Source organism: Ruditapes philippinarum, unplaced genomic scaffold (assembly GCF_026571515.1).
Source record: "Ruditapes philippinarum isolate M1 unplaced genomic scaffold, ASM2657151v2 ctg129_1_1_1_1, whole genome shotgun sequence".
Classification (NCBI taxonomy): Eukaryota; Metazoa; Mollusca; class Bivalvia; order Venerida; family Veneridae; genus Ruditapes; species Ruditapes philippinarum.
In genome coordinates, this window is record NW_026854747.1 from 1 (window position 1) to 267,865 (window position 267,865).

At 31.9% G+C, this 267,865-nt stretch overlaps 9 protein-coding genes across 13 annotated transcripts; 6 read left to right on the plus strand and 3 right to left on the minus strand.

Annotated features, from left to right (window-relative positions):
• Nucleotides 1-2,194: 2,194 nt before the first annotated feature.
• LOC132740912 (uncharacterized) lies at nucleotides 2,195-7,018 on the minus strand. Its single transcript, XM_060728973.1, has 6 exons — nucleotides 6,862-7,018; nucleotides 6,135-6,185; nucleotides 5,583-5,642; nucleotides 4,958-5,147; nucleotides 4,013-4,143; nucleotides 2,195-2,836 (listed from the first exon to the last, which is right to left on the minus strand). The coding sequence occupies exons 1-6, from the start codon at nucleotides 6,893-6,895 to the stop codon at nucleotides 2,709-2,711; spliced, it is 594 nt and encodes a 197-aa protein (XP_060584956.1). The 5' UTR covers nucleotides 6,896-7,018; the 3' UTR covers nucleotides 2,195-2,708.
• Nucleotides 7,019-14,556: 7,538 nt separating this feature from the next.
• LOC132740920 (mucin-2-like) lies at nucleotides 14,557-33,109 on the plus strand. Of its 3 annotated transcripts, none has more exons than XM_060728983.1 (7): nucleotides 14,557-14,729; nucleotides 29,477-29,524; nucleotides 30,374-30,436; nucleotides 30,584-30,776; nucleotides 31,432-31,611; nucleotides 32,280-32,392; nucleotides 32,510-33,109. In XM_060728983.1, exons 1-7 carry the CDS (start codon nucleotides 14,702-14,704, stop codon nucleotides 32,917-32,919), a joined length of 1,035 nt encoding a protein of 344 aa, XP_060584966.1. In that variant the 5' UTR covers nucleotides 14,557-14,701; the 3' UTR covers nucleotides 32,920-33,109. The 3 variants fall into 3 exon arrangements, with proteins under 3 accessions (XP_060584966.1, XP_060584967.1, XP_060584965.1); XM_060728984.1 differs by lacking the exons at nucleotides 29,477-29,524; nucleotides 30,374-30,436; nucleotides 30,584-30,776 and adding exons at nucleotides 17,562-17,609; nucleotides 17,936-17,999; nucleotides 18,402-18,594 and having other exon boundaries at nucleotides 14,576-14,729; XM_060728982.1 differs by lacking the exon at nucleotides 14,557-14,729 and adding an exon at nucleotides 24,420-24,623.
• A 3,039-nt stretch (nucleotides 33,110-36,148) lies between these two features.
• On the plus strand, nucleotides 36,149-84,043 carry LOC132740914 (uncharacterized). Of its 2 annotated transcripts, XM_060728975.1 has the most exons (8): nucleotides 36,149-36,253; nucleotides 36,711-36,758; nucleotides 80,580-80,630; nucleotides 81,154-81,213; nucleotides 82,118-82,310; nucleotides 82,531-82,752; nucleotides 83,352-83,473; nucleotides 83,600-84,043. In XM_060728975.1, the coding sequence occupies exons 1-8, from the start codon at nucleotides 36,229-36,231 to the stop codon at nucleotides 83,740-83,742; spliced, it is 864 nt and encodes a 287-aa protein (XP_060584958.1). In that variant the 5' UTR covers nucleotides 36,149-36,228; the 3' UTR covers nucleotides 83,743-84,043. The 2 variants fall into 2 exon arrangements, with proteins under 2 accessions (XP_060584958.1, XP_060584959.1); XM_060728976.1 differs by lacking the exons at nucleotides 36,149-36,253; nucleotides 36,711-36,758 and adding an exon at nucleotides 78,308-78,510.
• On the minus strand, nucleotides 40,972-71,860 carry LOC132740913 (uncharacterized). The gene is made up of 6 exons (XM_060728974.1): nucleotides 71,740-71,860; nucleotides 59,315-59,379; nucleotides 54,815-55,447; nucleotides 54,297-54,455; nucleotides 53,582-54,068; nucleotides 40,972-47,989 (listed from the first exon to the last, which is right to left on the minus strand). Exons 3-6 carry the CDS (start codon nucleotides 55,379-55,381, stop codon nucleotides 45,372-45,374), a joined length of 3,831 nt encoding a protein of 1,276 aa, XP_060584957.1. The 5' UTR covers nucleotides 55,382-55,447; nucleotides 59,315-59,379; nucleotides 71,740-71,860; the 3' UTR covers nucleotides 40,972-45,371.
• Nucleotides 84,044-89,870: 5,827 nt separating the features above from the next.
• On the plus strand, nucleotides 89,871-94,092 carry LOC132740915 (L-xylulose reductase-like). Its single transcript, XM_060728977.1, has 8 exons — nucleotides 89,871-90,339; nucleotides 91,056-91,131; nucleotides 91,555-91,652; nucleotides 91,908-92,062; nucleotides 92,504-92,546; nucleotides 92,867-93,031; nucleotides 93,210-93,327; nucleotides 93,912-94,092. The coding sequence occupies exons 1-8, from the start codon at nucleotides 90,241-90,243 to the stop codon at nucleotides 94,019-94,021; spliced, it is 864 nt and encodes a 287-aa protein (XP_060584960.1). The 5' UTR covers nucleotides 89,871-90,240; the 3' UTR covers nucleotides 94,022-94,092.
• A 2,462-nt stretch (nucleotides 94,093-96,554) lies between these two features.
• LOC132740917 (xanthine dehydrogenase/oxidase-like) lies at nucleotides 96,555-157,574 on the minus strand. Its single transcript, XM_060728979.1, is given in 33 exon segments — nucleotides 96,555-100,358; nucleotides 100,947-101,114; nucleotides 101,482-101,649; nucleotides 102,267-102,353; nucleotides 103,091-103,205; nucleotides 103,792-103,919; nucleotides 123,271-123,399; nucleotides 124,579-124,674; nucleotides 125,908-125,989; nucleotides 127,315-127,460; nucleotides 128,011-128,202; nucleotides 128,629-128,715; nucleotides 129,425-129,512; nucleotides 130,300-130,433; nucleotides 131,540-131,761; nucleotides 132,581-132,700; nucleotides 133,041-133,222; nucleotides 134,188-134,395; nucleotides 134,744-134,906; nucleotides 136,371-136,555; nucleotides 137,320-137,432; nucleotides 137,758-137,851; nucleotides 138,355-138,428; nucleotides 138,735-138,905; nucleotides 139,503-139,644; nucleotides 140,270-140,350; nucleotides 141,764-141,835; nucleotides 143,129-143,190; nucleotides 143,729-143,855; nucleotides 147,568-147,676; nucleotides 150,518-150,614; nucleotides 154,263-154,320; nucleotides 157,326-157,574. Coding segments are annotated over 33 exon segments (4,002 nt in total). The 5' UTR covers nucleotides 157,377-157,574; the 3' UTR covers nucleotides 96,555-100,307.
• A 154-nt stretch (nucleotides 157,575-157,728) lies between these two features.
• LOC132740916 (zinc transporter 6-like) lies at nucleotides 157,729-176,007 on the plus strand. Its single transcript, XM_060728978.1, has 13 exons — nucleotides 157,729-157,888; nucleotides 160,420-160,460; nucleotides 161,467-161,553; nucleotides 161,960-162,044; nucleotides 163,837-163,879; nucleotides 164,943-165,008; nucleotides 165,434-165,514; nucleotides 166,692-166,727; nucleotides 170,342-170,485; nucleotides 171,463-171,582; nucleotides 172,517-172,619; nucleotides 174,183-174,299; nucleotides 175,301-176,007. Exons 1-13 carry the CDS (start codon nucleotides 157,825-157,827, stop codon nucleotides 175,700-175,702), a joined length of 1,389 nt encoding a protein of 462 aa, XP_060584961.1. The 5' UTR covers nucleotides 157,729-157,824; the 3' UTR covers nucleotides 175,703-176,007.
• Nucleotides 176,008-194,058: 18,051 nt separating this feature from the next.
• LOC132740918 (protein giant-like) lies at nucleotides 194,059-219,301 on the plus strand. Of its 2 annotated transcripts, none has more exons than XM_060728981.1 (2): nucleotides 194,059-194,223; nucleotides 212,236-219,301. In XM_060728981.1, exon 2 carries the CDS (start codon nucleotides 212,273-212,275, stop codon nucleotides 213,515-213,517), a length of 1,245 nt encoding a protein of 414 aa, XP_060584964.1. In that variant the 5' UTR covers nucleotides 194,059-194,223; nucleotides 212,236-212,272; the 3' UTR covers nucleotides 213,518-219,301. The 2 variants fall into 2 exon arrangements, with proteins under 2 accessions (XP_060584964.1, XP_060584963.1); XM_060728980.1 differs by lacking the exon at nucleotides 194,059-194,223 and adding an exon at nucleotides 210,101-210,293.
• An 11,529-nt stretch (nucleotides 219,302-230,830) lies between these two features.
• Nucleotides 230,831-237,501, plus strand: LOC132740921 (uncharacterized). The gene is made up of 2 exons (XM_060728986.1): nucleotides 230,831-230,922; nucleotides 234,412-237,501. The coding sequence occupies exon 2, from the start codon at nucleotides 234,413-234,415 to the stop codon at nucleotides 236,561-236,563; it is 2,151 nt and encodes a 716-aa protein (XP_060584969.1). The 5' UTR covers nucleotides 230,831-230,922; nucleotide 234,412; the 3' UTR covers nucleotides 236,564-237,501.
• Nucleotides 237,502-267,865: the final 30,364 nt, after the last annotated feature.

Consider the following 267,865-nt stretch of genomic DNA (forward strand, 5'->3'; position numbering starts at 1 on the left):
AAGATTAAATGATGATGATGATGGTGATAATTTACTCATTTGCTGTGTTTCAGCACGTAACCTTGTCGCCAAAGGTAACTTTTATTGTTTGTAAAATATGTAAATAACAAATATACGAATTTATCCGCAGCTAGATAGTCTATGACAGCTGATAAAATATATTTAACAACAAATATCCATTTAGAATTATGGATCCTGAAATAATATTAATATTGTGTTATGAAAAATAAATATCGCTTTGGTCATGATAATATATTGTCCTCCTTTTAACTTAAGAATGACTATGCGTAATCATTTGGAAAGAAATTAATGCTTCTAGTTCCAGTTGTATATTAGAATATAAAAATATATAAAATATGAAAAACAACGAAAATTACCGACGTGTTTTATCTTAAAACGAAGTGCATTTCTTTTGTATCAACTGAAGCGGTTATATGCTAGCCTGTCGCCGTAAATGACAAAACTTCTTCAAATTATTATCATTTAAAAGGTATGAATTTAGATTAGGTTTTACAAAAGCATATTCAGCCAAGGTGAATTGATGTTTGAAATTTTTTTATAAATCATGTTACACACGTTTGTTTGATAACGATTATCATTATCATTATTACTATTATTGTTATTATTATTTATTATTCTTATAATTATAATTATTATTATTATTATTATTATTATTATTATTATTATTATTATCCCTTTGTTTGTACAGCTTCAATTTAAGTATTGTCAATTTGAAAAAAAAATCATACAAAAAGGACAACATCCTTTTATAATGCACGATTAAATACAATCTGTAAAGAGAGACTTCCTGAAAGTATTATAAAATAAGAGGTATAGATATTATTAGTTTATTATACGTGATACTTACAATTAAACCCAAGTGTTTAAGTCCGGTGGCCGATAATTAATTCAAAATAAGATCATACTGGTCTTGTGTGCATGATTTATGAGGTTAGGATTGATCAGGTGATAAACGTTAAAACTCTGTCGATGTGTGTTGAGGCCTCAACAGACGGTAGGATTTTGAAGTACAACACCAATTAAAACTAAGATGTACAGACAAATCTTAATGTGTGAAGGCTACTATTTCTTGATTTCGGAAACCTTATGTCTAGATGTAAGGGATAGGACATGTTCTATTTTGAAAATCTTGTCGTACCGATTTTTATAGACCTCCCACAATGATAAGTAACAGATAACCAAATTATCTCCTGATAATGGGTGTAATGAATGAAATTCCAGAACAGTTAGGGCTAAAAGGTAAACATAGTAGTAAGATGGGGTAAAAATGATGTTGAAAAACTCTGATGGGGTAAAAATGATGTTGAAAAACTCTTCAGGAGACCCAAAGTTGTGTTATGTTCGAATCCCAAATTATTCCGAAAATGATTATGCCACAGTATTGAATTGTTCTCTAATTAGGGGAGGGGAGGTAGTTTGTAGGCGGCCAGATAGCTTAGTCAGCAGAGCCGCAGTACGGTATTCCGAGGGTCCCAGGTTTAAGTCTCGGTTAGGCTTCACATTAAAAAAAAATATATATTTTTTTTTAAATGGAGGTGTTTCAATCATTACTCATGGCGAAAAAGTATTTAGTGAGTAAAAGTATGTAAAGGATCAATGTAATTGGCGTCCTTTTTAGGGGAAACCTCAGATTCTTACTGTGTAGAATTACCGTCTGAATGCAAGTGTTGTATAGCTTTGAAAATTGTACATCTTATCTCTAATTAGTGCTGTACAACTAAATCCTATCGTCTGTTGAGGCCTTTAGGTACAACTCATCAATGTACATCTACGAGTTAATTTTGATCTTTCAAGGTCATTGCATCAACTTTATTTGTTGTCATTACAAGTACCAGTGTCTGTCCTGTGATATCATGATGCAGAAATTATAGAAGATGTTGAGGATATTACTAAAAATAATGCAAAGTCAGCATCCTTCAATTGAAAAAAAAAATGGATGAAAGCGGTCATAGATAGTAAAATGCCATATAGTATTTCTATTTTTAATAAGGAAAATACAACTATGCGCAGGCAATTTAAACATTTTTACATTTAAAGTGGAAAATCATGTTTAAAATCTCTGTTCTGCTTTTCGCTGGAATTGCATTTACCACTGCCGTTCATGATTGGTAAGAACTGAGTGAAATTCTAGAAAGGGGAAATAACTCTCTAGAAATTAAAACAAATCGCAAACTAGGTTTATTGTGTCTATTTATTTGAAAGAATGAACAATGCAACATATTACACCTTTAGCACCTTCTTACGTGGTTTCCTGACGGAACAGAAAAATATATCATTACAGAGAAAATACGGAGGTTCCAGTCTGTAACACTCTTTGATTTACCGTTCTCATTTTTAGGCATTCATTAATGTTTCAATATTCTTAATCACTATCAATACCATACAAAATATAGGGATGTTAAGACTTAGTGGTTATGACCTAAACATCTCAGTAAAAATCCTGACCTATCTATAATTTATTAAAAAGTCAAACTTTGAGGGCTGTGATACTGTTTTCGTTTTATCTACTTTTTTACAATTGATTTTATTATCACAGTGTCTTTCAATATCCAATGTACAGAATGAGTTACAATTATGTGTTCAATTCAACCACTATCCTATGTTTAACATGTTGTTTTAGTAGAAAGAACATTGACTTTAGTTGTAGTGTTAAACATGAGAAAAACATTGCCACTCTCTTGTTATATTCACTTTGTTACAATAAAAGCAATGTTTTGTGGTCGTCCGTTTGTACGTCCGAAAACAGTTGTGGATTGCACCGGTGTATGGACTGGATTACTATGTACCATAACAATTCTGCTAGGCTGAGTATTAGCTGAAACAGAAACCGTGTTATGGTGAAAATAACAAAAGTCGGTCTAGGTAACATATATTTTAATAACATTTTTTTAAATTTTTCATAATAGGATTTAATGTAAAGCTTGATTATTCTAGCGAATAACCTATAATAGTTTTTGTTCATAAATTTATTTGAAATTCAAGCTGTTTCACTTCACTTATAAAATATGTTTTTTACAAAATGTATCAACAATAAAATTAAACTGGTGTCTTAATATTATTGTCGATTCTCGAAAGATTGGTATCATAAAATGTCTCTGTTATTTAAAATAGAGAGAATTAAAGAATCCCTTAAGAAAGCCCAACAAGACAATATTGAAAATGTTGCCGGCTCGGTTTGATTGAGCCTGTTTATGGACGGTACTGAAAAGTGCAAGTTACCGTCCACGCCCCCTAGCACCGGCTTAAGCAGAATTCACGTTTAATCATGGTAATGGTGATTTTTTTGAATTTAGAAACATTTTAATTCACATGAATTTATTACTAAACAGGATAAAATGTTCCATGACAAATTATTATTATACTATTTTAAAAACGGTTCTATCCGTTTAGAAATGACATCGTGCATCCACCATCTCTTTTAAGGTAATTCGCTATCATTTTTATTTTTTACAAGCATTTCGTAAGGTTTCTTTTAAGAATTAAACAATTATTTTTGCAGCAAATACATGTATATTGCTTTATACACTTTAATGAATATTATAAAACCACCAGCTTGCAATTACTACTACTACTACTACTACTAATGTCCATGAACAGACTCAATGTTCCAACCACTTGCCCCTCACCGCTGTTGGTTCGAATCCTGACAGGGACTTTGGATTCTTTCATGTGAAAAAGCTATCCAGCTAGCTTACGGAACGTCGGTGGTTCTACTCAGGTGCCCGTTCGTGCCTGCAATAATGCACGGAAGGGCACCTGAGGTCTTCCTCCACCAGTAAAACTGGAACGTCGCGATATGACCTATACTGTGTCGATGTGACGTAAAACCTAATCAAAACAAAAACAAACAGACTCAATGCACCATTTTCAATTTCGTCCATTTTGGCGATCTTTATGAATTCTGTTTTTCTCTTTTCTATTTCTATATACTAGGTATACATGAATTTTGTTTGTCTCTATATGATGCTTATCAAGTACAAGTTAAACCAACCTCTGATTCGTGCACGTCTTCGCTTCCATATGAAAACAGCGACAGGAAATGCCACACACACCGCTATGATGAGTAGAATATACCACCAGCTGATGTTCACATTTGTGTGTTTGTATGTTTGTTCGTTCTGTCTGGTTTTGTAAAATTTATACATTATAACGTCAATGTATATAAACATATATATATAGTTATTGTTTTAATTGAATTGTATTATTCTTGCTACTCCAAGTGAAAATAACGAATGAATTGTACAAAAGTCATATCGAATTGAGTAAATCGATTGCAGAAATGAGCAACACGTAAGCAAAGGACTAATATATTTTTAGTGAGTTAGTTTGGTGCATACGGCTGTTAAGACTGAGTCTGCAGCATTTTTATTTTTGCCATTTTTAGCGTTATTTAGGGATTACGTTTTTCTCATTATATTTTAAACCTCATGCGAATATTTCCGGGAAAGTCTTTGTAAGTTTAAAATAAGTTTTGAGAATGACGACCTGTCTAACGTATTGAAGCGACTTTTAGCTTTCTTTGATATATATAAGAATAAGTACAAAAATACATAAAAAAACTCATTTGTTTTTGATTTTCGGTATACATAAGACATCAAAAATTCTACTGTGTCATAAGTTACTAAAAGGATACGGGTTAATGTGATGCATGCAGTTTTTTATGAGGTAATTTTGTGTTCCCTTCACGAAATGTTAACTCCTTAATGGGAAATTCTGTCACATTTATTTTCTTTCATTCAGTTTTATACAACAGTCGTATGTATTAAATTGCCTTCAATTTTACATGTTAGTCCGTTTACTTTACGTGTTTACATCTGAATTGTCCGCCATTTCGTTTAAAACCAATACATGCGCTTCAATTTGATTGATGCATAAAGATCAATTAAGTATAGTTTTGATCATGCTCATATATAAATTATCATAATATGATACTTACTCTTGAATAACACAAGCACCATTTTTGCAGACTTTTTCAGGTGAACAACACACGTCTCCAGTACAACATGTACGTGCGTTGTCACAATATTCTGAACCGCTGCAACAGTCTGCCCCATATGGCATACATTTTTTACCGCAACACTCCTGTCCTTTTTTACAGTAATGTACATACATGCTTCCCCATAAAGCTTGAAAAAACAAAACAAATGAAATGGTCATATGACCCAGTAATTCAGCATGAAACTAAACTTTTCTATACATAAAAAACTGAAGACGTGTTGTTTAATATTTTCATTTTGTTTTGCTAATACTTCCTCAAAGAAAATATGAAAATGTTCTACTTAATATTCTCCTATATGCTCAAATAATCATTCTGATTTTTCATAGGTCCAGATATGCACGTTCTAATTGGTAAATATCAAATAGGCCAGATAATAGAATATAATTTCAAGTTGTATGCTGCATGTTAACGATTTCTATTCATTTCACAACAAATCGCAAACCTATCTACTTTGATTGCGGAACAGAGGTGAATGTTGATTCTGAGGATTTTATTATAAAACTAATTCTGATTTGGCATATGTGGGTTGGTATTCAAAACTAAAGGAAAAATCTCTACGTACTGCATTTAACTAGTTCTGATCGTTCGTAACACATCCCGTCATTTCCGCAGATCTGTGTGACTAAAACAAAACATCAACAAAACTATATTAACAGTGCTCCTGCTACTGTTACATGTACTGGACTACTGGTACAATAAATCATTGTGATTATATAAAATTTAAATGACAATAAACTAGGTAAAAATAAAGGAATGGGGAACAGTTAAGTAATATATGTAAATTTTATATTTAAAGACGCTTTTCTTTGAGAACACGTAAACATATTAATAATTTTAAAACAGTCTTCGGGATCATTGACTCCAGTACTTTTTAAGTGTTGAGAATTGACTACTGCTCAAGCCGGTGCTAGGGATTTTGCACTTTTTCATTATCACTCACGTACAGCTTCAATTCTTATATAATATTGCTGCTTTTTATGTTTCCAATCGATCACTTTTTTCCAGATTTTATGTGAATTATTTTCATTATTTATAACTATGGATGAGCATTATAAATCATCGTGACAAGTTAGCAATAAAAGGTAAGAATACAGCGTGAATGAGGAATACTTACATGTACATGTCTCATTGCAGACGCCGGCAGCTTCTACTGTAGACAACAACGCTAAAAAGGGTGAGATAAAATAAAATCTACTTATTCTGTTCTTACAGATTATTTGAACAAATAACTTATATCCAGGAAATGTGGCCTATATTTACAGGATAAAACGTTCACAATCAAACACAGTTTATAAAAACGTATCTCCCTTTAATAAGCTGAATCAGTTGATATGATAAATAACAAAGTATGAAATACATGTATATAAGAGTTCTTATCATTGAAACGTTTTATTGTAAATATCATTACTAAATGAAATTTATGAATATATGATTTATTATATGAAATTACAATGTTCCTATGTTACAAAGATTTATTTATTCGTGACGATAATTTGATCTCATTGATCAAACCCGTCCGCAATGAAATGAATTTTAGAACGATTAAAATGAATCATTTAAAATATATAAACATTTAACAATAAGTCAGATAACTAAAATAACATTTGTATAATTTTGTTTCTTGTTATGTTATTAGACAGATTTCAATTTTTATAAAATTTATGAAAATACTATGATATTGCATACTCCTTTGGTTTTGAATATGTACAAATTTAAAATAAAAACAAAAACGAACATTCTTTTTGCTTTGTTCGGATGAATTGCATGATCGAATTATTTAATGAATATAGTATAATTAAGATATCATTAAAAACCAGTAAAGCGAAAAATGTTGAGCTTACCTGTACAAATAAACGATATAAACAATATTTTCATTATATGAATTTTTAGAGATATTATTATGATTTTCTCTCCAAGTATTGCTGAATGATTAAACAATAATTTATAAATCGTAGTTTTTCCTTTTTAAGAATGTATTGTGACGTAATGTATTGACAGGATGTAAACATAACTAACATGCATCACGCAATTCCTCATCAAGATAACATGTTTATAATTAACGAATGTCATTACGACCATTGCCGGTGACTATTGTTCAAAATTATTAAGTAATGCTTTGATATTATTATTGTTAGTTATAGGCCATATAATATGACCAATATATGGAAATAAAAATATTCTAATTATGAGATAAATCGGCAGTAATCATGGTTTCATAACATGTAATGCTTTAGCTTGCCTAGTCAAAGTTATTTGGTCAAGGAAATTTTAGCAATTTGAAATAAAGTTATCATATGCAGCAAAACAGAAATACAAACAACACCGATACATTACAAACGGACACACTTCTTGACAATAAGCGACAAAATTTATCATTTATAGATAGTATCAGTGTACGTTTTACGTGATATTTACACTAGAATTCAAGTGTTTATGTGCGGTGGCCGACTATTTGTTATGGTCCAGTGCATAATATTATAGGTTGATAATGAACTTAATTACTACCTACCACACGATAAGTCATCAAAATTTATTGATAAACAATTAAAAACATTAACTTCCCGAAGAAGACATGCATTCGTTAAAACATCAACTGAATTACTTATATAGTTAAAAAACTGCTCTGAAGTAAACGAAAATTTGACTTGCGTGCCTATCGGGAGATTAGGGAATGACCCAGTTATAGGAATTATTTTCTAATACAGGGAAAAGCTTGATAGATTATTTGCTAATATAATACGAGTTATTTCCCTTTGTATATGATTTTATACTACATAATTTGTTTACTTTTAACATGTACATGTACAGCTTGATTTTATCTTAATAATTAATGTATTGGTATTGATGTATTGAAATGTCACAATAAAGATAGTGATAAGATAAATAATAATAAAGAATTGATTGAGAATGTAATTATGAACATTAATATGATTGTGAATAGTGTTATTAGAAATAATGTGGAATTAGATATAAGTATACGGAACATATCATATGTGTTATAATCAATATCATTCAGTATTTTTATGAGTCAAAACATGCCAGAAACAATACAAGTAATAGAACAAAAGATATAAAAACTCCTGGTTTAATTAAAAATGTGATGACACTAGAAGAAAGTTCAAACGTGCAAATAAAATTATTGTAAAAAAAGATCGAATTAAAATATAAAAATACTTGTTTACAACAAACTTATTTATAGAATTTAAACGAGAGATAGAAAATGTCATTTTAGCTGGCATACAGCCGCAAATGTTTTGGAAAGATAAAAATCAAATAAATAAATCTAGCAAAAAAAGAATTGTCATCGGAAGATTTTTTGAGCATTGTACAAACTTGTTTTCAAATGATGAGATATCTTTAAAATAATTTCGTTAAGGAATATTTTGATGATAATGATATATTTACAACAACGTTGAAGAACTTGACATTGATTTCACAGTAGATAATATGACAAAGGCTATTTCTTCCCTTAAGAGTGATAAAAGTGCTGGTATAGATAAACTTATTCCAGAGATATTCAATAAATATAAAACAGTTTAGCACCAATAATATGTTTATTGTTTAATCATATAATTACAAATTTAGTGAATATCCCGAATCGTGTTGTAGTGGTACATGTATTATTGTACCAGTGCCCAAGAAGTTTAGAATAATAACAGGGCTATCAACCTTACTGTTATATATTTTCTATACTTTTCTTTTACAATTAGGTAAATGGGCCGAAAGAAGTGAAATATTGAACGCTTTCCAGTATGTGCTAAGGGAAGATTAACATATACATATTATTGATACCATTCTTGTTTTAATTTCATTTTTTATAAAATAATTAAAGATGCAAAAAATAGGTACATGCATCTTTTATGATTTCATTTTTAATATGTTAAATAAAAATGGCATATGGCTTAATTTTTTTTAACCAGGTGTATCATATAAATTTATAACAATGTTACAAAGTAAGTAATAAATCTTTATTCTTGTATTAGAGCAATTGGTTGCTTGTCAGATAATTTCGAGAGTTAACAAGGGACAGCTACTGTCACCTCTGATATTAATTTTCTTTATAAATGATATGCATGAAAATACAAAAAAATATTTTTGATACATTTTCAATATATGATATACACATATTTTTGCTGTTGTTTGCGGACAATACAGTTTTATTTTCTTATACTTAGGAAAGTTAACAATCTGGATATATATTGTACTAAATAGGGTACTGTGGTGAATAAAGATAAAATGATTGTAAATGTTTTTAAATCTGGACATAGAAATAAAATTGAGGAAGTTTATTACAATAATGTGCTACTTAACTTTAATTAATTAAGTCATTCATCTATCTTAGCGTTACATGATTGTCTTCTGGGAATTATTAACGAGCCAAAAAGGCTTTTCGAGTTAAACGTTTGAAGCAGTGTAACACCGCACTTTGGGGTCAAACGCACTTTGGGGTCAAAATCGAGAAATTGACCCCAAAGTGCGTTAATATGCTACATATCAACGCACTTTGGGGTCCAGAGGTCTAAAGGTATCATCTGAGTTCTGCTTAAATACTGAGTACTCACTTATTTTCGATCTGCGACATTGAAATATTTGAGGTAGGATTCAAGATGGAGGTCAATACTAAATGTTGCTTAAGTGATAAAAGTTTTATTAATTTTACCACTTGAAATATTTAAAAAGTGTGTTCATGTAAAAAAATTACGGTGGCATAAAAGTGGCATTAGCATTTTTATTCAGTTTTGCATACATATTTTTTTTTAGTTTTGCATTCATATTCGTACATATTTTATTTTTGTTTTTCGTAAATATTTTAGCCAATCAAAACAGCCTTCACATCTTATAACAGCCTATAGTTAAGTATAAAACTAGCACAGTGGTTTTGGTCACATTTCGGCCCATTTTTGGAATCGGCCCAGTCGTTTTCGGCCGGGCAAGTCTGGTTTCGGCCGACCCTTTTGGGCCCATTTTTTTTAAATTATATGTATTTTATATAATTTTTTCATTATAATATACTATTATATAAGTGTCTATTTGATAAGGGCTGTTGATTGGTGATCAGTTATTATCCCATGAATATGCACCACTCAAACACCTTGTGTCAAATGTTAACCACATCCAGACCATATGCAGAACCTTTCATTGGGTTACTGCGGACTATATATAGATATTGTTATTATTTTTATGATGCCTCCAAAAATGAAAATGTTGGTATTTGCAAATGGCATTTAAAATGGGGTACTGTAATTTGCAGAAGGTGAAGTGTTTGATAATGGTGTTTTATAAATGGCGTAATTATTCAAACTTCTACAATGCAAATGGCGTCATGTAAAAATATGTACGAAAAAAAAATAAAACATGTACAAAAAAACTAAAATAAAATATGTATGCAAAACAAAAAAGTATGTATTCAAACCTAAAAAAAATGTACGACAAACAAAAAACAAAACAACAAAAACTATGTACGAAAAACAAAAAAAAAGTATTAAAAAAATGCAAATGTTACTTTTATGACACCGTTCAAAATACTTTTGTACATAAATTATGTATTCCTAAAATTAAAAGATGCTGCGAAAAATATCCCGTTCTGTCAGTCATTTACTTGATAATTTTTGGTGCCATAATGAGCTCCATTTTAAATATGTTGGAATGAAATAAAATGCTGTTTGCATTTTTTTCCGAAGAACTATAAATATACTCTATTGCAATGTTCTGGTGAAACATCAAGTTTTTCGATCGGACTATATATAGTGATTTTTACAAATACATTATTAAGCTTATCAACAAACTAAAGGGTTTTGTAACAACTGTTCGCTAGAGGTTTTTTTATGGGAAATCTTACATATTCTAAAGAAAGAGCAAAGTTAACATGAATTTTATAATGTTAAAAAAAATGGTATCAGAGAAATGTAAGATGCTTGTAATCTGAATAAAGGAACGATAAATGTGAAATTATTTGCCATAAAAGTAGTCGAAACAATGTAACAAAAAGCAAAAGATGAAAAAGATGGTCCAGGTAATTGCCCAATATGTATTTTTGGATAATATAGAAGAACATCAAAATAAAAAAAAAAACTTTTAAGAAAAACAAATCAAAGCAAAATGGACGTTTAAAATATTATTTTTTTAACCCTTAAGGGCGGGGGATCGATAACCCACAATCCCCTCTTTACCCTCAGTGAGAATTTTACATTATTCTGAAGCTCCGCTCTTAATGTGCGACTACTTAAATAGTTATTTTGGTACTGTCTGTACGGACTACTACTTAAAGCCGCATCTACACCTAGTCAAGTTTCTTATATGTCACATTTAGCTAAATGAATGGCTCTTTCAACATATTATCAGGCAAATTTTTTACTGAAATGTCTAACTAAGATAACCCATAATTTATAACTTTGTCTATGCTAAGACTATCATACACTTAACAAATCTTATAAGTGTGCACCTTTTATGTCCTTGTAACTTTTTCGTTTATCAATAATATATTTTGACAAAATTTTGTGTTCTGACTATTGGCTGCATTTCCACACATTTCATGTGCTCAAGCATGTCAATTTTAATTATGAGATGCATTCAACCGGTACCATGAACGAACGATATTTACACAATGCACGAACAAATTGTGAGAATGGGTGGAATAAGATTGCACATGATATCTCGGATACGATAGAGATCGGCATATCAGAAAAACACCACATGGGCAGATTATCTATACAACATCGTGGCATAACCCTAAGATTGGTCAACGTTGGTGTGCACCAAACAGAGGTTGGTAACATTATGTATTTCTTTAAATAATTATTTTAATTCCTTTGCATTGTAAAAGCCGAAAAACATTTAAATAAGACGAACATAAATGCATATTTTTATTTAGTAATTAATTGTCTGTATCATTTGTAGGTTGCGCCTGGCATGAGTGTACACCAAACTACCTAAGAAGGCTAGTCATTAAGTACAGCAACTTCTTTGGTAACCTTCCTCACCAACCCCAAAATTATCTACAACGGTATGTTAGATCGATGTGACGACGCTGCCAGGCTGTAATAGTCAGGGTGGGCACACACAGTATAAAGGACATCATATTGCAACATCGACTTTCGACACGCATTCACTTTTTAAAAAAAAATAATCTTAAATTTGTATCTTGAATGAAAAGTACTTAATAAAAATGATAACATGTCTCTTTTTTGTATTTATTGAAAATTTTAGCATGATCGGGAAAATATTGATACACCTATGAAACCATTTATACATGCACACTTATAAGATTTGTTAAGTGTATTTCTATAAAACGTGTAAATAAAAATTGGGAAAATAATGCATTTAGCTAAAAACAATGGAGTTAATGAAAGGTGTACATTCTTTTAAAATAAATGGACAATTTGAAAAAAAAATATTTTAAGCTTAATAATTGATACAAATTCTTCATTTGGTGAAAGTTCTTCACTTACTAATCAAAAACATTTAAATTCCTATTGATTTTATTATAATTCAGGGCACATGCTATGCGTCTATTTAATACCTTGATTTTTTGTTTACCATTGGTTTTGACTACAATACATTATTTAAAACATAATGAACATTAATTTTCTATGACCCCAAAGTGCGGTCGTTTGCCTGATTTTAAAAAATGTATATGTACCTGTCTAACGCACTTTGGGGTCGAAATTGGACCCCAAAGTGCGTAACGCACTCTGGGGTCGGACCCCAAAGTACGTAACGCACTTTGGGGTCGGACCCCAAAGTGCGTTTGACCCCAAAGTGCGGTGTTACAAAGCAGTGTACTCTGTTAATTCTTTATTTGATTCAATTGTCTTGCATATTACAAAAAAGATTTGAATTGTAGATAGTATGGTTTTATCGGATCACAGAAATAGTTTTTCATAAGGCGCCAGGCATCGAAAAGTTTATTTAATTTTAAAGCAAGTTCCTTGTGTACGCCGGCAGACTAAAACATCAGCAGTTCTTAGTGAATTTAGACGATTTCCTTCTTTCGGTCTGCAAAAAAAAATCTGAATTTGGTATAGAATTATGAAATCCCGAAACTTTCTAAAAATTTATGTTTTTATAAGATACAAATGTTAATTTATTAAATAGCTAGTAAAAATGTTTAAAACATGTTGTCACTGTGTATAATGATAATGGGACAACTGTGTATAGGGGCGTCCTGGCCGAGGTGGTCCCCCCATCCCCTCCGGGGACTTTAGATTATGTCATGTGAGGAAGCAAACCAGCTAGCTGACTGAATGTTAATGTGTGGACTTAGGTGTCTGCTCGTGCCTGAAACAATGCAGGAAGTCTTTCTCCAGCAGTAAAGCTGGAAAGTCGCCAAATGACTTCTACTGGTTTGATGCGATGTAAAACCCAACCAATAGAGCAACACCAGTAATTCTGCTTGTAAATATTTTACAAAGAATATATGATCAGCAACTGCATCAATGTGCTAAACTTAGTACTTCCTCTTAACTTAAAATCTATAGTTTGTTTACTTCATATTGAATTCATGCAACAGAGATTAATAACATAAAATATCGTCAAATGTTATCAAGATTTAGATGCTATTCGCACAAATTGGCTACAGGAGAGGGTAGACATAGGAATTGAAAGAAACAAGGGTTTATTCACAAATTGAAGCTGAATATAATTTTTCATTAGTATGTCCATCATATAATAGCATGATTACATACCTAGATATTACTGCTCATGCCTTTATTAAATAATTTAGTATAATTATTAATAGAATATTCAAGCAGATATTTACTGTTAACATAATAAAATTTGTATTTTCAGCGATGCATCCAAGAGTTGAAGCTACTAAACACATGCTTTTGCCAATAAGATGTTTGACTTGACTTGTCTTTTGTTGTTGTTTTAGCTTTAAGTTGTCGGGCATCTGTTCTTCGATTTTGTATTTTTGTATTCATGTTTGATGTTTAGCTTCAGACTGATAGGTTCTGATTTTCTCATTGAAAAATATTTTGCAAGTTAATCAACAATTATAGCGATTATAACAATTTGAAACGGGTTCTGTTTCAGATACCAAGCGTTATTTTCATAGCATTGTATGGACAAATACTTTGAATGAGTTTGAAAATTGTGTCCTTTCAAGATCATTATAATTGCAGGTTTAAATTTTGTCATCGAACAATATTTACTAAATATGAATCATTTGAAAACTGTGCCACACGAGCGAGATACACTTGTCTAATATATCATATAGAATATAATTATAAAAACTGTATGAGATTTTGTCCCAATTTTTACATTTGTATTTCACTGAATGAGCTCTAAATACCGATCGTTTGTTCATCTATGTTAAACTTTAACCTCCCAGTATTTACTTCTACCCTTTTCATGCTAATAATGAAAAACATTTCGTATCTATTCCATATTATAAACAGTTTTCAAATAAGAGCTAAAATATTCTGCTCTTTTAAAATTGTAAACATGTTTTGTGTCCGTTATTTAGGTTACACTTTTTTAAGTCACGTCCCTACAACTATCTAAAGTTACCTATTGCTACTATAACCTTCGCATTGTAACATAGTAAAAGAAGCGTTTAACAGGGTAGACGACCTTTATGCTCGATACACATGTTATAAAAATTAGATGGTTTTCCATTGCATACATATTTAAAGGATTATCTATATATCAGTACATAAAAAAATAAAAGGAAAAAAAATCATGATTGTTACTACACTTTTTCTAATATGTAAGTTATTTTAAATTATCTTTTATTTTTATTTTTTACACAATACCAGAAAGAAAATAAAATGCGAAAATATCTTTTTTTGATGTTATGACTAAGAATGGAGTAATTCATGTTTTATTTTTGTGTTGATATTCTTTTTCAATTTTCGTACAAAAATATCATACATAATCATTTGTTATTTTGTTAAATGCTAACATCAAATATTTTTGCATAATATGTAATTAAAAATTTTGATAAAGATATAATGCTTAATGAGTGAATAATATGAATGAAACGTTTAGATATTGATTGCATGAATGTGATGTTAAATACTTGATTAGCATATGTACGATGCTACTTGACTGACCAACATCAATATGCTATTGAATGATTTACGAACATATACATGCTACTGAATCATTGACTAAAATATATACGCTATTGCGCATGACTGACGAACATATTAATATGATGTTAAATGATTGACTTACATTAAAATAATGTTAAATTGTTCCCTAAAATGAAATTAAAGCTAAATGATTGACTTACATAAATATGATGTTTAACAAATGATTAACATATATATGATGCTAATTCATTGACTTACAATTAACGTCCTCAAGTTAACATTTAGTGCTTTGATGAAAAATCTACCGCTTCCTCTGAAAAATTCGACATGTTGTTTCTTTACGTATATTTACTTATATCTATGTATATATACGTATATTTGAGTTATGTTCCTGATCAAAGAGATGATAATGAAGACGTTAACACGTTACACAATAATAACACAATAGAGAAAATAAGAATCTAACACAGCAAATTTGAAAATGTTGCAGGCTCGGTTTGATTGAGTCTGTTCATGGACGGTACTGTCAAATGCAAACTACCGTCCATGCCCCCTGGCACCGGCTTAAGCAGAATTCAGCATTTAACATGAACTGGTACAATTTTGAATTTTGAAACATCCGCAGATGTGTTCATATGGCGGTTATGATGGCACTTTCAATGTGACACGTAAGTGCCATATCATGAAAAGCGGCATATGGTCCCCAAGTAAAAAAATGCGTGTGCCCTAAACGAGAAAACAATGGGCGGAACTAAATAAAAAGGAATTTTAAAAAGGGATCAGAGGTTATGAAGCCTGCATATCACAGACAAGACGTCAAAAGACAAATTTGAAAAAGCAGGTCACATATCCTAAGGGTGATTAAACGGTACTCAAGTGAGAAATACTGGAACCACCCAATAAGAAAATAGCCAAATAGAAAGAATTAAATTACCACAAGCACAACAATTATGTCGTGCTGAACGATCTTTAAGGATCGGAAATATAACATCACTGATTGAATGTACGGGGCGACTTATTAAAACTATTATTTCTCTTCAAACAGCATATACTTCTGGAGTAATTAAATAAGCATATAATATCTTTCTGTTTTGTATTCCTAATAGTTAATCAAACTACGAGAACTTTCCCAAAAAAACTTCAGATTTTTGACTTTTTACTTTATTCACGAATTAGCTAGTTAACAGAAGGTCGATGGATATGGCAATGTGCCTGCTAATACCTTACGTAATATCCTAAGATGCGTTTAAATTGTTCTTTGACCCTTAAAGTAGAAAAGCCGGCATGTGATTTAAATGTTAATGTGGCTTAGAGCTACTGATGAAATTACATTAATAATAATTTCATTATTGTTGTGTGATTGAAACTTGTTCTTGACAATCAGTGTCTTATGACAGTGAACCATGTTCGTGTTGTTATTGTTGACCTTGAAATAGTTTGTTTAATGAACTATAAATATCTAAAGTAAAATAATTATATGGATTTATGGTAGTATTGAACGTCCATGTACAGGGATTGTTTGGTCAAGCCACACTAGAATCAAATCATGTTTTCTGATATAATTTATGAATGAAGCGATGTAGGTTATGATCAATATAAATTACAACAACTTGTTTCAAAACTAAGCTTAAATACGTATGTATAAACTGAAACTTAATCGGAGTTTTGAAAACAGGTTGTTTATGAGGTGTCAGTTCAAATTGATTGAATGCTACGATCCAAGCTATCCCATGCTCCATTTATCGGATAATGTTAAGCAGGGTAGTGTGAAGGTATCAAGTTTAACTCAAACGTGACTTTTTATGTGCAATGACCTTTTTCGTTTCAGCAACAACATTTCAGTTATGCGTAAATGAAAGTATTTTCATATGTACATTTTCTTCTTTGTCTTGCGCACATCAAAAATGAGACGCCAAGTTCAGAAAGATTGATTAACATGGAATTTATCTTGATGTAAAAGATATGTAAATAGTATAGACTAGTTCATTTGGTGCTTGTGGCAATATTATAGAAGATTTGAATTCATGAAGCAATGTCCAAGCAACTACAAAAGTAGTAAATGAAATTCTTCTACGAGATAAAATGATAAGCATGTAATGTAGATGTTATACGGGAGATTGCTGGTGGAGGAAGACCCCAGGTGTCTCACAAGCGGTCACCCGAGTAGAACCACCGACGTTCCGTAAGCTAGCATACATTGAACAAAAAGTCCACAAAAAACAACACTTTTTTTTATTCCATTTTACATGTTAACACCATTTACTAGAACAATTTTATACGATTCATTATCTTGCATAAAAACAGATCACGCAGGAGGAGAAAAAAAACACACCAGAAAATGTGTATTAACCCTTTATTATTGAAACAATGACTTTAGAATGGAAACATGACAAGTTTCCTTGTGTCTCCTTAAATTATGTCATAGTTTTTATCATAAAGTGCCAACAAAGATTTTGTATAGTTAAAATTAAATATTTCATTTTAATTTTATGTATTTATTGTAGTATTTCTGACGACAGTTGCGGCTGATGAGTGTGGAGATAGATGTACATGTAAGTATCTTTACTTACTAATTCGTGCCAACTATTTCTAAAACAAGAGCGCATGATGTAACAGTCCACATTTGTATTGTACAGTTGAAAACAGATTGAATAATTCAGTCAATTTATCTTACACGTCTTTTTGCTTGATTTTAAGAACCTATTATAATAGATAGTGAAACAAAGTCATATTAGTTTGGATTATCAAATTAAAGCTTTCAAGATAATTTATCTTACGTAATTTGTCTACAACATCTACATGTATATGACTTTGACAGGGACGGTTTGTGTATCAAACATCTGACATTTGTTGTAGGATATTTTTTTATTTATTTCAGCATCTCAAGTATGTGGTGAAGATGATGGGATATGTTACGAATAAATCAGATCTTATTACATGCAGTAAGTAAAACTTGTCATTTTGATATATATATATATATATATATATATATATATATATATATATATATATATATATATATATATATAATTGTCGAACACCTGTAATTGGAGGTAACTTGCATCATGAACAGGCTCATTCAAACTTATCCTGCAACATTTTCAGTTTTGTCATGTGTGCGTTCGTTACAGATTCTATATTTTTCTCTATTTCTTCAGATGGGGCAAACACATTTTTTGTTAAATCATTTCTTAAGAATAGAATTAAAAACGTGTTAGATAGAACATAGCGCTAAATATGAAATAATTTGTTATAATTATGTTGTGTATGGTTTCAAAAGTCATTTCAGAATGTTTTTTAGTTATAATTTTTAAAACATTTTCATTCTGTAAATTTTCGCACAGGATCGTTTACATCAATATTTACCTATTACTACTGCAAGAAGGACCAAGCATGTTGTAGTGATGGCTGTATGCCCGCCGGAAGCGTTTGTTGTTATAACAGTTATTGTACAAGTAATCATACATGTTGTTCATTTGTCGGCTGCTGTCCATCTGGAACATTCTGTAGTGGATTTAAATGTATTTCCGACATCTTGTAAGTGGCTTTCTTTTACATGATTGACAACTCAGAATTTCTTACTTAAATTGTTATTTTGAAAGTAATCATACAAGTTGTTCATACAACGAAGCCAGTTTCGTACTTGTTTAAAACGTTGAATTGACAGATTTTTAGCATGTCTGCCATTGTTCTTTTACGTAGTAATTTTTTACGTTCGTCTTTCACGTGATAATTTTGTTACATCCGAAGTAATTTTACATTTACTTACATTAAAACCTGTTTCATCAAAGGCTTGCTATACAGCGATTTCCTGCACTTATAAAATAATACTTAGAATATGATCGCAAAACATGCATCTGCTAGAGCTTTGATTATGTTTTCTGTTTTGTAGGAATTGCTCAAAGTAAAGATTTTGTTTGTTATACAATACTTACTCTTTGTAACAAACATTTGACGTGTATTGAAATGCAATGCTATTATTAGCCAAATAAAGATTATTTTATGTTGTGTGAAAATGAACATTAAAGTTACTTGCGTAGGCGATTTGCTTGGTATAATTGCACATTATCTCGTTTTAAAGACAGTATTTTGATACCTATAGTTATAATAAATAATAATAAAATTACACAAAAATTAACATTATATATCTTCAGTTCAACACAGAAACCTTCAACGGCTACACCTCAGCCAACACCACCAATAAGAACTACTTCAAGACCGAGAACTACCTCAAAACCAAGGACTACATTAAAACCAACACAATTCTGGACGACTTCAAAGCCAATAACACGTTATCCTACAAGACGACCAAATAGTGACACCAAAACAACATCATCAGCTAGGTTTGTAAAATCAAACTTTTTTTACTATACATATACTCATTACACCATGTGTAAAGCTTTGTGTTGTAAACGTATTATAAAGCAATATTCTTCATTTTAAATTCTGCGGATTACGACATTTATTCTTTTGTTTCCAAACATGTACAGTATTACAGAATTGATATATACATATATTGCTTTGTCTAATTATACTGCGCGAAGTGAGGTTTTATTAAAAAGCTAGATATCTCTTAAATTGCAAAACATATCGTGATTAAGAGAATCATTTCAGATTTAGAGTCATTGGTTCAAAGGCATTATTTACATACACTACTTAATCAACGAGTAGATTGTCTGCATTAATCACTTGCCTTTATTGTGTATGTGATATAAGTTGGTTTGTTGGTAATCGCTATAAAGATCGTGTGGCAACGGCTTTTCATTCTTTACTAGCCGAGGAAAATCGCTGAATTCCGTCCTTAAATGTTGGTGAAAAAGCTGGAGTTTATTTTAAGTTGGCATAAAAACAAATGCTGGGCCTGGCAGCATGTACAATAGAGGTGGTCAGTTAAATTACATAAGTTATTGTGATTTAGATTACTATATTAATTTCACAACAGAAAATTTATGATCTTCATTTACAAAAACGAAATTAGGATCTCTTATGTTTTCTTTACAAAGCGACCTGAATAGAACTAAAGCAATAAATGTATTTTTATGCTACAAAGTGTTTATATTGCTAATTAAAAGTTGACAGGTCAGCAATTATGTGTTTTCCTTTTTTTCCATTTAAGTACCAGCACGATACAAATTGCATCAATTGTGGGCAGTGTGGTTTTTGTGCTTGTCGTCGGTGTTGTTATTGCATGCCTTATCCGAAGAAGTCAACATAACAAATCAAACGGTAAGTCGAATAATTCAAAGTTCACCACGTCGAATAGAATATTGCAAATCTAGAGTTTTCTTTTTGTTTTCTTACAAATATTTTTTACTTCTTTATATGGTTTTTATTATTTACAGTGCAATCTCCGACTGGTAGAAATGCAATGGTAGTGAACGCCCCTGCCCAAAATGTATAAAAGTCAGTGGAAAAAAGGGGCAATTACGTGTTTCCAGTACAGAAAAAAGACTACCACAAAAACCTAAGTGGCTTAATTGCAAAAACCGGTTTTTTACCAAACCATGGCACAAAATACCGAAAAAGCAAAGACAAGAAGATGCAATTATTTTCGTTGTAGACGAACACAATACTCAGATTTAGATAGAGTCGTTCGTTGATTTGTGAACTGTGATACAATTTGTTAACCAAATGGACAGTGTTGTTATCAATCGCAATTCTTATGTAACTTAACGCCTATATTTGGTTGGTTTTACAACCTTTTACAAACTTCCATTCGCTTTCATCATAGTGTTAACCTGCAAATAAATGAGCAGATATAAGTGTGTAGATCTAGGCTGCATTTATATTTTAAATATATCATATTCGGCTTACATTATACCTTTTGTCAAGTTTTTCTATTGCCTAGTGCGTATGGCTGCTGACTCTGAGTCAATCTTGGATCGCAAGGTTCTTGTGAGTTTATTCATATCAGTATTTAATTTAATATTTATTCTAGCTCACTGAGGTATCCGCTCGTGTCTTAAATAATAAACTGTTTCTTTATTGTTGTTGTTTTGTTGTCGTTTTTTTTACTCAAATTTTAATACATGTGTATGTCATATCTCGGCGATCGATCCACCTTACTGACTTTCCTGGAGAACTTACTCGTAAATACAAATTCTTTGCAAGAGACTGACTTCTAATCCCGCGTTGTTTCTGAATACGCAATGAGATACAAATGACCACTAGACTTATTGTCTGAGATCAATTGTCACTTAAAAATAACGACTCACTTCAGTAGCGAACAATAAACCTTTAGATTACTTTTTTCGATACTCACCCTGTTGACAAAAACTCATTTGATATGAGACAGACTGTAAAAGGAACTTTATTTATACTGTTATGTTAATTTGCTTCGGCTCAAATTAAGTTAATCTAAAACCTTTCCAACAATTTCCACAAATTTTATAAAATAAAAAACGTGTCTTTTCTCACGTGTTTCTTAATTAGGGCATTTTTTTATAAATGTAGAGATATTAATATTGACATGAATACATTCATTAAATATTGACAGTGAAATATTCAATATAAAATATGTTAATTGCACATAAAGCCTCAGATATGATTTTTGTTTTCTATCTGTAGAAAGGGCAAATATGTATTTAATAGGGATAGAGCGTTTGAGATGTTTATCACTTAAAATAAAAAAAACACGCTAATCTGATTAATGCGGCAAAATGTGTGTGTTGAATTCCATGCAAATACTGTGCTTATCTCTAAAATGCAAAACAAAGAATAAATGACTCAGCTATTTGACCAATGACAAACTTTTGAGAACATATTACAAGACACCAAAAATAAACAGTCTTTGATATAAAATGCTTTTTGAGACCAAATGGGCCTTTAAGAAGGGAAGACATATTTTCAGGCTACAATAAAATAAATTTCTGTTATTATCGATTTTTTTTCAATTTTGAAACTTGATTGTTAAATAAGTGTCTACACTGATGTGATAAATTGATTTAATTTTCATTACGGGTAAAGTTGTACGAACGGATCAAAACACTATTGCCTTTGATGTTAAGGCTAAAGTATTTATAAATGAAGATCTTAATATATTTTGTGTTTCGTTAAGATCGACACGCACCTTGGTAAACTATTCAACCACATTTTGTGTGTTTTACTATTAACTATTGTACATGTTATATTCCAGATGATTTGCTATATTTCGAGGTTAATGGTTCTGAAGTATAAAGTTTCTTATTTATGGATAAATATCATATAGCAATGTTGTAAATTGACTTTTATCTCGCGAGTAATTGTCTGCCAGCATTCTAGTAAACATACTTTTATTTAAGTTGAAAAGGTATCATTTGCTTAGTAAAGCTACAAGCTAGATAATTATAATTCCATTCCAAAGATGCTGTTTTATAATTATCATGATATCAATTCAAGGATTTTTGCCATCGGTAAATATATTCCATACCAAGTTAAAATAATGTAATTTTTCAAAGAACATGGTATCATTTATAACGATTAGTATCTGTACTGGCACCGGTCAAGAAATTATATCATAATGTATATATTGTTGTAATAGGCCGGTAGCCAATATCAATAAATAAATTGTCATTGTCAGTTTTGAAATATACCTTTTATGTGAATGACTACGTGAAAAAAAAATCGGATAAATATTGTTATACGTATTAGATATGATCGTACCATTGAAACAGGTTAACCGCAATACAATATTATAATACATTAAAATACCACATAATATGTTTCACGTATCTGAGTATACCATTTATAATAACAAAAACCAATGGAATATCAATGAGATTAATTATGTGCGAACATAATACTTATGTTATGCTGTAATAAAAATACTTATTTTGTCGGAAGTCAATGTAAAATGCAATCTCATTAAAATCATATCCTAACTGTCGCTTCACTACCCTAAGTTCGTAGCAAAGAGTAACGGATCTGATTTTAATGAGATTGAGGTAAAATGTTAATCTACCAATATAAATAAGTTGAGGTTGTTCATATTATAACAAAAGAACAAAAACAAGAAAGGACAGCTTTAACACATAGGACAACACGACAACAACAATAAACTATCCTTATCTTTTATTTTTATATGCTGGGTGCTTTGTGGATTCATGTTGTCGGGATGCATTAGCGTCACAAGGTTGATCAGTTTTTACCCTACATTGATAGATATTGTACAAATAAATCAACAGTACTTGCAAAAGTAATTTGAAATGACATCGGTTTGAAATACCAAGCGCTTAATTCATTAAGGACTTTTTTGGGAGTTTTCACATATGGACATATAGGAAAAAAATAAAGCTGTTCTATCGAATTTCTGTTGATAGAAATTGATAATAGAAACAATTTAAGCGAGAAAATAATTGAGGGGGGTCACCATTCTCACTTCTGAATTATCTGCCCTTGAATCAGAATAATTTACTTATTTGAGGTCATTTCAAGGGCAGATAACTTATACGTATGTCTATAAAATCTTGTTGTTACTTCTGGATTATGTTACTCTTTTTATGGTTAATCACAACACATAATTAATTACAGGTTATTCCATATCTTATTTCTGTTATTTTTTCAATTTGAATAAAGGGTCTTGAAATTATTTCAAAATGGCCATTTTTAAGAAAAAAAGTCACAGGTTTAGAAAAGAAGGGGAAAAAAGCCAATCCACTCTTTATTCTATATTAAAATTTTAGACATTGTCTCAAACAGAAGTAAACTATAAAATAAGCAAAATTAGGTATTGTTTACCTTCATTGTGAATTATCTGCCCTTGATTTAATTAAAAACGTTCAATTCAGGGGCAGATAACTCAATAACAAGGACGGTAACCCCCAATTTCTTATCGCTTAAATTGTTTCTGTTATCATATTCTTACAACATGCCAAGTTTTAAGAAATTTTATTGAACAGTTTTAATTGTGTCTATATGCCTATATGAAAACTCCAGAAAACGTTTTTTTTTATTAAACTGACCAATACATAGCATCAGAGTGTTAAATAATTGTAATTTATATTGATCTATCTTGATTTATCCAACTGCAATTGTTGTCACTGAACAACTGAACATTCAGATTGGGTTAAACTGAACCACTCACGCAAGATAAACCGGTCTAGTGTAATACACTATGTATAAGATTTTATCATTATAACATTTATATTTCACCAACTGATCTCTAATCACCAATCTATGTTACATTCTAACCTCTCTTAATCACTTTACTCATTTTTTTTGTTCATTCTAGCGTAACAGCGTTACGTGCATATTATTTAATAAAAGTACAAGTTAAGGCTCATTATATTTTTTGAAATTGTAAACATGATTTGTGTCCGTTATGTAGGTTACACTTTAAGTCACGTTCCCAACATTAACTTTAAAAGTTAGCTATTGCTAAATTACCTTCGACATAAACAAATAAGATTGCAAAAGAGGACTTAAACTGAAAAGGGATTGCCAATGATATAAATATCTAAATGGTTTTCCATCAGCGTATATATATTTAAAGGATAATATCAAAAGAAATTATTATAATAATATATGAGTTAAGGGACTAAACATGAAAGGAAAAATAATCACGATGATTACGGCAGTTGTTCTAATATGTAAGATATTTTTAATCATTTTTTTATATAATTCTAGAATACAAAACATATTTCATTGTGTAATTTATTAACGATGTGACTAGGAATTTATTTTTGCTGTGTTTTAACTCTTTTTTTCTAATTTCCTTTACAAAACTTCCTTTCTGTTTAAATATTGTGTTTTATTATTTTGTAATAAATGCTAACATAACTATAATGGTAAAAGATAACTCTTTTTTATCAGTGACATTATGCCCATCCATGGGTAGATATTGAGTGAACAGGTGAAAGTCAAAATAAGTTGACATTTTCTCATAATTGATTAACTTCACATGAACGATAAACAACTAACTAGCCCCTGTGAAATGTGTATAATTATCCGTCGCAATGTATCTGTAACTTTCCATTTATAGAAAAGGTGGGGCAGTCTTTTTTTATATATTTAGGTAGATTTATTTTTTACCCAAATATCATGTGTTGGTCAATCACCATTATAACGACCAGTTTATAGAAATATATAGTCAATTAAAGTCAATTTGACAATGAAAAAATGAGCATAATGTCACTTTAATTTTTTTTTTATTTTGGGGGTAGGGTGGGGGTGTGATGGAGTTGTCGGCAGTATGTTGTTGCTGTTGTTGTTGTTGTTTGGAGGGGGATGAGCGGGGTGGATGTTGCTTTTTTCATTTTTGAAAAAAAATATGAGTTATTATCAATTTTTATAACAAATCTTGTAAACATTTTTTCCAATACTTTTACATAATAAAAACGTTCGTACTTAAGTTACACAAGAAAATATGTGTCTTTGTGTGCGCTCGCATGAATAAATGGCTCAAAATTATATATTATCACATAAACCGCGGCGCAGGAGTGTAATAAAGCCATTTATTACATGCTTTTTGGTGGTTTATAGAAATATATCAGTGATATAAAACTGGTAATTTCACTGTTTGAAACAGTGAAATTACCACTTTGATAATTTCACTGTTTTGAATTTAAGCCCCTTACGTTGTTTCAGTGAAATACCAGCGTGCACAGTACTGGTTACCAACTTAATGGCATGACGTCGTAAATGACGTCACGTTGTACTATTATTTGGCGCGTTTTTCATTCAGTATTAGGTTTAATGTCTTTTAAAACGTTTCAATGCATATAATAAAAAGAAAATTTGTTTAGTTTAGTGTAAGACCGAAATATATTTCACCTTGTGAACACCAAAAGTTCATATTTCACTCGTGACTGCGCCACTCGTGAAATATACCTTTTGGTGCTCACTCGGTGAAATATATTCCGATCTTACACTGAACTAAACAAATTTATTACATGCTTTTCGGTGGTTTATAGAAATATATCAGTGATATAAAATTGGTAATTTCACTGTTTGAAACAGTGAAATTACCACTTTGATAATTTCACCGTTTTGAATTTAAGCCCCTTACGTTGTTTCAGTGAAATACCAGCGTGCACAGTACTGGGTAACAACTTAATGATGTGACGTCGTAAATGACGTCACGTTGTATTATTACTTGGCGCGCTTTTCATTCAGTATAAGGTTTAATGTCTTTTTAAAACGTTTCTTTGCATGTAATAAAAAGAAAATTTGTTTAGTTTAGTGTAAGATCGAAATATATTTCACCTTGTGAACACCAAAAGTTCATATTTCACTCGTGGCTGCGCCACTCGTGAAATATACCTTTTGGTGCCCACTCGGTGAAATATATTCCGATCTTACACTGAACTGTACAAATATCCTCTATATCCTCTATTTAATAAAAACGATATTACACTACAGTAGTGTAATAACACTTTGACGTGACGACATTTGCGCTATATAGAAACATAACGTTAAAGCGCGCTAATGTTAGCGTTACACTATCGGCGCGTCATTGAAAAGTTACTCATTTTAGTACTTAACTGTTCTTATTTTATATATGTGATAAATAGAATATTATATTCGTGTAGATTTAATACTAAATGTATTGAACTCGTCGAATAAAACAATATTATGCTCGTCAGAGGCTCGCATAATATGATTTTATTCAACTCGTTCAATAAATTTAGTATTAAACTACACTCATTCAATATCCTCTATTTATTAAAATTCTTGAAATTGCTAAAATTCAAACGTTTTTGTTCGTTTAAAACATAAGAAATTCGTAGTGCAGAGATACTTAAAAACTGTAAACTATATCGTATTATTTACTATACAGCGTGAGGTCCTTCACACGTCGATAAATTCAACTTGTTTATGAAATATTTTCCCTACTTCATGTATAATTGCACATTGTAATTTTTCAAGATGTTTACCTGTGTTTGAGTGCATGACGCATTGAATGCATACTTGTCGATTATATTGTAAACAAGTCTTTAATACCAAAACATCGAGTTCAGTCGTAACTCACGTATTCAATTTTTATGTTCATTATTTTCAAATTTTGTACTTTAAACTCTAATGAATTTACCATAAACATACTCATTCACGTAATGTTGTAATTCTATTTTCTGATCATATTATTATTTTTATTATGACATTGAATTTATTATTATTATTATTACTATTATTATTATTATTATTATTATTATTATTATTATTATTATTATTATTATTATTATTATTATTATTATTATTATTATTATTATTATCATTATTATTATTATTATTATTATTATAGTATAAATTTTGAATGATCTATACGTTCTTGTTTATAATTCATTAATTTGACGACTCTTTACTCGATGATTTAAAAAAAAGAGTGTCGTAATGTAGTAGAAATTAAAGTTTACCCACGTACGCACGGCACGTTGATAATAAAAGTTGCAATTACTTGTTTACAACACAAACTTCAATCTATAGAAATATTCTTTGATAGGAATTTTGAAAAAAAAAAGTTGTTTATTTAGTATCAGTATAAGTATAGAATTGTTTGGCAATATTGACCTGAGACACATTACTCTTGGGAAGATTTTTCGTTAGTTTCCATTTATAATTCACGCATAAGGTTTAATGATACTTTAATTCTTTATTCAGTTAACAAAAACAACCCGGTGGCATAGTAAATTGTAACCACGTAGTTTTAAGTTCGAATTTTTTTTCATTATTATGATTTTCTTTGTATATTTCATAACCATATTTGTTTCTTTATCAAAATAATATACCACGAGTTGATAAATTATGCATTTAATTTATACCGGATTTTATTTTTTAATTTGATAATTTTGATAAATATCATTATACTTTCTCAGCTTATTCCAATATGTAAAATCGTACAATGGGTGATTCGCATAAAAACATAATAGTCAAGTTCAGCAAAATATTATAAAGAATTATTATAGAATATAAAATCATTATAATGATTCAAACCTACAACCTTTAATTTCAAACTTAAAGTCTTTCAACTTTTTACTAAGGCTAGTATATAAATTGTTTTGCTGGTAATATTAAAAATCCGTGTGGTTCATTTCGCAATCCGGTAAGTACCGATAAAAGGTCATTGAATATTCAAATGTCTCAGGTCAATATTGCGAAAGATTCAATGAACAATTTCAAGGACAATGTTATCAGGGTTATACATAAACCTGACTTTATGCGTGTAATGGCAACCTGTTTACGTTTTACAGTGATGCGTAGATTAATTTATCTATATTTGAATTTCAATTTTGTTTGGTTTAAAAGTGTACATATCCGTAGACTAAAATAAATCTTTAACGTTTTTATTTAAAACCGAATTTATAGTATTGTTTAAGAAACAACATAAGTTTAAATGTAGTAATTTAGCACTAAACCCGAAATATTATATAGAATAATTTAATCTTTAAACGAGTCATTAAACTAGAATTACCCATAAGTATATTTATCTACAAGTAAATACAAAATACAGTCATATAAAAACATAAAGATCGGGAAGGGTTGTTGTACCCATATTTTTTAGTTTTGTACATATTATACAAATATGGACTTTTTAGCTGGTGAATATGATGTGATATGTACTGAAAAAATTAATATTGACCGAGGCGATAGCCGAGGTCAATATTAATTTTTCAGTACATATCACATCATATTCACCAGCTAAAAAGTACATATGAGCCGCGCCATGACAAAACCAACATAGTGCGTTTGCGACCAGCATGGATCCAGACCAGCCTGCGCATCCGCGCAGTCTAATTAGGAGCCATGCTGTTCGCTTACAAACCCCATTACAAGTAGTGAAACTGATAGCGAACAACATGGATCCTGATCCGACTGCGCGGATGCGCAGGCTGGTCTGGGTCCATGCTGGTCGCAAACCCATTATGTTGGTTTTGTCACGGCGCGGCTCATATCTATTTTATTATATAATTTATAAATATCTTTTATATGGCTTATTAAATCTGACATTGCCTAAGTCGGAAGCTTGTCTTATTTTTCCATAAAATATCTTTTTAATGAGCGCATTAGCAAGCTTATTCTTATAGTGTTCTTTAAAATGTAAAGACGGTTACTAAAATACATTAATTTGACTCTTATTTAAGAGTCATCCATTTTTTTATCAGAATAATATATAACAACAAACTTGGCGTGACATCACGTCATAGTCTCGTGTCTTTCAGGGAATTTCCAGAAAATCTTTTTTTAGGAAAAAAACAGTGAATATACTCTGATATTGACCTGTTATTTTTTACATAAAGTTGCTTGTTAGCCAATCAGGTAAAGGCATTTCAAAGCTATTTATAGATTATATAATAAATATTTTTATCCTACTTTCTTTTTATAGTAGCTTTTCACTGGAATAAACTAATTAACATTTGAGATATTATTCCAAAGATGTATGCAAAGATATGGTACATTGTATATCTAAAATCACATATTTCATTTTAATTTTATGTATTTATTGTAGTATTTCTGACGACAGTTGGGGCTGATGAGTGTGGAGATAGATGTACATGTAAGTTATTTTGCAAAATTCTCTATTTGATGCTAAATATCATATTCCAGTTGTATATTGTTCAATGTATATTGGAATCGAACTTCGTGCCCGCACTAAATCATTGCTTTTGAAACTTGACTCAACAAATTGTCTGATGCATTAACCTTAATGTTTTCTATACTTTAAAGTTGGAAACAGCATCAATAAATCAGTCATTTAGTCTTTCATGTCATATTGTTTTAGACATTATTCATCTACTGTTTTACTTCATTGTTTTAAAAACAGGTACACATGAATAAAATATTACAGAAAACAGTAACAATTATTACATTTTGTCGTATATTCTAATGTTTTCTGAAGTCTTTGTTTTTATTTCTCTTTTTTTAAACCTGATTTTTATAAATATTTTGTTAAACATATGAGCCGTGTCACGACAAAACCAACATAATGGGTTTGCGACCAGCATGGATCCAGCGCAGGCTGGTCTGGATCCATGCTGGTCGCAAACGTAATATGTTGGTTTTGTCGTGACACGGCTCAAATATCTTTCCGGCTTCTATGGATAACCACCCCAAAAACTGCCAATTTCTCGGCAAGTGACCGACTACTAAATTCCGTTTATTTTATTTATTCTTTGATTTATTAATCAGCGAAGAGAGATTAATGACCAGTAGAATGAATGTCCGAGATTAAATTGCCACGGAGATACTCATGGGCACCTATATTTGCGCTTATTCTGAAACAAAATCATGAAAATTTGGATTTTTTACCAATGTTCTTACAATATTTGTCTACAACTAATATGTATTAATTCACATAGCAGAGTTGTTATAAGATATTTATATAACCATAATTGATTTATTTCAGCATCGCAAGTTTGTGGTGAAGATGATGGAATATGTTACGATAAATCAGAGCTTATAACATGCAGTGAGTACAATTTATAAATTATTAATAATAAAAATTGCCAAACACTAATCATTTTAAATGTAAAAATTACTCAGTTGTACGATTTGAAATGCCATTTGAGTAAGTCTTTAAAGTAATAAGTAACTTAACAATTTCATTTTTTCACAGCTTTGTTTACATCAATATTTACCTCTTACTACTGCAAGAAGGACCAAGCATGTTGCAGTGATGGCTGTATGCCCGCCGGAAGCGTTTGTTGTTATAACAGTTATTGTGCAAGTAATCATACATGTTGTTCATTTGTCGGCTGCTGTCCTTCTGGAACATTCTGTAGTGGCTTTAAATGTATTTCCGACATCTTGTAAGTGGCTTTCTTTTTAACTCGAAATTCCTTAGTTTGATTGTTCAATAACTTTACAATGATCATAAATGTCTATAATTACATGTATTATATCATAATTTTCAATGAAATAAATCCCGTTATATTTCTTTCTTTATTTATGTGTAATATAAGAATGGCCATTTAAACGATGGTTTTGCAGGTTTTTGACGTTCTCTGCTTTTTATAAAAACAGCCAATTATTATACACTTACAAATATTTTAACAAGATATATTAAGATGGCAACACGCTAACTTTATAACAATGTCATGGGCTTGTAAAGTTTATATGATTTGTTGTTAGTGTGCTTTTTTAATTTGTCTCTTAAGTTAAAGGTAATGTTAAAATTATGCTTTAAATGGTATCTAACTAAAATATGGATATCATCTTAGTCAAATTTAACTATTCTTCAATGTTTGAACATAAAATAACATCACGCATTCACATCATTATTTCATTTGAGAAACTTGACATACAAACGGGTAGGGCCAATAGTTATAAAAATATGATAGGAGGCTATTTCCCTTAACCACTTCGATTGCTAAACTATATTGAATTCAATTTGAAAGCGAAAACAAAAATCATACATTTTAAATTAAAACACAATTAATGCCTTTATTTAATTTTCATTTGCAGTTCAACGCAGAAACCTTCAACGGCTTCACTTCGAACAACTTCATTTAGGACTACTTTAAAACCGTGGACTACTTTTAACCCATGGACTACTTCAAAACCAGACTACCCAACGACTTATAAGCCAGTAACATTCTACCCTACAAGACGATCCTATATTAACACAATAAAACCATCGGCAATGTGAGTAAAACATCCTTTTAAAAATGTATGTTATTATACATTATATTGTATAAAGTAAGATACGGTTTAAATGATTTACTCTTCAACTAAGCATTTATTCCTGCATTGAGAGAAACATTTCAGATCAGAATAATTTGGTACAAACCTAAGTAAAACAATTTAAAAACCGATTTGATTGTTTGCATAAGCCACATGATATTGCTATATTGGTCATTTGATTAATTGGTTGGTTTTAAGTAACAACGACACTAAAGATGACACGTGGTGACTTCCATGTTTTCCTATTAGACAGATTACACAATAAAAAGCCGTGTTTTTGTTACCTAACCATCATCATTTCTAAGCTTATATTGGTCGATCAGAAAGACGTTGATTCTCTTCAAGGGACTTGCTATTCTTAGCCAGATTTTGGATCATTTTTCACAATTATAATGATTATTTTGGAAATAAGCAAATGATCTGAAATTCTGCACACATGTTATTTGACTAGACATACATCGAAATAGATATATTGATCTCGAAAACGTATTCCCAGGTCTGCCATGTCAATTAAAATACCCAGTGTAGTGCCTTTAAAGATATATACATATGAAGTGATAACAACTTTTTGACATCAAGTGCTTTCATTTTTACTAAAGTGTGTGATATCAAAACTATGTGTTTTTCAGTGCGTTAAAACCCTGGCAATATGCATCGATTGTATCAAGTGTGCTTGTTGCGATAGTTGTGACGATTACTGTTGTATGCCTCATACGGAGAAGTCACCGTAACAGATCAAACGGTAACTTAAATATTTTAATATTTATCAAATCGATTCAATATTTCGAATTTAAATTGTTGACTTTATTATTTCTAAAAGAGTTTTTTTGTTACTTTATACTGTATGTTTTATTTACAGTGCAAGCTCAGCCTGGAATGATATTGACTGCCCCTGCAGTTTATGGACAGGCTGCAATAAACAATGGGACAAGCTATGGTGTTCCATCAGCATATACAAATAGTCCTCCCAATTGGACAAGCTATGGTGTTCCACCAGCATATACAAATACATCTCCCAATGGGACAAGCCATGGTGTTCCACCAGCATATACAAATAGTCCTCCCATTGGGACAAGCCATGGTGCTCCGGCAGCATATACAAATACACCTCTCAATGGAACAAGCCATGGTGCTCCACAAGCATTTACAAATACACCTCCACAACAGCTTAATACCCCTAACATCGCAACAAAGCCAGTTGAAACTAAACCGGTTGCAACACCATCGACACAAGTCAACACCAAAACAAAACAAGTATTTTCATTGTAACCAGACATGCACTCCGGTTATTCATGATTACGAAGAACCAAGTAATAATGCGTAATTAGGAGCTTCAAAGAAATTGTTGCAGAGACATGTCACATGTGCAATCGTGATAAATTAGCTGATCAGAGTGAAAACGATTATAATCCTTGTGTCAAAAATATAGGATGAAAATAAACACACATATATAAGTATATTAAGTGGTAAGAGTCCTTTCATACCGATTGGTATATATATGGCATACCTATCCGGCCAACAACCAACTCACTCAGATACACATTGGTGTATAAAATAATACATGACAGAGCATCTGGATTTCCGTGCTACAGATAAAAATATGCGTATGAGCATGAGATGTTGTACTTTCTAAAATCTATCTTAAACAGACTCAATTTAAACAAGACTTCTGTTTTAAGTGGTGTGTGTGTGTGTGTGTGTGTGTGCGCGTGTGTGCGTGCGTGTTGTTCAGTGTCTTTGATACGAAACAGTCGATATAACATATCATACCTTTCAAAAAAGAAAAATGTTTCGGCTTCTTTATATTGCCAAAATTATATTTTCATAATCCTTTTAAACATATCAATGAAGAAATGCGTTTATTCTCGAATTTTCTTTATTTGGAATAATCGTTTTAATACATTTACTACTACTCACATTCATATTTTAAATAAAACATTTTCTAAGAATAAGTTTCATTGTCAAAGTGCCACCAAAAAATTCTTTAAACATTTCGTTATAAAATTTTGATTTTTCTGTATGGAAAGACCCACTTTCAATAAATTTGTACCATTATTCTTCTATTTATACCCATGGTAACTATTAACTATCCGTGATTTAGCACATTCAATGTGATGTTAGTTTATGTTACACAAAATGTCAAATAATATTTTCAATTTTAAGACAGTGTGCTGCACTTTTTCATTCATGTCACTCATGGACAGAATCAAACCAAGTCTGCAATTATCATGTATTTTTCTTGTGATTAATGCTTCCGACGGATCACATTTTATCCAGATTTTGAAATTATATTTTTATGGTCAATATATTAATGCTGTAATTGTATTTACATTAGTTTTAATAAGTTCTGACAAGTGTAACTGAACCTTTTATATTTATTTTTGTTGACCTGTTATACAGATGTCATTTTGTTATATGATATTCAACATATTAAATATGTTAATATTTTACAATGTTCATTTATATGTTATTCCATGTTGTTTATTATGAATAGTTATTTTTTATAAATAAAACCATATTTTACAATATAAATGTGTTATTTGACCACACAGCCCGTTTACGACAAACTAGAGAAGAGTGCAGTTGAGAGACTGTGTTAGTATCAGATAAAAAAAAGTCATTTTTATACCAACACAGTATAGGTACTAACTTTACTGGTGAAGGAATACCTCAGGTGCTCCTTCGTACATGATAACAAGTATGAACGGGTTCATAAGTAGAACAGCCGACGTTCCTCAACCTAGCTGGATAGCTTCCTTACATGAAAGACTTTAAAATCCCTTTCTGGTCCTAACATTGCGGGGAGGGGCAATTGTTTGATAGTCAATGACCTTAACTACTCCGTCACGGACGCCCCTAGGATTAGAACTAAGGTTAGACATAATGTCTTTGCTTAGTTCACCATTACAATAGGTATCTCTAGATAAAGAACGCATAGAATGGCAAAATTGAAATGTTGCATGCTTGGTGTGATTGAACTGTTTTACTCTGTTTTGTTGTTACATCAAGTTACCACTATCGTGTAGGAAGCCGAGTCTGCAATATTTCCAATTTTGCCATTTTGTGCGTTCTTAAGGGATTCTGTTTTTTTTTCTAGTTTAACCTTTGGTGTTTGCTACTATTCAACTAACACAATATTTTATTGTGAATCCTTCACAACCACAATTTATGCTATCTTAAATATCCGTAATAATTTGAAGAAAAAGTCAAACATCATAAATGCAAGTTAAATAAATAAAGCCATAAATGATACAGATGTGACACGATGTACTGAAATTAAAATGAAAATGTATGGAACTGAAATCAATAGACTTTACGTGTATGTCACGTCAATAATAGTAAAACACTTGCAAGTTAAGTAAAATAACTGCATAACATGTATATATCGGTGTTCAGCGTTAGCAAATATTCACTTACTGTAATGTTTAAATGCATTTCTTCATTTCCGACCCAATATTTTTGATTTACGTCCCTTTAAAAGGCACCTGTTTAGGTTCATATTTGAATAATGATTTCTTATTTGTAATTATTAATCATCGCCTCCTTCGCCCTTCCCCAGTTTTTATTTTTGTTGGACGACCCACAGGAACTTTTACTTTGGTTTGGGTGCCTGGATTATGTGGATAAAAATCGTACATACAACAGTGGGGTGCATCCATAACCACTCTAAAACGGAGATCCAATTGACTTTTTTCAGTTGTAAAAACATTGAACCATACCTTAATTTCTCTCATAAAAAATCGAACAAATAAAGCTTCGTAAATTTTCTTTTGAATTTTCTTTCAACATTGACTTCAATAATAACTTGCTTGGAAGAATTATAATGTTTTAGATGAATGACTGACGTATGTGATACTACCATGCTGTAACCTTGGATGAACAACGTCACATTTGGTGTAAATGAGGTCGAGGGAATCATTTCAGTTTAATAATTAATCTAATTATAATATACTGTGATGTAAATAACTTATATTGCCAATTTGAATAGGATTTTATCAATGTGAATGAGCAAGCAGAAAACATGCTTTTAGAGATATCGTTTTCATCTAAACGCTTGTAACTCCAATCGAGCATTATGTCATCAGTTGGGCGCTTAATATCAACAATGATTTCGTGACTTTTTAACCAGTCCGGTATAAAATTATGCGATTATCCAAAATTATTGTGATTTTGTCATTAACACTTGTGTTTTACTATTTCACTGTTCTCGCTATAATTCAATTTTATCTGAAACTTTAACATATTTGTCTCTTTCAGCACGACAACATTTCATAGTTACAACATTATTTTCAGTACAAAACCATAATAGCTCTTTTTCTGCTATTTACTAGACATTGTAAACATGTTTTTGTCTGCTATTTGGGTTACTCAAATAATTTATGTCCTCAAACCATACCACGAAATCAATATAACCTTCAACATGAACAATCGTTAAACAGGGTAGCCGAACTTCATGCTTAATGCGCACGCTCTGAATAGCAGGAAGGTTTTCAGCCAGTCATATTTAAATATAAATGTTGTAGGCATTAAAGTGAAGATAAGTTATGTGACGATAAAATAAGAGTGGGATTAAACATAATGGTTACTTTATTTCTTCTAATAAGTAAGATTTTCTTTTATAATAGAATAACAATTAAAACTAATGTTTAAAAAATTAATGGGAGCCTGATCTGAAACTATTATTTTCAAATAAATTTTTATTGTTATTTTTTTACTTACAGTCTTATGGGCATTTAAAACTCTTAAAGGAGCTCCACTGAGGTCACAAATCCTATAGATTTCAAATTTTAAAATGTAAATATCTGTGTAAAAATAATAAAGAAATTACACAAAAGTTGACCAGACAATCGATTTTTGCACGATTCTAGCCCTCTTTGAATTAAAATTAAAAGCGTTGAAACATTTTTTTTATTTTCTGGACATTTTGCACATTGAAGATAATTATTTTGAGAAAACAAAATTAGGGAATGGTTTGAAAATTTGGTAACTTAAAATATATACGTTATACACAAAGAAATGTTTTTTTTTATAAAAGTTATGCCGTGTATGTTTTATTCTAGCATTATTGACCCAAGTTGGAGCAGACGTGTGCGGAAATAGATGTACTTGTGAGTTACTTTGATGTTTTACCTTAGCTGCTATTTTAAGAGACTTTGACTTTTATCTTATAGCTGCATGTCTTCTTTAATCAATTTCTGTTATCTTTGGTCTTTATCTTTACTTTATAAATTGTCAACACAAATTAAAGATTGAATGTGATTAATTCTTGTAGATATTTTCTTGTATTCGCTCAGCTAGGTAATCATATATAAGATGTAATTGCCTATATTTTATGGATTGTGCATGAATCTGTGATTTTTTTAAATAATCTGCAATGTAAAATCGTAAACAATTTCATGTATATTTCACATTTCAGCATCTCAAATATGCGGTGATGATGGCAAGTGCTACGAGAGTTCGGAATGTATTAAATGTTGTAAGTTTATATTGTCATCTTCACGTACAGTACCTTTACCTACCCCTACCCTACCCTACCCTACCCCTACCTACCCTACCCTACCTACCGCTCTCTCTCTCTCTCCTACCCTACCCTACCTACTACCGCTCTCTCTCTCCCCTACCCTACCCTACCCTACCCTACCCTACCTACCTCTCTCTCTCTCTCTTCTTTTGTCTCTCTCTCTCTTCTCCTCTCTTCTCTCTCTCTCTCTCTCTCTCTCTCTCTCTCTCTCTCTCTCTCTGTCTGTCTGTCTGTCTGTCTGTCCGTCCGTCCGTCACAAAACTTGTCCGGACTACTCCTCATAAACTATTGGTGCAATTTCATCCAAACTTTACAGGAATGATCAGTACCAAATCTAGTTGTGCATATTGTCAGAGTTATGGCCCTTTAATAATTTTTAATTTTAAAGTTTGTCCGGACTACTTCTCTTATACCACTAATGCAATTTCAATGAAACTTTACAGGATTGATCTGTAGCTCAAGTCCTTGCGCATAGTGCACGGGTTTTCCGGTTGAATGATTTTTGGCTGAGTTATGGCCCTTTGATAAAAAGGTGTTTTTTTCTGTGTGTTGCCAGATACACAAAAGCTTGTCCGGACTACTCCTCATAAACTACTGGTGCAATTTCATCCAAACTTTACAGGAATAATCAGTACCAAATCTAGTTGTGCATATTGTCAGCATTTTTCGGTTCAATGATTTTTGTCAGAGTTATGGCCCTTTAATAATTTTTTATTTTTAAAGTTTGTCCGGACTACTTCTCTTATACCACTAATGCAATTTCAATGAAACTTTACAGGATTGATCTGTAGCTCAAGTCCTTGCGCATATTGCACGAGTTTTCCGGTTGAATGATTTTTGGTTGAGTTTTGACTCTTTAATAAAAAGGTGTATTTTTCTGTGTGTTGCCATATACGCAAAAGCTTGTCCGGACTACTCCTCATTAACTACTGGTGCAATTTTATCAAAACTTTACAGGAATGATCAGTACCAAGTCTAGTTGTGCACTGTCCGTCTGTCTGTCCGTCTGTCACAAAATTTGTCCCAACATGAAATTGGCCATCATAAGGCGACACATGTGATCACTGATTGCTCTTGTTCTTGTTTAAGAGCTTTTAAGATCTCCTCTCTGTCGGAATCAAGTAAAAACTCTGCTGCATCTTCTTGCACATCTTGCATTAAATATTCATGCATTTCATCTACTTCTTGATTGTTCTTAAGCTCTTGGTGGGTATTTATGTCCCGTAAATTTGCTTTTACATTCTGATCATTATCTTGTGGAGACTGTAAATTATCGAAAAAAGTAGACAGATCCAATTCTTGTGTTGATGTTTCAGTTCTCGAACTATCGATTACTGTGGCTTCTATGATCTGCAACAGATCGTCTTGAATATTTTCTGCAACATCTGGGGCAAATGCGTCTAGTACAGGAGAAACAGTTAATGAAATGTCTTCCGAATTTTCTCATTTTGGTTTATTTTAGCTTTTGTTTTCAGTTTCTGTTCCTTTTTCATATATTTGTCCGTTGTGTATAATTGTGTGGCAATTTCTGGCACGGAAGAGATCAATTGAGATGAAGTTTCCATTTCTATCTAGCTTTATTTCACAGACACTTTTCTCAACGACATCTACAAACGTTTCAGCCTTTACGCAATTTGACGTCAGAATTATATTTAAAATTTCTTTTTAATCAGTTGATCATTCCTCTTTCATTATGTCTTCCTGCAATTAAAGTAATGTTAATGGTATATCTGTTTACGACCGAACAGCTATCTTTGATCACTGTCCATCATAAGATAAAGCAGGAATGTATACTCCGATTCTAACAATCGTAAAGGACCTTGTCAATAATTTCCCTCAATGTGAATGAAGTCAAACTGTAGCCTTTTAATGCATACGCCAAAGGAATTTCATACTGCCTTTCCCTTTCGTGTATTCTGTCCGTCTAAAATATGATAAACAAGATCAATCAGGAAAGGCGGCGTTCAAAGAACGCAACCTCCATACGACCCAGCAACAAGAATCCGCGTCAAGGAGCCCAGGCGGACCCCAAACAAAAAAAAAGGACAGGGCACAAGACAGAGCTCGGACAGGTTAATCACTAAATGATAAATAAATTGTAACTGATCAGGAATTCAAAGAAACCAAATAAATGATTGAAATGATTGAATAATAGGCACACAAAGTCAAAGGGCACAGGGGAAGGGGACAGGAGACCGGAGGAAAGGGGTGGTTAATCAAAATAGTATAAAACTAGGGGTATAGGGGGGAAGATACTAACCGTCGACGAGAAAACAACAAGGGACAAAAGCAAAAGTGTCACCTAAACAGTATGAAACAACATAGACATAAATCTGAGGAACACAGAGGGGCGCCGCCTTGGAACGGTCAGAAGTCTGAAATCAAAAACACTAGAATTTCACTCGCTAAATGTCTCTGTATGTCATTAGCTTCTTTAAGCATTTCTTTTGCCTCATGTAAATAAGTCATAATCCCCGATGGTGACGGGTTCTTTTTATTCTGATTGTCAGCTGGATTATGTTTATTTCTTCCAAATATCAAATTCATTGTTACTTTGTTCAGCATGTTGACAACATTTGGTCACTTCCACTGATGGAATTTCGGCAATAAACTTTAATTTTCATTGCGAAAGGTTTTCATCTTTTCATTCAAAGTTTTATTTCCCGGAGGCCGTCTTGTCATAATGGAAGGGTTAGGTACTTGTTTGGTGCCTTCTGGGTGTCCGGCTTGGGTGTGTCCGGGGATGGCGTCCTGTGAACGTTGCCTTTGACTTGTTGATCTTTATTCTTGTTATTTAATCATCCCCATATAATGTCTTGATTGATTCGGTCGTTAATTTTTGTCCACAATATTTCGTCAAAAGGCGCTTCGAAAATTGTAGAACTCTCAGAACTGTAGCAAACAAACAAAAGCAGATTTACCTTTAAGACCTACATTTCTATTAGGACTTGTGATACATAATACCAGGGCATTTTATAGTACAAAGGCAACGTATACACTTTTCCTGGATATGGACATTTGATTTCAACTGCATATTATATATCTACGTCATCCTTTCCACGAATACTGCCATCTGGGCTGACCACAATGATTATTTTACTATAATATTATTTATATATATTTATTATATTGTGTCAGACGATTTCACATCCTTCGTCAACAACGAAATTAGTGCCAGGTAGATAAACGGGCAAGAATTTAAATGTCAAAGCCGCAACAGCATTGATTTCATTATCTGTTCCGTATTGCATCCTTTCAATGGCTTCTTTTGTAGGCTGTGGTTTTTCAGTTCCGTTGATAACTTGTTCAAAATGTTGCATTTGACCCTTTAATTAAACCACTGAGTCCAATAGCACAATGACAAGTGCTGTCAGTAACACGAGCTGCTTTTCTTATCATATGCCAAGGTTCAGAACGTTGTTTAACTGTTGACGTTTCAATGTTATGTGAGGACATATCACCAGTTTCAGGACCTGTTAGACAAATATAGTTTCCCTGTGTAGAAAGGTCACAATAAGAATCCTGCATGTATATGTATACAGTTCTGACTTCCTGGCCTACTCCTATTGTTTCTCCAAAATAGTTTATCAACTGCATAACTTTATTAATTGATATGTTTACGTGATATATGTAGGTTTTGATAGCACTTACTGCATAAGAGTACTTTGTTTTGAGTCTTTCGTTGATGCATGCTTCATTTAATTTTTCTAAAGTTACAACTTCGTTTTGTTTTTCACTTCTCAGCTCTTTAACTGTTTCATTCATAATTATCAATATATTATTTCTCTTTTCAGCCACTTCGTTTCTGTTGAATTCAGGTGCTTCGGCAATACTGTCAATACCTTTCTGATCGAGTTTTTCAATGATTGTTGTAAAATCACCAACCTTTTTAACATCGCTGTCTAACTTTTCTTCTCTCTCTTCAAGGCTAGGTGGGCTTTTAAGAAAAATCTAATGTTATCGTTGAATCTGTTTGAACAGAAAATGTTTTTTCAAATACGTCTAATTGCATTTCAACAAAATATGCGCTAAGATCATCAGCAGTCGTTTCAACAATGTTTAAATTTGGACAATCATGGATGCTTTTTGTTGGTGTATAAGTTCGAGCACACTTGCCAAATGGAGAGGATTCAGGAATTCTTGAAACTTCTACTGATTTCGTTTTCTCCATGGGAATTATAAACTTTTTTAAGATTTTCGTTCACATACATTAGTTATTAAACCAACATATCATTTTGTTTGGTTTACATGCAATGTCAATGCCATTGTAACCTTTAAAATGGGCCAACTGTTCAGGAATTGTGTTTTTAATAGAAACAAAACTTGTAGTTTGCTCCCAGGCAACGGTACAGTTTTTTTCAAGTCCTCATAAGCAACCGGACAGTGAGGAAACATCAACAGTTGCTAATTCGTAGTCAAGACGTTTACAAATAAAATTGTTTATTTTTCTGGTAGAACATAATTTTCGATAGAATCAAAAAGATTTGTTCAAATATTAGGTTTAAAGCTTTGAAATCGTCGTTTGATGCAAACAATTTTGCTTTTTTTCGGGAAATCTGAGTGAGAAACCGCATTTTGTCTGAAAATATATGTTTTAACATTAGAATATTGATTATGAATAATTTAGTTTATGTCAGTACCATACATATAAGTAAAACAACTCAATGATTTATTTATTTTGACCAGTTTTACCTTTTTCTGCGTTTTACGGTAAACATATTGATTGCAAGCTGAAGTCATTGTGGACGATGGAGTGTAAGCTGTGTTATCGATTATTTAGAGTTTCCTCATTTCTGAAAAAAGCCCTTCTAATGGCAAAGTTTTAGTTCAGAAAAATGTCCATAACTCATAAACCACACGATAAATTTGGTTTAAATTTTGCATATAGGTGACATTTATGCAAAATACTATCTTATGTTGTCAATTTTACAGTTCCTTATAGTGCCCATCAGGGGTATGCTACCTTAAAGCTACAAGCCTCCAGATGAGTCAAAATACTTCAATCAAATCAAACTTGAGAAAAATGTACTAAGATATTCGGAAAAGTAAAAAATTACAAGAATCAAGTTATATTTTACATATTATGTGCGATTAATGACTGATTTTTCAGTATTTACAACTATATTTCTACTGCGTTACTAACGCAGTAAAGGCTATAATTATATGCATATTTTAACCACGTTTTGGTAAATTACGTGGATTTTAAGTGCCATTTATTACGTGTAAATTACTTCCTTTTGGTTACTTCACCATATTTTTCATTCAAATGCATTTTCAAAATTTTCATGAAACTAGCATGAATCAGGAGGCGTGCTGCTTTGACAACTAAAAAATACAAAATAAAATTATCAAATGAACATAATAAAATCCATAAACAGTCAAACAATGACTAATTTTTTGTATAAATTCCCTAACATTAATGGAACAATCGTTTGATCCGTTCATAAGTAAGTTATACAGGTTTGATTACTCCAATCTATAAATAGAATAATACTGTAACTTTCACTATTAAAATATTCTACCACGACCGGCACTTTCCCTATTGAACATTGAAGAACCGAAAGTGTGTGTTATTATGCAATAAAATCCCTGTTTGACGTTCTATACTTAGACGGGTGACGTAATCATTATATATATGACATAACCAATAAAAATGTGACGCGCTGAAAATAACTACGAAAAAATCAAGCACAATTTAGGTAAATATCAGGATATATAGATAGATAGTTTATTCATATAAGACGTGTACAAAATGCACATGGTCACAAAATACATACATTCAAATATAATTAAACATCACGTTATCATCAAAGTTAACATTATTTAGTTGCAAAGTGTCATACAATGATACAACTACATCTTTAGACTGTATTAACAAAACAAGGAGAATAAAAAGAAATAAAGTAATACTACTAACAAGATAACATTTTTATAATTATGTCTGAAGATTTTGTTGGTTTAATTCCCTGCGTTTAAATGTTTGTGCTATAAAATTTCCAAAATTTAACAAGACTTTTTTCTTTTTAGAACTTAATATATCAGGTATGGCAGCATTTATTTGTTAATGTGTTAGAATCGAAATAATATATTCAAATCAATGATTTTTTCGCTTGATAAAATCACTGTTTGTCGTTCGGATGCGCATCATTATATCACTCGGGCTACGCCCTTGTGATATTATTCCGAACTCCAAACAGTGATTTTATTGAGCGATAAAATCACTGTTTTTGATAATTCAAATTATTTCTTAAGTAAACTTATCTTAATTTTAATATTAAATTTCAAAAAGTTAATTATTTAAGTAAGTAAATTGTCTGAAAAAGGTGATACATGATTTATCTCTAAATCTATAAATAGAATATCCCTGAAAGTATAGTCCTAACAAAATAGGTCCCTAAAATGTGTTCAAAACTCAATACTGGTAACATAGAATGCAGTATTGTAAAGATACATAACATTTATACTTTGAATAATAAAGACACAAAGATCAAAATAAGATATTTATTAGTTATTAATTAAGATAAATGAACAATGACACAACCTTAAATTGCAAAAAAATGACATACGATATATAATGCAGCATAGTCATATGAACTGATTCCTAATTTTGCCACATGCGTAAATAGACTATTGTAACAGGACTAGTGATTGTGTCACTAGAAACAAAGAACACAAGACCAATAAGTACTGGTTTGGGACTACATGTACATGCGGCTGTTTTTTCCTCCCTCCCATAAGATAGTTTTCAATTCTTTAAGGCAACAATAGTAAAGCAGTTTTATTGATGTTTTCCGTTCGTATTATGTTTTCTTTTCATTTGATGCTAAAATAACATCTCACATACACTAACACACACGATCAAACATTTATCCATTTCAGTTGATAAATTATATATAAAAGCAATTGCGCAAGTTCGGAAGTAGCACGATGACGTCATTTAAACTGACATGGTTGGCGTTTGGAGAATGATTAATCGAGCATCACTGTAAACACAATACAATCCAGTTTGACACGTAAGTTAAATATATATATAAGCATACAAAACATTAAATGATCTAAATAAACTACTGAAAACAGTCTTACAGTAATCAATACATTTAATCTCAATACACATACAATTTAAAAAAAAAACAGTATCCATTCGAGTTTAGACACAATCACTGAAAACTGGTGTCTGTCTCTTGGAAAACATCAGATACCATTTTCTCTAGAATGAAATACTCCATAGCATTGAAATATTACCTTGTACAAAGTATTCAGCTGAGTTCATAAATTCATATGAATGAAATTCTAATTCACAAATACAAATATATGAACTAACAATTACACACAGAAAGAACAAATCTTTTCTAGAAAAATGTGAAATACTATTTTTACAAGAAATACTTTCCCCAAGGTATTAGATTTTACCTTGTAAAGAAAGATAGCTAAAGATATGCTTTATATTAATGCTTGTTTAGCGTGTAAATACACCATTTAACACTCATAAAATTCAGTGTTATGTGTAGCAGTGTGTAATTCACAATACGCCACTAAAATTATTTAATAAAACTCATTCCAATGCATTCCGAAATATCAACTTTCTAATATATACATTACATAATTATATAAACTACCATTTGTCTATACATCTATTTATATTATATAGGGATGGGGTTTTTGATAAAAACAAAGTGGAGTTTTTGATAATCTATGATAATATTTCAAATTCCTGTGCTGTAATCGATTCTTTAAAAATAAGAGAAATGTTAACGACTACTAATATTACCACCAAATAAATAAAGCATTATTCCAAATGTTTCAACACAATCTGTTTCTTTTCATTGTTCATAATATATTTTACGAGTTGTGCCAAACTGTGAACCCAATGGCCTACATCAACCGCAGGAATATTTCTCAATGAGTGATTGTTGTTATAATATAAAGGTGTAGTCGTATTACATAATAAATTTTGGATTACATGCACTGTTCCATAGAATAATAATTATTTGTTAAATTGAACAACAAAATCGTTGAATTATTGATTCAATACGTAGTTCCATTTATTTTGACGTTTCATAGTATTGTCTAATGTCTACTAGTATTTCAATATAAAAAAGATGCCTATTTTATATGTTACTTTGCTCATGATAAACTAAATAAACGGTTTCTAAAATTCGCCCAAGCCAGAACCTTAGTAACGTTACTCTGTACTTATTTCTTATTTCAAGTTGGTATTTGTTTTAAACTCAAACACGTACTCTCCAGACTGAATGGTGTCATCAATGGTCACCATAATTTTGTCCGAGTCTTTTGCAGACGCTTTTAACTTTTCAAATTCTGTTTCTGGTGTGATATCACAACCTCTCATCTCTACTGTAACTGAATGTGGAAGATCGCTTACAACAGTAATGAGATCATGCAACGCTGTACAAGACATTGTCATATACCATAAAATAACATTTTCAATATTACTCATTTGACATGACAGTTCAATTGATCTTTCACCTAGATTGATTCCATGTAATCTCAGATCTTTCACATGATGTAACAGTGGTAATGTTTGAAGCATTGTTTCTATGTCATCGGAAGATTCTAAATCGCCACACTCAAGTGTTTGCAGTTTACAGGCTGCTGGGAGGCGCCTGAGATACGATTTAAGAACATCAGGCTTGAATAATTCACCTACAGTACATTCTTCTAATAAAGATACATTAATGTTTAATTGTGACACAGGTATGTCGTGCAATCCTAAACATCTTAGGTGTGAATGTCCAGAAATGTCAAAGTTGAACCCCATACATGAAGTATCATGATCACTGCAGTATAAACTGAGCAGTTTTATATCCATCATAGATATTTTATCGGTTAGGAAATCAAACATGGCCGCCATTTCCGAGTGGCACATTATGAAACAGCTTAAATGTAAACACTGCAGGTGTTGCAATTCTATCAGATGTCCATTCAGATCAGAAGACAGCGGACAACGTTTTTCAACAAAGTCATTATTTTCCCATTTACATGACATCACAGTTAAACATTTCAATGGCTTCAATAATAACCTGATCATTTCCCGTTCTTTAATTTCTCCGTTATAGTATATTTTTTCTATTTTTGGAAGGTCAGAGAGTGCAAACAATTTGATAAGTTTCCGTGTACTACATATACCTTCGTTTTCAATATTAATAGATTTTATGTTTTCTTTATTTTGAAGAATCAAATGTTGTAAATGACAGAAGTAGTTTTCGTCATGACATTTTTCATTTATAAAGACATCTTGTAAACATATTTTGAGATCCTTGTTTTTCTGACATTCTTTGGCAGCTGCCATAAACATATCTTGTATGTCTTTTAATTCGTCAGCATATCTGTAATCATAATCTGTCATTGTTCTGTATTTGCCTGTTTTCTCATCGTAGTCGACCACATGCATCAAAACGCTTGAAATTTTAGACATTAATTTAGGGTTCATCTTACTAATAAAGATAAACACCTTTGACATGTCTAGAATGTTTTGTATGCAGGTGCACTCTTTCAAGATTTTTTGAACATCACTTGTATTTTGAAAACTAACGTACATTGCTAAAAAGAATTCTTGTACTGTTTTATGTGAAAATGAGATTTTAGAACTTTCCCTCACTAGCGTTTTTACTTTACTTTCTGTAATAATTCCCGAACGAAGGCAAAAGTTAAGATCTTCTTGTTTAAGGTAGTTTTTCGCAACATGTTTATCAAATACCAGTTTGCTTTCTCTATTATCACTGATCAAAGTATGGAAAGCTAGTTTTCCCAGTATCATTAAAAGCGTGTAATATTTACAGCAATGATTATGTTTTCTAAAACATTTGGGAATGTAGCTTTGATACGTTTTAGAAGATAGATGCAGCTCCCCATGTATCTTTTCTGTTCTATAAAGAAGGAGCTGAATAATGCTTGCATATAGATCAACCACAGAATTTCCTATTGGAATATCCTCAACCCATAAACATATCAGATAGAGTAAAAGAAGGGGGGTGGATTCCACATCTTCAAGGTCATGTTCACTAATTTCTTCTTCAAAACTGCAGACTTGGTTTTTCAGTTCATCCTCTTCAAGGCTGCCTTTCAATATATGCATTGCGTTAAGTTTAAACTGTAATGCACTCTCTATGTTGAGTTGAACTAGCTCTACTATTCTATCTATTTGACTTGTCTTTATATTTGAATCTGCAAGCTTCCAAGGCCTGGTTGTTGTTAAGATTATACACTTGTCTCGTGCAAATCGATGAGGAATAGCTTTTGGATGTCTACTACAATCATTTACTGGATGAGTCCATTCATCCAGTCCATCTAATATAACTAGACATTTTTCATTGCGAAAAAGATCTTTTAGAAAATCCTTCGGTAATGATGATGAACACGGAAGATTTTTTATTATTTGCTGTTCGATCATGTCGTCAACATGACATACTTTAACTGAATCTCTTAAAAGCACCAGGAATAAAAAATCAAAGCCAGATAAAGCCTTTAACTCTTCTTCTTTAAAACAACTGTAGTTTTCATCTTTTTTATTCGCTTGGCACCATGTTATGGTAAGATATTTAGCAAACGCAGTTTTCCCAAACCCAGCGGTCGCTGATAGATATATTTCCTTTGGAACTTTTCTTTCCGATGTGAACAGATCATGTAACGATTCAACTCTAGTTGTTTCTTTCTTTCCGCCTACTACAATTTTCTGTATCTCTATTTCGGGCATGACATAAAATCCAGCTAGTTGGGTAATAAAATCATCTGTGACTGGTGAAAGAGAAACTGTACTCTGATTGGTGTTGTACCATAAAATTAGATCGTCCTTAAGTTCTGAAATTTAGATGGATGTAACAAACAATCAAACTTTCCATTGTCAACTTATCTAACTAATAATGGCCCTAGATTGTTTATATGTCTAAATAGTCTACAAATGACAATAATGAATAATATGTTGACGATTTTGAAGTAATAATAAAAAGTAAGCAACATGTTAGAATCTAGACAATTGATATCAAATATAATAGAGAATAGATAATTTAACATGTGAATATGTCCAAACTTTCAAAGCTGTAGCTCAAAGTTTACAAAGGAGGTTACTGTGTCAAAATCTAGGTCACCTAGTTCTTAACTTGATAGACATGGAACATTTATAGTTCGCTCATATGACAAAACGTAGGTCATAAGTTCAAAATCAAGGTCAGCTGACATCAGAAGTAATCAATTCAAACTGAAACTTTGTACATGGTCTAAATTTCATAGTTTTACATCAAAAACTAGGTCACGGGTTTGTATAAATCAAGGTCAGCTGATATAAAAGTTAAATCCGTCATCTTATATTTTGCATATTGTCAATATTTCACAGCTGTATATAAAAAGTAGGTCCCTAGATCCGCAACTAGGTCAAATGATAGCGATTTCAATTACTAATTTTAAATGCACATCTACTCCAAAACTGGGAGAGACCGGACAATAAACGTGTGGTAATATTCGCCGGTCACTAGTAAATCCCGGTCAAAATAGACCGGGAGAGACCGGGAATTACCGATAGGAGTGATAAATAGAAATATCTATAAATAGATTTTCGGAATATTTAGGTCATCAACTGATTATTCTAGGATACATGTACAACAATAACATACCATGATAACCCACTGTGTACTACAAAATGATAAATAAAAAAAACCCGAAGAGCGCGATTTATTGACAGAAAAGGTTATTTCATTTGAAAATGTTGGCATTGCGAAATTCTCCAGTTCGCTATTCATTGTAACATATCGCGACATTTCATTGTTAATTAATAATCAAGCACCCTCATACCGATCGGAATGAACGGCTTTTATTATGACCGTCTTAAAGGCTCGAGAAGTTGCTGTCGCCCTTTCACAAAATCTGATTTCATTCCATCAGGGCGCGGCTCGACGCGCTTCGGCGAGGACGCCAATTATAGCTTCGAGTTTGTCTAAAGGTCATGACCACTAGGAAGAGAGATGTCTAATTTCAGAGAATCTTATGAAATAATTTTAGGTCATGACCTCTAGTAAGGGTGAGGTTTATCTTTCTGGGATTTTATGAAATGATCTGAGCGTATTATAAGGACATTATGATTCACACCATGTTTATTATTATGTCTCCCCATTTTTTTTTTTAGGCATATTATTTTTGCCTTCGCCGTCTGTCTGTCCGTCCGTCTGTCCGTCCGCATTAAACTTTTCCGGCCGTCACAGGTCAAACTACTGTTGGGTTTTCAGGAGTGATCAGTGCCATACCTAGTTGTACATATCGCCGGCACGTTTCGCTTCGCTGCATAAAATAGACGTCAGAGCTAAAAATAGAGAAATATTGTCAAGGCAACACAAAAATGTCTAGAAAATCTTAAAATTCAGGCGTCAGAATTGAATATTTTGCGATTGTTCCTGGCTGGCGAACAACTACTTTAGTTCTGGTAACAATTTTGTGCAGTGAAGCAGTACATGCCGGCAATATGAACAACTAGGAATGGTACTGAACACTCCTGTACAGTTTTCGTGGAAATGCCACAAGCAGTTTGACTTGAGAAAACTGGAAAAGTTTTGTCTATATATAGCTCTGGCGGCAATTTTGTGAAGCGAAGCGGACAATGCCGGCCGTATGCACAACTAGGATGGTACTATTCACTCCCGTGAAGTTTCATTGAAATTCAACCGGCAGTTATAATCTGTGAAAGCCTGACAATATTTTTCTACATATTGCTCTGGTGGCCATTTTTTGCAAGGAAGTGGAACGTGCTGGGGATATGTACAACTAAATATAGTACTGATCACAACTTTGAAGTTTGGTTGAAACTCTACAAGTAGTTTGACCTGTGAAAGCCGGGCAAGTTTTGTTCTATTTTTATCTGTGGCGGCCATTTCGGGCAACGATGAAGAACATGCCGGCGATATGCACAACTAGAGATGGTACTGATCACTCCTGTGCAGTTATGTTGAAATCCCACTAGTAGTTTTACCTGTGAAAGCTATACAATATTTTTTTATCTTAGCTCTCACGAAACCGAACTTGTCGGTGAATGCACAACTTGGGATATTACTGACACTCCTGTGAAGTTTTGTTGGACTCCCACCGGTAGTTTTACCTGTGAAAGTCGGACAAGATTTTTTTCTATTTTTAGGTCTGGCGGCTATTTTGTGCAGCGAAGCGAAACATGTCGGTGATGTGCATAACTAAGGTTATCCCTGATCACTCCTGGAAAGTTTGGTTGAAATCCCACCAGTAGTTGAACCTGTGAGTGCCAGACAATATTTCTCTATTTTTAGCTCTGACGTCCATTTTATGCAGCGAAGCGAAACGTGCCGGCGATATGTACAACTAGGTATGGCACTGATCACTCCTGAAAACCCAACAGTAGTTTGACCTGTGACGGCCGGAAAAGTTTAATGCGGACGGACAGACGGACGGACAGACAGACGGCGAAGGCAAAAATAATATGCCTAAAAAAAAAATTGGGGAGACATAATAATAAACATGGTGTGAATCATAATGTCCTTATAATACGCTCAGATCATTTCATAAAATCCCAGAAAGATAAACCTCACCCTTACTAGAGGTCATGACCTAAAATTATTTCATAAGATTCTCTGAAATTAGACATCTCTCTTCCTAGTGGTCATGACCTTTAGACAAACTCGAAGCTATAATTGGCGTCCTCGCCGAAGCGCGTCGAGCCGCGCCCTGATGGAATGAAATCAGATTTTGTGAAAGGGCGACAGCAACTTCTCGAGCCTTTTAGACGGTCATAATAAAAGCCGTTCATTCCGATCGGTATGAGGGTGCTTGATTATTAATTAACAATGAAATGTCGCGATATGTTACAATGAATAGCGAACTGGAGAATTTCGCAATGCCAACATTTTCAAATGAAATAACATTTTCTGTCAATAAATCGCGCTCTTCGGGTTTTTTTTATTTATCATTTTGTAGTACACAGTGGGTTATCATGGTATGTTATTGTTGTACATGTATCCTAGAATAATCAGTTGATGACCTAAATATTCCGAAAATCTATTTATAGATATATCTATTTATCACTCCTATCGGTAATTCCCGGTCTCTCCCGGTCTATTTTGACCGGGATTTACTAGTGACCGGCGAATAGTACCACACGTTTATTGTCCGGTCTCTCCCGGTTTTTGAGTAGATGTTTGATATCGTTACAATAAAAAATACCAACAACAACAACAATAGCATGTTTCATTTTATCTATATGAGATAAAAACAATAAATATGTACAATGGTACATTTTATGGTATTAATATGACATTATCAACTTTGAAACATATTATTTAATTTGTTATCCGTGTTTAGTAAAGATGCCGAGGAATTATTCAAAGTTACAAATTAAATTTTATGAATTATTCAATTGATTGACAATTTAAAAAATGATAAAGAAAAATACAAATGTACATGTACATGGTTTAAGAATAAACAATATTATATATTGAAAGATAAACCATAATTTACTGACTTTTTCCAGTTAAGTTTTGACTTATAATCGTCGGTCAATATGACAATTGAAGTCTTAAAATTTAATTTACAATTTTAATAAAAAAAAGAGTAGTACGCTCGTTAACATAAAAACTCAGTATTAAAATAGCACATAAAACACAAAAAAGAAAAGAAAACAATATTCATAAAATTTGTATTTTTTTTATTAAAATTAATAGATATTACAATTATTGTATAATAAACAATTATGCTCAACATGATCAACATGGTAATACAACCAGTGTCATATTTTTACTGAGTGTGAACAGATACCTTAATAGGGGGTCTTGGGTCTTCGCTAATAGCGATAACACAATAAGGGACAATTACAAAGGTGTGGTACGTGTTGATCATGCGTTACACATATGGATTATGAATGATTGTATACATGTATATCCGTTGCTATTAAAAACCACGATCATAAAGAAATAACAGGTAATATTCTAATCTCTAGCATGCCAATCAAAGTTCATAATGAACAATGTCTTTCGTCCGCTCATTCATAAGTGATATACATTTCTGGTAGTTTATAAGAATATCTTGTCATCATATGTCTACTAGTTCATCTTCACTTGCTGCATTTCTTGCTTGGACGCCCTTTGATGCTTTGCATCAATGCTTTTCTTGTATTTTTTTTTGTTTCAGAAAAATATAGCATAACATGTTTACATTTATACAAGTCATTCCAATATCAGTTGTTTCCCTTTCATTATTTAACTTTGATTTGAAGAAAAGCAGATATGCCAATTTTGACACCACAGCTAAAATCTGGATAATCTTAAAAGAGGTTTACTAGACAACTTTGGTCATTAAACAAAGTTTCATCATAAATATCTTATTTATAGCCATTGTAGATGTTTTATAGCTTTACTTTATAAATATAAAGAAAACACATTACCTCCGGGCGGAGTAATTTTGACAACAGGGCTATAATTTGATCAATCTTGGTAGAAGTCCTGCAGACAATGCCTTATGCAAAATATCTATACTCTAGGTCTTGAAAATAATGGATAAAGGAGCTATATATTTCTTTTTGGTATTATGAGTTATTGAAGTAAAAATATCTGTTTAAGAGATATTAAAAAAGAAACTCATTCAAATTAGGAATAAGCAGTTTTTTTTTGGTCTCGTATCGTTTAAGATAAAAACTTACATTAGCTGGTTTAGAAAAATCATTTGATTTAAACTTTTAAAATGGTGTTTGTTTGTTTCTTTGTTTGTTTGTTTGTTTCAGTTTACGCCTTTACCCAACAGTATTTCAGTTATAGGCAGGTAGTTTCCTAACCATCGTTCCCGGAGAGTTATACCAGTACTAGACTACCTTCCTCCGCGCTAAACTACCAAATTATCTCCCGGGGATCGAGCCTAAGCCATCGACTCTAACCCCTCGACCACGGAGGCGATCTATTAAAATGGTGTACTTGAGTACTTGAGCTTTTTAATACCTATAATTCCATAACAACATACTTTTAATACTGAAGTGTTGTGAAAATACATGTAAAGGGTTTGATTCACATGGGATTAAATAATTACAATCTCTTATTCAGATCGTGTTTTTTTTCACATATTATTGAATTGGTTAAGACCTGTTCATTATTCAATGAATAAATGGAATTTAAAATTCCCGAAGTTTTAGCAAAATATCAGTCTTGGTTGAATTAAATGATACTGGTTTATAATAAAATATATTTGATATTCTATCAAAATTCGTTTGAGCCAGGTGGTGATTTTCCCACTGATAGTGAATAAAGTTTTAAAATTATGAAATAAACATTGCCACTACGTGAATTTTAAATGATGTTGTACGAGGAAAGGCATTATATATCAATTACGAACTAATTTGCTATGTTCTGTTTTGTCATGTAATCATATTTACAATATATTTAATGTAAAATTACTTACTCCGTTTAGCATCGATGTATTGTTCTTCGTTCTCGTTTGTACTCATCGACACAAGGCTTTTCTGTAAAGTCTGTCCTAAATTGATTAGGGCTGTTCTTTCCTCATTCCCCTGACCCTTAATAACATCGACTTTCTTGTCCCACTCCTCCTTCATTTTTTTAGTATGAATTTCTACAGCTCCTTCTATGTCCTTTTTCTTTTCGTTTAGAACTGTTATTGTATTGTTTCTTTCATTTTCTATTGTCTGGAGTCCGCTTTCAGTTACGCTTTTAATAGTTTTTACAGAATATTCTATCTGCGTCACTCCCTCAGAAGTTTTTGACTCTAGAGATAACAGATCTTCTTGTCTTCTTTTTATCATGTCTAGTTTAATTTTTTCATATTCCTCATTTATTGCAGTCTTCGTGTTATCCTGAACTGCTTTTGCCACATCGTCAAGTGCTTTTTTGACATCGTCTTTACAAATGATTAAAGTGTCATTTGCTAGCTGGAAATATAAAAAATGCATGCATATTAATCAATAGACAAATAATGCACTATCAATGAATTTTAAAGATCCATAATATTGTTCATCACACAGCTTTACACATTTGTAGATTAAAAGATGTATGGACATTTTAGTCACAATTAAATGATATAACACTAGGTTCTAACCCAACAATAATTTACGTAAAATTGATAACTGTAAAGGGTGATATTTAAAAACTGTAATTACCTCTGTAAGTTTCTTTTTGGCAGATTGCGCATGTACATCTGTAGCTAAATGTATAGGATCAGAAAGTAGCTGTTGTAATACTTTGAAGTATTTTTGAAGATCTGTATCCTCTACTTCTAATTTAGACGAATGCCTAACATGCCTTCCAATAACCTTTGCCTAATGAATTTAAAAACAGTTAACGATTAATACTTATAAGTTTGAAATGAGATAATTTGCTTAATTTAGTTCGTAGTTCACAGATTTAGAAATCAAAATTGATCATCGCCAATCTCTGAACAGACAATAAGAATCAAAAATTTATAAAGTTTGTTTTTGAGTCTTTTTCTTTAAGAAAATGCATGAAATAATCTCAATAATTAAATATTAGATTTTACTACGTTGTGCTGAAATAAAGTTTCCATATTATAGCATGATTCTAATTTTACTATGTGCTTAAAACCTATTTATGTTATAACAATGCTATGTCTGATTAATTGACATACATTTTTCTTAAATTGTATTCAAATATTGTTTACCTGCTCAAATATATTGGTATTGTTATTGAGGTTTTCATGTACTCTGACCTGAAAGTCTTTGAAGTTGATGATAACGCTAATGATTCCATTGAAATCAGTTTCTGTAAAAGAAATTTTATCTGCATATCCATCTGGTGGCATGAAGCATTTAGCTACCTCCCAGGAACTACTGCACCACTGTGAAGCATCGGTGTTTTTATATGACGGGCCGTAGAACCTGTGCGCACATTGAATTTTAGTTTTGAAATCGTGACATATCTGATTTGGACATCCAGCAGGATTAAACTTTGTTGCAGCATTTCTATGATAACTGCATTTTCCACGCCCAACATTACATATCTTATTTGTAGGACACTTTACAACATTTTCCGTGCAACAACTGGAGCATAGAGTCCCACTCTGTAGTCTATTATTGTAGCAGATATCATCTAAGCATTTCAATTGAAATTGTTTAATTTCATTACATATAAAAGGTTCAATGCCTTCTTTAGTAAATAGTACAGCTAACTGAGCTTTAACCCAGTTATTATATTTCTTCTCTACGATTTTAGCGCTATATGAAGCCATTGCCAAATTATCTTTGGCTTTTTCAGACAACGAGCATTGTTGTGTTTTGCACTCTCTGCGCCAAACCTGAAAATAAGTGTAATATATTAAATGCGAGGATGATAAAGTCAAAGATGTTGTGGGTTGGTTTTTTTTTTGCTCTTTAAAAAAAAACAACATAATTTTACATTCTTATATATATATATATATATATAAATAAAACAAAAAAACACAGTCCATGAGTTAACTTATTTAATTATTTGCCAACCGGTTTCTCTTATGATCATCAGGGCAAATGTGTAAATAAGTTAACTCATGGACTGTGTTTTTTGTTTTATTTATATGTGACTTTTTTCCGGCACTTGTTTTCATTTTTGTATATATATATATATATATATATATATATATATATATATATATATATATATATATATATATATATATATATATATATATATATATATTGATTAATCTTTAAGACAAATTTATTACCAAGTTATTATCTGCAAATTTGTATATTTCATTTTAGAAATACTTTCAATTTTGCTTCCTTTAGACCTTTTCTTTGTATATTTAAAAATGAATAAGTCTTTTATCAGATGAAAACAATAAAATAATTTACGAATGCAAATTTTTTTTTTTTATGTATTTATATTGTACTTCCGACTAAAATTCCTAATTATTTTACTTGAAATGACCATACTTAAAGCTACAGTCTCACTAACATCCAGACAGAGACCTGGTAGACGTCCGTGGTGATCTGGAAGATGACGAGGGAGCTATGGTTGATCCCGGTAGAGCATCGGCAAAGCCCGGTTCATTTCAGAAGAATCAAGACAATTTGCGATTATTTCACTTGTTAATATTAAAACTCTTCCCAATTACCTTTTATCCAGTCTTGCATGAATTTTTTTTAGAAAATCATCATGAATTACTGTTCTAGAACAATGGATATAGTATTAAATAAAAATTATGTATCAATGTAATCATGTTCGCGCATTTTCAATCCATCGGGGTTCTACCGGGACTCTGCCTTGATCGTCCTGGGCTCTGCAGGGGCTCTGCCTGGTCTTCCGGGGCTCTTAAGGCGTCATCCAAGAACGACCGTGGAAGCATCGGCATGAACCGTAGCTTCATGTTGGCTATGTCTGGATGGTCCGGGGCGCATCCCTGGTGGTTAGTTGGGAATTACTGCCGGGGTATGTGTGACCGCAACAATAATTTCACTCCGTATCGTCCCGGATCATCCCAGTAACTTACAGGGGTTGTCCTGGGCTCTGTCGGGAGTAAGGGAGACTGCAGCTTAACCTAAACCCCTTGTATCAATATAGGTTCTAGAATATCAGATTTGTTCATTGTTTGATTTTGTGCACTTTACCCTTGGAAAATATACCAAACATGTCCAATATCAAGATACTCTAACACTTTAGTTATATATGTACCTGCTTTTATTCAAATGTTATGAAATAAAAGTAATCAAATCATTGGAACACCGAATAAAACGTGCATGCATGGAGACTTCATTCCCATTTAGTCCATTTTATATGTGATATAAAAAGCTAGTATAAAGAGGATATTTGTTTGTTTGTGTGTAAGATGATATTTTATTTCATCGAGTTAGATTGACCACGAGTGAGAATACTGTTTTTAAATTTCACGAGATGAAATAAATTTGCATCTTACACAACAAACAAACAATTTTTTATTATTTATTGCTTAGAAACAAGTTTAAATGAAATTTCCTTAATATCAACTTTAATATTAAAATCTGTTTTCACCATGGGTAGCTTCAGTAAGTCGAATTTCTCATAAAATACAAAAAGTTTTGGGCTGAAAATAAGTTCGACAATCAACGTTAAATGGCGATGATGTTATTCATTTTATTCAAATACATTTGTAATATGAATTATCGCTTGTTTTATTAATAACAACAAAAACTTCTAGTAAGAGGAAAAGTAAAACCATCAATCCTAATTTCTGTTACTTACGGCGAATTTATATTTGACCAAGCTCTGTGAAATGTAAGCGGCCGCTATTTTTGAAAGTTGTGTTTATCATGGGAGGAAAATAATTGTGTTTGTTCAGAGGGATATCATTTATTTGAGGATTGTAACAGACAATAAATAAGTGTTTACAGATGTGTAAACATTTAAAAGAGCTGTTAGAAAATTGGAAGACATGGAATTTTCGAATGGCTGCCTTACGAACACTGAGTTGTTTACTTATTCTTCGGGCTGATGACTGACAGTGCTTTTCAAGTTATTAGGCAGTTATTGCTTTAAGGATACTTAAATATGCCCAAATGCCATTAAGAGCTGTTTTGCATGTGGAAGGAATTGTATTTTCAGTTCATAAAAACGAAACAAAAATTTAAGAGAGGATATTTAGTGATTGGTAATTTGAAAACAAAAATAGTAAAAAGTAAGTTTTCTTCTTTAAATTACCTTTTGAAATTCCAGTTATTTATCGATTTAAGCTTTATCAATTTAAGCGTAAAGCATCCTTCAAAATATGTAAACCATGTTATTTGGAAAAACATTGATCACTTAGTTTATATAGACTTACACATGAAATTATTTTAAGTCTTCTTGTATGAAACTGCATTTAAGATGTAACACTACCTCTACAAACGTAATATAAGTCATGGCCCTAATGGTCAAAAACAGTCCTAGAGTCACATCGTTTTCCATAGACTAATATAGAAAACGTTTCTTTAAAATATTTTCCTTATATACAATGCACATAGCTTAAATATTTAGCATGAAACAATACAGTTTGATACTGTACAAAATTATTTTAAATGATTAAAGGATTAAAATTTGCCCCGCCATGGGGTCTCTATTTTATATAAAACTACATTCAAGTTCTCATGTGTGAAATTAATGCCGAGAGCTTAGCTTTGTAAAGCTTTGTAGACAATATATCATTCCACTGACTTGAATTTAGGAAATATTCTCAGTTGGATTACTAGCAAGTAATTGCTATGTTAGCACTATATTTTTAGGTATTTCATTTTATATCCATTTATACAGAAACAACGAAACACAGATCAGATCACAAAACAATACAAATTGCCAGAAAATGAAGTACACGAAAGGAATTTTTTGACAACTCTAAAATAAACATTCAACCAAACATATTAACTTCACGGCATAATATTAACATAAAAAACTAATTAAACCAAAACAACCAATATTTTCAAGTATCTTTAGAAACAAACCATCATCTATGATAGTATTGACAAGACAAAATCACCCAATACAACTCCACAAATAACAAAATATATGTAACCAAACAAATATAACTTCACAACCAAATATAATTCAACAACAACTTAATCGACCAACTAACCTAAATCAATTAAGATCACCACAATTTAGTTTAAAATGCCATTGTAAATGATCAGTGAGCTGTATAAATAAAAATAAATTAACATGCTGCCATAGGGTCGTATTCAGAATCGATACTTTCACTCACATTCACTGAGTAAATTCCATATAATTCTGAACGGTCAAGACAGTCCTCTAGGTTTTAATAAAGATGTTTTAAGATTATGAAGTCAATGTCGAGTAAACTACGGTAAGATGAGAATTTTTGAGATGATGAAGGGGCTACATTCAGGTATTCTTAATAAAATCATACTGAATACATATTGATATTGCATAAACATTTAAAGGGATACTCAGGCAAATAAATGACAAAAATATCAAAATTTTATTTCATGCTTTTTAGTGGATTACTGATTTATCTGTGAAATTATATTTGATAATTTACAGTGTAAGTTATCAATTTAATATAAATGATAAAACTATTTTTTTTAAAGTTTTCCCCATGTGGTACCTCAATTATAATGTTGCTGATAATTCTAGAATTGTCAGGGCTGTTTAGAGAAACGCAAAGCTAAACTTGATAAATAACTTGAATGTCAAAGTAATAAAAAAAAAGAAAACTTACTTCAATTTATTCTAATTACCAATCACCAAATATCGTCTGTAAATTTTTTGCTTCATTTTGAAAGTCTGAAAAATACAATAAATTCATATCATTTTCGGCATATTTAAGTAGCCTACGAGCAATAACTGTCTAATAAAATATGAAAACATGATAAGCAATAGCAGCTGTCAGCCCAAAAAATAAGTAAACAACTCAGTGTTCTTAAGGCAGCCATTCAACTCCAATTTCCTAGCCGCTTTTGAATGTTTAAGCATCTGTCAACACCACAGATCCTGCTCCCAACGTGGTACGCCCCTGTAAACACTATCAAAACTTTTTGAATATTTAAACACGAATCTTAACTTCATTGAGACTTGATGGTATACGGTATTTTTTCATATATGTAAAAATTGTTTGAAACCAGTTTTATCGTTGTAACGGATGTCCCTTTCGTGTTAAAATATTAAGGTGATTCCGCTTTGTCAGCCATGTTTGTTTTCACTAAAGTCTGTCCAAAGTGAAAGTAGGCCAAAATTCATATAACAATAAAGCTCTATATGTAAAATGATGAACCATTTGAAAGTACACTTCCAGGTTTATATTTTAAGGACAATTATAAACAAAAATAAAAATGATAACAATAAGAATATTTACCTTGAATGTGCTACATTTCTGAAGACCAAAAACATTCTGTTGCAAAGTTTTAAGCACATTTCATGAATGGAAAAATCCTTTTTAAAGTCTGTTTTAGTGCCTACAAAAGCTAGTTTTTGCAGCAAATACAAAATTCTTTCAAAACTTAACTCCAAATAAATCCTTATCTCATGTCCTTCACATGGCCTCCATTATTTTTGTAAAAAAGTAGTGCAAGAAAACAATAATCATTTATAGCCTTATGAACTACAATTAAAATGAAAACACAATCAAACTTTAAAATCTAACCTTTTTATGTGTAACAGTGAAGTGTGTCTGTTTGTCATGTACACAAGAAATAGGTAAATTATGTTTATTTTCATGGTACTACTTTTTACACATGTCATGGTGGCCATGTTTTTTCAAGGTCAGATAAACTACTTTCCTAAGATTTATGGTTTTTTTAAAGTTTTTTTTGCATTTTCTGCAAAAAATAGCTTTTGTAGGCACTAAAACAGACTTTAAAACGGATTTTGCCATTCATGAAATGTGCATAAAAATTTGCAACAGAATGTTTTTGGTCTTCAGAAATTTAGCCCATTCAAGGTAAATTTTCTTATTGTTTCATTTTTATTTTTGTTTAAAATAGTCTTTAAAACATAAAACTGGAAGTGTACTTGCAAATGGCTAATCATATAACAATTTGAGCTATTTTGTTATAAGAATTTTGGCCTACTTTCACTTTGGACAGACTTTGTGAAAACAAACATGGCTGACAAAGCGGAATCACCTTAAAATAGTTTATAGAGTGTTTACAGGGCGTATCACGTTGGGGCAGGATTTGACCCCCAAGCATCGGTGGTCAACACCTATTTATTGTCTGTAACAATCCTCAAATAAGTTTTCTTTCTTCTAAAAATATGTATGACTAACAAATCCAAATGATATCCCTCTGAATCAAACACAATTATTTTCCTCCCGTGAAATGCACAACTTTTAAAAATGGTGGCAGCTTACATTTCACCAATCGCAACTTTTCGGCCCTTTCCGTAAGTCTTCGCACACAATAGTATGAATACACAGAACGGATACGGTATTCCGGCCTAACCTACACTAAGAAACTAGACATGTAATTAATGCTGGGAGTTGTTGACAAGTTTATCTCAAATATATCTAGTAAATTACCACCTAAAATAAGATAATTCATAGACACAAAAGCAAACAATACATTATTTGTATTGTTATTATTATGGCTGTAGAAACCGAAAGTACAAAATGCCAGCCTGTTGACGTCGCATTGTGCATCATTGGGCATATTTAAATCAAAACTGGTTTTCAGAAAAATTTTCAGTCATAATTGTACCGAAACATAATAAATTTTCTTTTGGATGTCAAATATATACATTCGTTTCACATTGTCGAAGATAACACTCTCTGTTTATGTTTACATCTAAAACCACGTGGTAGAACTACTTGCAATCCATATCGTTTTCGAGGTTATTAAAGTTAATAGCCAAGGACGTTCCGATTGACATTTCACAAAGCCAGGTCTAATATAATATAAATTCGCAGTAAGTAACGGAAATAAGGTTGGATGGTGTGACTTTTTCTTCTACTAGAATTGTTTGTTTTTATTATTGAAACAACGGATCATTCATATTTTTTTTTAATAAAATGAATAATATAACCGCAATTCAACGTTGATTGTCGAACTTATTTTCAGCACAAAAAAAGACTTATCGTATTTTATGAGAAATTCGAATTATAGAGGTTACCAGTGGGGAAAAAAGATTTTAATATTTAAGTTAATATTAAGAAAATTTCGTTTTAAATTGTTTTAAGCATAAAATAAAAAGAAAATTTATTTGTTTGTTGTCTAAGATGTAATTTTATTTCATTTTGTGAGCTTTAAAAATAGAATGCTCATTCGTGGCCCACTCGATAAAATAAAATTTCGAGTAACTAAATCGTGGCCGCGAGTAACTATGTCGTGGCCACGAGTTACTAAGTCATGGACACGAGATAATTAAGTCGAGCACACAAAATAAATATCAAATCAGATAACACTATCTATATTAATTTCATAATTAACTAGACATGTGCTAAAGTACAAGGATGCCATTTATACAAGTTATTGATTGGTCAATAACGTTTAAATTTAGCATAATTGTGACCCTTAATTTTGATCCAATCCTAAAAAATATTAGGTGTTATCTACTGGTTGTGAACAATGATCTTTCTATGTTATATAAACCATGGTTTATTCCTTTTAAACCATACATCAGACAAGGATTTTACATGAAGTGCCATGTTTACCTTGACCTTTGACCTCAAACATCCTTATAGGCTATCTATTGCCACATATATATATCGAATTCGTCCATAGTCGACTCCTATTTTTCATAGTACTTCATAGAACCGCATAGTGACGAAATAAAGTGAATGATAATGAGGCCAAATAAAGGTTGACACTAAATATGTTAGTATTTATCCGTGCTGTTCTACAGAAATGAGAAATATTCTCCTGACGCTATCGCTCCCGTCTAAGTAGAACAGCACGGATGAACACTAACGTATACATAGTAATATTACATGCATTTTGTTCATGTCAAATTAAAAGAATGGTTTCTTTCAATACTGAAAGTAGAACACACTCTAGAATGAAAAAATGGGATGAATTACAAAAAGACCAAATTCAGGATTTTTTTATAATTTATAATATTTACAACACATGGCTTGTTTTCAATTATTTACTGCAAAACTCTTTTTTCTTCCTTTTTTCACTTATACTATATCAATATCGTATTGATTCACACATGTTAACCAAGTTATACCCGCCCGTCAGTTCAAGGACAAATCTTATATCTTTAGATAACCATAAACAAACAATTGCTATCTCGAAATGTCAATGTCATATTTGCACATTAATCGCTGCATATCACCGTTTCCCTCAAAATTAAACAAAGACGTTATCAATACTAAACTCTGACTGATAATGGTTTGGGGTACACAAAGCCTTACCATAAACATTTTCATCTATTTTCGAGTTACAGATATGAAAATTCTATATTTACAAAAAAAATGTGGCCAATATCTTTAAGGCATTGTAAGAATAAAATAGTAATTAATCAATGTGTACGTTATGGTGAACAGTTTGAACAGTTTATTGAAATGCTGGGCCCCTTAGAGGCATCCGCCACATGTACAATTATATACATATAATATGAAATATCATAAAAAAAGTTTCACAAAATATACTAATGTGCTACCTGGCAAATATAAATCAAAAACGAAAGTGTTACATTATGAAAATAAGTTTAGTTATCAGTTACTTACATGCTGTTATGATATTTACAGAATACTGCAAGTTTTAACAATATACTCCTATCTGTGCTATTCATTGATTGAATTAACATTAGTACTATACTCTCCAGTAATACATTTGTTTCTATCAGTATTAAAGAATTGACAATTAAAAGTAATGATATTCATCACCAAGAGAGCTAGTATTGCATAAGTTACACACTCTTAATTACTCTTGGTATATTACAAAGTCTACCAGACTCAACAGGCAATTTATGGTTCATACATCTAAAGGGCAATAGTATCAATTTGGCAAAGCTAAATTAGATGGTAAAATATCTAAAAACATTTCAAATCTGAACTCACTTTTGTACTTTCTATGATTCAGACATTTACTGCATTCTGACATTTCACTATGCCAATTTTGAATGAACTGATCTTTCAGTCTATTTTCTTAACAGTGGAAGAGAAGTGGCAACATAATTAATCCAAAAATTTGATAAACCCAGTGAATCTAGTAATTTACAAACACTATTCACCCATGGGAGTTTCAACACATTTCTGCAATACAAAGAGTGTGACATATCTTACAAGATATGGCTTATTGATTCTTGTTTGCTACTTAAAATCTTATTCCAAAAGCACAAAACTCTACTTTTTATATGAATAGATAAATGTAATATCCCTAAATCTCCATAAAGCATACAATTTGGAGTACTTTGTTTCAAATTTAATATGATTTATAAAATTTTAATTGAAAACTTTCTATGATATTCATATTTAAATTCCCCACACTTCGCTACCACGTAACAATATGGGTGCTACTATGTTATCAAATACGCTCGTAAATGAATCTGCATACTGATAGGTAGGTCCAATTTTCTAACAATAATTGAAAACAAATCCTTTCTTGCCTGTTCTAATAAACGATTTTTTTGTTTTAGCAAATTTACCATTATAAGAGAAATTAACACCCAGATATGAAAAATCATCAACAATTTCTAACAAATTACCTTCAAAACTAAAGGCTGGGAAATAACATAAACCTCTTTTACTTTTGACAATTATTTGACATTGCATATGTATCTTTCAGATCCCTTATGGAAGAAAAAAGTGTTTGATTTTAATTATATATAATTATTGAAGGTATTTATTGGCTACATAATGCCAAATTATACCAGAGCAAATATGATACCAGATATTTCCAAAGATTAATAAAATAAAAACTACACGGTAAAAGTATTTTATATTTTACATTCGCATGACGCATGATCAACCAATACACCTCGTTGTGGTAAATTTTAGGGATATTTTGAATGAGTTGGATGGAGAACCACACTAAATACTGTATTCCGGTTCATACCGGACGAGACGCTAGAATGATTAAATGCTAAAATTTCGCATTTTCACCTTACAGAATCAACGTTAAAACGTCTAATTCATCTTTTCACACCGATTTAAATACGATAAGGAATAAAAAAATGTGATATTCTGCGAAAAAATACATTAATATTTGTTGTTTTTTTTGTGATCACGATTTCTACAAGCGTCTAGAGGTACTGCTCCAATCCTATCTTGTGTTAAATCCATTTTGAATAAGGCTGTTTTATATAGTGAAATGGTCAAATGTGTTTAATGTGGGTGGGGATGGGTAATATTTTTATACATATTAAAAACATTTTGTTTCGAAACGTGCAAGGTGTACCAAATCAGCCACCATATATTTGGTACATTTTGCGATAGCAACAACACACCTTAGATCGTGATCCCCTTGTCATCTTGTCGCAAGCGAAGCACACCAGACGGCGCATTGTCGCACTGATGTTTTGTCGCTTGGCTTATAAACAAACATCCAATCCTTTGATTTGATCCAGCGTCAATATAACATTACGACAACACGCCGCACGACAATGCGCCGTTTGGCGTGCGTCGTTAGCGACAGGACGACAGTCCGACAACGCGCCCTTTGGCGCTTTGTCGTACTATCACTAACGCACAAAAGTGTTCTAAATCAGCCACCATAGTATTCACATACAAAAAAAATCAAGGGTAATACAAAATGTAGTAATAAGGATTATTTTCATGTACACTCAATCCTTCTTTTTGCTTTTGGAATTTTTTATTAAATTACACAAACAAATTACAAAAGAAACAACAAATTTTGACTTTATACATATTTTCAACATTAATGACTCTGGGCGGGCCAATTTTGACATTAGAGGCATAGATTGAACAATTTTGATAGAAGTCAACTTTTCAGAAAACATTTAGTTTTTTATTAATGTATATAAATAACACTCCTGACCCCAGGGCGGGGCTCATTTTGACCCTAGGGCCATAATTTGAACCATCTTTGTAACGATCCAAAAGATTTTACATATATCCAAATTGAAAATAAATGACCATAGACATTTTTTACCCTAGGGCTATAATTTGAACAAACTTCTTAGATGAAAGAAAGTTACCATGCATATGATAGCATCGGTTAAGTTTTGATTTAGGAAACGTTTTTCACCTTTATTTATAAAAAGAATAGCTTACAATAGCAAATACAACAATCTTTCAAAACTTGACTCAAAATAAATCAGTCTCCATGTCCTTCCACGCATATGTCCTCCATTATTTTTTTGTAAAAAAAGGTAGTTCAAGAAAACAATCATCATTTATAGTCTTATTAACTACAATTAAAATGAAAACACAATTAAACTTTAAAATCTAACCTTTTTTATGTGTAACATTGAAGTTTGTATGTTTGTCATGTACACAAGAAATAGGTAAATGATGTTTATTTCCATGGTACTACTTTTTTACACATGTCATGGTGGCCATGTCAAGGTCAGATAAACTACTTTCCTAAGATTTATGTTTTTAAAGTTTTTGTATTTTCTGCAAAAATAGCATTTGTTGGCACTAAAATAGACTTTAAACTGGGTTTTGCCATCCATGAAATGTGCATAAAACTTTGCAACAGAATATTTTTGGTCTTCAGGAATTTAGCCCATTCAAGGTAAATTTTCTTATTGTTATCATTTTTATTTTTGTTTAAAATAGTCAATTAAACATAGAACTGGAGGTGTACTTGCAAATGGTTCATCATATAACAATGTGAGCTTTGTTGTTATATGAATTTTGGCCTACTTTCACTTTGGATAGACTTTGTGAAAACAAACATGGCTGACAAAGCGGAATCACCTTAAGATCTACACGTAAACTTGTTATTTAAAAGCGGGTGCCTTCAATTAAAAAATTGGATTCAGAGACATATCTATTGCTTTGCACGAATATAATCAAAAATACTAGACATACACGTTCGCATTTTCAAAAGTAGTTTTTAAAATGAACACAATACATGTCTGAATTGTTTGCCACAAACGCCCTCCATAGTGATGAGGCCAATATTGACACTTGAGCAGCTTTGGTAAAGGACCTATAGATGACACAATATGCCAAATATCTGGGCCTTGTGCTTTCAGACAAGAGATTTTTTTTAATTTGCATTTTTGAAACTATTGTAATGGTCCTGTGACATACTTATCCAACAGACCGGAACCTTTTGAATAACTTTGAAAGGAGAATACTCATGGATCATTCCTATAAAGTTTGATTAATGTGCAGTCATTGGTTTCAGAGGGGATGTTGTTTGACGACTCATGAAGACGGGCGGAGGGTCACAATTGCTCACCATGAGCACGTTGTACTCCGATGAGCTAAAAATACCGCCTCTCTAAATCTGATCTTCTGACATCTAATCTTACAGAAAGGAAAGTTAAAAAGATTTACTAACGGGATTTTTTAAAATGTGTATAGATATGGACTAGACCGTTATGGGAATCGAATTTTTATCAATTTTATTATTTTCAAGAAGGAACATCTCCTATTAGACATTAATTATAAACACATATGCCCGTAAAATTGTATGGAGCCCTTTTCACAGAATCAAGAAAAGCGCTTAAATAGGTTGAAAAAATATGAAAAAAAAAATACGGAATTAGTTAAGTTTCTAAATTAAAATTAAATATTAGTTACAATGTATTTATTTAAACGCACATTTTTCATTGGTATATCTTTGCTGATACATGTGATAAGTAATAACTTTAGAAGAAAATGTTTACATCAGTAAATAAACCTAAGCAAATAACTTTGCTGATAGTGGTTTTAGAACACTTTATTTATTGCAAGATAACGTTTATTAAACGTTACAGCCAAAGCTCAATTTCATGTACACTTCAAATGCATCTTAAGAGCACTTCAATTGCACATGAGGTGCAATAAAGGTAGACAAGACCAATCATGCATCGTCGTCTCAGTATGTATAACAAAACTTTGCTAGCAGCAAAATAGTGTCAATACAAAAATATAGCGCAACTCACAACTCGGAGTTCAATAAGTTTTACTAATCATATGCGGGGTATTTAATTCATAGTTAAATATGTTACTTGTTTTAGACTTTTAGCCAACAAGTAATGCATTTTTTATTAATTATAATCTTAATTATGCATTTAACATACATTAAGCTTATGTCCAACTTTATACTTATTAAAATGTCCATTTTAACACTGAACGTAAATGAAATGTGTGCAAATGACCCAAATTGCTTTATGTGCAAATGATAATGAATTATATGTATTAGATAAATATAAATACATGTAGTATGATTAATTCTTTTTTAAAGTGTTTTTAAACATGTTGGATAACATAACGGTGCTTGAATGATTCAGAATCTAGTACAGAGGTTCGGCTTCTCTTTTAAAATCATGAAATAATTTTGATGCTTTTCTGCATCTTAACGGCCGGTTCGGCGCTCGTCAAACAAGATGATTCCGGTCAATAATTATTTACAGATGAAACTTGGTGTATAGCAAGCTTATATGAAAACCTCGGTTAAGATATCTTTTGGTCCCTTAGGGTCAAGGTCACTGTTTCTAAAAATAGAAAATCGGTTTCCGTTCATTAGAATGAAATATCTCATGAAAATTTGTACATTGCAAGCTTATATGAAGATCTCATTTTGAGGTTGCATTTAAGCCCCTTAGAATAAAGGTCATAGTTACCATAACTAACAAGAACTATCACTTAAGGGGATTAATACCCCGCCAGAAACTTTGACATCTTAAAAAATAAGTAGTCTGAAGAAAAGTTTGAACCAATTTTAGATGAAGTATCAACTGTGTACAAATGATTATTTCAAGTATTTGTAATCCCAACCAGGATCTTCATATAAACATGCTATACACCAAGTTTGATGACAGTATCTCATTCTTGTCCGGAAACCATTTTTCTATTATAGTAACCTTGACTTTGACCCAAGAGGGTCCAAATGTAATGCCATTTGGGGACTCCTCATTAGCTTGTTATACACCGAGTTTAATTACAATACCTCATTCCTTACTCAAGTAATACTCCATAAACCATTTTCTATTTTAGTAACGGTGATCTTGACCGTGACCCAAGGGGGTCCAAATCCAATTATATAAGCTTGTTTTACATCAAGTTTGATTACAATATCTCATTCTTAACTCTAGTTATAGTCTGGAAACCATTTTTCTATTTTTAGTGACGGTGAACTTGACCCAAGGGATTCAAATGTAATACCAACCGGATTCTTCATATAAGCTTGTCATACACCAAGTTTGATTACAATATCTAATTCCTAACCCTGGTTATTGTCCGGAAACGATTTTATCTATTTTAGTGACGGTGAGTTTGACCCCGGGGATCTAAATTCAATAGCAACCGGGGTTTCCACATAAGTTGGTGTATACAAAGTTTGATTACAACACCTGATTCTAAACTCTAGTTATCGTCTGGAAACCATGAAGTGGACCGACCAACGGACGGCTGACCGAGACAAGCTGATTCCTACGAGTATATACCCCATTTACTTCGTTTGTGGTGGTATTAAAATAGAAAAACGGTTTTTGGTCAATAACTAGAGTTTTGAAATTAGTTATTTCAATAAAAATTGGTGTAAAGCAAGCTTATGATCAGGCTTTGCTTGACATTACTTTTGGATCCCCAAGGGTCAAGGTTAAGGTCCCGGTCAGTAACTAAATTTTGGGATGATATGTTTTCATGAAACTTGGTGTATAGAAAGCTTATGAGAACATCTCGCTTTTGATTTATTTTAGGTCGCGTAGGATCAAGGTTACTGTAACTTTAAATAGGAAAACGGTTTTGGTCAATAACTATAGTTTTAAACGAGACAAGTCAGTGAAAATTGGTGTATAGCAAGCTTATGTAAAGACATTGCTTAGGATTGCATTTGCCCCCCCCCCTCACCCCCTAAGTCACCAAAAGGATCAAGGTCAAGGTCACTGTAACTGAAAATAGAAATTTGGTTTCCGAACAGTAACTATCGTTTGATATACGATATTTCAATGAAACTTGGTCTATAGCAAGTTTATCTGAACGCCTCGTCTGGAATTGCAATTGCCCCCCCCCCTACGCCCCTCAACCTCTCTAGGATCAAGGTCAAGGCTCTGTTTACGGTCAATAACTATAGTTTGGAATGAGATAATTCAATGAACTTGGGGTACAGCAAGCTTATGTGAACACCTCGCCTGGGATCGCATTTTCCTTCCCCACCTCCCTATGATCAATGGAAACTTAAACTGTTTGATAATGCTTGTGCGAAGCATATCTTCTAAAATGCGAATAATACCGCACCAGTGAGAGCAAGTACAATTATGTCAAAGAACTTAAACAATGCTTAACTTAATCTAAAAGATTATCTCTATTTATGATACATAATAATGCTAAGTGATAACACTAGAAGACGAAGCGCAGTGTACAAGAACTATAATGCTATATTTTTTTTATTTTACAATATTTAATTATAGTTGTCTATAATAATTCACATTTCTTATACTTTATTAAATGTTTGATGTCTTTCAATGTTGGTAGGACAGATATTTTGTTGTCTTCCAACTTTATACGTAATGGGTCACTTGTGTCAATGTTATTGGTGCTTAAACAGTTTTAACACACTTTTGGTCATACTACTATTTATAGACTGGTGTTGACAGATAAATTATGTGTTCACTAACTTTAACTGGAATAAGGGGACATAAAGATCAAGGTTACCAATGCCAACTTTCGCTTATACAGTCTATACCTTCCATTAATGGAAGGTAGATATCTTGTGTAGTATATTATATTTGAATGGAAGAAGTGATCACTTTGGTCAACGTTAGCAACCTGTAAAAAATGGGGTTTACACTTTTGTTCATGCAGCCTTTATTTTGTAGACTGACGTTTTTCATATTTGATAGGTAGATACCCCTTTGGTTGACCTTAAGTTCTTTAACTTTGGGTCACTCTTGCGTTTAAATAGATTTTAAACACTCTTATTGCTTTTATCTATTGACTATTGAATTTTTTGACTAATGTCCATCCATCGCCTTCTTAAAGCGATGTATTTCGTACAAATTATTCGTAAATGTACATGCCTGCCTTTCTCGGGGTCACAATGGCTATTTTATAGGCGTTTTTGCAAGAAGCTTCTAATCAATTTCTTTTGGCGATGATCTTTTACTTTACATTAATGACAAATCATGCCGAATTATCTACCCCAAATAAGGCAATTCTAGATACTGTTTTCTCTAATACATGAAATATATTTGACGGTCAAATGCTACAATTTACATGCAGTGTCTGGACGTTAATGTCTGCTATAAATTAGTTTAAGGTTAAAGAAATCCCTTAGATGCCATATGCAGCAAAAAGGGCGACACCTATGTGGTTCGTCACCAGTCGGTCCCACATTATCACGGTGCCTGTACCGGCTAGTGTCATTCTATGGTCTGCGTGGGGCAAAACTAAACAATAAAAAAGACGATCCAGATTTTTTATCTTCCATAACTTATGAATATTTCACTAATTTTGTCAGATCAAGTAGAATCCTCTAATTCAGGTAAGTAATAATTACCGGTACACAGATGCTTTAGGGAGAGGGGTCAGTATTTTGACGGAAGTAAAAGTAAAAATGCGTGTTTGAACAATCAGACGGTTTCACCAAACATGAATTTTTTTCCAGGAAAATTTGTATTAGTTCTTCACTAGTATGAGCGCACTTTACACTTTATCCTATAAAAATGAGATATCAAAAATGTTACGGAAGAAAATAAAACCTAGCATGTCTTTTGTAGTGGTTTTCTGTCCCACACAGATCTCGAAATGTCACGTAGTAAAGGGACCGTGCAAATTTCACCACTTATTTCTGGTTATTAGAACTAACTCTCAGTGACTTTGATAACCTCTGATCCCCTTTCAAAATTCCATTTTGTTTGGACTAAGTTCCGCCCATTGTTATCTCGTTTAGTGCACACGCTTTTTATTACTTGGGAACCATACGCCGCAAATAGCCCAAATAAAATTAAATTGTATTTGAATACCTCTATGTCGAAAAGATATTGCACCATAAAAATCTAATGTTTACTTTAAAAATATATGTAGCAAAAATGAATACATGTTAAATAATTAAATAAATCATTAAATTAATCAAAACAAACCTTTCACTTTATCCATTTATTTCTTGCTTATTAAGTAAGGTTTTTCATATCATGTCGAAACCTGTGTATGTTTTACGTCACTAAAAATTATCTTCCTTTCACCCCAATATCTTTATTAACCGTTAAGCTTATCTTAACATGATACGAGGGGTGTCCAAATTGTAATGCATTTCAATGCGTGATTTAAGAATAGTACAACATCATCATCGCTCTCCTTCAAAGTACTTACCAGCATGTGCTCAAAGGGGTACGGCTCATTGAGTGTTCACAAAATATGTATTTGATGGTAGAAAACATTTATCCTAAGTCAGAAATGAATTCTAAGTCAATTCCCATTCCCATTCACTATATACTAATATATAGACAAGGGTAACAACTCCCATTTGAAGGTGTCTATACCCAATCAGAGTTTTCGCCTCGCATTTTTTTAAACGATACAGCATGAATAAAATTAAGTAAGCTACATGTAGTCTAATAATTTATCTATCAAACCAAGGTAAGATTTTTCTTATTCCTCTTATACTTTACGAGTACTGACCGCCGACGTAATAAAAAACTATACACATACTCGAACTCGACATCGATCGTGGCTACGCAGTAAACACAAAGTCACCCTACTGTTCCAATCGTTACAGATGATGTCACCAGTTTTTATCATGCTGGCCAATTAAAACTACATATAAGAAATTAAAACATACCAATAAACTATTCCTGACAAGTGTTTTAGAGTCAATAGCGGCTTTACACTTTGCACCTGGTTGAATTCATTCACAACTCGCCATCTTGTCAAATCCAAATCGAGGCTCCACTTTGGATGTTAAACGTTCACTGATTGGTCGGTGTTTTTCCCGATAATTTACGTCATTGCTCGGGCTGGTTACCGGTTTGTGCTCAGTATCGTATCACAAAGCAGGTTACCAGAATAAATTTGACACAGTGCGGGAATTCGTGCGTGTTTGCATGATAATAATGGCTTCGCTGAACGTCAAGCAAAAGTTAGCGTTAGAGTTAGCCCTGAACGGGCACAACTTTGTTTTAATGGGTTCAGCTGGAACAGGCAAATCTACTGTTGTAAAAACATTCGTTGAAAAATGTATTTTGGCTGGCAAAAAAGTTTCGCTGACTTGCTCAACTGGTATCGTCTGTCTTGTTTATGACACTAAGTTAAAGGTAAGTACTCTTCTCAAGTATTTCAGAACAAGCCAAATTTACAATTTACATATATAAATCAGTTTTGATTTCATTGTTCTTGAAGCCCCCCCCCCTCCCTTATATATAACTGGTATCTAGTATTGTATGGTTTAGGCAGCATCAATACTTCAAAAATGAAGTATTGAAAATTGAAATTTGATTAAGCCAATGCTAGTGGACATGGGGGGTGTTGAACTTTTAAATACCTCTCGTGAACAGACTCAATCAAACCAAGTATACAATTTTCACATGTAAACTTTGTTTCCATTGTCCTTGAAGGATCTTCCTTTCATACAGCTGAATATAAGTACTGTATGGAACAAGTATCATCAATGCTGTGAATGCTAGTGGGAATGGGGGTGTTGCACTTTTCAATATCTCTCATTAACAGACTCAGTCAAACCAAGTATACAATTTTCACATATAAACTTTGTTTTCATTGTCCTTGAAGGATTTTCCTTTTATACAGATGAAAATTAGTACCGTATGGAACAAGTAGCATCAATTATGTGAATGCTAGTGGTCATAGGTGTGTTGCACTTTTCAATATCTCTCATGAACAGACTCAATCAAACCAAGTATACAATTTTCACATATAAACTTTGTTTTCATTGTCCTTGAAGGATCTTCCTTTTATACAGCTAAAAAATAGTACTGTATGGAACAGGTATCATCAATGCTGTGATATGTTGAAGACTAAATATAAATTGTGTTTTCATTACTTTTGAAGGACCTCCCTTTTCCACATTATAGAAAAACTTCAGTGAATGACGAAACCAATCTGACGTAGTTAATACTGAAAAATAAAATGTGTGAAATTAACAAACTACAAAAACTATTGATTTAAAAAAAACTTTTATTTGATAGTTTTTTTCCTTTGTATTATTGATCTTGTTTTTAACATTTCAATGTATTTTAAACTTTATCATAGGGTAATATCTACTTCTTTTGTAATGTAGAGAAAATTGGTTGACATTTGAATATTGATTTAACTAGCTAAGGTTTAAACATTGGTATCGAGATCAACTGTATTTTTATGAAAATGGAAAAAAAATGTATTCATAATTACGTGTTTAGGGATATCATTTATTTTTCAAACCAGTTTTCATTTAGCTGTATTGATTATCAAGTATGTGACATGTTTTGATTAACCCATAGAATGCAGCCTTATTGGCTTTAAGAGACCCAATATATAGCTAGGCATATCCATGTACCTGTTGTAGATTGTATAAATGTACATCAACAATGTTTATTGTTTTAAAATGTCACTTTTGAACCTTCTAGATAGTGAAATGTTCATGATATTTGAAAAATCAAAATTAGAATAAACTTATGATACATTTTAAAGATATATACTGTATGGCTATTTATTGCACCAACATTTTCATTGATTTTTTTGAAGATAAAACACATGTTCTGTTCATTGAACATGGTTTTACCCCCATGTACCACTTGAAATACAATTTAACAACTTCTTTATTATATTAACTTCAGTACCACTTTAGCTTACCCGAGTATCACTTTTGATATTGTCATTTTCCTGTTCAACTTATGCTTTAAAAAACAACTCGTCAATAAATCACATGGTCAATTGTGATGAATCATTAGAGGAAGAATCCTTTAATAGTCCTATAAAAGGGGCTACAATCAATAGTTTCAGAACAAGATGGTTGCCAGAGATGATTAATACAAAACAACTTCTACTCCCTTTACTCTGTTAATATTTAGATAGAAGTCAATTTGATTAATCTTTGGATGATCAAAAACTGATTGCATTATTCCTGTCTGCTGAAAGGATGGCAACAAAACGAAAAAAAGAAATAGCTTTATAAAACAGCATCTTCTCTTCTCAATTGCTGTGCAGATTTTGACGAAACTCTCTAAGAATGGCCTTAAACCATGTATACATAATAAGCTTAAATTGAATTGATTCGGTCTGCTGAACAAAATAGCCACGAGAGCTAAAACTAGAAGTAAGCTTTAAACAAAATCTCCTCAATTTCTGTGTAAAGTTTAATAAGAATTAATAGGACTGATACCTATGTGATCTGTTACAAAAAAGCTAAAATTGTTCTATCTGTTGTTCAAAATTGCTGCTAGAGGTGTCTCCTCCTTCCCTGGGTATATTTTAATGAAACTGAACAAAAATTATCCTACGCTGGTACTGTTCAATAACAGTCAAATTTTGTTTCCAGTTTGTTGAACCGGTGTCTTTATCTCTGGAGTGCTGGTGAATGCAAACGTTGATCGTTTGAAAGCCATGATGGTCCCTTTTGTTTTGCTTGTTTTCTTTATTATCCAGTTTAAATTAGTCAAACTTGTTGTCTTCCCATATAATTGTTGCAAATATTGGTCTTCTCCATTTATTGTTAATGTGTGAGATTGGATATGAAGTAGTCAACATCTTTGAATCTTTTTGAAGTGCATTGATCTGCAAATTAACCAGTTTATTTACTGGTGACAAAAGTAAATAAGTCATAATTGCAGCTAGCATACAGGTGGTATATATCTTGCAGGCGGATAAAAAAGTATTTATGATTTGAACCTGTTCCCTCGCCACTAGATTTTTGCATCTGAAATGAAAGTATTTTATGTCTTCAAACAATAAATGGTTCTTGCTAATATAAAAGTCAGATTCTTATGAGATTGATTATATTATTTTTTACTGTGGAAAAAAAGATCTTTCGAATGAAGTATAATTGATAACTTGATTTGTTTTTGAATGAAATAGTATATGAACTTATTTCATAAACATGTACTGAAGAAGATACTGAGACACAAATGTTAATTTGTTATCACTTTTTATGTAGAATGCTTTCCAGACTCTCCTGGAGAGATTGGAGCCCGTAGTAAAGGAAAATCCTAAAGGAATTCAGAGTTGCTGGGTAAAATCTGGCTTTTTGCAGAGAATAAGTTTTTCTTCTATTTGATTTTACAAGTAAGATTTTGCTAGCAAACCTTGATACAACATAGTCAACATCTGTGAGCGATATTTCATTGATTATTTTCTTTAAACAGACTTTAGGCAAAACATATCAGCATATTAATATACATGTTTATTTCTTGTTGGTTTGTTGATAGAATAATAAGTTGAGGGATCATTTGTCTGAAAAGTTTTCGGATGGATGGTAACATGTGTGTTTCACTCTACAAGCAAATCAATCAGATTTGCACTTATTCGTTTTTGTACTGTACTGCTATTCTGCTATTTTTGAGTTTTACTTTTTTGAAGAAAAAGTTTTGAGCTTAGGTTGTCGTTGCTGTCCAGAAATTTTAACGTTGGCTATGGTTGTTTTTATTTTTTAATGGCTTTTTTTTTCATTAAACTTTGACAACCCTTTGGACTTTACAGTAGACCAGACTAAACTTGACCTTGACTTATAAATTACCTTGACGTCCAAGGTCAAATGTTTGAATTTTGATTGATTTTTGCTATAATTGTCTATAACCTATAATGAATTGTAGTCAAGTCACAGGAACCCTATAGACAAAACCTTTAAGTAAGCCAAATAAAATTAAATCCTTCACTCATCAATGACTTTGGCTATAACTTTTAAATTTATGGATTGGTTGTCTTTATATCTGAGCACAACTGCCTTTACGACAATGTCTTAAAAAATTAAAACTTAATTTGACCTTGACCTATAAGTAACCTAATTCCCAAAGGAAATAAACAAACAAAACAGAAACTGTAGACTGAAGTAAAAGCAATATTTAACCTTTTTGTATATTGCAGAACAATTGGAATCGGATATGATTTAAAGACAGGAAAAGGAAAACCCTTTTAGTAACTTTACAACTGGGGTAGCTTGTTCTAAGGTAGAAATAAATTGTTTGACAGGTGACCATCAGGTATGTTATTGTAATAAATACAATATGCTAAAAGCTGTATAAAGAAAGTTTCTATGATGAAAAGTTTTGCTATTGCTGCATATTTTACTGTTGCCTATTTTCTGCCAGATATGTCTGAAGCTACTAGTATTATTTTATCATCATTTACCTCACTCATTAGAAAAAAAAGATATCACTTCTCTGCTTTTCAGATAAAAATGAAAGAGGAATATTGATATTTATTATCTTAATGTGTTAAAAGGTCTGAAGTTAATTATTGTGTCATGCATTTTTATTTGTATGTTATATAACCTCTATTGATAGGAAACATTGTGTTTACAGTTGTGTATTTTAAGTTTAATAATACACTCAAATATTAACATATTAACAGTGTTTCGCAAAGCTTATTCTCTTATCATTCATGATATTGAAATCTAAAAAAAAGACTGTTATAAGATGGTTGTGATGCTTCTTATTAAAAATTACAACTTCATTGCAGTTAATTTGAAACTGCAAGAAGAGTCAGTGACAATTTGGCATTGACTCAAATGTATTCAAATTGAAGCTCTATTTTAGGATAAGAAAAACATGACTAGCAAAAACAACCATGCATTGCTATTTCTGTTCAAGTCCGTTCATTCATTTTACACTGGCACCTTAACATATTTGTCTCTTCAAGAACCAGAATATTTCATAGTTATCATATTATATCCAGTATAAAATATGACAAGGAAATGTGGCGTTCAATGAACGCAACCCCCACACGACCCAGCCATAATAACTTTTTTCTACTATTTATTTGACAAGGAAAACATGCTATTTTGGTTACTCAAACAATTGATGTCCTCAAAATTATAACGAAATCGATATAACCTACAACATGAAAATTCGTTCAACAGGGTAGACGATCTTCACGCAATAAATAGCAGAAAGGTTTACCACCAATCATATTTAAATATAAATATGTTTCGAACTAAAATGAAGATAAGCTATGTGACGATAAAATAAGAGGAGGATTAAACATGATGGTTACTGATTTCTCCTTCTAGGTAAGATATGTTCTTTTATAATGGAATAAGAAGATAAGATAAACAATTCAACAATTTCAACAATTAATGCGAGCCTGAGTCTGAAACTATTATTTTCTGAAATTGTTTTTTCATTTATTTTCTTATTGTTATCTTTACTCATAATCCTACAAACTCCGCTCAATATGGTTTGACAAATTTTATCAATTTTTCTCTTTATCAGCAAATATATGTTTTTATTTGGTCTTGCATGTTATCATAATACGTTAAAATTGCCTAATTTGTTTTTGCTTTGTTCGTATTTATATATTCCATTCATTTGAAATCAAACCTTCCATCATTCTGCTACAGCGTACTAAAAATGATATCTATAACTTAGCCTTAACAGTTGAATAGTACACGTGTTTCGTAATATTTGTTTGCATTGTCGAATCTCTATAATATTGCGCCATTAATTATTTTAAACCAAAACAAGACAACTAAAAAAGATACCACAACGATTAAGAGACAAGCCTTTAGTCTGTACACTGTCTGATACGCAGAAATCTACGACTAAGTTTATGTAAATAAGAACAAACTTCCGGTATCAACCCGGATATGACAAATAAATTAAGTGTTTATTTTTATATCTTTTATTTCGATTTGATTTTGATATAACTACTCGTGCTTAGACGACCAGGACAAAATTAAGCAGAGATGATTGTTGTGGTTATTTTCTTAGGTAAGTTAATTTACTCTAAACTGTTTCTAGAATATTTTGTAAGAGATTAAGAAGAAAATGATATGAGGCGCGTCACGACAAAACCAACATAATGGGTTTGCGACCAGCATGGATCCAGACCAGCCTGCGCATCCGCACAGTCTGATCAGGATCCATGCTGTTCGCTTACAAACCCTAAAACAAATAGAGAAACTGATAGCGAACAGCATGGACCCTTATAAGACTGCGCGGATGCGTAGACTGGTCTGGATCCATGCTGGCCGCAAACCCATTATGTTGGTTTTGTCGTGATGCGGCTCAATTATTATATATCATTATGTATCGAAAGTTTTGTAAAGACATTCTCATTTTTTTCTCAGGATAACCAAAAGGGGAGAAAATTATACATATAAAAGTACATGTATTATGTGAAATAATTCAGTAGGAATATATTATATCTAAATCTGCGTATTTTCAAATTTTTACAAAATGTCGCTTTATAATTCTGACAAATGGAAAAGATCAACAGGAATTATAGTGAAAAGAAAAATCCGCAAATTGTAGCTATTTACCGTCCCTGATGGCCTACTAATATATTTTAGATATAATTTGTGGCAATGTTAAATAACACATTTCTAGCAAACTCTGTCATTATTTGTTATCTTTAATTGCACCTTTGATTATCGTAATTTACGTACTTTGCTTATGATTAAATGTTTTGGTATTTGATATATATAATTTTACGTTGTATCGTGACAGTGAAAATACGACATTGAGACGATAGGGCAACGACACGACAAATCATTCCTGTTTCTAACTCATTACTTTTTACGTGCATAAATGCATTTCTTAGTACGTAAGTATTGACTATTTCCATAAATCAAGGTAATTAAAATCAGTTTGTAGGTTTACACATAAGTGATAAAGTTTCATTAATGTAAATGGCCAAAGACAATGTTCATTGTCGATTTGCCAATTAACTGGAAACATGGTAAAGGGAAAATCAAATTTTAACTCGTGTTTGAAAAACTAATCTTGTTTGTCAATTCTCCTTCAGTGTTAATTAAAAAAAACAGAAAGGAGACATGCCGTTTCTCTTTACCGATACATTTCCTTGATCACCGCAGTATGAATACATTTGTTGCTGAATTAAAGCTATTTTGCTTTTTGTAACTTTGCATATTTGTTTAAACCGGTGTAACGAAGTAAAATGACGCCATAGAACTATAACCTAGGTCTATAACGTTTATAAATAAAATTCGGAATTTTGAAACTTGTTGATTGCATATTGTTGTCTAAGGAGATGTATTTAATGACAACATTTATCCCTTAATCGAGAATCACTGCAAACAGAACCTGACTTTCCTTACTATCAAAGTCAAAAACACTGAGTGAATGCCTGTCAATGGTCAGAGTCACTATTTGAATACTTTGGCCTTGAATGTTACTTTGGCTAAGCATACACCAAAACAGAGAAAATCCTAAAAATCCTTAAAGAAAAACCAAAACGGCAAAATTGAAAGTGTTGCAGGCTCGGTTTGACTGAGCCTGTTCATGGACGGTACTGTCAAGTGCAAACTACCGTCCACGCCCCCTGGCACCGGCTAGGTGCCAATACAAATTTAATACAAATCAAATACATCACTTGATAACACATTTGTATCAAATTTCATACAAGTATAGAGAGGCGTTAAAGCTTATTTTCTAATCATATTCACTGAGGCAGTATAATGATGTTGTCTAACATGTCATTTGATCCAAAATATTAATGATATTTTTGCTTAAATTATCGAAATTCAAAATACCTTTCCATAATTGTTTAAAGGGCTCTGAAAACAATACTTTTATTTATAGCAAAGTTATCGCTAATTGCAGTAAAATTCAGCAAAAATTCACCAATTGACCATAAAGGTCAAGGTCATTTATAGACCAAGGTCAAAATCCTTACGACATGCACAAGTAGACATTACCAGACATAACCAGACGACGGACAGCCTGAAACAAGTAGCTGCCCTGAAAACTTTCGTTGTGCGGTTGGGGGGATTAAAACTCATAGTGCAAATAAATATGACCTACATAATTTTTTATAGCATTGGTACATGTTCAGAATTCTGGGGCTGTTGATTGTGTGGGCTGTACATGTAAGTATATTAATAATAAGAACAATAACAACAACAACAGTGAAAAATACTAATAGGTTATCAGAATAATGATATTAATATGATAAACATAGTAACCTGAAAAAACGTATGATGACAGCTCTAAGAACATAAACAGCTTTCCTGAATGTATAAATGTAGTTTCTTATATACAAACACTTTGCATTTTCAAGATTGAATATATGTGTTTAATGTTAAAACTATCAGTAAAGTACACAGTATGATTGGTGTCACGTGAATAAAAAAAGCGAAAGTGTCGCTTGAATAAAAAAAGCAAAAAAGCTTATCAATATTTTGATATTTTAATTTAAATCTTTACGTGTGTCATACTTATTACCGCATCATAACATAGCCAGCAATGCAACATTTATCCTACGCAAACAAAAGGGGAACACTATCTTAAATGTTTAATATCTATTGAATTTCTTATTTTTCTCTCGTATAAATGCGTGCAGTTTACATTTGCCATTAACTCACTTACACGTGTTTTAATTCCTTTTATCAGCTTCTCAAACGTGTGGATTTGATGGGTTATGTTATGATATATCAGACCTTGTAACGTGTGGTACGTACATATATATTTACCTTTATATTATAAATGATAAATATAAAATAGCAAAAAAGGAAACATACACGACAAAATAGAAAACGTTTCAGGATCGGTTTGATTAATACTGTTCATGAACAGCAGTACGTGGTATATGTAACCTACTACAATACCTCCTGTTTGAGAGCAAGCATTATTGCTTCCTTGATGTATGCATGCACGGCAAGACATCATCATCATCATCATCAACAACAACAACAACAACAAACTTTTATTCGCTGTAAGGCCTCCAGCCCATGCAAAGAATATATACAATTATAAACATTTTAATAAAGCATAGCATGTGTATGATGTATGTATCGTTTTCTTCTTTCAAATGCATAATATAAATACATTGCGACAGATTTTATAAGTTCTTCATTTTTAGTTGACATGATGATATTAACTTTATTAACATTTGGTTGAGTAAAACCTTTCTCATGTACGTATGCTGTACGTAAGTCAGAATAAAAATTACAGTTAACATTAGACAATCTCCGTAAAGTATTTAAGGTGTGTTTAAAGATAAGTACAAAATAAACCCATAGATTAAGTTTAAGACCATCTTACAAACTGCAGTAAGTGATTTAATTATGTATAGTAAGCATTTCATAATTATGTCAAAATCAAATACGAAAGAAAGTCGACAAAGCTAGTACGTACGTTGCATATCCTGTTAGTAAGTGTGTTGTTTGTGAAATTTCAAATCAATATAAAAAATTTTTTTAGAAAGTAATTGTACTTATTATGAAGAAGCTGAACGTTCTATACCAATCAAAGATAGTAAGATTAAATTTGCTGTCTCGATTTTTAGACAGACAATGTGACAATTGTTCAAACTATTATAACCTAACTGATCTTATTAGTATATCTATTTGCAAAGATACAGCAAACTATGGATATTACTGTAGAAGAGGACAATCTTGCTGCGGTATAACTGGAGGATGTATACCACATGATAAAATATGTTGTAGTCCTAATCATAGATATTGCGAGCCCGATCATACGTGTTGTGGATCACACCTATGCTGTCCAAAAGAAGCCGAATGTATAAATGGAACCTGTGTACTATACACGTAATGTATCGTGATGCAAATGTATCATTTTAATCAAATTTTCATTTATAAGTATCATTATTTTCATTTATAAGTATCATTATTTTTATTAATAAGAAGAGAATGTATTTATACACTATACACGTTATAATATCACTCTTGCATGATGCAAATTTAATTAATTATACACAAAGTCTAGTATATAAACTTTAAATATCATTACCATATTTATAAAATTTAGGTTAAGGAAGAGACCACATGAAGTTGAACAACAAACCACGGCGTATCAAACTAGAATATTCAAGAGAACATTTCCAACATCAACGGTTATGACATTACCCTCTACTACAAATCGTTTGACTACACATCCGGCAGGGAAAACAATTTCTACGTTACAAACACTATATCTTACACAGAAAACATCGGACATATATCACAATTTCAACAGGAATTATGCTTCAAGGTAAAATGTACCATACATTTATCGTGCAAAGATAATAATGATAATAATTTACGTAATTGGAAAAATAATATATCAACAGTACCTATGCATACTTCAATTTATATTGATACATTGTATTACTTTCTTTGTGTGATAATTTAAACGAAAGCATTATTTTACTGGTAGATTTTTTGAAAGGCATTGGTGCATCAAATGTTCGAGACTCACAATTTGACAAAAAGTGCGTAGAAATGCAAAGTCTAGAAAAGCACGGCATGTAAAGATGACAATAATATCATTCATGTATATAAAGAAAAGAGAGAAATAGAATCCCTATGGAAAGTCCAAAACGACAAAATTGAAACTGTTGCAGGCTCGTTTTGATCGAGTTTGTTCATGGACAGCACTGGAAAGTGCAAGCTACTGCCAAGCACCTAACACTGGCTTAAGCAAATTTCGACATTCAACATTAAACATATATAAAAACTTTTTTTTATAAAATTATTTAGAAAAAGAGTTATTTAAAGGTTTGTTATTCAGATATACAGAATATATTCGCGGTGTGTACTTTAAACACTTAAAACGTCAGAATATTATGATGTATTTTTAATATATTTCAGTAACAGACACCTCGGCAGTGTCTTTAAATGGTGGTATATCGCTTTATTTGTGGCTGGTATTGGGTGTGTATGTGTTTCCCTTGGTCTTATCGTCATCATACGAAGACATACTAGATCTAAAGGTATGTATTGTATTTATGTTTTGTTTAAAACTGTTAATATCTTTGAAAAATATTGCAATTTGCATCAAGTAGGCACTTTTGTAAATGTAAACTATCTTAGTCAATGTTATTTCTGTTTTGTTTCAGCACTTGGACAGTGTAATAACTTTGGTATAGTGCCGATTGCCCCAGCACAGACCGTTGGAGTGTATCAAAATGATGATGCATCAAATTCAGTTTATGACAAAGGAAATCCTCAACAGCAGACCCGAAATATAAGTTTTATTTGAGCGAAACAGAAGCTAGGGCATAATCAACAGATAATTGTTCTTAATCCATAAAACTGCATAGTATCATGAAAACAACAGATAAAACCGTTATTGGTGATTCTAAGAAAAAGGCAATACTAAAAATACAAAGGACCTATAAATTCACTTTGAAGAAAGGGTAGGAGAAAATAAAATCTGAAAAAATATTCGAGTATTTATAGAACTAACTTTATTTCATTTTTAAGTAATACATACTAAAATTGTGAATCGTTAGACAATTGTTGACATCATATTAAAATTTCCTATATTTGTACCATAACAACTTTTCTATCAATTTGAAACTAAATAAGAAACATTATCACGCAGTTCGAAAAATTGATCTTTCGTAACACGGTGTTCAAAAATAATCATAACATAACTTAATAGTGCTGCAAATCAGCTCATTTTACTAGCCTATTTAGAGGGGTAACTGGTCTATGTCAGCCAACAGCAAGTTTCATATACCAAAATGTTCGTCTGGATCTGTAGTTTCTGGAATGGATATTCATTTGGCCCAACCCCGATGCGAAGCTAAGATATCCAAGATGGCGTCAAAGATGGCCGCCAAATCCCTAGATTTTCTAGTATATCTACGTTGGCTTATTTCCTTTTTCAGTTTTGTAAATCAATTGAAATTTTTCATAAAATTTCTTATTTTCAACTTACTCATGCTATAAATTTTGACTTTATTGATTTTTTTCTAGTTTTCATCGCCTAATTTAAACGAAAGAAGAAAAAATGTGTTGCAAACTGGGTGTCCTTTTCTGAATATGTGTAACTTATTAGTTTTATTCTTGTTTAAACTGAATAACATTCATGATTTCGTTTAATACAGCTTTAAATCTATATCTACACATATTTAGAATAAGTTAGAATAAGCGGACTATGCCATAAATGTGTTTTATTGATCTAAATTTATATACAAAGTGGGTGGGGTATTACGAACGGGGAGTCAACTTTAAATTAAATACTTTTTTTGTTTTATATTATAATAGTAATATAAAAAGGTTAACAATTTTATTTAATTGGTTAGTGATGAGACATTTTATCTTTCATAGAAAATGCCCTGCATGTGTGTCTAAATGTTGAAATATCAATTTTATTTGTTTTATGCACACAATAAGGAACTATTTACTGACCTGCAATTCGGTATTTGCTTGTCTTTTGTTAAGTTTTTTCTCCTTAGCCATAAACATTCATTGTTAGTCTTCAAATGTGATTTTGATTATACTTGTAGGTCACTGTTCAAGACCCATTAGCTAAGCATTTATTAGGCAATAATAATATCTATTTATTAACTTACAGAATTTCTCGGACAACATTTATCTCCACAACCATCATTATTGTAGGTTACTTCCCTCTTACATGTTTTTATTTCAAAGAGTTATACTACTTTATGAATAAGAGAATTTCTTTATTATGCAGGCTGTTGATTTTAAATATTCGAGCGTTCTATCTGACATGCAGCTCTTGTTTTAAGGCATTGGCATAACATATGATAATCTACAATTGAACCATATTTGGAGTTTTGTCATTATTGATGACGGATATAATATATACATTAAAATATAAAATGTAATTTGCTAGAACATTTAAAATGGGTAGGTTATTCAGTTTACATTAAGAGACTTTTTTGCTAGACTGTATCTGAATTATAAATAAAATATTATATAAATATATATATATTGAGTGAATTGAATATATATATATATATATATATATATATATATATATATATATATATATATATATATATATATATATATATATATATATATATATATATATATATATATTAAGATCAATTTCTTTTTAGCTAAACTATTCGACGATTAAGGACAACTATCCTAGTCCCCCGAGCGTCGGCGTTAAAGTTTGCGTACCATCCATATGGCTTGAAACTTGCACACTTGTTTACCATCATGTCCTCCACTTTCAAACACTAGAGGACGTATATCAAGCATTTTGACAGAATTATGCCCCTTTGCCCAACTTTGAATTTACATTAACACCTCAGATAATTTCAAAATTCCATCGACTTACGCTTTGAGACCTTGCACACTTGTTCACCATCATAATCTCAACCTGTGTACAGAGGATGTCACTGTATCAAGCTTTTTTACAAAAGTATGTCCCATTTTTTTACTATCAAGCACTGAGAATAGTCGAGCACGCTGTTCTGCTGACTGCTCTTGTGTATGATTTTGAGCATTTGGTTTTAAATTTATTAACTTCATAGGAGGAATTAAGAAAAGCTTTCAATTGGACGAAAATAGCTATTTTTTCCCTGGCGGATACTTGATAGTAATACTATGTGCTGGAGGGGGGGTAGGGGGGCATAGAGTAACATGCGATTTCCAGTACCGTCCATGAACATGCTGAATCAAACCGAGTCTGCAACAGCGGTTAACAGTGTTATATTTATAGGTCCTTTGGGATGGTGGTGTTGATGTCGGTAGTTTTCAATCCGGATCACGGCAGTAACGATATTGAATTTACCAGAGCGCAGTTCAGCCACCGAATCGTTCCTGGACAGGCTGTCAAACAGTTTACCAGTTCTAGTTGCCCTCACTTTCGCAAGAAACTGAAACTTCTGTACATAGCAGAGCAGTGGTACAGTGCGAATAACCGTAGAAACTACATGTATTTCATGATCAATCACAACGAAAGTGACCTGCCCCGTCCGGGAATCAAACACGGGTTGCCCGATTCACATATGGCTTGAAACTTCAACACTTGTTTACCTTCATGCCCTCCACTTTCAAACACTGGAGGAGGTCTATCAAGCATTTTGACAGAATTATGCCCCTTTGCCCAACTTTGAATTTACATTACCACCTCAGATAATTTCAAAATTCCATCGACATATCGCTTTGAGACCTTGCACACTTGTTCACCATCATAATCTCAACCTGTGTACAGAGGAGGTCACTGTATCAAGCTTATTTTTACAAAAGTATGTCCCATTATTTTACTATCAAGCACTGAGAATAGTCGAGCATGCTGTCCTGCTGACTGCTCTTGGATGATTCTAATGAACGCAATTTATTATTACTGGTAAACTTCTTTAAAAAGGCTATCATAAATTACGTAAATATTTTACAAAGTCATGTCGTCGTAATTCAGATAAAATATAAAATTTAATTGTACTTTAAATCCTTGAAGGTCGTTCAGCACGACATTATAGCTGTGTATAGATGTTATGTGGTACTTTCAGTTTTTTCTATTTGGCCTTCGGAATCATTGATCGCAAAACTTTTATAGTTGAGGATTGGATACTACTTAGTCGGTACTAAGAGACGTTAGATATGGTCTCTCATGAACAGACCCAATCAAACTGAGTTTGAATGATTGGCCTTTTTCGACTTCAACTTGGGTGGTTCCTGTACTGTATAATCACCCTTAGGATATGTTGCCTGCTTTTTAAATTTGTCTTTTTACGTCATATCTGTGATATGCAGGCTTCATAACCTCTGATCCCCTTTCAAAATTCAATTTTATTTAGTTCCGCCCATTGTTTTCTCGTTTAGGGCACACGCAATCTTTTACTTGGGGACCATACGCCGCTTTTCATGGAATGGCACTACTGTGTCACATTGAAGGTTCCATGATAACCGCCGTATGAACACGTCTGCGGATGTTTCTAAATTCAAAATTTCACCTTTTACACATTTTAAATGTTGAATTCTGCTTAAGCCGGTGCTAGGGGGCGTGGACGGTAACTTGCACTTTCCAGTACCGTCCATGAACAGGCTCAATCAAACCGAGCCTGCAACATTTTCAATTTTGTTGTGTTGGACTTTGTTTAGGGATTCTGTTTTTCTCTATTTTATTCTTTTACGTCTAGGTATAAGCAGGCCTGATTTATGTGGAGATGACAGCATATCTGTGGCATGCAGGCTTCATAACCTCTGATCCCCTTTCAAAATTCCATTTTATTTAGTTCCGCTCATTGTTTTCTTGTTTAGGGCACACACATTCTTGTACTTGAGGACCATACGCCGCTTGTTATGGAATGACACTAAAGTGTCTGCAGTTGTTTCTTAATCCAAAAGTTCACCATAACCATGATGTTGAATTCTGCTTAATTCGGTGCTAGGGGGCGTGTACTGTAGTTTGCACTTGACAGTGCCGTTCATGAACAAGCTCAATCAAATATGATAAACAAGATCAACAAGGAAAGGCGGCGTTCAATGAACGCAACCCCCATAAGACCCAGCAACAAGAACCAGTGGCAAGGAGCCCAGCCGGACCCCAAACAAAAACAGGACAGGGCAAAGACAGAGCACGGACGGGTTAATCATTAAATGATAAATAATTTGTAACTGATTAGGAATTAAAAGAAAAGAATAATATGCCCACAAAGGGGATGGTGACAGGAGACCGGGGGAAGGGGGGGGGCGCGTTAATCAAAGAAATAAAAACTAGAGGCAATGGGGAAACCGAGTCTGCAACATTTTCGTTTTTGACATTTTGTGCGTTCTTAATTGTTTAAATTTCGTCTTCTGTCTTGGTAAGTGATGTTCTTGTTGCTCTGTCTTCCTTTAAGGCATCGAGTACTTTGGTTATGGTAATTAAGCTGTACCTTAATTGTACATATTTACACGATCATGTATGTATGTATTTTGTTTATTTCGTCTAATGTAACAATTGTTGGAATTTTACTTGGCGGGGATTTATTTCATTTACACTGTGTCGTCGTATAGGAACATACCGGTAGTGGCAAGTTACCCACCATCCACACCCTTTAGTACCGGCTTAAGCAGAATTCTCAATTTTACATATGGTACACTTTTAAAAGAAGTGAAGACACGTCTATAGATGTATTCATACGAAAGTGATCATGGTATCTTCAATGTAAAATGTTCGTGCAATCACATTGTCAACAAGAAATAGAGAACAATGGGGGAAACTAAATCATAGTGAGTGGGGTACGATTTGAACAATAATTCATTAAATAACTAGAAGCAAATTATCATATTCCTGGTTTATTATGTTAATTAGTTACATGGACTGCACTAAAGAAGCTATAATTTGACAGAAACAAAAAAATTGGGGAAATAATTGATAGAAGAAATAAGTACCAGTTATAACCTGGGTGTCCTGCTTGGGTTTGTCCGGGGCGTACTGTGAACGTTGCCTTTGCCTTGTTGATCTTTATTCTTGTTATTTTACATTGAAAAACTATTTTAATGTACCGCCTCTCATTTTATATGTCTTACTGCATAATTACAAAGAAAGATTTCTTAAGATATGATATGAATGCATTAAAGCATTACTCTCATGAGTACATTACAATAGTGGAATAACAAAATGAGTAATAAATATTTATCTGTTTAAGCTAAGACAAGAGTATCATAGCAAAAACCCATATGTTTAGCATTATTTTGCTTAATTACGTATAAAAAAGCAAAAAGCAATCTGTTTTCTCCAATAAAATTAAATCTCTTCGTATAAAACGCTTTAAATGATATCTTGCGTGCAAAAATTTCACTTGAAATACAAAAGCGGAAACAAATATGAGCAAAAATTAATATTCTAGAAAATTTAGGGATTTGGCCGCCATCTTTGGCGCCATCTTGGATTTTTAAGCTACGCATCGGACTTGAACCAAATGAATATTCATTCCGGAAACTACAGACCAAGACGAACAATTTGGTATATAAAACTTGCTGTTGGCTGACACAGACCACTTCGGTGTCATTTTACCCTATGAATTTGCAGCACTATAAACTCATTAATAATAATCAACTTTTATCACACACCCGTGCCGATTTTGCGACTCCGTAAATATGGTATTGCACGGCCGTGCATATATTTTGACGTGACGTCATTAGCGTTATACAAACATAGTGTAAAGACGCGCTAAATGTTAGCGTTATACTATAGGCGCGTCAATGAAATATAACTGTTATTTCACCTTAAACGGTCTTTATTTTTGGTATGTGATAAATAGAATATTAAATTCGTGTAAGTTCATTACTGAATTTATTGTACTCGTTGAATAAAATAATATTATGCTCGCCAGAGGCTCGCATAATATAATTTTATTCAACTCGTGCAATAAATTCAGTATTGAACTTACACTCATTCAATATCCTCTATATAACATCATTAAAATCACAAACATTTTAACGTGATGTATGCGAGTATCAGAAGGGATTATTGAATCCAATGTACATTAATACTTTCCTGGATGGGGAGGGGTATCCGAATAATTATGCAATTTCGCGGGTGATCTCCCTTTACATACCTCTGTTGATGTTGAAAAATAGTGCAGAAATACATGTGTGTGTCAGATATATATAGAAATAGTTAATGACTATATGTTAAATTGAATGTAGGGAGTCCTATAATAGTCTGCATGTGTGTCGAGTTTTATTGAACGTATCGCTTATACTACCACTCAATGAAAAAAGGTCACTGTTACTAATTAACGTTACTGTGTTAAAATGTGTTATATCAAAAGAAATAAAAAACATGTTTGTGTATAGCCTAAAATCATTTGTTACCTCTGGAGTATCTTCAAGATTGAAACGATGTTTATCACGCGGATTTCTTACCTCACAACAAACTCAGGTGAGATAATTACGACATTGTTAACTTTTTATTATAACTCATAATTCTTTACATGTGTAGTTTGTATAATTTACAACAAACATTTTCTAAAATATATTATAAAGATGTACTTTATTGTTTATACATCAGATTTAATTTGCATATATTCAGAGCCTAGTTTGTCGGTTAAGATCTTGTTTTTATTATTGACCTACTTTCTAATGTAGATGTAGAGTATTTTATTGAACTTTTTGAACCAGCATGTAATATGAGACCCTTTACTATACGTTTATACTATGCAAATGTTATGCTGACCTGTATAATACAAAATTGTGTTCTTATTACATTATGGAGTAGTCTGAACAAAAAAAGTAGTTTTCTTATGTTCATTATGGAACCATGCTATTACAAACAATGTTTTTAATTTGATTTAATATAATCATATATAGTATATATCTTGGTAGAAAATGTAGATGTTTTTTTTAATTCGGACAATATTCGAAAAATATTTGATATTGATATTATCAACATAGTGAAGATTATACACTGGACGTATATCTTTATGAACGTGTACAATCCTCAATACTTTTTTATGACAATTCATCTGATATGCACCCGTAATCTAAATATAAATTGCGGAAGCATGTACATTGTATCTATCTCATATAAAATCTTATATGTAAAATGTTGTGATATTCATAAATACAAATGCAAGTTGGTACAGTTTACGATTACAGTGTTTTGGAACAGCGTGTACAATGGAATACGAAGATTTTAAAGACAAGAGAGCGTTAGTTACAGGTGCTGGCAAAGGTAAGCTTAGATTTAGAAACTGAATGTTATAAGAAACTTTGTATTTTGTAAAGATGCTATCTTAATTCATATTGGTATACATAAATTGGTTGGAATACATAAATACATGTATATCCGTATCTGGTATTGAGAAGATAGTAATGTGTATATTTTATTTTAGTTCCATATACTTAATACACAACTGTCAACTAGACGTATTTCAGGTCACCGGATATATCATTGTTTTGTATGTAATATCCAATTAATGTGCATCAAATAGTTGGTGACACAATTTTAAACTTTCACATCTGTTTTAAATGATAAAGCAAATAAAGGATGTATATATTGGATCAGTTTCATTGTGTCATGTTTACACATTCTATGTATGGATGTAATATGTTCTGTTGTCCTCCTGAACATGTATCTATATTTTATCAATTAAAGGTATTGGTAGAGCAATCGCAGTAAAATTGGCTAACCTAGGAGCTCAAGTATATGCTATAAGTCGGACACAGACTGATCTGGATAGTTTAAAACAACAAGTACGTATCTTTTATATGGACAAGTTGGCCGCAAAACTGCAGTAACTTTTATGAAATAAAGAATGACTTACAACACTTTTGCGGCTATACAAAACATTTGAACATACTATACATTAAAAGTAGAAACTCAAGGCACGACAGTTACATTATGTTGATCCCCAAATAAGAATATTCCTTAACATGACATTGCATTTAAGTAACTATGACGGTTAACACGAATATTTGTAACATAATTTTTATGATTTATCCGTTAAGGTACCATCGATAGATACACGGTTGCTGGATATATCAGACTGGGATATAACAAGGAAAGCTGTTGAAGATATTGGACCAATTGATTTTCTTGTGAACAACGCTGCTGTCATTAAAAGAACTCCGTTCCTGGAAGTTACAAAAGAGGAATTAGACGAGTATGTTTTAGATGTTGGTTGAAATTTGAAGTTTAAAACACAAGTAATGTAGTACTACTTGATATACAAGCAGTAGAAATCCATGTTGAATATCTGATAGCATGTTCATGCGAACTACATATGTGCTTGTGTGATATTGACTGTAACACAAAATTTTAGTCCTTTTCACGGACCAAAATAATTAAGCATGCGTTCAGAATAACTGTACTTGATAATGTACTGAACACTTATTTTTAATCATTTGATTAAATAAGCGAATTATATATGGACATCAAATTTCTTACGTCATTTAAATAAATTAATAAAAATGGAAAGCAATCCAAAAGTTCCTAAATATGTATAATATATAAAATACTTATATTATAACACAAAATTCCTAATTTTTACACAAATATAGAACAAAGGAACGAGGGTTTCAAGAATCTATCATTTCCATTTCAGTCAACATACCATTAATTTCCGAGCCGCTTTCAATATTACTCAGGTATGTCTGAAACTGAGATAGATAATTCGAGAATATGAACAAGAAAGATCATAAAATTCCAATTATCAAATATCATTAACAAAGAAAGATGGAACAATATTAGAACAGAATTTTGTTCAGATTTAACTTGTTTGTTAAAAAGATGTGTGTAAAACGAATATAAGTCAATTAAATAGTAATCAAATGCAAACAAGTGTCAACTGCATTTGAATAAATAAGTTAAATGTATTTTATCAAAGAAATATTTTACATTAGGTCTTGTGTGATACATGTTCAAGTATTTAATATTTTCACAATTTATTGTTAACTATAAATTAAAGGTTGTTACAAGAGGAATGGTGTCACGTGGTACAGGTGGAGTGATTGTAAATGTGGGAAGTATCTCTGGTATAAGAACAACAAATAATAGATCTTGTTACGGCACCTCCAAAGCTGCTCTAAATATGTTAACAATGTCCCTGGCACATGAATTAGGACCTAAAAAGGTAGGCTTTGCTGCAGTATCCCCTTGTGATAAAACACACGTTGTATATTAAGTTGATAACATGCATTGATCAAATTCAAGAAAAATATACATTAAATAACACAGGAAAATCCATGCAGTTACATGTATCTTCCGGAGCGTCGGCGTTTACGGTTCAAAACGAATTTCTTTTATTTTAGATTCGTGCAAACAGTGTCAATCCAACTGTTGTTTGGACAAATATGGGGGAAGGTGGATGGAAAGATCCAAAACTAAAAGCTGCTGCAATGGCAAAAATACCAATTGGCCGGTTTGCACGTATGATAAAAGTTATTAATAGTCGTATTTGAAATACAAATAAATTTTCTTTTTGAATGAGGATGCATTATATGTCAGTTATTTGGTAAATTTGATCCATTTTTTAAAAATATTCTTTGACTACTGTCTCAGCAATTCGATTATATGGTACAGTGGAGCTTTGTGTTTATTTATTTTAAGCATGTAGCATCAATACGGACATGCCAATGAAGGTCTATTTTTGATGCACAAGCATCTCTGAGGTACATTTAAAATGTTCGTAAAAATATCATTATTCTTCTGTTTTGTTAACTATACCAATAAAGTTTCTAAATTCTCACCTAGCTGTGACCCATTGAAGACGTATTGCTCTACAAATTCTATCGATCTTAGTTATAAATGCAATCAGACGATGTACAAATGTATTTTTTAAAGTCAAATTGTCTATTTGTAATTTTAGAACAGATAATAAGGTTGACTAGGCTTCAGCATATCGTGCGAGACTGAAGGGTGTATTTTATAATGATTATCGTTATTGCGTGCTTGTGCATGTTTGCATGTTATCAGCCCCTTAACATCTAAATTTGTTCGCTCTCTTATTTCAGTTGAAGATGATGTTGTGAACGCTACAATATACCTGCTCAGTGAGAAATCCTCGATGATTAATGGTGTAATATTACCTATAGATGGAGGCATGATTAACAGCTACCTGTAACATAAATGTGAAATTGAGCCGCATCACGACAAAACCAACATAATGCGTTTGCGACCAGCATGGATCCAGACCAGCCTGCGCATCCGCGCAGACTGATCAGGATCAATGCTGTTCGCTTACAAACCCTATTATAAGTAGAGAAACTGATAGCGAACAGCATGGCTGGTCTGGATCCATGCTGATCGCAAACGCACTATATTGGTTTTGTCCGACGCGGCTCATTAATGTCCGTTTCAACTTGTGACCCAGTATATACTGAAATACTGGTTAATCATTTTGTAACTTGTTAATCAGTACGATTGATGTGTTACAAGACAATTTGTTCTCGAACTTAGTTATCGGGTATAACAGCAGACCGGCGCTAGTCCAATGGTACTACAGCCTGAATTCAAGTCCAGGTGTAGCAAGTTCGATACTTTGCTTCTTCAGCTATGATTATTTATTGGCTTGAGGGTCAAACTTTCAATCAAAGTCCCCTGTGTAAATGTGCAATAAGCCTTGTACCTCATAGAACCGGTGATACTTTTGGAGAATTCTTTTTTTGCAATGTTTTACAGCAACATAGAATGCCGTATATATTTCTGTGCGGGATTGGATTTGTGGAAGCAACACTATAAGAATAAAAGAAACAGACTTTTGCCCTGGTGATATTAAGTGACGTTTATTAAAATTATTAAATCTGTTAAATGTTATTTATTATAGAAATGAATGATATAAATGAATGTTTATTGCACGTGCCATTATCATAGTTTTTATGATGTAAAACTCAAGCATTATCTGCGTAATAAAAATGAACTTAAAAACAAGAGGGCCATGATGGCCCTGAGGTCGCTCACCTGTATATAGGCCCCCCACCCCCCCCCAACGTTGCAGGGCCAATTTAACCCAAGGGCTTTTATTTGCACAAACTTGGTAGACACCCATAAGAAGATGTTTCATGCTAAACGTCTAAGCTCTAGCTCATTGGGCTTTTTAAAAGAAGATTTTTTTTAAGTTTTTACTATACACATATAAAGAAAATCAATGACCCCCGGGGCGGGGCCAATTTTAACCCCAGGTCTTTTATTTGAACAAACTTTGTAGACACTCACTAAAAGATGTTTCATGCTTAATATCTTAACTCTAGCTATTGGGTTTTTTCAAAGAAGATTTTTTAAGTTTTTGCTATACACATATAAAGAAAATCCATGACCCCCGGGGCGGTGCCAATTTTGACCCCAGGGCTTTTTTTTTAACAAACTTGGTAGACACCTATTAGAACATGTTTGATGCTAAATATCTTAGCCATAGCTCTTTGAGTTCTTTAAAAGAAGATTTTTTAAGTTTTTACTATATGCATATAGGGAAAATCAATGACCCCCCGGGGCGGGGCCAATTTTGACCCCAGGGCTTTTATTTGAACAAACTTGGTAGACACTTATTAGAACATGTTTCATGCTAAATATCTTAGCTCTAACTCTTTTGGTTCTTTAAAAGAATATTTTTTAAGTTTTTACTATATGCATATAGGGAAAATCAATGACCCCCCCCGGGGCGGGGCCAATTTTGACCCCAGGGCTTTTATTTGAATAAACTTGGTAGACACCCATTAGAACATGTTTCATGCTAAATATCTTAGCTCTAGCTCTTTGGGTTCTTTAAAAGAAGATTTTTTAAGTTTGTATTATATGCATAAAGGGAAAATCAATGACCCCCCGGGGCGGGGCCAATTTTGACCCCAGGGCTTTTATTTGAACAAACTTGGTAGACACTCACTAGAAGATGTTTCATGCCAAATATCTAAGCTCTAGCTCTTATGGTTTTTTAAAAGAAGTTATTAAAAGTTTTTTCTTTCGGTTGCCATGGCAACCAGAGTTCTGCATGGAATTAAATTCTTTCAACAAATTTTAAAGGTGACCACCAAAGGAACATTCCTGTGAAGTTCGGATGAAATTGGCTTAGTGGTTTATGAGGAGATGTCATTTACAGTAAAAGTTTACGGACGGACGACGGATGGACGCCGGACGAAAAGCGATCACAAAAGCTCACCCTGTCACTTTGTGACAGGTGAGCTAAAAATAGTAATCACATTGATTGATTTTTTAGACCGGGCGGTCAAGGATAACCTACGAAAGTGCAAGCACTTATTTCCAGTAGGGTCCTTACCTCAGCAGACTGTAGAGACAGCTTTGAGATACAAGGAAATCTGGGAACCAGTCCCTAGCTCTAATTGAATAGATTCCTTGGTTCTTTTACATGCCCAGTGTATAGCACTGATACATGCGAGGATTACCTGGGTTTCGTACCAGTAAACCTCTAGTAAGGTGGGAAACACTGAAAGTGTTTCTGAAAAATCCAAAGGGTGTTACCCAGGATCGAACCCGGAACCTCAGGAGTGACAGTCAGTGGTCTAACCTACTGAGCTATCGCGCCACTCCATTCATATTTTCATCTAGAAAAACTTCAAAGCTTTTAGGTAATGGTAACAAAATTGCCAAAATCAAATTAATACATGACAACATGATAAGATCATCATCAACAACAACAACAGCAGTAATTTTCCCTTCATATTTTATTTCTAATAGATTATCTACTCTCTATATAATAGTACTACAAAATATTTCTATCCGTTATAAAATATACGAGTTAACCAGGTTAACTAAGACCTGCAATTAAAACAAGTTTTCTAACAACAAAGAATAGACTATTTGAGATCTATCGGGATGAAAATACTCTTCACTATATTTTATATTGTATTTGGGAACTGTGTTATGAATACATTATCATTGTTACCTTTAAGACGCCAGGCCAGCCTGTATATCGGTTCAGTCTGGCCAGGCAATATACAGTTGGCTTTATTTTCATCCCAAACATTGATACTGATGGAAGCTGGACAAGGCTTTCATTTAATTAGAGTTGTGGTTAAAATAATAATCATTCTCTTTGTTATATCTTAATGTATACATTAAACAACAAAATCAAGTCATCTAAAATAGGCTTAACAAATAAATTTTCCAAATATCAAAATCAAAAAAGTATATTATTAGTTTTAGAAATGTGTTGTAAACCCAGTAATGAAAATGCTATTTTGTGATATTTTGCCAGTTTTTGGGTTACTTCTGTAGATAGGACAATCATGATCTTTGGCTAAAGAAAATGCATTTGGGCAACTAATTTAATTCCTTTTTTCAGAATAAAAAGCAAAACTATGGAGGCGTGCTTTGTTTTTAAAGCTGCATGCCTCCAGATGAGCCAAAAATATTTCAATAAAATCAATCTTTGGGAAAAACCTACTAAGATCGTAAGAAAAGTAAAAAGATTAAATATTCAATAAATAATTTATAACTAATGTGTGATTAATGACTGACCTTGCAGTCATTATCATCATATTTCTACTGTTTGCAGGAAAAGCTATTTAGCATATTTTAACAACTTTTCGGTAATTTATGGGGATATTAAGTGCCGTTTGTAATTTGTTAATTATTTTCTTTGTTCACTTTACAATATATTACCTTTAAATACATATTCAAAATTTTCATAAAAATCAGGATGCTGCTTCAACAGATATATTTTAAATCTGTCATTATCTTCTATATCTTGAACATAAAATAATTGATTTTCCTATACTGTTCTTGTTTATATTAACATAATAAAATATAAATATGATGAAATAATAAAAGTATAATCACAAAAACTAACCAATGACTATAAGTGACTATGTACAAGTACATAAAAATTCCGTAACAATAAATAAAGACCCTAAAACAGAAAAACTGAAGACTAGTTGTCTTTCCCGTATAACATAAATTCTGATTACATCATCTCGTAATACCATACAGTGTACATACATGTACAATAAATGTCAAAATATACTTATTTTATAATATCGTAACTCGGTGCCAAAGTGACCTTCAATGTGAAGGTCAAAAAACGCAAAAGGTCAAATGTCTTATTATTAGATATTTACTATATAATATCTATGTAGGAGAATTTAAATAACCTAACTACCTTTTGTATACTGACTTATACCGTTTAACATTTTTGACAACCCTTTATATTTTATATTTCAACACATCTTGAAAATGAGTCTGACTTTGAAACAGAATGGAACCCGTTGTGATAAGTCACATAACACTGTATACACATAATATAACCTTGGTAATAATAACACTCTTTAAAAAAAAAACATCAGAAAAAAATATGACAAAATTTTTTAATCTGATCACATTATACACTCCTCTATGGACCAAGGGAGGTAAAAATCAATTGTTTGTATTGCAGGTTTCTCACAACCTGTACAGACGGACAAGTGGAAATTATCAAGAACTTACTATATCAATATCATACGGACAAAGTTAAGAAATTGTAAGATAACAATGGAAAAATAAGTCAAAACCAGATTTTGCCAGCCCTGCTGGATGTACATATCGGGGTTGACCGCAAAACTGCAGTGACTTATATGAAAAGAAGGACTTACAACAGTTTTGCATTCAACCACTGATATGATTGTTATTTCATAGATATACCATTTTTTGTTTGTAATAATAAAACACCAACAATATACTATATATCAAACTTCTTGATTATCTAAATACACAAACATACTTTAGACAGAAAACAATGAGTAAATGTTCATGTACCAGTATGACTATGTAATAGTCAATGAAAGGAAAAATATATAACAAGACACCAAATCAATTAACTGGTTCATAAATTTTATAATATCATCTTTGTTGAACAATTTCATTCTAGTACTCTAACAATTACTACTAAAACTACCACTAACTAAATTTCTTTAACACATATTTGAGCAATAAGGAAAACTACAGAAACAAAAAAAAGAATAAAACAGCAACTATGATGCCGTCCCTGCACCAATTTTAATATCTTCCCACAAAAAAATGCCCTGTATCAAAATTTAACAAATAAACACAAAGCATGGTAATTAATCATTGTAAATATCACAGAAAAATGGTTTTCTTGACTCGAAACTGATGCATAATTATACAACCCATTAACCAATCAAATAACAATTTATTTACAATAACAGGTGGGGTGAATTTTTTAAAAACCCTGGTGAAAGCAAACAAGCTAGTTTTCTAACCCTGGTGAAAGCAAACAAGTAGGTTTTCTAACCCTGGTGTCAGCAAACAAGCTGGTTTTGTAAATCTTGTGTAAGCAAACAAGCTGGTTTTCTAACCTCGTGCAAGTAAACTAGCTGGTTTTCTTATCTCGTGTCAGCAAACAAGCTGGTTTTCTAACCCTGGTGTAAGCAAACAAGCTGTTTTTCTAACCCTAGTGTAAGCAAACAAGCTGGTTTTCTAACCCTGGTGTAAGCAAACAAACTGGTTTTTTAAACCTGGTGTTAGCAAACAAACTGGTTTTCTAACCATGGTGTTAGCAAAAAACTGGTTTTCTAACTCTGGTGTCAGCAAACAAGCTGGTTTTCTAACCCTGATGTCTGTAAAACCCCTGTCACACTAGGACGGCGTTCTCACGGCGTCCAAAGAAAATTCAGAACGCCGAGGTGAGCGCAGTAAGATCGCAAACATCGCCACAGCATCGCCGTAGCATCGTAGTGGCATCGCATAGAACGCCGACCAACGGCACGCATTTTGAACATGCTCAAAACAAACGCCGTCGCTCGGCGTTCTAAAATGAGCGCAGTAGCATTGCAGTAAGGACGCCGTAGCAACTCAGTAGCATATCCTACAACGCAACAGGAGCGCTGCGAAAGTGCAAAAGGAACGCCGAATGAACGCCGTGGTTATCCACGGCGCTTGTACGGAGACTGTGCGACATCTTTACCGCGCTTAAACTGCGTGTGTACGGAGCTTTCACGGAGCTTTACGATTTCAACGCAGTGTGAGCGCCTCAAGAGCGCCGTAAATGCGCAGTGAAAGCGCATAGAACGTCATAGAAGCGCAGTCCGAATGTAGACAATCGCCAACTAAAACGCCATCGAAGCTCCGTAGCATCGCAATGATCGCCGTGAAGACGCCGTGCAGTCTTCATGACATCAACAATATTACATTTTTTATTGCGACCTCGCGGCGCTTTGTTAAATTTAACAACGCCGTGCGAACGCAGTGAAATCGCATCCTAGTGTGACAGGGCCTTAAACAAGCTGGTTTTCTAACCCTGGTGTAAGCAAACAAGCTGTTTTTTAACCCTGGTCTAAGTGAACAATCTGATGGTCTATATATAACAAACAAACAAATCCACTACAATTCTATGAACCATGGTGTGTATTGAACAAGTTGATGTTCTATATATAACAAGTCAACATTTAATACAAACAGTTCCACTACAGCTCTACGAACCATGGTGTGTAGGTCCCAGCTTTTGCCTTGGGAAACTAGAAATGAAAAGAATAAAAAGATTTTTCAAAAATTGTTTATCAATCAGAAACAAAAAATAGTGCATGACGATTCGTTGAAAGACACTTGACAGAATACGACCAGTGAAAGAATAGATATCTGGTCAAATAGTCCATTGATAGAATACGACACTAGGTCGAAAAATAGTCAATGATGATGAAATACTAAAACTAATTACATAATTAAATCACTATACATGTATATCATTATATTGGAATCCATTTCTTGAATAGGGAGTCGATGATTGTATCAAATCAACATTCCAGGCTTATTCTTCAAGAAAAGCTCTTGGCACCCTGTCACAAATTAGCGGTATTTTCTGAGACAAGTGGACATCTGGATAGAGCCATGAACATTTAATAATCTAGTTGGATGGCTCCAAGAAATGTAAACCAAAAAAACGACGAAGACCTGTCTGTTTTTAATAATCAGCATCTTTAATTCCTTGGTAGCAATGTGACCAAATTACATTTTAAAAGAAAATTTAATGTCTTTTGTAAAAAAAAGTACAAAATAGCTATAAAAATGTTATTAATAGCTGTTGAAAATATAGAATGTTACTTTACCAAGTCTGTAAACTGATCCTCACAGGACATTCTAATACGTTCCGGTGTTGCTGGACTTGGTAATGTAAAGTTACCATGGTAACCCGCATCTGCACGAGCTGAAGCTATAGCATCCTTGACCGCAAAGAATACTGATGAGGAAAGGAACAGAGGCGGTTCTCCAATAGCCTGAAATATTTTACAGTCTATACAGAATACATGAATTATCTGCTGCAAATATTTATTTGATTTAGAAAAGTTTAGAAAATATTTTTTCATGAATTTATATAAAACAGTATTATCATAGGTACAAAACATGTATCACATCTTAAAGGTTTTGAGAATTTGTTTATGTTTTGATGTTTTACTTAGTATGCTCTTAAAGTACCATCTTGGTTTAATACATTGATTTTCATGGAAATTTAATAAAAGCAAGCTTTTATTTTGCACCTGACATTTTCGCTCATGATCAGACTAAATCAAACAAAGTCTGTAGTTTTCACTTCTTTATTTTGTTTTCCCTGCTGAAGTTACTAAAGAATCTTCTTTTGTTTACCTTTGAAGAATACACAGCTCGTTCATTGATGCTGCCTTTGAGCAAGGTGACATTAAACTCTACTGGAATGTCACCAAAACCAGGTATCTTATAATTGCCAGGTCCTCGTGTAAACAGGAAACCTTTAGGTGAGATCTTCTGCTGTTCCATCATCATCATACCATATCCCTAACAATAATATACATTAACATTAACCCTAAACCTACTAAATATCATAAATGGACTTGTCCAGCTTCCATTTTGGGTAATGTCCATTATCAATTTTGGGGATATTAAGATGTATACATAGTTAGGAGCCAACAGTATAGAGTCTGGTTGGACAGCACAAACCTGTCGGCTTATCTGGTTCTATAATGATGGCAATCTGACACAGGCTTATCACTTTCAGTTTCAGTAAAGCAAAAGTTAAACAATTTCTGATGGACTATTGCCAATAAAGGTCATAATGTTAGTGGAAACTATTTCAATTAGTTTACCATCTACATGTATATATTTTTATGTATTTCTTTACACAAATTTGGGCAATGTTATTCAGTTCTTTTTTTATAATTATATGCAGTTTATACATGCATTCTGAATACATCACACATCATGTTCAATGTGCGATATTTGATAACTAAGTGTCTGTGTTTAAAACAGACAACACATAAATCATATGTACATAATTATAACCTGTTTACAAACAAGTTGTAGATATTTTCAAGTACTTGCTTTGTTTTTGGTAATTTGTATATCTTTCCTGAAATATTATTATTTTTCCTAAAAAAAATTGATCAAAATATTACCTGAGTAAAAGCTCCTTCGATTTGTCCAATATCTATGGCAGGATTTAAACTCATACCAACGTCCATAACAATATCTGTCCTCAACACCTACACATTAAAATATTACAGTCAGGATTCAAACTATCACAAAATCTGTCCTCAACACCTACACATCAAATATTACAGTCAGGATTCAAACTATCACAAAATCTGTCCTCAACACCTACACATTAAATATTACAGTCATGATTCAAACTATCAAAATATCTGTCCTCAACACCTATACATTAAATATTACAGTCATGATTCAAACTATCACAATATCTGTCCTCAACACCTGTACTTTAAATATTACAGTCATGATTCAAACTATCACAATATCTGTCCTCAACACCTATACATCAAATATTACAGTCAGGATTCAAAGTATCTCATTTTGATGAAATATTATCACATACGGTGCTTTTCTTAAATGAACTTGTCCATCTCTTCAACTGGACAAAACTGTTAAAGATTTTCAAAATATGTACCAACTTAATAGTGAACAGTGCAGACCATAAGATGGCACAGATGGGCCGGCTGATATTTGTCTGCACTGGTCACATGGGTAGAATCTGTTTCCACTAGCACGCTAAGAGTTAAAGCGGCACGCCACCAAGATTAAAGAAGCATTCTCAAAAGTTTAATACTGAACTTGAATCTTACATTATTCTACAACACACTATTAATTGAAATCTTTTTCATAAATAGAAAAGAAATGATAAAAAACAATTAAGTCATATCATAGGTAAACTTTCAAAGGCAGCATATTCAGTGAATGACATTTTTCTTCTAATATAACATACCTGATGGTCACCTGTCAAACAATCTATTTCTACCTCAGAACAAGCTACCCCAGTTGTAAAGTAATTAAACGGGTTTCCTTTTCCTGTTTTAAAATCATATCCAATTCCAGGTGTTCTGCAATATGAAAATAACTAATATATAGATAAAATATTGCTCTTCCCTCAGCCCTCAGTTTTTTGTTTATTTTTTGTTCTTGGGTGTGACATCAGTTAAGTGATCGTTTTGGTTAGAGAGGCTAAGCTTTTTTTAAAAATAGAGAAAAACAGAATCCCTAAATAACATCCAAAATGGTGACCTCCTATTATACTCTAAAATAAGTGTGTGAAGTTTCAGTCCATTCCCTACAGTAGTTTTGAAGATACCAAACTTAATCAAAAGCATGCAAAAACTTAACCAAAATGTGACACCAATACATGGTAAAGTATGAAAGCTCACCTTCTTCTTCAAACAGTCAAGCTTTAAATAAGCAGAAAAACACTACAAAAATGAAGAAATTTCAAACTTGATTCATTTATTTCAAGAATGGTTATATATATATATGTTACCTTCCAATACATTTGCAAACAGTCGACTGATCAAACAACTTATCAACACAAATAATCATGTCTACTGAAGTCTGTTCAATAAAAAAAAATCATTTGTGAAATATCTTTCACAGATATTGACTATGTTTAACAAAGGTTTGTAGGCAATATCTTACTTGTAGAATCCAGTAGAAGACAGACTTATTCTCTGCAGGTAGGCAGATTTTACCCAGTCTTCCCATGTTCCTTTAGGATTATCCCTCATTACAGGCTCCAATCTCTCAAGTAAAGTCTGACAAGCATTCTACATAAAATATAAAATAATAACTCATGTCAGTTGTTTGTCAATAACTTTTTATATAAATGTAATAATCCCATATTGTATTTCATTTTATTTAACAAATGTTAAAATCACTAGCTTTAGCTCTGGCAGTTATTTTGTTCAGCAGACTGAAACAAATTTAGATAATTGAGTTCCCTCAAAATCCACACAGCAATGCTGTTTAAAGCTACCCCTGTATCTCTATTTTAAGCTTTGCTGCCATCCTTTCAAAAGACAGGAACAATGCTAGTCAGTTTTGGACCATCCAAGGATTTATCTAAATGACTTCTATCAAAATCTGCATAGAGTAGAGGGATTAGATTTTGTTTAAATTCAGCTTTATATATTGCTCATCTCTGGCAACCATTTTGTTCAGAAGACTTTAATGGCTTTAACACTTTTTTGGGACCACCCAAGGATTAATCCTGTAATGATTCATCACAATTGACCATGGATTAAATTATGAGGAGTTGCTTAAAGTAAATGTTGATGACAACAGGAAAGGCCAATATCAAATTGTAATACTCAGGTAAACTAAAAAAAGATTCTGAAATTATTAAAATAAACAAGCTGTGAAATGAATTTTTAAGTGGTGCATGGGCCATAATTCAGGTGTATCTGGGTCATGTTCACAATGAACATACAATTTGTAAATTCTACAAGAAACGCCTATGAAAATGTTGATGTAACATACAGTCCTATTTGATTTTGCTTTTGATATCATAATTTTAAACTTATTTTGATTTTTCAAATATTAGGAATATTTTACTTCCAGTATCTAGAAGATTACAAAAATCACATTTTAAAACAATAAATATTCAGTTGATGTACATATAAACAATCTATCACAGGTATATGGTTATGCCTAGTAATGTAGTGCGATATACGGATCGGTGTTTGGGTGGGGTGGTTAATATAATCAATGGTCAATTATTACATACTCATTTATCAGTACATGTACAGTTTATAATACTGAAAACTGGTAAGAAAAATCAATGTTATCTATAGATAAATACATAAATTAAGAATACAACTTTTTCCATTTTCATAAATATACAGTTAATATTAAAACCAACCTAATGTTTAAACCTTGGCTATTAAAATCAATATTTAAATGTATTTAAATGTCAAACAATTTCTCTCTACATTACAAAACAAATTGATATCCCCCACTGATTATAAAAGCCCAAAATGTAACCTTCAATATGTTAGTTAATACTGACTTCAGATCAATAATGCAAAGAATAAAATATCAAATTACAGATATAATAGAGGACATTTATTGTATACCTTCATAAAGGCACTAGAAAACTTTTGATATATTTTTTATATTAAGTCTTAAAGCTATCAATATGGATGGATTTCAGTTTGATCAAGTTGTGTTTGCTCTTTTTGCAGTGTTTGTTATATTTGTACCCTGGTTTGTATCTCAATGTCATGGACGTAAAACAACAACAAACTCTGCTCAAACTGAAACTATGAGGTTTACAGAACGTTTGACAAATTACGGAGCCAAGAAATTAAACTTTAGAGAAAAATTTGATAAGTTTTGTGAAACTTGTGAGGCAACCATAGAAAATGAAGCTGTTGGATTTTGTCAAATGTGTGAAAAGTTTATGTGTTTAAATTGTTGTAAACATCATGAGAAAATTCCATTATCTGAAAGTCATGTGTTGACTGGAAAAGACGAATTCTCAAAAGTGAGAAAAAAACAGAAATTGTTTGAAAAAAGTTTGTTACACTTCAAAATTATCGTTTTAATCTATGTGATTCTGAACATTGTAGAAAGATCCCAAGATCAAGTTGCACCTTTGACCACAACATTCAACCAATTTGTTTGACACACAATATTGATGAATGGGGGAATTCAATAGGATGTTTTTTGAAGAAGTACAAGAAAGATTATAAACTAGTGTTGCAGTGGCAGGATAAGCTATCTGGACATACAGAAGAAAAGAATACACTAGATGTATCAGAATTCTATACACCTGCTGACATTTCTACATTCACAAGTTCTTCAGAGATATTTTCTACATACTACTTCACATTTCCTAATGTACAAAAGATATGTAAATATACAGCTGATGCTGATGTGGAATTCATTCATACCTGTGGTGAATGCTATGGAATAGCAGTTTTCGATGAAGGTCTTGCTATAACAATTAATATACCAACAAGCTATTCACTACCTGAGTGGCAAGTACAGTTTATCACTTTCAAAGGTTATGTAAAAAAACAAATATGTTTTGACAATGAAGGTGAACCACTGTTTAAAGAACCAAAATATCTCACATCCAATGATGCTGAAGACATTTTATTTGTGTCAGATCAGGGAAATCATTCAGTTATTGCTTTGGATATCAAAGGATACATACTCTTCAAATACACCCATGAAACAATTAAAACCCTCGAGGGTTAACCTGTGATGATGAAGGAAACATCTATGTTGCTAGTGAAGACAAAGTTATACAAATAGATCAGCATGGCACGAAATCTCGAGTCATTCTTAGCTCAAAAGAAAAAGAATTTAAAACATTAATTGATGTATGCTACAGTACATATGCAAGTGAACTTGGAGTTCTTAGTGAATCTGCTGAGGTGATTATTTTAAAACCCCTACCATGAATGAGATTTTCATTAAATTAAAATGCATTTCTTTTGAACTGAAAAATGACAGTCACTTTTGACAATGCTTGTGGAATTGTCAAGTTTAAACTTGCAAACAAAGCTTCAATAAGCATATTTGAAAAATACATTTTCAATATTTTTCCCCTACATTTTTCCTTTCTTCTGTCATTTCTCCATAAGTTACCTTAGTCATCTCTATAGTGATATTTCAACAATAAAATATTTTCTTATTCTTAATTGTACATTCAAAGAGCTCACATCTAACTGCAACAATTTTGTATCCTTATTTTGAAAATTTACCTTTACTGGAGAGGATTTTTTTTTTCCAACCCAGTCTTTTGAATTTCCTTGTGAAATGCTTGTAAATGTTGTTTATGTACAATTTATTGAATAAATAAAGTTTAAACTAATATTACAAATAAATATTTAAAAAGTTGTTATTATGTAGATAATTCTGTTAACTGACCTATTCTAGTTATAACGTCACTCATTCGTTTATATGGAGAATTTTGCTTGGCATTAGCTTAACCGTTATGACTCACCCTTTCCTAGACTAATTGAAAGAGATTTTATTATTAGACAATCGGTCTGCCTAAAATACGAACATGAGATTTTTGACAAAAGTGAGCGAAAGTGACTTTTAAAATTTGAATAGTACCAAATTTTTCTGTTTGCAGACGTATATTATTAGCAGCTTATAATATTTCTTTTTAAAAAATAATCACTATGATGATTTAATAGCCATTTATTTGCACAATTGCTATACACAAGTTCTGAGATCTTCCTTTCGCTCACTTTAAAAAATACGAAAGTGACATGTAAAATATTAAATATATAGAGTTTGATTTAAAATTTATAGTAAAACTGCAGTTCGCAGATGTATATTATCTGAAATATATAAAAAAAAAATTTTTAAATAATCATTTTGATGTTTTAATTGCCATTTTTTTGCATAATTTCTATACACAAGTTCCAAGATCTTCCTTTCGCTCACAGTAAAGAAATGGAAAGTGACTTGTAAAATATGAAATAAAGCATTGAATTGAAAGTTATACTAATATTGCATTTATCAGGTGTATATTATCAGAAATTAATATTATTCATTTTCAAAAATAATCATTAAGATGATTTTTACCCCATTTTTTCTACATAATTTCTATATATACAAGCTCAGCAATCTTCCTTTTGCTCACATAGAAAATACAAAAGTGACTTCTAAAATATCAAATATAGTGTTTAATTGAAATATAGTGTTGAATATCAAATTATTAATTTTTGATAATATACGTTTACAAACTGCAATTTAAGTACATTTTCAATTCAAACTCTATATTTGATATTTTACAAGTCACTTATGTATTTTTCAATGTAAGCGAAATGAAGATCGCTGATATTGTATATAGAAATTATGCACAAAAAATGGGGTATAAAACTATATATCATCAAAATGATTAATTAAGAAAATAAATAATATTAATTTCTTATAATACACAAACTGCAAATTTAGTACATTTTCAATTTAAACTCTATATTTAATACTTTCATATTTTTCTATGCAAGAGAAAGGAAGATCGCTGAACTTGTATATAGAAATTAGGCCAATAAATGGCGATTCAATCATGATTATGGTTATTTATTATACTATATACCATATATTTAGTTGCTAATAATAAACGTCTACAAACAGCAATTTTACTGTAAAATTCTATTAAAACAGTACAATTCAACTTCTAAAAGCCACTTTCACTCACTTTCATCAAAAATCTCACTTTCGTATTTTAGGTAAACCCATTAGACAATATGAAGAACTGACCTTTTTTCTGACAAGGGGAACAACTCTGTAGAACACCAGTAATTTGTAACTTTTTGTTTTGTTTTGGTTTTATGACTGACTAATGGGTCCACATTACCGCTCACAAAAAAGTGGTATACAACTGTAGATGTTGCTTATATAATTCAAAACAAATACTGCATGAACATGTGTAGGGTCCTAAGCTGCATGTACAATTGTTCAAATCATATCAGAAGTAAAAATATTCATCAGAATATTGAACACAGGGCCATAATTACACTTGAATGCTAACTTTATAACCATTGATAGAAATAGTTACAGATTCTTCAATGCAGAAAGTAGTTCTCATACGTTGTTATCCATAATCAAATATTTGATTTCAAACACTACTTTGAAGACTGATGCTTGTTTTTAGAATTACTTCCCTCGGAAATCATTGTGATCAGGGAATGTGGACCTCAGGGCTTGGCCAAGGTTGAATCCAGGGACATAACTTATACAACTTTTGGAGCAGCACTAGACAATGCTAAATCACCATGTTTTGTTATATCCTACATAAGTGTAGATAAACAAGCAATTTTATTCAATAGATTTCTCCTTTTGTATGATAGAAATCATTTGATTGAAACTATGAAAATGAATTTGGTATTATTACTTATAATTACACAAAGAACATAAAATGTCAACTAGAATGGTCTATATACATTTTATTAAATGACATCCTATTGAAATAATTATAATGACATTATAGTATAATAATGACATGTGTAACTTCATCTGATCATTCATTTAAAGTATGTTACTCAGAAATACAAAACTTATTGCCAAGTTATCAAGTACATTGAAACTGATTTATCAGGATTGAATATAATCAAAATATCAATGCTGATATTATTTGGCACTGTTCTTATGCCTATTTTGAGATATACATGTACATGTATATGTATTAATAAAGATACAATAATGTTCATAGAATCGCTTCACTAATACCATTAAATCTAAAACATTGAAGATTCATGTACATGTAGTAAAATATTATTATAATTATTATAATAAATATTCAGTTGATGTACATATAAACAATCTACCACAGGTATATGGTTATGCCTAGTAATGTAGTGCTATATACTGATTGGTGGGGGGCTCTTAAATAATCAATGGTCAATTGTCACATACTCATTTATCAGTATATGTACAGTTTATAATACTGAAATCTGGTATGAAACATCAATGTAATCTATAAATACATAAATTAAAAATACAATTTTTTTCCATTTTCATAAATTAACAATTGATTTTAAAACCAACCTAAGGTTTAAACCTTGGCTAGTAAAATCAATATTTAAATGTCAAACAATTTTTTTCTACATTACAAAAGATATAGATATTACCCACTGGTAATGCTTAAACCTAAAACCTTAAAGTGTAATTCAAAAACATAAAACTAACTAAGATCAATAATACAAGGAACAAAATATCAAATACGGTAACAGATTTAGAACAGTGGATATGATTTAAAACGAAAGAAGACAATAGAAAATTTTGTGACTACACCTAAATCAAAATGGATGAATTTCAGTTTATTCAAGTTTGGACTGCTTTTGTTACATCTTTTGTTATATTTATAACTTTTTTTGCAACTCGATATCTTGGACGTAAAACAACACTTTCAAAAGATACCAAAACTGTTGCACCAACAACAAATTCAGCTCAAACTGAAACTATGAGGTTCACAGAACGTTTGACAAATTACGGAGCCAAGAAAGTAAACTTTAGAGAAAAATTTGATAAGTTTTGTGAAACTTGTGAGGCAACCATAGAAAATGAAGCTGTTGGATTTTGTCAAATGTGTGAAAAGTTTTTGTGTTTAAACTGTTGTAAACATCATGAGAAAATTCCACTGTCTGAAAGTCATGTGCTGATTGGAAAAGACAAATTCGCAAAAGTGGGAAATCAAAAGAAACTGTTTGAAAAAAAGTTTGTTACACTTCAAAATTATTGTTTTTTTCAATGTGATCCTAAATATTGTAAAAAGTACCCAAGTCTAAGTTGCACCTTTGACCACGACATTCAACCATTTGGTTTGACACACAATGTTGATGAATGGGGGAATTCAATAGGATGCTTCATGAAGAAGAAAGATTATAAACTAGTGTTGCAGTGGCAGGATAAGCTATCTGGACATACAAAAGCAAAGAATATATATGTATTACAATTCCATACACCTGCTGACATTTCTACATTCACAAGTTCTTCACAAATATTTCCTATACACTACTTCACCAGTCCTTATGAACAAAAGATATATTATTATAAAGACTATGGTGTTGTGAAATTCATTCATACCTTTGGTGAATGCTATGGAATAGCGGTTTTCGATGAAGGTCTTGCTATAACAATTTATATACCAACAAGCTACACACTACCTGAGTGGCAGGTACAGTTTATTACTTTCAAAGGTTATGTAAAAAAGCAAATATGTTTTGACAATGAAGGGGAACTATTGTTTAAAGAACCAAAATATCTCACATCCAACGATGCTGAAGACATTTTATTTGTATCAGACCAGGGAAATCATTTAGTTATTGCTTTGGATATCAAAGGATACATACTCTTCAAATACACCCATGAAACAATTAAAAACCCTCGTGGGTTAACCTGTGATGATGAAGGAAACATCTATGTTGCTAGTGAAGACAAAGTTATACAAATAGATCAGCATGGCACAAAATCTCGAGTCATTCTCAGCTCAAAAGAAAAAGAATTTAAAACATTACTTGATGTATGCTACAGTACATATGCAAGTGAACTTGGAGTTCTTAGTGAATCTGCAGAAGTGACTATTTTAAAACCCCTACCATGAATGAGATTTTCATTAAATTAAAATGCCATATCTTTTGAACTGAAAAATCTGATCTACCATTTATAAAGTGGTCGTCACTTTTGACAATGCTTGTGGGATTATCAAGTTTAAACTTGCAAACAAAGATTCAATAAACATATTTGAAAAAATACATTTTCAATATTTTTCCCCTACATTTTTCCTTTCTTCTGTCATTTCATCATAAGTTACCTTAGTCATATAGTGATATTTCAACAATAAGATATTTTCTTATTCTTAATTGTACATTCAAAGAGCTCACATCAAACTGCAACAATTTTGTATCCTTATTTTGAAAATTTACCTTAACTATAAAGGAATTTTTTTTCCAACCTAGTCTTTTGAATTTCCTTGTGAAATGTTTGTAAATGTTGTTTATGTACAATTTATTGAATAAATAAAGTTTAAACTAATGTTACAAATCAATATTAAATAAGTTGTTATTATGTAGATAAATCTGTCAACTAACCACGTAGCGTATTTTAATACACCTGTAAAATCAATTAATTCTTGTGAATGATAAATTTTTATTTGAATCGAGTTGACCTCCGGTTATATCAACTTATCTCGTTGGTCAGCGGTTATTTTTTAGACTTCTGATTGGATTAATTTAAATTTGTGTTATTGAATTTGATAGGTTGTTTAAATACCTATATATAGGTTATTTTGTTCTTGCTTGCCATTCTGTTACTTATTTTGTAGTCGTGATCACGTTTCTAGTCTTTTTTTATTGATATTTCTGTCTTGGTTTTTCTCTTTAAAATCTTAAATGAAAAATAATTCTAGTTATTATGTCACTCATTGTTTATATGGAGAGTTTTGTCTGGCATGAAGCTTCACCTTTATGACTTAGCTTTTTCTACAATAATTGAAAGAGATTTTATTATAAGACAATATGAAGAACTGACCAAACAGAGGGATTTATTTTCTGACAAGGGGAACAACTCTGTAGAACACCAGAAATTTGCAGTTTTTTGTTTTGTTTTGTTTTGGTTTCAAGACTGACTAATGGGCCCACATTACCGCTCACAATAAAGTGGTAAACAACTATAGATGTTGCTTACATAATTCAAAACAAATAATTCATGAACATGTGTAGGGTCCTAAGCTACATGTACACTTGTTCAAATCATATCAGAAGTGCAAGTAATCATCAGAATAGTGAACACAGGGCCATAATTACCCTAGAATGCTCACTTTATAACCATTGACAGAAATAGTTACAGATTCTTCAATGCAGAAAGTAGGTCTCATACGTTGTTATCCATAATCAAATATTTGATTTCAAACACTACTTTGAAGACTGATGCTCGTTTTAAAAATTAGTTCCCTCGAAAATCATTGTGATCATGGAATGTGGACCTCAGGGCTTGGCCAAGGTTGATTCCAGGGACATAACTTATACAACTTTTGGAGGACAATGCTGGACAATGCTAAATCACCATTGTATTGTTATATCCTATATAAGTGTATATAAACTAGCAATTTTATTGAATTGATTTCTCCTTTTGTATGATAGAAATCATTTGATTGAAACTATGAAAATGAATTTGGTATTATTACTTATAATTACACAAAGCACATAATATGTCAACTAGAATGGTCTATACACATTTTATTAAATGACATCCTATTGAGATACTTATAATGGCATTATATTATTATAACAATGTGTAAATGTTATTTGATCCTTTATTTACAGTATATTACTATGAATTACAAAACTTATGCCAAAGTTATCAAGTACATTAAAACTTATTAATCAGGATTGAATTATAATCAAAATATTAAGGCTGATATATTAAGCATTGTCATTATGCCTAATTTGGGATGTACATGTATATATATTAATAAAGATTGAACAATAATGTTCATAGAATCTCTTCACTAATATCCTAAAATCTAAAACATTGAAAATTCATATACATGTAGTAAAATATTATTATAATAGATATTCAGTTGATGTACATATAAACAATCTACCATAGGTATATGGTTATGCCTAGTAATGTAGTGCTATATAAGGATTGGTGTGTGTGTGTGGGGGGGGGGGGGCTCCTAAAGCCATTATGGCTGCTTGCATTCTAACGATTAATATAATCATTGGTCAAATGTCATATACTCATTTATCAGTACATGACTGTACAGTTAATAATACTGAAATTTGGTATGAAAAATCAATGTTATCTATATATACATAAATTAAGAATACAACTTTTCCATTTTTATAAAAATACAGTTGACCTTAAAACCAGCTTGGCTAGTAAAATCAATATTTAAATGTCAAACAATTTTTTCTACATTACAAAAGAAATAGATATTAACCACTGGTAATGCTTAAATCTAAAACCTTGAAGCATAAAACTAACTAAGATCAATAATACAAGGAACAAAATATCAAATAACAGATTTGAAAGAGTGGATATGATTTAAAATCAAGGAAGACAATATAAAATTTTGTGACTACACCTAAATCAATATGGATGAAATTCAGTTTATTCAAGTTTGGACTGCTTTTATTACATCTTTTGTTATATTTATAACTTTTTTTGCAACTCGATATCTTGGACGTAAAACAACACTTTCAAAAGATACCCAAACTGTAAAATTAACAACAAACTCTGCTCAAACTGAAACCATGAGGTTTACAGAACGCTTGACAAATTATGGAGACAAGAAAGTAAACTTTAGAGAAAAATTTGATAAGTTTTGTGAAACTTGTGAGGCAACCATAGAAAATGAAGCTGTTGGATTTTGTCAAATGTGTGAAAAGTTTATGTGTTTAAAGTGTTGTAAACATCATGAGAAAATTCCAGTATCTGAAAGTCATGTGTTGATTGGAAAAGACAAATTCACAAAAGTGAGAATCCAAAAGAAATTGTTTGAAAAAAAGTTTGTTACACTTCAAAATTATCGTTTTTATCAATGTGAATCTGAATATTGTAGAAAGTACCCAAGACCAAGTTGTACCCGTGACCACGACATTCAACCATTTTGTTTGACACCCAATGTTGACGAAAGGGGGGTTTCAATAGGATGCTTCATGAAGAAAAAGGAGAAAAAGAAAGATTATAAACTAATGTTGCAGTGGCAGAATAATATATCTGGATATGAAAAAGAAATATGTATACTGTCAAAAGACTATACACCTGACGACAATACCATAAGTTCTACTGCATACTACTTCACCATTCCTTATGAACAAAAGATATGTAAATATGCAATTGACAATGCTGATGTGGAATTCATTCATACCTGTGGTAAATGCTATGGAATAGCGGTTTTCGATGAAGGTCTTGCTACAACAATTAATATAGCAACAAGCTATTCAATACCTGAGTGGCAAGTACAGTTTATCACTTTCAAAGGTTATGTAAAAAAACAAATATGTTTTGACAATGAAGGTGAACCACTGTTTAAAGAACCAAAATATCTCACATCCAACAATGCTAAGGACATTTTATTTGTGTCAGACCAGGAAAATCATTCAGTTATCGCTTTGGATGTCAAAGGATATATACTCTTTAAATACACCCATGAAACAATTCAAAACCCTCGTGGGTTAACCTGCGACGATGAAGGAAATATCTATGTTGCTAGTGAAGACAAAGTTGTACAAATAGATCAGCATGGCACGAAATCTCAAGTCATTCTCAGTTCAAAAGAAAAACAATTTAAAACATTAATTGATGTCTGTTACAATACATATGCAAGTGAACTTGGAGTTCTTAGTGAATCTGCTGAGGTGACTATTTTAAAACCCCTACCTTGAATGAGATTTTCATTAAATTAAAATGCCATTTCTTTTGAACTGAAAAATCTGATCTACCATTTAGAAAGTGATCGTCACTTTTGACAATGCTTGTGGAATTGTCAAGTTTAAACTTGCAAACAAAGATTCAATAAACATATTTGAAAAATACATTTTCAATATTTTTTCCCTACATTTTTCCTTTCTTCTGTCATTTCTCCATAAGTTACCTTAGTCATCTCTATCGTGATATTTCAACAATAAAATATTTTCTTATTCTTAATTGTACATTCAAAGAGCTCACATCTAAATGCAACAATTTTGTATCCTTATTTTGAAAATTTACCTTTACTGGAGAGGAATTTTTTTTCCAACCCAGTCTTTTGAATTTCCTTGTGAAATGTTTGTAAATGTTGTTTATGTACAATTTATTAAATAAACTAGAAATGTGTTGTCACACCAGGGATTCCCCCGCATGCAGCCAAAATTTCAAATGTTATAATATTAAGTTCCAAATTTGTTTGCACAAATTATTTTTTTCATTTTAAGTTCAAAGCCCTTAAAACTATTCAATGTTAACACAAACCATTTTTATACAAAGTTCAAGGCACTGAAACTATTCAGTGTTAACCTTTTGTAAATTGCATATTGCATATTTGTAGCCAAAATAATGGCTACATACATTTCCACAAAAGTATGAGTGCTGAAACTGAAAATTCAATTTTTTTCCAACATTCAAGAAAGATAACTTTGTCCAAAATCATTGAACCACGACCAAATTCAAACTTGAACTGCTTATTCCTAAGATGTATCTATATGTCAAATTTGAGTTGAATGTGTACAACCATTGGGGAGATAATGAACGGAAACTTAAAATTTCTGATTTTTTTTCAAAGTTCAAGAGGGATAACTCTGTCAGCTATCATCAAACCATGACCAAATTCGAAATTGACCAATGCATTCTTATGACATATCCATATCTTTAATTTGAGTTGAATATGTACAACTGTTGGGGAGATAATGAATGGGAACTGAAAATTTCATTTTTTTTTTCAAAGTTAAAGGGTCATAACTCTGCCAAAAATCATCGAACCATGACAAAATTCGAACTTGACCTGCGCATTTCTTTGACATATCCATATGTCAAATTTGAGTTGAATGTGTTATACCCTAGAGGAGATAATGAATGGAAACTGAAAATTTCATATTATTTTCAAAGTGAAAGGGACATAACTCTGCCAAAAATCATCATACCATGACCTTATTCGAACTTGACCTGTATTTTCTCATGACATATCCATATGTCAAATTTGAGTTGAATGTGTGCAACGGTTACTTAGATAATGAACGGAAACTGATGATGACTGAATGACAGAATGACAGAAGGACGGACGGACGGAACAGGGTAACAGTATATGCCCCAGCCAATTTATGGCGGGGGCATAATAATGTTTAAACTAATGTTACAAATAAATATTTAATTACAAACAAATACGTGTAGTTGTTATTATGTAGATTATTCTGTTAACTGACCTATTCTAGTTATAATGTCAGTGTTTATATGGAGAATTTTGTTTGGCATGTAGCTTCACCTTTATGACTTAGCTTTTTCTACACTTATTGAAATAGATTTTATTATTAGACAATATGAAGAACTGAACAAACAGAGTGAATTTGTTTCTGACAAGGGGAACAACTCTGTAGAGCACCAGGAATTTGTAGCTTTTTGTTTTGTTTTGGTTTTATGACTGACTAACAGGCCCACATTAACACTCACAAAAAAGTGGTATAGAACTTTAAATGTTGCTTACATAATTCAAAACAAATACTGCATGAACATGTGTAAGGTCCTAAGCTACATGCACAATGGTTCAAATCATATCAGAAGTACAAGTAATCATCAGAATAGTGAACACAGGGCCATAATTACCCTAGAATGCTCACTTTTATAACCATTGCTAGAAAGTCATAGATTCTTCAATGCAGAAAGTAGGTCTCATTCATTGTTATCCATAATCAAAACTTATTTCAAACACTACTTTGAAGACTGATGCTCGTTTTTAGAATTAGTTCCCTTGGAAATCATTGTGATCAGGGAATGTGGACCTCAGGGCTTGGCCAAGGTTGATTCCAGGGACATAACTTATACAACTTTTGGAGCAGCACTAGACAATGCTAAATCACCATGTATTGTTATATCCTATATAAGTATATAAACAAGCAATTTTATTGAATTGATTTCTCCTTTTATATGATAGAAATCATTTGATTGAAACTATGAAATTGAATTTGGTATTATTACTTATAATTACACAAAGCACATAATGTGTCAACTAGAATGGTCTATATACATTTTATTAAATGACATCCCATTGAAATAATTATGACATTATTATGACATGTGTTATTTCATTTGATCATTCATTTAAAGTATGTTACTAAGAATTACAAAATTTATTGCCAAGTTATCAAGTACATTCAAACTGATTAATCAGGATTGAATATAATCAAAATATTAAGGCTGATATATTAAGCATTGTCATTCTGCCTTTTTTGGGATGTACATGTATATGTATTAATAAAGATACAATAATGTTCATAGAATCGCTTCACTAATATCCTAAAATCTAAAACATTGAAGATTCATATACATGTAGTAAAATATTATTATAATTATTATAATAATATTCAGTTGATGTACATATAAACAATCTACCACAGGTGTATGGTCATGCCTAGTAATGTAGAGCTATATATGGATTGGTGGGGGGGGGCTCTTAAAGCCATTATGGCTGCTTGCATTCTAAAGGATTAATATAATCAATGGTCTATTGTCACATACTCATTTAAGACAGTATATATACAGTTTATAATACTGAAAACTGGTATGAAAAATCAATGTTATCTATAAATACATAAATTAAGAATACAACTTTTTCCATTTTCATAAAAAAACAGTTGATCTTAAAACCAACCTAAGGTTTAAACCTTGGCTAGTAAAATCAATATTTAATGTCAAACAATTTTCTCCACATTCCAAAAGAAATAGATATTACCTACTGGCAGAGATCTGCCAAGAATTTGAAAGTACTGGGCCCTGGGCCCACTTGGTCTGAAAATGATGGGCCATTTTTACCAAAGTATGGGCCTTGGGAAAATAAGTAAACATTGACCAAAATAACTGTTAAAAAGTTTGTAGATACATGTAATTGAATTTCCCTGGTAATAAAACTTAAATCATATTTTATGACAAGTGGTTCACTTATAATTCAGTACTTTACCAATAATTAAAAATTATGCCTACATGGTAACTTTCTAACTAATATTAATTGCAGGCAAAAATGAAAATATTTTTTTAATGGCTGCTCAAAAATTTGATATGCAAATTTATTCACATAATTGCTGGTTCTTACTTGTAATGTCTTATATTGTGCATTATCCATTTAATTGTTCCTACTTTGCACAAAATGTCCCTTACCAATGTATATTGACGAATTTTATTGCCCCTTGTATGCCTCTGTGTAGACAGCATACATCAAAGACATTTGCCGACAGACCTTTTGATCATGAAAAAAGTCATGCACAATGTTTCTCTGATTGGTTAATCACCCTGTCAAACATTCTGATGACGAAATATACATCTTTTTTTACACTTCATCAGCCAAAACTTGCGTGAACTTGAGTGACCTTAGGGTTGATCAAGTTGAACACCTGTCAGATTATACTGTAACTTACAGCATTTCTTAAAATAGCAACACTTTTTTTTCAGTTACCGATAATCATTTCAAATATTAAGTAGTTGTATAATTTGTTTGTTTGTTTTATTGGATTAAATTTACGGTAGTAGAAATGAGTATCTGTGTGGGAATGGGATTATGAGAAGAAATGCGGTAAGTAGATAACATGGACAAAAGCTATAGGGGAATGGATAAACTAAAGAATATGCGTAATTACAGGAGCATGGGTAACATGTTGCTGTTGGTACCAGTTTTGACTGGATGACTAAATAACCCAGCAGACAGTTTTGTTTTCTTATAAGTCTGGCACAGATTTTAGATGCGCCAATGGCCCTTTGCTGCCGATTTTCCTGCGCCATTCTAATTTTTTTAGCGCCAATGGCGCAAAATCGCGTCCTCGGCAGATCTCTGCCTACTGGTAATGCTTAAACCTAAAACCTTGAAGTGTAATTCAAAAACATAAAACTATCAAAGATCAATAATACAAGGAACAAAATAACAAATAACAGATTTGAAAGAGTGGATATGATTTCAAATCAAGGAAGACAATATAAAATTTTGTGACTACACCTAAATCAAAATGGATGAAATTCAGTTTATTCAAGTTTGGACTGCTTTTTTAGCATCTTTTGTTATATTTGTAACCTGGTTTGCACCTCGATATCTTGGACGTAAAACAACACTTTCAAAAGATACCCAAACTGTTAAACCAACAACAAATTCTGCTCAAACTGAAACTATGAGGTTTACAGAACGCTTGACAAATTACGGAGACAAGAAAGTAAACTTTAGAGAAAAATTTGATAAGTTTTGTGAAATTTGTGAGGCAACCATAGAAAATGAAGCTGTTGGATTTTGTCAAATGTGTGAAAAGTTTTTGTGTTTAAACTGTTGTCAACATCATGAGAAAATTCCACTATCTGAAAGTCATGTGTTGACAGGAAAAGACGAATTCTCAAAAGTGAGAAACAAAAAGAAACTGTTTGAAAAAAAGTTTGTTACACTTCAAAATTATCGTTTTTATGAATGTAATGCTAAAGAATGTAGTCTAAGAAATTACTCATGTCGAAGATGCACCTTTGACCACGTTATTCAACCATTTTGTTTGACACACAATGCTGCTGAATGGAGGAATTCAATAGGATGCTTCATGACGAGAATCAATAAAGGTTGCAACCTAGTGTTGCAGTGGCAGGATAAGCTGTCTGGACATACAGAAAAAAAATATATACCACTATCAAAAGACTGTACACCTGCTGATATTTCTATGTTCAAAAGTTCTTCACAGATATTTTCTACATACTACTTCACCATTCCTAATGAACAAAAGATATGTAAATATACAGACAATGCTGATGTGGAATTCATTCATACCTGTGGTAAATGCTATGGAATAGCAGTTTTCGATGAAGGTCTTGCTATAACAATTAATATACCAACAAGCTATTCACTACCTGAGTGGCAAGTACAGTTTATCACTTTCAAAGGTTATTTAAAAAAGCAAATTTGTTTTGACAATGACGGCGAACCACTGTTTAAAGAACCAAAATATCTCACAGCCAACAATGCTCAAGACATTTTATTTCTTTCAGACCAGGGAAATCATTCAGTTATTGCTTTGGATGTCAAAGGATATATTCTCTTTAAATACACACATGAAACAATTCAAAACCCTCGTGGGTTAACCTGCGACGATGAAGGAAATATCTATGTTGCTAGTGGTGACAAACTTCTACAAATAGATCAGCATGGCACAAAATCTCGAGTCATTCTCATCTCAAAAGAAAAACAATTAAAAAAATTAATTGATGTATGCTACAGTACATATGCAAGTGAACTTGGAGTTCTTAGTGAATCTGCTGAGGTGACTATTTTAAAACCCCTACCATGAATGAGATTTTCATTAAATTAAAATGCCATATCTTTTGAACTGAAAAATCTGATCTACCATTTAGAAAGTGATCGTCACTTTTGATAATGCTTGTGGAATGGTCATAAGTTTAAACTTGCAAACAAAGATTCAATAAACATATTTAAATAAAATACATTTTCAATATTTTTTCCCCTACATTTTTCCTTTCTTCTGTCATTTCTCCATAAGTTACCTTAGTCATCTCTACATGTATAGTGATATTTCAACAATAAAATATTTTCTTATTCTTATACATTCAAAGACCTCACATCTAACTGCAACAATTTTGTATCCTTATTTTGAAAATTTACCTTTACTGATGAGGAATGTTTTTTCAACCCAGTCTTTTGAATTTCCTTGTGAAATGTTTGTAAATGTTGTTTATGTACAATTTATTGAAAAAATAAAGTTTAAACTAATGTTACAACTAAATATTAAATAAGTTGTTATTGTGTAGATAATTCTATTAACTGACCTATTCTAGTTATAATGTCACTCATTGTTTATATGGAGAATTTTGTTTGGCATTTAACTTAACCTTTATGACTTAGCTTTTTTACACTTATTGAAATACATTTTATTATTAGACAATAATGAAGAACTGACCAAACAGAGTAAATTTTTTTCTAACAAGGGGAACAACTTTGTAGAACACTAATAATTTGTAACTTTTTGTTTTGTTTTGGTTTCATGACTGACTAATGGGCCCACATTCCTCTCACAAAAAAGTAGTATACAACTGTAGATGTTGCTTACATAATTCAAAACAAATACTGCATGAACATGTGTAGGGTCCTAAAGCTACATGTACAATTGTTCAAATCATATCAGAAGTAAAAATATTCATCAGAATAGGGAACACATGGCCATAATTACCCTAGAATGCTCATCATTGCTAGAAAGTCATATATTCTTCAATGCAAAAGTAGGTCTCATTGGTTGTTATCCATAATCTTATCTTGATTTCAAACAACTATTTGAAGACCGATGCTCGTTTTTAGAATTAGCTCCCTTGGAAATCATTGTGATCATAGAATGGGGACCTCAGGGCTTGGCCAAGGTTGATTCCAAGGACAAAACTTATACAACTTTTGGAGCAGCACTAGACAATGCTAAATCACCATGTATTCCTATATAAGTGTATATAAACAAGCAATTTCATTGAATTGATTTCACCTTTTTTATGATAGAAATCATATGAATGAAACTATGAAAATGAATTAAGTATTATTACTTATTACACAAAACACATAATATGTCAACTAGAATGGTCCATATACATTTTATTAAATGACATCTTATTGAGATCATTATAATGGCATTATAACATTATTATAACATTGTGTAAATGTCATTTCATCATCCATTAAAAGTACATGTATGTTAGAAAATTGAAAATTTATGCCCAAGTAATCAAGTATGTTAAAATTGATTAATCATGATTGGCTATATTGGCTATAAGCAATGTATTTTGTTTTATGCTTAATAAAATTCGTATTCGTATTCGATTGAATATAATCAAAATATAAAAACTAATACATGTATATTTGGCATTGCTATAATGCCCATTGTGAGATATACTGTACAAGTGGATATTTCCACATGTTGAAGAGTTAGCAAATTTAAAATTCCAGACATTTCACATGAGGAAATATTAGCCAATTGTGCAAGGGTACACATAGAATTAAATGACAGGTTGGTTGATATTTACGCTAGAGGAAATTTTAGTGATTTTCCTTAATTTGCCAATATTTCTGCTTCACTAACTTAACCACTTATACAGTACATGTATAAATAAAGACTGGAGAATAATATGTTTTACTAATATCATAAAATTTAAAACATTGAAGTTCCATATACAATTAGTAAAAAATCCACTTTGAAACACATTTGTTCTTGACTGTGTCATACAAATGGTGAATCTTATAATATAGAGATAACTTTGCTGTATTTGTTTATACCAGGATATGGCTTTCGATTGACAATTTGCTTTACAAATCCATCCTAAAATAATAATGGGCCATAATTCATACACCCATGAATGAGAATGGCATTTGAAATACAAAGTGCCATATTCAATATAAAGATTCAAGTTAGTTTTGATAAAAAGAAACCTAATTAAGCAGTTAGTTCTTGAAATATGAAGACCCAAGAGTCATGAACCTTGTTATATGTATGAATGGTGTTAAAGGAACAATAATTTTAAGTCTGAATAACAAATTTTAAGCAAATGTTTTGTTTATTACGTGGGGAGGATAAGTATTACCAGTACATTAAAGGTGCTAGGGTCATAGACTTTTTCATATATTATGTAAAGGATGATAAGAAACATGTGTAGTTAAAGCTCATAGTAAATTTTATAAGAAATTACAGTAAAATATACATTATGGCACAAAAACTTTAATCAGAAATCTGAATGTAGAAATGAGTAGAATAGCTTTGAATACATGTTATATAGTAGATGTAAGTAAGTAAGTAAAAGCTTTATTTATGGAAGCTATACACTTGGTTTCCCAATCTTCCATGTGGGCCTCAAAAGTAAAGATGTAACATACTAACAAATAATTTACAGTCATATTGTAAGAGTAGAGGTAAAGATGTAACATATTAACAGATAATTATAAAAACTTACAACAACTGCCATGCCATTGAGATCAGAACTACAGCTAGCGGCTGTTGCTGATGTATTAGGTACTGTATTAGTTCCCACCTCACTTATGTGTATCTTTGAAATAGGAATCTTGAGAGCTCGACTTGCAACCTAATTCAAATAAAAAAGGTAAGTTAATTTTTTGAATTCTAGCAGCAATCACAACTTATCTTGCCACCAGTATAGAGCCACATCAGCCAGCATATCTGAGGTGCTTTTCACTAACATACTTAACTAACTCGAGTTTGAAAAGTAACTTTTTGCGTTAGCAAAACTTACATATCTATTTTTGTTTCACTAAACTTTCTTAGCTACGCATTTGCGTAAGATTAAATGTAATGTTACGCTCACTTATTACTGGCGTAAATTGCCACACTGTTAACCATTTCACTGCCATAGGGACGGCTTATGCCGTCCCTGTTATTTTCGGCGTATTTGCCATATGGACGGCTTTAGCCGTTTCTATAATAATAATAGTAATAATAATAAATTAATAATAATAATAATAAAAATAATAATAAATATAAAGAAAATTATACCATCGACAATAATTATTATTATACTCACAGATTTGGAAACATATATAATTATTATAATACTAATAACAAATAATAATAATTATATAAATTAATAATATAGTAATTTCTTAGAAAACCCTCTGGCAAATAGGTGATCAATAAAACAATAACCCTCTGGCAGCGAAAGGGTTAAGTGAAACGCAACTAATATAAATTTACATTTTGTGTAAGTCCAAAGTTACGTAAAAAGATACGCAAAACTTACTGAATGTTCGTGAAACGCTCGCCTGTACTGTCTGACCAGGCTCTATTGTGCTTTTGTTTATTTTCTTTTTTACATACAATAACATCGTAATGATTTCAAAGTAATAAGATATACATTTTTACTTAATTTTTATTCCTTGATAAGTCAATAACACATATATCTATATTTGTATATACTAAAACTATATCTTCAGATGAATACATATTAAATTTTAGTTGAAAGATTTCTCGACCACTCCCCCCCCCCCCCCTCAAAAAAAAAATCTTCATCATTAAATTTCATTGAATCTTCATGCGAAATGAAAACACTTTTGATCAGCTGATAAAGTGCTGCTGGAAGTTTGTTTATCATATTGTATCAGGATATAGTATATCCCCATGTTGTATTGCCATGTACCTGGGAAGGAAATAAAGAGATCTTTACAAGATTTCAGCAATAACAGGATTATAACTTAAATTTTACCTTTTTGAAAACTGATAAACTGCAAATACTATGATAAAATCTAACCTGTATCATTTTCGTGTGAAGACCTTGCCCCATCTCTACACCACCATGTGTTAGTAATACTGATCCATCCTGGTATATATGTACCAATGCACCAGCCTATAAGTATTATACCAAAAAAACATTATTACAAAATATTACAATGAAATATGCATGTCTAAAATTTCAAAAGAGATGTTTGTGAACCATGTATGCCTCCCATGTATTAATTAATGAGACATGTTACATTGTGAAACATGTATGCTTTTATACATGTACCTACTAATATAGAGTCATGTTATATTGTAAATCATTTAAAGATCAGGACATGGTCACTGTGACCTTGTCCTAACTGTAATTGGCTGGTTACTGCAAAGATTTTCTTAATTTCTATAACTAAAACATATTTTATATGAAACATGAATTTGTTTTGATAAGGTCACTGAGGCCTTTGACTGTATGACTGACTAACCTTAAAATCTATTGGGGTCATCTACTAGTCATGACAAATCTCCACACAAAGTCTTAGGGCTGTTAGCTCAGTCTCAAGTTATTGGTTGGACTAACATTTATTGGTCAAGGCCACTGTGACCTTTGACCGACTACTTAAAATAAATAGGAATTATCAACTTGTGATGACCAACCTCCACACAAAGTCTTAGGATTGTTAGGCTATAGTATTATTAAGTTATTGGTGAGACAAGTGTGCTTTACAGATTGACCGACTGATTGATGGATTGGCAGGCGCAGTAAAAGCAATTAACCCCCTCTCTTTCAAAGGGGTCATCATTAAATAAAATTCAAATTAAGAAATTAATAGAATAGCTTGTTTTTATATCAGAGAAAACAGACTGACTGTTGTACCTTTCATGTTTTTAAAATTACTAGTTCTAAACCTCAGCCTAAAATAGTATGCAGCATAGCCATTTAGAAATAAAGTATAGCTTGTCTCTAAACTGAGGACATTAGTCAACAACTGTTATACACAAAATTTAAACACCACTGAGGTCCAAATGCTTAGAAACATAAATTTTCAAAATCATAAATGTAACGAATATCAAGTGAAGCAGTTAAAATGGAACAATCTGCAAAGGACAACAAAAAAATATACACAGAATTAAATGAGACATTTTAAACAACTTTTAGCCAGTTTTGAGCGAAACTCTTTTTATTTGCACTATAAAAATGATCATTCTAGAAAAAGGGAGAGAGGGACTGACCTGAAAATGTACTCACAAATAACTGGTCTAGACCTACATCAGTAGGTACAAAAATCTCGAAAAAATATTTGCAGTCCTGTCATGTCAATAAATCTCAGTGGAGTGCCTTTAATATGTCAGAAAAAAATTGTACCTGATTTAAGAACTGAGCAGTATAGGAAATTCCAAACTTTGTTGCCACCATTGTGATACCTCTTTTCTTCCAACGATTTTCACTGTGGATATAATAAATCAATCTTTTAGAATCAAATTTTCATAAAAGTTAACACAATAGACAAACTGATAACGGAAATTCTTATTGCTGGAAAATTCTAGAATTTTTTTAAAAAAACATAATGAAGCCTTTTGGGTTTTTTTTTTGTAATAACATTCTTTTTATGCTGCAAGGAAAACAATGTTGTGAAAAACTGAATATTTTAATAAAATAGATTAACCCATTACTTCATATACACGCCTTTTAACGCCTTTTTCACCCCCCCCCCTTTTTTGTTGTCTCAAATGATGAAAAAATGCCTTATTTAGGCCCCAAACACTTGTTTTTGTTTGAGAAATGTTGTTAAAAAAAGTGACCTCTTTTTCGGCGCGGCCCCCCAACCAAAAGATACATCAGGGGGTTGCCAGAAGGGGGATGTGCCCCCTTCTGTTTGGGGGGTTTGAAGGGGAGCGGAGTCCCCGCTCATCGCCAAGAAAATTTTGGACTTGTGAGAGGCTGTAAATGACCCCAGATTGATCATAAGGTAACGTGTAACCAACGCTGAAAAGCATTTGACTCTATCTCAATCCATTGAGAAGTTGCAGCAACTTGAAATCAATTTTGATGGAAAAAATCAACGCAAAATAGTGATTTTTGGCAATTTTGAGATGTCCCCTCGTTGCCATGGTAACAGAAAATTTAAGCCTGAGCATGTTGTTGCAAGGGCAATGGTCCAGTCAACATTTGTGCCAAGTTTGATTAGTGTTGAAGCAGTTTTTATAGTATTATAGCAATTTGAACTTGTAACGGGAGACTTTTCAATGAAAACAGCCATTTTTCACAAAATGCTCATGAAGTAATGGGTTAAGTTTAAAACTGAATGTTAATACTGACGGTCTGATGTCATGCTGTGTTACAATTGTATTGTTCTAAAGACACATTATGCCTCAGAAACAAACAAATATTTTACTTCTTTAGAAGGGGCAAACATGAATTTCATAATGTTGGAAAAATGGTTTCAGAGAAATGTTTAGTGCTCATTACCTAAAAATTTGTCATTAAAGTAGCAAAATGTAAACAAAGTTGTATTTTGACTTCCATACTATATACTAATTCACTATAACTGTACTTACAGTGATGAAAAAGTTGGTTCTGGTAATTGGCCAATGAATAACTTTTTGGATACTATAAAGTACAGCAAAATTAAAAAGCTTTGGAGAAATAAAAATAAAAGCATTTTTGAGGCATAATGGGTCTTTAAAGAAACAATTTAATTTGAAGTTTTCTTCTCTAAAATATTTATTCTATAAAATAAAGATGGAGCTCAATTCACAACGGTGAACTAACCTATTAAATATATCCACTTCCTTTTTACGTCTGAAATATTCACTCTGGGTCTTGCATTCGTTCCAACATTTCTGGATAGTACAGTTTACAAGTTCCTGCCCATAATGAGTTATGTCCCCTTCTTGATATAGATTTAGCTCCCTTATCTGAAGTATATGTCAAGGTCAATTAAATGAAATATGACTAATAAATAAGGTATTGTAAGTAAATCCAAGCAACATATCACATATTATTTTCTAAAATAATAATTCTTCATGCTTGTAAATTTGAAACAAGAACAGGTCAAATCTTTCTTATACTCAGGCTTGAAATTATACTTCCATTTTACATTTGAAATTAAATGAGATAAAAAAAGGTTACCCAACACAGTAAAATACTTGGATGAAGTTTACCTCGATCAAGTCTGACTTTGATGGTAGCAACTTCACAAGATACAGATGTTACAAGGAACTCTGCAAATATGGGTTTTTCCCATCTAATCCAAAGGTACAAACAAACTTTTACAGTTATGATGTAACAGTGAGCTACCGTTCACAAAAGAATGGTCAACATGTTGTGCTTATTGTAGATATTTTTACCAAATTATTACTGTAAAATGTTGTTTGTACCTCAGTACTTAAGATGGGTAGGACAATTACAGAGTTTCTGGAATATCTCTGTTATAAACAACAATCAGTATGACATTAATACTTCTACCTTTACAGATGATACCGCCAGGGTGTACGCTACATCTGTAAAACACTGTTCAACTACCATCATGCCCTGCGGTCCACCAAATCCTCTGAACGCTGTGTTGGATGGTATATTTGTCTTACATACATGGCCTGTTGTACGAACATTAGGAATCTTGTATGCATTGTCTATATGAAACATTGCACGCTGTGTTACCTATAACAGACATAATATAATTATGTTCAAAATTAAATGGATTATAAACTCATAATAATTTAAAAAGTTTGAGTTATGTATTTGAATAATTCCTAGAGGAATCGGAGAACAAGACTGGGACAGAAATACAATAAAATCCTTCCATTATCAAAGATAGAGATAACTACAACATTACTGGTGGTGGTACCAGTACAAGTTGCCTTCACTTTCGCAAGAAACTGAAACTTCTGTACATACCAGAGTAGAGGTACAGTCCAAATGACTATAGAAAAGATTTGATAATCTATGACAACCGAAGTGACCTGCACCTTCCCGGTTTCAAGCCTGGGTCATCAAATTCACAGTCCATTGCTCTACTTACTGAGCTTACCGGATGGTTTCCACAGAATCACGAACATTAGAATTGATATAATGTAGGATACTTACAGCCCATGATAGGTCCAGTGACATACCAGCATTACTATAAAGGTCAACCTCTAATGCTGTTATCTTTCCTCCATCCATAAATCCTATCTATAAATAGAGTAGGTTCAAAGATTAATCTATAAATAGAGTAGGTTCAAAGGTTTTTAACAATGCAAGAGCTATTTAATGGCAGAAAGGGGCGTCCATGGCCGAGTGGTTATTGTCGTTGACTTCAAACCACTTGCCCCTCACTGCTGTGGGTTCCAATCCCGACAGGGACTTTGGATTCTTTCATGTGAGGAAGCTATCCAGCTAGCTTACGGAACGTCAGTGGTTCTACTCAGGTGCCCGTTTGTGCCTGATATCATGCACGGAAAGGCACCTAAGGTCTTTCTCCACCTGTAAAGCTGGAACGTCGCCATATGACCTATACTGTGTCGGTGTGACGTAAAACCCAAACAAACAATAATGGCAGAAGGCATTCAAAAAATACTATTATTATGCAATTAAAGTAAAACCTTTCCTTATGCAGATATTTTATTTTGAAAAATACAGTAATAAAGTATTACAATGTAATACATTTATGTATTCTAAGCTCAGCAATGCATAATTTCTAATGTTTTTTTCTATGTACATGTATGCTACTGCCTTTCTAACATAGTTTTACAAAAAAGTTTACAAACATATCCATGTTAAATGGGCTCCAGCAATCAATATCTTTGTTAAAGCATATCATTTTATCATTTAAAAATAAGACTTCATTCATTAATAAAATATAAGGGTGTAATAAACACTCATAGATTAAGAGAAATGTTACTTTATATTTTGCATAGAAAGGATGTCTAGTCCCTGTCATCAACATATCCTCATCACGATCTAACATCACACGTACTGGACGTCCTAGTCTAAAAAATATATATTATATACCTATATCATCATAGCAATACTGTGAATTTTGAACAATGAAAAGGACCATGGCTTAGTGGTTAAGGTCTTGGCCTCTAAATCAAGGGATCAAGAGTATGCACAACTAGGCTTGGTAACAAACAATCCTGTGAAGTTTCACTGAAAAACCCCAGCAGTTTTGGTGATAAAGTGTGGACAAGCTTATTTTACTTGAAAATTGACCATTAAGGGGCCATTACTGTGCAAAAAAATATCATACAAAAAATCACGATACTATGTACAACTAAGCATGGTGACAAAAAATCCTGTGAAGTTTTACTGTAATCCCCTCAGCGGTTTTTGAGATGAAGCGCAGTCAAGATTACCAGATGGACAGACAGACAGGACTGATGGACAGTGCAATTACTATATGCTACCCTTTGTGGGCATATAGATGAAGAAGTTTAACAAGATTCCTATGTTTGTTTGTTTGTTTGTTTCATTTTACACCTTTTTTCAACAGTATTTCAGTCATATAGGCGAGTAGTTTCCTAACCATCGTTCCTGGAGAGTTACACCAGTACTAGACTACCTTCCTCCGCGCTAAACTACCAAAGCATCTCCCGGGGATCAAACCCACGCCAGAGAGGTAACTGGATTAGAAGTCATTGACTCTAACCCCTCAACCACGGAGGCGGACAAGATTCCTATGTACATATAAATGATATACTTAAACAGCAACCATTTGATTTTAAATAAATATTTAATACAAATACATGTATGATATAAACAATAACTGTTATTTACTTGTTGGCTGCTACAGCAACAGGTGTAGAAATGATAATGGATCTGGTTTCCTTCCCTCCAAACCCACCACCTAGCCGTTTCACTCGGACAACAATTCTGTTGGCAGGAACATTTAATGCCTCTGCTGTAACACTCTGTAATTATACACGGCATTAATTAATGCTTACCCTACATGCTTAAACCAACGCTAGTCTTTCCGTTAGATTTACCCATGCTTAGGATGATGTAATTTTACTGTTATGAATGAAGTTGTGATTGATTTCATATGCTGTTGTAAGAAAATAGTTATGGGTGAAATGACTTAAATTTCCATGGAAAATTGTTTTATTAAGGGAAAGTATTTGAAGTATAATGGAATATGGTAGAATATGCAAGAAAATCTGACACATGTTTGTGGTTTGGATGGGAATATCCGTCCCTCGGGAACCCACCCATATACCGATCTGAATCATAACATATGACAGATATTATTAGTATTTGTCAACAATATAGACATCTATGCAGTCAGACAATGGCTCTCCCCTGTTAGTAGATCAATTTTTTGTATTTTAATTGATATTGGTATACCCTTAACTTGAACAGACTATTTGAAATTCAAAGCAGGGAAAAGTCATTACAAAAAAGCCTGCAGGGTCAGTGTAAATTTCTACTTATCCTTATCTATTTGTGTAATGCAGAAGCCCAGTGCTTTGAATTAAGATCAGTCTACAAGTACTCACCCTTTACATAGTCAATTAGTGATATGTATTTCTCTAAAATGTCACTTGTATCTGGTACAGTGCATGCCAACAGTATAGAGTCAAATTGCACTAATCACTTATGGTGGCAGAAGATACAGGGTTAAAATTTAAGGTATTCAAATTAAAAGTAGGAATTGATGCTAAAGACAATGAAAGGTATGTTGTTATAGTTTTAAAAGAAAAATATTCAAACAAGTTATATTTCCAATTTGTACTGAAATAACAACAAATACATCTGACAGATTTTTGATTCCTGCAGATAAAATGAAAGTAGAAAATAAGGTAGACCATATTTTTCAGTTGAATTTAACCAAATGCCTTTTCCCTTATTTCCTTATAAACAATAATTCCTTAGCTTTAACTTATTCTTTTCATTCATTAAAGAAGGGAAATTTATTGTTCTTTATAACCGAAAATTTGCTATTACAATGTTTGCTATAAGAAGAGTTTACTGTATTGTTTATTTGTTTTATTTGGACATTTAAGAGGAAACATTTTACCTGTGTTTCAGTAGGATTTTGTGTGGACACAAACATTTCCATTTCACCATCTTCTAATTTAGGCACAGCAATGACAGCTTGTGTTTCCAGATAGAAATGTTCCTGACCACCCACATGACATTCACCTTCTATCACATGATCAGCTTGCTGGAATGCTGCATTCACATCACCACAATTAATTGACAGTGGTTTACCATAGAATGATCCCGCCTCAATAGCCTCCTATAATTATTACAATATAGTAAATTGACAGAGGTTAAATGTAATATGATCCCCCCAGATACTTTCTTTATTACAGTATAATAGTTAATTGACAAAGGTTTACAAAAGAATAATTCAGCCCTATATTACAGTACCTTTAATTGGCATGGTTTACCATAGAATGATCCTGTCTTATGGCTTCCCCTTTTAAATACAGTTAATTGACATAGGTTTACAGTAAAATGATCCAGCCTCAATAGCTTACTAGGTAACTACATTAAAATATGGTCAACTGACAGATGGTTTACTGTAGAATGGTCCGGTTTTAATAATTTACAGTACATTTTTTATATGATCAGGCCTTGAAGGTACCCTATTATACAGTACAGTTAACTGACAGTTGTTTTCTATAGAATGATCCAACCTTAATATCTTTCTATATAACAGTACAGCTAGTTCATGCGTTTTTTTGTTTTTTTTGTTGTTGTTTTTTTAGTAAGGAAATAGATGAGCTTATGGTCCAGGTGTATTCCTCTCAAACTAGATATTATGGGTTTGAGCCTAATTTGAGCTATGTTAATGCTCCCTCATATGACACATATGATATATTCTGTGGTAAAACTCTGTTACTCAACTACATTGTATTATAGGGAACTGTCAATGTAAATGGATTAATAGTGTTCAATTATTTTCAGATTCTGACAGAATAATCCTCGGATCATATTATCAGCTGCAGGTCTGCTGTTATACATTCTGTAAGACAAAACCACAATAACTGACTATTATTATTTACAAGCAAAGGGAGCAAACTCAAACAAAAATACATGAATTAATATTTACCTTTATAGTGATGATTGGTTTTAACTCTTCATATTCCACTTTAACACATTTAGCTGCTCTCTGTGCTTGTATTTGAGTTTCTGCAACTATTCCAGCTATAATCTGTCCTTCACATAGTACCTATAACATATTGTACAAAATTATGAACATATTTTCTACAATATAAACACATTATTTATCACAATGTACTTACAACATTACCAATATACACACAATATCTATCCTTGAAAACAAGTATATGCCAATGTGTCAAACATTAATCAAAAACTATGGTGGAAAAGCAGGACTGACCCAATATTGGTGACTACACAAGTTAATATCATAGAAAGCATTCAAAAAGTTCAGTTATGTGTTCTATGGAAAACAATAGCCACACAGGATTGAATCAAAAGATTGACTGGTACGGGGATTAGTTTTAAATGTCCCATATGGAGTTTTGGGACATATACTGTTTGTATACCTGAGATGAAGCAAAGATTTCCTCATCATCTGGAATAGTAGCTCCCCATTTGTTGTGACCGGGGACGTCCTTGTGAGAGATAAAGTCCACAACCCCAGGCATTGTCAGCGCTTCTGATGCATCAACATTGACAATGTTAGCATAGGCTTTCTTGCTGGTTACAAATGCCATATACAACTCATCTGTTGACATAAAAAATAATAATAAAGCTAAGGTGTTTAACAGACCAGTGCGTAGGTCTAGGTACATATATAAATCTTTTTTTTTTTTGCAGGTTACAAATGCCATATACAGCTCTTTTGTAGACATCATAAAAAAGTAATAAAACTAAGGTGTTTAACAGGCCAAAGGGTAGGAATGGATATAAATATAATTCATTATTTTCCTAGCTAGTAAAATATTATGACCAGTGAGATATAATCTGGATCACTCACAGTCACTGTATATCTTTCACTTCAACACACATTGTTACACAAATAATCAACTGTAACATATCACTAATTCAGACAGTATATCAAGTTTATCATATGGGTGCATGTTCAAATATCAAAAAAATAATAAAGAAAACCCTGAATTTAATATTTGGCTTTAAAAATAGAAAAAGAGTCCTATCATGAGTATAAAAACCTGATCTTAGACAAATGCCTGAAACAGCAAAATAAATGACATTCAGCTAGTTTTTTTTCTTTTAACAAGGATTTTAATGTGATTACATCAATTCTTAAACTATTTATGAATTAAGGATTTAACTCACTACAGTGTCGAAGAAGCATAGCTAGACACTTGACAAAATCATGATCACAAAGTAGAAAAATATCACTTTTTACGTTGATTTTAGCATTTTCAATTATTATAGTTTATAAATCGGCATGAAAAGATGAATAAAATGTCTTAAAGTCCAGTTCAGCGGATGAAAAGTTGAGTTTTTAGCATTTAATCATTCAAGTCTGATATATACTGGAATATGGTATTTAGAGTGGTGCTCCTACACTTTTTATTAGTCTCACTCTGAATTTAATATATTGTTCATGTAGACAAAAATTGACTGGAAATAACAGGATATATTGTCAGTTTTATATGTAATCTACATTAACTTACTGTGAAGTTTAGGCATATTGTCAATATAAATCATTTTGACAACACTTACTGTGAAGTTTAGGCATATCATCAATATAAATGGCTTCTCCAGTAGTTTGTTTCATTCCTGACATATGTTTGATATTACGACCGACGGGGTCATCTTCTAACTGCCCTGGGGCTACTTCCTGGTACATCTGAATACTCTTTGACGAGTCACGGTGAAATGGGGGCGTGGCACTATGGAAGTATGAAGGTACTTTGGTTTTTGATAGGTGCTGAAAAAAATAAAGTGAAACAAAATAATATTACTGATAATAATATCATTCTAACTTAGTTTGTTTGGCATCTTGAACACGGCTAATAATTCTTAATATAAATCATGGATAGAAATCAGGTCTGATTGACAACAAATATTCAATATAAATATATATCCATCTATGTCTGGATACTGCCAACCCCTCTCGTGAGTGTTAAAGGCAGGAATTAAGTGAAAGTCAGATTGTTAGTAAAAACTGAAAGAAAAGCAAAATAGTCCAAGCATTATGAACATAGAAAGGAAGTCCAAAAGCATAGCTTAATTGAAAGCAATTTCAGAATAAAATGACTATTTTAGTGCAAATTACCATAGACTGTAGTTGCATTTGTACTGTGAGGTAGAATTTGAAGAAAAAACTGATTGTAAGGGTTCGCCTGTACTCAACCATCCCTCCCGGTGCTCCAGCTTGTAACGGGAGATCATCGGCTAGCTGCTTGCATACATCTGTGACTAGACTTTCATCCCACTTCCTGTAACATACAAATACACCACAAAATATAGACTCATGATTTAATAATAAACATGATGCAACCTATATTTAGCATTTACCTTTTTTCTTTTTGGTTGTGATTTATGCTGCACCAAAACTGTAAAGGTCATATGGCAACTTTTCAGCTTTAATGGTTGTGGAGGATCTCAGTAAAGCTGGAAAGTTGACATATGACCTATACAGTGTTGTTGCCAATGACCAGTATGTAATTATAAAACATAAATGATAAATTTTTTACCAGTGAGATATAAGTCATATCACATTGTTTAAAACTGACCGAGAAATAGATTTCTTGTCCCTGTTTTATATAATCAGGGATATTACAAATAAGAACACATAACAGGTTAAGATTTTCATGATGACATGGATAGTGTCATATAAGTTAGCATCATTAGGTGCAAATTCTGATAATCTTTTAATAATTTAATAGAACTAGAACTCCGCGAGTCGGATGTGTCGCCTTGTGAACAATATAGTTTAGGAGAAATGGCAGGGACAAAAATGATATTTGAAAATCAACAAAGGGCAATAGCTCAAAAAATAAGAAATGCAGAGCAGCAGTTTCTATGCATTGCACTTCTCAGTATCAATAAGATCTATCATCCTACTAAGTTTCAAGTCAAAAGCTTTTATAATTTATGAGAAATGGCCTGGACAATAATAAAGTTTGAAAATTAACAAGGGCAATAACTAAAAAAATAAGAAATGCAGAGTACCAGTTCTTGGGCACTGCACTTCTTCTTAATGAGATCTATCATCCTATGAAGTTTCATGTCCATAGCTTTTATACTTAAGGAGAAATGGCCTGGACAAAAATAAAGTATGAAAATAAACAAAGGGCAATAACTCAAAAAATAAGAAATGCAGAGTACCAGTTCTTGTGCACTGCACTTCTCCTTAATGAGATCTATCATCCTATGAAGTTTCAAGTCCATAGCTTTTATACTTGAGGAGAAATGGCCCGGACAAAAATAAAGTATGAAAATTAACAAAGGGCAATAACTCAAAAAATAAGAAATGCAGAGTACCAGTTCTTGTGCACTGCACTTCTCCTTAATGAGATCTATCATCCTATGAAGTTTCAAGTCCATAGCTTTTATACTTGAGGAGAAATGGCCCGGACAAAAATAAAGTATGAAAATTAACAAAGGGTAATTACTTCAAAAAATAAGAAGTGCAGAGTACCCGTTCTTGTGCACTACACTTCAGGTCATTATAAGAAGCATGCATACCAAATTTGAAGTCAATTCGACTTATAATGACTGACTTATGCTCCGGACAAGCTTAAGGGGACGCCGACGCCGACGCCGACAACGACACCGCCGACAAAAGTAACACCTATATGTCGCCTTTTTCAAGGCGACACAAAAACTGTAAAATGCTGAATAAGATTAAAAGAATTTTTTTTAGGTGATTTAAAAACTATAACTTATCCTAGCCTTACCTTCCTACAGCAGCTGACATAGTTTTTGTGGGCATTACAGTTATAACAGACATGCCTCCATATGCCAGGGATAACTTCTTTATAACATTACTGTTATCTTCAAACTGTACATAAATCCCTGCATTAACTGTGGCAATATCATCTTCTCTTCTATATGCTTGCTTGTAACCACCAAAATACTCATTCTGTATCACAAAAGTACAATATTGTAACTATCAAAATACTCATTCTGTATCACAAAAATAAAATTTTGCAACCACCAAAATACTCATTCATAAAAATAGAATATTATTCCCACCAAATGCTGTATCACAATAATAACATCTTGTAACCAACTAAATACCCATTCTGTATCACAAAAATATAGATTGTCTAATTAACATAGGAGAAATGAATCATTTCACTTTGTCTAGATATGCCTATTTAAAGTGACCACAGAAAACTGACATAAGCAACTGCTTTAGACAACTTTTACTCATTTTATGCTGTACATGGAATCAAACTTGCAACACTTGATTTTGTAATGGGCAATGTTCCCATAAAACAATGCATTTTCTTTTAGTTAATAATCAGTGGTCAGTGTCATCTATTACAAGGAATCAAGATTTAAACCTCACTATTATTTTCTCTATTTTGGGTGAGATTTTAAAACAAAACTCTTGCAGCTATGTTCTACACCTACATGTATACATGTTTTGAATAGTAAATTTCTCCATTTTGCACCATCTTTGCAAAATATTAGGACTATAGTATTTCTAGAGAGTCAATAATATGGGTTTCAAAGAAAGCTATAAATATTTGCATGACTCATCAATTTCTAGCCAGACCAGCTAGCATTTGATCAGATTCTATAACTATAATCATTTTCATGTTTTTTTTTAATGTTTTAATCTGAATGATATTGTAGATTTTATCCCCATGGCAACATGTTTTTAAATGTAGTATTTACCTTCGATGTAAAAGGAAGCAGTATATTTATCACAACCTCTGTGGACTTTAAAGCAGTCTTTCTGTAACCAAGGAAAAACTTCTCATCCATAACAACCTGTCTTTTACCCTCCTCTGAAATACATCATATCCTTGCTATATCAAATGTTCTTACACAAACAAAGTCTATAACTTAATGTTAATAATTTTAAACACCCAAGATAAGTTTACTAGAAACGTAATGTAGTCTGTCATTTGCAGAGAAATGTAATCACTTGTTAGTTATCCAGGTAAGCCACTTAGGTGGACTGGCCACCTAGATATGACCAAAAATGTATTGAAATTTGGCATAAAAACAAATAATCAAAGAAACTAACAAGGTTGTGCATTTATTTGCATAGAACAATTTATAAATGTTCTTACATTATTAAAATAATTAAAACAGATTAAGAAATCTTACCTTTACTTTGTACTTCCAATATGGCACCCGATGCCAGGAATAAAGGGTTCAAGTCTGAGATAGGACTAGCAGTTATAATATTACCTGCAACAGCCTGTAAACACATCAACAATATACATGTAAAGAATAATATTGTAAAAGAAATATATTCTCCATTTCCAATATGTACATCCACTTCTCTCCAAATCCTTCATTTGAACCATAGCATGAAAGATATCACTGTAAAATATATGCCTATGTGGCAGTATGGCCGAGTGGTTTACGTGTCAGACTAGTAATCTAAGGACCTCTAGCCATGTGGATTCCATCCCTGTCAGGGGCAAGTTGTTGTTTCCTTAAGCAAGTAACTTTACACACAATGCTTAGTACTGGTTGGTTAAAGGAATGAATTTGAGAGTGTGTTTATGCCTATGTAGCTTCCTACACAATCAAACCATCCTAAATCTGAACTAAACAAATGCTTCTACTACAATACAAGCCAACAAATCAGAGGTCCTTAGACCTTATGTTGCTTCTCATGTGAGCTAATCAACAGGGTTCATCCATTATAAGATTATGCAATATTTATTTATTTCAACATATAATTAATTTACTTACAGCAACATTTCTAATCTGGTATCCTGCAAACCATCGTAACATCTCTACAAAAGCTGTAAATACTCTTGTCTTTGGTTCTGAAAGTACAAGAAACCAGTAGAGATTTACAGGTCATATATCTAACAAAGAAACTATGTTATGTCAAAATATTACATGAAAATATTTCATGTCATAAATAGTGAATACAACTATTTTTTCTTCTGCATATAATTAGGAAACGCATTGCCATTTCTTGTTTAATAAAATATTAGCATCACCAAAAGAAGTGAGGAACAAACAAATAATTGCTACATTCATTTATATTATATGAGATATATAGAGTTTAAGTTATACTGTGTGTGAGATATATTGTGGTATATAGAATCAACATGAAAATTCATACCTGGATATTTGCCTATAGCTTGTTTAAGTTCCTGATGCAATCCTGGAGAGTGTAACTGAGGCCCCAAATCTTATGCCTAGATCTGTGTGGGTAATATCAACAAGCTCCGGTATATGTGTTGGTGCTATCATCACAGGGTACTTCATGTTCTTAAACTTCATCTCAACACCTGAAACACAAGTAGTGGTGGCATGGCGGAGTGATTAACGTGTCGGACTAATAATCTAATGATCACAAGCCCCATTGGTTCAAACCCCGTCCATGCCGTCAGGGGCAAGTTGTTGTTTCCTTGAGCAAGAAACTTTACACTCACTGTTCATGATCAGTACTGGTTGGTTCCAGGAACGGATTCCAGAGTGTGTCTATAAGCTTATAGCTTCCTACACAATCAAACTAAAATAAATTCTGTATAAACCAAGTATGGTACTGCTAATGTACACTTTATCTTTCTCTATCAAACTGAAGCAGTCATTTACATGGAAGGTCTAAAAATTAGAACTATCAAGTATATGATTATATAAAATATTTGTTCTCACATGTATATCTATTTGCCACCTGAGTATAGAGACAGTATGACCTGAACATCTATGATGTCTGACCAGGCTCTATACTGTTGGCTAATTTAGTGTAATTCTTCATCTTGGTATACCCATCAATGATAATGGACAGTTCCATAAATGGAAACTGGACAAGTCCATTTAAGAAATTTAGCAGGTTAAGGGTTAAATGTCAAAGATGTATTTATATCATGAAATCTTTCACTGACCTATTTCCGTGTTGCCAACCACAAGTCGAGCATCTTGGTGGGTTGATTTGAGATCTAACAATTCCTGTAATTTAGTTGGTCTATACCAGATCACTCTTTCACCTTCATACACCAGATAATCTGTGTCATATTTGGAAGATGTCTGAAAACATATAAACATATGAGAATATCAGTAACACTGAATGCTGATGCTGCTTGATGTGGCTTTAACAATGCTTAAACATTGTTCTACTAGGGGAAATAGTAGGAAAATCTACTTTTATCCTCAGTGACCTTGACCTTGACCCAATAACCTGAAATTCTATCTGAGTGTAGATATCAACATATCAAATATTTAACATATCAGTCAGTTAATAATGCTATGAGAAATGGTGACATATATAAGACCATGGAAATTACAAGATGGTCTACTGTAAGATGTTATACTAAATAGAGTATCACTGATACAATTAACTTTATTAACTGTGGTAAATTATGTGTGATTAACTGAAAAACTGTGGTAAAATACTTGTGATTAACTTATAAATTGTGGTAAATGACATGCCATTTACTTATAAACTGTGGTAAATATTTGTGATTAACTAATAAATAATATTGTAATCTTTTTAAACATGTGGTAAAACATTTTATACATATGTATTTTTTATATATAGATTCTGGTAAAAGTATTATCAATTTTGACTGTAGTAGGTGACAGGTGACATGTTTTGTCACTTATAAAATGTAGTTTAATACATGTACATGTGATAAACATAATGGTAAATTACCTGTAATTCAGGTGGGAATATTGGATCTTGTGTTGCATCTAGTGGCAAGAATTCTTTGGCATTAACAAGTGATGTTCCAACCTGTAAAAAATATACCAAAAATTGTAAAACTAATTAACATCTACATCATCTGTTATATAATCAGAAGTGTTCTAAATTTTGTGTATTATTTTCTATTTGACATGCTAGTGAGTACATAAATACTTATTATGTAAATGGTGGATGTAAAAAATAGGACTTATGACAGACAAGAACTAGAAACAGACGAGAGTTGTAAACAATTAACCGATAAAACTGAGGTATTCAGGCGTGAAGTAGTTGCAATAATAAATCTTTCTATGTATCTCAACAAATTAGCCAGTTTGTAAGCTACACTTAATTAAATCATTATTATCTTTCTCTCACTACTTTACATTGAATTCACAGACATTTACTTTACATTAATTTATGATGTAATTAAGCTTTTGTTAATCTCACAGCATGTGTTGCACTAACATGTCATAGTTTTCTCGTATGTGATATAGTATTTTATAATGCTCATTATTTTATCCTATGTTATATTGTCAACTATGTATATGCTTCCTTTGCCGAAATAAATCTATCTATTTGGCAATTATAATATTTGTGTTATACTTATATAAAGATGACAGTAATATATATATTGCTGTATCTGGTGTAAAACTAAAGTACACATACATTAAAAAAGATATTTTAAGAAATTTTTCATAGCAATTATCTATAGGCATATATTTTTTTATCCTAACCAGTTGTAAATGGAGTAAAGTTATAATTTTACCTTTATTATTCTCTACAAAATATGTAGATTTGATAAAGTGAGGGTGCAATTCTAAAAATTTTGCCCCTATAGTTATGGGAAACTCAGGGGATGAGAAAATCTTAACACACCTTATTGTAGGTCTATACCCCTGAATTTATTTTTATACTTTTATTTATATACACATATATAAACATATTAAAATATGTTAATCAGTATAATCTATTGTTGCACTCTTCATTATAAGTCACCCAAGAAGGGTTTTCATTTTTATCTGAAGCAACAGATGTGGCTATTAAAACAACCAATTTAGCCAGGGGTCTAGGGGAGTATTTTAATCTACAGGCTAAAAATACACCCGATTTTAACAGTATTTTAACTGATGATATGGATTACCAATCTATTAATAATGAAAACCCTCGGACTAGGTCAGTTAACTCCTTTTATAAAAACATATTCATGTACATCAAGTTACAAAATGTTTTCAAGGTTATTCAATTATCATAGAAATCACAAACCTTACAGCTGCAAATGTTTCATTTTATAACATAATAAAAACTATTACCAAAATATAATATTAACTTTTCTCAACAATCTGTCACACATGACCATAAATATCTAATAAGATTTTATGGTTTAAACATTAAACATCATTAAACATTTAATACATAAAATCAATATTGAAATGGTTACGATGTATTCAGCAAGTATAAACATACCCCATCCTGTGACTGGATATTGTTGTTACCATTTTTATTCCTACAGCAGTTTTCACCCATACCACAGTACTCCTGTATATATACAATATATGAGCCGCATCATGACAAAACCAACATAGTGTGTTTGCGACCAGCATGGATCCAGACCAGCCTGCGCATCCGCGCAGTCTGATCAGGATCCATGCTGTTCGCTTACCAACTATTTTACAAGTAGAGAAACTGATAGCGAAAAGCATGGATCCTGATCAGACTGTGCAGATGCGCAGGCTGGTCTGGATCCATGCTGGTCGCAAACGCATAACGTATGTATATATACAGTATTTCAATTATTCTACAATTACAACATAAAATATACAACATCACATTTTAAATGCATATATGGTTATTTATATTTTTTTGATAGCTTTGAAAATCCTGCTGAGGATCTATTGTCCATCTAAAATGGGGTGGGTTGGGGGAGGCCAGGGTTTTTTGTTTGACTTACTCCAGAATTCATGAGTATTTGGGTTTTATCCAGCTAATCCGTCGGTACAAAAAAACTGTTACAGTTACAGCTTCAAAAATAAGCACAACAGGTTGACTAATCATTATCTATTGTGACAGGTAGTGTACCTTGAAAGTTTGTTTGAACCTCTGGATTAGCTGGGAAAACCCCACTTTTGCTGAGTTCTGGATAATGTTCTATTTAATAATCAAAAGGGCTTTTGGGTCAAGTGGCTTTTGTCCAGATGGCAATGCATTAATAAAACAGTACACTGCATGTCAAGATTTGGTGTTGTAAGTGAATCAATTTCATTAGCTTGGTATTACTGTCCCTAGAAACTATATAATTATGTAATTGCTAAAAATTTAAAACCAGTGAGGGTTACTAAGCATAAGAAATGTACATTTAATATACAAGAAAACAAAGTTACTGATATAACTGACCTCAAAGTTGACAATTCTATAAAATAAATTCTCAAAGTAGAGTGGGCCATAATTCTGACATAGTATGCATCAGAGTTAAAGTTCCAGTATATTCTTGGAAAAGAATTTCATGGAAAGGTGACATGCCAGACATCAATCTTTACCAACAGTTAAACAAGCAAACCATAATTTGCCATCCAGTATTTCTTTTAAATGAATGCATGTGTATGTTTATTTTCAGGCAATTTGAAGGGAAACCATAAAACTTATAATAACTTGAACATTCTGCATGCTATCAATAAAGTACTTGTGTTTGCTAAACACAGTGTTACTTTACTACATACTCAATTCAACATTTTAAAGTACTTTATGATAACATTGGACAATTACAAATTTAAAGCTGAATAAGTTAATTTTCACTATTTTAGTAAGGTAATAAAGATAGTGTACCATATTTACCTTAGTAAATGTTCTGAAACCATCTAAGATAGGTCTATAACCGGTACATCTACACAAGTTACCTACAAATACAAAATATAAAACTTGAAATATGTTTTTATCATAAGTAGCAAGAAATGTAAAAGACATAAGAATAAATATACATGCATAAAATTATCTGATATACATATTAAAGATATGATGCCTGCAGATAAAGACCAGCTTAACAAATCTTAAACAACAATATATGATTATCAACCTTTAAATACGTACAAAATCTGATATCTGTATCTGACTAGTATAAAGTCAAACAAACCTGCATGTTGGTGCAAGCTGGCCAGAATTCCAGAATTAATACATTTGGCTGATCAATTTTAGCATTTTGTTTTAAAACTTCCTTAAACTTCCAAATCCACAGCAGGATAAGTGCATTGGGTCAAAAAGAAAAGGACAACCAACAAAAGAATAGAACTGCTTCTTCAAAAAAATAGAGAAAAACAGAATACCTAAAGTTGGCCCAAAACAACAAAATTGAAAATGTTGCAGGAGTCTGTTTATGGATGGTAATGGTAATACAGAAATGTAAGTCTATCTTATTAATGATAATTACTCGTTTGTTACCTTCAAAAGCTTTTTCCATGTGTTGAACGGTAGGTTGAGGATCATTTCGTAGCAGTGTATACATTGACATAATAATTCCTGGTGTACAAAATCCACACTGAGATCCATGTGACTTGGCAAGCCTTTCCTGAAATAAAATATAATAATTGAGCCGCGTCATGACAAAACCAACATAGTGGGTTTGTGACCAGCATGGATCCAGACCAGCCTGCACATCCGCGCAGTCTTATCAGGATCCATGCTGTTCGCTATTAGTTTCTCTACTTGTTATAGGGTTTGTAAGCGAACAGCATGGATCCTGATCAGACTGCACGGATGTGCAGGCTGGTCTGGATCCATGCTGGTCGCAAACCCACTATGTTGGTTTTGTCATGGCGCGGCTCATATCATGAACAATACTAAACTGGACAACATTAAGATTAAATCATCTCAAAGCTATCAGTTTATATAAAGTTATAAAGTATTTTTCAAAAGAAGAATGTCACAGAGACTCAGAATAGGATTTTGTGACACAATGAGGCAAAACAAGCCATGTATTTAACCCTTACTGCACTGAATATCTTAAACTTGACTTATCCATCTTTTAATCTATATTATGCATAAATAACTGTAAACAAATATGTTGATGTTTTTCAGAACCATTTTATGTGGGAGAATAGCTTTTAGAAAGAAGGATCATTATTCAAAGACAGACACTTTTCTATGAACTCACAATTTCACTGGGATATGGATCATAGCTAAGCATGACTCAATTTCTTTTTTTTTATGCTTGGTACAAAAATGCGATTCTTTCAGTTAATTAAAAAAGTTATATGAACATTTAGTTAGAAGAATATATTAATATTTGCATGCATTATTAAGTACATTAAAAAAAATATAACAAAATGAATTTTTTTAAGTTCTAATAATTATATGAATGTACATGTATAAAAATTGGAGAGAGTAAGTTTTCATTACAGTGTTAATTTTTCTGGGTATTTTTTATGTACTATATACGTGTATAATTATTTTTTCATCTAATAAAAGTTTTGGCAGATCACATTTTTAAAAAGCAAGGAAATTTTCCTTTGTTAAAAAAAAAATCCTCCAGAAAAGTAAAAATCACAGACTAATTTTTTTGAGTCTGTTAATGAGAGATAATGGAAAGTGCAAATTCCCCCACCCCATCCTCCTTAGTATCCACACAGGTCATGATGATCTTCACTTATTTCATATACACTTGTGCATGTTGCTAAGAGCTGGCTCAACTACTTGTGCAACTGTGACTATAGTAATGAACTGGCGATTGAATGAAATGTATCATCTGAAAACTAAGATTGTCAACTTTCAGAATGTCAGCCTTCAGAACAAATGTAAAATTCTGCAATCGAACATAGTTAACGTGGCATAATGCGCCATTTCAATACAGTATTTGTCAAAATCAACCTGTGATATATTTAAAGAAAACTAAAAGAAACGTGATGGTTAACATCATTTTAAGCATTTACTTTAACCAAGGGTAAGTAAGAGCATTTATTTATTTACTTGCATGAGGATAGAGATGGCCTAGAGGAAAAGGTCTGGAGTCTATTTTACAAAATTATATCAAGAGTTTGAGACATTCGAAAACCTGACCTAGAAATCATAAAAACAAACTTTCAGACCAATGATAAAAACTTAAGCAACTAGAGAATTAACAAGTGTGACCACTACAGTGTTAACAAGTTTTTTTCATATTTGGGAGGTGTGACCTACTTTTCGACCCCCAGGTGACCCATATTCAACCTTGACCTAGATTTTATCTAAATAATCTTTCAGACCAATTTCCAGGATATTTGGACCAAAACAGTAGTCACTAGAGTGTTAACAAGATTTTTCTATTTTAAGCTCCTGTCACCTAGATTTTCATCAGAGATGACCCATGTTTAAACTCATCCGACAAGCATCCTAACAAATTTTGATGATGATTGAGGCAAAATCGTGACCACTAGAATGTAAATGAACAAATGTGGATGGACAACGGACGAAAGACATTCAACGATCCTAAAAGCTCACCGTGAGCTAGCTCAGGTGAGCTAAAAGTCACTGTATGATCTTAGATTAGCCTTTGTCACCAAGGCCAGTCTGCACATCTGTATGTATCACAAATGACAGGAATAATAATTCTGAATATATTGACATGTTTACAATGCAAGGTACCCATCAATGTAATATAATCAGACATTACAATGCATAAATTAAATAAAAATTCATGCCTAAATTGTTACAATGTACTTGTTTGCCCGAAATTATGTATGACAAGTACCAAAAACTGGCTATATGAAACAGACATCATTTGATCTTAATTTCAGTCTATAAATAACAGGAGGACAAATATAATTTAATAAGAGATTAATACACGGCAGAGTAGGGCCGGAAGGTGATAATTGGCCCGCAAAATAAATAATGGCCCCGAGGGCTGATAACTAGTTTTCGGCCCCGGGCTGCAAACTCATAATAGGTCACGTGACACTCATAATCAGTTGAACTCATAGGCAATTTTGTTACTATATATAGTAACAAGTGTATTAATATCAGCTTTTTATTGAAAGAAATGTATTATAAATATATTAATTGTGCTGCAGAATCATTACATTTAATAAATTAATTTCATTCTTATTGAAAGAAGAAAATAAAAACAAACAAATAGATGGTTAATCTATTTTTATATATTGTGACTCACAGTTCTCTGTAAATGACTTGCCATGTAGGTACTGCTGTTGTTTTTACAAATATTCACTGTTTATATATTTTAATGCTCATGTTTGTATCATGTATGATGCACTGAGAGAAAAGTAAAGAATTTGAATCTATACTTGGTATAATATGATGGTGTTTAAACACAGCACTTTGATATATAATTGAGTGTTGGAAACGCCTGTAATTAGATACTGAAGGGATTCAGTAATTATAAGTATTAATACAATATTGTTTAACCATTCTTTTAAAGCTAGTAGTGTAATATAACAAACACATGTCATCAGATCAGAGTAAATCTATCATTATTATCATTATTACTAATTTATTATTGTTTGCATTAAACCATTGTTGTTCACTCTCCATCTCTACATGGAACTTAATGCTATATAACAAATTCTATATCATTTGTTGAATATAAGCGTGACATCTTACAGTTTACGTATTTATATTGTAGTGATACTGTAATAAGGATGATAAAATAAAATATATCTTATGAAAAATTGAAGCAAATAATCATTAACATCACTTAAAATAAATTGAAACTTTAATATATTTTCATAATTTTGCTAATTTTCGCATTTGTAAAAAGTATCTTTAAGTGAACAATTCTGCAGCATGGAATAAGCAGCATGGAATAAAATTTAAGTGTTTTTAGAGCTGTATCAATTTCTTCCCTTGTTACACCCAACATACCCGAGGCATTCTTGTTTTGAAACAGTTTACACTCTTTCCACTTTCCAGTAATGATGTGTATATGAGTACAAAATATTATACTAGAATAAGAATTAGCATGTTAGAATATCAAACAAAACAAAAGACGAACTAAAGAATATTCCCTTCGTACAATCCTGGCAAGTTCGGTTAAAACAAGACTTTTGATTTTTAAGAAGAAAGTTTTATAACTTTACTATATAATCTATCTAACAGATGCGGGTATTACAGCACATGCACTTGTGCAGACACACAGGTGAATTGCTATATGCCACTGCACTGTAAATGCAGAGGTGAAATAAAAATGCAGCATGTTACACAATGACAAACAGATACCTTTACAAAGACAATGTACACAGAAAGCTTGAAATGCAATATCAATGCTTCATATTTATTCCCATGTCAATTACCTGAACTGGATGAAGACCTTTCTTAATACTGCCTATACCTTCTACAGTTGTTACTGCCAGTCCATGCATGGAACATAGTGGTGCTAGACAGGCATTCACAGAGGAATGACTGAAAATATCATATACCATGTAAATATACTTAAATTATATATCTCACGGGGTAAATCAAGTCATGATGAAACATAACAATGCGGCATAAATCTAACTGCACTGGATGATGAAGACCAAAATTGCCCCTAAATACTTTATTTTATGTCTCCACGGTTTGATGATACGTGATGAATTATAACTCCAAAAGTATCATTAATGTATATGTATGTGAATATGACTTATTATCTTAAAATTTAAAGTATGATATGGTGAGGGTCCCTGGTTTGAGTCTCGGTCTGATAGCACATTTTCCTCACTATGAAATATTATTATCATATATGCACCTGTAATGATATCTGTAGATACAACATAACGAAATGAACTTAATTTTAACTTCTACATCATCTAACATTTTCCTGTTTTCTGGTATCACAAAATACATTCTACTTTCATTATAAAGCAAAAACATTTTCCAGATTATGCACTATCCATATTAATTTCTTTTCTTGTGTTTTTGTTACCTAGCAACCAGTGTTAATGGTAATCTCTCCACTAAATATGACAAAATTAACAAATTTATGTTACATAAAGGATATTATTATTGTCTAAAACATTTCAAGTTTGTAACACAATACAAATCAGTGATTTTCCCTGCATACTATACAGCCTTTTACAAGCTATTTCCCTAAGCCAAATTTAAAGGACTTTTTCCCCTAGCCAAATGGCTGTTACCCCTAGCTAAAAAGATATATTTTTTCCTCAAAAATGCAGTCGTTATTGGTTTAAAAAAAAAGAAAAGTTCTGTTACTTTAGCCTTTAACTTTAAACCCCCCTCCCCCCCAAGAAAGTACATTGTTTCACGTATATATGTGGTAAAGGGTTAATGAACTTCACAGGACAATTCACTATAAAAGAAGAACAAAGAATAAAAAAATATTAAAGTGTTAAAAAAAATAAGAATTATCTATTCTACTTGCTAGAGTTAAGGACCAGTCTGGAGTTTGCTAGTGTTGTGGACCAGTCTGGATTTTGCTAGTGTTGTGGACCAGTCTGGGCTTTTGCTAGTGTGGCAGGCCAGTCTGGGATTTTGCTAGTGTTGCTGACCAGTCTGGGATTTTGCTAGTGTTGTGGACCAGTCTGGGATTTTGCTAGTGTTGCAGACCAGTCTTGGATTTTGCTAGTGTTGTGGACCAGTCTGGTATTTTGCTAGTGCTGCATACCTGTCTGGGATTTTGCTAGTGTTGCAGGCCAGTCTGGTATTTTGCTAGTGTTGCAGATCAGTCTGGGATTTTGATTGTGTTGTGGACCAGTCTGGGATTTTGCTAGTGTTGCGGACCAGTCTGGGATTTTGCTAGTGTTGCAGACCAGTCTGGGATTTTGCTAGTGTTGCGGACCAGTCTGGGATTTTGCTAGTGTTGCAGACCAGTCTGGGATTTTGCTAGTTGTTGTGGACCAGTCTGGTATTTTGCTAGTGTTGCAGACCAGTCTGTGATTTGGCTAGTGTTGCGGGCCATTCTGGTATTTTGCTAGTGTTTCAAGGCCAGTCTGGGATTTTGCTAGAGTGGCAGGCCAGTCTAGGATTTTGCTATTGTTGCGTGCCAGTCTAGGATTTTGCTAGTGTTGTGGACCAGTCTAGTATTTTGCTAGTGTTGTGGACCAGTCTGGCATTTTGCCAATCTCCTACGCAGTGATCTCCCCTTATCAGTACAGAGATCTCTGCCATCACAAACATTGAAATATCAATATTTGGATATTTATATTTTTTAGCTTTTTAATTAATTTTTCATTATTTTATATACTTTTGATAATTTTTTGATAAAATATAACGGACGTAGGTACAAAAAGTTAAAAATAAAACAGAAAGAGAAAAATGACGTTAGATTTTCTATGTAACGGTCGATATTTACATTTGAATTTCGACGTTACGTCATGTGACTTTCATCATCATGTGACGTCTGTGAAGGCAGTGATTACAATTCTGCCAAGGGAGGTAATCAGTGTGAGGAGTTTGGCATTTTGCTAGTGTTGCAGACCAGTCTGTGATTTGGCTAGTGTTGCATGCCATTCTGGTATTTTGCTAGTGTTGCAGACCAGTCCGGGATTTTTCTACTGTTGCTGACCAGTCTGAAATTTTGCTAGTGCTGCAGACCAGTCTGGGATTTTGCTAGTGCTGCGGACTACTCTGGATTTTGCTAGTGTTGTGGACCAATCTGGAATTCTGCTAGTGTTGCAAACCAGTCTGGTATTTTGCTAGTGTTGCGGACCAGTCTGTGATTTTGCTAGTCTTGGGGACCAGTCTGGGATATAGTAAGCTTTCAGTCAAATTCATAGGTTGGATTTTAATTCCCAAAAACAATGCAATGGTCATGTGGTGATTTTTCAGTCATATTAAGATTTGTACTTAACAAGTGATTCTAGATTGTTATACAAAAATTAGTGTGTACCCTTTAAAATGAATTTGTCTATAATGGGCAAATTTTCATTTAATTAAGTATTTCAAATATCCTTCAAGGATTATACAGTCAGTATGAATCAGCATTGAAATTATTCTTAAAATCTCAATGTAATTGGTATATTTAATGATTTAGGATAAATTAATTCCTTATTGAAATTTTTGTGGTAAGAAACAAGTAAATGAATGTGTCTAAAAGAATTTTTGCATGTAAAAAGTTTCCAAGAAAATAACAATAATGATACTAATTTCTTTTAGATAAATTATCTGTCTTATATTATAGTTTCAAGGTAAACATAGGAATATATCACTGATATAAATAACTTAGGCTGACAGAAAGTTGGTAATTTTCTAGACTTATCTTTTGAGAGAAAAGTAACATTTAAAGTACAACATTTATATACACACCATATTTTCTTGTTGGAGTGGTCAAACTTGGATACCATCACAGTACATGCACCACAACCTCCTTCTCCACATCCTAGCTTTGTACCTGTCAAACCCACTATAACAATGTGTCAAGGAAAACGTAAATGCAAAATTAGATTTATTTTGGATGCATTAATTTAAATGTAACACAAGTTTTATGGCAAGTATGGTGATAAATTTAGAGAAAAAATGCACCATTCTGTACAATATTTATACTTGAGAAGGTTAGCAAACAGAGCCTTGGCCAAGGTTGCAGTACACTCAGCTGCCTTGTGATTACATACCAAAATACAGACTTGTATACAAGATCAGTGAGGAACCCCCCACAACATAAAGTAACAAGTAAAGACTCCTATTATACCTATTATGTGAAATAACTTCTACTCCATTTCAACATGTGTTACATTTATTTTTATTATTATTATATTAATACATATATACATACAAGTCATTGTATGTATAATGAACATAAAATATATTTCAAGAAACAACATGTGTTCCAAAATATTGTAAACTTGACCATTGTCATCATACTAAAGATTACACCAATAAATGAAGCTATCACAGTATACCAAGAAAATTGTTGTTTCCGTGTATGAAAACATGGCTCTTAGGATGAAAAAAGGTTTACAGCCAACTCCAGACTTTTAAACCATATTCTCCCACATCAATCAATGAGTGACCACAGATATATCATATACATGTATTATGGGAAACATACATTAATTTCTAAAGTACAAATGTTAAGTAAAATATTCAATTTGCATAATAACATCTTATACTCAAGTTACATGAAAATTTCAAGTTATTTCCTGACAAAACCATCTGGTATGACATTTGTGTATTATACTCATGAAATTATGAAGCATGAATCTTTATAACAATGTTATTTTGAGACATAGCTTTCCATATTTGTACTAATCATCATACTAAGGGTTGAAAAATTTGAATGCTTGCAAAATTTTCCAAATAAAATATGTTTAAACTAATATGGCAATAATCCCGGTTTTGCATGAAATAAAATATAACATCAAGGTTTTGATATTAATTTTTTTTATGGTGGTGTGAGTGTGTGTGAGGGGGGTGGGGGGAGGCAAGAATGAGTAATATTCCTAACATTCTCTGGAATATGCAGTAACCCTTGTCAACATTTTCCTGGATCCGCGCCAGCATTATCACAGTATCATAATATTAATATGTAAGTTCAAAAATATCTCTTTCTATAAATAGAAATAATAATGTAAAGAATGAAGACTGTATATTTAGCAAATTTCATATAATTATGTCATCCTAAGCTGTATAATAATGTATGTTCTGTTTTTGCATGTAGGTCATTTAAGACAAAAAGAAATGCTAGATTTTTTTAAATAAAAACGAAAGTGCTCATTTGTAACAAATGCGTTTCACCAATGCCCAAACCATTGAAAGAGAAAATTTACATTAAAATTCATGATGACTAAACATCAATGCTTTCATTTTATTTTCTTATCTGACCTTGAACCTCTGCATGTGATCTTGAGACCTGAATTTTGCCCACATTATAACACTACATTTTACAATGTTACACATTTGTGCAAAAAACATGTTAAAGTTTTGCTTTGCAATAGAATTTTCCTCTGACCTCTAAGTGTGACCTTGATCTTTGACCTATAGAGACTTTGATCAATATGTTTCATGGTCAGAACAAATTATATCAAGTGAAACAATGAAAAATTCCATCCATGCAAGTAGACGATAAGCTCTGTCAAAATCTGAACATTTCATCATCTCTGGTGACCTTGATCTTGCATATATTGACCTAAATTATGTTGAAAAGAAGTTTTATTCCAGACAAGCATTTTTCTTAAACCTCTCATGTGACCTTGACCTATGACCTAGAAACCTGGTTCATATGATTTAAAAAAGGTCTTATGGTGCTCAATGAAGTCTGGAGTTGCCCACGTTTAAGTTACAGAACATTGTAGGTGGTATTAAGTGACTATGAACTTATAATGAAAAATAAAAGTCATCTCTTCTACAAGGACATTTCACTCAATTATTTGGCTAATATGTTTTATCATTAAAGGACACAGTGACCTTAACCTTTTATCATTACAATGCTCTTCTACAAAAAAGGTAGATATCCTATGAAGTCTGAATTAGGCTGTTCGTCAGACAGTATATTAAATGAAAGAGAAACAGAGCAGAAGCAGTATTTTTATAAATAAAATAAATAAATCAAAATCTTTTCATTAATGAAACTGATATCAAGTCTTAAATCTTTGTAAAAGATATGGCAAATTAAACTTAACTCACAATGAACTAACGCAAGTCATAAACTATTTACATGTATGCTATACCAGACAATCATGTCATATGATAAAAATGAACACCATGAAATCTAAGTACATATTTTATGATTGAAGAACCAGATCAGGTTATTGTGTGTTTGTTAATGTGTTTTATGCGAATAACAATATATCAAATTTATGACAAGAAATATGGAGGTATGTAAAAGTTTCGAAATTGACTGTCATACTACTACAATATACTGTAATCTGTGGCGTAGCTGCCTATATGTCGTATAAACCATGGTCCATAGTTTTTTACAGGAATATGAAAAAGATAAAAATCATTTACTTGTTGATCTGCATTCATTATTAAATTATTCCTTAAAAATTTATCTTGTACTAAATATATGTTAAAATACTTTTCCAACACTCCATGCAGAGCAAAAAATATTATACCACTAGAACCCCCAAAAATTTGGCCTACACATAACTTTGAACCAAGCCTTGCCCTTGTTAATACCCACAGTATATAAAATCAAAGATAAATGTTACAAGTATATTATTAATATAATTATTATAGAAACTTGTTTAGAAAAGTAAATTTTATTTTTCTATGAGCATAAACTTGAGGACATAACCGCACAAAACCACTTCAATTTTCACCTACGTAATGTTAGGGCCCAGTTACACAGACGGTCGGTACCCAATCAGTCATTTAATTTTAAATTTACTCGCTGTTATGATCGGTTGTCATGCGTGATTTTATTTCTGGTTTTCTGTGTAAACGGCCATCGGTGACAAAAAGCAAATTCAAACATGTGGGGTCGATGATTAAATGCTGAAATACTTTTGGTTTTTATCGTTTGTAAATCGGAGCTAAATCGGGCGTAACGCTGATTAATCGGTGTTTGATAGCTAGTCATCAGTGGTTAAACACTTTCCGTCAGATATGGCCGGTGATTCATATTTGGTTATCTTTGTCCGATCGGCGATATCGGTGATTAAGAGCTTGCACATCTCGTGGTAAAGGTTGCCGTCGGTTATTTTTAAAATATTTTCACTGATCGAGAATTTTAAACGTGTTTGAAAATCCCAATCGGTAATTTTTAACCGATGAAACTTATCTTTCCCCAATATCAGTTGATAGGTGGAAAACAGGTGACCAATAGGTGATATCGGTGATAAATACGTTGTCATCGGTTCACTCCATAATTTGACTAAAAAAACTACCGATCAATCACCGATGGCTCTGTGTAACTGGGGTGTTACTTCTTCAGAAAAAGGTATCTTTGATAGACATACAGTCCATGTAAAGACAGAAGTTGTTGGTTTAACCTAACAATTAATTACTGTGAAGCAGAATATAAAACAAATAAAATAAAAAAAAAATTATTGGTGTAATTAAAAATTATGAATATAAACTACAAGTTTGTAAATCTACAAGTTAAGGATACAATTCTGTCTGAGATATTGCAGTAAAGTTGTTTCAGGCTCAGCATTCTTCTCCACAATCTGCCAAAAAAAATAAAGTCAACATTATAAGTTATGATCCACAACAAGTTTCATAAAACTTAAATCAACTGTAAATAAAGTAGTTCACTCTATAGCATAATTTTGTTCCTGCAACATAATTTGACTGTGACACAGTATTAGCTCATATAACATTGAATAACCATGACAAGGCATGTCCATACAACATTAATTGACTATGACACAGTATTATTTCATATAACATTGAATAACCATGACATAGCATGTCCATACAACATAAATTGACTATGACACAGTATTATTTCATATAACATTGAAAACCATGACATAGCATGTACATGCAACATAAATTTGACTGTGACACAGTATTATTTCATATAACATTGAATAACCATGACATAGCATGTACATGCAACATAAATTGACTGTGACACAGTTTTATTTCATATAACATTGAATAACCATGACAATATTAGCATATTCATTCAACATAAATTGACTGTGACACAGTATTTTTTCATATAACATTGAATAACAATGACATAGCATGTCCATACAACATTAATTGACTATGACACAGTATTATTTCATATAACATTGAATAACCATGACATAGCATGTCCATACAACATAAATTTGACTGTGACACAGTATTAGCTCATATAACATTGAATGACCATGACATAGCATGTACATGCAACATAAATTGACTGTCACACAGTTTTATTTCATATAACATTGAATGACCATGACATAGCATGTACATGCAACATAAATTGACTGTCACACAGTTTTATTTCATATAACATTGAATGACCATGACATAGCATGTACATGCAACATAAATTGACTGTCACACAGTTTTATTTCATATAACATTGAATGACCATGACATAGCATGTTCATACAACATTAATTGACTATGACACAGTATTATTTCATATAATATAACATAAATATTGTAAAATGCTTAATATCTTATATGTTAATTCTTTTTATTTCCCTTCTCTGAAGACAAATAAAGTTAAATCATAATGGTTGGGCAATCAAATCTGCTCTGTCTAACAAGTATATCAGTGTCAACAAACTGCAAGTCTTGCCATGCATATTAATTCATGACTACTGATGATAATTTATATTCAGGTAGGATATATTATAGAAATACAAGAATATGAGTACTAATTTATGTCTACATTAGTTATAATGCATATACTCTTCTCTTATTTAATTTCAAACGCTTTAAATTTAACCTACTTAATTCTAAATTACAGCAAGATTATGTCTGTTAAATACAGGTTAAAACAAACATTGGATTATAAGCTTGAATAATCTTAGTATTGCTAAAGAAATCACCAAAAATATATTTATATGTACCCTATATCTACTTTTTTGATATGGTTATTAAAGTTTGTTCCTGGGGAAAAAAACTGTTTGTAATGTTATAAGTATATAATATGAAAACAGTTTTATATTATCATGTTATTTTTAACTAACTACACGTATATTTTACCTGGGCAAAATTAATAAAGCATTGGCCTGTCCGATATATGGCCTTTTTTTGACCTATATTATGTATACAGCCAGGTAAATATTAACTTTCAATGACAAAAGTATCAACCTTTATAGAAGTAGTAAATGCCCTAATCTTAAATTATGCAGGTTCATACAGGCATATGAAAAGAACCTAAAAAATAACTCCACTCCATGTCTGAAACAGGGTGTTTTATTTACAGAGGCAAAGAGAAATTGAAAAAAGAGTAAAAGAATGTGCATGACTGTGGCAGTTGTAAAGTACTCAGTAAAAAAAGGTGTAAGTAGATATAAACTTGACAGGCACATTCCTTGGTATAATTAACTGCTAATAAATGGAAAATAGAAGAAAGTAGATGCTGCAATCTGCGGTGTATTAATTATAAACACAATACAATGTCATAGTAATATATTCAGGTCATAGCAAAAACATTGACTTGTAAAAAAAACAAAATGCACATTACACTGCTCCTATAATGAACACATAATGTGAACCATTAAAGTTTTGTTATTTTGTTAATGTGGGATAATGTTTTCCATTGACAATTTTATGCAGGGTTATAACCTTTAAGAGACAAGCATGACCTAGTTTTACCACCTATAAAATATTTCTTTATCTCCGATATCATGTTTGCAGATATCTGGTCAGTTATTTACCTGACTATTTGCATAATCAATCATTATTGAATATTTACCAGTTCAGTCTTAGCTCAGTACAAGTCTGGTTACTTTCTCTAAATCTAATGCCTGTTATTTAATAGAGTTAATATTGAAGTCAGAACAAATAAGTGTATGCTTTAAATTTTTAATGTCTGTCTATTTCAAAGTGCATTTGTATTAATCTACAGTATATACAGAGGTATCTCTAAACAATTCCTTATTTGAATGATGTATTAATGCTTTTTCAGTTCTCACAGGTTTTAAATCTATTACTATTTTGTTTGTAGTCAACTTATGTAAACAATGTTTATATATAGAAGGGATTTATTATATTACATAATTTATGTCTGGCATCTAGAACAACAGATTTAAAAGACATTTTGTTTAACTTTAATGTTTCAAAGAGCTTGTAATTCAAAACATATAATTTAAATAGAATATATTTGACGAAGTATTTGACGAAGTTCCAAACAAATTCAAACAAATTTGATACAATTTTCATGCTAATAACTTTTTTGTGTGTGTTGTTTTTTTATCAATATATATTATTTAATCTGTAATATTCAGATTTACTTCATTATGATACTTCAGTCTCTAGTACATAAAATGTAACGTGTAATATAATATACATGTATATAATTATCTATTGACAGTCACATGAATGTTTTCCTTGAATATTTCATATAAATCTAGACCAGTAAATCTGATTGACATGCTAAGATGCTTGCTTCATTTAAAATAAAATTGGATTTATATAAGAAATATAACAAGTGCAAAACACATTTTAGTGCACGTGCCAATTTCAATAGAGGATAAAGGAGTCAAATACTACGCACCTTCTTTCCATTCACATAAAATACAAGTTCACTTTTCTTCTCCTCTGACATTATTGTGTTTTGTAAATATACAACAATTATTTACGTTATTTTCCTAATCCATGCTCTTTCTAGCTTTGCACAATAAATGAGGTATGACACTCCGTGCAATGCTATAAAGTAGATAACTTCAGCAAAGTGTGACAACAAGTAAAATTAAACCTTGGGACTGTTTGTCCAACTGATAACAACTTCTTTATAGAGGCGATATTTTTGAGATAGTATGGTAATAAAAGTAGGTCAATGCCGGTGACAGATTTTCCCTATTCTAAAAATAAGCTTAATCGCATTGGTCAATCCCCCTACAAATTTTTCTACCTTCGTTTGAAGAGTTTATGTCAAAAACGTTTCTATTGGACAAATTAATTCGGTCGTCCAATGAAAATCATTGTTTTATAAATGTAGTTTTACAACACGGCAAAGATTTTTTTTTAACAAAAATAATAATCTTTCATTTTAGATGGCAAATTATGGCTCTGTTCCAGACCTTATAAGCAGTAGTGTTTCAGTAGATATTGGAAAAGGTAATCTAACACGTATTTCATTTCAAAATTAATCAGTTTGCGTTTTACATTTAACCAAAGTGTAAACATTTCGGATAACCATGTTTTTGGACAAACATGGTGTAATATCGTGATTTATAAGTTTATGTACCCTCGTCCCCCCCCCCCCACTCCCTAGCAAAAAAAAATAATAAAGGTTAATGAAAATAAATGAATAAAGTAAAAATATGTTATAAATAATATGTAATTAGGCAAAGCCAATGAACGGGGAAGTCAGTTTAATAAAATAACAGTTCATTTTACATTTTCCCCTTTAGAAGTGTTATTGGTATTTCATGCTCTGCTTCCATTGGCAATCTCCTGGATTAGACCCCTACGTATTTTTCAGGTCTAAAACTTGTATATAATACACTTACTAGGAACACTTGAAGAATTATTAATGAGCTGAAAAGTTGTGATTGTTCCGTTATCATTTAGTTTCATTTGCCCAACAACACATAAGTCATTAATAATATGAAATTAGGTGCTACCTATAGCGCGGAAAGCTCTTATGATTCATGATTTAAGCATAACATGTTTAGTGTACATGTTAACCAGATCTATCATGCAATTTGTTAGCTGCGAACAGGTTTTATAGTACTGCTAGACCTGTTTACTGTCACACAACGTCAAAATAAAAGCGACATATAAAGTTATGGAAGCCAGAACTAGCAATTCGTTAATAAGTAAATGCAGGTATTTTGTAACGAATAAATTGGTGGTGTTCAACCTATCATCGGAAGAGGGACCACTGCGCATGCGTCAACGTTTGGAAAATCCCGTCCACCATTTTCTGTTAATCTCTAATTACATATGTTGTTTTTACATTATTTTTAATGTGCTAATTTAATCAAAAAAATTTAAAAGTAACTTTTTACATTTATCATCGTGACTATAGTTCTTATGAATGAAATGAATGTTTATTTTCTGATTTTGTACATTATTCTTTCACCGGAAGCGCTATTAAGCATGCGTCTGCTAGCAATAGTCTGAATTATGTAGACGCTCATTTAAAGCGCTGTGATATCTATATTTAGCTCAAAAGGATTTCAAAATGGAGGCGCCCAATTAACTAAGGATTTTTTCACAGCTATTAGGTATACTAGGATATAAATTTTTTGAAATTTTCATTTACTTTTAATTTGATTTCATTTGAATTGATGCGCGTCGTACATGTTATCTAAGAGAGCTACAGCCCTCCCCGGGCCTTTGGCCCCTCTCGGACTTTCCTCGTATAACCAGTCTGCGTATAACACTGAAAATTTTGCTGATAGGCATAGAAATCTATATATTTTTAGCTCAACTATTTGTTAAGAATATGTATAGCTATCCTAGTCACCTGAGCGTCGGGTCGGCAGCCACTTACAGTGACTTATTTTAAAGTTTGCATACCACCTCAAATATCAAGCAGTTTTTTTTTTCACCAAAATATTCGGCAAAATTCGGCCCTATTCTCCCCTCAAAATAGTATGTTTTTTCCGCCCCTCAAAGCCTAAAATTCCCCCTACATGGCAGGCCGAATTTGCCTGCAGTAGATATCATTTTTTTTTGCAACTAACTGCCGAAAAATGTTTTATTTAATGCCTGTAAGAGTTACTGTTAAGCAAGGTTGTTTACAAATCGTTCTCTGGTAGGTAAATGGAGCTAGTCCCGGCGTCCCAACAAGTTTATCATGCGGCGCAATGCAACGCGATATTTGAGATCCTTATGTTAAGAAAAAGAGACATATTTTGAACTTGTGTTGCAAGAGTTGCTCCCCTTTTCCACCGCAAAGAAAACAATATAAAATAAGTAAACAAATAAAATTCCCCCTCCTATTACATTTTTCCCCCTCCAAAGGGCACCGAACCCCTTCCCCAAAAGTGAAAAAAAACACTGTCAAGGCTCTTTTACTATCAAGCACTAAGAATAGTCGAGCATGCTGTCCTACTGACAGCTCTTGTTTAAATTGGTTTCCTTTTAAACATACATGTGTAGCTGGGCAAGCCAATTTCCGGGCTTGCTTCTAAAACTTTGACTGTCTTGTATTAATTAATGTGTTGAAAGTCATGATGATAATATATGAATTTTGTCATAAAAATGCCCTGATGATCATGTCTGGTCTACAATTCCATTCTAAAACTACAGAAATGTGTTAGACATGGTGATAACATGTTGTAAGTGTCAGATCTTCTGCTCAAAGGTCAAGGTTACACTTATGAAAAAATTAACAAAGTAAAACACACGTTAGTTAGTAGTATTATATAAATTACCAAAATTTATCAGGTTTTAGTAACCTTTTATAAGATAAATTTACATTTACAGAAATTATTGTGTAAAAGATACACTTTAACAATTCATAATTGCCTCTTATGCATTTTTTTGAAAACACCTATATGGCATAAATATAAGTATATATGATAGAATTGCTGTACATGAACTTTGGGCAAGTAGTATATGTATGTACCGATGTGGTAAGCCTCTTCCTAAGTTCCTTTATGTTATCAGTCATTATAGAATAATTCCTGTTTCAGGTTATGTCTCAAAAGATGGCACAAAACAGACATCTACATCGGTGAGTTTATATTTATAATTATTTCATATATACAGTGAAATGCGACTTGCAGCCACATCAAAATTAATTAAGAAGACACCATTATTCTGGGCTGTTTTGGGTTTTTTTTAAAGAAACAAAAAACAATTTTCTTCATAAATAATTTAGAAAAATGACTTCTTTTAAGTCCACAACCATAATCTTTGTGACTTTATTGGTAAGACCATTCTATTAATATTTAAGTGAATTAAGACCACATTTACCTGGGATTCAATCAACAATATACCAGGAGTGAACAGTTCCTTTTTTTACAACATACATGTAGTTAATTATAACAAATAAACTTCATGGACAGATAACAGTTTACCAAAACACCTGTGCTGTGCAAAATTTAATATGCCCATCATGTAACAACGGCATAGTTTTAAATTAAGCATACACGGTTATGCATTGATTGATTAAAAATATTGAAGATAATTTTATTTCACTTCTATTAATGACAGCTCTAAGCATGGTATAATTATGGTAGACTGATTACATTCTACATTATATCTGAGACAGTATGTCTTTGTCCCAGCAACAGGTTGAATATCATTAGGAGATAAATGTTAGTTATTAGTTTCTCACATTGAATATTAACCTTAGAAAGGGATAAATGTCTAAGAGGTCAAGGTTAAATAAGTGTTTCCAATTTTAACTTTTAGTCAGATTCTTAGCCCTTAAGTTAACCTGTTGCATTTGTATATTAGATTTGACTAGCTTTAAATTTGGAGAATCCATTATAATTTAAAAGGATTAGAATATCAAAATACAATATAATTGTGCTAGCAGCAGCCTGGATCCAGGTGAGATTACTCAGATATGTAGACTGGCCTCTAGCCTTGCTCTATACTGGTGGCACAGGTTAATTAAGTTTGGTTTCAGCAGTCTAGGGGTTAGAACTTAGACATGTATATGTCAATTATTTGATATGGTGCAACTTATCTTATTTTTGTGTTGAATTACATTATTTTTGTTTACATTTCAGGACACAATTTATCCATTTGTCAGTCCCCAGAAATCATTCATCCGGTCATTTACTGCAGCCTTTCATTCTATACTACGCCTAAAAGAGGTAAAATCGAATGTCACGCTTTACTTTTGTTGATTTTTTTTTTACATTATAGCTAAAGTAGTTTTCGACATGATTGAATTATGGGTTTTGATTCAAGATTTTTTTTTCTGGGAAATTGATTATGAGAAAACAAAAAAAATTCTGCTTGAGAGAAGATATAAATAGTATTGTTGTTTTTATTTAACCCTTTTGGGAAAGAGTAAGATGTGTCCACCAAAGAAAAATTTAGAATAAACAAATCTGTTTTTAATCGTCTTGATTTGTGAAAAGATCAAGTTGCAGTAACAGCCAAGTTTTTGAATTTCAACACAAATAAGTAAAATAGGATATAGAAATTGTAAGTGATTGGGTGATCTTTCTTTAGAAGAGAGAAGATAAACATATTTAATGATCATGATTATTTCAGACAAAGAAGATTCTGGTTTTCTTAGCCCTTAATGTGGTTGGCACGGCAACTTTGTTGATATGGTGTCATGACACCAACAGCATGGGTAATTGTTTATATTTTTATCACATACCTTTGTAGCTATTACGACTACCTAAAAATGGTACGGGACAGCTGTATATGTGTTTTCATGTGACATAATTTGTGTTACATAAACATAGCATAAAAATGCACTTAGTTTTAGCATTACACTATTAAATGTCAACGAAAAAATGATTATTCTATCGACAAAAAATTGTTTTTTTTAATGTACTATGTAATATAAAGAATATTGTACTCTTGTTGTTCATTATTTAAGTTATTGAACTTGTTAAATAAATTATATGCTTGTAATATTCAGTATTTAACCATAACTCATTCAATAGTGTGTATATGTAAAATTAACTCCCTTTTGCAGCTCACAAGACAATATGAAATTAATATACATTATATATAAGAAGAATATACTGCAGGAAATATTTATACTGTACAACAGATATAGAGCCTTTTGTAAGGCAAAGACTTAAGACTATCTGATGTCATTAAATTTCAAAAAAGGGCAGCAAGAATACTCCTTGACAAAAACTTTGATACACCATCAAGTGAATTATTCAAAGAATTAAACTGGATGTCTTTTGACCAAAGAATCATATACAAAAAGTCAATTCTTATGTATAAATCAATTAATGAACCTGACTTTCCAACATATATGAAAAATAAATTCCAGACAGTAAACGAAAGGCACAACTTAAACCTCAGATCAGCACAAAATGCAAAGCTAATTATACCAAAACCTAAAACAGAATTCTTCAGAAAATCATTTGCATACTCTGGACCAAAAATATGGAATAACATACCAGTACATATAAGAAATTCCGATACTCTTCGGAAATTTCAATCAGCTTATATCAAATGGCAGTTTTCACCTTAAACTAGCTGTTGATTTATTCCTGTTGTATAAATTACTTATATGTACTTTTATTATTACTATATTACTATTGTTATCGTTTCTTTTACTTTTGCCCCATATTTTCCCAATAGGAAAATTTATGATTCAATGATGCCAAATGATGATTTCCTACTCCAATTGAACTTAAATTTATGTATATATATAGATATATTTTAGTTATATTTTAAAATAACTCATGAGCCAATATGTATTAGATAATAATATCACTTAAATTATCATCTGAATTTCCATGGTGTATTTTTAATTATAAATATTGTTTTAAATGTGTACTAAATATTGTTTTAAACAGGTACTATGTTAGTTTTACCTATCTGTACATATTGCTCTTTTTCTCTGTATTATTGTACAATCATTTCATTTTTTGCTTTATCAATCATTACTTCAATTTAATTGATCTGTTTTAATAATATTAAATTTTGTGTATATATGTTGTGTATATGTTGTGTACATGTAAACTGATTGTAATAATGTTATGCTGAGGCCCACATGGAAGATCGGGAAACTGAATGTGTAAGCCTCGTTAAATAAAGTCGTTACTTACTTACTTACTTACTTACTTTAGTAGTTGCTGAAGAAATACTCTAGAAAGTTAAATTTATTCAACAGGGCCCCGATGTTACAATATTTCAGGTTGAAATCCTCTCTCATACATTGATAACAAGTTTTGTCATATCTGGAAAGAAAAAAATCCCTCTCCCAAGCCCAAAAAAAAAATAAAAATTAAAAAAAAAATCGATAGAATTTTGCTGTCTCCAAGATCTATTAAACATAACATAAAGTTTTTGCATATACACAAAGTTGCTTAATAATTATTTCAGTTAGTTTGTTAACCCTACAAGCTACAAATTAAACTGCTACATGGATACATGTTTTGTGTTTTACTTTTTAGCTTTGACAGCCTATACCTACCTGACTTTATTTGACATCTTTAGGTAAGTATGTTTTACATACCATTTACTAGTATTCTTTATTGGTTTGTAAAATGTGGTTGTTCAGTACATGTTATTCACAACACAGCTTGAGTGCATCTGGTTATAGTACTTGGATTTCCAAACATGTGATCATTTCAAAATAAGGCAACTTTCCACCAACATATTTACTTATTTGTCAGGCAAATCAGAGCCATATGGATATTGATATATGGAGAGAGAACAGTATATTTCTGTTTTCTAATGATGAATGTAATTAACATTAGTGACATGTGTTGCAATAAAATACTGTTGAATAAAATATTTTGATAAATAATGGTTATAGCAAAGTAAATGTGATTTTCTGCAAAAACATCTTTTCAACTTGAGAACATTTCAATTTTATTTTTTTTGGACAGCTATAGTCACACTTCAGCTTAAACCTTTTATAAATTGTATATGCTAAATACCACTAAAACGACTAGTATGTAATTTGACTGTTTACTGCTGCATGTACTCACTGACATATCAGCATGCAAATGTGTTTATACTGTACTCCAGCTCTAATGTTTTACTGGTTACCATTGACTGTCATACTGACATGGCTGAAAACAATTGCTTTACTGGTTATCAGGACTTCAAGTGCCTTAAACTTTTATAATGATTTGATTAAAAGCAATTTATGAACATGTCTTATGCCATTCCATGTAAGTTTACCTCTGTTTATTCTATTGAATCATAGTATGTGAAGAAGTTGTTATTAGCTTGCAGAGAAAATGTTAAAATAGATAAAAAAAATCCCAAGTGAAAGCCCAACACAGAGCAAAACTAAAAATGTTGCAGACTCAATTTGAGTGAGCCTGTTCATGGATGGTAGTGGTATTTGCTTTGATTGAGGAACAAAAACTAGTAGATGTAATTTCAAACATAAAGATAATAAATATCTCTACAAGAAATTGGTGACAATAAAGATATTGTCACTTGTATCTTAAACAACTAATGCATGTTGATTTCAGACATTTTATCACATTGCCTCATCCAGTTAAATATGTTTAATTTTTTCCATGTTCCATGGTTCTGATTTCAGTTTGTTGACATGTCTACTGAGTATTTGGATTAGACTACAAAAACCATCACCGGCATATTCGTTCGGGTAAGATTGGTCATGTAATTAAATTATTTTTTAAATTGTCAAGACTACAAACTTTTAGCTAGCCATCACACAGGCACACTTTTTTGTATGTTTCCAGTGTGATAGTTTGTGCTCTCTCTACATGACATTTATAAAGGGCATCCTCGTGGCAACTTGAGTTGTTCCCAACTAGATCATGCAGCGTCAATGGTGTTTCCATTGTGTCCCAGGTTGCCTTGGGAATGCTTTAAGGTTGCAATTCTTGTTTCATAGACAGGGTTATAACAGAACTACAAATTACATAACTTCTGCATTAAACACTAGTCTTGCCTTGGTTACTCAGAAAATGTTCATCGACAATGTTTTTTTTTTTTTAAGTTTGTAAACATACCTGTAGATTATGTTTGTAATTACTATAAGTTATGTAACTTTTATTTCATTTACAGGTATGAGAGATTTGAGGTTTTAGCAACATTTGCTAGTACAATGTTAGCACAATTAGGTGCTTTATTTATCATCAAAGAAAGGTAATTATATCTGTTTTAATTAGTCAATTAAATCTTATAGTGATTGTAATAATTTTGACTAATCATATGATGTCAGGATACATCCAGTCAGCCGCTTCTTCAATGCAGATAACCAGAATCTGTACAATATATTTTTAGCTGCTTAAGTTTTTCTTTTCATGCCCCCATCTCTACCAGGCTGTGGGGGATGGGAGGGGCATTTAAATTTGCCCTTGTCTGTCCATGTGTTCTCCTGTTGTGTTGCATGTAGCTCTAAAAGTGCTTGAGCTAGAGTCAACAAACTTTACAGTTATGTTGATCAGCATTTGAAGTTGTGCACCTGGGCTTTTGCATGTTGATTAATTCAGTTTTGTCAGAGTAATAATATCTGTCATATTTTGCAGTTCGGATCGGAATATCCGTCCCGAGGTGACCCGCCCATTGGGCGGTAACGAGGCTTGCCGAGTTACCGCCCATGGGCGGGTGACCGAGGGACGGATATTCCGATCCGAACCGCAAACATATGTCAGATATTTTTTCTTGCATATTCTACCATATTCCATTATATTTTAAATTCTTTATCTTTATTTCAATGAAAAATTTATATCATTACAACCGTAACTACTTTCATTCAACAGCGTATGAATTACAAAATCATTCATAACGGTAAAATGACGTCATCGTTATCGTGCCATTGTACAGCACGCGACTCATCTGGAACCCCCCATGCCAGATGACATTTCCGGCATGGGTAAAACTAACGGAAACGCCAGTCTGATATGCAAGAATTATTGCCCCTGACTTAGTAAAAATTGACAGTTTCCAATTTGTGTTGCAAAACGCTGAAAAAAAATTAACCTTGAGTCATGAAAGTTTAACGAATGTTGGTCAGCATGTGTAGTTGTGCACCAGGGGGTTTGCTTGTCGATTTATCAGTATTTGTAGAGTTTTTGCCCTTGACTTAGTAAAAAATGCAATTTTTGATTTGTGTCCCGCATAGCTGAAAAAGTAATTGACCTGGAATCATGAAACTTTACAGACATGTTGGTCAGCATGTTAAAGTGTGCATCTGGGAGTTGTTTGTGTATTTATTCATTAATTTGTACAGTTATTGCCCTCTACAGGAATAATGTGTATTTCTATTTTATTGTTTATATGTTATCATATAGGAATTATATATATTTCATATTATTTACAGCATAGAGAGACTTATACAGCAACCAGAGATACACACGTAAGTTAAAAAAAAACACAAAAAAAACGTTTTGTCATTTGTTATTTTATAAACGTCAATTTTTTCTGAAGAAGACTAAACGTCGAAAGCTTAAGAAAAGCGTTTGTTATACCCCCAAAAACGAAGTTTGGGGGGGTATATAGGAGTCACCCGGTGGTCGGTTGGTCGGTCGGTCGGGCGGTCGGTCGGTCGGTCCAGACGTCCGTTGCATTTTCCTTGTCCGGACCATAACTTGAAGACTAATGGTTGGAATTCAATATAACAACATACAATGGTCTAGCACATTGAGAGGAAGTGCAGTGCACAAGAACCATAACTCTATCTTGACTAATTACAGAGTTATTGCCCTTTGTTACTTTTCCTTGTCCGGGGCATAACTTGAAAACTACTGGTTGGAATTCAAAACAATTTCATACAATTGTCAAACACAATAAGGGGAAGTGCAGTGCACAAGAACAATAACTCTATCTAAAGTAATTACAGAGTTATTGCCCTTTGTTACTTTTCCATTGCTTTCTTTTGTCCGGACCATAACTTGAAGACTAATAGTTGGAATTCAATATAACTACATACAATGGTCAAGCACATTGAGAGGAAGTGCAGTGCACAAGAACCATAACTCTATCTTGACTAATTACAGAGTTATTGCCCTTTGTTACTTTTCCTTGTCCGGGGCATAACTTGAACACTACAGGTTGGAATTCAAAACAACTTCATACAATTGTCAAACACAATAAGGGGAAGTGCAGTGCACAAGAACCATAACTCTATCTAAAGTAATTACAGAGTTATTGCCCTTTGTTACTTTTCCATTGCTTTCTTTTGTCCGGACCATAACTTGAAGACTAATGGTTGGAATTCAATATAACTACATACAATGGTCTAGCACATTGAGAGGAAGTGCAGTGCACAAGAACCATAACTCTGTCTTGACTAATTACAGAGTTATTGCCCTTTGTTACTTTTCCTTGTCCGGGGCATAACTTGAAAATTACTGGTTGGAATTCAAAAACAACTTCATACAATTGTCAAACACAGTAAGGGGAAGTGCAGTGCATAAGAACCATAACTCTATCTAAAGTAATTACAGAGTTATTGCCCTTTGTTACTTTTCCATTGCTTTCTTTTGTCCGGAGTATAACTTGAAGACTAATTGTTGGAATTCATTATAACTTCATACAATGGTCAAGCACATTGAGAGGAAGTGCAGTGCACAAGAACCATAACTCCATCTTGACTAATTACAGAGTTACTCCCCTTTGTTACTTTTCCATTGCTTTTTTTGTCCGGAGTATAACTTGAAGACTAATGGTTGGAATTCAATATAACTTCATACAATGGTCAAGCACATTGAGAGAAAGTGCAGTGCACAAGAACCATAACTCCATCTTGACAAATTACAGAGTTATTGCCCTTTGTTACTTTTCCTTGTCCAGAGCATAACTTGAAAACTACTGTTTGGAATTCAATACAACTTCATACAGTTGTCAAGGACATTAAAAGGAAGTGCAGTGCATAAGAGCCATAACTCCATTTTGACAAAATACAGAGTTACTGCCCTTTGATACTTTTCCTTGTCTGGAGCATAACTTAAAACGTATTGGTTGAAATTCAAAACAACTTCATACAATGGTCAAGCACAAAAAGAGGGAGGAAGTGCAGTGCACAAGAACTATAACTCCATCTTCAGTATTTATAGTTATTGCCCTTTGTTCCTTTTCTTTGTATTTCTGGACTTATTACAGAGTAATTCGATAAAACTTCTTCAATGGTCAACCACATTGAAAGGAAATGCAATATACAAGAACCACAACTATCTTTAATTGCTCACAACCATAACTCTATATTTCAATTCTTTTACAAGGTATTCTGTTACTAGTAACATCCTCATTTCCGAAGCAGTCTTGTGGGGGTATTAATCACATTTAGTGATAGTTCTAGTTTTTATTGAACTGATTATACACGTAAGTTAACAAATTACATTTCATTGATACATTTACATAATGTACATTGTCTATCGATAAGCTTTATTTTAAATTAGGTTGGTATTTTCACAAATTCATGCTTAAACACACATTATGTCTCAGAAACAAATAAATTTTTACTTCTTTAGAAAGGACAGACATTTTTAATGTTTTTAGCTCGACTTTTCTATGAAAAGGGGAGCTATCCTACTCGCCCCGGCGTCGGCGTCGGCGTCACACCTTGGTTAAGTTTTTCGTACCACCCCACTTTATTTCAGAAGTATTACAAGTATGGCTTTGAAACTTACCATACTTGTTCACCATCATAACCTCCATCTACAGACAAGAGTACATAACTCTGTCAAGGTTTTTGACAGAATTATGGCCCTTTTTTGACTTAGAAAGTGTATTGAGCTTGGTTAAGTTTTTTGTACCACCTCACTTTATTTCAAAACCATTGGAGGTATTGCTTTGAAACTGACCATACTTGTTTACCATCACGACCTTCATCAACAGACAAGAGGACATAACTCTGTCAAGGTTTTTGACAGAATTATGCCCCTTTTTGACTTAGAAAATACATTGAATATGGGGTAAAATCCACTTATTGCCTTAACCCTTTGAGATATTGCTTTGAAACTTTTAATGCTATTTCACATCATTACCCCCATCTGTACGCAAGAGAAGGTAACTCTGTCAAGGATTTGTTTTTAAAAATTAAGGCCTTTTATCGACTTAGAATCTTGGTTAAGTTTTTAGTACCAGTCCACTTTTTGACTGAACTGTTTGAGATATTAATTTGAAAGTTGGAATACTTGTTTACAATCATGATTCCCAAACATGTCCAGGAGAAGGTAATTCTGTCAAAGATTTTATTTGAATTATGGCCCTTAACTGTCAATGTTTTGTATTATAGGCAAGCACTAAAAAACTTAAAAAATCTAAAAAAATTCATTCCTATCCACTTGTTCACTTTACCATAAATTATGTCATATAAACATTGCTGTAATATTCAAGGGTATCAAACAACTAGTTCACTTTAAAAATACAGAGATTCTTGTATTGCCTTTTACTGCAAAAACTTTTTTTATTGGCAAGCAATAAAAAAGTCGAGCGCGCTGTCTTACGGACAGCTCTTGTTAGAGACTGTTAGATGCTTGTTAACCTGAAGAAAGTCATGAAAAATGTGAAATAGTTTGTCATAAAAGTAGGAAAATGTAAATAAAGTATTTTTTTGACTTCCATACAAAATACTAATTCATTATAAGTGTACTTGTTGCCAAAAAGCAACAGATAAAAAAGATTGTTCTCATTTGCCAATGGGAACATTTTTTATACTATAAAAGTATTACAAAATAAAAAAACTTTTGAGAAAATATTAATACAGTTTTGTCAAGGTGGATTTATTTGAAATATTTTGGGTTATCTAGAGGCATGCAAAATTAGCAAAATTAAGGTCACTCTCTGAGTCAATGTATATGAGCCGCGTCACGACAAAACCAACATAGTGCGTTTGCGACCAGCATGGATCCAGACCAGCCTGCGCATCCGCGCAGTCTGATCAGGATCCATGCTGTTCGCTTACAGCATGGTCGTTGGTTTTGTCGTGACACGGCTCATACAGTTTTAATGTTGGATTTTATATTTCAGAGGTCGACTATTGGTAGGGGTTATGTTTGCTTTCATACTTCACATGTTTCTAGTATACAGTGTAGATAATAAAGCTTTAAATCATGTGATGAGAGCATCTAGTTCAAGTTGGTTACAGGAACATACAACAGATATCAGTGAAAGGTACTCAATTATATACATGTATATATAAAAAAGTTTGATTCCTTGTGTGGATCTAATGTATAAAAAATAATTTTATGGGAAATGCAGAAAATAAATATTGTTCATTTTTTTGTATGTTTAATTCTGTTAGAGATTTCAATGGTGTACACATATCTTCAGGCAGTAACATATGATAATTATTATATGTTACATATATCACATACCACAAATATCAGTGAAACTTAGTCATTTATAATTTATAAGACAAGCTGTGTCTTTGTTTATGAAATTATATATATCAGTGAAAGGTAGTCAGTAGAATGTTGTTTTTTCTCACAAAAATGGACCTTGCTTAATGAGTTTATAGATTTACGTAAAAGACGTCAGTTTTATTATATATTGCATATCATAGATAAAATAATATAGATATATTTAACAGATGGAATATATCACAAAACATTCTCCTTTGTTGGTTACTTTAAAGATATCATGAAAGGAAAGAAATAAATATATCTATAAATCTAAACCTTTGCAACGGGTTATAAAAATTTCATTGGAAGACTTTACATAGTTAAATGTATGACATTCACGTGTTTGATTTGTTATTATTATCATTACTTTATACTATAATGATAGGAAAAAAAGCTAAATGTCAGTTTATGCCATTTAAATGTTGAGTAATATTATTTTATTGGCAACAATATTGTTTGGGGTTTTCCCTATTTGACATGGAGGAAAGGATATATTTGAGCCGCGTCATGACAAAATCAACGTAATGCGTTTGCGACCAGCATGGATCCAGACCAGCCTGCGCATCCGCGCAGTCTGATCAGGATCCATGCTGTTCGCTATCAGTTTCTCTACTTGTAATAGGGTTTGTAAGCGAACAGCATGGATCCTGATCAGACTGCGCGGATGCGCAGGCTGGTCTGGATCCATGCTGGTCGCAAACCCATTATGTTGGTTTTGTCGTGACGCGGCTCATTTTATATTTTCAGTTTATGCTACCTAATACCAGGTTTAAGCAAGTTGTTATTACCACGGATCAACCCACTGGCCCTGATAGCTTTTGCTGGAGGCTTTATGCTTACAATAACACATGTTCTTATTGATACAAAGTGAGTATATTAACATGTTATTTAGGTCATAACGTAATAACATGTCAATGTAGTAAAGTACCAGTGTGCTGTATAAACAATATTAATATGTCAATGCAGTTAAGAAGCAGGTCATGCTGTGCATCAATGCAGTTTGGCAAGGCTCTATAATGTTTGTTGGCCAATTTTCAAGTTGGAAAATGCAACAGGATAAATGTTACAGTAAAATAACAATATTTGTTTGCCTTTTCCTGAACCTCTATCAATAATTATAATGTTTGTTGAAAGCTTTAGTTTATATTCATCAATTTATTTATTAACAAAAGGGCCTGTATGCACCTCACTGTGTAAAAGATTTACACGTACAACTAGCTGTCCAGATGTTACTGGACTGGTTGTAATTGAGTGCCTGTTTGCACCTGAAATAATGCATAAAGGAACACCTGAGGTCTCCCTCCACCAGTCAAGCTGTAAAGTCACTATATGACCTGTACATTGTAACTTGAAACACTAAAGAACACTTGCTAAGAAAAACCAAATTACTAGATAGTCTCATCACATTAAAAGATTTTCTGCTTTTTGCAAGATTTGAAAAGAGTTCAATAAATCTTAACATTTCCAATTATATTCAGATGTAAAAAAATCCCTTAACAAAGCAGCAGTAAAAACTGCTTACATTCTGTGCAAGACTGGTCCTATATACACGGTTGTTTGCATATATTACCCAGGCCACTAGGCGGGGGTTATATTTCACACAGTCTTTACATAAGTAAGGTCATACATTGTATAACCTGTCAAACAAATTTATGATACAGTATACTTCTTTTACTTGAGAAAAAATTGAAATTACTTAATAAATTGAGAGTATCCATGTATCATTATATAGCTTATATAAATGTCAGGTTTATCCAACGAAAAGTGACGTTACAAACATGCAGTATTATATTATTTACAGGAGTTATTTTTCATCTGACACATTGGCAGCCATGATGATAGCTGTGATGACATGTGGTACAATGTTTCCTATGGCTGTCTATACTGGCAAAATACTTCTACAGGTAATATTTACTTCAAAATACTTCTACAGGTAATATTTACTTCGAAATACTTCTACAGGTAATATTTACTTCGAAATACTTCTACAGGTAATATTTACTTTATAATACTTCTACAGGTAATATTAACTTCGAAATACTTCAACAGGTAATATTTACTTTGAATTACTTCTACAGGTAATATCTACTTCGAAATACTTCTACAGGTAAAATTTACTTCAAAATACTTCTACAGGTAATATTTACTTCAAAATACTTCTACAGGTAACATTTACTTCAAAATACTTCTACAGGTAATATTTACTTCAAAATACTTCTACAGGTAATATTTACTTCAAAATACTTCTACAGGTAATATTTACTTCAAAATACTTCTACAGGTAATATTTACTTCAAAATACTTCTACAGGTAACATTTACTTCAAAATACTTCTACAGGTAATATTTACTTCAAAATACTTCTACAGGTAATATTTTGCTTTGATACTTCAAGACTTGACAGTTGGGAATTACTTATAGGGACTACATCGTATCTGTCAATATCATAGAATTTCTTAACGGTATATTCTTCTTGATGAATTTGTTATATTTTTGGTTTTAACTTTTAAGTAAACTGTTTTTTGTTGAATTTGTATGGATTATATTCAGTGGGACAAATACGCTAAATGTAAAAGATAAAGGCCCATAATGCCCCACAATTTTTTTTTTTATTTTTCAAAGCTTTTTATTTTTGATGTCTGATTTTATTTTCCATGACCCTTGGTTTTCTTCCGTTGCTTTTTGTAAATAAGTACAGTTATAGTGATTCAGTATTTTGTATGGAAGTCAAAACACTACGTTGTTTACATATTGCTACTTCTGTGACCAATAATTTCACATTCAGCACTACTTTCTTCAGGTGATATCCATCTAACATGCTCTTAAACCATTACCTAAATGTTATGACACATATTTTCTCTTTTTACAGAAGGAAATATTTATTTATTTCTGGAGCATAGTGTGCCTTAAAGGTAGAACGCGACACTTTGCGAACTTTCAAGTAGCGTCTTGAAAATTGGCATGCAGAAAGTTGACCATATATCTGATTAGATTCCGTTGATTTTTTTCCGATAGTTTTACCCAATTTATGTACATACGATGTCAAAGTGGACCATCAAAGCCGGTTTTTAAACATGACATCATTGCGTATCCTTGGCAACTGTTAGGGTATCACAACGCCATAGGCAGAAAAAAATATCTTAAATTCTACAGCATTCGACGGAAATTATTTTTACCTTTAAGCTGATATAAAATTTATCGTTTTACGCGGAAAATTGTTTGAAAAATGGAAAGAAAACTGTCAATTTTGTTTAAAATTAGACGTTCAGTTTAGCCGCTTTTTTCGGCTTTTAAGCGGCTTTATAAAAAAATTCCTGAAATAAATTTTTGATTTTTTTCTTTAAACGTCCTTTAAAATGTATACTCAGTCTTAATGACTAAAAATAATAGGGGGTTACCGACATAGTGACTGAGGCATAGTGTGCCTTTAAAGGTACTTGCAAATGATTTGTTATATTAATATTTCAGACAACTCCAGCCCATATGTTAGGACAGTTAGACAAAGTTCTGAGAGAAGCCTCTACACTAGATGGTGTTTTAGAATTCAGAGAAGAACATTTCTGGACTCTCTCATTTGGATCCCTGGTAAATTGATAGTTTTATTTTCAAATGAATTTGGAACACAAAGATTCTTTATGTCAAATATTTATATGTCCCTTTTTATCTGCAAGTGGGATATTTTGCCCTTAATTCAAGGTTTTCAGAGATGAGTAACTCATTGGAATAAAGTAGGTTATAATTTCTTGAATTATGCCCCTTACATGCACTCCAGTTAAAAAGAATATCACTTAGATGTTATTTGTTTCATATTTATATATTGATTCTTTTAAAAAAAAGACATCAGTTGACCAATTAGTAATTATAGCATAGATGTAAAGGCAAGATAATTGATATATGTGTAATGCAGAGTTTTACATTAATTAAAGGAAGTTAATCTATCAGTTCTTGACGGTTTATAAAGCTGTACAGTCAGTGATACTATGTTATAATTTGTTAAATTAATATAGTATATTTATTCAAGCTCAAATGCAAATAAAAAATGATCTAGCAAGTTATAAATATCAATAATACTTGAGTCTGTTTTCTGGAGGTTAACACATTACCAGATCTGGTGTTACATGATAAAATATATTTCCATGTCCTAAGTAGGGCTTGGTTTTGTAGAGGCAGACCTCTTAACCATCAAGCTATCTCTGCCCTAGGTTGGATGACAGATTAACATAAATGGCTGATTCTACATAATCTGCTTTGAAGAAATAAAACTTTGAAGCACCTTGTTTTAATTACATGATATTAATTATTTAATAAATGTGAGTCAATGTATTTTTGACTTTCATCAAAGTCTGTCCCAGCAATGCTTGAAATTTGTTTAATTACAATTTTCTCTAATGCTAAAAACAAGAAATAGATATTGGCATTTGCCAAACCTTTCTTCTATATTTATCAAACATTGTCTGTGATGTCCTTTGTTAGTTGTTTCCCAATGATAAATAAATGTGTTTAAATTTGTACTCTGATGAGCATCAATACAGAACCATTATTGCTGTCTTGCAACAAACTAACATGAATATATATCTGAATTTCAGGCTGGTTCAGTACAAGTTAGAGTAAGACGAGATGCCAATGAACAGCTTGTTTTATCTCACGTTTATAACAGGTTGTCTAATCTAGTATCTAACCTTACTATTCAAGTGTTTAAAGATGATTGGACAAGAGCTTCTACCTATAGTTTTATGGGTAGCGGGGCTAACCCCGCCTTCCAGTCATCGTACCATTATTCAGGGCCCCCGTTACTGCCGGCCAGGGGACCTTCACCTACACAGGACACTCCATTTACATCATCATTAATGAACCAGAACAAACAAACATTGATGACTCAGCAATATGGAGGGTATGGGTCATCTCAAGGTCATTCACATGAAGGTCATGGTCATGGACATTCACATGAAGGTCATGGTCACTCACATGGCCACAAGTCTAATTGGTGATCTATAGAGTTTTACATGTTAAGTAGGAAAGAAAACAGTTTTGTTCAAATTAAAAGATTATTAATTTGTTGTGCAATAAGTACATTAAAAACATTTTGAATAACAAATTCAAATTAAGGAAATTATGTTAAGAAAGCACCCTCAGCAAGGTAATTTTTATTGCAAATAAAGTTATTTCTGGTTATGATAATTGGGTCTACAAAGAATGGCATTATTTAAAGATTTTAGGGTTTTATGTTTTTTTACTTGTAAATCAATATATTTTTTCATTTGTGGTGTACCATGAATCTCAAAATAACATTTTAGAAATTTTAAGGCTGTGTCTTATTCCTTCTAACTATTTAAAAAAAAGATTTTGTTTCACAAGAAGAAATAAATATTATAATTATTAATATTTTAGAATGTTTGAATGAATAAATAAATTCTGTGATACATAAGGCGAAAAGAGACTTTAGGAACAACATGTATGTATGTTTGAGTATTATTTATGTGAATGTGTATTTGTGAACATGTATATATGTACATGTATAAATGTAAACATGTTTTGTGATGAGTGAAGAGGTGCAAGTTTTGTTCTCATTAGTAACTTCTGGTGAAGTAGAGATATTCAACTGATGTAATTTGAGTGTGAGTCAAATCAACTATGACACATCTTAAACCTTAAAATATGTCAAAAAAGTCATATAAAATAGTCATAACTCCTGTGTAAGGTGTCGGAGGTCGTCCAGCAGTTTTGAACATTTTGTTAATGCATTAAAGTTTATTAACTTTATATGAACTATATAAATTGTAAGTTTGAAACTGCAATACAAATTATAAGGATAATTTGTTCCCGATCCTGCTTTTGTTTTGATAATGCAGAACCATAGTCTGATGTCTGAACAGAATTGACACGAAGATAGATTGTTACCTACATGTATTATGTTTGCTTTATTTACATGCGATGGTTGTGTAATGTGAAATTGTCAACAAAAAAAGAATGAAAGAAATTTATTGATAACAAAATTGAAACTGGTTTTTTGTAAATTTTTATCTGATCACATGCACATGGTTTATGAAAAATAAAAGTCTTTATTATTATTTTCGTTCTTTATGTGTTTTTGTATTATTATTAAGAAAACTACCATTTGTCATCCTGTTTTAAGAGCATATTTTATACGTCATTAAAGATACAGTTTCCCTGTGGAAGTTTCTCATTATTAACTTATAAACATGTAAAGTAAACTAACCTAAATGCAAAATAAGCTTAATTTAATATCCAGTAACATGTTCTTGTACATAGTAAAGTCAAGTCACCTATATAATATAGGATGTTACTAAGAGTGATTACTGGAATCACGACCATATTTCCGCTATACTGGAAAGATGACCATATTTCCTCTTATAACACCATGGTACTGCAGCTGATCTGACAGTCGTCTATATAGACATTAGAATTAATCTCGGTCATTTAAAGTAATATATACAAGCAGCTAGCATTCATTATAATAGATGTATCACAATACTCTTGTAAATGGACATGTCCAACCAAAGACGTTTTCGCTACTTAAATGAATAGTTGTTATTGGAGAACCATATTATCTGTAAGTTTATATCATCTTGGAATCTTGTGTTAAGAAAGAATAAGTTTTATCAAGCATGACCAGAAGTGTATACATGTAATTGGATTCTTCAAAAACGACATTAACTTGATATATGTAAAGTCAAACTAAAAACATGGACCTACAGAATAAAAAGTTCATTTTATCATCTTGTATTGTTATAGTACATGTCAACAGATTTATTATATACAGATGTTTGCACAGCAGTTATTGTATCACGAAATGTGGACGATTGTTGGACTTTTGTAACCAAACGGTGTTGTCCTCCTGTGAAACAAAGCGGTTGTTAAAATAATTGCGGCAGTTCACAGTTCTTTCAGACAGGAATATAATTTCACAGCCAACAGAACGCATGTGAAGACCTTGGATCATCCTACAATTAAGTCAACCCTGCAATCTCTACTAAATTCATCAATACAGTTAACAGTATCACACTGTTTCTTCCCCAATACATTAATTCATTGCGCAAAACTCATTTGGATGTGCTATTGAGTGCATCAGAAAAAAATCGATTTGTTGCGAATGCGGCGTTGTCAAACGACCATATATCATGAAAATCGGTGACCCTGCGTTCTAACACGCAATGCATAACAGTTCAAACTGGACAGAAATCAATAAGAAGATTACAAAATGCATGAATCACCACTGTGAGAGATGTTACAGAGACCGATTGTCAGGTTTGGTGGTATGGCATACAATGCACGTCCAAATATGTTTAGTGCAGATTTAGGTGATAATGGTCCGTTAGGGGATTCTCTGGTAGAAACGCCTTACTATTTCTTCATTAGAACTTCTCTGATCTGTCCATTGGTGCTGTATAAATGACTCCCTTTTCTATCCCTTTTAAGATACATTTGAACAGTCAAGAAATTTTGAATCTGTACAAATGAAAGCAATCATAGAAATTCTACGTTTAATTATGTCTCACTGGTAAAATATGTCGAATAATGTCACCTGGGACACTAACAATAACAAAAATTAAGTAATCATGATGTCACGTTTTACAAAACGAGTGGTTTCATTTATCAATTTCACAAAAAATAATGTATACTTGATTGTACAATATATACATTTGAATGAAATATACGAGATGTAACTTGCGTTTTTAAAGTTTAAAAAAAAACATATATGAAGCTAAATCAAAGATTGAGGCCTTGGGGTTTTTCAATCATTACACTTAAAAACGACCTCGACCTTCTGTTGCAAGCTAGATAACTATCCCTCTTGGAGTTATTCAACTACCCATGCTGGATTTCGAACCCTTAGTTGAGAAGTGTAATTGGATAGTTAACAAGTAAATGTTCCCATAATCATAATGAACATGTTAAACAGAATGTGGTTGCTATGGTAATCAAATCAGTGTTCGGTATTCCTCGAAATATTCAAACCTACAGCAAACTTTAAGATAACGATAAATGGCCATAAAACATACAACAACATATTGAATGCTTGATACCTAGACGACATCTTACCGCAAGTCATTATAGGGTCTTAATGAACAAAGATTGTAATGTATGATAATTATAAGCATGGCAACTGTAAAAACACTTTATTCGCTTGATAGCAGTGTTCAATGATAAATGCTGTTCTACAGTTTTTTAATGATAAGAACATATGTCATCAAAATTTGTGGTCAGTGTAATTAATTCCTTAGTTAGCTAGTTGACCATTTCATTATTTCTTTTAATATATCTGTTCAAAATCTAATCAAACAACACGCTGTTGCAGAGCGTCAAATTGCACATTAATTAGATAAAATCATGTTTTACACGTTGACAGTACTGTTTAGCGTAAAAATATATGTTTCTTAAGATAAATATAAGCGTTTTCTGTTCACCATTAAGTACAGTCAGTACAAAGCTATATAGTTGCGATTATTCTACCAGTACTATATCAGGTCACGCCAGACTAACGTTTAAAGTCTGCCAAATATATGTACTGTTCCTGCACCATATCATATTTTATATATTTATCCTAGGTTAAAGTAATCGAAGTTTTACTGTATTGAAAATCATTGAATATGATACGCACGATTTTCTCGTGCGTCAGTAATATATAATAAAGTCGGTTAGACGTGTATATCATTCGAGGTTTTCTGCATTGCTACACACGTTTATTGTACTATATCATACACTGAATCCCTCCCACCCTCCCGAAAAGTACACACACTTACACCTACAAAGTAGAATTAATCTGCAAAGTAACGATGATTTTCCTTGGTTCTACATATAATGGCCATTATTATTCTTGCTGGAAACGTTAACAAAAAACGACAAGAATATTCATATAGTCGGATAGTTATGGTATTTGAAAAATATATTATAAAGGTGCATTTTAGATTAATTTACGCAAGCCGTTGCGTTTTGGTTACGATTTTAATTTAACTGAAATATTGTATATTTTACAGATTTTGCTCCAAGAATAAGATGTACTACTTTCTGGGATGTCCATTATATTGGAGAACGATTCTTTAGTGAAATGCTGACCCTTGAACTTTTCTGATTTCAAATTTAATTGCTTCAATTTTTATATTCTTTGTATTTGAAGATATTTTTTTGTAAAATGTTCTGAACTTATTCATGGAAGGCGTGCAGTTATTGAGCGTACATATTCGGCCTTTAATTACATTTTATGTAGTAAGTGGATTATTTTTATGGGGTTTCTCATTAAATTATGTCAGAACACTTACGGAAGGTGGCTGGTCTTGAGTTTTGGTTTCCTACTACGCCCCCTCCCACGATGGAGTAGGGTTTGCGCAGCCGACTCGCCAGCATACTGACAGGGAAAGTATGTTCATAACTGTGTGTTTTCCATGTTGATGTACGCCAATTAAGAAATGAGTTTATTGTCAAAAAAGACATTTTACATTATATACCGATTTAACGTTGAGATGTTATTTTCATGTGTATTACGATTTTGGTGTTGTTTCTAAGAATATGTGTTAACACTCGATAAACGCAATGCAGATAACAAATCCTAAATGTGAATCTTAGTGTAATTTGTTTTCTTTAATTCTTTTCGATTCCTTTACATTATGATAAAAGCTATTTCAATATCTACCAATATAATCGCAGCGAAACGTAGAAGACATGTAGAACAAATAACTTATAAAAATATAACTATAATCAAATTTACGACACATACATGTACATTTTGTACATACACAAAAATATCGGAGAGCAAGTCTCTTTGTTTAAACGCCATATTATTCATAATTTTGGTTTTTAAAACAAAGATATTGCAAATTATTACTATCTGGTATCCATCTAAATGAAAATTCATAACACCTAAGTGTTATAAAAAGAAATAATTTGGCCAAAACCAGCGGTAAAACCGCAATTGTTACAACAATTTTATCGGTATCAGTGTTTAAAATTAATAAGTCTTTTTTCATCTGAACCATATTTCATTTAAAAGTACATTTTAGATTTGAATTTAGATTTCAGGAATGATTTACATAAAATACAAAACATCTGCAAAACATAAAAAAAAGAAATAATCTTTACATCTGAAATAGATTTCTAAACCACAAATTTCGTAACACGGGTGTTTTATTGTTATGTCTTGGTGTGTGCTTTATTACCAAGTCAATAAAGATTGGTACTATTTTCTAACCGCACGCTTTTAAATACATGGGTTATAATAATATTTTTCTGTTTGTGGTTAGTGGAATACTTCACAAAGTAATTTTGCCTCCATATTTTAGCCTAGACTGGTACGCCATGTTACTGACATTAATGTTTTTATTAACTTTTAATTTCATTTTTCCTCCTTTTTATAGCTAATACCTTTTTATGATAAATATCCTAATTTATCTTCATTGAATACATTATATTTGCATATTTCATCTTAAATACTATAATGTTCAAAGAAAATCAGGAAAGGAAAGTTACAGTACAGTACATTTTTTTAGAAATATGTTTATTCATTAATATTTCTTTGTTTTAAACCAGAATTCTTCATGAGCTAACGAAGCGGGCCCGTTGTCTGGTTATTTTACAAAGGAAAGTCGTCACTAAGTTTTGTGGTAAACATTATTGTTATATTATTTTTACAATGTCGTAGATATTGATATACTGTGTTATAATTTTTAAAATTATTATCAATAAAGTATAAACGATTAGTTACGCAGATCGTACTGAAATTCAGTTGACCTTAGTACTAGTATTGCAAATCTTTCACTAAGCTGCAAATATTAGAATTAAAAACTGAAATCTAAAATTAAAATACCCGTTCTTTTTCACATTACAATACAATTGGAATTAAGCTGTCAATATTTTGTGTTTTTTATCATTTTATGAGCGATGTTTGGATGCAGGATAAGCGAACATCAAAGAGATCAGGGAATAATTAATCGCTAACAAATTGGTAGCAGCCAGGGTGTTCTAGCACCGGCTCCGTGCAACCTGATCGCTGTAAGAAGGGATAGCACGCCCATGAATAACTCATCGTCAGTAGTTTCATTTTTTTGATAAATTGATCTGTATTGTTATATTTGTTGAAAAAAATAAAACATTGTCATCCACTGGTCAAGATTTAATGAATGATTGTCATATTGAACTTTCATAAAATGTTTACAGGCGTATATTGCTTTTTTCACCTGTTTATAATTAGGGTAGGTGGTCAATAGCTGACCAGAGTGGACAATGAAATAAACTTGTATGAAAAAACATAAGAACGTCCGACGCTCATCAAATGTAATTAATTTTTCACTTTAATTCTTCACTCTGAAAGTTTAAATGTTTGTAAGTGGTCGAGGGTCAGATGAGGTGACCAAAATTGCTAGCTTTCACTTCGCAATTATATTTTGCGGTCATCATTGGTCACTATGGCATACGGTTAGAGAAGCCACGATAAGGGGTCAGCCCTTGGCCAAAGGTCGACCCCTTACTGACAGCGGCCCTTAGCTGGACCCTAAAACAACCCGAGTGGCCTCTCAGAACAAAGCATATCATATTCATTATTCAAATTAAAAATGCAAGATTGATTCTCGCTTTTTGATTCCTTCGTCTTGAACTTTATGTTTCGGGGGCAGATATAATGGATACAATAAATATAATAATTTGAACTGATATTAAGACCTTTGTGCAAATTTTGAAAATCACTGTCAATGATTGAAAGTCATTGAATATAGCTTTTGATATTTTACGCAGCTGCATGATGGTTTGAAGGCTGAGACAATACATCTTGTTGTGCTGTCTCATCTAGTGTCACTACATCATTAGTGCCAATTATATTCATATTATAAACGTTTTGTTCGGATTCAAATTTTCAACGGATGAAATTAAATACCAACTTTGGCGTCAGTAGAATTCATTTAATATGCTAAAACAAATCTGATTCTTACTTATTAGAGATAATTTTTTGTAAAAAAAATAATTAAAAAAAATGAATAGATAAAAAATAAATAAATAAACCAAATATCTAGTAAGATGAAAGGGGATTTCGATGAAGTTTAATCAAATGTTTTATCTGAAACAGGCCGCGTTCTTGACATTGTTAAAACATCTCATTACGATTCATTTACCACACTGTTAAGACCAATTTAATTTGTTAAAACTCTTAAAGTAACAATTATAATATCTTTCATCTCCTTTTAACAGAGTCATATTAAACAAGTTATCTTTAGCCCAGCCTCCCGTTATCTATTGCGTATCAACAAAAGCTTGTTGACACAACATAACACGTCGTTTGTCACTTTGAGCTCTTCGTTCGCGACCCCACCTGACACCAATATTGGAAAGAATACATTAATGAACGCCCAGTAATTTAGAAGTGAAGATTCACCATACCTGTATCTATTCAAGGGACACGCGCCGACCCGTACGCTCGCCAATAAAACTGTATCAATTCCCTATTGATAGGGGACAATAAATGTCCTAATATTTCACCATATTTCTCTCATCCGTGGAACAGAGACGAGGGAAAATAACAAGTGTGTTCAGTTAAAAATGGCCATCAACATTACAAAAGGTTCAAAAACCGAAAGCTCGTGTTTGTACAATAAATATTGTCCAGTGACGCAAAATTAATTGACATTATATGAAGGGTAGTTGTCCGAGTCATTATTAAGGTGTGAGTTGAGGAGGACTACAAGGCGAAGTTTTTTGTCTTCTTCTTTTATAAATGTTCAATAGTCTGTTATAAGTCTTTCATCACACGACGGGTGAAAGTTGCCCCCAGCTGCCCCTTACGTTACGGCCGTTACAGAAATTATTGCCGGTACAGATTATGTTACGGAATGATATGATGTCCATCATTATTTTAATATCGCTGTCCCTCCGGACAAAAGATCAAATAAGGAGATTGTGATGTGTTTTCTCTGACGATGAATATTTTAGAATATTACTAAAATGTTAATCAGTGTTTTCAACTTCGACCCTCGACAAACAAAGAACACATGATCCCGAACTGGACTGATGTAATTTTATACAATGGACGTCTGTCTTTACAGACAATAGCCGAAGATAACGTGTTTTGGTTCCATATTCAATGTTTCATTTATGAATTTTATCTGAAGGCGGCCGGCATTTGGTGGGAGATATGATGTCTTGACAAAAACCAGGTGGTCACCGCTAAAATGTTATAGTGTTCTAGATCCGTTACTTTCAAATAGCGGATATTTTCTGTGTCCTTCCTCTTTTTTCATGGACTTGACAAGGAATTTTTAATGTCTTAACATTTTAACACTTAAGGCAACATTAGAAGAAGAACAGTCTGAATGGTCTAAGACATATATATGATCGACATAATGTGGTGATAATGCCGTACTCTGTATTTTTAAAAATCAGCAATGCCGAAATCAGTCAATGCTTCATCTTCGGAAAATAAAAACTTTAACAACTGCACATTTTGCCCATTTATTACGATCACCAACGTCACGGTATTTGAACATATTCTTTCGGCTAAAAATGAACAATACAAAAACGAGTAAAATATTATGATATCTAATAAATGTGTTTAGAATAATACATAAAATCTCGGACAAAGTGATATTAGGGACCATAATATCTTACTCTAAAACATTTTCTTACAATGAATCATTACAATAAAGGTTGAATTCTTTAGATGTATAGGAGATGCTTCAGTCCTTCGCTTTGATGTGAAATATATTCTGTATTTTCTCCCATTTATACCGGTATTGTATTACAGTTTGCATGCTAACCCACTCCCCTGCCGTACTCCAAGGATTACTGTTCTACTCGAAATGTAAAGGCACCCTGCAGGTTCGGGCCTGAGGTAACGTTTTATTGCAGTTGGTTTACGAGAATTTCTCCGTGGCTCTACAATTTGTAATTAAACATGATAATTGATTCCTGCTTTTCACCATTTCCTTCAATTATAATGATGACCACGACTGGACAATGGGAGTGAACAATAGAAATGCAATTTCTGAGAGCAGTTTTTAGGTGATAAAAACTGACCACTGCTATAGAAATGTCAGTTTCGCTTTTCTGTGTCCGTCAGTCTATAATGACTACCCTGTGTTGTAAATATTTTCAGACAATTTGTACCATAATAAAAATATCGATGAGTTTGTTGATAGGCTGTATTTCAACAATGCACCAAACTCATGAAAAAGGTTTTTTTTTTATATATATAATCGTGTTTTTTATTCAACCTTTTTTATTTATATTTAATGAATAATTATTCTTGCATAAAGAATGAACACTTGCAAATGTTAATTTTAATTTTTATATTACTTATATACTGAAACATTTTATTCCGTTATCTGCAGAACAGTTGTCTGAAACTACAAAAGATTCCGACCCCTTTACACAAATATATTAATTATAAGGCTGTACAGTAACATGTAGTAATGGATAAGAACAGAACAATACCTAGCATTAAAAACAAACCCCTTCATAGTGTTGTTATATTGTACAATTATTTAATTATCATTAAATGGTCATCAAATCTTAACCATGTAGGCTTTTTGTCTAAAATGTGCATTATATAGAAAGTCAAACAATCCAAATATCAGTATTTATAAATCGTTTTTTACTGAAAGATAAGCTGATTTTTTCCTTTACCCAAAACGGTCAGTAATCACAGAATTGTATCATCGTTTTGTATCCCTAAGATGTCATTATAATATCAGTTAATAAGGTAATTAGTAAAGTTCATACATGTATTTCTGGCAAGTCATGAACCCAGAAATTACAAATATTGATGATCGGGGTACATGCAGAGTTTACATTATTAAAATAGATAATAAAACTTATCTTCTACAATATTAGATTCATTAACTTCCGCTCTTCATAATTCTGACACATAAATTCCATACAGAAGGACAAATGTACCGGTTATTTCCTTATTGGAAATAATGAGAGCAAATTAAAACGTAGCGTTGGCTTTTGTATAAATAATACCTTAAGATAAAGAAAAAAAAACCTGAGACATATAGATCATGTGATAAGGAAATAACCTAGATTTAGCCTCATTTGCTCGGGTCAGGCACTTTTAGACTGGAAAATCCTAATGTTTAGACTAAACAGTTGTTTGGTTTAGTAGTCTGAATTTCAACGACCACAGACGTCTCTCTGTAAATACCTAGCACAGTTGCAAAACGAATAACTTGGATATTTGCTAAGCATGGACATGCGCATTGAGTGATTACGTGGTGTGAGTTACTGGTAACCTTGAAATGACCCTATGATCTCGTGCCAGATATTTTTACAAAAGATGAGATATATCACAGAAAATCATTAATGATATTTCACCACAAATGATCGGAACCGTGCCAAAGTAAGAATGCTGCCGTGTATTTTGTTTTAAAACATTGTCTTCCATGGTGCAAAAATAATTAAAAGCCTATACATTGTTTGTAAATGTATATACTAGTATATTACTTTTTATTATGCAACATTGCGAGATTAAATAGAAAGAGGGAAACGTTCCAGCAGGCATTCTATTGAGAGAAAAATATTGTTTTCAAGTATCCTTAAATTTGTAATAAAAAGTCAAAATATATGAAACACAACGAAATACATACTGTGTCCAAAAGAAAACCAAGCCAACACAATAAGTACGATGTTAAGTTCATTTCAGAACATTCGCTTAGTTTTTTATACACATTTAAAGATTTTAATTTTTTTGTTCTCGAAACCATTATTATTTGGATTACAGAAATAGATTCCGTGTTATCCTGCAATCTTCAATAATTTTTGTATTCTCTGTTATAATAATTTCTACTTCAAAGGACTGATTTTTAAAATTTATATTATTAAGAGTATTATATGCCGAGAGCTCAAAAAATATATCGCGTACTAATACAGCTAGTCAGTTTTAAGCAGAACTGTCTTAAATTGTTAAAAAAAATACTAAAAGTAAATCAAAACAGACAAAGAGCGATTAGTGATCACATGTCGAATTGCATGTTGCGGCTACTGTGTAGCAGGAGACACAAAAAATATTAACAGGGCAAAACGCGGGCCATAACAAGCCATACAAGGGTCATAACTCAGCCAAAAATCAGTCAAGCGAAAACCGTGTACTATAGCTACCGATCAATCAAAGTAAAGTTTCAGTAACATTTCTTAAGTGGCATAAGACAGTAGTCCAGACATATGTTAAAAATAAAGTCATTTAAGGGCCAATAGACTTGGTATTGATCATTCCTGGTAAGTTTGAATGAAATTGCACCAGTAGTTTCTGAGGAGTAGTCCAGACAAACTTCTGTGTAACTTGCAACATAAAAAACACCTTTTATTCAAGGGTTATAACTCGGCCAAACATCATTCAAGCGGAAGACTTGTGTACTATGCTCAAGTACCTGAGCTACCGATCAATCCTGTAAAGTTGTATTAGCGGTATAAGAGGAGTAGTCCGTACAAACTTTATGAACACCTTTTATATTCAAGGTCAATAATTCAAGCAAAACCAAAAAATAAAACAAAACAAAAACCGTGTATTATGCGCAAGTCCTTAAGCTACCAACCACTCATGTAAATGTTCATAAGTGGTATGAGACAAACTTTAAAACTAAAAATCATTAATGGGACATAACTCTTGACAAAAATCACTGAACCGGAAAATGCCCCATACTTTGCACAACTAGACTTAGTACTAATCATTCATTTAAAGTTTAGGAGAAGTTTCTGAAGAGTAGCCCAGACAAAATTCTGTGTAGCTGGAAACACACAAAAAAGTATTTTTTTAATTCAGTTCAAAATCAATCAACCGAGTAACCCGTGTAATATGGACACTTACTTGAGCTACAGATATAAACAGTTTAAAAAAATGGATTATTGCCATAAGAATTGCTGATAAGAAATGCAAACACACTCTGTGGAAAAAGGTTATTTTGGGACTACCCTAAGCCCCACAGTTTGTAACATTTTGTTTCAGTAATATCTTCCTCTGAAAACCTATTGACACTATGCATATGAGCCGTGCCACGACAAAACCAACATAATGGGTTTGCGACCAGCATGGATCCAGACCAGCCTGCGCATCCGCGCAGTCTGATCATGATCCATGCTGTTCGCTTACCAACCCTGTTACAAGTAGAGAAACTGATAGCGAACAGCATGGATGCTGATCAGACTGCGCGGATGCATGTTGATTTTGTCGTGACGCGGCTCATATGGTAATACCGCAGATGTTGCATTCTCTGGTGGTACTATAAGTGTAGATAAAGCTCACCATGTCTGCTTAAATGTCGCCGTAATAAATATCCATATAACACACACTGAGCAACATATTCAGCTTGACAATAAAATGACCTTTGCTTAATAGCATTATAACTATCATATTGTTCTACATGCTGTGGTTGTCATAAATTATATCTTTTGAGTAAGAATTTATAAAGTTATGGCTAGTTGTTGACCTTCATGTTGTACATGGGCTACACTGCTTTTCTTTTCATCTTCTTATTTTTCAACACTGACCTTTTATTCCAAGTCTTTTTTGTATCCTTCTAGTTTATGGCAAACTGGTCATACATTACCTAACTTTGCTGTTGTAATTTTTGTTGTTATATTTTACATCAATCGAAAAGCTGTGCTCTTTGCTATATGCTTATGTTTAGCAAATACCTGTATATGTCGTTTTAACCAATTGCTTTGTTTGTTTTTCTGGATTTTACGCCGACTGTAACACAGTGTTTGGGTCACTTCCATCTAACTAGCTTTCCTAGATAATTAACCAGTAATGACCAATTTCTCTGCAAGTGACCGACTATTTATATGATTTCTCAATTAGCGGTTAAAAAACAACTGACCATTAATGGTGTCAATTAACCAAGAAAGTTGAAGGATATTAAAAAAAAATTGTCTAACAAAAATACTCAATATAAAAGCTCTAACCTTCTTTCAATTTTGTTATTTTTTCTGGCCCTTCAGGATGAACGATATCTAATAAAATGGACGATGCTTCAGTCGGTGCTAGGGTGCCTCTAAAATAAATATATCACTTTTCATTTTATTTCATGAGCAGAATATGCACATGTTCATCCTTTTTATTTCTGTTTTCCCTTTTTTGATGGACCGTCCATTTTCTAAACATCTTTAGTTGATATAAGTAAAAATATATATATCAAATACCAAGAAATGATTATTTTTCCATTATTGTTGTGCTTTTTCCGATAAGCATTTTGTTGTGGTTCATTTTCTGTTATTTAAAACTACATGTTCGTCACTCAGAGGATTTATGCTGGAAAATCTTTACATCATCTTTTGTTTCTAATGTTCTTATGTAAGTTGCTTTAATTATCTTAAAATGTGCACTCACATTTCTAATTGGCCACAGTTTGGCCACAGTTTAGCAGCATTGTTTCGGAAAGTGTTGGCTATATCAACCTATATTTTCTTACATATTATACTGGGTGTAACCCAATATCATACCAAGATATCGAAATAACACTTTAAGGTCATTTTCAATAGCAGAAAATAAAAAAAACAAAACAAAAAAAACAAGCATTACGATACGTTATGTTTTTTAAACTATTTATTGTTATTTCATTATCATTCATTTTTGTTAAGTGTTAAGCAATTCTATCTTACATACACTAAGCCATGCTTTTGCAAGAAAACATACTGCCATTTCTTAAAAAATAGCTATAACTGGAAAAAAGTATCAATCAGTTTGCATTAGTAATCATACAATAAAATCTGTTTCTGTTTCAGAACATAGCTCTAACTAACCTTCTAATTCTTGCTCCTTTACTGTAACACATATATGTATATACTATATATAGATTAAACAAGGAAATATACCGTTTACATATTTTAGTACCATTTTGTTCACTAAACTCTCTCAAAGGTGTATCCTTTGAGAAGTACCCTAAAATAACCATTTATAATTTAGCATACCCCTTTGTATTCGATTCAAATCTTATTAATTGTGAAATATAACATTACCTCTTTTATCAGCGTTTACATTTTCTATAACAAATGGTGTGAATATTTGTCACCATTTGATAAAATTTGTAAAATTAACTACATTACACTGACATTTATGTTGTCTGATGTAAGGTAAATATTTGCCTATCAGTTGTGGTTGAATCATTATATTATCACCCCGTTTGGGAAATATTAAATCATCTGCTAATTTTAATATATTGAAATTACTCATAAACCAGTTAAATGAAAATTGTGTATATGACATAAATAGATATGTAAAGTTATTTCGGAAATGAGAAATTTACACTAACCGGTCATTACAGGCTCAATAAACAAATATATCTGATGAAATAAGTAGATATCCTGTTGCTGAGATTGGAATGTTTTCTTTATTCTACTCTCTTGTGTGCTTCCTGTCCTCTACAAAAACTTTGTTACACAAAGCATTATGTCAAAGAGCAAGTGCTATTTTTCTTCGCAATACATTTTGATGTAGAAAATTCTCATGTGAATTATTTGAATGTTTTCTTATTTAACTTGATTAGATTAGATGATAAATAAATATCTTTTCATACATTTAAAATAACAAGTTGAAATAGTGATTTGTTCACTTCCGTTACGCTGTGTTTGACCGGCTTGATTTGCTATTGACCAGGACATTAAGCTTTATTTGTTTCTGCAATTATATTCAATCAGACTTCATTACATGTCATTAGGTCCATTATCTGACGTATTTATCGGCTCGAGATTATACATCGCGGATAGATGTGTTAGTATCAGTATATAACAGTTTCCGGGGTACTCTTCCCTCACAATGGTTATGACGTCACGAAACTTCCGGATCCTGATTGGTTACAGAGGTCATTAAGGTGAATTGTCTAAAAATAGTTTATTTTGTACAGCAAAGTGTGTAATATTTCAATTTTGAAATATTTATAATATGCGTGTTAAAATAACAAACAATTTACACAATGAATATCATTGTACCACATTACTACTGATGCTGCCGAAGAAATCTTTTTAAACTGGCAGAAAAGTTTTGCATATTTTACCTAGAATAGAAATAAAATTAAGAGTATAACCACTGGTCATGCGGTATGTATACATGTTATAGACTATTGAAGACGTGTTTGTTTAATGTAAAAGAAAGGACCAAAAGTCATATGTTACAGTTTTCTAGTTTACGATATTGATACATTCAACAACTTTGTATGACGTTACCGTGACGTCATGAAAATATTTGTCTTACTTTGCTGTTATCATCTTGGAGTTCCCCAGTTTCCAACAGTTTAATATGATTTATATCTAACTGGTATATTTTCAAATCGCATCGAAAATATAAAGTAAATGGTACAAGCAAGAAGAATGCATAACTTTACATGGGAATAGTTTTATTAGGACGTCTGCAAATATACTTACTTACATCAAGTTTAAACATCCTAAATAACTATAAGGCTATAAGTACCGAACACATTAGAAACATCATGCAAATTGTATTTTCGAATGAAGATCTTCATTTTCAGAAGAAAAAAAGCTATATCCTCCATTCTTTGACGAAATATTTTATTGCTTACATTTAAAAAATTGATGTTTAATGTCGCAGTTAAATAGAATTTATCTTAAAATACATTTTATGTTTAAAAACCAATAGCACGTCTTATGTCGGTGACTAGGGGCGTCATTGGTGTCGCACATTGCTATGTCTCGCACGAGCAGAAATTATATAAACAGAGCTGATGTTTTAGACTCCCTTCTTTTTTATCTCTTGCATGCAGCTTTTGTCTTATGATGCACTTGGTAAGCCTTAATCAATCGAAAATTGTTGTATAAAACGCCACGAAGAATTTCATTAGGCTATTAACGTCCCTTTGAAATCATTCGCCTGTCATATTTAAATGATTCCCATTGATGATACAGGTAGATGATTTGAAAACAAAGTATACGATAAAGCCCATTTTACAAAATTAGACAAGAAGAATTCTTGCTCGTGATAACCGAGGTTGAGATAAGGTCACGCTTAGTGATGCTTTCTTGCTGATTACAATAAGTAACTTTAGAACGGTAATGCCGGGCCAATGACGGGTGAAACTCAGTGCATCATATTTTATTTCGCTTTATGCTGATATTTATCGACAATCGAAATGTCATTTCAAGTATTTCTTTTGAATGTAAACTACTTTATGACATACGAGGCAAAGTTTGTTGATACGAGACCATTATGTTTGCTGTTGAATGTTTTGCATATTTCAATACAAGCAAACGGTCAGTGAAGGGTCAGTGTATGGAAGGGTCATATAGGGTAACCGGCTATTGGTAGATACGATAAGTTTTCCGGTAACAAAGCTTTTTTCATAGAAAGTATAGGAAGTAAAGATTATAAAAAAAAGGACTTTATCACAAAAATACGTGATGCTCATCACAAAACATATAAATTAACTACAGTCGTCTAATCTTAGCAAGTATACGGTTTACAGATTACTGAAATTTAAAAAGAAAAAAAAGATCAGTTTAAAGTTTTAACGAGCAATATATGTTAATGATACAATGAATGTTATTCAACTTGCAGCAGAATAATAATAAAATATATTCCGATGTTTATCAATAATAATGTTTTTATTGTTTCAGCAAATACTTTGAAAATATTGAAATCTCAACACATGTATCCTTAGGAAACGATGAGCTGAAATTAAAAAATTAAATATAGTCCATTTTGTTATATACGTTATACACCCATACATATTGTGCAATGTACATACGTAATAAGAGATTGTCAAATAAAAGTACAACGTAATAAGAGATGCAGTAACAATAAAATATTGAAAATGAAAGTACGTCACTTTTCGTGAATTATTCTAAACCAAATACATGTACGGATATTTAATGAGGATGTAACAAAAATCTTAAGTGTTTTGTTATTCATTAAAAATTTATCCAAAATCACCCACTTCAAAGTATTGCTGTATAAATTTAACAGTACTTGAATTTAGAATTTTTAAAATGTTTAAAATTAAGTAGAAGAAACTTTGAAATGATGAAACGTTTAACTTTAGTTTTACTTTCATATATCTAAATTACTCAATATATTCATAACAAAATATACAAAAATAAACCCGTCATATTATTTTACTAAATTATAAAAAAAATACTGGCCAAAAACTCTGCATACGGACTAACTACAGGTTTTCACATCATGAAAATGTTTGATAGTGATCTTGACAGAGTGTCTGCATGTTAAGTCAACTTTATACCCAGGTAACCGGTGAAATATGATTACCAACTGCAAAATGACCTGTACTTGCCCTCGAGTGCATCGTCACTACATCTACTTCATGGCTACTTTCAAATTTTCTCCAGCCAATCGGTTGCACCACGGCAATGTTTTGCTTATTCTTCTATAGCTTCTGAAAGGTACAAAGAGGGGGAAAATGTTTCCTTTAAAAATAAGTTCAATCTTACTTAATTATTTCCAGTTGGCTATGGCACGACAGACTTTTACTTAAACTTTGAGGGTTTTTTGTTGTTGTTGTTGTTGTTATTTTCCTTTAGAAACATAATTAATCTTCTCTAGTAAAATATATTGCGATTAAAAGTATTAAATTAAAGCCAATCTGTCGATAAAGAAGCATTAATTATATAATTATATAAACAACATGAACAACTAAGTTTCATACACTATAGTGAAGTCAAAATCATATTTTGTAAACTTATTACTATACAATTCTTATTACAACATTAAAGATATATTGTACAACAGACGCGGGGAGACATTTATTGCTTATTTTACAGAATGCCTAGTCACATAATCCGCCAATAACTCACTTAAACTTACTATAACAAGAATAAGAGTATTCGAAAATTCTGTAATCTATATTAATACCACGTACTTGGCCATTTGGTAATAAAGTAAGTTATCATATTTAAAAAATGTTTTCCGCTTTGCTGCGTTTATAGAAAATGATGCTGTACAAAGCACATGCTTTGGAAAAAAAGATACTATAACTTTAAATGTTCTGGGTTGGTTTAAGGTATAAACTTTGTGAAAAAATTAAACACATCATGTACGTATATAAAACAAATTACCGGTATAAACATCATACAGATTATTAAATTTTCACCATTTCAGTAAGTTACAATTTGATAACACAATGCAAATATTAATAATATGCAGAATTTCCCCATTGGTGCCTCCCTGAAGAGTCTGCATTGCCTAGTTGTAATGACGTAGCTGCGGCTATTTTCTACTGACCAGCAAAATAAAGCCTTCTTTGTGCTTTAAATATTACCCATAATTTTGCCGATTATTCATAAAACACGGAACAGTGCAATAGCTGCACGCACGCATATTTCACATTATAATCGCCGGACACAGGCTTTTATCATTCATTTTTAAAGTATAACAGTTGGCCGCCACGTTTCTAAAGCAACGAGCGTTAATTTTCCAATGTTCTCGGCTGACCATGCAATATATTGAAATATTAACAAATGTGATATTTTATGAGTTTTATACAGTTTAACAAAGAGAATTGGAGATCGGTGACGGTGTATTTATAATAATACAAATAAGATTATAAACAAGGTATGTAGTCACATTTTATATTGTTTAATTATTTTATTTTAAGTATGTTGTTTATTTTGTGGAAACGAAAAAATAATGTTATATAATCGTCTTATTATGCATGCATTAAAAAAAAAACGACATTTAATCTATGAGGAATATTATTTGCAGGAGAACCTTAAATACCGATTGACAAAGTTTAACTAGTGTAATATTACATAATAATCATTATATCTGCAAGTTGATAACAAAACTTGATAAAATTGTATTTTAACAGTTGCATTAACAAAATATGTTATGTATATGTAATTTATTACAAAAGTTAAGTCTGATTTTTTAAACATTTCCGGGATTCTTGTACATTTCTATGTCCTCCTTTGATCAGATAAAAAAAACTTTACGTAATGAAATTTTATAGTTTATGTCATGATAAAATTTCGTTTATTAGTAAACTACGAAACTTATATTTATAAATAGATAGAAATTTCTGCAAATACTAGTATATCAAACATTTAAATAATAGATGTCATAGTGATTTAAATTCACATTCAGTGAAAGTACATATCCATTGAAAGCAAACGTGCATTAAAAAATAACAACAAAAGTTAGTTACAACCACAAAGAGTAATGTTTTGTTTTTTTAAATAAAAGAAATGTTTAAAATGCTAGACGGAAGTTTGAATTTATAATACTTAGTGAAAGGACTTCAGTTAACAGTTCACTTAATAAACAGTTTATAAAGGCGTACAATGGCAACAAAGGTTTCTCTAGAAATTTGTCCCAAGACGATGTGGTAAAGTTCACAATGATTTGACGTCTCTATTTTTGTTCATTATCAAGCCCGATGAAATGCGATTTGTGTAACTGTCAATTATTTGTCCGGCAGTATGATTAGAGTCCCTGTTGACCATTGGTAATACAGTCATGTCGCGGCCACATAGTAATGTCCCCATGACCTGTCGCAGAAAAAAAGAATGAGAAAAAGACACTTCATTCTAATACGGTCTCTGCAATTTATGCACTACTAAAATATATATACATGTACAAACAACGAGTGCAAAATGTAAAGTTTTATATTAACATGGTACAGTTCATGCTAGCTAGCGCATTCGTGTTCATACCATTGATGTAATACATTATTGACATAACGATTTTGGTATTGAAATAGGTTTTCTTTGTCAATATATTTTACTTGATAAAAGCATATTTGCATTATTCCAAAATCAAATGAAATTTTTCGCTATATATTAATTATCAGAAAAGGTTTGATGTTGAAACTATATGATGTCGAATGATAATTATATTTTTCTTCACACCTGGTCTGTCAATTAATAGAACTGTCAGTGGAACGATTTCATGCGAAAATGTAAAATCTTGTTTATAATATCTTTATATAGTTGATTTCACCGTTCTGTCAATTAATTAATAATTAGACATGTAAATATATGCTCAGTATATATACGTTTTAACAGAGATGTCTATTACGGTTACCTATGGTGCGTTGCTTCTGTATTGAACGTGTTCCAATATGTGTTCTATCACTTTAATTAAGGTAAGATGGGAATCAAATTTAAGTAAAAATGAAATTCGTAATTGTTAAAAGAAATCGTAGAATAGAGAAATGCATTATAGTAATTAATATCAACGGGGGTAGCATCCTTCAGTTAACGAGATGAAGTATTTTTCATTATAATTTCTGCCTCTCAATATATACTTGCGTTATTTCAAACGATCATTAACATTAGTAGTATATCTTAACGGGCACGTAAAGAGAGCCTGCATGTTAATGGCTTATAATAAAACATTAACATAATAAAAAGCATATGCCCTGAGTTAGAAGTCTTTGATGTCTCATTACATGACCAGCGCTCAGTATACCGTACATTTCTTGGCTTTTATACCTCTAAGTGCAATGCCCGAACACCTTTACATATTGACCAAATTATCCCGGTGTCCTTTTCCCATGCAATATGAAAATCACATTCAAACGATCGTAAATTTTCACTGCCTAAATACAAAACTGAGCATTAAAACATTGAAAGAACATGGTGTTTTATATTTCCATGAACGAAATTATACCTTTTCAAACAATTAACAGTAAACCCCCGGACACTAACAATAGAATCTGTGATCAAATGAATAAAAACCGACAATGAATCTCCCAAATGCGTTTTATCTTGTCCGTGAATGGTCACTTCCTAATTTAAACTGTCAATTGGCTTTAACTTTTTATTAACCGTTAACGGGGTTTCATTGTGGTCAGCTCTAAGTGTCCAAATTTTGACCGATTGATTGAAATATGTCCCATGACCCTATAAGGTCAAGATCTTATCCAGACACCATATTGAACAATATTGAAGCACGATTCGTTTACATTACATAAGCCTTTACCACGGTACCGGGGATTCAGTGAACTTTTGCCCTGTTATGGTGAAATATTGACAACGTTTAGCAAACATTGCATAAACCTGTCGAGTTTTATTATGATAACAAGGATAAAGTTAACTTTAGTTAATATTACGTGAGGATTGTTCATTGGTTTGATTTCGCCTCTAGAGGTAAATGTTTCATTTTTTTGCGTATGAAATGAGTTTTAATGTGAATCAAGTCATAAAGTTTTAAGTTTTTATGTTTAAAGATAAACTGAGTTTTGTTGTATCATAAAACATTGAGATAAACTATTGACTAACCTTGATTAGAGAAGGTCAAGACACTGGTCAGTGAAGTACTGGCCAAAGTTTGTTTGAGCAATAAATAACGCTAGACAATAACCAAGAACATGTTCAAGTATGTACTTCTGGTGCGAAATTGTAAAACTCTGGTGCAATCCCATCTCAAATACCTATAAAATTGTTTTAGTTTAACGAAGCAGTGGTCATGTAAGAGCCATGTAGAGGTCACTAGAGTTAATTTACCTTTGTCTATAAAAAGTGAAAAAGGCAAGGTAAATATAGTGGTAAATATAGCGTATCAACTTGAATGTAAGGTCGGAATGACATGAACTATTTACCAAGATTAAATCTGTTGAAACAATACCTAATCACCCTAGTTATGGTATCTCAATGTTTGTAACTTTAAATCGAGTCAAGTTAAACGAATTCAAATAAACATTTAACAACTTCAATGTCAACATTAAGTTATTTAGGTATTTCATTCTATGATTTAATTTTAACAGTTAAACCTTTCTACAGATTAGAAATACTTTTATAGAAAAAATGCAATTTTGTTTTAATTCCGTTGTGAGACTCATAGAAATGCTTAACCGTTTGCAAGATATTTATTTGTTAAGGTTCGAACATTCTATACAAAAGTCAGAAAAATGCATGATGGTACTGAATGTATACATGTATAATGAATCTGATCTTAAAATAAAGTCTAAAAAACACATTTAATAGTAATATTATTGCTCAGTTGAATAAGATAAGAAAAGAAAGTTAATTTAAAATTCATGATTATATCATTAGTTTTGAATCCATAGACCGTCTTTGTAAATAAATACGATATTTTTAGAAAGAATATTTCTTAAGAATGTTTAATTAGTGATTGTCATATTTCTGACATATCCTTTTGATTGACAAGATAAATGGACTTAGATTTCTTTTTTTTTTCTCTGAGATAAAATAATAAAGTAATACATGACAGATCTTAATGGGAAACAGAAGTTAAGGAGTAAAGAATAAATAAGATCACCTGCCGTCATACAATATGAGAGGCAAACTTCGTAATACTAATAGTCACAAGTTCATGGATACTATGAACTTTTCGCCGCTCTGTAAAAACATAATCATATATTTCTAATGAGAGAATGCTGTTCGTATGATATGAAATAAAAATAATAATAGATCTCATTTATATACCAGGTAAATGAAAGGATAGCAAATGTTTCTATAGACAAAGATATACGATTATGTCAGCTGTACATTTAAGCATTTCAAATTTTAACTTTTTGTTGATAAAAAATGTCTAAATCTATGGTGACCCTCCGTCGTAAAAAATGAGAAAATTTCCTCCCCCGTGCAACAAATAAAAAATTTGCTTGAATTCATTTTTTATTAAAACGAAATAGCAATCCGTTACCCCCCCCCGGGGTTTTAAGGAAACTCAACGGCTAAAGATGATATTTGCGTGTATATTAATTAATAATTGTGTATTTATTATAATCTCAACCGTTCGTCATTCAAATAGCCTTCGAATTCTTATGATACTAGCTTCTTATTTCTTTTTATTTATTTTGTAATTGTAACATTAATAGCGGACAGTTCAAAATTCAGATCAGAATTGGTCCCTTACACGAATTCAGTAGGGGCAAAAGATCACAGCTAAATAGCTTATTCATGTCATATATTTTATATTCATGGACACACATTTATCCCGCAATTCACACGATTATTGCTATTTCATAGTTATTATTAAGTAACATTAATTACACAAGACCTTAATTATCAATCATGTAATGTATAACACGACATTTTCTGTTCATTTATGGCTCATTGACCCTATAAATGATATATTTTTAACACTGTATTGTAGATCGAGTGATGTAGCTAAATGGATTATAAGACTGAAAATGGATATTCTGCTTTAAACAGTAAGGGTTAAGCTAAATTTAAACAACCGTGATGTCATCTTTGTCGGCCATATTTGTACAATAGAATAAGTTTTCTGTACAAGAATTATAAAATATTCGCCCACAATGTTCGACGCATAATAAAACATTTTGATGTAAAGTTATAGAATGGTACTATTGCAATATTAGTAATTTTTCCATATTTCAAATAGTAACAGAAGCGAGGTTGACGAAATCTGAGCAAATATAAATATTTGCTTATAGTATTTATCTTTCAATGCTACAATCGGTAATATTAGACTAATTATAATTGAACTTAGATAAGTGATGATTTAACCGTTTATGAAATTTGAATCATGCTCTTGGAAATCGTTAGTGTTATTTGTATAGTCTCGGTTTCCTAAGATGATTAGAGGGGTTTGGTATGGCACGGGTCGATACAGGATATTGAACCATTCAATAGCGGATAATTCATTAAAACTATTCTGTCGTAGATACGTATATAAAACTTTTGAAAAATATGACAAAAAAAGTTATTTGACCATCTTTTCAGCGTTTTTCCTTACACCATATATAAGTAGTATGATATCGTGTATGAGTCATTCTATAAAAATGTAAATTAAGTATATTTGTATGATATAATAATATATGATAAAAGCATAATTATATCTATATTGTTATTTTGATATTTAGTTATTTCAATTTTTTTTTATGTAGATAGCATCTGTTTTATCTTTTTTACATGCGTATTTATTAAACGTACACAATTTTCAAATGCTGTCATACTGTGAAGTGGGTACCTAAATATATGTATATCTTAACAATACGTTTTTATTAACTTTTACTTTTATTATATTTCGTGCAAGTAAGATTTGTTATGAACCTTATATTTACGACAATAGACAATAAACAATCTATGAAAATGTAACAATTACATAATTTTTTCATGGTTTTTATGATAAATTAAAATTACGTTATCTGAAATTTTTTCCTGTTATGTTTATTTTATAACATTGTTTTAAAAGCATGCTTAGCCCCTTAAATTTTTTGAAAAGGCTTAAAAATTGCAAAAAATGGCTGTCTGTGCATGATCACTTTATTTTTTTTGACCCCCGATAATTACGGTGCAATCCCGGGGGGTCAATAAATTTTGTGTGAGTATGCTAAGATAAACGACGTCTTAAGTTACGGTTTTGACGGATGCTTTGACTACAAAGATATCGATTGTTTGAAATCCGTAAGAAAGTCTGAAAATTGTGGACATATTAAATCATCATTGCGCATGCGCCAGTTGATAGCGACAGTCTCACTTGTTATTCCGGGCATTGTATGTAACGGTCTTTTATAAGTACAAATATGCTTTTATGTAAGACTGTTTTCCATATCAGAAAAGATTAGACATTAAACATCAGACATATATATATATATTCTTAGTCAGTTCCTTGTTGAGAAGAATTAAGAATCATTCAAACATTGCTTTGTGACACATGTTGCAAATCAACATTCAAGCTTACAATCACTCTTATTTAAGGGTCAATAATGTTTGTCTCTGAAAATACGGACCTTTGTATGATAGGTATACTATGACTGGTTGAATATGTCTTTTGTCATTTGTTCTCACGTAACGCTTGTTCTAGTAAATTTATGAAGAAGTTTCAAAGTAATTACGCATTGTAACAATGACTTGACTGGAAAAAATATATAATGTTGTCCAGAATCTACTTCAAACGATTCAAAATATATCTAAATAAACAAAATGTATTTTTAAAACAAAGAGAAGTGAACTCAGCTTTTTATTCAAATTGTACTTATATCATTTTCTATTTGACTGCATTTTGAACTGTTAGAGGTTCAATAAAAGGTTGTGGTCATGTGATAAGTTAAAACAGAGCCTACCTCATCAGTCTAAATAGATAGTAAATAAAATTAGCATATTACAACCAGTAAAATCAGGTGCGTTAATTGCATGGTCAAATATCTAATAATACATGATCATTCCTACTTTATAAAACCCTTGATTTGTGGATTCTAAAACATTATTTTTACAGCGCTTTTAGCTTATTACTAGATTCATATAAGGCTTTTTTTTTTAAAAATTTTAGTAAAACCATAACGCTAATTTGTCAGCACTATAAAAAAGAACTACAAAAGTTTATTTTATCAAACCAGACATCAAAGCTAAAACAAATAGATAGACAGTTTATACAAATATTTAATAAAGTGTATTTCTTAAAAAAGTAAGGTATCGTTAGTTTTAATTCAATGGCATATACCCTGTGTACAATTGATATTAATTCATTAAATGGAACGTAATTTGAAAAAATACAACCGATTACATTAAATGATAAGGTCGGCTGTAACATATATGTGACTTTTGTGGTCAAACTCATCATATCTCTGTGTGACACTGGCGGCAGTTTCAATTATAAAACCAATTGATTTCTTTTAACAAGACACCTTATAACGTGTGTACCCGGTAAACCCGTATCCTAAAAAATTTAAATGTTTCTTTGTCGATGAACTTCAATACATATGTAAAAAAGAACATTTTAAAAACCCAAGTCATCAAAAGATTTCATGTTACATTTAGTTATCATGATGCAATAGATTTTCTGTATTCACTGAGGTGAATGATAAAGTTTAAGTAATTAAAATAAATTACTACCATGCTGACAAAGTCTTTGTGAAGGAGATCAATCGTTTTTAAAGCTACAAATATCTCCTTAACTTATTAATGAAACCCAAGTTAAATGTACAGGAATGTATGTTTATGGGTGGCATAAAAAAGACGTAACAAATTAAGAGAATAATTTACACTGAGATCAAGTAAAGGATAATACTGATTATTGTCCTTTGTCTCTCAAAATTGTTCTAGAATGACTTATTTCTTCTTGATACATTCATCACAAAAAATCCAACACTGTGTTAAATCCTTTGCTACCAATATGGAGCCTGGCCAGCCGACACACCCGTGCATCTTTATCTGGCTTTGTATTGTTGACCGACCAACTTCAAAATTCCATCTTGATATCCCAAAAGATATTAAAATGAACAATTCTAAAAGTACAAGATAGACAAGTCCCTTGAAGAAATTCATCAAATTAAGTGCCGTTTTACAGCACAAACACACAGGATATTATTGTACTTATTGAACCTGTACCCAAAGGCATGCTCAAGTTTAACGGTCAGAATGTTTTGCAGAGATTTATTATTCTCATAATGATAAAACCAGACGCGTGTATTTCACTGCATTTGAATATTTCAAGCAGTCATATTGGCTGCATTTCAGTAGATCATCAATACGTCACTGGCAATTTACAAAGCAATAACAAACCATGATAGGTAGTACAAAATACTCAGGTCCAAACTTAAAAGTCTTTAGCAGAAGAAAAGAAGATAAAATATTTCTTAATTTAATGAAAATTGTTAAGAGATACATTATAATAATACAATGTGCACAATAATGAAATTAAAAGGTCTTGCATACGTTGAATAATTTAGTAATTTGACGTTAAATAATATAGTAATTTGACGTTAAATAATATAGTAATTTGGCGTTAAATAATATAGTAATTTGGCGATAAATAATATTGATTTTTTTAAGATAATAGTTTAAGTCTGATTTGAACTCTTTTTTAGATATCATATTGTGAAAAAAATGTTTAACAGCGAGCAATGTATATCATTCTTGTGTTTAATGTGGAAGTTCGGATTGCAATATATATCGCTATTCCAATTCACTGCCATGAATAAATTCATAACATAGACGATTATAACTATGTCCGAAAATACATGTTACCTTAGCAAAGTTTGTATATTTATATCATGGAAGTAATCTGACCTCTTCCATTGGTCTCTTGTATGCTTTAAGGTTATAACCTTTCCCTAACATCCATCAGCTGACCCGGTCAATCGTAAGGATGTTTATGTTCCGCAGATCTTTACCGGCTCCCAACGGGCAAAAATATGATACGCTGAGCGAAATATAGATGCGTGCAAAGATAAAGTAACCAATTTTTACGATTTTAAACAAACATAAGACCGTAACGTCAAGCGTTGTAAATACTTGAAGGTAGTCGTTGAAATGTAATCTCTCGTTTCATAATTAAACGAAATAAGATATATAATTTGAACCCATTGTAACAATAGCGATAAGGTCATAGCGCTGGTGATTTTGAATAAACACAATGTTATCTAAGACGTGAATGCATTTATGTTAATATTACCGCATCTTGGGTAATAAGGTGAATCGAAAATTGTCCAAGTTTGATTAATTGAAGCGTAAGAATTGGCTATAGGGGTAGAACTGACTCGGTGATTTCAGTTGTTTAGGAACTATTTGAATTATGAAGTGTACTTTACGATAATGTTGATGTATGGGCTATTATAACATACATTCCTATACTGACATTTCATTATGTGTAATCTTGTTGTACACAATGATTATCTTATTTATACACGTGATTTCCGTGCGCGTTTTGTTGAAAATTTCATTGTTCTCACATGGCAATCAGACAGGATACACAAAACTTATCATGTTTAATATATTTTTGACTTCATCATTAAATTGATTGCAGCATTGGCCGTAATAGTTTTCTGCACATAATATTTCCTCTTGGGCGCATATGCTACACATGTATTATATTATATATATGAATACGATATCGTGATATTGAATTTCCTTGTTACATATAATTTATTTTTTTACTATTGATCTATGATGTTCCATTTGTTATTTGTTAATAGTCTTTGCCATAAGTTTTTTGTTTGTTTGTAAATGGCCAAAGGCAAATGTATTGCTGATTGCCAATAAATGAAACTGAAACTGTTATTGATCTCTTAGTGGAATCTTTTATATATTTGAATTTTGAGCAGTACAATGTTATTCATCATTATTATTTTGTAAGAATCATAATTTCCTTGTCAGTTATTAATCAATTGAATTAATACTAGTTGAGTGAGTGATGATTTGCGTTTGTGTTTGTTATATGATACATATATAACAATACTACATTCAGTCAGTGCTCGTCCTTAATTATATTTCAATATTGTAAACTACAATTGTTATTGAACATTCCTTGTCACGATAAAAAATGACAAGAATAGACGTGTACTTAAGGTCAGGAGAGAGAGCATGAGTGGACTCAATTAAACATAGACTTTTTTCCCCAGGCCGGGTGGGCAACAGCACAATCTTTAAACCTGATTGTAATTGAAGATAATAAAAACAAATCATTCATTATTAAATAGCATGCATTTTCATTTGGCTTGTTTTTATTACATCGATATGAGTTATTGTTATAAAGTATAAATTAGTTATTAGTCAATGTACTTTCTAAAAGTGTAAATACCTTCGCTTCAATTAACATTGTATTCTAAAATAATTATAGCTGGACTCGAGCTATGTGAAATAAAAGAAAAGTCGGTTCGTGATTAATTAATGAGTTTTTAATTATTATATTAATAGTCTTAATGTTTTGTTTATCAACTTGTGTAAAGGTTTCGCAGGCTGCGGTTGGTCAGTCTTTCATTGTAATAGAGACAACACTTGTGTAATAAGTGACGACACATATGAGATTGAACATTTACATCTTATCTGTTACTTATGTTTGCCTTGCTGCACGGCAGACAGAACATTGCGTGCTGACTTTAGCAATTATTGCGTTATTGTTCACGTAACTCGTTCTGTCGGCTGTGATACAAACCGAGCATCTGTCCATGTAATCAAATGTACATCGGGTCATTTCAGTTTCTTGCTCGCATTCATCAAGGTCTGTGTCAGGTGTAATCATCATTTACCTAGCTCTACTGTTTATATTGTTGTCAGTTACAAACGTTAGCGTTGGGTTGTTTAAGGTCATGACATGCATCAGGTCAACACTACCAAACTATTATTCTCTTATTATTCTAATTAGCTACCAGCAGCTTTGTCTACTTCTTTAAATATCCGCTTTGGGATCTCTTGTTACTGTATGATGTGAAAATAAAAACTTGGCAACGATTCAAGATGTCCCAAGTAGTCGTACTATTTAGACGTTCCCTTTGTCTATAACAATAAGTTTTCACGTGAATATTTCTATTTATTGGTACAGAAGCTTGGGGTTATCTTGGGTCAGGTCGTCCAAAGGGTCAAATGGTTACCCTCTGTATGCGTACAGAAGTAATAATCAGCGGGCCATTACCGTGAAATAAGCTAGCGCAAGTTGACAGTCCGTATATCACAGTGTCTTCTTATATCATGCATTATTCTAATACAACTCATTCTCAGTTCAAACTAAGGTGATTGCTTCATTTTCGTTATTAACACATTTTCGTTTTTAATGTCTTCTTTAATAATTATTCAACAGTTTACCAGGCAGCTTTCTCTTTTCGTAAACAGCAATAATATTGATACGTAACTTATAATATCTAAATATTTATTACCATAAAGTTGAATGTATGCCACTATCAATTAAAGACAATACTATTATTAACAATGATAAGTAGGATAAGAACTCTAACAGTTCAAAATGGAGTCAAATAGAAAATGATAAAATAATATGAATGAAAAGCTTATTTTATTTCTGTAAGTCTTGAATATACCATTTGTTTCATTAAGGATCGTTTGATTTAGTTTCAGAACAACATTCAATAAAGTTATTATGTAAGATGTAAGAAAATGTGAACTTTGCGTATTTGATAAAAATAATAAAGTATTCTTAGAATAATCTTCAGCTAAAATACTTTTATTAAAAAGATATATTAAACAATCGTTATATGCTTGCATTTTAGAATTAGTACTCCTGTTTGTTTGTTTGTTCAGTTTTTTTCTTACATTCGACCATGGGTTAAAGCAGCCTCCAGATTAATGTTAATTGTCATTAAATTTTTGAACATGTATTTGAAAGTGAACAAAGAAAGTGAGTTACACAGATCGACGTTATTACCAAACGTATGTCAAAATATGCAAAAAAAAAGGCTTTACTGCGTTAGTCACGCAGTAGAAATAATGGGATAAATACTGCAAAATCATTCATTTATCGCCCGTAACATATAAAAAATTTCTTGCATCTTCTATCTTTTTACTTTTCCTAAAATCTTAGTACATGTTTATCATGTCTGAATTTCTTGAAATATATTGGCTCATCTGGAGGCATGCAACTTTAAATAATACGAATAGTTTTTATTTGTTTAAAGATACACATAAAGAAAAAAATAGAGAAAATAAATCATGACAACATAAACTATTTATATTCACGATTTTACCTTGATTCAATCGCGACAATGTTCAATGAATTGTGATTTACTTTATGAAATATTGATATAACCTTTATGTGTTATCTTTTCTACTACGAGTTTCTCTTTGATGATTAGAAGATAATAAGACTTAAAATACGCTTGATCTCATTAGCACGTGAGAGTTGTGTTTGCTTTAAAATAGTTCGTATTTCCAGGTAGAAAATTACGGAAATTACAAAGAGATTTTCTGTCAATTTATTTCAATCGATTAAAATCTGAATCATGTTTTCATTGTTACATTTGAACGATAATTGCTCATAATTCGTGTTGAATTTGTTCAAGCTGTAAATCAACGCATCGAATAACCGAGAGTGCGCATGAATACAGAAAAAAATCACGTCATAACTTAGTGATATGATGATCCTGTGTAATAGCGTAAATAACTCTGGAGGTTTTTTTTTTAATTTCAATTTTAACTAGTACGAAAGAATGAACTATTTGTGACGCGTCATAAAATTGCACGCACAAATCAAAATTAAATGTAGGTCAAGCTTGGAAAATATTTATTGATAAACTGTCAAATATTTCATAGCGGACTTGATAACAAATTTTCACTGAAATAATGAAAGTCAAAGTTATGAATATGAGTTTATGACAGAGGTCGACATCAGTTTCAAAACTGACCGTATACTGACCCATTCGAGCCAGCTGCGTCCATCAAAAATCTTGACCATCGCGATATGTGATATGGGCCAGTAACCAAAACGTCAAAAACTACTTTGCATTTCATATTTTATGTGTGTTAGAGGGAAGCAGCGTGCGTACATCAATCATTCAAGTATAGTCCACTAGTGCTGAAATATAATTAGAAAATAATTGATAACCTGGTTGAACAAAGATACATCAGAAAAGTATAGGAACCATGCCGGGGACCAGGCTGTGCAAGGATACATGCATTTAGAATAATGATTTCAATTAAGATAAGACCTAACAATCTTGCTTCTTCTGAAACAGTTTAAATATTTTATACTTAAACAAATAACCCTTACAGCCGATAAAAAAATTAAAAAAACTAATAAAATAAAAAAGATGGAAGCAGATTGAAGATATTTCTTTTCGAAAATGTTTATTCGTAAAATCTAGTAAAATAATAAACAAATGTTTGTACAGGAGTTATACATGTAAAACATAAATGCATCAATAATAGAATTATTAAGAAATAAGCTGTTTAATTACATGTATATTGTATTACTATTTTGAAGGTCGTATTTTTCCAAAATGACTAATAGGATGAATAAACAAACATAATTATACAGTGATTACATCAACATAAGTGATAACCCTGGTCTATATATGACAGGTTTATTCAAAGTTATGATATAACCCGAATATAACATACATATAAAATGTGACGGGTATAGTATGATAGTTATTATATGTTATATATATAACCCACAAATTTGTTGATATAATATGTCAAGTGTGGGCATGTTACCTATATAGGTAATAATTGCACAATATATGTCATAAATCAACATAACACTATAATTGTTTGTCATTATTTATTTCAAGACCGTTAACCCTTCACATAGCGACCTATATTTATTAATAAAGTTACCTTACATTATAATCATTATAAGATAGACCTCTATTGCTGCGCATGCGCTTTTTCCATATAATTTTTTATCCTATTAATCAAAATTATCATTTATCGAAATTTCAGTTTTTATACATATTTGACGCAATTTTTTTTGATAACAAAAAGTTACATTTTTATACGCGCTGTAACAACGTGTGTGGTTTTGTTCATTCTATATGCAAACATTTCATTAACATTGCTTACCATGTTCGTGCGGTTCTCTACAATTTGATTTATGTTTATTGTCAAAATGTATACATCATTATTTTTATTATAAAATGTGTTTGATTGCGATTGATTCATACAAGAAAAACTTACGTATGAAGATCTATAACTATACTCGTATTATCAAGCATTTGACATGTTTATCTATTAAATGCAATTTTAAAAACTTAAATTCAAAGCAAAGAAAAAAATTGTCAGTTAAAAAAGGGTATTTAACTCGAAAGCTTAACTATCCTTGATTTATAAACATCTAAAGGTTTCCTTGACTTTTATGTCTTATTAAAATGACATAAATATCGAATTACTTATTGCCTAAGTGTTATACGTAAATTTTAAGCATCTTTTATGTTGATTGCACACATAATTTGCCAGTTATTTTTCAATGCTTCCTTGAACGTGCATTTAAATGAAGCTGATTAAAATTTAATGTCTAGCTGCTAGTATATACTCCAAGGATAAATATTAAAGTTTTATATTGATATAATATACATATAATATACATATAATACTAAAATCATGGAGGGTTTTGTAATACTTAGGACCCTTCCGGCAATTGAATTGCAACCTAAACCCTCTGGTGCATATTATATTTTATTGGTTTTATTATTATTATCCAATTAAATTTCATTTGATTTCGTGAAATATAAAGTTGCACCAAAGGAAAGAATGCTGCATTTAATCTCTAAACAGGATACAATTTTCTTTCAAAGCATTTTTCCTAAAATTTACACTATAAATGGATATAAGATTTAGCCTTACAGGTATTTAAATAAATAATTATAATAGTTAAAATCTAAACTGCAGTAGATTAAAAGGTGCATTGTTTTTATCTGCAACAAAAAAAAGTCTCTGTTTTATCGTTTTTAGAAAAAAAAACATACAAATAACATATGCATAAAATGTGATTTTACAGAAAAATAAAAACAACAATATTTCGTTTTCGTACAATCTCGCATCCGAGCAGGCATTTCATAAAGCCATTAACTCATCAGAAAAGCGGTGAACTATGGTCAACTATGAATACTTATTTAATATAAGTTTTAGATTGCATCCTCCTTTATGTCTATGATGACCTGCGTTTGACCTAACATGCCTTTTGAACTTTATTTATCCACATGCTCTCTCTAAGAATAAGTTAACCTCTAAATGCACTTAAGCTAGACTGTTTGATTTTGTTTTTACAATTGTGCTAGCGTTCTGACCAATATTGATGGAATATTATGATGCTTGACAGACGTCTTGCAGTTGGAAAATTCGTTTAAGACGTAGTTATAGTAATCATATAAATGAGAAGATATGGAACTAGAATGTTTGTTGTAGCTGGAAAATAAAAAAATTTGCATACAGTAATATGGAATAATAGTAGTTTTCGTCTCGGGGGAAAAACAATAATTAAATGTAAGTTAACTTTTCAATATCATCAATGTTGCAATGCGGTAACTATTTTACCTGTGGTCGCACTTATTGATTTGTTTTGATTAATTTATAATTGTTTTTAGGGTTGGTATTAGAATAATAATATAATTATGTTTTGCAATTTTTAAGTCCTTTAAATGTTATTGCTTTATCTACCCCTGTTGATTTAGTTTACAATACAGTCATACTGTCCTTTAGCGAGTACAGTATACAAAGTATTCTTCTAAGTATTGTGTTCGAATTCTTCAGTCTTATGAAATTGAACATTAAGCTTTGCAGGAAGTAATTAAGATTCATACGTTTTAATATTTATTCAACTAGTTTGCAAATACATTCAAACTTTAAAGCGTCTGTAAACTGCATTATATTCAGAGCACGAAATATCAAATTGGACTTACTGACCTGACACGAACCTTAACCCTGCTCCTTGAAACAAGATAGCTTCGTTTTATTTTGTTAAAAGCAGAAAATACTGATTTACTACGGTCAATGTAGGAACTACATTCCTGCCCACTCATCAACCGTTAAACCTGGAGCATATGCTTCACGACTGTTTGAGAAATTTATTTGCACTCTTGCCAGTGGAAAAACATACTGAAATGCTATATTAATTTCAATAATTACATTACAGTGATTTTTTGTCGGCATTGTTCATTTAGTTGTATTGATAAAGTTGTTTTATTGTTAATCGATAGCATTGAAAATAAAGCTCATATCCTTACGCAATTTTTGAGCATGCGCAATACATATAGCCAATCAGAAATAAGCTTACGACAGGGAGGTATTGAAATAGTGCGTTAAGACCTTGCCCACTTACGACATTGTTACAGAACGATTGGTTAATGGATAATCAGCGGTTACGTGATGTGTTGTTTGATTTTACAAATATCTCTTCAACTAGTTTCGTATTAAGTGACAATTCATTCGGACACGAATTACGCATATTATGGATATAAGTTTGTAGTGTATTTTACTTTTAACGTGATGGAATGAGTAATGATTGTGGATTCAGCCTCGCCCTATAAGGTAATAAAATGGTACTATCTAACTAAGTTATCACTTAGATCTATTGGTTACTCATTAAACTCGCAGATCTGATGTTTGTTTATTCTCTGATAGGAAGTTGCATATGGTTACGTGTTAAATATAACACGTTTAATATAACACCATATAGCACGTAGCTCGTGTTTTACTGAACGATATAAACGTTAAGTTAAAGCTTTATAAATAACATTTTTTACATGAATTATTTCTGTATTCATCGTATTGCATTAATGCTGCATTTATCTGCCAGTTTCATGGAATTTGTTGATCAGTGGAGAACAAATAGAAGGTCGATATGTACAGGGAAGAGCTGTTTGTATTGTACACAATGAATGTACTTTACGGGTGTTCTGTTTTATAGTAAGCAAAACATATCCTTGGTAGTAAACAAAAAGTCATCAAGTACGAGCTTGAATGAATGAAGCAATCAAGTGTGTAGAACGATGTATTTTTTTCTCTCCCACGCCTCAGCGATAGCTATTTATGTATGATTTATTTCAGCTTTATGGGAGTATATTTTCTGTTATAACTTGATATTTGCCTCGCTGAATGTACATTCATATTTAATAGGAATGCTTTTGAAAGTACGCTAATCGAACACAATAATGAATTAAACATGTCAGTAAGAAGCTAAATTGATTGATATACTTAAGGCACATAGTACATTTTTATGCTTTCCGCATTTATATTCTGCGAAATTCGAGTACGTATACGCAAATAGGAAAACTGCAAAAGTACATATTTTATTAAAACATATTTTTACTTTTAACAGATGTGAAATTATAAGGGAAAATTATATGACACGAATTGCAATAAAGCATCTGTTTCATATTTTAAAAATATTATACAATGTTGGTTGTTGTTTTTGTTAATTTGTTTCTTTGTTTATGTATTTCATAATGAATGAGTTGCCCCTGTGTGGGTTAATATATTGTAACTTAAATTTTGTAGATATATTTGAAATATGAAACATTAACACTAGAATGCGATAAGGGTACCAAGGGATATCGTAAATGGCGTATGCATCACTAAAACAAACAAACAAACAAACAAACAAACAAACAAACAAACACTTAGCATAATGTAACCATAAAATAAAACTATTTTGTAACGAATATGAATTTATAAGGGTTGGACTTGTATGGTATCTATGTTTATAATCATAAGTGCAACAAATTGGATTCTCGTTAAATGTTTTGTCTCTTAAATTACATAAACGTTGTATATTTGATGTACGCAATTTTCTCCTATACATACACATACCTTATCATCAAATACAAATGAATGGTAAAACAAAGAGCAAAGCAAACAAGAGGAATTAAAAATGGAACAAAATACAAGTCAAATTTAACCTCAATCACAAGGTTTTCTTTACAACCCTGAAATCAATACCAAAAAAGTTATGAACATGTATAAACGTCTATCTCTATTCAAATAGGCAGAAGGTCAAGTGTTATTTGTATGTCATATTTTCTCGATTTATGAGGCTTTCATATGGACTCTCTAATCATGTTTTCTGCTTTCTTACCGATTTCACAAAATTGCAAACAATGTCAATAATAGCTCTTATTTCATACTGTTTTTTTCTTCAAATTAAACAAATGAGAAGATATCCAAACACAGTAATTTGTTCAGGATGAAGTGTTTCATTTGGTTCTTATTATTTCAATGTTGATTTTTTATGAAATCTAAACACAGCAATGATATTGAATATGTATTATGTAAATGACTCATAAACTTTATATGTGGAGCAATGTGTTAAGAGACAACACATTTATAATTGCATTAAAACATACGTGTATTGTTTGACGGTACATTAAAATGCAATATATATATATATATATATATATACTTTTATATAAACAGACAATTTTTTGTTGCTTCTCTATTTATCTTAATAAACGAAGTATTTGTTTAATTACAGGGTAAGCCAGACGTGAAGGTGGCGAGAATACAGTGTCATGACTACTATGGCATATAGCGAGATAAACAATGGAATCAAACAGGAGTCATCCACACATTTCCACGAACTGTTACATGCCCAACTATCCGCCGAGGACAGTAGAAACATTGATAAAACAGACTCGGCCGAGGAGTCAGGGGAATCACCTCTTGACTTCTCAATCAAACGTAAATCCACAAGTTATGATGAGGTATCTGGTTCAGACTCTCTGTCCTCCCCAGCCTCGTCCCCTCATGACAATGGAGGGCATCACGAGGACAGAAAGAGTAGTGATACAGATGGTATGAACAATAAATCCGGATCCTCACAGGAATCCCCGCCAGATAGATCTCCTTTATTCCATCATAAACAATTCAAACTTGATCATTTTCGTCAGAATTTATCCCCCGTCCATGAAAGAATTGGTCAGCCTCGAGCAGCGGAACAAGTACTACCTCACATGCTTAATGAGTTACAAATGGGCATTTCAAATGCAAACATGCTTGCCAACTCATTCCCAGCAATGGCAGCTTTAATGGATCAAAGACGGTTTTCAGGAGGGTCTAAGGGAACTCGGCCCTTTAAAGCATATCCTAAAGATTCGTTATCGGTTCAAGTCGAAACTGGTGCTCCAATGATTCCACATTATTTGACTTCATTCGCTAATTTTGAAAACAGTGCTATAATGCAGGGACTTAATTTATCCTCAGAGGAAGTGTTTAGTATTTATAAGCAACAGTTATTAGCGCTCAGGGAAAGAGAAAAATATTTAGAAAACCTCAAGATATCTCAGGAACAGGCTATTAGTAGGACTTGCACATCAACGACCACGACATCACCGGGGTCACCGGTTTCTACATCAGTCACACCAATGCACTTACCAGGGCGGAACAATGGTCTCAACAGTAACATTGGAGGTTTCCCGATTGAGCCCCCTAGTTCACGTTCAACACCAACTGATTTCACTAGTGATTCTTCTAACAATAATAGTTTTACACAGTCACAAAGTGTTCACTCACTCACAGCTGGCGGACGAAGACGACCGAGATCATTACCGGATGAACAGAAGGATGAAGCATACTGGGAACGAAGGAGGAAAAATAACGAGGCTGCTAAACGGTCACGTGACGCAAGAAGAGCTAAAGAGGACCAAATCGCCATCAGAGCAGCTTTATTAGAGCAGGAAAATCTTAAACTTAGAGTTGAAGTGGCAGCTTTAAAAACAGAGACTGCTAAGTTAAGATGTATGCTGTATAATAGTTAGGGTGAAGGTCTGGTCTTAAAACATACTGATATTATAATTCAGCCACAACAAACCTGGTCTGTAATGAAATTGATTCCATTACCTCTTGGCAAAGATAATCAAAGTATATGAGAGATTAATGACTTTAGCTTGGATTTATAACTTACTCTGACGCCATCTTATCTAGGGCTGAGTAGGTAAACCTGTATTTGATCTTTTTTCTTTTTATTCTTCAAAATACTGTCCATTATTTCATTGTATTTGTACTTTATGCAATATGTTTTGAGGGTCTTTTTTCAGGAAGTCATTGCATGTAATTTAAGTGTTCTAACATATCTTCAAAAGTGCTTTGTTTTATCTGTTGTAAATAGTTTATATGTTTAACTTTTGAGCTCAGGGATGTATTATTAGACACAGCCTTAATTGGACTTTAATTTATAGTAGACATGGCTTATGTTGTCTGTAATACTATATATTATAATGATAGAATGGTGATGCTCAAACCCGAGGTGATATTACATCATTGTATATATATTGACTTAACAATCCATTTCACATTTTTACATATTATGTCATTATGTTTTATTAAGGTTACTGTCGAATATATTTGACAAATTGATTTTAAATTTATCAAGGCATGTTAAAAGAATTGTTTAATTGAGGATAAAATCAAAATTTTGTTATTTTTGTCATGGAAATTGTTGCTACTTCAAGACTTTATTGTTTTTATTTGACAGCTGAAAGTTTAAAGTGCTTTCGATCATGTACTGTAGATCTGAAATCCAAATAATACAACACCATTGACTTAAACAGGATACATGTCTTTTTTGAATTTGAAATATATAATCGTACTGAACTTTTTCCATAACAGTTACATTCAGAAATAGGACAATGTATCATCATTATAAAAGGCGGTTTAATTGTATGTACAACAATGACTGTCGGAGACTTTGTTAAATAACTGATATAATAATTAAGTGGCTTTGTTTGACCAAAGTCATAACTTTATTATTATGTACAAACATGGTTATATGGTAGGAAGTTAAAAGAAGTACATCAAAGTTATTCAACTAGCCATTGTTACAAGTAATCTAGTGTCCGTCTGACATTTCCGGATGTAAAGTATTTACATCTTGTTAGTTAAGTATCAACATCCATCATGGCATAACTTTAAAGTAGTAAATAAAAGATTTTTATCATTACAAAACAAACAAGTAATACATGGTTGATTTCCGTCATTTGTTTTTAAGAAGCAATATCTCTATACGAGAACATACATTTAAGCTCTTTTTGTATACTAAATTATATGTAAAGATTACAACATAATATAACATACAACTTACAGTACCAGTAATGTAAAGGTTCCTCTTTAAACATTTTAGAGTAAATATTCTTTGCAAACATTTTTGTTTACGTAGTTATTTTTAAACGTAATATATTTATTTTTACATTAAATATCATCATTAATAACATTCAATATAAATATAACCATTCTATCGGCCCACTATAACATGACACATCTCTATCTTATTGTTATATGTAAATAACAACAAATATGACTTAAATGAGCCGCGTCATGACAAAACCAACATAGTGCGTTTGCGACCAGCATGGATCCAGACCAGCCTGCGCATCCGCGCAGTCTGATCAGGATCCATGCTGTTCGCTATCAGTTTATCTACTTGCTTTAGGGTTTGTAAGCGAACAGCATGGATCCTGATCAGACTGCGCGGATGCGCAGGCTGGCCTGGACCCATGCTGGTCGCAAACGCACTATGTTGGTTTTGTCATGAGGCGGCTCAAATAATAAAAGTTGTTGCGGCTCAATAACATTACTATGTAAACAGTATTTTAAAATATGAACCTCTCAAATCTTGGATAATCAAAATGTACATGTGCCTATAAATAATTATATATATATATGTGTGTTATATTTATAGATGTTTTGCCAAGTGTGAGTACCACAGTTAATGCTACATATAGCATTCCAATTAACATTTTTTTTAATAATGTACTTTTACCTCATTATAGTTATAATTCTGATATATATTTGTATGTTACAATCTTATTGTCTAAATTCAAGTTTATTTTGCATGCATCTTACAATCATTTCACTTTGATGTATAATATTTGTTAATACAACAATACCTCTTTGGTCAATATGTATAAATGAACGCTAACTTCATATGTTTAACCAGTCATGACTCATCAAAAACACCAACAGGGATTGGATATACATGTATTCTCACATGAGCAGCCAATAAATGACTTGATCCTCCATTATTACTTTAGCGTATAAATATATATTTAATCATTCAATTTTAAACTGGTCAATCATATGCTAGTCAAACAGCAGGTATAGTATTTCTTGAATGTGTGTTCTTTACAAATTATTAAATCATACAGTATCCTTTTACAAAATATCAAATAATAAGGTATTGACTCTAAATTCATTCATAACAAATACATCTATAGTATTGTATAAAAATTATAATGCCAGATCTTTTTTTATTCAGCAAGACAGAGAATTATTGGCAATTTTTTTTTCATTTAAATATTATTTACTTTTATTTTACAGGTAACACTAAATGTTTAATGTTAACCCCAGTTGACATTTTCACAAATTGTCATTTCAATGCCAGAGTGTTTTGTTCGGGTTATTAAATTATGGGGGATGATCTTGATAACGTTTTCGTGTTTAATGTTTTTGTGTAAATTTCGATGCACCTTTTTATGGCCAATTCTTTTCATTCAGTTCACTTTATCGGGCTAACCTTTGATTCCATTTCTTTACCACAGCACTTTTAACAACTTCATATTGGATCTCAATACCGTTTACTAAACTAAGCGGATTTTTGGGGAGGGTATAAATTTTGGACTTTTACGGGTATCTTGTTTTGGTGTGGTTTTCTTTTTCGGGTCACAATTTCGCATATATTCATGCTGGATTAAACACTGCACCAGTATTTGAATGTATTGAAATATCAAAGAATTTAAGCATATGTTTCTATAAATTTAGTAATTTTGTTTAAACATAGCCATTTTATAAAATATATTGTTAGCATGGAAGTCAGTATTTTACTGTTTTTTGTAAAGTGTTTCCATGTAATACTTGAATCAGCATTGAAATCTCCACTTCTATGTCATATTGTATATTTAGGATATGTATTTATTCTTGACATTCACCATTTTAATTTTTATTATTTTATGATATTGTTATGTTAACTTGATATTCTCATTTTGTTTTACATGGATATTATTATAGTATATATACCCGGCATGAAAGAAATCTCACATTTGTGAAGGGTCTATGAAAGTTTGTGTTTAATATATTGTCCTTAATGAGATTATAAAAGTTTGATAGTGTAATCAGTCAGAGATTTTGTTTTCGGCCGCATGCTCTATGTTTTCGACTTTACTTCCGGTTTCTTGACTGGCTATCCGCCATTCCTTTCCCGGTATTTACAGAATGTCATTCATGTGTTTTGTCATAACAAAATAGTAGGAAATGAATATTGAAATTCAACATTCAAATCACTTTTACAACGACCGGGTGTTTTTTCTTAAAGATATTTCTTGTTCAAGTGCAAAATATTCAAAGTAATGACTACTTGTACAGCACTACACACATTTGTGAGGTTTCTTTCTAGCTATGTATGTATCTTAAACACATGACTACCTCAATGAATGTAAACAATCTTGTCCCTTCAAATGGTAAACCTTTTGTTCTCTTTGTAGTTGTTACTCTGTAGTAGATTTATGATCTAATTTCACATTGTCTCCAGCGTGTATAGTCATTTTGAAATCAACACACATTTTTATTAAACTGATATTGACAAATATTGATGTAATTATTGATCCGGGACCATTCCAAGGTCAGCTAACATGATCAACAATTTAGTCATGAAGTAAGATGAAAGATAACCGCAAACTTTTTTTTCCAGAGCTAGTTGACCCTGATGTACTTATAACTTTTTGCTTTATTTAGAAACTAACGAATATCATTTACATTGTAGGTTTCTACTTTGATAAAAAAACCAAAACATTTAAGTTTGTGTTAGAGCTTATGTTGTTATGCGGAAGGCGTCGATGAGTGCTGGCTTAAAAGTGCTTTAGATTTTTTCCTGCAACGGTGCTGACTTTAAGTGCTTTTGATTTGAGTTACTTTAACATAAGTGTTAACACCATAACATTCTGCTTTGCTTCCAGTCAATTTAGACATTTAGAAGCCGAGCATAGCCAGTTCACATCCTACATTAATGATTATCGATACAATTTACGGAGTAACTCACCTGAAAAAAAGATTTCCCATTAAAAATGAAAGGCTTTGTGATTGTTATCGATTCTAGGCTTGTAAAAAGGGAATTCTTTTAATTTTAAATGTGGCCTTTGTAGCACTGAATTTTGTTTATGTTTTACATTTTATTAAATGCATTATTCACGGTGGTGTGAATTTAAAAGTTATTTTATGTGTCACATTCTAAGGAGATAATGTAAGATGTTTTCTATTACAAAGCACCAATCGTTTTTGTTTAACGATTCTGTTAACACACATTTATTTTTTCTTTACACGTGATCATCTCGTACGTGAATTTATAAAATTTTGAAACTCGAGAATAATTTAGAATTTTTGTATACATATATGTTTCACTTTTTTCATACTGAACATTAAGATTTTTTTTTAACCAATCATGACTTTCTTGACTCAGTTACTTGTTCTAGTTATTTGACTGTTTAAAGTATAAATGTTAAGTACACGTGTATATTTTCTAACTAGGTGAAATATAAAGAGCTTGCCAGTATTACTTCCATATTCCGCATTTCCCCATAGAAAGAAAATAAACAAAGTTCATACTTTTGAAATATTAATAGATTTCTCTTAACATCTGACAACAGAAGAAACGTAGATTTTTCTTTACTAGTATATCGTGTGCCGAGTACCTCAAGATAAAGACAGCCTGTCATAAGACAGATAAAAACCTTTGATGTCAATCTATTCATAATATTATTATTGTTATTCTTATTATGAGTGAACTGTTTCATCTATCATAATTATGTTTCGAAATAATGCTTTTTTCGGTTTTTTAATTTCAATCAAAAAAATAATTAGTGAAACAAAATGTTTAAAATGTTGTCATTTCAAGTCATTGACATTTTAAAGTACTAAAGCGTTTTCCTTGACATTCAGTTTTCTATATATATTTATTTGACATTTCTTATTTCAATTATTATTTATCAGGTATTTCTTATTTCACTTTATCTCATTGTCATATTAAATAGCAAGGTTTCAATTTTTATTCAATGATATATTTTCAGATTTTATGAATTTTACATTGCTGTCCGTTGTTAAATTTCCTTTTTTAATCATCAAAAATAGATAACCTTTTACATCGAGTACTGACTACTTGTTAACACATGTACTGTACGACTTTACATTATTTAACCTTTAATCTGCTGGAACCGGAAATGATTAGTCTTTGCCACCAGTAGAGAGCCGTGCCGGCATGCACATCTATGTAGTCTAACCAGGCTCTATACTGCTGTTAGTTCAACTTGTAAAATGGACTGTTCATAAATCAAAGCAGGAAGAGTCCATTTATAAACCATTGAAACTTCATAAAGTTCAATTTGTCAAATAAAATGTTAAATTCACAAACTTGGTATTACCTCAATGTTTTCAGGATGATATTTGTACCTCTATATTTTCTCCTCACATTACTTCATTTACCATTTGAATGTCTCAGAAGGCAAGCTGTTTATAATGTTATAATATTTTTTTTTCTTTAATAAATATGTTAATTGTCACCATGTCTTGTTGTTATTTTCTACAGAAATCATGTCTTACTGACCAAGATAAGACAATGGCCAAAGAAATACAGGTAGAGTTCATAAAATCGAAAAAAAACCCCGCCCCTCCAAAAAAAAAAAAAGAAAAAAAAACAACCCAACAAAAAAAAAAAAACAAAAAAACAAAAAAAAAACAAAACAAAAAACAAAAACAAACAAAACATGCAAAATTAAAATAACACTTTATAAGTTAAACGTGGTATATACTTTATGATACGAACACATTGTGTCGGGGTCTATATCGTCACCTTAATGTAGTAACGGTTTAACTCGTGTTAAATTTAATTGGAGTAAACTAGTTACTGCACTAAGGTAATGATGTACTATTTATAAATTTATTATTATAACTAGTAACACCATCATCTCTTAAGATTTGACATTTTCTCTATTTTACCTTCTGTCAGTTACAATAATTATATATTTAAATGTGGAAAAAATATAATAAGTAAGGCTTTAGTTATAAACGTTATTTTTAACTAGAACTTTTTGAATTTTAATAGTATGCCAAAACGCTCTGGTACAAAGATTATGTTTGTAAACAAATGGTTGCATTTTAGTACATGTATGTGTATCGGAAAGCACATAGATATGTGTATATCTAAAAACTTTTATAAAAAAGTGACTTTGAAATACAGGCAAAAAATAACATATGCCGGAGAATCATAAAAGAATTGGATTAAAAGGACTATTCATTTAAATTATTATCGATGGTTTTGTTTCTAACTTGACTAAGCGGGTTCGCGTCTTGACTAAACTAAAACAAATCAGTGACACATTATCATATCCGTGAAAGGTTACAAATCTTTGAAACATAATTATTTCTATCTATATCTTAAATTATGTTGGTATCTTGGAAATAATCAACAGTATAAATCATGAAAATAGTAAGGCACTCTATACCTCAGAAATGAATAAATATATTCTTTTTTAGAAAAGAAAAGGCAAACTACAGTTTCATTACATTTAAATAACAGTTTCAGAGCGCGTTAAATGATTATTGCCTGAAGTAAGTAGCCCTGATTGGGAAATTATTTGTCCAAAAAAGTAAAAAAAGTGTAAACAAAGTAGTATTTTGACTTCCATACACGATACTAAAATACTATTACTGTACAAAGTTGCAAAAAGGGCAACGGAATAAAAAGATGAATTGCGTGAGTTGACAATAAGAAACATTTTGGCAACTTTCAATAGGACACCTTTGGAAAATGAAAACAATAGCATACCTTAGGGATATAAGGCCTTTTAGGAGAAGGTTTATATATGCATATACTCTGTAAAAACGTTTCACTCAGTTAGTTAACCATTTTAACAATGAGAATGCGATTTGAGTCATATTTGCTTCAGGAATTGTTATTTAGTTATGATAGGTGTCACGTTTGATATTCTGCAGTCGGTATTCCAATCGAACTGTTACTGACAATGGAATAATCTTTTTTTTGGTTTAATTGAAAAAAATCCATGTGCTATCAAAGTCCTGTTTGTTGACCATTTTGCAAGATTTTATTTTCAAGTTTGTTTCCTCGTACCTACAACTCTTAAAAGATTTGTTCTGATAATTAATGTGAATACTATAATTGAAGTATGACGCGAAATCTGCACTAACATCATCAAATATCAAAAACTATATAGCTTTAAGCAACCTCAAAATACTGTTTATTGAAGTGGTATATTAATTAAAAATTTATTAAAACGTGTTCTTTATTAAAATAGCTACAATGTGTCTTTCTCTTAGGATCTTAACCCTTTAAGTGCTGAAGTCTTTGCCACCAGTATAGAGCCAGGCCAGCCTGCACATCCGTGCAGTCTGACCAGGCTCTATACTGTTGGCTGACAAATTTTAAATATTCATATTGATATCCCTAAAATTGATAATGGACAGTCCCAAAAATGGAAGTGGGACAAGTCCATTTAAAATATTCAGCATGTTCAGGGTTAAAACTGAGAATATTTTATTAGTAATTGATATGCTATAAAAATTCTGAGTTTTTAGGTTCAATTGTCAGGCTGGATGATGATCGCAGTGCACTGTCAAAAATCTTTCTGGAGCATCGATTTGGAAATTGGTTTGAACCGACTTTCAATTTAAGCGTTTCCTTACCTTGTGTTTCTCATTACTTATGCGGCAGCTGAAATATATGACACTTCTAAATGGATGAACAAACATGCTTTTTATCCGACCCTTGAACCATAATGCCCTCTGCCGGTGCACGGTGCAACATGAGAACAATATTGTTATGAATTGTAATATGAATGACCCTATAACCTGCGACCTTTGACATTCCATAACAGCCATGGGTAGACTTGACCGAACTTTGAACTGGTCTTTAATTTGAAAAACAGTTTTTAAATGCATCGCCTTGTAGATTTTTGATAATATCGTCTTTATGCATCCGCCGGTTTCTCACGTTATAAAAAGTTATAAAATTGCAGTTTCTATTTACTTTTAACTTGAGATGTAAAACGTTTCTTTTGCTCGGCGACATGCCCTTCATTAAGGTAATAAGATCAAACGCGTTCACTTCAACGTATAAAAGGATCTTTTTTAACGTTCATACAATAAAAGGGTTTTTGTAAATAATAATTCAAAAGGAGAAACTCTTTATAGTTTGCTATTTTCGATGTCTTTCATAACACTAATAATCAAACAAGATGTGTGTTTGTATGTAAGAATGGAAGATTAGTTTCTTTATAGAAAGAAAAGCCTTTGTAAACCTTTGAACATTTTATGTAATCGAATTAAAACAAATCTATATTTTGTTATAGTATTGATATTAAATAATAAAAGTCAGTTGGACAGGCTTGACTTCGTCCTTATTACACGTAAGACTTTCTATATCTTGTTTATGATAGTGAGATACTAACTATATTTTTATAGTACTAATATACATCATGTTTTCATTTCTTTGATCATTGTTTATAGAGTTTTCGGTAGAACAACGTAACGAATTACCAAGATAACATTTATTTGCTGTTGTGAGCCTCTCCCTTGAAAATTCCGTCGAGCTATTATGTTTTAAGACTGTTTTAACTTAAGTAGCCCCTCATAAACACGAAAAGAGATTCATTAAAAGCCTATCCCTTAAACATATATATTGGTCAATGACCTAGGTTAAACGCAACTGGGCATGTAAACACTATGTAGCGTGACTCAATATTGAGTCAATGCGCTCACACTGAAATATTTCACGTGTACGCAAAATCTCTCTTTAGTCAGTAGCTCACTATTAAATCAGATAATGAATTCGGGGGTGTTTTGGCAGAAACAAGGTGTGAAAGTAAGTTTTCACCTTTATACACTTTCAAGATACGGGGTATATAAAATTCCAGTTCAAACAGCTTCAAGATTCATTGGTTTGAATAAAACGGTTTATTGTCATTTTCAAAGCTGTTTTGTAATTAATTTTAACAATGTTTACCAAATTGCCATGGCATTTTACGGAGTTTAACTCATAGCAATGATTTTTATGGTGTTTACCACATTGACACGTTTTACATTGCCATTCCCTGTTTATGGCATTAGAACGGTTGTTTATCCCTACGGCGTTTATCAAATTGCCAATTTTTTATTTTAAAACCAAGTCATCGATGTAATATGCAATAATATTATGTTATATGGTTATAACAAGGTATTGCCAATCAAAATCGGAACATTTCGACTATTATTCATATTCAAAGTTTGTCTGAAAGGGTAGAGAGGATGCGATTGTCTTTCCCATAGTCCTTTTACGGTGTTTACGCAATTGCCTAAAACGCAATACACCTGCAAATCACAATGTACTTCAATGCCATTGTCTTTTCCGGTCTTTCATGATGTTTTTACGTAGACGGTTTATAAAATAATCAAAATCTCTTTTTATATGGTCATACAATCAGATAAACTTAATAACATATTTCGACCAGCTTAGTCAAGCGTTACCGCCTGATGTCAAATGGTAAGAATTCAAAATAAAACCATTGTATTGTCAGATTTCAGACGTAAAAAACTTGAATATAGCGTCACGTTTGGCCAATCACTTATGACGTCTCTAAAATTAATATATAATAAACAAATCGTTTATACATGTTCCTTTGGCGTATGTCATAAAAGTTTTGTAACAGTAAGAATAGGAATTGATGACGATATTTGTAAAGAAAATATTCAAATGGACAAACATTAAAACCAGAGAAAATAAGCATACATCATAAGATATATGCTTGACTTAAAAAAGTCAATTCAGCGGTCATATTGTCATGTAATCATAAAAATGTTTAAGCTCACTCTTTAACCGATTTTCTTATCTCGGCGAGAAGAGGGTGCAATGACCGATTGCTTTAATCACGTGACTTTTGGTCATTGCTGATTGGTAACAGGAGCTGAAAAAGAAGCTCTACATTTGAGCCGTGTCACGACAAAACCAACATAGTGCGTTTGCGACCAGCATGGATCCAGACCAGCCTGCGCATCCGCGCAGTCTGATCAGGATCCATGCTGTTCGCTTACAAACTCAATAACAAGTAGAGAAACCGATAGCGAACAGCATGGATCCTGATCAGACTGCGCGGATGCGCAGGCTGGTCTGGATCCATGCTGGTCGCAAACCCATTATGTTGGTTTTGTCGTGACACGGCTCATTTATTTGTTCAAATAAAACTACCCCAAAAGGGCTTACCATATACAATGTACCATAAAAAATACCAGCAACCATATAACAAAACATTTTATTTAGACTAGTGACGTACGAGTTACGCAAATTTTCGTTTTTGTAGTCCAAGTTAAGGTTTCTAAATATAAGACATAGTTTTTCGTATCAATGAATTTTCTCTTGCTTGATAAACAATACATACAAGTATATATTATTATTTTACCTGAGAAAGAAAATGCGCGCTAATTCATGCGTTCATATAACTTTTTTGCTATTATCTCAGATAAAATTAAACTGCTTCATCATTTACGTGAGCTCAAAATATCTTTTATAGGCTCCAATCAACAATAGTAAATATCGCGAGATTTAATGGAAAAGTTTTCGGACACTTAAGTATGCATTTGTTCATAAACACTTTATTTTATGCTAATTAGATAAAATCCATGGTACTATATATTACCGTATACTAGTGTTACAGTCGATGTGCGTGCATTGGGTAAATATATACGTTAAAATTATTTCATTGTGTTCCTTACGGCACATTTCTCGATTAAAATAGCTCTACTCATATTTTTTGTGGCTGATTTCTGCCATTTGGTGTCTTTGTGTCTTCGCCCCTGACGAAGACACGATCATATGCTCACTTATCGTGCTGTCGCCTTCTACGATACAAAGACACGATACATTTAGGCGAAATAACGATATTTTAATAAGTAAAGACAAGAGATGTTCTTCTGTAGAATTATCGTGTCGGTGGGTAGAAATCTTCGTATCGTCGTGTCTTCGGCGACATGATAAATGGTCTTTGTGCCTTCGTGCTCGCCCGCAAAAGTCGAACACACGATAAATTGGCCAATTATCGTGTCTTCGCATTTCGCCTTTTGAGGCGGAGACACGACAAATATAGTGCATCGATATGAAGAATTCTATCCGCCGACACGATAATTCTACAGAAGAAGGAAGTGTTTTTGCCAATTAAAATATCGTTATGCATATTATCGTGTCTTCATCTTCGACTTTTGAGGGGCGATGACACGAAATGGCACAAATCAGCCACCATGCTACTTCACTTAAACTGCAATGATGACAATTAACTTGAATTTGTTCTTTTCTCGCTACGTTGAACGGGTTACCCGTTGAACGTTACGTGGATATGGAATTTTTAGCATAAGGAGATACACAGTGAGATATTTATGATGTTCTCAAAAAAAAAAAAATACTCATATATCCTTTCAACAATATCAAAAATATAATATAATTTTAACTTATTTCTACTTTTTTTTATTTAAATACATTGTAAATCTAAATGATATTGGATAAAATTGTGTTTAAAAAGTAATTATAAATGTCATATTACATTTTACACAACATTTCAGTTATCTAAACAGATGTTTGAACTATAACATCTGGGAGTGTTTGTGAATAATTAACTTACCAATCATAACTGTCAAACTTTATCATCCGTTTATTTATCTATATGTGTGTGTCTTCGCATCAAATAAACATTTTTATTTTCAAAAAATATTTTTGTTTCTTTTCACTCCGTTTGTTTATATAAGCAATGTGCACAGTATTGGGAATTTCAAAATTTGTATACCAAATTTAAAATATCATAAATACATTTCATTACCTACTTAAATTTTCAAGGACGTTTACGTTAATACTGGGTGGATTAACTCATTTGAGCCGTGTCACGACAAAACCAACATAATGGCTTTGCGACCAGCATGGATCCAGACCAGCCTGCGCATCCGCGCAGTCTGATCAGGATCCATGCTGTTCGCTATCATTTTCTCTACTTGTTATAGAGTTTGTAAGCGAACAGCATGGATCTTGATCAGACTGCGCGGATGCGCAGGCTGGTCTGGATCCATGCTGGTCGCAAACGCATTATGTTGGTTTTGTCGTGACACGGCTCATTTATAGCTTGGTTTCACTGGGACTAGTGATCTGTTCCTCTAACCTACTTGATTTCTCCCTTAATTTCTTATCAGCTTGATAGTATCCTTGACTGACCTGATTTTTTATTGAATGGAATAATTGACAATTTTGGATAAAAAATAATTATTCCCCATTTGAAATTATATATATTTTTTCTTAAAACTAGTTTCTAACAATCTTAGATTAAAAAAGAATTGATATTCTCAGATACTAGATTTAAGTATTTTCTTCTTCTTTTTCTTCTTCTTCTTCTTCTTATTATTATTATTATTACTATTAAGTATTCGGTAATTGGAAATTTTGAGAATCTCAAATTAAAAATATTGTTAACAGTACAAAGTTTATATAATCTCCACCAGAAAAATGGGAAAGTCGCCATATAACCAATCCTATACTGTACTTTGTTGATGCGACGTAAAACCTAATATGAAAAAAAAATCACAGTAACATGTTGAATGAATATGATACAATCTTTTAACATTGTAACAGTATTGAATAAAAAAAAACAATATCCATTTAAATATTATCCCTTACATGTACACAAGTGTTGTGGTATAATATATAAAATCATTTGCATATACAGTTCTGTGTAGTATACATGTATGTGATTTTATATGAATATTCATTCATGTTTTCCCTTAAAATGTTTAAGGTGACAATAGTAGCATGGTATTGACCAAACGGTAAAATTTGATAACATTTTTTTACCATTTGCCAGACCATACTACACAGTATATAATAACCAACACAAGGAATATATTTACAGAAGATAATAAGGAAATGATGAGTAATTGTGCATTGTCATTTAAGTTATAACCAATCTATAATCATATACTGACCTACATGTTCTTTATAATTCATGTTTACATTATCCTAGATGTTACATCCTGGTCTTGACATTATCTAATAGCTATATAATACACATGAGGACATTATCAACAAACAGAGGTGGACATCTGTTACCTGAACATAAAACAATTCTCTGCTATTATTTTTAAAATCAATTCAAATTAACTATATCGGTCATTAAACTGCAAATTTGAGTCTGTATCAACAAAACAAACATTTTGAAGTGTTTTTAAGATGTGATTATGCTATATTGACATTGATTTCGGATATTGATATCACTGGCAGATGATGTGAACAACCAAAATTACTGCCAGTCCCTTAAAGTGAAGTTTTTTCTTCATTTTTTTATCAGGTTTTATTAAAATGGTGACATAGATGGTGATTTCCTAAGTCATATATACATGGTTTTAGCCATTTGGTGAGTGCCCAGCTTTACTGGTGAGACCTCACATGCCTGTCCTCACATACCTGATTGACCATTATCTCCGAGACAAGAAGTTTCTTCCATACTACCACCAGCTTTCTATTATATCAACTCAAATAGCTTCCTATAATATTTAAATTAAAGGGGGCAAAACTTTGCAAAAAAACTTTTCAGGATTAAAAGCCCTTTTGGAATGACATTCACGTATTCCAAGCCTGAAGTTGATAGCTTTTAAACTAAACCTTTGATAATGAAAAGGTTAACTACCTCCAATGCCATATCTGATGATGAGAGGGTTATGAAGAAACCCTCTCACACAAACAGCTTATGTCAGTTACATTTTTTTCAAGTAAGATTATTAATGGATCAGATGAAGGGAAAACCTTTGGTCTCCCAATGAACCAGGAGTGAACTTTAATATAATTTCCTTCATATTTTACACTCTGGATGCTAGAAATTATAAGTTTCGGGTATTCCAAACATGGGTAACATTAACAATACCCACTGTTTTATTACACTTTTTAAAGCTATATTTCATTTATATCATGCTATTTAACACCCTTCTATTGATAATCATTACAAAACATATGACACTTTAAAAAAAAACATGTAACATATAATTATCCCAATAATAAGTTGGTAACATTTGCTAGAATAAACAAATGTAATCACATAAACATCTCTTGAAGTTTTTTATCCTTTATTTCATATTGATGTGTTTGTTTCCTACTATTGCCTGATTTCTCTATCTATTTCATTTGGTGCAAATTTTAAGGTCTTTCTTTTTCAGTTTCAATTGTAATTCAACCATGGACTAATTATTAAAAATTTAGATATACAGTATAACATGTGCTGAAGGCCATTTACTTAAATTAAAGGCACATTATGCCTCAAAAATGAATGCTTTGGCCTTCTTTGGAAAGGGCCAACAAGAGTTTTATAACACTGAAATAAAAGTTTAATAGCATGTCAGATGCCCTAAATTATCACATGAAGAAATGCTAAATCATGTGTCATACTAGAAACAACAGAATTCAATGAAACTAGGTTTTCTTCACAGAAGCTTCTTCATCAAGTGCCTTGATGCAGATTGTTTTTTTGTTTTTTTGATTTTTAACATATATAACATAACATATATACTATATAGATGAAAAATATGTTTTTACACATTTGAAATACTAATTGTATCTCATTTGATGCATATTATTACAAAGAACAAACTTTAGGACAATTAATTTTATTAATAATAATACTAAAATATTCATAAGATTGTTACAGTGAGTACATTACCTGTATGTTGTTTGGTCATTTTGTTTGCTCTGCACATTAACTTGTTCATTATTTACTATATACAGGTATCATTCTATTATGCATTCATATACTATATATAATAATTATTAACTTAGACCTCCGTGCCATGTACTATTTCGTAAATAGTCAAAATGGAAACCCTAAAGGTTGCCCAAATGTCTAGAAAAACTTTATGAGAACATTAAACATATAAGTGAGATTGGTAACTGTTGTGGTTTGATCCTAAATTAGGTAAAATAAAACATTAACATTTTTTAATGATTTAATTTCACATCTTACTAACATAAATTTCAGAATAAGGGTTTGCTTAGACTTCATATCACTTTTAATAACCAGCTCCTAAAAACACATTTTTGTTTTATGCATTATTTTGGGAGATTCAAATATGTTTTGTTTTGGTCAAAGCATTGAGAAAGAAGTTTTTTACCCTTACCACACTAAATACATGTATCTTAGATGCAATTGTCCATCTTGGTCTTCACTCCGGTCACATGGGTTAGATAGATTAGATAGATTTATTTCAGTATTCTGCAATAACATGGTGAAACATATTCAATATATTATAAAACAATAAAATCAAATATCAATGTATAAGAAATTAACCATACCAAAAACATCATACCAAGGATAACACAAGAAGAGGGTAGTTTATTTCACAATACACATCCATTGTAAACAAAAGACTTTAATTCGAAACCTTTGACCTTAGGTAGCATATAACACCCAGTTTCACTTGACCTGGTCCTTTAAGTATAAACAGAATATAATGGAATAAAGTTTTCTCCGATATATTCAGGGACAAGTCCATGTTTTATTTTAAAAACATAACAGAGGATAATTTGATCGACTGACAGGCAAATAAGTAGATTCAGTTGCTGGCAGCAGGCTAAATGTTAGAATAAGCCAATCAAATTCTTCTTATAACTATATGAGAGGACGAACGCTTGTGTCAACAAATAACCGATTTAACATAAAGTACGCAATTATCATTTATGTTGGACAATATAAATACATAAATACATTGTGTATATCAATGAAACATCTTGCAATGACAATAAATAACATTTCAATAAAACAATGCAATTTAAGTGGTGCAGAAACCTAAGTGTATTTTAAGTGAATTTCATTATCAATAATTATATCACATGATGCTGTTATTCATCATGATGGCTATATAATGTAAGATGTGAATGGAGAACAATATACAATTTCTTCATAATCTCAGTAGTTGGTGTAAACGGTAAAAATATTACAATAAAGTTAACAACATCAATAACAACAATATCCAAACAACAACCTGCTTTTAGATGAAACTATACATTGTGAGATACAAAAACAGAGCAGATATTGCATAAGAAAAAAAAACAAAACAAAGTAGATAACAGGTTCTAAAAGTCAATGTAACAAATCTGGAAAAGGCGTGATCATTCTCCCTCAAAAGCAATGTAAAAACTGCAGACACTGACTGAGTCTAGACATGAAAGATAATAACATCAAACTATCTTTTGAGGTAATTATTACTGTTAAACAGGGTTTTTATTTTGGCTTCGTTGGGTTTTAAATTACACCAGCTCTGAAAAAGTCTTTGCCTTGACGAGCATAATTTAAGTATAAATAAATGAATCAATGACTTACATATCCATCAGGTTTAGTTTTAAATCTAATATCTTCAGCTTTTGGTGCTACAGCAACTGCCCCTGAAAATAATCAAATACAAGAAATAAATTCTTAGATTTTTTGTTTTTTCAAAATACAATGAATTTATTCAATTTAAATAAAAAGCTAAATAAATAAAACTAAAACTAGAACTGTCAGTGAATGTGATACTTAATATCCCCTCTCAAAAAGCTTTTATTTGATAAATAAAGCCAAAATAAACAGGGGCCACACTTATTTCTAATAACCAAATGCGTTATTATTAAAAAAGTCTTTCAAATCTATTTTTCAAATGGTCAAGTTAACTAGAGAACAACTTGAAAAAAACAACACATTATGAAGTAATACACAATGCATGTTTAACTTCTGGCAATATATCATGTGTTTCATATTTTAAAAAAAAACATGATAAAAAGATATTGTATTAAGGTTTAATAAAAGGGTAATACCTAATATTTAATTTCACAAACCTTATTAGTTGCATGCTAGATACTTATAGAGGTATTAATTGAAAACAGTATCCTTACAATACAGAAAAAAGCCTGTCAATATTTGATTCTAATGTTTCTGACAGTCTTGAAATTTTTTCATTCATCTCAATAGTGTCAAGGGACATAATTCAATATGACAATTCAACTTCCATACCAGGAAGAGGAAGTGAGTGATTTCCCTTCCATTCAAAACCAAAAGAGGAATTAAATCACTGAAAATAGCAAAACTGCACACTGAAAAATAACATATAATTTCATCACATCATTTAAAATCAAACATTAAAAGTAATTTGTTTTTTTCATAAAGTTTCACACTTATGTATTATATATTAATATGAATATATGATATAGTAAAGTATTAAAATCAGTAATATGATCAGGGTTTACATTCAAATTATCTTTTATTATTTTAAAATCAAAACCAAAAGAGGATGACAAGTCAAAGAAAAGGGCCACGAGGGTCATTATATCACTAACCTGATTATTAAGGCTTTTAATGGATCTATAAATACTGTTAAATATGGATTTAAAACTGGTATAATTTCATTATCTTAGAAAGTCCAACATATCAGACGTTACAGGCTTTTTGTAGTTTATGTCGGTTAATCATTGCCGAGAAGCAAGACGTTATATTTATAACACTTAATCTTAGACTGATATCATAACTTAATATCTGCACCAAAATAGTGCAAAGCAAAGTCCAAATAAGGGCTTTTTAATCTTGTTTTGACTCCAGATGGCCCATACTCAAACTTGAGGTAGACATCATTTTAACAACTTTACTGACATATTTTCAGGATAGTTTAGGCTGTTAAAGATTAAATTTATAGTGTTTAATATCATTTTTCATGTTTGGGCTCTGTGACTTTTTGACATGCTTTAGTTAGAATCATCAACACAATCATTCTGACCAATTTCCAACATATTTGGGCTGAAAATGTAATCTCTAGAATGTAAACAAAGATGTTCCATATTTTGGCTATGTGACCTAGTTTTTGATCCTAAATAACCCATAGCTAAACCTGAGCTAGAGTAACTGCATCAACACTGCTGAAAAATTTCTAAACATGTTGCTTCAAGAGTGTTATCGAGGTTTTTCCATATTTGAATTGTATTACCTAGTTTTTGACCCCAGGTGATCCATATTCTAACTTTAGCTAGAAATCATCAAACATCAAAACAACATTTCTGACCAATTTCCAGGATGTTTAGACTGACACAGTAGCCTCAACACTGTAAGAATATATTGTACTTTTTGCTCCTTTGATCTAGTATTTCATCTAAAAAAGTCCATGTTCCAACATGTACAATCAATCAATGGCAGGTTTGGTGACAATTGAGGGGAACATTTGACTGCTAGAGTGTAAAAAGCTTAACGACATACGATAGACTGACAATGATCCCATAAACCTACCCCGAACCAGCTTAGATGAGCTTAAAAGCAAATTTTCAAGCAGAAATAATTAAAAAAATATTCTTTTCATGACATATTATTTAATCAACAAATTAAACTAACACATGCATGCTTTATAGTAGCTTTTAACAAAGTCAGAAACTATTACACCCTTTCCTCATTACAACCAAAACTAAAGCGCTATGATGGCGGCCCTTGATCGCTCACCTGAGATTATTACATTCATAGAAAAGGTCACAAATGTTTTTCAACGTTATGGTCAGTATTGAGGTTACATTACTTTCGTCATTTTTTACTCAGGCTGCACAATTTTTATAACATTAGTAAAAATTTGCTACAAAATGCTTTATGTCAAATAGCTCTTGGCATTTTAGTTTCATACATAAATACTCCTTTAAATGTCTTTTTTCTATGTTTGTTTATGTTCTTCAAAGAAGTAACACTTAAGGCCCTATAACCCCGCAAAAAGACATTTATTGGCCAAAACCAATGCTACATCGAAGTTTCAAGGCCCATGGGTTGTCAAGCTATTGGGCAGAAACCAATTTGGCATATAAGATCAATGTGACATTGACCTTTGACCCTTAACCCTTAAAAATAATAAGGGTCATGCACTGACCAAGACCAATGTTTATATGAAGCTTTAGGGTAATGGATCCATGCATTCTCAAATTATTGACCTGAAACAATGTGCGACAGATGAACAAATGGATAGATGGATGGACAGCAGGGCCATCAGACTGACATCATGCTTAAGAACAATGTGTACCCTTTTCTTCAAATGGTTTAGAGGAATAACAATGGTAGTTTAAGTGACATGCTCATCCATTGGATATATAGTGAGAGAACAGTTGAAAGTTTATAGTATGCTTTAATTCCTGTCAAATGTATAATTTTTCTTTGCATGAACAATAGATAACTCGCTTGGCCCAAAGAAATTTTTATAATTATCCATTGGAATATACCTGCAATTCTCAATTCATAAAAAGAGTGGGTCAGTGTTTTTTATATTTAAGGTAAATTTATATTTTATCCTAAACATTTTTTAATTTTAACTGTTGGTCAATCACCATTATAACAGCCAATCTCTTGAAATATAAAGTCAATTAAGCTCGTCTTTAAAACAAGAGCCATCTTCAGGAGGGGGCAACACTAAATGTTTTTTTTTACGTTTTCTTAAGTTTTCTAAATTGAGACTCAAAGTTTTAATTGCTTTCACTAAATGACATGAACTGGATTTAATGATTAATGAGAATTATTGATATATAAAAGGCAATATCATATCAATAAAAATAATTGAGACTCCTCTTTGATTTTATATATTTTTTTTATTTTGAACAATATCTGTCATTCAGAGTGACGTGTTCACAAAGGACACTGGGGACTTCTAGACGCATGCCTGAATGATTTTCAATGTAAAATTAAAATATCAAAAATATCAAGGACAACACAAAAATGTGTTGAAAATCGGTGTTTTCAAAATATGAACAGTATTCAGTTCTATATATATTAATAAGACCTGTCCACGGACATCGTGCTCCGAGTTTCTCGGTGCTGGACAGTAAAATAAAAGTTGAACATTGAAAAAGGTTAACCGAGACTTTCAATGTCAAAGTGTTGGCATAACTCATGAATAAAAATTATGGAATTATTTTCTGCACTGTAGACCTGCATCCCAATAAATATTCATTTTAATAAGTAATATTCTTTGATAGTTTGCTATTCTATTGTATGTTCTTAATGTGTAACCTTCTTTAAATAAAGATATAATTATTATTATTATAGAAATCGACCTTAGAAGAAAACAAAAGTTAAAATGTGTCATTACTTAGCAAAAATTACATGTCCCTCTCCCTTTGCCGCCCTTATGTCCACTCCAGGGGGGTTGCGTCCTGTGAAAGTTGCCTTTACCTTGTTGATCTTTATTCTTGTTTTTTTTTTAAGATTACCCTTCTGAAATGGTGTCATATTTTAATAGTGAATACCATATGCAAATCATGTTTTAAAGACCCAGAAATACTTTAATATTTATTTCTCTAAAGCTTTTGTTGTTGTTGCTTACCTACTAGTATTATAATTCCAAATTGTCACTCATTGGTCAGATACATGAACAACCTTTTGGCAATTAGTGTCTACTACTAGTTTCCTACTTTTATAACAAATAATTTCAAATATGTCCTAAACTTTCTTCATGTGACAGCAACTAAAATGCTATAAAGTCATTTGTTAATCTGAAAACTTATGTAAGAACATTATAAAGAAGGACAAAAATTATTGGTTTCTTAGGCATTATTTCCGTCAGATTAACAAAAGAAACTTGTTGGCTATCTGTAACAATTCCCTTTTTTGTTATATTACAGAATGTTTCCAGCACCTCACTACAGGGAACAGTTTTCACTGATGTTATCCGAGGTTTTATATGACATCGGTGTTAATGAACAAAAGATTGCGAGATGGAGAAAATTGATGCAGATGGAAGAGACATTGACTAATATCACTATGATGCAAACTGGTGTAAATATAACTTCATACTATTTGGGGAGTAAAAGTGAAGGTACAACTACTCCAGGACTTGAGTCAGACCTAGATTATATAGCTTGTGACAATAATGTCAGAGTTATACAAGACTTGTCAGAGTGGGAACATGGCAAGAAAAACTACCTTATGATACAGAATGAGAACACCACCCCTGGGTATTGTTTGCTACAACTGTTCCAATATGGTAGACCTATGCCTGCCAATGAAATTCCTGATGAACATCATTTATCTGACAGAAGAAGAATATTGTGTAAAAACACGATTAAAGATTGCTTTATGACTTCTGGTTATGAGCAGCATGGACCATCTATTGCTAAACGATGGCAACATGGATTTTGTGATACAGACATGGTGCCTGCCTTTCCCTGTAAATCCTGGCCGCAATCAGCATCAGGTTGGTTAAAGAGACAAGGTACAGGAGGATTGCCAACACATGAGATGAGAAGATTTACAGCCCAAACAACATGTTTTGTTGTTCCAACTGGAAGTAAAGTCAGTATATATCCGGAACTGGAATGGAGAATATCTACATCACTGGCAGAGAAATATCTTATGTTTAATTTAAATATAACACAAATAAGATGTTATGTGTTACTGAAAATTATTCTTAAATCATGCCTGAATCCTCAGGGAGAAATAAATTTATCAAGTTTTATGATTAAAACAGTTTTATTCCATTGTATAGAAAATACAGAACCAAGTATATGGGTAGATAACAATTTATTGACATGTTTGATATTCTGCTTACAGGAATTACACAGTTGTGTACAGAATGAACATTGTTCCCATTTTATAATATCTGAAAACAACTTGATGGCAGGGCAATTTACTTCTGAAACAAACCATAAACTTACAGAAAATGTAAGTGACTTTATTCAAAATGATAGGCATTTTTTGCTTCGAATTGATACTGATTATCTTGGATATAGACTACAAGCTAAACTGAACATGGTACCACAGAGAGTTTACAGGTCTTGTATTTCTTTTTCATCCTACCTTATGTTTGCATGTAATATATTTTGGGCTTACACTTCTTTCATTAGACGATTACCAAACGAAAACTTTGAAGAAAAAATGAACCAATATTGTAACAATTATTTACCTTCCCTAATGACCTATGACATTGATAATGATGAAATCATTGCACATAACAGAACAAGATATCAGGCACCTTTGGCCTTTACCACATATGGATCTGCCCTAGCATCATCCAGTATTGGTAAAAATAATGAAATATTGCCTGAAGCATTTACTTTGCTATCGGATGGTTTAAACTCAGATGTTTCATCTGGCAAGCTGAAACTGGCATCAGTATTCTACAGTATAGGTCAGATGGAGAAAGCTGAAGAGATTCTGAGACAAACTAAACAAAAATATCTCTCTCATCATGTTGTCCCTATCTGTATCAGCGAAGAGAGGATTCCATCAACATTATCTGAAGACATTGTAAGGGTATGTAAAGAACACAAAGAAGACTGTATCAGACATATTGTAGCATTTTGCGTCCATTTCATACGGCAGGAGATCAACTGCGTTCCTCATGAACTACAGTATGAAATGTTCAGATCTACACAAGATGACATGAAACACAGAGTAAAAAAACAACTTTGGTTTGAAGACAGTTTTATGACCTGGGCTACAGTTGATTCTCTACTTTTCTTATACTTCCTACAATATAAGATCTATGGTCATCTTAAAAGACATCAAGAAAAACAACAAGCACTCAATAAGCTTATGAGAACCACATTTCCTGGGGAAAACCTTAATCATAGAGAAACAGCTCTTAACATTTTAGGGCAAATTATGGAACAAGAAAATAGACCAAATTATGCTTTCAATTGCTACATATATTCTCTGCGAGAAAGAGCAAGAAATAATGCTGCAAAAATTCATTTATGCCGACTTCTCTCCTATTTACTACAACCCAGAGTTGAAAAGACGTTGTACCAACGTTGTACTGACATTAGACCCTAATGTTGGGTAAACGTTTGCAGGAGGTTTGGATTTGACAGTATTTTAGATATCAGAAACCAACGTCTATACAACGTCATAAGATGACCTTTAACTACAATCCAACCTTTTCTGACCATTATCTGACCATAATTCAACCTTTTCTGACCGTAATCTGACCATAACCGAACCTTTTGTCATCATGATCTGGCCATAATCCAACCTTATCTGACCATGATCAGAGAGTGTCCCCAACCTTTTCTGACAATGATTTTGTCACATTCCAAACTTTTTGGAATATGATTTATTCATTTTAAATTATAACCAAAACATTTTAGTATCAATTTCATATGAATAGGTCAATAGGTTAAACAAATAAGCATTCATATAATTTTAGCAATTAATTTTCAACATGGAATCACACACAAAACAATAAACGTGGTATAGCAAAAGCAAGATATACATATGTTTGAAACTATTAAACTTGACAGTATGTTATAATAACGCTTCATGAATAAATTGAGCATGTATATAAGAAAAGACAAACGATATGCAGTCATATTTCAATTTTGACTGCTTAAATAAAAAAGTTATTGTGATTTTATTATTTTTAATTTACCATTGTCGTAATTATACAGGTATGGGTCTTTTTATATTCACTGCTATTTCTATATTAAGTTTTTATTGGTTTCTCAGCATTATGTTTGAAAAGATACAATTTTGAGTAATTTGGAATTTAAAAAGCTCATTGATTCTATTTCTTGTTCTTCTCACATGCAAGTGAATGCTCAAAGTAATTCTTATTCCCAAAAGACATTATTTATTTTCATATTTAAGCTATTTCCCCAAAAACAATTAAGGGATTACATATTATGTTTTAAAAATATTAATGTTTCTTTAATATTTATTTGTATTAAGGGCATGTTAATACTTTTATATAAATGGTACAATAAGGTACTACATATGATATTGGTACATAAAATGCTTGTGTAATTATAATAATGTTTTTGAATACATGTATATATTCCAACTTTGACAGCATAAAATAAAAGTTATCTAAATTGTGATTTTATTATTTTCAATTTACCATTGTCTTAATTATACAGTGAGACAAGGGAACAAAAATATATAGTTACCACGATTCAACTACAACCAAGGGACAGTCACAAAGCATCGTGAAACATATTCTAAAACATAATAACAAAATTTGTATTTGGACAGTATGCTCCACTTTTCTCAGTAATGAAGATTAATAATAATAGAAACATAGAAAAAGGGGCAAATATTTTAGGATAAATTGCCCTTTTAAGATAATTTCCTTTATGAGGAAAACATTAATTCCAAGTTTGATGAATTTAATAGCTTTAATAGCCTCTGAAAAATGGACCTTTGATAAAAGGTTACCGTAATTAACACCATATCTGACGCCAATGCCAATGAGGGGGTTATGGTAAAGAAAAAAAAAGGGAGCTTAAAATAACCCTCTAACACAAAAAGTTAATGTAATTTACTCCTTTCCAAGTAAGATTATGGATGGAGTGAAGCTCATAATCAGATGAATGGCAAACTTATAGTCTCCCAGTGAACCAGGAGTGGACTTAAATTAAAATTATTTTCTTCACATTTTACACTCTTGATGTTAGTTTTCCCTACAAAAAGGTTAGCATTGCTTGCACACCAATGATATGGTAATTATTTCTTGTAGCTATTAAGAAAACACTCATTTTGTTTACATTAAATTAAATTATAATAGCATATTTAGTTTGATGATTTTTCAATGAAGAACAATTTCTATTTCAGATGTCCCTTTTACTTATTTAACAATTGACTTTTTCAATTATGCAATCAATTACAAATTAACCTAAAAATTAAAAAAAAAATCTTCATTCCTGTACATTTTTTTTCTGAACTTTCCTCTTCATTTCTTTGAAAAGACGGTCAGATGGTGCATCTGCAGCTTTATTTAGAATAATGCGATATATATACGTGTGTGTGTATGTGTGTATCATTTATTATGCATTGATATATTAATATTAACTTAGCAGATATCAAACTTGAGCTGTCAGTGACAGTGATTTGCCCATCACTATGTCTGACTGTAACTCAAAATTCTAGGCTGAAAAATGCAAATATTCTGTCAAAATGTTGAACATTCATATATATCTGAAATTCAATTTGTAATAAAGTTTCCTTTAATGTATATCAATTACTGAATAAGAAAACATTACTGAAATGGTATAACAGAGCTGTAAAGAATATTTACAATTTATTTGGAATGTTTTTTTTTGTGTTTCTTTTTTAACAACATGATTTCTTTATAATTTCATCATTTGTTTCTAGTTAAATGCAATATAATATAAAAATAGTACACATTACTTTGGTTAAATGATTGCAGGATATCTGATAAGTCTCTGCAATGAGGCCCTCAGTGCTGACTAATATTTCATAGTAGTCAAAATGGAAACCCTTATTGTAGCAAAATATGGAAAAATCAAAATGAAGAAGGTTCCCTTTCATTTCATATCTACTTTAATAATACTGGGAGGGGCATATCTTGCCACCAGGGGCATGATTTATTTATAACTATTGTAGAAGACCACAAAGTGATATAACATACCAAAGGACATGCTCTGGGTATTGTAGTTTCGGAGATTCAGAGAAAAAATTTTAAGACAATTTTTATACATGTAAATGTCTATGTAAACAAAGTGACCTGAACATTGACCTGGCCAGTGGGAAAGCTCAAACTTGACTAATTTACATTGTCTGATAACCTTTAACAGAAGCAACTTTTGAATTCCTTCCATTGGCTCAAAAGTTACAACAGAATTGTTCATTGACACACTCTACTAGGGCTCTTTTCCAAATAATTTTAGAAAATAACACATTGAGGTTGGGAATATTTTTGGTGCTACATTTAGGAAAAATTTCAAATTCAAATTCAGGAATTCATCAAACTTTATGAGAACATTTAGCATATAACTGAGATTGAGAATAGTTTTTATATAACTTTTAATAACCAGTTTAAAAAAAAACAAAATGTGATTTTTGTCAATGCATTTTTGATTGTAATTAAATAATTATGTATTTTTGTCAAAGAATTGAGAAAGAAGCTGTTTTCACCCTTACAGTGCTAAATATATGTATCTTAAAAGGAATTTTTCAAGTATACAAAATCATTCCTTAATTTTAGAGAAAGTTTAATAAAAACTACAGACTGAGGGAAGAGTTCAAACCATAATCACATAGCAACGTGATCTGCACTGGTCAAGTAGGAATATTCAGTTACTGCTAGCAGGCTTATATTCAAAATAAACCTATCAAATTCTTTTTACAGCTTTTTGAAATGACAAAAACCTTGTGTCAACAGAGCACAGATGTAATGTAAAGTCAGGCCCGTCGTCACGATTTTGTTATTGGTGCGGCCAATTTGGTTGGTTTAGCCAGAATCTAGGGGGTACGGGGGCATGCTCCCCCTGAAATTGTTTTATTCTGGGATGCTCTCAGGGGCGTTTTCCCGTATATTTTGGCACAGTTTACAGCCTGCCGCTAGTACTTGCTTTAGTAATATGTCAACGATTTTTTTACAGATTTAAGTGCGTCGTAAGTTTTAAGGGTGAAATTTAAGGTTCGCATAACGGACTGACAGGTGTACATAAAAGATGAATACATGTTATTGATATTTGGCAAAGGAAAAATAAACAATAACTGATGTTGTTATAATTCTTTTTATGCATTTTTATCCGATAATCATAAAAAACAAATACAAGAACTATTACAGTACTTGGATTATTGTTTAACATAAATCACACAATGGTATAAGCTTAAATAACAATCGATGACATGATTGAAGAATAGTATATTACGAGTCAACAATAACCACTTTTTGTTTAGCAGTAACTTGTATTTTGTTCACAATAATCTTACACAAAACAGAGTCTCATTTTATTTAAATGTTCCAAAAACACATCGCCGTCATTCTCTGGTGGTAATGAACTCATCGGCAATTACACGTAAGTTGAGTGAATCTGTCCTGTACCTATGAATATGTAATTTTCACCATTAGATTGTTCTAACGTACTTGAGACAAATTGTCGATCTCAGGTATGTCTTTATTCTTCTGAGCGCCGAGAATGTCCTTTCACTGGTAGCATTAGTAGCAGGCATTACTACAAAATCTTTAACAGCACAACGACCTCAGAGAACTGAGTTCTAGCACCGACTGTTCTGACTGTTTTAATTTCAAAACGTCAGGTAGAGTAACAGTACTAATTTCTGATTTGTCAAAATGTGAACGTAGCAGCTGAAGCTGAACCTCTAAGATGTCTCAGTTAATATCGTTACCATTGAAATCACAAACAAAAGCAAGTTCTCTAGTGTACTCGGTCTTCAAAGGTTGTGCGGCCTAAATAAGTAAAGCCTGCACGTTCAAGTACGCAATATCCTTAATAAGTAAATCCTGCACGTTCAAGTACGCGATATCCCGGTTGGTCAAATCTCTCTTTAACACTGGCAATGGCAAGATCGTCAAAGAACCATAACTCTATTTTGCCCGGTATTTGAATTATCTCCCTTTTTAGAAAAATCTTGTCCGGGACATAACTCTAAAACTATAAGATATATCAACATGAAACTTTGTAGGTAGCTAGATCTCAATGGGTAGATATGAAGTGCTTAAGAACTTGAACTCCGCCTTGCCAAATTTTGTGGTTATTGCACTTTGTTCATTTTTACATTTTGAACTTTGTCCCGGTTATAACTCAGAAACCATAAGAGGTATCAACAAGAAACTATGTAGGTTGATAGATGGCATTGATTACAAGTGTAGTGCAAAGAACAGTAATTTTGGAATCATTGCACTTTGAACCTTTTACAAGGACATAACTCTGAAACTATGAAACTACAAGAAGTGTACTTTCCTGTGTCCAAAACCTTTTCAGGGAGCATCACCCGGCTCAAACCGGGTTCTTGTCATTCAAGGGCTATAACTCGGCCATAAATCATTCAAGCGCAAAACCCGTGTAATATGCCCAAGTACTTGACCTACCAGTAATTTTTGATGAGTAGTCCGGACAAGTTTTGTGACAGACGTGATCCCGTTATGTAGAGGCGACACACCAATATTGTTCCAACACTCTCAAGGGACATTATTCAATAAACTTTTATACCAGGAAGAGGAAGTGATTTATTTTCCTTCCATTAAAAACATTATCACTGAAAATAGCAAAACTGCACACAGAAAGAATACCTCTTATTAATTTCATTGCATCATAAAAAGTAAGTTTTTTTCATAAAGTTTCACACCTTTGTATATTAAATATATGTATACTGTCCTGAAGGAGGTATATATCATAATCAATGGGTTTTTTTACCCCACAATATTAAATACAGTCAACAGTACTTAAATGTTTAAGTAGAATCATCATCAATTATTTATGTTGACATTTTATATGTTTTATCTATATTTTATTGATATTTTATCAATTTTTCAAAAATCTTTCCAGTGGTCTAGACAATTCTAACTACCTCATGAAATTTTAGTAAAAAGAACGCTTTGAGACAGTTTTTGTACAGAAAACATTTAGGTAATTTGACACACATTAAAAAGTTTACTAAATTTAAAAATGCTCAACACAGTCTCTCCAACCAGTATAGGAAAGTATTCAAATCAGTATTATTTTATAGAGAGAGATATATCCCTTAATGTTTCCCATCAAAGCCAAAAGAGGATGACAAAGTAAAATAAGCAGAATTTCCATCCATTTTGTCAAACAGAAAGAATGTAAACCCTTGCAAGATAAAGTAAGTGACATACCTATCTAGATTTCTGTATATCAGATACGGATGCACTTATAACATGCTGTCTAATAAACAGATTAGTTGCACCTAGATGGGGACACTATTGACCAAAGGGGCATTCACAGTAGTCAATTAAATATTCTTCTTTTTTTTCACATATATAGATATAATTGCTTGTAATGTGTCTTTTTTTATAGGTCAATAAGTGCACAGGACAGTCTTTAATTTTTGTGATAGAACGTGTTCTATTATACAAAGCAATACGAATCCTGCGTCTACAGTACTCCTCTTTCTAAAACCAAATTGGGCGTCCGAAATAAAGTTGTTTTTCTCGAACCAATGTTTTCTACTCTACATGTAAGTATACCCGCGATGAATATTTGTATTGTTTTGTCCCCCTTATGTATGGGAACAATAAATCCATGTGACAAAGACTCTGCAAATGTCCCCAATTAAAAACCTTTTAAAACAAGGGGGCTCTATGGCCCTGGGTCGCTCACCTGAGGCATGAGTGTATGCCTGTTTTTAGAGTTGGTGCAGACAAACTTTCTTAGTTTCAATCGAACTGGGTAAAAGGTGATCTCAGTTTTACAAAGGTGTCCCCAAGATCAGATCGGGTGACTTAGTTTCTAATCCTATATGACTTAGTATCAAATCTGCACTAGGTCTTGTTGAGATAAATATGTTGACACTTATCTTTTGGAATCGGGTTAAAAGCGTAAATAACATTAAAAAAATATATGTCACAATATTATGTGGCCAATGTGTAAAACTGTAAGAGAATAACAAAGACTACAAGTAAATGAACAATTTTTGTACATACGAAAACTTTAAATTACACTTTTTAGTTAAATATAGTTTTAGTGAAGATTAATTTGTTAAAAAGAAAAGAACATGGAGCTATAATAATTAACAAGAAACATGGCAATGCCAGGAAACCAGGATTTCAATTTTATCCTTTGTTTGGTTGTCCTTAGAAACTAAATACAAGCAACTGACAATAAAACTTCATGCATTGAAACAGTAAAACAGACGAAGCAGACGGCAGACAAAACGGTGTCACAAAAGCTTACCTTGTCACTCTACGACAGGTGAGCTAAAATCGATAAGCTCCCTGGCGGGGACCATTTTCTTTCAAGGGGCATTATTTGAACAATCTTTGAAGATGACCACTAGATCATTTTACATACCAAATATCAAGGCTGTAGGCCTTGTGTATTTTGACAAGAAGATTTTTTAAGATATCCCTATATAATTGTTTGTAAAACGAGCCCCCTTTGACCCTAGTGTTATAATATGATCAATCTTTGTAGAGGAGCACTAGATGATGTTACATACGAAATATCAAGGCTCTATACTTTCTGGTTTTTGTACATGTAGTTTTTTTTAAAAGATTCTTTTAAATAAAACTCTTTTGGTTGCCATGACAACCAGAGTTCTTCAAGGAATTTAATTCTTTTAACAATTTTGGTACAGCCTCATGCAATGAACATGCCTGCCAAGTTTAATAAAATTTGGCTAAGCGGTATTGGAGAAGAAGTCATTTGAATGAAAACGAACGGATATACTGACGGACGACAGACAACACGGTGTCACAAAAGCTCACCTTGTCACTTTTTGACAGATGAGCTATAATCTGTAATATGATTGTCTATCATGTCATTTTTTTCTATAAAATATTCGTTTATTGAATGATCATTACTGACTAGGACAAGGAGATTTGTTCAGCTTAAGGCCGTTAACTGCGTTAGTTATTTCCTAGAGATATTGAAAGGTTTAAATCATGAATTGTAGGGATATTTAGATTAAAATTGTTGCTTTTAAAATGTTCCACATCGTCAATAACCGTTGCGCTAATATCACCATATAAATTCGAATAATACATCTTAAATTCATCCGCCGGAATATCACCATTTTATTTGTTTCACTAAGTCTTGAGTCACGAGGCTTCTTGTTTTTTAATTCAACTAATTCACGAGATTTCTTACTTTGATAAGCCCGTTTCTTTTTAAGGATAGTAATTAAAATGCCTCCTTACATCGCATTATGATCAGATTTACAATTATTGAAAACCCTTCGCTGGGTCAAATATTAAGTTTTGATAAGTAAGCATTCTGAGTCATACCATTTACTACAATTGCCACGTGATTTTAACAGATTGTTAAAAGTATTTCCTTTAAAGTCTATCTTAATTAATCGGTCTACAGTTTCTATTATTGCTGTTGAAACTTTAGTAATTGCTGTGTCTATATCCAAAGAGTCGTTAAATATAGTATCATCTAATACACTTAGCTTTCCAAATTTACCATTTCTAAATATAACCTGTTTTTCAGCATCCTATTTAAAATATGTATGCTTTTCTAATTGCGTTCTGTTATTTTGTATGAATTGTGGCTTGTTTCCAATTAATATATTGCATGATAATGGTCGCTGAAACTGTTGAGAATGGTAAGATTTCAAACGAATTGATAGTATGAAAGTCTGTATATTTTAACAAAAACAAAAGAAAGTCAATAACGTACGGAAGCCCTGGAGGGACCTTTATTATTTAAAATTTACTATTTATTACCTATCTTTTATAACTTCACTTATTATTTACAGATTATTTTTCATATTTAGTATTGAACCGCGCCATGTTTGACACGAAAACACTCCGTTTAAATCAAGACAAGCGAAAAAGATGAAAGAGAATATCATTTATACAATCAAATAATACGGAAGCCCTGGAAGGCACATTATTATTTATCACTTATTATCTATTACTTAATATGTTTAACATTATTATCAATTATGATCTAGGGCTTCCGTAGTAAACAGAGTTTTTTCCTGTCAAACATTTGAAGGTTCAATACTAAAAATAATACTAATCTGTAAATAATACGTGATAAGTTATAAAGAATAGGTAATAAGTAATAATTTTTAAATAATAAATGTCCCTCCAGGGCTTCCGTAATAACGCTACAAGCATGACGGTTAAAAACTGTGTACTTGTCTGTGTTTACATATCGTCGTTATAGCAATTCGTAAACACGTCGCTTTACAATAACATACAAATTACAAATTCATTATAACATAACTAACAAAGAAGACCGGCATAATATTATATATAGCATGGTATATTGTGCATATTTCATCTTTTGATAATAATAAATGTTTAAATATGTGATTTGAACAATTTAAGACTGGAAGAATTTCTTATTTTTAAAGGAAAAGTGTTCCATGACATCATGCTAGAACAATAAAAACATGTGAGTATGTTTCAAATGATTTGTTTTGGGTCGTTATTGCGTGATCTATTTTTTCTGTGTTGGTCTTAGTAAGGACGTTTTATTCTGAGATAACGGAACTAGATCAGAAATAAATGCTGGTGTTAATTTATCATTGCTTTATACAAAAGTAATTATTACATCTAGATGGAAAAGATAAGCATTTTAGATTTTGAAACATTTCAAGAAAATTGGTTTTTACAGGTTGATTTATATCCTGGCGTTTTTGTTTTTTTTTTATAAAATCGGTAATCTATTTGGCTCTGATTTTGTTTAAACATATTTTATTCGAAATATTTACATTTTGATGAACAATATTTACACAATACATTTGGGATTGGGCAGAAAGCTATGAAAGCGTATGAGTGTCCTGTCCCAGTTTAAACAATTTACATATATACAGTTCATGGCATTATCATGCACAAAATTCATTAAGTTGAAAATGTATCAAAGACATTTTCAAAAAAGGGTATTTTGCAATTAATAAATACTAAACCGAAAGGTCATGAGAAAAAAATGCAAAAGAAAAATGAAACAAAATGGAGGTAAAAAAGTCAATATATTATATGACAGAGGTTAATTTAGTTAGAAGTCGCCATTTAATTTTCACCTAGGAATGTGCAATCGAAAAGACTTCTGTGTTTTAACGGAGACAAAAGAATGTTATCAAAATCTTAATTAATAGTTTTAAGGTACAATTACGCAATTACGAAAAAAATCCACAAAAAAACAAAGAAACTACCAGCTAATATTGACAAAAAAAATTGAGAAAGAAAAGGAGAAGTGGATGAACAATAATAGAGCAGTAGGAGTAAACAAAGATGCATTATATAGTAACTATCAAGTTTAGATGTAACAAGTGTAAGTAAGACAAAAGCGCTTCGTTTCTCGGATGTATTTTTGAACATTAGACTCGTAAGATAAAGAAGTGTTTCCAGTAAGAATGACATTTATAGAAGGATTACAAAATGGGAAATAGCCATTATTAGTTCTGGTCGAAGGTTAGTATATTTAGGGCATTCCAAGAAGTAGTGATAAGCATTTTCTCTCGCACCACATTCGCAGAACGGAGATTCGATTATATTCTTTTCAAATAGATCGGCAGAAAGCGAACAGCAGTGAGTGCGTAATCTTGTGTAAAAAATTTGAAGTTTGCGATTACCAGAAAGAAAATAAGCAGGCACACTTGACAAATCATTATTAACAAGGCGCTTAAAAGAAACTAAGGTTGAGGCATTTTGCGTTTGAGGTGGAAGAGAAGTAAAATCTCTGATAATAGAAGGCAGGAATGATTTATAGTAATAATCTGTATTTGTGTGAATATTCTGCCTGTCTATTGAGTTTCGGTGTGGGTACCGATGCTCACTTCCAACAGACGAAGGGACAAGGCCAGAGACGTATTTAGGAGTAAGACTATTTTCCATTTTAAAGAAAGGAATCAATTTATGTTTGTAACGCCTTTTTCCAAGGATTCCCCACCCAACTTCTTTCATGAGTTTATCAATACACACAAAGTTTAGTTGTTCCTGTAATTATTCTAGCTGCTTTTTGGTGAATTTGTTCGAGCTCTTTTTTATCATTTTGGTTGCAGTTGTCAAATAATACATCTCCATATTCTATAATCGGTCTAATAAAAGATAGGTATATGATTTGTTAATGAGTTTCCAGTCGAGTTGAAATTTTAATTTTTAGTTTTTTCATGACATTTATTCTTTTCCAAAGCTTTATTTTTAATGTATTCAATATGTGTTGACCAGCGTTAATCATGAGTAAAAGTTATACCTAAGTGTTTGTGATTACGTACTTCTTTTATTTGTGTGTTTTGCATAATAATAGGAGTATGATTTATAAGACTGTTAGTTTTACGCGATATTAATAATGATTTTTATTTTAAGGGGGATTGAATTTTACCCAACCACCTTTCAGCCCAAGAAGTTATTTTTTGCAAATCTGTGTTAAGGATAGTGGAAGCAGTGATAGGGGTCTTCTACAACAATAAAAAGTTTTGTATCGTCAGCAAAAGTCTTATATTTGCATTACTATCGATAAAAATATCATTAATATAAACAAGAAACAACAGTGGCCCAAGAATAGACCCATGCGGCACACCAGCGTTTTTATAACTAAAAGATGATTTACAACCGGGGAGAACGACTCTCTGTCTTTTGTTTTTGAGATAATAAGAAAACCAAGAAGAAGGACGACCAGATATGCCGATCGAATTTAATTTGAAAATTAGTCCTCTGTGCGAGACTCGATCAAACGCTTTACTTATATCACAAAAGACAGTTCTGGTCTCTTTACCAGAATCAATGGCCTGTGCAAAAATATTATAAAAATATGTTAATTGGTTGACAGTGGAGTCTCCGGGAACAAAACCAGATGAAAGAGATGTGATAATGTTGTTAGATCTCAGAAAATTAAACGTGTGTTTAAATATAATTCTTACAAAGACTTTGTTGACAGTACTAATTAGGTATATGGGTTGAAAGTTATTAACTAAAGAAGGGTCACCCGATTTAAAGAGGGGAGAAACATTAGCTTCTTTCCATGCATCTGGAACTTGAGCAATCTGAAAAGAAAAGTTAAAAAGAGCACTTAGAGGACCACTGAGTTCATGGGAGAGTTCGCGAAGGATTCGATTGTTGATATTGTCAGGACCAGCGGCTTTTCCCAAAGAAAGAGATTTCAAAAGCAATTCCACCTCGCCTAGTGTTACACTTATATCACCCATATGGTTAGTAACGTTAGGTAAAATGGGGAGACGGGGAGCTTCGTTTCTGCGTGAACAAAAAAGTCGTTCATAAAAATTGGCTTTTCAACGTTTGTCAGAATATGAAATGTTGTCGTCAGAGGGTAAGTGGTGGTATTGAGGTAGAATAGGAAGGTTTGATAAATGATTAAGAAGAGACACCAACACTTTTTGACATTTTGATTTTCCTGTTTGTAATTTTTGGGGCTAAATTGTTCGATATGATATTTCCTTGCTACCGTGAATTTTTTGATATTATGTGAATTCTCAGTTTTCGAAAACCGGCCAGTAATAAGGTGAAATCTTAAGTCGTTTTCTAAACCAAAGGAGGCTCGTTTTCTCGGATCAAGACTTTTCTATTTGGATACATTGCTTCGAGATATTGATAATTATTGCTGGTTTATGTTTTAGTATATACGTTTATTATCTTTCATTTTTTCAAGGAATCCCAATCACTTACAGAGGCCAAATGTCTTAAGAAATCCGTTAATTACCCTTAAATCAGATATCCAATCATTTCGATAAAAAGAAAGTCGCTTCGGTTTTTCAAATTTAGTAAACAGTATATAGGACAGTGAAACCTGACATCCTGCTGGAGAAAAAGGATCGCCAACTCCGCTAGTATGAATGAGATAGTTGTTAGAAGAAAATATAAGGTGAACTATTGACGAAAGAAGATTCAGTAAAGGTGTAGGTGAGTCAATAATCTAATGCAATGACAACTGGCAACATATATCTCTGATTTTTTTTAGAAGTACTGTGCGCTACATTTAGGTTAAAAGTCGCCCATCATTAAGATATTGTCTATACCTGTATAAATAGCCCAGATGCATAGAGTCTAAAATCAAGGCATGATGGGCATTGTCTATGTTTGGGGGTCTATAGAAAACTCCGAATAAAATATGTTTGTTGGAAAAGACAATTTCTATCCAAATGCATTCAGTTCCGTTAATTTGAAAATCATGACGTCTTTTGTAGTGGATGTAATCCTTAACATAAAGTATAACACCGCCGTGGTTATAGGCACGATCTTTCCTTTCGGGATTAGCAAAAGAGTGGAGAAAGAGATCAGAAGTTAATATATGTGGGCCAAGCCAAGTTTCTGAAAAGCAGAGAATATCAAAATCCTTAAGCTCGGAATAAATAATATCAAGTTTATGGGAGATGCACTGGACGTTGTAATGAACAAAAGAAAGGTTTCGGGAAAGATCAATAAATTCATAATCAGAGGAAGCCGATGATACTGAAAGACGCACTGTGAGATACTGGTCCTGGGTTGATGAACATCACCCGATAGTTAAAATTATATATGAATATTCCAACTTGAACAAGCCAAAGAAAAGCCATTACGATGGAAAGATACCAAGGACGAAAAAGATAAAGTTGGATTTGCTTTTCTTATAGGTGGATCTTGCGAACGGTAAAAGCTGGGTAAAGATAATTTTTCGAAAGTTAAATCATGAGCGAGATACTTAAAAACTTAATGTATATTGGAAAAATATCTGAGAAATGGTGAATGTGTAATAATAGTGATTGATTAGAAGTAAGAATCTTAAAACATGAAGCGCCCAATAACGAAACCTCTCTTCCGTAGTTGGGCGGTGTCTGTTTTTCTGTTTCAGTGATTTCGGACAAACATAAATAAAAATTTAATCAGCAGCCAACACAACAGAGAGAGGTATAGAATCACGAAATGATACAATCAAGCATCTTATGGATACTCAAAATGTTCATCCTTAAGAAACAAAGAATGGGAGAGAAGAGCAAAAATAGAAATGAAAACATGTTACATTGAGATGTTAATTGGAAATTGATTATTGTCAAAAATGAGAGAATAACAAAAATCTGAAAAAGGAAATAAATTGAAAACATACTTGTTGGTTGGGAGGTTTGTCTGTTGTACTAAATTTTGATAGAATGATAAACGTTAGATTATTTTAAGTGAAAAAGATTAGCTTATGCGATCATAGAAGGTATGAGTTACACATTGACGAATATGTTTTTGAATCTTAAAATTTATTCCAAGAATATTAAGACAAAAATAAATACTAGTTCATAATAACATTAATGTAAAAAGCGTAAAGGGCGAAAAATTGTATTAATAGGTTATAGTCTTGTGTACTAAATATAATTTTGTTCAGGATATTGAAAAAAAGAAAAAAAGTAATGATACTAGAAAATTGTTTGACAGTAAAGGATTCGTACATATAACATATTGTCATGAACGACATATAAGTAATAGAAAGAGACTCGAAACACGAGGCTATCTGATTTATACGAGGGGCCCCCAAGTATTAATCAGATTGCTGAGTGTTTTGATGTTCTTTCTCTTTTGTATCATAGTCAAACATAAAAACACGTTCCCTGTTGTCACAATATGAAACCCCGGAGAAAAATAACCAATGAACGAGCATCTAAATATGACATTTCTGTCGTTTTCCCTTTCTCTGCCGTCACAATAAGTAAACCCCAGCAAAAATGAACCAATCAATGGGCATGCTCTGGAGTGCATAACTAATAACTAATACCTGCACTCCAGTTAACGCACGGTGCATGTATATGTATACGATTTAACTCTGACACATTTTCAACAGAAAGGTCCCCAAACTATGATACAAGTATAAACACATCAACATTTTAAACGTGGTCATGTCCACATTTTAGCAGACTAAAAAATCTCTCAATGTTATAAACATAAAACCATCGGCAAAATAGAAATAAAATTGTCATATTCAACTACAAAAAAATATAAACCATTCATGATCCATTTTTTGTTACTAAATTGTATAAATTTGCAAGGCACTTCATGAATACAATCGCATGTTTAAAATGGCAAATCAAAAAACCATTTACCAATACCACATGCTAGCAAACCATAATTTAAGGAATATACATGTTATACAAAGCCATTTTACTGCTAGTGTTAAAAATACCCCATAAGGTGCCTAAACATAACCACTTATTCCTTTTCGAAAGTAATAATATCAACATATTATCAGTTTACTCAATCTCTATTTAAATATCATATTGAAAATACTATTAACCATGTCATATATCCATTTTAACAAGATGTAAAGTATAATATGTCATATACGGTATATATCGTCATTATGTGATATAACATAAAACCATCGGCAAATAGAAGATAATTGTACAATATCAAAATCATATGATACATACACAATAATATAAACATGCCTTTTTAATTTAACATTCACAGTACCATAAACAATGTCTACACTTTGTACACTATCATTATCATGTTATACATATTTCACAATGACATATACAAGCCATTCAATACACACAAATCCATCATGATCTCTATTTTTATGTAACTAGATTATATTTGCAAGGCATTCATGTAATACATCAGCATGTTATAAATGCAAATCAAAACCATTACCATACCACATGCTACGCAATACCATAATAATGGCTATACATGTTATACAAAGCCTATAAGTGCCTAACATACCACATTATTCCATTTTACATATGATAACTCGAGCCCATTCAAATGCCATATATGAATTAGCATTAACATGTCATATGATGCCATATAACAAGAAGAACATGAAATAAACATGTCATATAATGGTATATTGCACCATTGTCATGATATATGTGAAATTGTGAAATAAATTTACTAATACGATCAGAAAAAGGTATGAGTTACGCATGTTGTTTTCAAAATCTTAAAGTTGATTCCTAGAAAAACGATAGAAAATATATAATAGTCTCTCAAACTGGTTTAAATATTAGTACAATTAGCTTCACGTGCAAATAATTGATTCCATAAGAAGGTCGTGATCTAATGTACAAAAGATCATTTTATAAAGATATTGAAAAAAGAAAAAAGTAATAATATTAGAACATTGTTAACAGTAAGGGATTCGTACATATAACAAAGTGTCATGAACGGCATAAAAATATAAATGCATCAACATATTAACAACATAAAAATCATATCATACCTACATAGCAATACAAACATGATATTTATATAGCGTTTACAGTACCATCAATATACTATACATGTCTTAATAAAATGCAAACATGTTAAAGTACAGCGTTTACAGTATAAAGTTTTGTTTTCATCATGTCACGCATGTTTCTTAATATTGTAATAAAGAATTTTTGACTTCGCAGACATGTAGTGACTTCTATGAACCTTAATAATTATGTCATATCCACATACTGCCAGTTTTCAATCACAACCACTTTTCAATCATCCCTCGAAATTTTTTATTTTTGACCTTATTTGTCATGTAACCAAACTGTAAGCACATCTTGTATTCACCATGACTAAATTCATCAGCAGCAATGTCAATTACGGCGATAAAAAAGAAAATGCTAGCATTTTAGTTCAAAATATGTAAAATGTGTGTTTTCCACTAATCCTTTATTTACCCAGTTACAAATCGCAATAATTTTCTAAAAATAATTGATTTACAAACTCAGTTTTTTGTCAGTCTGCAGAAATGGATATTAAGTTGGACAACTGTTTCAATATCATGAAGTCATTATGTTTGCTACACTTTAAGAGCTGTAATTTTAATATGTACATATTTTACCATACAGTTCTTAATCGGAAGGTAAAACATCAGTAAAGTAACAGTCACTTAACCAAGGAAAAACATTCTCTGTGATAACTTTTCAGTAAGGAGTCACTAGAATGGGGTCATATAGACCCTAAGATCCTAAAAATTTCACAAGAACATGCTTTTTCTGTTATGCAAATTGAAAGGTACATCCATACCCCAATTGTGACAGCTTTACCACTGCAAATAGATATCTAGATTGAAAAATGGCATTATTATTAGGTTAAAATTGTTTATTACCATTTATCTGAAGTTGAGTTTGTCAAAATTTCTCCAAAATACAGAACTAATTATATTTTAACATTGTATGACAATTTTTATGTGGTACAGTTTATATTTTGTTAACTGATTGAAAAGTGGTTGTGAAATTTTTAAGAACTGGAAAATGGGTCAGTAATGATTTGTCCTCGATTCATAGTAATAATTGAAGTGAAATTTTAAAAAGTTGGTGCATTTATTAGCTGAAATGATAATATTCGCAGAATTGAAAGAGAATTTATTTTATATATAATTTCACTGTCAGTTATTGTTGAAAAATCTGTTAGCTGTTCGGAAAGAGGCAGTACGGGGATATATACTACGTTGTATTTATTTAGTCTATATTTAGATGTACGTTATAAGTATATCAAACAATTTAATTAACTACTTTTAACAGGGAACACCGTAAAAGTGTAGTATTGGATTTTATCCGATATTTACATAAGATCCTGTAAATATCATAATCAAAGTATTTAAAACATTGAACACTTTTTTTTTCAAATATACGTGCAAAAATGTGTATTAGATAAATAAGCGTGACTTTCGGTATTTTGACAGCACCTCAATCATTGATTATAGTATATCAATAGCACAAGTATTACATGATCACATGATTTATATTGAGTTTATTGATAGATTTAGCATGACACACTAGTACCAGCGATCAAATCTTATTAGGTCGTCACTATTGGTTATTCGGTGCACTTTTTGATTCTTATCCTTGACATAGATAACCCCATCAAATGTCCAACAACTGTCGATCTTATTGCTCTTTGCCAACAACCGAGCATTGTACATTGCAAAGTTCCGTTGTTTAGTTGAAGTAAATATTTACCATATGTCCTGTGAGACCGATCAATTTCATTTATATTCATATCTACATTTAGCTGTTTCATATGCCGAGCACTATTTGGTCAGTGTTTTCACCAGATGATTCAGGATACCCTGATTTGTTACTTTGGGACCAAATAATTTGAAATAATACAACCATAATCAAAAGAAGGGGCTAAGTAAGCGAACAAATATATTTGTTTCATTGCAAATGTAAGAAATATTTGAATTCTTTTAGAGGGATATTTTAGAAGCAAACATAGCACACGTTTTGTCAATATGTGTTTTCCAAGATAGACATTTTACTATATGCAATCCAAATAGCTTTTGGCAATGAAATTTTTTTATACTCGAATTCTCAATATGCAGAGAAAAATTTGTTAATTTCATGCAGCTTACCTCCGTTTTAGTCAATATGCAAAATTTCAAGAACAAATTTAGAGTGGATATTTTTTCCCACTTTCTCTCTTATCCTGTGCAATTTTTTTTATAAAAAATTGACCTATTTTTATAAATTTAAAGTACCTTTATTGCCATTAAAAAAACTAACAGAAACGATATAAGGAATTGCATGTAATATTATGTAGTGTGTTCAACAATAAAAAGAAAAACATTATCCAGAATATTCTGATTTCAGGGGCACATTACTCAAAAACGAGAACGGTGACCCCAATTTTGTTTTTGCTTAAAATGTTTCTTTATCATATTCTAACAACATGCCAACTTTAAAGAAATTCTATAGAACAGTTTTAATTTTGCCTATATGTCTATATGAAAACTCCCGAAAACGTCCTCAACAAGTCTAGTTGCAACTCAAACAGTATATTACTTAAATTTTGGTCAGCTTTGTGCAATTTGAATCATCTGCATACATATCAATGTCTGAGTTCGTAGTGACTAATATATCATTTACATATGAAATATTTTCCTCCCTAGTTATGAATTGAAAACACCTTCTTTAACCGGAATCCATTATATTTATCCACAATTACAATAAATGAAACCATACCGTCAGTGTATGAAACCGAGGTAGCAATATATAAGTTGATTTTCTCAATATATGATTCCAGTTCTTCAATATATGGTACCAAAGTAGCCATGTATGGAATCCTTATATAAAAACGAATTATCAATATATTAATTCATTTTTCAATATATGAAACCAATTTATAAATTTATGAAACCAAAGTAGAAATATATTAGTTGGTTATCACATTTTATGATACCAATTCTTCAATATATGATACCAAAATAGCCGTATATGGAACCAGATGCCCTTATATGAAACCGAATTATCAATATATGAATTCATTTTACAATGTATGGAACCGAAGTACCAATATATAAGTTGGTTATCAGTTTTATCACATTATTTGATACCAATTCTACAATAAATGGTACAAAAATAGCCATATAGGGAACTAGATGTCCTGATATAAAACCGAATTATCAATACATGTATATTAATTCATTTTACAATATATGAAACCAATTTATCAATTTATGAAACCAAAGTAGAAATATATAAGTTGGTTATCACATGATATGATACCAATTCTTCAATATATGGTACAAAAATAGCCATATTTGGAACCAGATGCCCTTATATGAAACCGAATTATCAGTATATTAATTCATTTTACAATGTATGGAACCGAAGTGGCATTATATAGGTTGCTTATCACATTATATGATATCAATTCTTCAATATATGATACCAATGTAGCCATATATGGAACCAGATGTCCTGATATGAAACCGAATTTTCAATATATTAATTCATAAACCAATTTATCAATTTATGAAACCAAAGTAGAAATATATAAGTTGGTTATCACATTATTTGATACCAATTCTTCAATATATGGTACCAAAATAGCCATATATGGAACCAGATGCCCTTATATGAAACCAAATTATCAATATATTAATTCATTTTACAATGTATGGAACCGAAGTGGCATTATATAGGTTGGTTATCACATTATATTATATCAATTCTTCAATATATGATACCAAAATAGCCATATATGGAACCAGATGCCCTTATATGAAACCGAATTATCAATATATTAATTCATTTTACAATGTATGGAACCGAAGTGGCATTATATAGGTTGGTTATCACATTATATGATATCAATTCTTCAATATATGATACCAATGTAGCCATATTTGGAACCAGATGTCCTGATATGAAACCGAATTTTCAATATATTAATTCACTTTTCAATTTATGAAACCAATTTATCAATGTATGGAACCAAAGTAGCAATATATGAGTTGATTATGACATTATATGTTACCAATTTTTCAATATATGGTACCAAAGTTGCCATATATGGAACCATATGATTTTATCTGAAACCGAATTATCAATATATTATATCATTTTTACAATATATGAAACCATTTTATTAATGTATGGAGCCATGGTAGCAGTATAAAAGTTGATGTTACATTCTATGACAGCAATTTTCATTTTATGGAACAAAAATAGCCTATTTTCAAGTCAACAAATCAAAGGTCGAGGTCACTGGGTTCTGTTATTACAAAGCATACACCTTCTCATGAAATCAATTGACTGGTTATGTTCAAACTTTGTGAGTAGATTAACCTTGATGTGTCCAACTGGCCATGCTCATTTTTGAGCAAAGGTAAAGGTCGAGATGAACTTATTTTTAAAATATGTTTCTGTTAATGGTCAGTACGACACAGTAGTTTCAATTATGACTTTGAAACTTTAAATAAATATATAATGATAAGTTTTGCCTGCCCAGCCCATTTGATGGACAAAGTGAATGTGACGTTAAATTCAAATATTTCGGAATCCTAATTTAGAAAATGTGCAGTATGCCATCAGTGTAACACTACGGTGGCAAAAAGGTGACATGTGTGTGTTTTTATTTATCTTGTGCGCACGAGATACAATGTCGTGGTCACAAATTACTAAGTCGTGGCAACGAGTAACTATGTCGTGGCCACGAGATAGTTAAGTCGTGGGAACGAGATACTATGTCGTGGCCACGAGATACTTTGTCGTGGCCACGAGATACTATGTCGTGGGCACGAGTTACTAAGTCGTGGGCACGAGATAGTTAAGTCGTGGGAACGAGATACTATGCCCTGTCATGGGCACGAGTTACTAAGTTTGGGAACGAGATAACTAACTCGTTCACACGAGATAATTAACCAATCAGATTACACTATGTTTTTTTTAACATAGAACATTTTTTGTTTAAAGTTTTCCATGCAACATTTATCTTTTCAAATATTATAATGTTCACTTTAAACTTGACACATGTCTTTAAGGTCATCAGCTTCAAAGGCCCATAAATTAGACACTAATTTTGACTAAGTAATAGCCCTTTGTGGGGAGAATTTTATTATAGAATTGGTCAGTTTGTACGTACAACGGCCTGTTAACCTTGTTTATACGATAACTTGAGAAGGAAAATCCTGATTTATTTTATTTGGTAGGGATAATGCCCATAGACAATTCCTAGCCCATAAGGATGTTTTAGGTCAAGGGTAGAGGTAAACATGACACCTTATGTTAAATCCTCATGAATGTTTTAGAAGGAATAAGCCATGATTTATATAACCTAGAAAGATCATTGCTCCTGATCAGTAGATGACACCTAATAATTTTGAGGTCATTGGATCAAAAATTGGGTCACAATGACCCTAAATGTAAAATTATTTAGCAATCAATTACTTGTATAAATGGTACTTTTACAGGCAGGTGAAGTAAAGGCATCCTTGTACTATAGCACATGTCTAGTTGATTTGGAAAATTCATATAAATGGTGTAATTTGATTGGTTATTTATCTCGTGTCCACGAATTAACTATCTCGTGGCCATGTCTTAGTAGCTCGTGGCCGCGACTTAGTAGCTCGTGGCCACGACATAGTATCTAGTTCTCATGACTTGATTATCTTGTGGCCACGACTTAATAACTCATGTCCACGACATAGTTTCTCGTGGCCACGACATAGCATCTCGTTCCCACGACTTAATTATCTCGTGGTAACGACTTAGTAACTCGTGGCCACGACTTAGTAACTCGTGGCCATGGCATTGTATCTCTTGCGCACGAGATAAATAAAACCACACACATGTCACCTTTGTGCCACCATAAAACACGCTGGTCTTTTGACAGTTCAAGAAGAAATATTGTCGCGGAACTGTACTACCCGTTCAAGGATAGAATATTGTCTTTAAAAAAAGTCCCGTCAATATATAATGACATTTTGGTTCAACGCATTGCTCATTTGCTTCCATATATTAAAGAAGTGAATTCATATACCAACAACCTATGACAATATTTTGGTGTCATATAATGTAAAAATCAACACATATATGGGAATTTCAGTCCAATACATTGATTAAATGCTTTCATATATTGTAGAATTAAACCTACATATTAATAAGTTGTTTATATAAGGATTTTTGATTACATACATGACATAGATTGAAAGTTTGGATTCATAACATGTCAAAATTGACTTATGTATTGCTAAGTCAGTTCTAAAAACTGGTGACATGGTATATAATATAACGTGAAAATCAATTAATATACTGCTACTTAGCTTCAATATATTGATAAAATGGTTTCATATATTGTAAAAAACGATTTGATATATTGATAATTCGGTTTAATATAAGGACATCTGGTTCCATGTATTGCTACTTTGGTACCATATATTGAAGAACTGGTATCATTTAATGTGATAATCAACTTATATATTGCTACTTCGAATACATACATTGATAAACTGTTTTCATATATTGTAAAAATGAATTAATATATTGATAAATCGGTTTCATATAAGGACATCCGGTTCTATATATTGCTACTTTGGTAGTATATATTGAAGAACTGGTACCACATCAGGACCGGATCAACTTATAAATTAATATTTTGGATCAATATATCGATAAAATGGATTCATATATTGTAAAAGTGAATTAATATATTGATATTTCGGTTTCATATTAGGGCATCTTGTTCCATAAAGGACTTCCTTGGAGACATATATCGAAGATCTGGTATCATATACATGTAATGTGATAATCAACTTATATATTGATACATTGGTTTAATATATTGTAAAAATGAATTAATATATTGATACTTCGGTTCCATATAAGGACACCTGGTCCCATACATGACTACTTTGGGTCCATATAGTTAAAAATTGCTATCATATAATGTGATAATCAACTGATATATTGCTACTCTTGTTCCATACATTGAAGAAATGGTTTCATATATTGTACAAATGAATTAATATATTGATAATTCAGTTCCATATAAGGACATCTGGTTCAATACATGGTTACTTTATTATCATATATCGAAGAATTGGTACCATATAATGTGAAATCAACTTACATATTGATACTTTGGTTTCATACATTGACGACTTAATTTTATATATTGAAAAAATGAATTAAGATATTCATAATTCGGATTCATATAAGGTTATCTGGTTCCATATATGACTACTTTGGTACCATATATTGAAGAATTGGTATCATATATTGATAAAATCAACTTATATATAGCTACTTTGGTTTCATACACTAGCGGCATGATTTCATACATTGTACTTTGGATTTATATAATGGTTTCCGGTTTAATAAGAATGTGTTTTCAATTCATATATTGTCGAAGTAAACTTATATATTATCCACATAATTCAATTAATTGAAAAAGAACAATATAAGACAGACATGGCTTTCCATAGATCTGAGCCTCGGTAGGTTCATTATGTTTATAAATTTAGGTGAATCTAAACTACACCCAGCCTGTCATATACTCGGTAACATTCTTTAAATATAACTACCAAGTGCATTGTCTTACGTTAAAATATGGTTTCGAGAACATTGTTTGAATTGTGTGAAAATTGCAAACGCAGCTTTTAATAAGTCACACGAGACGATATAATTTGTACCAAAATGAATGAAAATAAGCTTTCTTTCTTCACCAAAAACACAAAACCAAGCATAATATTGGCATGTGCTTTCGTAGAAGTCCATGTAAAATCTTGCTGAAAGATCCGTAGAGTAAAAAAGAATGCAAAAGCATAGTAAGTAAAACGAGCATTTTCTTGATAGTAAGTCACAAGAAAACAAAATAGTAAGTTTTACGCATGGTTTCTAATATTTACATATACATTGAAAGGAAATAAATGTGTATTTGTAAAGAGTTAAATACAACTTGTTTTATCTATGATCAAATGTTTTGCTTTTGTTTCGTAATAACGAATCAGTTGTTTTTATAGCATATAATTATCAGTGCATGTTTTAGGAAGCCATTGTCGCGAATTATGCGATACATTCCTTAGAGTTATCTCCTTTATTTCTACGTTAAAGTTACGCTACAAACAATTTATGTTAGTCTGCTACAGACAATTTATCTTAGTCCGTAAGCTTTTATATTTACAATTAGATTTTGTTTACGAATTCATCAGATTGAATTAAAAGCAATATCACAGAAAGGTGTGTAAAAATATGGAAAAAGGGTTGTCTTTCGGAGACATTGCTCGCGACAAAATACATGAAAATTGCAATGAAACCGAAAGACCAACACTTAACGAACATGACTTGGGTGGCTGGGAGTATCAAAAATTGTTTACTTGACAAATAACAGTCATTGAAGGCATATTGTTTTTAATTTAACCGGTTCTCTAAAATAACAAAGTTGATGGGGTTTAATTGAGTTTTAAATTCCTGTAATAAAGTTACATATTTAATATTGTTTTCTAGATGGGTTCTTGAAAATTGGCTAATCGTGTGTAAAAGTGTAAAAACGTCCGTCCGGATTATCGGATGAGAAAAATCCACATTGGTAATGCCCAGTGCAAGTGCTGCGGGTATCTGTTTTACAGCATAGCCAACATAATCCGACACCAGATATTCAAAATTATTTATTCGTTTTGTAACTAAGTCATTTATCTAAGAATAAATGGTGTATAGCGTATGATTTGTCTGCATTTATATCCATTGACATAAGAGTAAACTTTACAATTATTTCGACAAAAATGACAGAATAGATTTGTCATTTTTGTCTATAAGTAATAGAGTCAAATACAGCTGATTACTTAAAATGATTCTTAAATAAGTTTTATAGATCTGTATAGAGTATTTTTCTATTTTCCAATGTTGCAGGTGTAATTAACGCAGAGAGAAAAGCAGTAAGTCTGCAATTGCGAAGTAGATTTACCATTGAGGCTGACTTGATGGTTCACCAGGAATTTACATGGATCATGGGAGAAACAATTTGAAGATCACGTGATTATACACAAAGGGGTGAAAAACTACACCTGCCTTTTTGGGAAAAGGTTCACGCATAGACATGTAGTTTTTATCCCCTCTGTTCATAGCCGCGTAGTCTTCAAATTGTTTCATTCTGCAAATGCTCATGTCAAAAGTGTCACATGTGTATGCAGCTTGACCATGTACTTTCTGGTGAACCCACATGTCGGCCTCAACGGCGAGTCTGCTTCCATTAAAGCAGACGCACATGCAACATCAAAAAATATATAACACACTTTATATAGTATTGTAGACTTTGTTTTAGAATCATTTTTAAGTTATCATCTGTATTTTATTGCTATTTATAAAGACAAAACAAGTCTATTCTATTCTGTCATTTTGTCGAAACTATTTTATGCCTTTTACCTTATTGTTGACGACTATACATGAAGACAGCATACGCTTTACGACATTCATTTTATTATATGTCTTAATATCCAAACAAATAAATAATTGTAAAATATATGTGCCGGGTTATGTTGGCAGTTCTGTAAAACAGTTTCCCTTAGCACTTGCAGGGGGCATTTCCAGTGTGGTTTCGCTCATGCACCGATAACTCTGATTGACTTTTTACTCATTACCACAAGTTTAACAAATGTAGTGGCGGTCCATCCTGAAAATAATATATAAAATGTTCAGTATATCTAAGGAATTTAAAACTCAATTACAACCTCGTCAACTTCGTTATTTTTAAGATAAAGATTTAAAAGCAATATGCTGTCATTGTTTTTCGTCAAGTAAACAATTTTAAATACTTCCAGCTACCCAAGTAATTTTTCGATTTCGTTAACTACACACCTTAAAATATCTGTTATATTGTTGTTTTTTTTCTGATGAAATGGACAACAAAATATAATAGAAAAGGACCAATATAAATTGTTTTAGGGTTAACTTAACGTAGAGAGTTTACATGTCTTGATATCTGTTAACCTTTTGACCGACTGTTTTATGTACGGACTTGAAATTTGGACAAGACATGTGAATTGAATTTTGATATCAACTGACGTATTTTCGATATTAATGAAAACTTTTTACCAGTTTTTTCTTTTTATGTACAAATTTTAAATTTGGACCAGGGGTGTAATTTCTGATGCCGAATCAAATTTTGATATCGCCTGACCTACCTTTGATATTTTTTATATCGCTTGGCCTACTGTCTTGCCTTTTTCATGTACAGACATGGAATATGGACCAATGGTGTAATTTCTGATGTCAAGCGGAATTTTGTTATTATCTGATCTACTTTTGATATTTTTGATATCATTGGACCTACTTTCTTGTTTTGTGACATACATAATTGAAAATAAGGCAAGGGGTGTAATTTTTGATGCTGAATTAAATTTTAAAATCAGTCTATCAATATATGTTTGATATCGCTTGAACCTTTAATGAAATGATGGGTTACGTGAGCGATACATATCTTGACCACATTCATTTCTAATAAGCCCTAGCTATCTGTCGGTTGTTTATTTGCATTGTGTTACTTCTGTAAATGCAACTCCATTTATGTACTATGTTAAAACTGTAACACAATTTTTATGGTTTAAAAAACCATAAATCTGATTCTAATATAACCTCTCCTGAGGACCTCTACATTTTCTTTTTCAAATAATAGCCCGCAGGTCATAATTGGCCCTGCCCCTGAATTGCAGATTTTCTTTTTCGTATGCATATGGTAAACATTTTTTAAAAAATCTTTAAGTCTACAGATGCTCAAGTTTACTTTTCATAGAATCTCATAGCAGCCATCGACTTCCATAGCTTATCTTCCATATAATTTTATAGGAGACATGACTTCCTGGATACAGAAACCAGGTGAACTTTCTTATGGAAACTGTTGTTTTCCCCTTTATCAAAAGCAAAACCAGTTAATGGTTTTGACATGATTGTGCACTATTTCAGATACCAAATAATGAACTTTTGATGTCAGTTTAAGATTTAGATTTTATAATTGCTTTTTTTATAGTTTGAAATATTTACTTTTGTTTTGTATGGAAAAGTATTAAATATTCAGGTTTGAGGCGATATTTAGGGCCACATGTTCAGGGGGAAACAGTTTTTTTAAATTATATATTTGCAGAACCTGTTAAGAAAGATTTGGAATGTTTTTGTGTCGGCCTTCAAAAGGACATTAAGGGGATTACTTTTGTCGGCGGTGTCGGCGGCGGCGGCGCTGTGTCGGCGTCGTTGTCGGTGTCGGCGTCCGCTAAACAGCCATTCTCCCATAATTGAAGCACTTTTGGTTCACAAAAAATGAAAAATCTGACTTTCATAAACAACGTTTTCTATGATTTGCTTTTAATGTTCAATACCTTGGACAGATTGTGTGGAAGTTTAACACACACCATTCGCTCCGTTTGTATACTGAAAGCTTTTGAACTTAGTTACTGAATTACATTGTTACGGAACATAAATATACCATAGGAATTACTTTGGAGGTATTGTTTTACTAAATTTTAAATTAAACAATCCAAAAGAATATGCATTATAAGTTGAAGACCAATACCTTTAGCAAAAATATGTTATGCTATATCTTATTCTGAAAACTTGTATACTTCGTATTTGAAAAGCTTGTAATAAGCAAAATATTTCGTAACTTAAGATTGACATTGTTTCGATACAATGCACAAAAAAATACTGTCATAAAAGTTATCGAATTATATCTAAAAAAGAAGCAGAAAAAAACCAAGCATGACTTTTAATCTGTGTAACGTTACAAAGAAATTTCGCCTCACAAATGATCATCAAAACAGACCTTTATGATCTGTTACGGAACATAGGTGAAAAATTATAAAACATAGGATTTATAACTCAATATTTTCACTCTTTAACATTACTTAAACAATTTTAATGTGGTGTCTTCACAAAAACAACATCAATCATAAAACACTGTATCAATTAAAAATAACATCAACAGTTTAATTTAGTGAGTAGTGCAGGAAAAGATATCTGTTACGGAACATATGTTATGGAAAATAAAATATTAAGTTTTTCACTGAAAATGAACAAGAATTTCTTCCTTTTTTCACTTTTATTTGCTTTATTTCTGGGCCTAATTTACAACAAATTTGTTGTAATGTTATAACGTGTCATGTAGTTTCCTCTACATTTTCTTCACCAGTGCTTTTCTTTTTGAATGGGAACATAATTTTTTCTGCTTTCTTTCTCTTTTAAATGATTTGTTGTTTTTCCCTCTCTGCTTTGTCTCCTGTATTTCTGTTATTAAAAGCACCATTCTAAAATAGAAATCGTTGCTTATTATAAATTTATTAACCTTGATACATGAACATCATTAAAATAATTATTTTTGTCATGATTATTATTAATATAACAATTACATAATAATCATCATTTTTATCATTATTACATTAATATCATTATTAATATTACTTTTTCATGATTTAATTTAATTCTAAAACTTTAAGATATTGTAAGTGACATAATGATACAATTTTGTTATTTTTATAATAGTAAAAAAACCATAAAAAAAAAACATATTCAAAACATAGCATTTATGAATGCTATGTTCCGTAAACAAATTTGACATGTTCCGTAACGGAAAAAACTGCAACCTTACAACACAATACAAATCATGTTAGACTTCCAGTTTATATTTGGACACCATTTTCATATATCTTTATAATGAAAAAACACACTGGAACAGTTTTTATAAACAAACTGAATATATGTATTATGGTGCTAAAAAAGATGATAGAAGATTATGCTTCCGTAACAAAATTGCCTTTGACCATTTGATAATCTGTGCACTTCTTTTTTCATCGAAATATGTTTCCATGTTTTGGAACCAATCATTCATTTCAAAATTGTTAAAAATAACTATGGATAAAGTGCATATATGACATCAGATTATGATCTCAAAATAATTAACTATGTTTCCGTAACAAATGTTTCAAACAGGTAAAAAAATATAAATAGGCATATCACTTGCTACTTTTGACTCTGTGGTTTGCTGATAATAAAGCTTGCAATCGATTTTATCAGTAAAAATTTCTCGTTGTAAGTAACATAATTGTGAAAACATCGTTATCAAATCAAAAACAGTGGTTGCCAAAATAAAGTTACAGTGATTGCCAATTACCTCCAGATGCCTAATTGTATCATAAAAGTCAATTAAGATGTTGCATGCATACCTCTTAGTGACGTATCATTGGGAGCGGTGATAGGCAAAAAGGTCGCACCGTCAATTGAACCGTATACTGTACCGAAATTCGGATGATCGTTTTGTTACGGAAAATAGTCGTTATGGAAACATAGTGAAATTCGACTCTACGGGTCAGAATTATCACATTTTTGTGCAAACGACATCTCATTTTGGTGTTTTTCATTTAAAGAAATACAAAACAATATTTTAAAATTTTTATTTGATTGGTATAATGTATATTTAAAAGTATACGCCCGTTACGGAGGCATAGCATTTTAAATGCGACATTTGAATTATTTACAATAAAACGGTTTGTGTTTAAAATGTATCATCGTAGGAGTCTAATTTATCAATTTTATTCCAAATTTAGTCTTTTGATATTGTTTTGAGTACAAATTTTAAAGAATATAACGCATCTCAAGATCGTTACATTCCAGTTTAAAATCGTTACGGTACCATAGTTGCATTTCGGCGACGGCAGCACTTAAAGAAAATCAGGGAAAATAAGGGTCTCTGTCTCGAACTTCTTATGTAGTTCTTAATCTATTATCAATACTGTATTGATTTTAGGCAAAAACTTGTTGGAAAACATAGAAATTGATTGTTTTTTTCACCAATCTTAAAACTTTTAATTGGTCAAGCGACAGCGCTTTTTTGCAGTTACTATAGCTTTTAAGTTTAACACAAATGAAAAACGAGGAGCATCCACGCTACACAATTTAAGTTAAGCTGCTGAGAACATCCCAGTGTACTTATTTAAATTTTTGTCACAAAGGATTAAGCTCGTCTGTACATTTTACTACGATTTTTAAAGTGGAGACATGAATTATTAAAAAGTGCTTCAATTAAAGGAGAATGACTATAAAGCTTGTCCGGAGCATAACTCAGTCACTATAAGTCTGATTGACTTCAAACTTGGTATGCATGCTTCTTTCAATAACCCGAAGTGCAGTGCACAAGGACCGGTACTCTGCAGTTCTTATTTTTTGAGTTATGGCCCTTTGTTTATTTTCATACTTTAATTTTGTCCGGGCCATTTCTCTTCAACTAAAAAAGATATAGACTTGAAACTTCATAGGATGATAGATCTCATTAAGAAGAAATGCAGTGCACAAGAACCAGTACTCTGCACTTCTTAATTTTTGAGTTATTGCCCTTTGTTAATTTTCATACTTTATTTTTGTCCGGGCAATTTCTCCTAATGTATAAAAGCCATGGACTTGAAACTTCATAGGATGATAGGTCTCATTAAGAAGAAGTGCAGTGCACAGGAACTGGTACTCTGCATTTCTTATTTTTTGAGTTATTGCCCTTTTTTAATTTTCATACTTTATTTTTGTCCGGGCCATTTCTCCTAATGTATAAAAGCCATGGACATGAAACTTCATAGGATGATAGGTCTCATTAAGAAGAAGTGCAGTGCACAAGAACTGGAACTCTGCATTTCTTATTTTTTTGAGTTATTGCCTTTGTTTATTTTCATTTTTTAATTTGTCCGGGCCATTTCTCCTTAAGTATAAAAGCTATGGACTTGAAACTTCATAGGATGATAGATCTCATTATTAAGAAGTGCAGTGCACAATAATCGGTACTTTGTATTTCTTAATGTTTGAGTTATGGCCCTTTGTTAATTTTCATACTTAATTTTTGTCCAGGCCATTTCTCCGAAAGTATAAAAGTTATGGACTTGAAACTTCATAGGATGATAGATCTCATTAAAAAGAAGTGCAGTGCGTAAGAACTGATACTCTGCATTTCTTATTTTTGAGTAATTGCCCTTTGTTGATTTTCTTACTTTATTTTTGTCCTGGTCATTTCTCCTCAAGTATGAAAGCTATGGACTTGAAACATTATAGGATGATAGATCTTATTGATAAGAAGTGCAGTATACAGAAATGCTGCTCTGCACATATTATTTTTTTAGTTATTGCCCTTTGTTATTTTTCATATTTCATTTTTGTCCTGGCCATTTCCCCTAAACTACATTGTTCACAAGGCGACACGTCCGACTCGCGGAGTTCTAGTTAAAATAAAAATCCTAAATTTTAGTACATTATCTATTTATTCTGATATGTTCATGTGATTTTTAAAATAAAATGATGGATGCTTTGATTTTTGGATTTTCACTGTTTTGATGGACCTGTCCATTTATACAGTTGTTAAATTTAAAATGTAAGCCATTTAGGTCAGCAAGCTTGGAATAATGCAAATTACAAAGGACCTGATTGATATTTTAGCAATTTTTGGAAATAAGATTTTGTTTAAAATGCAAGGGTATATGTTAGTGATTTTTTCCAAAAAAAATAGACGTATTGTTACAGTCATGGCTT

Bases quoted from the DNA above. Each gene is read 5' to 3' on its own strand.
- LOC132740912 (XM_060728973.1), bottom strand. From the start codon at position 6,895: ATGAAAATATTGTTTATATCGTTTATTTGTACAG. The intron at 6,186-6,861 runs GTAAGCTCAACA...CACCCTTTTTAG, and splicing joins TATATCGTTTATTTGTACAG to CGTTGTTGTCTACAGTAGAA. The intron at 4,144-4,957 runs GTAAGTATCATA...TTACAAAACCAG, and splicing joins GGTGCTTGTGTTATTCAAGA to ACAGAACGAACAAACATACA.
- LOC132740920 (XM_060728982.1), top strand. From the start codon at position 24,578: ATGAAAGGAAAAATAATCACGATGATTACGGCAGTTGTTCTAATAT. The intron at 29,525-30,373 runs GTAAGTTATTTT...GATTTATTTCAG, and splicing joins GTGTGGAGATAGATGTACAT to CATCGCAAGTTTGTGGTGAA. The intron at 32,393-32,509 runs GTAACTTAAATA...TTTTATTTACAG, and splicing joins TCACCGTAACAGATCAAACG to TGCAAGCTCAGCCTGGAATG.
- LOC132740914 (XM_060728975.1), top strand. From the start codon at position 36,229: ATGGTTACTTTATTTCTTCTAATAA. The intron at 36,254-36,710 runs GTAAGATTTTCT...GTTTTATTCTAG, and splicing joins TACTTTATTTCTTCTAATAA to CATTATTGACCCAAGTTGGA. The intron at 82,311-82,530 runs GTAATGTATCGT...TATAAAATTTAG, and splicing joins GGAACCTGTGTACTATACAC to GTTAAGGAAGAGACCACATG.
- LOC132740913 (XM_060728974.1), bottom strand. From the start codon at position 55,381: ATGGCTTCATATAGCGCTAAAATCGTAGAGAAGAAATATAATAACTGG. The intron at 54,456-54,814 runs GTAAACAATATT...TAAATTCATTAG, and splicing joins ATACCAATATATTTGAGCAG to GCAAAGGTTATTGGAAGGCA. The intron at 47,990-53,581 runs GTAAGTAATTTT...TCTAAATTTCAG, and splicing joins ATACATCGATGCTAAACGGA to AACTTAAGGACGATCTAATT.
- LOC132740915 (XM_060728977.1), top strand. From the start codon at position 90,241: ATGTTTGTGTATAGCCTAAAATCATTTGTTACCTCTGGAGTATCTTCA. The intron at 92,547-92,866 runs GTATGTCTGAAA...TATAAATTAAAG, and splicing joins CCGCTTTCAATATTACTCAG to GTTGTTACAAGAGGAATGGT. The intron at 93,032-93,209 runs GTAGGCTTTGCT...CTTTTATTTTAG, and splicing joins ATGAATTAGGACCTAAAAAG to ATTCGTGCAAACAGTGTCAA.
- LOC132740916 (XM_060728978.1), top strand. From the start codon at position 157,825: ATGGCAAATTATGGCTCTGTTCCAGACCTTATAAGCAGTAGTGTTTCA. The intron at 163,880-164,942 runs GTAAGTATGTTT...TTCTGATTTCAG, and splicing joins ACTTTATTTGACATCTTTAG to TTTGTTGACATGTCTACTGA. The intron at 165,009-165,433 runs GTAAGATTGGTC...TTTCATTTACAG, and splicing joins TCACCGGCATATTCGTTCGG to GTATGAGAGATTTGAGGTTT.
- LOC132740918 (XM_060728981.1), top strand. From the start codon at position 212,273: ATGACTACTATGGCATATAGCGAGATAAACAATGGAATCAAACAGGAG.
- LOC132740921 (XM_060728986.1), top strand. From the start codon at position 234,413: ATGTTTCCAGCACCTCACTACAGGGAACAGTTTTCACTGATGTTATCC.